Raw genomic sequence first — 229678 nt, forward strand, 5'->3', positions numbered from 1 at the left:
GACTTTATTTTCAGGCTTTTTCTTTCACGTCTGCATCTACAGAACGGTCCGAGTCACCCTTGCCTGTAAAAGACTCACGTCTGAAAACGGCAAAAGCTTCTTACATGAAAAGAGATGGTTTTCAAGCTGTGGATGCTGTATATTTGTCCTGGAAACACTGCTAGTATGTGTACTACTTGACAGTTTTCATTTTATGTAGTATTTAAATGAGCACATTAATTTTAGATCCGGAACTCTTTGGACAGTGGCTTTTCTCTGTCAGCTGGAATCCCTCGCCTTCCACCCTACTGTTGATTGTCTATTTCTTGTCCCTGTTCCCCTGGAGGTTCCATAACACTCTCCTGTGGCACCTCCCACTTTATCATTCTTCTTTCTCTGTATCTGCCTGTCTTTGGTAATAGGAATACACTAAATTTGCATTTTTCAGATCTTCCCTGGGTTGGGAGAATGGCCCTTGTGTGTGGCACCAGGAAATCTGAGCTGTTCCTCCTGTAAACTTTCGCAAACTTCGCCAGCCTGAGAATCAGGTTCTGCTTTGTCCTGTGTATATACCCATATTTTTTAGTTTAAAAATTGAAGGGGGATGATGAAAGAATAACATCAGAATCCAATTTGAGTTTATTGATATTAAGCAAAATATATTAGCACACAGACTTTTTTTTCTGGATTTTTCCTGCGATCGTAGAGAAATTAGGTTATCTGGTCCAAACTGTCACCCGCTCCTCATTGAAGCCATGGTGGCAGATGGTCACTCAGCTTCTGCTTGAGGGTCTCAAGGAATGGCTGGCTCCTTCTGCCTAGTCTGAGTTGCTTTTATTTCATTGCTTCATTTATTTGTTGGTTTATTTATCATTTATTGAACACATACTAAGGCAGTCACTATTGGAGGCACTGTGTGAAAAAGGTCATCATCCTTTTTGATACATTTTCTGCCCTCCAGGAAGTTTGCATTCTTGTGAGGTGAGAAAAAACAGGTAAAGGTGTAAGAGAGCGTGTGGTGTGGACATGAACACTTCCGAGATGGGGAGTATGTATTTGTTCTAGAGGACCAGTCAGCCAGTACCTCTTTCTGGAGGGCAGAGGGACGCTTCAGAGTCACCTGTGATGATGGTTTGGAGGTTGAGTAAGGAGATTTCGGCTGAAGAAGAGGCAGAAGGAGGACCTCTCAGGCACACGGAAAAGCACAGGCAAAGACACCCAAGAAGAAAAGACCGGAAAGACAGTGGCTGTGATAGTGGTGACGGTGGGGGTTAGAGGTCCTCCGCATGGAAGCTTCTAGCAGGAACCTGGATTTTGTCAGAGGAGGCGAGGACACTGGATAAAAAAACAACAACCTACAGCTAACATCATACTTATTGGTGAGAAACTCCAAGCTTTCTTCCTGAGAACAGCAAGAAGGCAATTATGCGGAGGAGTAGCGAGGGACAAGGTAGAGGGTGAGTGTGGAAAGGCAGCGGAGGTACTGAGTCGGAAAACCCAGATCTGTTAAGGAATTGGGTTTTTTCCCATCGGCAACATGAAGCCAACTACCGTTTTCCAGTGAAGTAATAATAGTAACTGTCACTTATATTGCAGTGTCAATGTGCTCAGCAATGCCCTAAGTACTTCAGATACATTCACTTATTTAGACCTTATACCAATCCTATAAGGGAGGCACTGTTATTATCCACAGTTTAAGATGATGAACCCAAAGCACAGAGAGGTTCATTAAGTTACTTAAGGCCATACAGCTAATAAGTGGCAAAGCTGGGGTTTGAACTAAGTGAGGGAGATTTGGAAAAAAAAAACTGAGGGCACTGTGCAGGGTGGTTCAGAGACAGAGGTCAGAAGTGCGGCCTGGACGCCATTATAATAATCCAAAAGAGAGTTTATACTGACCTAGCGGCTGGGATGCAAAAATATACCAAAAGTATATTGTGTCAAAATCCCATCTCTCCTGAGCTTGTTGGGGGACCCGAAGCGGTCTGAGTTCTCTGGGATGATTTTGTAATGACAAAGGATGAACTCTGATAAAGAGCCACAACAGAGGAACTCCACACCAATTTATTACACGCTCCCTACGTGCAGGCCCTGTGCTGGGCGGCTTTACTTTCAGGTGCCATTTGCTTCTCTTTTTATTGCAACTCAATTTCCTAGAAGGAATGTAGTCTAGCATTTAAAACGTGGGGTGGCATTTTCTTAGTGCACAAGGAGGCCCAGAGAGATGGCCTTTTACATCTTGTGACCCAACTAAAATAAGCTGCTCAGTGCCTTGCTAGGACCCCTCGTCATAAGTGGCCAATGCTTTGGCAGAGTTGTGGTGGTCAGTGGGCCAGACGCTAATGATTTTAGTAAATAATTTTGACCCAAACCCTCCGTTCTTGTTTCCAAACCTCCATGGCTTCATGTGTTCCTCTCTTTCCGCACAGACTCCCTCTGCGCGGTGCATGGGAGCCGGGCGGGGGGTAGGGGTCGCCAGGCCCGTGAAGGCCCTGCACATGGTCTGCGCTGACCAGGCTTGCCAGGGCACTGTTCTGAACACTCAGGGAGGAGGTTGGGCTTCGGGGTCACACGTCCGGGCATTGCTGTCAATTTACTTTGCCAGCAAGGAGGTATGATATTTGTTCCTGATTCATCTGACAAACCCTGAGTGAGCACTATTATGTGCCAGGGTTGGTGCTGAGTGCTTGAATCAGAGAGGAATAATAAGTTACATTCTAGCTCCTTTAGCAGTCAAGTTCCCTCCAGAAACAAAGAAACCACACTCGTTATTTTAGGAGAGAAAATTTAATTTGAGGAATGGGTTAAACGGGTGATGGACAGCTGAAATGGCAAAGGTCAAAGAGAGGCAGTAACTGCAGGAAGCAGCCTGCGGTGGAAAGAAGGGAGCCCAGGGTCTTGGGCGGGACCTGGGACTCGGGGGTGAGGCTGCATTTCTGCAGCAGGTACTCTAAAGGGCCTGAATTGGTTGGTTTTAGGAATATAAGCTGGTAACTGGTCCTCACAGCCATTTCCAGGATGAAGGACCATCACAGGAAACAGGAAGTAGACAGGAAATAGGAAGTAGACAGGAAGGAGCCAAGTCCCTTCTCTGCTTCCAGGCTGCCAATCTGCCTCTAATACCCTCTATTGGAGAAGCCTAACAGGAACAAATGGCAAAGAGGACATGTCTGCAAGGTGGACATGAGAGACAGAAGCGCAAACAGGCCATTCTAGGGGGGAGTCCAGTCGCAGCTTAAGCTGGAATCGAGACATGACTGAGCGTGTTGCGAGCTCGAGAGCTGGACGTCTGGAATTTTATTTGCATGCTCCTGCCCCAGGGCCTTTGCCCCGGCCACTCCTTCTGTCTTGGGACACTTTCCCCCAGGACACGCCCTTTTCTACTTCTTTTCAAACCTCGGCCCCAGTGTCCCTTTCTGATGATGGTAATTGCAACCCCTGCCCTGGCCCCAGGCCCTTCTGTCATGCCCTGTCTTTCTCTAAAGGATTTATCATCAGTTAAATAAACATGTTAAATTATAACTAAACATTTACCATGTTAAATAAATATGTTAAGTCATAACACACTTCACATTTAAATAAGTTATGGTTTAACACACTTGTTTAGTGTTTTATTGTTTATTTTCCATTCCCCTGCCCGGACATTAGAAAACGAACTCCGCCAGGGTAGCAATTGCTGTCTCTTGTTCACCAGTGGATTTAGAACAGTAATGGCTCTCTGGGTATTTGCTGAATGAACAGATGAATAAAGGGATGCTTAGTTGAGGAGAAAAAAGCAAGTTGTTTGGGACAAAAGGCTAATAATACTAATAAAATAAGACCAGTAAGGACGGTTTGCTGTCTGTCTGACGTTATTGCTCTCTCTCACCCAGCTAGAGGATCTGTAGGAAGGAAAGAATGGCGGTTCACAGACAGTACTTGCAAGATGGGGTGTCACCATGCTCTCTTGTGCTCAGGTGATAAAGCAAGACCTGGGGTGGGGAGGGGACTTTCGCAAGTGCCTGCCCATCGAGGTCTCAAGGGTTGGAAGCTCAATGACATCCGTGGACAGGGTTCTGGGCCAGGGCAGCCGTCGTGTCTAGAAACTCCGTGCAGTTTGCCTCTGTGGGACTGAACGTTAAAGACGATGTGGAGACAGAGGCCAGCAGAAGCCACACTGATGGTGAATGCAGTCTCAGTGTCTCATTTCCCAGAACCGTCACATAATTGCCCCCAACTTTCTTCGGGCTGTACATTCCAACATTCCAGCAATGCCAACATTCCACTTGAGTGCCACGAGGGGGAAAAAAGAATAAAAAATATAGAACAGGATTCCAAAAAATGAAAACTATGAAAGGAACTTCAGAAATAACTCTAGTGAGGAGACCAATCTCACTCGATAGCATTTGTTCCCATTCTGATTGGAAATTTACCATACGGAAATTAGATCAGTTTCTCGGATTCAGTCTGACATACTTTTCATTTAATTCTTAACAATACCCATCTTGGAGCTTTGATCCTTTGATTTTTATTATAAATGTTAATAAAAGTATACAAAAGTGGGTAGATTTTATACAGTATATCAACAGCCCTATGTTCTATTCATAACTTTGCAGGAGAAAGCGTGTATTTATATCTTTAAGGAATCTTTCCTTTAGAAATATTTAAGGAATCTTGCTTATGCATCATAGGGTTGCCAGATTTAGCAAATTAAAATATAGAGTGCTAAGTTAAATTATTTTAGATAAGTAATCAATAATTTCCTGTTATAAGTACGTCCCATGCAGTATTTGGGATATATACTAAAAAATATACTGAAAAATAATCTGAAATTCAGATTTAACTGGGCCGCCCGCGTTTGTTCTTGCAGCGCTGTGTGCAGGGCCATTTCCTGGGTAGTGAGTGAGCAATCAGAGGTAACTACGACTCTGTCCTGCCTGCTGAAGGCAGTTATAACCAATCCGTGCTGTACTGATTGACTCTAAAGAGAATGCTATAAATAAAGGAAGTGATTCTTCCTAACTAATCAGGATCTGTTGTAGAAAAGACTTGCTCCTCTATAAGGCGTGCATCCCCCGCTTTTACAGGGAAAGTTTTGTCTCAGCCTTCCCAGCCTGTAGCTCATTTCTTGTTAGGACATAAGTTTGTATATTGAGACTTAGAGCTGAAAATTCATTCTACTACTTACCTAGTGGTGAGATTTTCCAGTTAGGAGCTCCGTGTCCATTTCAGTGATCAAACCATGGCGTGACGTTTTTATTGAAGAGAAAATCTTGTTTTACTAGTCTTGTTGGAATTTAGCTGGTGAAGCTTTCTCTGGAGGGGCATTTCTTCTTAGTTTTGAGTTTGCCGGGAATCTGACAAAGTGAGGTTTTGCATCATCAGCCACACACATGGAATGTCCATTGTTTTTGCAGAAGGACAAACGAGGATCGGAGTTTACAGTTATTAACTTGCGCACGAGTCCTTGGGAACACACGCACCCACATTTCCAATGAATGAGGATCACGCCAAGTCTCCTCGCTGTGTTTCTCGTTGCCATATGGAATTTCCATTGGTCTCAAGTAGAAATAGCTGACTGTTGAACAACGTGTCTCTGTGGAAATCACGTTTCATTGGAATTCCACGGAGAAAAGAGGTGAATAAGGCCCTATGTTAATCCTATTTATAAATATGTTTACTTTGAGAGGCTTTGAATCCGAGTTGACAGTATTTTTATGGGATATACAAACCTGTAAAATTAGACTAAAATTAGACTTAGGGGAGGGAGGGAGAATGGGAAGTTAGTGTTTAAGGGGGACAGAGGTTCAGTTTGGGAGGGTGAGAAAGTTCTCGAGATGGATGGTGGTGATGGTTATGCAACATTCTGAACATACTTAATGCCGCGGAAGGGCGCATTTAAACATGGCTAAGATGATCAATTTTACATTTGAGGAGATTTTGAACTAATTCTGTCTCTGAGGCTATTGAACTGTTCGACCTCAGGAAAACCACTGTGTCTGGTTGGACGTTAGTTCCCTCCTCTGTAAATTCAAGAGTTTGCAGTACATGGCTTCCAATGTCTCCTTCCAGACTTCTGTACACATTGATTGTATGATTTGTCCCAGCCATCAAACCCCATGGGAACTGTGACCGTTTTTTTGAAGGGACTGGGTCTGGGAAGAGAAGCAGGTTCCACAGCTCTGGAGAGGAGAGAGTCACGCTGTAGAGTGAGCAGATAATCTTAACGTTTTGTGAATTGATGTCTTGGTGTTTCAACGCTAAGGATAGAAACCTACCAAAGATAACGCAAATAAAATGGGAAGCTTACTGGAAGGACACAGCATTTTCATAGAAATTCAGGACAGGGAGTTTCGCTGGACCTCACAGGGGACTGGGAATTAAACAGCCAGAAAAATGGGAACTAAGACAACTGCCTCTCAGATAATTGTCTTCTCTTTTCCCTTCTTTCTCTCCTCCTTATTCCCTCTTCCTCCTCTTCCCTCCACTTACTCCACCCTTTTCTCATCAGCTTTGGACATCTTGCCTATGCCTAACCCAATCCTAGGTTTACATCAGATTTCTTTGTCTACATGAAAGTTGGAGCCCCTCATATGAACTCCCAAATCCCTGCGTGAGAGACTCGCCTAGCGTGTTTGGGTAGTGTCTACGTCTACTCCGGTTTGCTGTGGCAATGAGTATGGATCTCTCAGCTCAGTGCCCATTTAATGGGGACTCTGGGAGAAGATTATCTTCGACAAGGCTGTAGTGTAGGTATACTCCTTAAGATTATTCTGTTTGCAAGAAGCAGATGCCTTCTTTGGCTAGTCAAACAAAAAATTGTTTGGGAAGTACACAGGAATATCTCCTGCAATCAAAGGGAACAGGGCAGATCTTAGGTCCTTGGCAAAGGGTGTCAAGATATCTTTAGGGCTCTGCCATTCACGTGACTCAGCCCTAATGGATATCTGCTCTCGGTGTTTCCCTATGTCGTGTTTAAAACTCCTGGGCTATACGTGGGGGTTCTAAATAGCCAGGTTTAAGATGCGTCCATCTCTGGATTAATCTGTTACACAGGGGACATGTCAGTGTGACCATCTCGTCCGAGTTTTTCCAGTTTAAGCACCCAAAATCCAGTGTCCTGGGATCCCCTTCAATCCTGGGCGAACTAGGATGGTTGGACACCCTAGACTATGGTCTCTTGAGCATGCATGTGCGGCTCTTGTAGGGCTTTCCCTGTGTATCGGGCCATTCCTACAAGAAGAGGGGTTGTGGTGAGCTACAGGGAAAGATCTCATGGAGTGTCCATCACATTCTGTTTCCTGGTGGCTCGGCATACACACAGACACGCGAACACACAAACACACACTCCACATACATCACACCCCACATACACACTCTCTGCTTCCCATTCTTTCAAAGACACACCTCTCTACTACCTGACTCAGTTATTCCACGTACTACCACAAATGGATTGCTAACCTTCCCAATTGGAGAAAACCCAAAGCTGTGTTCTTCTGCTCCATCCGGAAGTGAGGTTGTGCCCTCTAAGCACAGACTTTCTACACGATGTCCGTTCTCCCTGTTCTTCTACCATAATCTTATCACCATACACTGCAGCATACTCTGCTGCCAGCCAAAGGACAAGTAGATGAAGAAAAAATGTTATTACTATATGTTTTTCTCTTGAAAAAGGAAAAAGAGGGCTTGGTGTGCAAGAAGGTATTTATTAAACACTAGTAGCAAGCAAGGAAATGGTAATAGAAGCAATTGTCTATGTCGTTGTAGCTGGTAATGAAGTTTCCTCCTCGGCCCCTTTCATGGTTCTCTGTGGCTTCAGCTGGCATCTCAGTTGATTGGACTGATTTGCCCAGTGGAGCTACTTGAGGGGTATGAGCCTTGGTGGTCCTACTTTTATAGGGTTGTAGTAAGTCATCCATTGCTTTTCCCTATGGGTATAGCAGTTTGGGAATGAACTCTCAAGGAAAAAATCATCCATGATCTTCCAAGTTCTTAGTTTTTAATTTTTATCTATTGATTTTTAGAGAGACAGAGAAGCAGGGGGAGAGAGAGAGGGAAACATTGATTTGTTGTTCAACTTATTTATGCATTCGTTGGTTGACTCTGTATGCATCCTGACCTGGGATCCAACATGCAACCTTAGTTTAGGGGGACACGCCACTGATCTACCCCGCCAGGGCCATGGTCTTTGAAGCTCTTACTTTCCTTTGATGACGAGGTTAGTCACCCCAGTCAACCCCATGACTCACTATCGTGCCTGCTCCCTAGAGAACCCTTCTCCCTTTTCCTGCTGCAGGGAGTCGGAAGTCCAGGTTACTTAGTCTAATGCACAGCAGTCTCCCTGAGCTGGCTCTTGCCTCTATGACCTCCGACCTTGCTAAATTCACTGAATGCCCCTCCAGCCCCTGATTAGGTCAAGCCCTCTGCCAGCCTCCTCCTCTGCATGGCCTCCCCCACCCTGTCTGACCTTTAACTCTGACTCATCATTTTAGTTTCAACCGAGGAGCGTCATCTCTTGAGAGCCTTTCTCTGTCCAGTTCCCTGCACCCCACCATTGCCTCCAGCTCTGCTGTAGTTCCTCGAAGGCTTGACGTTTCCAGGGCCCTTGTTCGCGCGCTCGGGTGTCTGTCCCTGTACTGCATTAAGCTTCCTGAGGGGCAGGCCACTGTTTGACACATTCTGTGCCCAGGTCACCATGTCACTACCCTGAGTGTCTCCCTCCCTCCTTAACACAGGGGCTCTGTTTAGGTTGCCAGACTGGCGATAGGAGCGTGGGTGACAAAAGCTTGAATTAAAGAATGCAGCGGTACTTGCATCGTGCTGCTCGCAGCAGACACGTGTCCTGCCTACTGGTGGGACTAACCTGTTTCCATTTAGGTCAACTTTCAACGAGGCTGTGAGGACAAGGGCCAGGGTCTGCATCTTGTGGCTCTCCACAGGGCGTGAGCAGGGGAGTCTCCGTGTCCAGCGATCGCACGGTGGGTGACGGAGCCCCTGGGTGGAGGATCACCAGCGAAAACACACCTCTGCTCCCCAAGCAGCTGGGGGGCGGGGCGCAAGGGGGCGGGACTTCCGGTCCCATTCTTGAAGGCATTCCGGCGCGAGGCGGAAGCCCAGCTCCGGTCTGAACTCTGAGCGGAGCCCGAGCGCTCCGGGCACTTGTGCCCTCGGTGGGTGCAGATCGGCTCCGCTGCCACCCCCGCGCTGCTGGACGGGGAGACCTGGTAGGGACCGGAGAGTCGGGACCCCCCGCGCGGGTGGAGGAAAGTTGGGATCCCCGATTTGAGGGAGGGGACCGTGATCGGGGACCACCGGGACAGCGGTAAGGGGCTGGGGAGGGAGGCACCAGGGACCCTGGGGCCGAAGAGGCCGGAGACAGGGAGCTGCAGGTGACACTGGGCAGGGATGCATCTCGGAGGGCAGCCGCCTGCGTGGGGGAGTGTCCCGGGACTTGGCTGATTGATAGAGAGGGTGGCACGCGATGGCAAAGGTTGGCTTCCCGGGGAAGGTTGGAGAGGAGGGGGTCAGCCCTTCTCGGAGGGTCCTTGATGAGAAGGACGTCTTGACCTAACGGATCGGAAAGGTGATCAGCCACCCACTGGATGCTCAACGCCTATTGCTTCATCTTCGGTCAATGCTGGCAGTGTGTGTGCGCGCGCGTGTGTTTACACCCCATGTGGATTTCAGGAAAATATTTTACATTCCTCGCGAAGCTCGAGCTCTTCTTCATTCAGGTTCCAACTTAGGCTGCATCTCTTTGTCAAACCGAATTTGTTCTTTCAAGTTGTTTCATAGGAGCAAGCCAACGCAAGTTTTCCTTGGGAGGCTTCTCTCCCCTGCAGAGTTTCGGCTGTCTTGTTTCCTTTGTCACGGAATGAGCTTCTAAGTGTGTTTAGAGTTATGGTGATAATTACATGGAAAGCCCGCTGTCAACGTTTGCAGTTACAATCCCTTGTTTTTCTGCCTTTCTAACAAAATATTAAAAGTTATGCTGTTCAATTAGTTTTTTCAGTTTAACCAGGAAGAGCGACTTTAGATTAGGGTGCAGTCAATTACTAAATTACTAAGAACTTACTGTTACTCTTTATTTCTGCTACCAGCAAATAAATATATTTGCCATTGGCAGTATTTTTTTTAAAAAATATTGGTAACCCAAGATTTGTTGTGATATACACATTAACACAATTTTCCTTGATGGGCAGCTATAATATGTGGCCTTGTTTTTATCAGTACCGGAGATAATTATAATGAGTTCTTGTCTACATTGTATTTATGTTTTATTAGCTGCAATTAACATGTACTACCTAATCTTCATTGTACAGTGTCTCACTTCAGTGGGTTTACAGAGACTCTTCCAGCTTCAAATAGATGGTAAATGAAGTGTCTGTTGGCCACAGACTGGGCAGGGTAGCTAGGCAGACCCCTAATATTGTCATTGGTGGAGGATGATATCCAATGATCATTTGGCTTGTTTCTGGTGTTTCATATTTCAAGTGTTAAACTTGATTATTTTTTTAAAATTACTGTATTGGTGCCCTGGCTGGTGTGGCTCAGTGGATTGAGTGCTGACCTGCAAGCCAAAGGGTCGCCAGTTCTATTCCCAGTGATGGCACATGCCTGGGTTGGGGGCCAGGACCCCAGCTGGGGGCACGCGAGAGGCAACCACACGTTGATGTTTGTCTCCCTCTCTCCCTGTCTTTCTCCCTCCCTTCCCCGCTGTCTAAAAATAAATAAATAACATTAAAAAAAAATTACTGTATTGGAACAGGTGATTTTTAAATCTGATCTGATGCTCTGGCTTGCACTGATTCACATAAACTAGAACATTTTATCTTTGTTGGTGCCTGGAGGTCTTGCTAACTCATACATTCTGTTTTGCCTTTTGAGGTACAATTGACAAATAGAAATTGTATAGGTGTAGCTTGTGATGATTTGATATACCTATGAACTGTGAAATAATTACCACAATCAAACTAGTTAACAGATCACAACCTTACATTGTTGCCATTTCATTTATTTTTTGTGTGACAAAAACACTTTAAATGTACTTTCTTCCAAATTTCCAATGTACAGGGGTACTAACCGTAGCTTATAAACTCGTGAAAAAAATCTGTGCTTGAGTCAGAGAGTTGTAATTCCCTCCCGTTCAGTGGCACAGCTGATATTTCCCAGTGGAAAGCGGCACCTAAGCAGAAACAGTGCTTTAACATGTAAATGAGAGTGGAATACTTTTCAGATTAGGAAATGAAAAGATGGCACTGATCTTTAGAGTAATTGAATTAACTGTGGTTAATTTATATAATTTAATCTTAATTCTTTCAATTAGATGATACTGTTGTTGTTTTGATAAGGCTTATTCTGATTTTTCCATACAAAAAAAATGTATAATGTATTCTTTCCCCTTTCCCTTGGTTTTTGGGAGTTAAAGTGCTTGAGACGATATGCGGGTCTTTTGACAAGTTCTTGGTGCAGCAAGTGGTCCAGTTGGAAACCCAAGAGCCCCGCCCTCTGTAGCAAGTTTCTAGTTATATATCTGGGTGGTATGTTTAAAATTTCAGTGCCTTGTGTTCTGGATAATCTTGGGAATTTTTATTCTTTGTTCTAATTGTAGTGTTAATTTCTTAGCTTTCTCTAATAAAGTGCAGGATTTAGATGTATTTTACAGTTTAACCAATTATGGCAATTTTTTACTAGGGAGCAGCAAATTTCTAGTTATTCTTACGGATTTCTTTTTATTTCTTTTTACTTCTGCTGCAGTGGAAAAGCTATCTGCCCTGGAAGAACTATTAAAACAGGGATAACCAAAACTCTGTCTTTGTACGTACATACTTATACATTTTGTTTTCCTTAATCACTGGTTTGTAATGTGTGATGGAATTTGAACTTTTTTGGTTCTGTAGTCTCTGATGATGGGTGCTACCATATACAGTCCGTTCTCAGTTATCCGTATGCCCTAGTGAGAAAGCCACTCCCTGTCATGTGAGAGAATCAGGAGAGTTGGTTACCAGCTGAGGAATACGGCGTTGGGCAGCGAGACGCCAGGCAGAGTGTTGACCCGCCGACTTACCACCCTGCAGCTGCATCGCTTGTGCTGCCTGCAGACCGTCAGCAAGACGGGCTGAGGCCAGGTGGACCCCTCCCGTTAGCATCACTCTCTGTCCTTGTCCTTCTGTTGAGTTAGATCTTTCTCTTGTAGTGACTGAGACAACCCGAGCCTCGGCGTGACTCAAGGGTGTTAGAGTCAGGCAGCCAGAAGACCCGCAGTCCTGTGAGCACTTCCTGTCCATTCTGCTGAGTCTGGTCCCATCAGTCCTGCAGGTTGTCCAGCCTCTGGACCTGTGGCTATGGCTGTGAGCTGCTTGTTTACATTATTGTAGTTTGAAAAATAGTTTTAAGACTAAATTGCATTTGGTCGGATTATATCAATGGACTCTACTTAGTTTTGCTTAGAGTGAAGCATCCCATGAAATTGTATGTGAACTTTTCTATTAAAGTGATACAGTATACCTCACAATTGCAAATACTACGGGTTGCCCTTAGTCTTTATTGTTATTAGGTTTTTTAAATTTAATATTTGAAGGGAAAGAAAAGCTATTGGATAAAAGACTTGGGCAGAGGTGAGGAAGGCTGACCAGTACCGCTGACATATCAAGGAATGGTAGTAGGAGCTGTCTGTAGTGGTTGGAAGGCGTATCTCAGCACTCAGGTTGTTTGGCATTGTCAGTGCTTGGCGATAGCAAAGAGCAGAAAACCTGGTAGCGGTATTATTCTTGTTTTAAAATACCCAGCAGTCAGTGCACTCCCTTACTGTCTGCAGGGGCAGGGAGAGAAGTCCCTCCCACCGTTCTGTTTCACCTTGAGAATGGCCTGGCAGAGGTTCTTGAAGTTCAAGTTATTGTGATTCAAGTTGAAGTTGAAGTCGATTTGGATCATGAAGTTAAGGTAATTAGGGTCATGGATTGGTCATGGAAATAAAAACAAAACAAAACAAGTGTTGAGGGTTAGTTTAGCATTGGCACTTATTTTCAGTATTGAGAGGGCATAGCCATGGAGATGGGTGAGAACTCTGCAGGTAGGGGAAGACCCTGCACTCTACGTGAGTGAACTTGGCTTTGTCACAGTGGAGGAGACGGGCAGGCCCTCCATTTGCTTCGTCACAGAAGAACAAGAACACTTCTGAGTAGGGTGGAATGCTCATATAATATATATTCCTAAGGTGAACTGCTAACGTGATTTCTTTTCCTCATAAACACTTATTTGTTGGCTCCAATTTGATGAGTGCTAGATCCAGAAAGTACCTTGGAATGGACTTTGATTTGACTCCCCAAATTTTCATAGGAACTCCCCCTCCCTGTTAGTCTGGTCCTGGTCTCGTACAGCTGGTTTTTAAACTGAAATGCAGGACTTTTCATTTCTTCCTCATACCCTGTGTCCTGCCTGTGGTTCCACAGTCCAGCGCTCAGCCCGTAGACACATCTTGGTCTCAATTTCCTCCTTGCTTGTTAGCCATCGTTTTAGGCTTTGTCTTCTCCATTTTTAGTGCTTCTCTCTTGAAGCTTGTGTTGAGTCAGGGCTGGCTTTGGAGTGATTATAGCTAAGTAGCTGATGCTCCTCGTAAGGCCTAGAGCAGATTGCCTACAGATTCTTTTACGCAGAGTTTTCTGCAGAAAAGTGAGACAAGTGATAGTTCTCTGATCCTGGCGCCCTTACTCCTTGGGAGACCCAGGAGTTACTTCCAGGCCTCCCCAAAGCTCCTCGTGGGTTCCCTGCTCCCTGCCCCTCACTCTTGCATACATGCCTCTGAAGAGTAGAAAAAGAAAACCATTGGAATTATGTTCTCACATACCTGTCGCTCTTCTAGCCCTCAAACTGGAATGTCATCACTTAAATCCAGAAGAGTTGAAAATCTGGTTTGAGGAAAGTATCTGGGACCTGCCATTTCTTATGTTTATGATTTTGTTTTGGAGTTTAGTCTTTGAACTATGTATGAACTCTTATCATAACTCTGAAGACTTGTAAAAGCTGCCAAGAACTATAAAAAGGTTTTTTGAAAAAAGACCTGCAGAGGGAAACGATAATTAATGTTCTTGGAAACTAGGCTTGCCAATGGCCTTAGTCCATTGTTATTGTTACATAGATGTATAATTATACATAGATTATATAGATACAGATTGTATGTGTTACTTACATTTTTAGCCAATGTCAAACCTTTGAATCCCAAACTAATAATCTGACATAGACAAATCTTAGTCCTTCATCTCCATATTTTTCAAGTGAAAATTGTCTATAGCCAAGTCCCGCTTAGAAGAGTCCATTCATTGGTGAGATTAATGCTTATATTTATTAGGTAGTGATGAGAAGTTAGACCTGCAATAATTGGGTTTTCATTCAGTTAGCAACGTACCAGTGGAGGAATAGAAAGAACCCTAGACTGAGGCTCAGGATACCTGGATTCTGGAAGTAGCGATGCTGCTAATGGGCTGTATGAGTGGATGCAGCTTCCCGTGAAGAGGGGCTGGATCCCATCAGTGTTCTTACTTTCCGCATTGTTACGGCGGTAGTATTCCTCTCAGCAGCTGCTTCGTAATTCCTAGCTGTGGGAAGTCTTTCTCCTCCTGGGCTAAAAATGGCTCATTCGTGGCCCCCAGGACCTGTTTCAGCTCTGATATTCTAGAGCTGTGCTGTCCAGTACGGTAGTCCCCGGCCTACGAAGCCTAGAGACTACTGGCCCGTTCCAGAAGAAGTTTACGGATACCTGGTGTCAGTAATACTTTTTGAATGGAACCAGAGTGCGAACGGATGTCAGTGAGTGTGTGATTCATATATCCCAGCAGTGTTCTGTGTATGTAGTGATTATAAAATCTCTTCCTGTTTCAGTAAGCACAGAGGACTAACCTATGGATAGGTCCTCATTAAAACCTAGAGCTGGAGAATCCTCAGAATGATTCTGCAAGTATCACTAAGTAGTGCCAAGTCTACATCTATTTTGCATGCAGCATTCCTCATTCTTTACCATTGAGCTGATAGTATAACGTTAGCAGGAAATACTAACAAAATTAACCTTCTGAACACTTACTTTACTATTTTAAAGAGTTTATAAGAAACACATCTGTTAATCCTTCCTTGAAAAAGAAAATAATCCCAGTTTGAGTCTTTCAGTGAGTTGGAGTATGAATGTTGGGATTCTCCAGAGAAAAAGAACCATTATCATTCGTGTGTGTTTAAAAAGAGATGTATTTTAATAAGTTGGCCCATGAAACTGTGGGATGGGCAAGCCCCAGACTTGGAGGGCAGGTCAGCAGGCTGGGAGGTTGGGCGAGAGTTTAGGCTGCAGTCTCTATTCCTTCTTTGGGAAACCTCGGTCTTTGTTCTTATTGTTACAGCTCATTCAATGAGTTGCACATACACAGTTGAGGGTAATCTCCTGTATTTAAGGTTAACTTATTGTACTGATTAACCACGTCTATAAAGTACCCTTACTCAACACCTAGATTAATGTTTGATTAAGTGACTGGGTGTTATAACCTAGTCAAGTTGACATATAAGACATTTGGTATATTAAACAACTGTGTATATAAAATATTGCATAAAGGTTAGTAAATAGGAGAGTGTCTCTACTAATAGTCTTTAAGGGCTTACCTGAGTTTTCATTCATGTGTCCAATAAAGAATAGAAAACGGACAATTTAATTAACTTTGTCACCCTTTGAAAGTTAGAAGTTGTTCTTTTTGTTGTGGTTTTTATATATTGTGTATACATTTTTAAACTTAGGGTGCCTTACATAACTTTGACATTTTATAATAATTTTTGTTTTTATAAGTTAATGCTCTTGATAGTCTTTTTTCCGTAAGAAATTCTTAGAGCTGGGGATCAGTTTTGAGCTTATTTATTCTAATTCCCACCATTTGGGGTTGAAAAACTGGCCCAGAAAGGTGGAGTGATTTGCCCAGGTAATAGCAGCAAGCGGAAGAACTGGGATTAGAGGCCACATCTGGTCTCTGATCCCGTGCCCTTTCTGCTGCAAGAGTGACTACAGGCAAGTGAAGCCAGTCAAGGGCAGGTTTTCTGCAGAGGGGATGGTTTTGAGTTTCTACTTAAGGGACAGAGGATGACGTGGTAGTTAAGAGAATGGAGGTGATGTTCAGGCCATTGAGTGACATTGCGGGGAGGGTGGGCAGCGAGAAGTGGACATGTCATAGGCACATCCAAGTGGACAACACATCCTCTCGGGGCACATGGTGACATGTGGTACCCATGGGGCATGAAGAGATTTTGCATGTAAGAACAAGCTGGCCATTGGATGACACACAGTAGATATGCCCAAGGACCTGCAGCATAGGAACGCAAGTACCCAGACGACGGGCTGCGAGAGCTCGCTTTCCTGAGGAGATTAAGAACGAAGAGACATGGAGTGTTGGAACCCAGGCACTCTCGGCAAACACACAGGGCACAGAAGTGGAAGTTGATAACTGACTATCAACTTGAAGTTGATAGCATTTATTATTCTACATCGTGGCAGCTGCTGAGGGTTTCATTAGAAGGCATCACCAGGTCCTTCTCCCCCTTCCCTTCCTGTATCCTGGCTACTTTATGTCACCCCCACAGCCTGGTAGTGGATGAGGTCCTCTGGCCTTCGGGTGTGTTATTTCCCGGCAGGTATGGATCTCAGACTGTATCTAGTACTTGTCTACCCCTGTGGTCAGCAGGTCTGTTTTTAAAATAAACTATGCACTTTGAGGGGGGCTGTATTTAAATTGCAAATTCCATTTCATCAAATTGAAAGGATGTGCTCACTACAGACTATTTCCAGTTGATTTTATTACTCCTGGTGTGTGGGTGTGTGGTTTGTGTATTTGTTTCCTTTAGAATACAACTAGGAAGATGTGGTTGGGAAAAGGAATGGAAGGTACAGGATTTTGAAGTATGTTAGATTATAAATTAATTTAAATCGAGAAATTTTTGTGTATCTACATTTGTAAGCAAAAGGAGCTCTGAGAAGCTTGTGAGAGGCCTTTAGAAGAAAGAAGTGTTTCGATGCCTTTTTTTTTAGTAGTCCCTAACTGATTTTTAAAAAAGACATTAAATAGACAATTTTTGAGTGATAATGATTTTCTATAGTTTGATTATAAGATAGAGCAACTTCATATTTTTGGACCCCAGCGTATCAAATTATACAGTATTCTATTTCACAGGCCTACAGTTGATAAGTACTGGTAATCTAGAGTAACATTGGATTTTCATTGAAGATACACTGGCAGTTATTAGGAGTAACATTAGGAGTATGGGGTATCGATCATTAGTGCTTGCCCCGTAGTCCTTGGCCCCACCCTCCTGCTCTCTCTTCCTTTCCCTGCTGCTGTTTCCTCTGCTGGATAAGATGCTTTCCCATCTCCAAAGTGCCCCATGCGTCGAAGTGCCCACTTCTCTTTTGTTCTTTTACTTCTCCCCCAAAGGAAATTTCCATTTCTCTTTAATCGACGGCTAACCCATCATTATTTGATTAAGTTAACTTGAATAAGGTGTGGAATGGCTGATAGACCTTGGGATTCTAAGATTCTTCCCATCAGTTAGATGGGTTGTAAAGTGAAACTTGTAAAACTACACAAAAAACTCGTTAACCCAAAGAATTAGCAGGTGGCTTAATATATATAAATTTTTTGTTTACCTCGTTACTCCTGACTTCCTTTTTATTGGACTCCCAGTTTCTAAGAGAACACGTTTCTTCCCTAGAGGAGGTGAGAAGAGGAGAGAATCATGGGAGCAGACAGGACCTTTTTCAACTTCACAGGCTACTTCCCAACTTCTCCTGCAGGTCCTTCCTCTGAAATCTCACTACAGCCTTTTTGTCTGATCGTGTACATACTTGTCTTTTGAAATGTAACTCACCTCTTAGTTGCGGGTTCCTATCTCCCAACTTGCCACTAGACCGATACCCCTAATTTAGGTTGGCAAATTACATCTTCCACGAAACTGAAGATTTTACCTTGTTTTTCAGAACAGTGATTCATTCTGTTGACATGATGAATTTTTTCCACCAAGGAATGAAAGTCACCACTAAATCTGCCTCTCTTGTTGAACACATCTGTGCTAAAACCGGCTTCTGTTTACTGATCGCACGCCACGTGCCAGGCACTGCGCTGGGCATGTTATGTATATTATATTCAGACCTCATGGCAACCCTTATATGGGGTAGGCATTTTTATTTCCCTTTTATAGATGAGAACACCAAAGTTTGGAGCGATTAAATAATTCGTCTAAATTTATACTGCTTCTAACTGGTGGAGCTGATTCTAAAGCCCATTTGCTTTTGATGATCCAGTTTTCCGGCACCCTTCAGAAGCACCTTGAATGTTTTGGTGCTCATACCTAACGTACTTTTTTAGAGAGTGTGAGCAGCATGGTGATTCTCCAATTTTTTTTTTTTTATGATCCATTTGTCCCACTTTAACCCTTTATGAAATGCAATAGGGTTAGTACTGAATTTTTTCAAGGTACCATAACTGATGTCACGTTTAAAGTAGGAGACGCTTCCGATATTTGCTGCATGGATAAAAACAGTCACAGAGGGAGGCGGCAGTGAATGTGGGGGGCTGCTCCCATAAAAATCCATTTCTTTTGGAATGTGAAGCAGGAACTTTCCTCGCATTACAGCACGCTGCAGGGCAGGGCCGGAATCCAAGCTTTGATTAAAAGCACCCAAAACTTTTTTTTTTTTTTTTTTTTTTTTTTGCCATACAACTACCAGTTATTGCCCGCTGAACAGGGTAATGGAGAGTAATGATGAATGCATTTCCATCTGCTGCAAAAAAAGCTTTAGATGATTTCATTCTTTTACATCCAGATAAAAAGTCCGCTTTGAAATGAAGAGTCAATTAGTGGCTAGCAAATAAGTAGTTATTAGATTCCGGCTCTAGCAGGCTGCTCAGGTGACACTGACAGGGAGGGAGTGGGGGAGTGGGGGGGGGGGGTCGCCAGTTAACAGTTCAGTCTGAAATACTTTCTCCCCAGGGGGTGGTATAAGAATTCCAGCATTCTTGGAGTCTTTCCTTTCCATCCCCAACCTGCCACTTTGAGATGGAGGTGTTACTTTCCCTGGGACTGCCTGGGTTTTCTTGGGCTGTCAAGGTCAAATGCAGACCACACTTCTAGGATGATCTCCAGCAGATCTCTTTGCTCATCGGAACATGAGAGAACGAAGCTGCTCTGAATAGCCTGTATCTCTCATGCCCTCCCCTCCGGCTGCTCAGGCTGGGGGGTGAGACAGAGGGAATTGCTGTGCTTCCAGAACAGCGGATGGTTCCTGCTGCTTTTTGACTTTACTATGGTTTTATTCTGGTTGCCCTCTCAAGGGCGCTTCAGCAGCCGTGTATTATAGAGAAACTTCATTAGTCCCTTCATGTCATAACGTAATTATGAGTAATTCGAACTCTGGGCTCCCATGCACGGATTAGTAGTCACCTTTATGTTTTAATACTTTTTAATGATTTTTAATTTGTGTTTGGTGTCGGGTCCAGGGTATTGTATTGGCCGAATGTTGATGGGCATTAGGGTTACCTATTTCTACCAGGGACTGAATACCTAAAATAAAATTTATTTAACTGCTGTTTAAGGTGCTGTTGACACTTCTGCTACTGTGGCCTTATAAAACAGTTTTAGAAAGAGGATAATGATTACATAGCTGTCTAACAATTAATAAATATTTACTATGTGCCAATTATTGTGCCAAGTGCTTTACATCTGTTATATCGAATTTACTCCTCCCTGTAACCCTATTAAGGGCCATTATTATGCCAACTTTATGGATACAGAAACTGAGGTATGTGGGTGCTCAATAGCTTGCCCAAATTAACAGTCATTGGAGCTGGGATTTGAATCCAGGCAACCTGACGTCAGGGCCAGAGCCCCTAACTCCTCTGTTGCACATCAAGCTGACGCCCCCTGTTTCAAACATAATGCAGCTCTGTGTAAGGTCTCCACTCATAAAATTCCCCCATGTCGTTTCCTATTAGAGGCTGTGTATACAGGCAGGATTTTCCGCTTCTATTCTAATAAAACTTTCATCTTTCGGTTTAGTGGTTGCCAGTTGGTTTCTTGCAAAAACATTTTCGGCTTTTAGCATTTTTATTCCAGGTAAGAGGATTGTGTCCATTTGCTGACTCTTTGGCACGTGTGGTTGAAAGATGGGGGTAGTCAGATCTTTATACTGGTGGAAATGAACAGTTAAAGCATTCTTTATTTTGGATTATATTATAATTTGGGGCACAGAACTTTATTTTAGACACACGAGGAAATTAATTTTTATTTTATAAAAAGTGCAGATGGGGAAATTCTTCAAGCAGCCCATGCAGAGAAGAAAAAAGTGCACTTGGAATTTAAAATTGGCCACAGAGAATTAAAAAGGGGGGTGAGGGCACGTGGGTTGTTGAATTAAAAGTTTTCCACCCTTTTTTCTCCTTAGAGCTAACTTTATAACACTATTATCGGGAAATTTGACTTTTAGACTTTACCCGAACACTTTAAGTTTTAGAGCACAATTTCTAAATCCATGAAATAATCTTCACACAGCAAGATCTTATTTTATTTGTACTTTGGGATTGCACACTCATTCCTAATTTTGACAAATTTGGATGAGCTGAAGTGAGTTACTTATCTTTGAGGGGACGTAATTAATGGTCTTTCTTTTTCTTCCAGAAAGTTTGAGGTTGGAGGGGTAGGCAGCTGTCTGTTAGAGCAGCAACTGGGTTTCCTTAGTCTTACATCAAGTGTAGCCTTTGCATTTTGCTACGGAAGGGGCATGTACTTCGGCTTGAGTTTAACCTACAAAGGTGTGCTGTTAGAACACTAATAAGCTTGAGGTACTACACAGAACATAATTTTATATGGAAGCTTCTTAGTCCTGCACAAGGAAGGAATATATGGAAAGCCAAGGAGGCGAGGATGACTGAATTCTACGTAATAGTCATGATATTCGTGATTAAAATAGTCGGGTTCAGCAACCTGAGACAATGACCTGCTTCCTGTCTCCTGTGTCGTGAAAAGAGGGGAAGGAAGGCGGTATTTTGTGGATCTTTGTGCGAGGCATGGTCATGTGCTTGCTGGTCGATGCAGACCCCAGCCTCAATCTTCTGTTACTATCTCTTTTTTAAAGATGAGGAAACTGGTATCTAAAATGTAACAACTTGTCTGTGGTTGGAACTAATCCATGCAGAGCTAGGGTTCGAACCCAGGAATAACATCTTCCTCCAAGTCCTACGTTCTTTCTGTCATATCCGGTGCTTTCTGTCTTCTTTAGGATTTTCTTCTTTTGCATTCCATTTTTACCCTTGAGCTCTGTTCGTAGTTTTCATTCTATTTCTTTTCTTTTATTGGGTACCCTAAAAAAGGTGAATATGTATACTGAAAGCCTAAATATGAATAATATCTTTGCCCTCCTCCTGAAAAATAAGATCAATTTCTTTCTGATATGAACCAATTTCTTTTTTAAGCTATGGTAGCTCTGGGACTTTATCTTTTAACCCTAAAAATAACAAAATGTTTAGATTCACCCATATGCATTTGCTCTTTTTTCTTCACTCCTAAATGTTCCTTCGTGCGTTATCAGCTGTAAGATGAATTGTTTTTTAATTCATCCCCCCTGTGGGGGGCTGTATGTGGGTGTGGCTGTGCTCTGACCTGTCACCTTGCATAGGTCCTTGTGTTCTGCTTCCTGTTACGCTTTGCCTAAAACTCCCTGTCTCTTCAATCATGTTCGTGCCACCGGACTATGCAGGTGCCGCCACGGCCTACTGGCTTCAGAACGGACTCACCTCTCTAGATTTGTGCCTTCTTATCATTTTTTGCCCTTGGAGCAAAAATTCACAGCTAGCTGTGCCACACATTCAGAAAGCATCTACAACTATTTCATTCAGCAGCTCCAGGTGACCTCCAGCCCCCTGGCCCGAGTGCCAGAAACAGAAGTCTGCCTCACCATTGTGCTTGATTGGCGTGTGCTGCAGTGACCGGGGAAGCGGGGAGGGGACTTCTGATTTATTTTGCTCTAACACGCTCATTCCCAGTAACTGGCAAAACTCTTTCACGGAGAGTCACAAGAAATAAACTGTTTGAAGGAGTGCGGTGGGGTTCAGGACATGCTGCCTCAAGGTGTGGCACTTGGCAGGTTAAATATTTTGTGCCCATGGAATTTGAGAAACGGCAGGTGCAGGAAGGACTTTCTGACCTTCCCTTGAGGTTGGCTGTAAGATCCTTATGTGAGAGGTGCCCTTGCTGTGCCTGGAGGACCAGACGGGAGTGTCCTTACCTCCAAAGACAGAGGCATGCCAAGAGGGGTCTGAACGCACAGTCCTTGCTAAGACGGCGTCTCTCAGCTCACACCCCTTGTGTCTTACCTGGTTTCCCCGGGCTCTGCTCTTCATCAGTCCTAGCATAAACCCCTCAGGTTTAACTGTTCCCGTGCTTTTCATTTCCTCATGAAGGCTCTTGTGCCATGTAAAACTTCTATTAAATAAATTTCTGTGCTTTCCTCTTGTTCGCCTGTCTTTTGGTACACAGACCCAGCTGAGAATTTAGGAGGGTGGCGGGAAAGGTATTTTCCTTCCCTACAGTTCCTGGTGACTGAAGGGACGGCCGTGACACTCCAGTTGCTCCGGGGCCTGCAGATGGGGTCTCAGGGAAGGCCCACACAGATGAACAAAGGTCGGAATACATCGCAGAGTCAGCCGTCCCAGATCTTGGTCTGCAGTGCCTGGTCAGGAGAGAGGTAAAACGTCCATGTCCCTTCTTGGCCAAATTCAGGCCAGCAGGAGGAAACCAGTCTTAAAAATTAGATCTCTCGGTGTGACTTGTGTGAATTTGGTTTTGGGTAGCCATGAAGTATTGATCCTGTCCCTCCCTCCTAGGGACAGCTATTTTTTTCCTTTTTGTCTTGTTTTGGGTCCAGGGAGCTGGCTTGGCACCCCACTAGCTGGAGCAGGCTGGTGACTGGGCCTCTGCATTTCCTCAGTCAGCTATCAGGTTGGGGCCCTGAGAAGCTGGCTGGACCCCAGTCACAGCTAACGTCCTAGACCGTGGCCACCTCTCAGGGGTTGTCGGAGTCTTTCTCTCAGCTGTCTTAGGGGGTGGCTCTGGGTCTCCAGAGGGCTGCGTCTTCCTTACCGTCTTTGAGGAAGCCTCTCGTGTCCATGGTGTCGTCATTTAAAGGCTCATTGGTTTTAAGTCATAAAAGGCTTATCTCGGTTCTGAGACCCTTGGTTAAAAAGAAAAGGAGTTTATTACTGCCAGGAATATTTACTGTTTGTCCTGCCGGAAACCTGAGAAGACAGGTGAAAGGACAGATTTTTTAAAAAGTCCCTGTGGTCAGAGCTGGCCTGAGTGGAAGCGGATGGCCAGAGCTGGATGGGAGCGCTCTTTGGAAGCCCCCTCTGTTCTGTACGATCCTGCTCTTTCCACGGGAACTTCTGAGTTGACCGACACTCCCTTCTCAAACCCCTGCGGACTCTGTCTAGTTCTTTTCTTGTGGGATGGTTTTGCCAAGTATAATTTGGAGCTTCTTTGGGAAACTTAAGATCTCCATCCGGCTCCTGTAAGACCTCTTTCTTCCCATTGCTTCTGCTCCTCCTCCCTTCTTTTGTGAAATTCCTTCTTCCATTCAGTTCTCTTGAATCTGTTGGTATGTCCCTTTCAAGCCTCCATCTCTTCCATCTCTGCACCCCTGCCAGACCTTTTTCCATTCCAGCCCCTCAGTTACTTGAACTTGAGGCTTCCTTCTCTCAATTGACTCAGAGTTCCCCAAAAGCAACTCTTGGAGGCTGAAAAGGAATAAGGCTAATTAGATGTTGATGGACTTTCTTATCCACTCAGATGAGCTTTGGAGACGTCTAGACAGTCCAAAAGATAGTTTCCATGACTTTACGTATCAGGGCATATGAAAGTCTTGAAAGCCTTCTCCACAGATACTGTAGAACCGACACTGGTCCTCATGCTGAGTAGTAGAACCTCAGCTTGTCACAATTGCTGGTCACAATTGCTGGTCACAATTGTTATCTGAAACTCAATTCAGATAACAAGGTAAATGGGTAAAACCCAGTGAGTTTCTATCTCTGCAAGCTATTACCAAGTTTAGAAAACCCTTAAGGTAGTTCTATTCAACTGGCTTAGAGCTAAACAAGCACTTCTATAAGTGTTCCTAGAACTCTCAGAAATATTGACACTAATCCAAACTTATTTTCCGTTCATGTGATCTGGAATAACCTTTGGTAAAATTGTTGGTTAAAAAAACCAGTTATGTGTTCAGAGTTGTCGGCTTTAAGTATAATACAGACATACAATTTTTTTTCTACCGAGGTTTACTAGACAAACAAGCTTAAGTCATCTCTACTGGGTGGTTAAGATTATGAAAATATAAATCCAAACTAAGAACAAAATGCACAATAAAGATGAATTGCTTGATGTGTTTTAAGCACAATAGAAAAAGAAAAAAGGGAGGAAACATGGTAACTTTGTAGGTTCTTTGCTTTTGTAGTATTTTTCATATTTGCCTGATTTGTCAACAAGAACAATAACTTAAAATCATGCATCACTTTGTTTAATGCTCATGAAGTCCCATCAGCAATTTTGGTATAATTGTTAAGAACAAGTGAATTAATGTGAGCAAGATAGAAGTTTAGAAATACATATTTCAACAATAATTATGTTTTATAATATACCTCCTTAAAAAGATTTTCCAGAATCTTTTTGGTAACTTGAAATCTTAAAGCAACGTGAAACTAAGTTAAATGATAGATATTTATTGAGTATCTACATCATTTCTAAGGAAGATAAAATACCGAAACATTAACTGCTGAACATAAGGTTAAGTTGATCTGCTTTTGGTGTCTTACATTTCACAGAGAGACAAAAGGTATCTGTGTCCGTTAGCGAACAAGTTTGCCGCATTGAAGAACTGGACCGAGGGAAAGCGCATTCGGGAGATTGTGAAACGGTGTATTCATAAAGGTGCTGGTCTGTGGCCGAATGGTGGGATGTGGCGGGCGGTTCACAATTGCTTGCTTCCCAGTGTTCAGTGACAATGAGGGCTACTAAGGATTAAAGCTATTAAAGCTCCTTATCAATTATGTCAATGAAACGACTAGGAATAAGAAGGACAAAGAGAAACCTCAGAATACAAAGCATGCAGGGAAAATCGAATGTGCGTGTGATGAGGGAAGTAGACAAGGTATGAAGGATGTGTTTTTGTTATGGGGGGGGGGGGGGGAGGTAAAAAGAACGTAATTTGTCCCGAAGTGGGATGACCGGCTATTCCAGAATGAGAAAGAGAAAGAGAAAAAGAGCAGGACAAAAACTGGGCAGGTATTGTTTAAAAAGCTTTGTAGGTTTGAAGAAAAGGAATTTTATGCGTGGTCAAGCTGCTAAGACTGAGTAGATTTGTTTATAAGTTAGGGGAGAAAGGTGAGCCTTAGTAGCAAACGCGTACTGATGCAAAACTAGGAGGACAGTTTTCTAGGGTTACTGGCCGACTCCTATTTAGAAACTGTGAAAGGTTTTTCTTTACTGTTGAAGGAACCTGCCTTAAACAAGATTTTGTGTCTCTTCAGAATGACTCACCATACTGTAAGTTTTCTTTAGCAGGTCTTTGGTTCCTTAAGAAACCCAGATGTTCCCCGTATTAAAAGAGCTAAGGGTTTGTTCACAATGATTGTCACTTTGGTTAAAAAGATAATTATTATTTTATAATGATCCGTGATCCTGTTTAATCAAGTGCTCAAACCTTTTGACATTTTTGATACACATTCCTAAATCAAATTCTAAATAAAATCTTTTTTAACAAATCTAAATGAACGTTGAGATTTCCTAGAGGAAAATCTCAAAGGATTTGTAAAAGAGAGATATCAAACTGACGAGGCTTATTTGATATATTAACCTGTGTGGGAAGCCTGTCAAACAAGTGATGATTAACCTTCTTTAGGTTGTGTTTGTATGGATATATGTTACAGAATCATATGAACACATGTAGAAATTTGTCAATACCCTTGACATTCATGGTATGTTCAGCATGATGTTACCAGTCATATTGAGTTACTACGTGGAGATCTTGCAGGTAGCTGAAATAAACAAACTTTTCTTGTCAGTTACATGATAATGACCTGTCACCAGTGCTTCCGCCATGGCCATCCAACAGTCTTTTGTCATTCCCAGACCATTGTTTTCTACTACTCCTCTTTCTTCTCTGGAAAGTGTTTACAATCAGCTACAGGCGAGCTGGCTCAGTGAAGCCATCACTTGACTCCCCGTCCCTTGAGACAACGCCAATGAACTGAGTAATTTTCTCAGCTAATGAAGAAGTTGATGGGTTCATACAGCTGCTCACCCAAGATCAAACAGAACAAGAATTAATTACACGAACTGATGAGGATGATTATAATTTTCAATGACTTGTAGTTTGAAATCCTGCTGGTTCTTTAATGTTTTGTTTTTCTCTTTTCTCTTAAGCTATGATTTACAGCAGGTTGGCAGAGCGTACCTTTGTGAGCAAAGACGAAACAATTTGATCTCTCTAGAATTCAGAAACTCTTATTATTTTTATTTTCATGGCAACGTAGTTATTTGCCTAAGTCCAATAAGAATCTGCTTTCCTTGCCCTGGCTGGGTGGCTCAGTTGTTGGAGCTTTGTCCCGTAAGGACAAAAGGCTGTGGGTTTGATTTCTGGTCCTGGCACACTCCTTGGTTGCAGGTGTGATCCTTGGTTGGGGTGGGAGGCAACAGGTCTATGTTTCTTCCTCACATCAATGTGTCTGTCTGTCTGTCTGTCTGTCTCTCTTTTTCCTCTCTCTCTGCCATCATTAAACATATCCTTAGTTGAGGACTAAAAATAAAAAAAAAGAGAATGTTTTCCTTCTAACAAGATATAATCAAAAAGAGTGGTCCCATTACCAAGGCTTTGAATGCAATGCTGTGTTTGAGAATGATGTATAAAATCAGATAGGACCACTTTAAGGAGCTATGATGGTACCTCTTGAGCTAATGCTTATGAAACTCTCTTGGGAAAAAAAAATTGGTCTGGTACTTGGCTTACAGTGTTCCTGGCTTTATAGGTGAGTAAGGATGGTCATTTCCTGGGAACCCCCTAGGAACATTAAAATATTTTAGAAACTTTTAAAAAGAGAGTATTTCAGCCAAACCTATAGGTATTGAAGGCAAAGTTTAGTGTCAAGTTTCTGGCTGGGCCGGCCAGCCTTGAGTCTTTTAAAAGTCTCAATTGGATATTTCTTATGAAAAGTTCCAGCAAAGCAAACTGAAGAAGAATCTGTATGGAAAGTCATGTAAATAATCAGACCAAATGTAGTGAGATTAGACTGATTTTGGAAACAAGTTAGTCTTATCCTCTTTCGTGTTCCTAGTAATGGGGGTAAACATACAGAGAAAAGTAATGTTTCAATAGGAAACTGTGGTACACTCCTGTGGGTCTTAAGTTCTAGTCCTTTTCACTGTCTTTAAGGCTTTGTTACCTACGTATGACTTGGACTGGATCCTGATTTCTTCTAGTTTCCTCCCATCTCTGGCTACAACCTTCCAAATGAACATTTCTGTTTTTTTCCCCACGCCTCTAACCTGGAACCGTTGAGAACTAAAACTGCTCTTTGCCTGAAACCCTGCAAGCTAAGGCTGGATAATTTGATTTCAACTTCAGAGAAGTCACCACAACAGACCATGCGTGGGTGACCATAAAGCCTATTGTGTGGGCTGCTCAGAAAGGTCACCAGACCACCTGGCGACCTCAGCGGAGACAATCCAGGAAAACGAGTCAAATTGCCACGGCTTCTCCCACTCCCCCGTCTAAAGATGCTTGCGACTCAACATCCAGAAATCTTCACTGACCTGCACTCAAAAACTGAGTTTATAGTTTGCTCTAACCGTGAACTTTTTCTTCTGTTTCTATGGAAGTGCCCTTATTAAAAGCCCAGTTGCTCACAGCAAACAGAGACCTGTCTCAGGTGGGCATCCATGCCACCCGAGCCGCCACCCCCTGAAATGAGGCACAGCGTTGGGATGGACTGACCCAAGCTCCGCACTGACACTGGGTCCCCAGGTTACGGGACAGTGTGTCAGCTCAGTTTGTGGACTGTGAAACTTCTTGGGAAAGTTTCAGATGGGAGAATGACAGGGGTCAGGACATGCTACCCCAAATATGGCACCTTGGCAGGTTGACTGTTTTAAGTTGAAGGTGCAGGAGGACCTATTGACCTTCCCCTGAAGCAGGTTGGAAGACCCTCATGTGAGAGGTGCCTTCCTTACACACAGAGAGGAGCCCCCTTACCTCCAAAGGGGGTGGGACTCCGAGAGGACGTTGAGCAAGCAGGCCTTGCTGTGTGTCCCCAGCTTAGTGCTCTTCACTGATACTCTTTTGGTCCTATTGCATTTTCCCATGATTCTCTACCTTTCATCAACCCTAAAAGCTCTCATTTTTAACCGTTTCTTTGGTTTTCATTTCCTTAGGAAGTCTCCTGTTTCCCATAAAATTTCTGTTAAATAAACTTGTGTGCTTTTCTCTTGTTATAGAGATCTAGCCGAGAGCTTAGAAGGGTAGAAGGAAAAGATGATTTTCTTCCCCTACAAAAAGCACCAAATAACTTCCCCCAAATCTTGAAAATTCCCTGCCTGGAGGTTTATAGTGACTGCCCTCTGGAGGAAGAAAAAGAAAAATCTGAAAACAAATCTTCTTACAGGACATTAAGTATTGTTATAAAATCTTACGTCTTATTCTGAGATCAACAGGGGCCAAGGCATCCTTGAGCTGAGCACGGAGTGCCGTGTGTGAAGCCCAGGTAGGAACAAATACCCCCAGGAGGCCTGAGTGGCCACGACCACGTCCACACTCACTAGTGTTGCAATTTTGCAAAGTTTGTTCTGAGGACTTCCTCAAAGAGGTGGTAAATGCACTTCATTCGTTCTCATTCAGTTTTAGGCTCAAAAATAGATTTTCCTCTTTTATGAAAAAGTCTGGTAGGCAAAGTTTCCCTCATGTGTGTTTTCATTCATTTTTAAGTGAAAAGTCATGCATTATGAAAAATAGCATGTGTACTATTTTTTACTCATTATTCTTATTTAGAGTAAGTATGAGGAGGGCATTTAGAAGTCGAGAAGAATTTTAAATCAGTTTCCTATATTCTTTCTTTCACGTGATCGTGTAATATGATTACTTGTACAAGATGCGTGTTTTCCTTTGCTCACTAGATAAACGCCGTTAAAAATAATACTTTAATTGAAAAGGCACTTAACCCATATATTTTTAATGTGTTAAGGTTAACGTTTTATCGTTATTATTTCTGTAGCAGGCAGTCTTAATTGAGTGGTTTTTGGCAGCGGTTTTCACGAGCTCTGAGAGAGAAGATGAGCATTCGAAGGGAAACAATTACTTGCTTTGTGAGTGCTGATGTTGAGTAGTGACTAAGGACATTCATTTGCACAGCCAATATAAACTCCAGACAGATTTCCCCCTGCCTTTTCCTCAAGTGGGTCATGTGATTGGGTGTTTATCACTGACTCGAATATCTTCGAGTCTTAAAAACCACATAACTTGACCATGAAATCAAGCAGCTGTTTCAAAGGGCTCTTTTGCAAGTACATTTTATTTTTTATTTTAGGGGTTGCTGCAATGAAAAGAAGATTGTGCAATTTGTATGCATATTGGAATTCTTCCCACCCCTTCCTTCCTTTCTTCCTCCCTTTTGCCTTCTTGAAAGCGAGCTGCCACGGGAGGATTTCTACAGGGCTTTTGGTTGGTCTCCCCCAGCTGGTCCTTCCTGGCGGCACAGCTAGCTCTGTGCCAAGGTTAATGGGGCATTGCCTTTTTACAAAATGAAGTAATGTGGTTATTTGGTGACAGTCTTTCAGAGATGACAGGAAGCCTCTGAGATGGTGACCTCTGTGTTATTTAGATCTTGTTCCTTTTGTTTTAGGGCTAATGGGGTTTAGGGAGCCTCATCCCTAAGGAATGGTATCAACTGTACGTTTGCAAAGAACCTGCAGAGGTTGTTACAGTGGCCCCCGTGACCGATGGGCCCTTTGGATGTAGATGGCTGTGTTGTGTTCAACATACGTTTACTCTGGAAATCGCCCTGGGTCCTTTCTTTCTTTCAGAAGCTGTGTGTAGCTATGGGTTGTGTAGAACCTTTAATATGCTGCCCTTCGGGTGTGCTCCTGTGAAGTGCTTCTCTGATGATTCTCCTCGTAAAAACCAGGTTGCTGCAACCTGGAGAGTTTCAGCGTCATTACCTGGCGAGAGCTGCTCCTCCGTTTTAAATATCGCTCATTTTGGCTTTGGTATGCACGCACACACACGGAGTTGTGAATCCAAGTCAGGCAATGGCACGTAGAAAGGGAGATTATTCAGAGGCAGTGAGTTTACTTTTGGATGATAATGGTATCCTACGTTAATTTAATAAATATGTATATGCTAAATGGCCATGACGTGTATAGAACTATGTTTGATGCTGGAGAGAATTGATAAACACCTTGAAGTTCTTATCTCTTATCCTTCAAGACCCTACATCCTATCGTTGCTGACTGGAGTGTTGTAGGACTTCAGATGAGAGAGATATTATCACAGGACGAAGAGATTAGGGACGACTGGAGGGGCACAATGACCTGGGCTGGGACAAGAAGGCAGGAGGCACAGGTGTAGAGGAGGAATGTCCAGCAGAGGGAGCCAGAGTGCAGGTGGGAAGTGGCCAGATGGGTTTGAGGGACCAGTTGTGGCTGTAGCATGCGGCACACAGGTAGGGGGGTGTGGGAAGATCGGACCAGGCCCGGGACTTGTAGGACATCCAGTACCATCCTGAGGAGACTCTATGTCTTGTGAAACGGTGAGATTCATTCATTTGTTAACCAACTGAATATTAATTGTGTGCCAGGTGCCAACTGGACGGAGAGTGTGCTGGGTAGGAGCCCAGGCCCCGGGGGCTCTGACCTTCCTGGCTGAAGTCCCCAGCTACCGCTCGGTGGCTTAGTGAGCTTGTGCAGATTCCTCAACCCCCTCTGATGGGTCTGGGTTGACCTGCAAGTATAGATTTGTCAAATCACCAAATCATCGATCTTCATGAAATTTCCTAATGGTCGAGGTCTTAATAAGAACCTTCATTTTTGGTTACAGGTCAGAAAACCAGAAAATGTATGGAAAACTTTTATCACTAACAAAAAATTTAGTATTTCACTTCGGGTTTTTCAGTTGTGAATCCTTTTTTTTTTTTTAAGATTTTATTTATTTATTTTTAGAGAGAGGGGAAGTGAGGGAGAAAGAAAGGGAGAGATATATCAGTGTGTGGTTGCCTCTTGAGTGCCCCCTTCTGGGGACCTGGCCCATAACCCAGGCATGTGCCCTGACTGGGAATCCAACCAGCACCCTTTAGTTCACAGGCTGAGGCTCAATCCACTGAGCCACACCAGCCAAGGCTCAGCTGTGAATCTTTTAAAGGAAGGATTGTTTTAGCTACTTTTGATTTCTTTTGGTTACTGTTGAGTTAATTTTGGATCAAATTTAAAATGAAAGTAAAAATGAGTTGGATTTAAAATTTTAATTATAGATGTAAATAAGTTAAAAATAAAGTCCAAAAGCACTCCAAAGAAGTCACAGTTCACCAGAACAGCCTTGTACCCGTCCCGTGGCTGGGGGCCTGGTATGGGGGCATGGAGGGTCCTGTATGTGACAACCATGGGGTGGGGGACGATGGTCACAAAGACAAGGTGAATGATGGTCATTTGTGTGGTCATTGCTGCTGTTTTCTTAATCGGAAAAGGGAGTTTGGAAGGGATGCTGTGTAGGCAGAATTCGCTTGCAGAGCGAGAGTTACCGACCAAGAGTGGGTTAGGTCCCTGTCTCTGAGAATAGGCTTGTAATGGAGTGGAAAGGACAGTGGAGGTAGGTGACAAGGACAGCCTCACCGGAACTCAAGCCAGTGTGGCAGGGTGTGGGTATTAAGTATGTCCTTCCCGTCTGCCTGTCTGTTCAAGGGCACTTCTCGGGCTCTGCTCTCGGGTGGACGGCGTTTAGCATTCGGATAGCCCGCAGCCACCCTCTAGCCCTCCGCGGACTTCTTACCCTGCACTGCTTTTTGGCCTCTGACACCATCGGACAGTTGAGTCACCTATTCAGATGGTGCGGCGAGACTTGGAATGGAGAGTGGGAATTGGGGTTGGCCCGAGGAAAAGGGGCCAGGAAAAGCGCAGGCCTGCTGCTGCGCCTTGTCCTTCAGAATTTACGTCCCTTGTGTTGCTGACCACTGTCCCCATGCGACCACTGCTTTGCCATGACCGTGAAACTTCAGTGTGATGAATGGGGTAGGAAGCGTGCGTTTCAGATGTTGGGGACTGAGCTCCAAGTTCCCTTGACAGAAACCAGACTCGGGTTTCCTCCGAGACCCCTAGCACAGTAGAGTCGGAGCCAGAAGACCTGGGCTGGAATTTTGTATCGCTCTCAGCAAGAAATGCAGTTTTTCTTCATCTGTTTTCTTTTTACGAAAGGGAGGGATAGTTCCTCCTGTTGTTGGGGGTTGCAATGAGGCAGATAAAATGCTAAGAGAGCATTTTGCAACATTCTGAAGAGCTCTGTCAGTGTCGAGTGTGATTGGGTAGAGTGTCACCAGTGCCCGCGGGCCATGGCCCGGGTTTGAAGTCGTGGGCTGTGTGAGGGCGGAGCCTCGTCTGCTGCCCCGCTATACCCAACACCGTTCTAGAACAGCGTGCCTCATTTCCTTTATTTCTCAGTTCACGAATGTTCGATCATTGTTCACCCACTTGTCTCAGAGGTTCGATTATTCCTTCCTCATCTCAGAATAAATGGTATCGCAAAGCTCAGCGCCCCGTTCTGCAGCGGGACAGATAAGCAAACTCTGTGGGCTAATCCCTAAGGTAAAGGGGCAGGAGACTGAGCAGCAGACTTCTCTATGAGTTCTCTGTCTGCCTCAGATCAAAAGGAACACGATAGTGGATGGCAATCTCGAGGACACAATAGTGAAGGGAAAGATGTTGGGGTAAAGGTTAGGCAGACACACCGGAATTCAGGCTTGCAGCCGAGTGGAGAATCCAGGAAAGGAGCATGGACTGCGTCCAGGGAAAGACCGTGGGCCTCACGAGGCCTTACCTTTGAGGCCTTCTGTCCCCGCCAGGTAACGCACACTAAGCTTGCACGCCTCGCGTGGAGTCCGGCTGCACGCTTTCAAATGCTGCCGTGTTGATACTTTTATGTATGTAAATGAGCTTTCGTATACTGATAGATGATTGTTGAGGACTTTATGTATTTTAAGACAATGTCCCTGTGGTCCCTTTTTAGTAGAGAAATACATCCTTCAAATTAGAATTTTTGAAAGTGAAGTATTTGACTCTGGGCGGTTTTACACAGGAGCTATGTGATATTGGGCAAGTTACTCAACCTGTTTGGATTGGTCGTTCTTTTATTAGATGTGAAATACAACAGTGCCGTGCCGAGCTGTCGGGATGGAAAATAACGTATGTGAAGTACGTGGTACAGTGCCGGCGCCCAGTAGGGATTCAGTTAATGGCGAGTGCTATTTCTTGATCTAGGTTTAATGTGTAACTAAATATTTGTGTATAGTTGGCAATACATTCTATTGATATAATATGAGCACTCCAAATATTGCCAGTCTTGCGGGTTTCAGTGTTTGTGAATTAAACATATATGACGTTCTTTCATAGATTTCTGAGAGAGCAGACACCCTGTGCTGTTGAATTGCATGCAGTAACTCAAAGGGCATACAGCAGTTGTCAGAGGCAGCTTCACTGACAAAAAGATAATCCCCAGTTTTGAAAGGGTCACTTCTTTTTTAATTCTACTTTGGTTATACAATATGTCTGCCCTTGATAAGAAAATTAATAGCCTTCTCGAACCACACTGGAGTCACTGAGGCTACAGGACATAGCAATTATACCAGACTCCCTTCGTAGGGAAGCCCACAACCCCCTCCCCGGCCTTCCCAGCCCCCGCCTTGCCCTCGCCCTCCATCTTGGCCGATACACACAGAACTGCTCGCTGGACCCCAACAGCTGTTGTTTTCCTTCCTCTTTTAAGGAATAGAACTCCTAGTCCCACCCCCAGTGTTAGCTAACCCACGACCCCCCCAGCTACGTGCACCAAATGGAGGCCTGTCACCGAGTTTGGGACCCTGGTAAGTGAAAGGAAGAGATGTGGGCAACTTTTTGGGTCATCTTCTCGCAGACTAAGTCATTTGCCCTGGATGTCCTTGCTCCCTTTTTCTCTCTGGCTGGGCAGCGACATGAATGAAAGTCTTGAATCCAGAGATGGACACCAAGTGATGAAGATGACAGAACCCATGAGCGGCCTTGGTTCCCCGCCCAGAGCTCTCTCCCCAGCCCAGGTCACTCACTCGCCTTTGAGCTGTTCTGTGGGAGAGAAGTGAGCTTCTGTCCTGCAGAAGCCCTTGCCCATCCCTTGCTGCAGCCGTTGCGGTTGGCTGCAGTCGACCCAGTTGCCAGGGGCTGGATGAGGGGGAAGAGGGGGACCATTGTTGAATGGGAGTCCTTTCAGTTTTGCAAGACGCCCATGTTCTGGACCTTGGTGGTACATGGTGGGAACGTACTTCTCAGCACTGAGCTGTGTGCTTAAAAACAGTTAAGATGGTAAATCTTGATGTTACCACAATTTAAACATTTTAAAAATAGACCTTAAGGTAAACACACGCAGCTAATTTTGTCTGATGGCATCATCTCCCACCGAATGGAGAAGTCTAGAAGTTTGAGAGACTTTTCCTAAGAATGTACTGTCTCACTTCCTAAATATTTAGAAATAACACTGCCGATTTCAGTTGCTAAGACAGTGCGAAGGGAGGGGATTATTTTGGTAATTATTGTCCTCTTTAAAGGATTATAGACTGAAGGCTTTAAAAACGTTCTGCAGAAAAGTTTTCTTTTGAGTCCCATGGACTGCTGATTTGTGCGGACCAAGGCTCTGTGTGCCTGGTGCGAGGGTGTAACCTAGAGATTGTGCGTGGCCTGGTGAGAGGAGGTGCCTGTGCCGAAATGCCGAGGTTGGAAGGGGTCAGGCTCCGCTCGCAGGTGGGGTTGTAAGAACCACCAGAAATCTGCTTCAGAGGGAGGAGGCCGATCTCATGCATGAAGTCACCTCTCCGTTCTCCTCAGAGGGGTCAAGTCCTTCGAGAAGACGAAGCATATGCGCTTCTTTTCAGCGTAGCCACCCAAGCCCGGTGATCGCCCCCCACCCGCTTGAATGAGCCCCTGCTTCCCAGACGAGAGGGCGGAAAACTGGGACGAGACGTGCCCGCCCCCCTGTGGGACCAGCTGTCGGCTGGGAAAGACACCCACGGAACTCTGTCGTCCTGAAAGCGCTACTTTTTTACACGCTAAGGCTTCGTCTCAGAATATACACCAAATAGCCCATTTGCTACCCTTTGTTGTCGTGTATTTAAAATAGCATGTACACATGTGTTTATAAAATCTTGTCATATCGGTGGTTGTGTGTTGAGATTTCCTCTAGTTCTTACTTCCTTTGACACTTTATACTCCTTCGTGGCCGAAGAAACTATTGAAAGCTTAGTAGAAGCGCCCATTTTATTGGAGTGGCAAAAGCAAGGTGAAGGTTAAGTGGCTTATGCAAGGAAGGAAGGGAAGGAGGCTTTCAAGTTTTGCTTAGAAACCAGGAGTTTGGTATTTTTATAGGGAAAAAATATAATGGCTAATTGAGCAGGCTTTCTGAATTTAACTTTTTTAATGCCTGATTCTACCCTAAAGTATATTAAATCTTTCAAGTATTATCTATATTGGGACTGACTAATCTACCTTTTGTTATGTAATGGATGGTTGATCCAGCCTCTCCTTTTAAGAAAATCCTTGATGTATTAGGTTGTTAAAACAAATTCTAACATTTGGTGCTCATTAGTGTTGTAACCGGAACAAAAACATTTTAATGGCTGATATTTTGAAGTTAGTGTAACTTTGCTGGAAAGGTACTTAAGCTACAGTATCAATTGCAAATAGGCCATGAGCCAATTTCCAAAGCTGTTTCTAAGTAAGACATTGAGGTTTTTCAGAATGCAAAAAAAAATACATTACGTGGCACCGTGCCAGGAGACAAAAAAAAAAAAAAACAAACCCAAACCCAACCAGAATGAAAGAATTGCATTTGTATCAATTTGTATTGATAATTGCATTTCTAAGTGAATATTTTAAGATATTATGGAAGAGTTTAGAATAACACCCCACTGTGTACAAAAGTTGCCTTATTTTAATCGTAGAGCATGAACAAGGTGTTTTGAATATAAGGAAGGACGGGAATACCTGGACGACAGAAATGCATCTCTGTATTTAGGATTTATAGCTGATTGACCTGCCACAAAATGGGATGCTTCCACTTTTTGACTGGATAATTCAAGAAAGTGGCTAATTATCATTTATCTATAAAGGTAAAAAAAATGATTTTCTGCAATCTAATGATTAAAAAGGTAAAATCTCTACATAAGATCCTGGCTGCTTGTTTTTCAGCTGGGCAAAAGAATTTGAAAAAGATTATTTTTTTTTCTCAGAGAATACTCAAACTATGGTAAATGCAAAAGCAAGGCATAGTTAAGAATTATTAATGTTATATGTGCATTTAGAATGGATTCTGCACCTCATCTGTCATCCTAAGGCAAAAAGGAAATGGAAGACCGTGATTAGATTGATAGTAAAGCCACCTAATGGTTTATATGTATGTTTGGCATTGAACCATAGACACTATGGCTGGCAAGAACTTTTTTTTTGAATCTCAGTGTATGTTTCATTCAAGGTTGTTTTAATTTGTATAATTTTTCAATACAAGATGAAAGACTTAAAAATTACATACCTATTAGTTCTGTTTTCCACGTGTGTTTTTGAAATGTACACACTGGCAGTGTTACTCACATTAGCACAACAAACAATTCTTACACAGCCCTTTGTGAGTTTCTGGTGATCTGAACAATATGTTTAGATTATTTTGAATTATTTTTATTATGACTGTAAACGGATTTATTTTGCATGTTTTGGCTTTATCTGAACCTCAGCTGGATAGTTCAATGACAATTCTATTGTAACATTATTTTGAAGGCTTACTCTTTATTTTTCCCCCTCTGTGATATATTGCTTTTGGGGTCAAAATATGTTTTGGGGTGTAGTGTTTGGAAATGTAGGAGCCACTTGAGATGCTTTAATATTCAGAATCATTTACAGTCAAACTGCAGAAAGATAGAAGTGGGGTAGATTTGTTCGGAAAGCATTTTCAACGATGTAAACAATGCTACATGATGACTAATAAAATCAAAACATCTTTTTTATGATGATGGAGTTTAAGTAGCACGTATTACAATAGGAGAGTTTAAGGACTGAGAGTCCATTTCTAGCAGTAGAGCTAGAAATCTGTAAAACTATAAGGACATCATCTCTAAGTTCATTTTCTGGTTATGATAAATACCACCATGTTTCATGGGTAATAGCTTATAGCTGCTCTGCATAACTTCTTAGAACAGATACTATGTGCACGTGGTATCCAGTTCAAAGGGTGTACAGAGCATTAGTCTCTTCCCTTCGGCTGCAGCGCCTCCCCTGGGAGGCACCAGCTGATGCAAGCCAGAGGTTTTATGCAAATACAAGCCTGTATGTTATGTGTGCATATACTTTATTTTGCAGTTTGTTATCCAAACTAAGTTGTTTCCATTCTTGGATTTTATGAAATGTATGATATGTACTGCAATGAAATTATTGACAAACCTGGTTTAAAAAATTGAAAGATAACTTTGAAGGTGTTGAAGCAGGATGGCTGTTCTAAAGAAGACTGTGATGTGCTTCCGCGCTTAGCACTGCCAGACACAATGTTGCAGAAGGCCGAACACCTTTACCCTGAAAAGCGTGGGGGGCTGGGGAAGTGATAGAAACTGTGTGACCTCGGTAGCCAGTGCTGAGATAACATTTTTGAGTCTCTCAATTTTATTTTCTTGTAAAATTAACTTTATTGAGGTGTAATTTGTGTATCATAAAATGTTCCCGTTTTAAGGGCATAGTTTTAGTATTTGACACATCTCTCTCTGCAGCGACAGAACCACCAGCACAGTCAAAACACAGGCCGTTTCTGTCACCTTTGAAGTTCCCTGTGCCCTCCCCCTCCCTCGCTGAGGTCCCCCTCCCCCGTGCAGCCCCAGGCAGCCCCCCCCCCCAACAGCTTCCGCCGCCCTACAGTAGTTGGACCAGTTCGTGAGTTTAACGCAAGCGGCAACACGCAGTGTGTTCTCTTTTCTGTCCGGCTCCTCCTGCTCAACACTGTTCTGAGATTCGTCCGCGATGCATGCGGGAGTGGTTTGCTCCTTTCAACTGCTGGGTTGTGCGCCACTGCGTGCGCGCCGGACACGTTTATCCTCTTTCTGCTGGCCGACCCTCGGGTGGCTCCTGGCTTCTGTGATTATTTTGAAGAAAGCACCTATGAACATTCACGAGCAAGTCTTTGTGTATGATATGTCTTCAGAGCTCCTGGGTTAATACTCAAGAGTGGACATGCCAGGTCATAGAGTAAGACGTCCCACTTCACGAGAAACTGGTGAGCGGTGCCTAGAGCTGTGCCGTCCCACATTCCCACCAGCAGTGCGTGAAAGTTCCGGGTGTCCCCATCCTCCCAACCCTCGGCATGGCCCGTCTGTTTAATTCCAGCCACTCTGCTGGATGTGCAGCGTTGTCTCTTCGTGTGCTTAGTTTCCAGACACATGGCCTCCTTTGTGGAATGCCTGTTCAAGTCTTTTGCCCACTTCTAAATTGGGTTCTTGTTATTGAGTTTTAAGAGCTCTTTATATATTCTGGCTACAAGTCCTTTGGTGGATATATGTATTGTGAATATTTTCTCCAGTCTAAGGCTTGCCTTCCCATTTTCTTTCTTTTTTTTTACTCCTCACCTGAGAATATGTTCATTGATCTTAGAGAAAGAAAAATATGAAAGTGAGAGAGAAACATCGTTTGGTTGCCTCTTGTCTGTGCCCCGACCGGGAACAACCCTGCAACCCAGGTGTGTGCCCTGACCGGGAATTGCACCCGGGATGCTGCTCCACCAACCAAGCCCCCCGGGCAGCGCACCCTTTTCCTTTCTTGATGGTGGTTTTGGAGGGCATACATTTTTATTTTGATGTTTAGTTTATCAATCATTCTTACATGGCTTGTGCTTTTTGTATTTTGACTACGAAATCTTTGCCCAGCCTAAGGTCTTAAAGATTTCCTCCCAGATTTCCTTTCTGCGGTTTTAGTTTTTCGCTCTCACTTTTACGTCTGTAACCCACTTCCAGTTAATTTCTGTGCGTATTGAGTACGGTTTGTGCGTGTGTGAAGTCAGTCGCCACCCACTGACTATGTTTGTACAGGGAGATGACTTTGGTGACAGTGCAGAGCCTGCGACCCGAGAGCAAAGAGACAGGCGGGGAGCTCGTAATGACTAGAACTAGGACGGCGGTCACTTGTATGGGGGGAGCAGGGAAGTGGACCGATTTGATGGCGTTTTAGAGACAGAATGAATTCGATGGGGAGTAGAGATGAGGCTGAGGCCTATGGTTCCAGGAGAGGGTGTGGCCTGTGACCAGCCCTGGAATACAGGGCACGGGACAAGATTCATGAGGGGTGGAGAAGAGCTCTGTCTCCACACGGTAGGATTGGGAGACAGCAGGACATTTGGCCCTTGTCCACACGCACTCACATGGGGCACAGCCAGATTCTCAGTGAGAACATTTAAAAAAAATGGAACCACTGTAACCAGTCTTCTACGTTGTTATATAGTCTCCATTATGCTGTTTTTACAGCCGACCAATATCACGGTTTTGTAATGAAGCTACTATGTATGTGCTGTATGAAATGATCTTTAAAAAAAAATGGTGCTATCAAGATGCTTTCCACCGTATTTCTCTCCTGCTTCCATCATAACATAACCACTAATAAGGATATTCTTTCATTCTTTGTCTAGATGTGCAGACATCTCACATCATGCTTTTCATGTAAGATTGTATTATCCTTATTTATTTTAATGGTCAAATTATCCCAAGTACAGCACCCACCCCCCCCACCCCGCCCCATGCTATTTAGCGTAAAGGTATTTGGCTCTGCTTCTTCTCAGTTGAGAATGGGGTTTAGAGCCAAAGACTTAGATGCTAGGTGTGCTCATTGCTTTTAGGCCCTATCAGTGGACAGAGCTGGGAAGTTACATATAAATATGTGTGTATGTACAGACATTCTATATATATATATAGTTTTATCTCTATCTTTATGGATATGTAGATAAAGATACATAGAGACATAGCAGAAGTAAATATAGATATGTACAGATATATATGTATAGATATATATGTATGTGTCTGTATATATGTGTGATATGTGTCTATAGCTGTATATCATACATATCTATATTTCTGTATCCATCTATATAAATAACTATAAGCTTATACCTTTCATTGTAAGCCAATATCATAGGGTTTTTCCCTCCTAAGCTTTTCTATTTCCATGTGAGGAAATCTGCCTCCCATTAACCTCAATATATTTACTTATTTGCTCTATTACCTTGCATATAACAAACACATCTTCTGGCTACAGTTGGCCAAATTTGTGCCCCAGGACATGCTGACGCCCCTGTCCCCAGCAGCCCCTGCCCAGCCCAGGGGACAGGAAAGAGGATGAAAAAGAAGGGAGAGGGAGGAAGCTCCTCCTAATGCAGGTAGCCCAAACTACTTCATTGGATGAAAAAAAAAAAAAAACCCTGAAGGGAGGAAGGTGCCATATAGAATTTTAAACTTGAGAAGAGCCAGCTTTGTCAATATCTTTAAAAAAATTGTTTCTGGCTTTTATGTCACAAGCTAAATTCATGAAAATATGTTTTGCAGTCCTTTTTGTCTTTTGTCTTATTTTCGACATTTTAATTTTTTAACTCATCTGAGATTTTCGTGGGGTTATTTTAGGATCTAATTATAGCGTCCTTTTCAGAACGAATCACCAGTTATTCCAGTGTTAATACTGAGTAATCCATCTTTTCGCCGCCGACTTGACATGCTGTCTCCTCTGGATCTTGTTTTCCATGGTGCTGCTTCCATGTTCTTAGGTTCCCTTTACCCGTCTGTGTCTTTCTTTGCTCGCCCGTCGGTGGGGCTGCATCTGTCGTGTAGCTCACAGGGGGGCAGCTAGCGTTGCATGAGAAACGCGCGTGAAATGAGGAGGGCCAGCCCTCCCGGTAGAGGCGGCAGCACATACGTATATTAGCCACTGTTAAATTAGCTAGAAAGGAATCAAGTTTAAATACAGGAGAAAGTAAACTGCAGACCAAAAAAAAAAGGTAGAAAGTGTAGTAAGAAGTACTGGCATCTTTTTCTTTCCATAAAAATTTAGACCTCCTGAGTTTTATACTATACTTATGGAATGGCAAGAGCTGATATTCTTTATGCATAGACAAGTTAGTTTAAGAAATGCAACCAAGAGTAGATGAATTTCAGTTATTTAGAATTAGGGGTGTCCTCCATGACAGCGTCTTTATAGGAAGAGAACCTGCCTTATTTCACTGGAAAAACAAGTATTTACCGGGCACTGAGCTTAGAACTAGTCGTGATATTGACCTTGAGCACTTGCGCAGCTCACGTCTAATAGGGGAAACAGACATGTAAAGAAATAAGTATAAATGGTATGAAAAATACATACATACATATATATATATGTATATATATATATATGTACCAATGTTTTTAGTTGTCTTCAGTTGATGTGGAAATACATCAGAACTGCACACACCCACTGAGACGTTTTCCCAAACATCTGGATGGGACGATAAGAATATTTAAATAGTGTTTTTTATGCTAACTTCCTATGAACTATATTTCCAAGGACTTATTTGTCTCTCCACCCCCTACCCTTGAATCCTTGTAGGATACCAATCACAAAGAAGGCAAAAGGTCACATTTTTGGAATGCTTCTTTTGTATGTTTTCTGCTTTGGGAGATGTTAACTCTGTGTGTTCCACGTGTAAGCCTGAATAGGGAATGCTTATGCCCTGCATATTAACAAAACGATGCTCGTCTCGGTACCTCATCCTAGTGTCGTTTTCTCTGCACGCTTCCTCTAGTTCTGTGCCTAAAATCATGTAATTAATTTGTATCTTTACAAGCTCAATTTAATGCATTTTAAAGTTCAAGAATATGTTCTATATATTATGTTCCGCACCTGTGACAAGATGATTTTAACCGTTCACTTATAAAAGAGAAAACACATTGTCAGGGGCACCCCAGCTTTGAAGCGTGTGTTCTGTTTTCTGCTTGGCAGCTGCATGAAAAATACCAATTACTGAACCTGGGAGAAGAATGAAGTTACTTGTAAACCTGGTAGTCATACCAAAAATGCCCTCTAAATCAAAACCATACCGCGCTGCAGGAGACCAAATCTGTATAACATAAACCTTTCAAGGTCAATGTAGCCAGAAAACTCTTCGTGGTTTGGGAAGGCAGCTTTAACAAAACAGTATTGTTAAAAATAGCAAAAGTGAGACAGCTGGCAGCCAGCCTGACGAGCGGATCATTCCGGGAAGCTGTGCAACGAAGCCCCTCAGTGCGTCATCCCCGCCAGCATCAGAGGGCTGGCACAGGCCGTATTTCTGGTGCATTTCTGATGCTCTCTTAAAGCGCATGAAGTATTCTGACAGGGGCAACTGTGGGATTTCCAGAAACTGGAAACATACAGAAGAGCACCATTTCCATTGGATGAAAAACATAGCACGCGGTGTTGTACGTCAGTTATATCTCAGTGAAGCTCGAAAGGCGACCACGGCCACTACAGGTCTCGACGAGAATGACTTAGGTTCTGGTGTCTGTGAAGAAAGGTCATGCGTTCTGGGGGCACGTTCATTCTTAGGAAATTGTCTTCAGGAGGAAGTTCAGGTATGAAATGTTGCGAGCTGTCCTTCGGAGTCAGAAAGACGGTTGGCTTTGCTGCGAAGACTTAGCGGCCGGCTTTGGGGCCAAACAACAGGAATCTGTTTAAATCCTAGCTCTGTCCCTTCCTAGTCTATGGAACAGTGGACTTCGTCTGTCTGTGTCTCAGTTTCTTAAGCTGTGAAACGTGTAGGACAGGCTTTATGCATTTAAGATGCATCAACTTTAAGTAAGGACTTGGAAAATGCTTAGCATATCATTCGCGCACGAGCAAGACTTAGTAAATATTGGAGGGCAAGGTCAGTGGGAGCCACCGTATGCCTCTCGCACTTGCCCTCCATCTTTCTCTACTCCTCTGCTTGCTCTTATTTCCCCCCTTTCCCCTTTAGTTTTCTAATCTTCCCACTTTTTTTTATTTCACCATCTCCCTTTCCACTCCTTCTCTTTTAACTCTGTTTTCTCCCACTTCACCCCCAGGTTTTATTGTCCTTTAACATTTCCCAATTCCTCCTCCTTTGTTGGCCAGGCCCTGTGACCATCCTTTCCTCTTCCCTCATGGGCCGGTATCCCTGCCTCAGGGCCCCTTTACCTGACGTGTCTGTTGCCCTTCTGAGGCCTAAAGAACCCCTGAAGTTGTCCACTAAGTTTTGTGATGATGTATTTTTTTGGACGAAAGGTTCCATGGTTCTTTACCCAGTGTCCCAGGATTTCATGCATTCTCCAAGGTTAAGAACCTTGCACTGATCAGTGGAATGTGATGTCCTCCCCCCGGCCCCGAGTGACTTGTTGGGCCCCTTCGCCAGTTGGTTTTAGGGGACCTCCCCATACATGGGAAGGCGCTCACCACTCTGCTGTCTCCAGCCAGGGAGCCCTTGAGATGTAATTCCCAGGAAGCTCATCACCTGCTGCCTGACTGTGTTGTGGTTTAATATTTGCGAGCAACGGCTTTGTTTTTCAAATGTTAGTGGTTCCAGAGAAACAGCATTACGCGTTCCATGGTTATTTCCCCTGTTTCAAATACTCATGACAAACAACCAGCTCAGTTTAAAACAAAGTAGATATTTCTCACTTTAATTCCTTTTCCACTTCTGCACGATACACCCAAGCCAACTTGGAAACAGCATTCCATATTTTAGAAACCAATTGTCTAGGGCAGAAACAATGTGTTTGGAATGAGTTATAAATTCATTAGGAAAAAATTCCAGATTGACAGCATTTTGGGTTTCTTTTAAGCCTTTGAACAAGGCAGGCATGTCAGCGATAACAAAACAGCAATGCTGGATTTTGGTATATATTTTTTCTAGTTGGCCAGAGAGTCCAAGTTCTTAACTAAAACCGTCATTCACATGAATCATCGTGACAACCTGAAAAATTTAAAACTCCTCTAGGAAAAGAAGATCCCCAAGCCACACATTCTTCGCACATCTTATCATGTGCAGAAGTCTGGAGCGGAAAAACATTCCCTTGAAAAGAGCACTTCTTTCGTCTCTGCACTGATAACTCTGACCCCAAAAATAAAACTCCATTTTCAAGGGCCCGGATCCCACTGGGAAGTAATCGAACCAAATTAACGAGCACAAACCCCTGACTCCCCCCACACACACTTAAAAAAATACTGATAATCTGCCCTGGCCAGGTAGCTCAGTTGGTCAGAGTGTCGTCCTGATACTCCAAGGTTGAGGGTTCGATCCCTGGTCAGGGCACATACAAGAACCAGTCAGTGAATGCATCAATAAGTGGAACAGCAAATCAATGTTTCTCTCTCCCACTCTGTGTCTGCAAGCAATAAGTAAATAAATAAATACTGGTAACCAATCCTGGTTTACTTAGTGTGAGGAGCTTAACCAACACAGTGCCACACCCGTATTTATCAAAAGTAAACGGAGTGTGCTAGACTCTGGGAGTACAAGAATGAACATGTCGCGTAAGGTCCTTGCCCTTGAGAAAAACATACAGATATGCATGCATACATACCTGTGCCATGCACATGTACATGCGTGTATTGTGTGTGCTCACATACAAGTAGGGGTAGGTGCAGTACAGAAATGCATAGGACCAAGGGGGAGCAAATTGTCCTTTAGAACGCCATCCGCAGTCATCTCCAAAGAGAAGCAGCTCCAGCCATCCCAGGATGCGTGCGCCTTGACCGGTGACTTGCGCGCTGGAAACGACGCCGTGGGGATGAATGTGCAGGAGACGCCCGCCACAGCCTGGACGGGGTGGAAGCTGGATGAACTCCGCTTTTCTTGACACTGGGCTCCCCTGACTCGGGACAAGGTGTAACAGGGGAAGCAGATGCCCCGGTCGGGCCCCTGTCTCAGAGCTGTCCCTGAACTCCGCTCTCCAGGGAGCAGAGTCTGGATTTGACGCATGTAGGCTGCCCCCTGCATTATTCAGGCGATGGATGGAGGGCCTCTGTGGCCTGCTTTTAGCTGCTTAGAGAAGCACCCCATTTTGCTTTTATTGCGTTGCTCTTTTATTTTGTCTGTTCGGTTAGTATTATGCCTACCCAGAAAACTGCTTTGAAACCTGGGTTAAGGAGATAAGTGGGGACGCCCAGCTGCGTGCAATGAGCAGGGTTTGGGGGAGCGGGGTCAGGGATTTCTTTAGAGCGTGAGCGATTCTGGTTGCTCGGTTCCGCCTGAACCACTTCCACACTTGTCTAGGGGTAGGGAGCTTCAGGGGTCCCTTGGAGAGCCCCCAGGTCTGCTGTGGGTGTGGGTTTTTCAAAGGAGGGGGCTCTCTGCCCACCCCCCTTTCCCTGAACCAGGGAGCTGCTACTACTAGATACAAAGCGAAACAAAGAGCTTGGAAACAGTGAATGAATTCTTGCTACTGTGTCATAGAACATTCTGGAGCGACACTGTGTGGGTACCAGTCTGGAGGACCAGTGACCTCCTCACCTGGGCTCCCCTGTTCTTTTCTGCTTCTCCCATTCCTCCTCTACCCTTCTCACACTTTCGTGGAAAGGAAAGTCGGGAAAAGAATGGCAACTCTTGAGGGCCACTCTCTGGGAGTTAACGGGAGACCCGTTAGCAATGGCAGGTTGAAGCAGTTAATATTCAAATGCCCTGAAAGTTACGCTCTTCAGTCTTCTAACCCAGTGCAAAACTATATTGTCTTCATTAAGAAGAATATGTAAGGAAGTGGCCAACACACTGAACTACTTAGAAAGCAACATATTTTAGCTAATAATGAGCCCTGACCTTTACAGGATTAGCGCATGGAAATCATTACTATGCACCAGCAGACAGGTCCCTGTCACCCTACTTCCTCGGTCAAGGACTAAAGTCTTCATTGTACCAGGGCATTCTGATTTGGGCAGTTAATTTGGTTGCTAAGTGCTTTCCCTGCCTGTTGAAGGACCATTTAAAGAAACAACTGCCTTCACTTTGTGGTGTGAAATGCTTCCTCCCTTTTACTTCAAAACATATGGTTCTCCCCACCTTTGGGAGATATTTTCACTATTTCAAAGTTTGCACACTGTTAAGAGTCCCTTAATTTTTCACTTATAAAAGTATGTGATTCGAAGGCTTCCTACCTAATGGGACTGGAATTTTGCTCTGATTCTAGGAGAGGCAAACCATCTTCTCCAGTTTCAGAAAAAGAATGCAGCTGCTCGCAAGGGGTCTGAACTAACAGGACATTTAATATTTTGAAAAATATGTCCTGGGGGCCTAAGACTTCTCTGTTCAAAGCGATATTAAATTATTTCGCTCGGCGGCTCCAAGATGTGACTATTGCGAGCCCTGTCATTTCTTTTTTTTTATTGAGTTCCAATGGAAGAACGGAAGACTTTGTTCTGACATGTGTAGTCCTTTGTTGGATCTCACATGGAAGCCCTGGGCTGCAGCTGACCGCACGTGCCTGTGATCGGCAGAGGCACGTTCTCCTTTCGGTGGGTCAGGGTTTAATTTTCAAAATTCACAGCAAATAGCAGAGCCGCAGCCCAAACCCCCTCCACCGAGATTCCTTCCGGCCCACAGGAAACTAATAGTTCCAGGCTGCCTCGCTGCCGCTCGTGAGTAATCCAGGTAGGGCTGCTGACTGTTTTTAATTTTCTTTTTCAGAACTTAAAGGCAGTGTTTGCCTCTTTCCCATGAGAAGCCAGTGATAATGTGCCTGAAATTCCAGCAACCGGGATAAGCAAGCCTTTGCACACTGACGTCACTCGGCTTTGTGTTGGGGCCAGGAAAGATAGATACGAGCTCGGTGATAGACACAGTACCGTGGAGGACAGACACGTGATGGGGGACTGAGGGAGAAGGAGGGCGTTCGAGGGATTTGCCCCTGAGTCTCTGAATTTGGTGGCCTAGAAAGCAGCTACTTCCTGCGCCAAGACAGCCATTGATATCACTGGCCACGTGGGGTGGGAATGTTGGAGTGGACGGACACCATGTTTTCATGTTCATCAAAGTTCTTGTTATAAGAATAATAGAACAAGACGGGGATGTCCCCAGGGGTAGGGATCCGGGTTCCACTCCTCTTTGTCCCGGTGACAAAGAGTGAACTCTTAACTGTTGACTGAATGACTCCATCGATGAAGGGATGAGCTATATTCTGTTTTGTTTGTTTACAACTTTTAATATTGATATAGTTTCCAACTTAAAGAAGAGTTACAAAATCGGTGCAAGGAAATTCCATATACATATATGGACACACACACAGTTTACTGAGATTTACCGGTTGCTTGCTAAGTTTTAAAGATTTCTATGTATGCATAATGGTTTTCCGAACCATTTGAGAATCAGTTGCCGACATTGCACCCATTTTACCCCTAAACACTTCAGTACCTATTTCCTAAGAAGGACATTCTCTTATAATAAGATACAGTACATTTATCAAAACCTGGAAATTCAGCTTTGATATACTATATTTTCTGGTCTGTATTTGTACACATTTGTCCATTGTCTCAATGGCACCTTTTGTAGCTATTTTTTTCTCAGTCCAGTATCCAATCCACGATCACGCATTCCACTTAACTTCCTGTCTAATTATCCTCGTTTAATCTGGAATCATTCTTTAGCCTTTCTTTTTCTTTTTGACCTTAACATATTTGGAAGAGTAGAGGCCAGTTACTTTGGAGAAGAGCCCTCAATTTGCATTTGTCTAGTTACTAGATTGTCTAATGATTGGTTTGTCGTGATTCGATCGAGGTTTTGTAGTTTTGGAAGGAAAGCCATGGAAGGGAGGCGGGGTCCTTCTTGGTGGGTTGTGCCCATGAGACCAGTCTGTATAGATATTACTGAGTTTTTTACTTGGTTAAATTATATCCACCAGGTTTCTCCACTGTAAAATGATGGGTTTTCCTTTGCAATGAAAATGTAATTTCTGGGGAGATACTTTGAAACTGTAAATATCTCGATTCTCATCAAACTCTCACTCCATGGTTGTAACATGCATTATTCTGTTCTTCCACACTTATTAGTTGGCCTTGTATTCTAAGGAGCATCTTCCTTTTTAAAAAAAATTCTTTATTTTTAATTTGTATTAGTTTGAACTCATAGATTCTTACTATATTCAAGGAGTTCTACTTCATTGTGTCCTTAATCATTTTGATTCTTGAATTGTTCTAGATTTGTCCTGCTAAAGCCCCAGCAAACTACTCCTCTGTTCTTTTGACATGTTTTCATCATCCTTTGGGAATTTCTTACTTTCTGGTATAATAAGGTGTTCTAGGTGCTGCCTTGGCCCAGCCCTGGGCTCAGCCTTTTTCTAAGGTGCCCTGATTCCTTTGAGTGGTGAATGGCACTTGAAAACCAAGAGCTGGGTGCGTGGGGAGCTCGTGGCTGCTAATGTGTCATCAGTGCTAGATTCTCCCAGGTCTCAGGTCTCTCACACCGAGCGAGGAGATGCGCGCGCGTGTGTGTGTGTGTGTGTGTGTGTGTGTGTGTATGTATGGGTCTATACCAATGTCTAAATTAAAGTTCTGTATCTAGATTAAGAGGTTCATAGTAATTATTCCAGATTAAATCCAGCACCCCATGATTCAGTCCAGTCTTCCTCCATATTTATAACTCCCGCCTCCAACAGCGAAAGAGCATGGTTTTATGGGACTGTTTTACGTCCCTAGTGCCTTGTCCAAGCCTTGGCATTAAGTGGTAAATACGTGTTTTCAGAACTTCAATGAGTAAATTAAATAGTCGGTATGTTATCTCTGTGCATATCCTCACTGCTGAGACCAATGCCAGGCATGAGTTAGCTGTTGAATAAAACTTTGCTGAACAAACGGTCCTCTTCTCTCCAATATCTTCATTTTTTACTTTCAAACCACATGAAACATGACTCCATATGAGTACTCTTTTTTAAAAAAACTATTTAAAGTAGTTAAATAATTCAGTGCCCATGAACAGTCTTTTTGGCAATAAGAAAAAAATAGAAATAAAAATAAAATTGCAACATAAGAAAAATAGTTTCTTTGTTTTGTTCCCAAAACCCCTTGGACGTGGGCGGCACAGCGAGCGGATCTCAGTATTTCCAGTGACGAACGCTGCAGCCTGCGGAGGTTGTCTGGCACATTTCTCACCTTCGTCAGCTCTGGCGAAGTGAAGTATGTTCTTCATCCGAACTCGCTTCCTGTACCCCTGCTGTCAAGGTCAAAAGAGCCGCCACTCACTGCTGCTTATTATTAAGCTGCTGTAAACAAGGAAGCTTGAAGATAACTTATGAGCCAGTGACTAGAAATTTCTGATAACCTTCAGGCTCCTTGCCAAATTACATTATTAACTTGGGGAGTAATCTGGGGGAAACAGTAGGGTTTCATTCACCTATGCCCTGGAAGGTTAGAGAGTGACACTTCAGGACAGCCATTGGTGATGTTACTCCTTGAAGTGGGTTTTTTTCTTAAACCTCAGGAAATGGGATCTATTTTTTTTTTCTCTCTGATGTAATTAAAACTCACAGCTTCTTGCTCATACACTCTTAGTTTATCCCTGGCAACTGGCTTGAAACTACCATATTTTTGCTTTTTTTATTTACCTAAAGAATGATAAATACGGCATATGCATTGTAACTTCTAATGCAGAATTCAAAGAAACAAGGTCTTTTACTAAACATAACAGAATGCCTTAAGTTCAGTAAGATTTTCCACAACATTGGCTTGGAATTAATTTTTGTTTTAAAGACGTTTTCCTTCAACATAGCTTCTTTAACCCTTTACGGAAACATTGAGTTTAAATTTTGCCCCGTGCTGATAAGGAGAGAGTGCCAGGAGTCTGCATCTTTTAAAACGAATGGAAAAATCCAGACAGTGAAAGCCCTTCGGTCTTGAAAGCCTTTCCTGTTTAAAGAAAAAAAACTAAGTACCACTTTACATAAATCGTCTTCTTTTCCACGACATTTTTGAAAGCAAAATTCTATGACTTCATATCTTTTCCATATAGACATGTAGAGCTACAATCTCCAAATTGTTGCTTAAAAAATACTTTGGGAGTGGTGGTGGTGTCCTATCAGGTTCCCTGCTCCAGCATCAGCCTAGCATTGCTGAGTTCTCTCTCTCTCTCTCTCTCTCTCACACACACACACACACACACACACACACACACCCATTAGCTAGTAGAGGCAGGTAGGTATATTGCCAAATTTCCAAAAATGTCTCTGTACTTTTAGCCGAAGTGATGTTTTTGTTTTGTTTGAATGTTCCTTAAGGGCCCCCTGTTCGGTTTAGCACCTGGTATCTTCCTTGAGGAGAACATCTCAGGAACATAACCACATGGGATGTAGTTATCGTAGAGATGTATGCATATTGATATATGACATGTTTATATGTAGTTGAATGAGCGTGGAGGAATAAGTAGGTGCTAACTTAATCATCTCAGGGAGTGGGATTTAGAAGAATTATTAACTCTTTGTTTATCGCTCTATTGTTTAATTTGTTACAGGAAGCATCTATCACTTTCGTTATGAAAGAGTTCCAATAAACAGGAATTCACATTAATCTGTAGCTTTGTGTGTTTATGATTCTTTTTTAAGGAACTCAAAATGGCAAAATCGGTTCATGGAATTTTTCATAGAGGAAAATACAGATTGCCCGGCTACTGGGTTGGCTCAACTCTAATACCTTCAATTTCTTCAGTGATTAACATTTACACAGAAAGGAACACCTTGAAGATAATTTTTAGATGTGCTTTCCTTAAGATCAAACTTATCAAATGCTTATACTCTTCATTCACATTACGCTATGCATTTTTCATCTACTTTTATTTCAGAAGTCTTTTGTATTTGACAATAAATTGACTAAACTAGTATATTCACCAATGAAAGATGAATATTGTTTCCATGTGGAAACCAAGGCTAATAAATTCTCATAATGCCTTTGATTGCATTAAGACTCAAACCTTCCTTTGCCAAGAAATGAATTGCTTAATGTAATTACAGTTTTCTTTTAAAAAGGGAACGGAGTAAATTCCGTGCATTTTGTGAATTTTCCTGAGTTCTAAGGCTCAGAGAGCCTTCAGTAACTACAAATAAGAGTACATGGCCTTGTATTTTTCCAACATTAGAGGTGCCTCAGGCCGTGAGTGGTTGTTTGTTTGTTTTAAATCACAGGTACTAATAAAAGAAAAATATTTTTGAATGTAAATATTTACCGGGAGTTCCTTAATCATAGGTTTCGCATAGCACTAACAAAGCAGTGCTTCACATAAAATATAAAAATGAGTCAATTTAAGGACATAAGAAAAATGCCAGTAACAAATTGAGTGTGTTTGGGAGGGAGGAAACAAAATACTAACCGTTTTCTTAGGTAAGGCCTTGGTGCTTTCATTAAAGTAGTACCAAATTAGTATCTTTTAAAGACCGTGAGATTGTAACCAAGCGTTACATTTTAACAAGGGGATGCTTTCTCTCCGAGGAGCTGTAAAGCTGGTGGAAACCATGACCATCTGATCTAAAAGCTCCCGATAATTTTAAGGATTAGTTGATTCGGGCTACACAAGAACACACTACATTACACACGAGGAAGCATCTGCAAAGAGAAGTGGAGGGGGCTTATCTTCCCCTTGATCTTGTCCACATTTTGAGAGATGTAACTTACAGGCAACTTACAGGCAACTACATTTGCACAGTAGCTTTTCAAATGAAACGACTGAAGTGGACTCTTCATGAGGAATTCTGACCATGTCTTATACCTACTAGTATTATAGCTCTAAGTAAAAGTCAGATGACTGTCAGGTGGAAGGAAATCGTTACTGTAGTTTACTAATTTGGGGAGTGGGTAAAGCGAAGATAGATAATAAGAGAGCATTTTGGGCTTATAATGGTATGGAGCTGGTGGGTCTTTTTGCTTGGGTCTTACATTCATGGAGGGCCTTACATTTAAAATTTTAACATTATCCCCAATTAAGGTTGTATGTACAGTTGTATGGGCTTTTTATTGCCTCTGTTAAAAATGCTCAACTATAAAATGTATTATAAATTATTTTAACTATTTTGGCTTTTTTGTTCTTTTCCTAGGAGCATAAAAGAGTGGAAATGGCTGGATCATCTCTTCACCTCCTAGAGGGGCAGAATATTTTAGGTAGGAAATAGCATCAGAAAACATTCATTATAGATGCCTGCTGTAATGCATTAAAAGAGATTTGGATTTCGCTATGGCGTTTTTAAGACAGGTATATGATTCTAAAGTTTCTCCCTTTCTTACCTGTAACTTTTTTCTCCAGCCCGAGAGAGAGAAATGGCTGTCATTAGAACGTATTTCCCTATTTGTTCACATCTCGCAGACATAGAAGGCAATGGTTCGAACTAGACGCGGTCTCCTGGGGCACATTTTTTTGCAATGTCTGGAGATGTTTTTGTTGTCACAACTCAGGTGGGGGTGGGGGTGGGGCTCATGGCAGCTAGTGAGTAGAGGCTGGAGATGTCCTGGATGTCTGCCATGCTCAGGACATTGAGCCCCGACAAGGCAGAGCTCCATGGTCCCAGGTGCCCGTCGTGCCGAGGTTGAGAAAGGGCACCATAAAGCAGCCTCAGGATTGCTATTGCCCCCACGACAAGCAAACTTACCAACTCGGATGTAATATTTGTGTGCAGTGTCTTCCTTCAGCCCTGGCGCATGTAGTCGAAGCACTGTTACCCCACGTCGATTAGGGTTAGTTCTGCCCTGCCCCACCCCCTTCACCATGCTGACGCCATTTGTAACTCAGTCGGGATCACTTGCTGCTGCTTTTATTCAGTTTGGGGCTTTGGTTACTTGTTTATGGTGAGTGTGCGACAAGCGATTCTGAGTCAGCAGAATCAGTGCAAAAGGGACCCTCGGGGAAGTGAGAATCCATCTCTTAAAAGTTCTCCCGATGATTCTGGTTTCTCCTGCTTTTCAGAACCACTGGCCTAGCTCATGGGCTTTGGAGTCAGACCTGAGATTAAATCTGGTTTCTTCTCATCAGGTATGTAATGTTGGGTAAGTCACTTTCTGTCTCGGACCTCCCGCCTTCTCCCTCCAAGGGTGGTTGTGAGGATACGCAGGTGTACATGCCGAGTTTACCTCCGCGCCAGCCCGAAGTGGGCCCCAGTGATGGCTGTTTTCATTCTTCCAGGTATCCACGTAGCCGCTGTTCAGTGTGCGGCTGCTACGTACTGAGGCACTGTGCTGTTTCCTCGCTCGGTCCGTGCGTTTGGGAAGTTCTCGTTTCAGGGGGCTTACGGTGGTTTTGCAGAAAATACAACGGCCATTTGTTACATTGATGCACAATGTAAGAGGTTAAGATAATAATGCATCACAATTTTTGCAGAAGCTTTTCCTTAGAAAGCCTAACTGCTGCAGACTGTAAGCATCTCTCGTGTGAACTGTCGTGGTAAAAACATATATAGAGAGAAATGGTACCACATCTCTGATTCTCAGAGATATGAGTCATTTGAGGCTTTTAAAAATGAATGGGCACCAGACCACTTGAAGCTGGATTCTGCAGTAAGTAGTTGAGGCGCCCACTACTGCAGACAGGCGCTCAGTGCTCTTCGATACTAGACATTTAAGTGGTGGTGCTCACATTCTCACTTCTAATGTGCATACACACCCTCTGCGGGGGTGGGGGGAGTCTGTTCAAAAGCAGATTCCCAGTCAGTGGGGCCGGGGCGGGGCCCAAGAACCTGCATTTCTAACAAGCTCCCAGCAGGTGTGGCTGGTTGTGGGCCTCTTCGGTAACAAGGGTTTATCTCCCTGACCTTGAAATCATACTTTCTGGCCTTGAATCCCAGTGTTTCAGCTTCTTAGTTATGAGCCTGTTATTGGTGACTAATTTTACTCCATTCGGTGCATTCGGTGCCTTGAGTTATTAGCTGCTGACGTCACCCCTTTATAGCATTTGGACATTTTAAAGGAACACTTAGTACGAGAGGACAGACCTCTAACAACTAATGGGTGGTATCAAAAAAACGAGTGTTGTGAAAGCGCAGTTAAAGCTGTCTCCTTCCGTTGCATTCTGCATACTACTTGCGGGAGTTTCTTCCCCAACACTGAGTGCCTAAGTGAACTGAAAGGAGAACCAGACTTGCAGGTCACTTTATCCCGAAGGGTTAGATCAACATCTAGAAAAAAACATGTATAATAACACCCTTCTCACGCTATTAATGTATTAGTAATTAATAGTTTTAGTGAAATAATTTTTGATCCATTAATACATCAGTAGAATACTTACTTTCATACATTATTTATTTCCTGTGTCTCTTATAATTTCTACTTTGTGTGTGTTTGAATTTACCTGGTTTCTTGGCATAGAAAGACATTTCTATAATTTACATTCCAAAATGGGGGTAAGGGCTACTTTGGCCTGGAGGGTGGAACCAAAAAGCTGTGTGGCATAGGAAAGATGGCTTTTTTCCTGAAAAAATCACTGAGGGCCGATGTTAACAGCTCTGGGGAGAGGGGCCTTTCAGAGATACCTCTCCAACGGAGATCAGGGGGCCGATTCCAGATCCCTTTGCTGTCTCTCCAAGTGTTTTTCTGATGCAGAGGACAAAGATTGAGGCCGCGGGGGGAATCTGAATTGGGAGTGCCCAAGGGACCCCGGAGACCAGAGGCAGACCTGTAGTCTGAGGTTTATTAGGTGACACGCCCGACCAGGAGCAGCCTCCACACCTGACCGTCTGCTATTAGATTCAGGTATTCACGCATTCAAAAATGTGTAATGAGCGCCTGCTCTGCGCATTGAAATGACATTGGAAAAGTCAACAGAGCGCCCAAACTTATTTGCAGACGAAGCTCCAGAGGCTGTACAGAGGTTTCGATTGCCCTGGTGGGTAATACCTGTGTTTCTTCCTTCAGGGGGATTAACTGAGTATAGGAGATGGCTGAGCACTGTGGTGGCTGGCTGGGGGCCAGCCCTTTGAAGTTGCTCACTCAGCACAGACTAACCCTGTCACTTCCAAAGGTATGGGGAGCTGGCGTGGACTTTGATGTCAGAACTGCTTTGAGAGAGCATCTTATGCTGCGTTGCCTTTGAAGCAGTGACTCAAGGCAGCCTTCGCTTACCTAGGGCCAATCATTTGACCTAGGAAGCCTAGAAAGAAAAGTCCTTTGCCAAAAGGGACTTGAAAATAGCTCCCAGTGATTTGAAACATTACATCTACAGAGAGTTTCCAGAGAGATCAGTTGGAGTTAATCTGGTTTACCTAAAGGCGGAGGATTAGTTGTTCAAAAATGATTCCTTATGGGAATTTGCAGGTCGATGGAATGCGTCTCTCTGAATTCTTTGGGCATGTTTAATGCAGACATTTCTGGGAAGGGCCAGCTTATTGCTAAATGCACAACTGTCCATAAACACAAAGGGTGCGCTTGAGATATTTTTAAAAGCCAGCTACAGAGGATTTGGAGTGGGGAACAAAGAGTCACAGAGGCTGAAGGATCGGTTTCAGGGACAGAATGTTATCAGGTTTCTTCCGCGATGTCAGGTTAATGGGGATCTGGAGACAGAAAGCTGGTGTGTGTTAGCCCTGTACCCCTTAAAGTGTTGCTCGTTAACACGGGCACATTTCTGAAATATTTGTTCGAATACCTGAACTCCGAGCCCTTATTTTCCTGGCTGCCCGTCATCCTTTGGCTTGGCTGTAATTCTGAGCACCTGGGTGTTTCTCGGGCCGTTGACATTAAGGAAACCTGTCAGGGTGTGTTCTTATCCCATCACTCTTAAATTCATAGATTTTCATTAAATCCATTGTTAGTTTCACTCATAACGGGTTCCCGAACTGGGTCATTATTTATAAATAATGGGTGTTTTAAAATTTAACCTTGTTTTATTTATTCATTCCATTTTTTTAAACTAAGCAAAAAAAACATCTCTCACATCACACCCCCTGCCTCTGGCAACCACGAATCTGTTCTCTGTATCTATTAGCTTGGTTTATTTATTTAGGTTTTTAGATTCACATACAAGGGAGATCCTGTGGTGTTTGTCTTTCTCTGACTTACTCCGCTTGGTGTGGTGCCTTCAGGTTCCATGCATGCTGTCCCAAATGATAAGATCTCGTTCTTTTTCCTGGCTGAACAACGTTCGGTTGTATGAGTGTGTGTGTGTGTGTGTACACACGCATACCCCACTTTCTTTATCCGTTCAACCCTTGATGGACATCCAGGTTGTTTCCGTAACTGACCGTGGTAACCAATGCTGCAACAAGCACGGGGGTGCATGCATCTTTTGTAGTTCACATTTGCATTTTCTTTGAATAAATACCCAGAAGTGCCATTTCTGGATCACATGGCAGTTCAATTACCAGTTTTTTGAGGAACCTCCATAATATTTTCCATAGTGGCTGCACAATTTACATTCCCACCAACAGTCCCAAGGCTTCCCTTTTCTCCCCGTCCTCGCCAACACTTGTTATTTCTAGTCTTGTTGATGACAGCCGTGCTGACGGGTGTGAGCTGGTATCTCCTTGTGGTTTTGCTTTGCCTTTCCCTGATCATGAGTGATGTACCTGGTGGCCATCTGTGTGTGTTCTTTGGAAAGATCAGATGCCCTGCCCATTTTCAATCAGATTTCATTTTGCTTTTGCTCTTGAGTTGCATGATTTCTTTATGTGCTTTGGATATTAGCCCCTTATCAGATACATAATTTACACACAGCAGGTTGCCTTTTCATCTTTTTCATGGGTTTCTTTGCTTTATTATTTATAAATATCGCATCAGCTTTGTTCTTAACATTTTTATGTTCAAGATAACGGTATCTTTAAGAGTAGAGAGAGAGAGTGTGCGTCTCCGAGCAGGTGGGAGTGGGGTTAGAAGTCATAACAGCAGAGAACTGGCACGGCTGACCCATCCTCACTCGATCGTGCCAGTTGCTAAGCTGAGTCCCCAGTCACGGGTGTGGATGGGGACTGCTGGCTCCTTGGCTACCAGTCCCTGAAGTAATGACCATGGAACTTTAGCAAGTTCACCACTTTGGGTGGATTTGCAAAGTGGATCTACCGGAATGTTAGGAGCAGCTTGGCATTTCAGACCAGTCGCCTCATTACAGACCATTTCTCGGGGGTGGTAGCTTTACAGAATTACACAACAGTCCCGGCAAGGCCCTGTGTGGGTTTCCGCCATTCACTTCGAAGGGACGGGCATGCAGTGGGGACTACGGCCCTCTGGGCACTTTTGATTTTAGGTGTACTGGTCACTCATAAGAAGCATTCCCAAGTGAGATAGAGGCTGGCTACTCTATGGCCATGAGAAGGAACAAATTTATACTTATACACACACACACACACACACGTTATATATTAAACAAACAGAAAAGACCTTCAAACTATTGCGTGTGTTGGACAAGCCAATCCTAGGAAGTAAACAATTTTTTAAAGCAAACTTTTCAGTGGTATTTTTTTCAAAGATTTTATTTATTTATTTTTACAGAAAGGGGAATGGAAGGCGAAAGAGAGGAAGAGAAACATCAGTGTGTGGTTGCCTCTCTCACACTCCCTACTGGGGACTTGGCCTGCAACCCAGGCTTGTGCCCTGACAGGGAACTGAACCCAGGAACCTTTGGTTTGCAGGCTGGCGCTCAATCCACTGAGCCACACCAGCCAGGGCTCAGTGGTATTTTTATTGAATGAAAAGAGTCTAAGTTCTGCTTTTGGTAAATCTTTGTTCTGGAGCTGGGCAATGCTGCAGGTGGGGCAGTATGAAATAGATGGAATTCCAATGTCCAGCATAAAGAGAGAAGTTGTCTTTAAATCTGACTTTTGGACTTCCAGTCAAGATGGAGGCATAGGTAGACACACTGTGCCTCCTCGCACAACCAAGAGAAGGACAACAACAATTTAAAAACAAAACCAACCAGAACTGACAGAAAATCGAACTGTATGGAAGTCTGACAACCAAGGAGATAAAGAAGAAACACTCACCCAGACCAGTAGGAGGGGCGGAGACAGGCAGCCAGGCGGAGGCGACTCGCGGCAAGGTGGCGACTGGCGGACCCAGCGAGGTGGCGGATTGTGGAGCGAGGTGGGCAAAGCTGCAGCTGGCCAGCGAGGCAGCAGCTGGTGGACTAGGTGACAGACCCCGCAACCCAGAGTTCCACCGTGGGGAAATAAAGCCTCAAACCACTGACTGAAAACACCTGTGGAGGTTGAGGCGGCTGCGGGAGAAACTCCCAGCCTCACAGGAAAGCTCGATGGAGAGACCCACAGGGGCCTAGAGCGTGCACAAGCCCACCCACCTGGGAATCAGGACCAGAAGGGCCCAGTTTGATTGTGGGTAGTGGAGGGAGTGACTAAAATCCTGCAGAGTGGAGCAACCACCATTGCTCCCTCTTGGCCCCTCCCCCATGTACAGCGTCACAACGCAGCGACCAGCGTTACCCCACCCTGGTGAACACCTAAGGCTCTGCCCCTTTATGTAACAGGTGCACCAAGACAAAAAAAAAAAAAGAAAGGCCCAAATAAAAGAACAGATCAAAGCTCCAGAAAAAATACAACTAAGCAACAAAGAGATAGCCAACCTATCAGATGCACAGTTCAAAACACTGGTAATCAGGATGCTCACAGAATTGGTTGAATTTGGTCACAAATTAGATGAAAAGATGAAGGCTATGCTAAGAGAAACAAAGCAAAATGTACAGGGAACCAATAGTGATGGGAAGGAAACTGTAACTCAAATCAACGGTGTAGACCAGAAGGAAGAAAGAAACATCCAACCAGAAAAGAATGAAGAAACAAAAAAATGAGGAGAGGCTTAGGAACCTCCAGAACATCTTTAAACGTTCCAACATCCAAATTACAGGGGTGCCAGAAAGAGAAGAGGAAGAGCAAAAGATTGAAAACTTATTTGAACAAATAATGAAGGAGAACTTCCCTAATCTGGCAAAAGAAATAGACTTCCAGGAAGTCCGGGAAGCTCAGAGAGTCCCAAAGAAGTAGGACCCAAGGAGGAACACACCAAGGCACATCATCATTACATTACCCAAGATTAAAGATAAGGAGAGAATCTTAGAAGCAGCAAGAGAAAAGGACACAGTTACCTCCAAAGGAGTTCCCATAAGACTGTCATCTGATTTCTCAAAAGAGACCTCACAGGCAAGAAGGGGCTGGAAAGAAGTATTCCAAGTCATGAAAGGCAAGCACCTACATCCAAGATTACTGTATCCAGCAAAGCTATCATTTAGAATGGAAGGGAAGATAAAGTGCTTCCCAGATAAGGTCAAGTTCAAGGAGTTCATCATTACCAAGCCCTTATTATATGAAATATTAAAGGGACTTATCTAAGGAAAAGAATATAAAAAATATGAACAGTAAAAATGACAGCAAACTCACAGTTATTAACAACCACACCTGAAAAAAAAACAAAACCAAAGCAAACTAAGCAAACAACTAGAACAGGAACAGAACCACAGAAATGGAGATCCCATGGAGGGTTATCAACAGGGGAATGGGAGGGGCAGAGAGGGGGGAAGGTACAGAGAATAAGTAGCATAGATGATAGGTGGAAAATAGACAGGGGGAGGGTAAGAACAGTATAGGAAATGTAGAAGCCAAAGAACTTATAAGTATGACCCATGGACATGAACTATAGGGGGGGATGTGGGTGGGAGGGGTGTGCAGGGTAGAGTGGAGTGAAGGGGGGGAAATGGGACAACCATAATAGCATAATCAATAAAATATATTTAAAAATAAAAAATAAAAAAAATCTGAGTTTTCAGTGTTTTTACCAGAAGGTATTCTGATGACAGAGTAAAAGCTACTGCGCAGTGCAGATGATGGGCAAACCAGAAAGTGCTCGAATAACCCTTGTTTTCTCCCCAGACCGGGAGCGAGCACCCAGCTCTTCCTAAACATCCTCAGTGCTAACTTCCGTCAGAATTAGGAAAACTCCACGCTTTCTTGTTCCAATTATTTTTCCGACAACCTTATATTGAGTAACTGGTAACGTGCAGTTGTCTGGTTTTTTATTTGCCTGTTTGAAACACTTTTTAAGAGATTTCCTAGCATATTTAGTTGTTTTTAACTTGAAACATTTAAGATAAATACTTTTTTCTGAGAATCTAATTTTTTAAAAAATATATTCTATGCTTTGAGTAGTGTAGGTTTTGTATTTCTGATTAGGATATATTTTGGGAAAGTGTGTTGGAATCTTTTCTGAAGTCAAGAATTTTTAAGTTAAGAATGAGGGAAGCAAATACCCTTAATATCTAAGTAAGCTGGTATTAAATAAATTGATGTTTAAGCCCTTGAACGCCAGGGTTTTGTTGGTATCCAGTTACCTTGCATGTCTTATGTCTTGCCTGGCGAACTGATTGACGATGATAGGGAATCTGTTTTCCCCAAATAAGAGCTTTCCTGCACTTCCTGTAGGAGCCCCTTCAGAGATTTTCTGCTTCAAGGAGTGAACAGTGGCACTTGGGATACTGTCTCGCTGGTGATACTCTCGCTGGTGATACTGTCTCACTGGTGATACTGTTTTGCTTCCAAATGTAAACTTTTCCTTGGTTTATCATTCCCCCCATGTGACTGTTTTTCTCCTAGTCATAGCCGTAAATTATAACTTTGTGAAATACAGATGCTTTGGGGCCAAGGCTACAAGAAACACAGAAAAAGAAAAATGCCTATCATATTGAACACAGAGGTTAATGGGTGAAAATAGTTTTTAAAAACGTCTTAACGTTGCTCCTATTACTTCAGCAATATGTCACATTCAAAGGAAGACAACTTTCATCTTTGACAATCTTGGAAGAAACTTTCTTCAAGCCTCTTCCATTTCGCTGTTTCAGAGCAGAAACCTTAAGGAAGAACATAATGGAGGGTTGTGTGTCTTGGCTGAAATAATCTGGGGATCAGCCATGGCTGAGAGCTGTGCTGTGCGAGTTCTTTTGTTGGCAAAGAGTCAGTGTGGGCAGGGGAGAGGGTGGGGCGAGGAGACAAAGATGCCCATGAGAAGTGTTTCCGTGTGGTATTCGCACCCTTTCTCCAGATCCCAAATGATGGCAAAACCAGGAAAACAGGGACAGTATTTTAATTTTCCTGGGAGAATTAAAGTTTAGCAATCCAGGAACCCCCTGACATCCAGTCCAAGTCCAGGGCAGGGAACCTTGACCAGAAGGGCAGGTTAAGATGGATATTTCTGGAAACCTCGAAGTGAGCGTGTCAGGGAGAAGGGTTCACAATCAGTCATGCTGGTGGCTATTGCCCTGTGAGTGTGTATTCCTTAGCCCTGTCTACTGCTAATAGTGATTCATTCGTGCAAAAACGAAGTACTAATACGGTGATTCACATCGTATACTTTGTATGGTTCCAGTAAGTGGTGTTTCAAGAAATAACAAGTTGTGACACCAAAATAAATTCTTAAATTGGGGATTTGGACATGGATTCTGTGTAATGTGCTTAATCTCACCTGGGGATCCACATGTCACGTTTTCAAATACTACCTAACAGTTCACTCACGGTTTCACGCGCCTGCTGTTTGCCACAGGCCGTGATTCTTTGTGCACACTCTAATGGGAGGAGTGCAAAGAGAAAGCACGAGTGTGGTGTGGTTGTGGAGCCCTCCCACATGACATCAGAGACTGGTCTGTGGGGTCTGAACTAACAAAGTAATGTTGACTTTAATAGCAAAACCAGAATGGGGTAAGCAAGTAATTGTTTTGCTAAAAGAGGAACTGAGCTTAAATGAAGCAAAATGTACCCAAATGTCCGACCTGGAGATCACACCATCTATGCAAAACACGTTTTTTCTGTCCTGGAGTACTTGTCACGGACCAAAGGTGAAGACTATTTGCATGTCTGAACATTTCACTTAAAAATGGTTGCTTTTAGGTAGCAAATACTTGTGGTATCGCCTTTCAGTTTCCAAATGATTTTTACTGTACATTCATGTTAATGTTCATTTCATGTTTTCTATTATAAGATATCTGTATCAGGTACAGGTCATTTTTACATGTTATTGAAATCATAATGTATAATTTTTGTCACAGTATTTTGGTTGATAATAATAGCAAGCCATGACTTTATTATTAAATATCTCGTGTAACAGAAAACCTCTGAAACTTTAAGTATAGCTTTATTATGAAAAAATTATGCCCTGCATATGTAATTATTGCCACTCATTATTTAAAAGCATAAACATTATGTATTATTTAGTACATAATGTATCCACCCATTTGTCAACGTTCATCGAATTGTGTGTTGAAAATCTGTACATTTTATTGTGTGTAAATTATACTTAAATAAAGTTGAAAAATAAGAACACGATGAAATTTTTAAAAACATAATGAAAATACTGTTAGCATCTAGTTCTGTATATTTTTTAAAAAGCATTTTCCAGTTAATTTATGGGGCGTTGTCCTGTATTTCCAAGATGCTTTATTAAGCTTTATAGGAGGCAATTCAGCGAGCCTGTCATGAATGATTTAATTTTGCACTTAATAGTCTGGTTAAATCCAGAAATAATGAGGCAGGCCCATTCCCTCAGGGAAACATTGCCTAACATCTACAGCTTTCACTTTTCATTTGAGTGATTTATGTTTTTAAAATACGTACCAGTTTTATTATATTTACTTTTCTGTATTTTCAGAGGCCCAAGCACTTGGTGCCTTATTTAGCCTTAAAAACATGAGTGTGTTCATGTTGGCTTTTCTTTCAAAAAACACCCCCCATGTAATCCGAATCATAAGACTATATCTTCTTCCACGTAAGTCCTAAAACTTCTAGTTAGTGGTGCGTTTTCCCGTCACTCTTTCCTTCTGCTTTGTGCGTTGCGGTGCTGCAGGTGGATTATTGCCACCTGACTTTCACTAGCCACGTTCTCTGAGAGAAAACACAAGCTTTTTCTGGTTAAATCCTCTCATTTGTGAAGTTCTGGTCCCTTTCTCAGGAATTACAGCTTAGAGTATATGGAAGAAATTTAACTGCAGGGACATAAACATTGTTTTGAGTGGAAAAAGTCGGCATGAGCTGATGCATTATAAAAGTTTAAGCCAGTATCAGAATGTCTTTTTCAGAGGGGGCCAGGAGAATTATGTTTTTAAAGACTGAGGTCATAGAGGAAGCTGTTGGGGAAGGGAGCACAATTTTTGAAGTATCGCCTTTGTTTCCATGTGCCGTGAAGTGTTGTTTAAAGCGTAAGCGCGATTCTGTTGAAAAACAAATGGAAAATTCTCACATAGTTCATACCTCTTGGAACCCTCTTACTGAATTCTCAGTTTAATAAGAATAAGAATAATCATTTCAATGAGAGAAATGCCTAATTGCTTAAGACATTTTCGATTGTGGTGGTGTTATTTCCATTTGTAATTGGTAATGTGTTTGGGTGCATTCGGGGTTTGGCTACATCGCTTCCATTCCCTTACATCTGCTGTAGATCTTTGCTCAGCTTTGTAACTAATTTGAATGAAATGATCTACTTAAGTGTTTGGACCCTGGTCTAGTTTGTCTAAGCACACAACTAACACTGAGTTAGTTTAACTCGTGTGACATTTAATCTTTAATGTTTCTGGAGAAAAGGCTTAAATGTCTTTTTAGAAAAGAAACTGTAAACACCTTTTTAAGCAGCTTCTCTTTGAAGTAACACTTTATATGAATATAGTCCTTCATTTGTCCAGGTGATTTGTACAGCAAGGTCGTGAGGAAACCGGAGTTCACAGAAATTGTGTCTAATGCGGTCTTCCCACGTCGAAGACCGTGCTGTCTCCTGAAATTTTCGACCTGTTGATTTGAGGGGGGAAATCAAGAAAATGGAGTCTGAGATTCTAAGGCTAAGAGGATGTTTGTGACAGTGTTAAATGTTATTTGCTTGCAGTGTCTGCCTGAGAAAGTTAGAACGTGTCTTCTTAGGGGATGAATTACCACTTGTGGCTTCCGAGGGAGTGAAGTGGTTAAGAGTAATGAAATAATACGGGCACTGAATCGTATGAGCTCCAGCATTCAGAGGGAAATCTTCATTGTAATTATATGTCCCCGTTGCAAAGGGTGAGGCTCTTATTTTATTTTACATTATTTGGTTTAAAGGAATGAGATAATTTAACTAGAGCAAGAGGAAATTTCATGTTAAGTAGTACTATATAGAGCTATCTGTTGCCTTAATCCAGTTTTACAAAAAAAAAAAGACAATTGTTTTTAACACCCCATAAAGGTTTCTGACTTCGAGTTCAAATGACTTTACTATAAAGTTTAATAAAAGGTATAATGTTCTATGCTGTATAATCAGGCAAATTAGTAAGATTAATTAAGGCAAGTAATATTGAGGTAGTTTAGTTCTTAAAATCCCAACACATTTTCGTGGAACTTGTTTTTCGGGGACATTATCCCTTAGCATTGAGACTGGGCGCACAGGGGTGAGGAGTTTGGGGCTCTGGATGGAGACTGCCCAGGGTTAAATGGCAGTTTGGCGGTTTCCTCGCGGTGTCACTTGGGACGACTTTTGTCAGCCTTCGTGCTCTCGTTGGTAAGAGGGCAATGATCACAGCACTGGCCTCTTGGCGCGCGAATGAGCGGGAAGCGAGGCGACATACACGAAGCATCTTTTACGCCCTGCACACACAAGCACTTGGTTCAGTTCCTGTACAGCGTCCGGATCGGCAGACGGGATCCCTAAAAAAGAAAACGTGGTTGATGTGTGCTGTGCACACTTACTGTGTTGATTTTCAGTGCTTCTGTTTCCCTCTTCTGTTGGAGATGCTGTTGAGTGATAAGTTCATCAGAATATGGTAGTGGAGTCCCTCAACAAATTTGCCAGCTGGGTAGGCAATATATAACTGGATAGTCCGAGAGGCTGGCACTTGGCTGTAGTGATGCTTTAAGTTAAAGCAGCAACAACCAAAATAACCCAGAACATCTTTTTTCAAAAATGTGACTTTATTTTTCTAGAGCAGTTTTAAGTTCACAGGAAAATTGAGAGGCAGGTACAGAGATTTCCTATGTACCCCGTCACACCACACATGCACAGCCTCCCCCATCATCAATGCCACCCCCCAGAGTGAGGCATGTGTTACTAGTGGTGAGCCTGCATCAACCCATCACCATCACCCGGAGCCCACAGTCTTCATCAGAGCTCGAGTCGATGCCGTCCGTTCTGTGGGTGTGGGCAAATGGGCGATGACATGCACCCATCACTGCAGCTTCACCCAGAGTGTTTCCCCTGCCCCGAAGATTCTCCGGGCTCCATCTGTTCATCCTGTCCCACCCCCGTGAGTCCCGGCAACCGCTGGTCCTTTTACTGTCTTCCGAGTTTCGCCTTTTCTGGAATGTCGTACAGGTGGAACTGTGCGGTACGTAGCCTTTTCAGGTTGGCTGCTTTCACATGCAGTTAAAGTTCCTCCATGCCTTTTCACGGCCTGACGGCTCTTTTCGTGTGAGCCCTGAGTAATATTACATTGGCTGCATGTACCACAGTCTATTTACCCATTTATCTACCGGAAGACATCTTGGTTCCTGCCAGAACATACTTTTAAGGCAGAATAGTAACTCACCTGAGAAAATAAAATAAGTCACTATGATCTCAATTGATTGCGGTGTGATCCCGATTAAGTTAACTGTGGTCTCGCTGTAAACTATGATCTCAACTTTGTATAATTTTGGCATGAGAGCCAAAATTAGGTGCTTTGTCTGGAAATCTGGGCAGTAGTTCAAGGGAGGTATAGGGCCAGGAGAGATTTTATGTTTATTTTTGTTCTGTTGTTATTTTGAAAATGGGAAGATAAGAGCCCATCTATAAACTGATGGGAATGATCCGGCTGGGGGGGAAATTTTCATGAGAAGATGCGAATTGTTGGGCAGTGTTCTTTGGTAGGTGGGAGGGAATGGACTCAAGATGCAAGCGGGGAGGTGAGCCTTAGCCATAGAAGTGAGAACCGCTGATTTCTAGAAACGGGTCGGATGGCGGGAACTAATCTGTGTACAGCTGCTGGTGGCTGAGGAGCGGCGATGGCAGCCATGGTGGGGGTTCAGTTCCAATTGCTTGTGTGTTCTCCATGCGACAGACAGCCAGGTCATCGGCCCAGCGTGAGGGTGGAGACGTGTCTGTCAGAGGTTTGAAGAGCCAGGGGGAGGTATGGAATAGTCATTTCAAAGAAGAGGAGAAAGTATTTACAGTGACTAGAGGCAAAAGTAGGTTTCCCACCAAGAATGAAAAATAAGACTGACAGCACCCTTCCTAGCACGTGCCAGAAGGCTGTGGAATAATATCTGAAGGAGGAGGTGAAGAGTAAGAGTGAAAAGAAGACATTTTGGGACCTGCAGAGACTGAAGATGTATACTGTTCATAGATTTTTGCAGAAAGAACTATAAAAGGATGCACTTCAGCTACAAGAGAATTGAACCCAGAAGCAAAGTGTGAGATGCAAGAATCAATATGAGCAAAGAAATGGGTAAATACTTTGCTATATATAAATAAGCACTCCTTGTAAAAAGTAAATATTAAAGTGTAAAGTTGCGTATTTAAATATATCTACTAATACAATAATGGGAATAATCTGGAACACACGTTTCAAGACAACAAAGTGCTTAAGTTGTGTTTTTCCGTTTAGGACAGTGAGAAAACCGGAAGCTCTACCAGCTGTTTTTCAAGAGCTTCTGTGGTTTAAGCTGCCTTTGTGATCATCTTTTAGAAATTTTAGGTGTAATGTGACTTTATTAAGCTAAAACTGGAAGAAAAAAATAGAAGATGGCAGAGATATGTATTTTTTTTCCCCAAGAAGAAAGTTTATTCGTAAGGTCACGGAGGTAGAAACAATTGAGTCGTGGCTGCATGGACTCAGGAAGCAAGTTATAGAGGCAAAGAAGGGCTCCCGAAGCTGCGGAGAACGCGGAGAAAACGTGCCGGGGGAAGGACACAGACGACAGGCGTGGCTGTGCTGAAGGGAGGGAGAGAGTGCCCTCTGGGTCCCCTGCCTTACGGATTTTTAAAGGCAGGAATTTCAGAAGACGTCTTAGGGGAGGATCTCAATGGAACATGCGTCAGCTTTCCAGGTGTGTCCTTTCAGGGCCGTGGTCTCTACTGATGGGTCAGTGCCAGGGCAGCGGGTCTTTCGTCATTGCAGCTGGTCTTGATGTCAGCCGTGGTGTCACCTCACCTGGCCTTGTTGCTTCTCTGGGCCTGGAGCTGAAACACAGCTGAGGCCTCGATGTTATTTCTCGGGCTTAATGCTAAAGGGAGTGGTCGTGCAAGGGCTTATATGGGACACAGGAGGTTTTTCTCTAGCCCCCTTGCTCCTCCTCTCAAGGGGTCTACCACAGGACTAGCGACATGCAGGGGAAGACAGGTCAGGGGATAGTCTGAACCACGTGACCATGGATATGCTAGGGGAGGAAAAGGTCCCCCTGGGTGTGAGGTCCCACCCTCCAATACTTGTCCTCCCAGTTTTGCCTGTCACTAGGCACTCAGGGCTTTCCGCCCTGGTGACCTTCCATACTTGGCTTATCGTTCCTATTCTGCTCGTGTCTGACCAACTGCCTACTCTATCATTCCCCCCCTCAAGGATTCTTGGCTCTGAAGGCTTTAAGGGAGAGGGGTGTAGGATCTCTTTTGTGGCTGCTTCCTGCTGAGGGGATCCCTGTTCTCTGTCAGAGGGATGATGAGGCCTGGGGGTGGAAGGAGGTGGTGTGATGTCAGTAAGGAGCGGTGCTCCCAGAGTACAAGGGCTTGTAACCTGGTGGAAGTTGTGTTATAAATGTAAGTATTATTGGGGCAAAGGCTAGAATAACAGGAATCACGACAAATGGTCTGATAAAGGGACTATGCAGGCAAGGCTACCGGGAGGCCCCCGGGGTGGCCGGCCCAGATTTTGGGGGCTGTTTGCCCCGAGTAACTCTGGTGATGACACATTCAGGATCCAGTGTATAGGTGGAAAACAAAACTGTGAAGACAGTTAACTGGCCTACAGTCTAATGCCCACAACTGTGTATTGTAGATTTGATCGGAACACAATTTTTTCCTAAAATCACCCTTGTTTTTATCAAAGAGTCAAATCAAAACCAAAGTATTTACTGCATTAAGCCCAGTTTCATTCTGGCCTGATTATTTGCGTAAACAGGATGAGAATAGCACTTGGTCATGTAGGCTGTTTCAAACCTGGTTTGCTGGGATCTCACAAGGAATCTCCAGACTGAGCTTTACTGGGCCTCTCAGGGGGAAGAGGCCACACCACACAGTTGCCATCGGGCTTTGTCAGGCTTTGCCCACAATACCTGTAAGTTTGGGTGAATTCCTCAGGTTCTCGAGGTTCCCAAAATGTCCTGAGATTCTCTTCGCCGTCTTCCAGGGAAGCAACCTTCATTCCCCACCTGGAAAGACGGCCGTGAACCATGTAAATAAGCAAGGTGCCGGGCTGTCTTTCCAAGAGGCTTTTCAGAGCTCCTGAAGTCAGTCTGCATTCCTTAAAGCTTTGAGGCGACATCCAGAGTCGAAGCATGTCTGTCTCAGACATGCTATTGCAGTCAAAGTCTTGGTACCAAAGATATTTGACATCAACTGCCAAGTATACTGAACGTTATCATGCTAAATCTCTGACTTAGGAGATACCAAGACATTCCCAGGCTCGGATATTTGCTCAGAAGCTGGGGGGGGGCAATGTGTTAATGCCTTGTGCTTCGGAGGTCCCTCAGAAAGAGGCAGGCGAGTGAAGAAACACTGACTTTGTGCTCGCATACTTTTTTATTATCCCGTGTGCTTCATTGTTTGCACCGAGGTGAAATAAAAGTTGGTATCTGTGCTGTGCGCTCCTACAATTTAGATCCCTTTGACAGAAAAGTGGCCTCCTTGTTCCTTTGCCCAGTCAGGAGGGGTGAGGCTCCCAGATGTTGACAACAGCTGAGAAGAGTCTCGTGTCCTTCATGCAGAGGTTTAGACATCTTTGGAAATCACTTGAAACATAGAAGGTATTTGATTGCCTGCCAGTGTGAGGTTTTTAATCTGTTTTATTCTTCCAAAATTAAAAAGTAAACTCCCAGACTGAAGTCTGAGTTATTTGTTAGATAGACAGTGTATTTGTGTGAGCTTCCTAAACCTCTACTCTTAAGTGATCACCAGCCTTCCATCCATCCTAAGTCACTGCTAAGCCATTTCTTCTGAATTGTACCACAGATGCTAATGATGTACTAATGTATTTGTAGACTGTTACAGTATCATTTAGCACTACTCTTGATGTTCAAAAGAGGCTAAACATTCATTTCTCAAGCCCTTTTTTCTTAATATACTTTATTTTGAAAGATAATTCATCGTTAGCTTATTCAGGGACTTGTGTTTTACCTAATGAAGTGACTTCTAATCATTCGATTATACTATTGGAATATTTTACGTTTCTAAGCTATATTTTACTATGTTACTAGAAAAACATAAGATATAGTCATGGCTGCAAGTGATGTGTGCTGGTAAGCGCAAGTCATATAACTTATTTTGAGACTGATTTTATTGGCTTTTTAGATGAATATTTTATTATTAGCGTATCTTTAAAAAGGAATTAAGAAGCTACCATAAACCCTTTTTTGGGAACAACCTAGAGCATAAAAGTGCAAAAATAAGATGGATTTTGACATATGAAGTGTTCTGTTGGGTTAACATTTTATTTTACAAGTAGTTAAATAGTGTAAGAAATATTTCTTCCCTTCAGCATCCACAGTAAACCGAGCTAGTCTGAGATGCGTGTTAGCAGCGCTCAGAATGGAAATGCACACCTGTGGTGGAAAACCACGTCACGGTAAATATGTTTTCGCAGCTGTGTGCTAACGTTGGCTATTCCAGAGTGCATTTACGGAATCGTGTAACGAGCCTCATTTTCAAACAACCATTAACTTTGGCTTAGAAATGGCTAATTAAAGAATAACTTCATTTTTCAAATGCAGGCTGTATAAACAATTACTAGCGTCGTCATAGCTATCTAGCAAACTCTGAACGCATAAATTTGATCATAAGTATATGTTGGCTAATTTCTGAGGAAATAGAGACTTCATGGGAGATTATTTCTTATTTATAACTCAGGCTTTTCATTGCATATAATGCCCACTCTCAGTACCGGATTGAGTTTCCATTAAACTTTATTGCGCTTACACGGACTCTTCTGACATGCGCTAATAAAATCACAAAATGACTTAATTGGGTCTGTGTGAAAGCTTCCTTTATCATTAGTAATTCCATTTATTTCACGGGGCTATTAGTTTTGGATAACTTGTATGACTTCATTCAGATTTGCACAAGAATATGAGTAAATATTATTTAAAAATTAACTAAGTGTGAGTGAAAGCACATTTTCAAATGTGCTCATAGGACTTCGAGGATTTAAAAAACATTTAACTCAAAAGTGTGAATAAGTTACTATCACTAAACATGTGTTGCTCTATGTTATCTGTAACAATATTGTATCTGAAAATGTTAACAGGCATGAGCCCTTTCATCCTTTCGTTTAACTCGTGAGCACCTATGGTGTGTTCTGTTGAATTCCAGAAACGCCAGATGGAAGGCTTCTGTCCTGCCCTCAGATATTCCACTTTCCTTCCAGCTAGAGAGAATACCAAGCATCAACTTGTAATTGCTAGCACTTACTTTTTTTAAATCTGCAAATATACTCAACATATACATAGTGCTATCTTTATTATACTCTTAATTCCTTTTAGACCTCTCTAAAATGGATACTAAATTATATAAGAGAGCCAGGAAAGAGAATATAGAGATTCACCATATTTCCATTTTTCCTGGAAAAACCAGTTCCAAGAGCTTTGGTGGTCAGTAGTTTTAGCTCATTGAATTTAATTTCTAAGATGAATGGGGATTCATGGGCATTTGGAGTTGATTGTGGGTTAACTGCAGAAGGTTTTGACCTCAGTCTTTTTCGTAGCACTAAATACAGTGACTTCATAAATGTGTATTGAATTAATGGACGAGTACAGAAGAATTGATAAAATAGCGAGTGCATGCTGGCAGGTAAGAAGGAGAGCCTTCTAGCGGAGGGAGAGGAGAACTGAGAAGGCAAGAGCCAAGAAAAGGTTTGTCAGTTTGGCCAAGAGAGGCGTCGGGATAAACCAGGAGTCTAACAGAGCAGTTCACAGGTTGAACTGAGTCGTGTTTGCTGTTATCATGGGACTTTCTGGTCTGAGGAGGGTTGGTTCCATTAACTCTGCAGAAGGAACTCTGCAGGAGGCAGTAGTGAGAAGGGAGAGAAGCTACAGCGGCGGCTCTCCTCGTGCGGTTCCCCACTGGAGCAGCTTCTACATCAGCTGGGAGCTTGTTAGGAGGGCAAATACCAGGGCTCCCCCTGAGAACTGCTGAATCAGAATCTCCTGCTGAGGAATGTGGGGGGTGGGGGCGGGGCAGAGACCCAGCACCCTGTTTCAATGGGCCTTCCAGGCAGACTCATCAGGGAATATCCGGAAGACAAGGGGTTCTACAGGAGAGACGCCCACTGAAGTCATGTTCAACTGTAGGTGCCTGATTTAAGGATTTGATGACCGAGGACTGGTGTGCAGAAATTATTAATCACGGAATGTACAGAAATAGAGATGTTTGTATTTCGGCAGAGTCCTGTTTACAATACAGTGTTAATGTATTGTTATAGTGGCAACAAACCTAGCTGGAACCAGAACAATATGCTTTCCATTTGATGTGTTTATTCTCCTAGAAGATAAAATTGTAAATCAAAGAGGAAATTAAACCCAAGGGACTTGGATATTCTTAAGCATTATTTATTTTAAAATCAATAATCTAATGATTTTACTTTTCTCCAGTATGAATTTTATAGGAAACTCTCATTTATGTGGCTGATAATGACCAAAATGGCTTTATTGTATTTTTTCCATTATCTTTAGTCCCCTTATACCCCACACCCCCCAGCAAATAAAACATGTGCCACCGCGATTGCTTGTGAATGAATTAATGCTCCAATATGATTCAAGATCCCATCGACATGTTTTGGAACACATTTACTTGTACTTACCTTGTGAAAGGTATTTATCAAAAGCCTATTTTGTATGAGGTACCCTGCTGGACACTCAGGTGCAGACGGGAGATACGAGCGCATTCTGGTCAGCACGGCAGCGTAGGTCTTATTTCAACACCATCCTCTGCGTGGCAGTGACAACACAAAAGAGAAAACTACAGTGACATAGCCAGCCTCAAAATCAAGACAAAGATCTCCAAGACCATTAAATGGTCAGAAGTAGGAAGTTGTAAGGACCGGGAACGTGAGCCTGCCGACGGCCCGCCCAGAAGCAGAGGATTGCCTGAGTGCTTCTCGGCTGCCTCTCAGGAGATGCGAGAGGGAGCCAGGCTCGTTGCTGGAGGAAGGAGTGGAAATGAGGAGAGCCCTTCTCTGAGCCTGATTTCCGTCAGTGTCACCGGAAGCTAAAATACTGCTAGCTCTGCTAATTGGTTGGGGCCCTAGTGATATTGGAAGCTGTGAACCAAGTAGAGAAAGGCAGACAAAAATAAGTCTAGTGACCAGAAACTGAGCCAAGGTTTCTGCTGGGTTTGTAGTATATCCCTGATGTCACCTGAGAGCTAAAGTTGTAATGCGTCATCATCTGGGCCGTGAGCGTGCTGACAGGTGTACACAGTCACGCTAGGAGAGGGAACAAGAGCTCGTGACCACAGAAACAATGGGCAGAAAAGGGGAAGAAAGAACAGCCAGGTCAATACCAAACAAAAAACACCTCCCATTTTAAAATGAGCCCAAGTACAGTTGAAGAAGAGGGAAAAAAAGAGGAACATAAATCCACTACTATGCCACTCTCTGACAAAGATTATAAAAGAAATATGCTGGGGATGCTCAAAGAGAAGCGGAGGTAATATCCCAAATTTTCCAGAATGGATGGGAGAGGTGAGTCATCAGATCAAAAGTGTACTCCAGGTACTAAGCTGTAAAGAAAGGTAAATTTACATCTAGAAACATTGCAGTAAAACAACATCAGACATAAAGAGAAAATATTACAATCACCAGGGGAAGAAGACTTTACTTAAAGGAATGGCATGAGACCTGTAATGGATATCTCATTGGCAACACAGATGCCAAAAGACAGTGAAGTAACTTCAGAGTGGTAAGAAAAAAAATAACAGTGCATAGAATTTTATACCCTGCTAAACTATTATTACTCCAGGCTGGGAGCAAAATTAAGAAATTTTAAATATATAAGAGTGCTTACCATTTACATAACCTCCCCAGAATAAATATTTGAAAAAATGCACTCTATAGCAACAGACATTGCCCCAGAGGGAAGGTGTGGAGAAATTAGGAAATAATACTGAAATGGACTAAATATGTCAGTGAGGTACAGGAGTCATTTCTTGTCTTTGAGAATGTGTGAACATGATATGTTCAATAATAGCATCAATTTTAATTACTCCAACTACAAAAATACAAACTCTTAAGACACTGCAGATACCCAGTATGTGGTGTAGACACTAGTTGTTTGCTAATCAGTAGAGAGAATGATCTCTGTGAGCCGGAGTAGTCTAAAGAGAAAAAAGGAAATTTAGCTGTACCTTGAAGAAATGTGTAGATTCCGCTTTGCTGATCTCACAGGAGCAGTTGAGCAAGTTACCTGCATGTAATAAAGTTCAAGACTCGCTTTGAGGGTGGGGTGGCCAGACTTGAGGTTTCATGTAGGAGGGTGATTGCCAGGGTTGTTTGGAACCATTTGGAACCCTCTGGAGGCCTGGGGTGTCTCTCTGTATTGGGAGAAATGGGATGGCATCCTTGTTAGCTGAGTATTTTTGTTGGCAAACTCTTGTAATTTGTCTTCTATAAGTGAGCAACATGCATTTCTTTAAAGAGTAATTGACTTAGGATTTTTTTTTTTGTAAAATTCTCTGTTCTCATTTGTGTTTTCTTCCTTCCTTACTTCCTTCCTTGCTTCTTTCCTTCCTCCCTTCCTTTCTTCCTCTCTCTCCCCCCGTTCTCTCCCTCTCTCCCTTTCCATCTTTGTCTCCCTCTCCTTCTCTCCCTCTCCCCCTCTCCCTCTCCCTCTCCCTCCCCCCCCTCTCCCTCTTCCTCCCCCTGATGATTATTTACATAATTTGAAAGTTTCTAGCTTCTTATCTTATTTTAACTTCTGGTGGAAATCTGTTTTTCTCTTTGTCTCTTAGTTGATCTCTAGACAAAATAAAGGCTGACTGGGGTCCATATGAAATAAGGGTTTCATAATATCAGGGAGCATCTTCCCTAAACCTGAGCCCATGGCAGTTTCCACTTTGAATTGTCTAGGAGGCAGAGGTCTCTCTGGAAAAAAAGAGCCTAGGAGACTTGGATTGTCTTTGCTTCAAGTATAAAACTCTGTAGGGCAAGGGTGAAGGAACTCCTAGAAGGAGGTGTGCCAATATCTGGTGTCTTTTTAGCTCTTATACCAATGAAAGAGATTATTTCCACGAGGGGGTGAGGTGGTGGGTGCCAGCTCCAGAGCAGCGAGGAATGGTTTGCAGGCCCGAGGAACCCGACCCTTCTCGAGAGCTTACAAATGTGCTTTCACCAGGTTCCCGTGTCCAGAATTATAACGGAGGTTATGGGGTTGTAATAAAAACCTAAGTTGGAATCTCAAGAACTGCAGTGGCCAAGACGGCTTAGTCACACTTGTGTAATGATTCCGTGGGTGTGTGTAATATGGCAGTTGTCTCCATTTGTGTTTTTTTTCTCCCAATAAATTGTTTGGAAGCCAAGATTACTTCGCTGTCCAATTACAGCATAAACCACGTAAATTTCCTCCTGCCTTTCCCGTGTTCAGTGTTAGACTTTTGTCCTCTGCCTTCTGTTTCCTGTTTGCCCCTCAGATTGCTGTAGTTGCTGCCTGGCTTCTTTTCCTCCCGGGTGCTCGATGTGTATGTCTTAAATTTATCATGTCGATACCATGGCTGTTTTCCATTCCCGTATCCCTTTTATCCTTTGCCTGTCACTTCCTCTTTCTCTCCCTCTCCTCTTTTATCCCTGTTGGCCTCAGCTTCCTCATACGTTGAATTCTTTTTCTACAAGGGGTTTCTTCAAGTTCACGATAGGGGATTGATTCACGATGAATCGAATTGTGCCTTTTAAGTTGAATGTATTCTCAGGGCTTCTTGGACAGCGGAAAAATAAAAGCCAATCACACTATATTCATAAGCTCCGGTAACCTTTCGTTGAACTTACTGGGTTATTTTAAGTTTCACTAAGGAATGTGAGCCAGAGGAAGAGCAGGGTGCCGGCACTTGCTGTCATGGACGAGCCCTGACGTCTGAGGCAGTGGGGACAAGGATGCAGCGGGGCCACCATGTGCAGTGAGGTGGCCTTGAGGTGCAAGACAAGCTGCAGGACTCTCAGCCTGAACGACTGTATTTTTACAGCAGGAATGTTTTAAAAAAAAAAGGTACTTGCCCTGGCTGGAGTGGCTCACTGGATTGAGTGTTGCCCTGCGAATCAAAGGGTCGCTTGTTCTATTCCCAGTCAGGGCACATGCCAGGGTTGTGGGCCAGTTCCCCAGTAGGGGGCGCTTGAGAGGCAACCACACAATAATGTTTCTCTCCCTCTCTTTCTCCTTCCCTTCCCCTCTTTCTAAAAATAAATATCTTTAAAAAAAAGGTACTTAAGACATGTCAACTGTACTTTAATGTTTTGGAATAAAGTAAAAAATAGTGATCAGAACTTAACACATTAAAAAGATTTATTTCCACGTTGTGAAAAATGTCGCCCTCTCCCTGTCTCCTTGGTTCTTGGGAGTCATTTGTATTCTCTTAAAAGGTTTACCCAGGAAATGGTTAGAAATGAAGTATAAAATTAACACTGAATTATTTTATAAAATATTAAAGAATTAAGCAAATGAATTAATGGGCCAAGTTCATTTTTGTGGATAAAATAATTAACTTTCGTATATCAAAATATTAGCTTACATGTGTAAATATAGAGTGGGGATGTTAATGTTAGATCCATATTATCTAAAATACAAACTTCCAAGTTACTTTATTTGAAAAAGAAGTTGGTTCATAAAATATTAAATTACTAGAATTATATTTTCTTGTGTGCTTAGCAATAAGATGTTGCCCTTGTAAGCTTCCTTTTCCTCTTTCTCTGAGCTTTTCCTACTTAACCTTTAGTGTTAAAAAAAAAGTACAAGATAATAACATTATAAAACAAATAATGTGAAAAATAAACAAACAAATTCATCAAACAAATATGTGAAAAATAAAATAGGAACTTTTTACTGGCATTCATTTTGGGGATAACTCATAAAATTTGAGATTCAAACACCCTTTTTTCTGTATAATCGGTGCACTCTGAGCCACATGGAGATAACGTGTTTCCAAATTTGAACTTGAAAGTGGGAGTAGTTCATTTTTCAAAAAAAACATTCTAAACAAAGCAAAATAAAAAAATGAGTACGCCCTTCCTGTATAGATGCTTCTCTTCCCAAGCCGGTATAGACTTAACTCTGAGGCCTGGTGATCCAAAGGCATGATTCAACTTCTGGGCTGTTACTGACTCTCTTGCTCCTCAATTTGAAGTTAGTCTTGATCATAGGGACCAGAATTTAAATTTTTAGAAGGAACTTTTAAAAAATAAAAATTCTTTTAGGGAGACTTGTGCAATTCTGCAGGTGAACTTTCCAAGTACAGGACCAGAATCCAGAACCCATTGTATCACTATATACAAATTTAATTGCCTTTCAAAATACAGCACACCAATGGGATATTAGCTTTATGCTTTGAAGTTAGGAATCAGAAACAATTCTTTCCTGTGGCCTGGTGAGGTTTCAACCTAATTACTAATTTGGATTCAAGGTTTTTTATTGACCAGTTCAAGGGGCTTTGTCCTCAGGGACAAGATGACGTGGACACCAGGACCTTACTTCCTTTTTCTGTGGGCTCACCTGGCCCCCCACTTGCCCTCTAGAGAAGGATGCAGTTATTTATCCCTGTGAGAATACAGCTGTAAGTACCGTCCCCGTCACAGTAGACAGGCTGAATGATCTTATAAAATTGAGTCTTTGACAGTGTCAAAGGTTTATGTAAAGAAGTTAAGATCACAAGAGCAAAGACTGAGCATCTTTCGTATACTCTTGGCTTTATAAAATCTGAGCTCAGCTGTGGTTGTCCTGGATACCGCGTTGGGTACCAGTTGTCACTGTGTCAGCATCCACGGTAACCAGTGTTGTGGTGTGATCACAGATTAGAAAAAGCAGCTGTTTCCAAAAGGTGTGCTTCTTTGGTCCACCTAAAAGGTGCCTTTTAGCTTTCTGCAAGATCAGGGATGGTTTTAGGGATTAGTAACAGCTTTGCTTGTTTCTATTATAGGGGTTCTGAGCTTGCTCATTGGTGCTGGATTTGACTGCTTGCAAAGCCAGCAGGGTGTGGACGTGTGTTCTTACTAAGGCATTCCACTTGGCAGGGGAAGGCATGAACACTGCATTGCCTAACACCCCACAGGGATGGCAAAGGGGAGTGCATGATGCTCCTTTGCTGTGACCGAGGGCTATGCTGACTGGGTGCTGTGCGAGGGAATGGGACTAAAAGATGTTAAGTGGAGTAGGTAGGAATGAATTCCTGGTCATTGACTGTGGCATCCAGGAAAGCAAAGACTGTTGGGTGACTCAACAAAGCAGATGCCTTCACTTAGGACCAGAACTTACACAACAAAGAGCTTACCAGTTTCGTTTCTCTGCCTCTGTTTTTTCATCCTCTCTTCTCTGGTAGCATCAGGCACTTCCAGTGACAGCCTTTGACCACGTCTAAACACTGGGTATTGCTGAGAGCATCGTGACACCTGTCTCTTTTCGGTTTTGTTGGACGGCAGAGGTCATTTTGGTGCTATCCTGTTGTTTAACCTAACTTTGAACTCTGATGCAGCGACCTGCTTAATAAATAACTGTAAGCTGGTTTCCGGCCAAGTTGGAGGCATAGGTAGACACACTGTGCCTCCTCGCACAACCAAAAGAAGGACAACAACAATTTAAAAACAAAAAACAACCAGAACTGACAGAAAATCGAATCGTATGGAAGTCCGACAACCAAGGAGATAAAGAAGAAACACTCACCCAGACCGGTAGGAGGGGCGGAGACGGGCAGCTGGGTGGAGAGGACTCAGGCAAGGCGGCTGCTGGCGGACCCAGCGAGGTGGCAGATTGTGGAGCAGGGCAGGCCAGGCTGCAGCTGGTAGACTCTTCGGCCCCACATTCATGCGCAGATAAACCGGGAGGAATGGCGGGGGGAGCAGAGCAGACTGCACAACCCAGGGCTCCAGCGCAGGGAAATAAAGCCTCAAACCTCTGACTGAAAACACCTGTGGGGGTTGGGGCGGCAGCAGGAGAAACTCCCAGCCTCACAGGAGAGGTCGTTGGAGAGACCCACAGGGGCCTAGAGCGTGCACAAGCCCACCCACTCGGGAATCAGCACCAGAGGGGGCCAATTTGCTTGTGGGTAGCAGAGGGAGTGACTGAAATCTGGCAGAGAGTGGAGTAGGCGCCATTGCTCCCTCTTGGCCCCTCCCCCATGTACAGCGTCACGACGCAGCGACCAGTGTTACCCCCCCACCCCGTGAACACCTAAGACTCCGCTCCTTTATGTAACAGGTGCGCCAAGACAAAAAATATAGCCCAAATGAAAGAACAGATCAAAGCTCCAGAAAAAATACAACTAAGCAACAAAGAGATAGCCAACCTATCAGATGCACAGTTCAAAACACTGGTAATCAGGATGCTCACAGAATTGGTTGAATTTGGTCACAAATTAGATGAAAAGATGAAGGCTATGCTAAGAGAAACAAAGGAAAATGTACAGGGAACCAATAGTGATGGGAAGGAAACTGGGACTCAAATCAATGGTGTGGACCAGAAGGAAGAACGAAACATCCAACCAGAAAAGAATGAAGAAACAAGAATTCAAAAAACGAGGAGAGGCTTGGGAACCTCCAGGACATCTTGAAACGTTCCAACATCCGAACTACAAGGGTGCCAGAAGGAGAAGAGGAAGAACAAAAATTAAAAACTTATTTGAACAAATAATGAAGGAGAACTTTCCTAATCTGGCAAAGGAAATAGACTTCCAGGAAGTCCGGGAAGCTCAGAGAGTCCCAAAGAAGTAGGACCCAAGGAGGAACACACCAAGGCACATCATAATTACATTACCCAAGATTAAAGATAAGGAGAGAATCTTAGAAGCAGCAAGAGAAAAGGACACAGTTACTTCCAAAGGAGTTCCCATAAGACTGTCAGCTGATTTCTCAAAAGAGACCTTACAGGCAAGAAGGGGCTGGAAAGAAGTATTCCAAGTCATGAAAGGCAAGCACCTACATCCAAGATTACTGTATCCAGCAAAGCTTTCATTTAGAATGGAAGGGCAGATAAAGTGCTTCCCAGATAAGGTCAAGTTCAAGGAGTTCATAATCAACAAGCCCTTATTATATGAAATGTTAAAGGGATTTATCTAAGAAAAAGAAGATAAAAACTATGAACAGTAAAAATGACAGCAAATTCACAGTTATTAACAACCACATCTAAAACAAAAACAAAAGCAAACTAAGCAAACAACTAGAACAGGAACAGAAACACAGAAATGGAGATCACATGGAGGGTTATCAACAGGGGAGTAAGAGGGCCAGAGAGGGGGGAAAGGTACAGAGAATAAGAAGCATAAATGGTAGGTAGAAAATAGACAGGGGGAGGGTAAGAATAGTATAGGAAATGTAGAAGCCAAAGAACTTATATGTATGACCCATGGACATGAACTAAAGGAGGGGAATGTGGGAGGGAGGGTGTGTGCAGGATGGAGTGGTGTGAAGGGGGGTAAATGGGACAACTGTAATAGCATAATCAATAAATATATTTAAAAAAAAAGAAAAATTAAATGTAAAAAAATAATAAATAAATAAATAACTGTACGCTTATTTTGTTGTTGCTTTATCATCGTCTCCTTTGGCACCAAAGCCACGCTCGAGCCGAGGCTTGTCGCGTCTTAGTCATGGTCCTTTTCATTATACAGTCTTTTTTTTGTTATAAAGGAATAGAAATGTTTAAATTCAATCGAAACATTTCCCCCTACATGTTTATCAACAGTTTTGCGGTTTTAAGTCAGTTGAGTTCCTGGGAACAGGTTAACAAAACACGTGGATTTTTCTTCTCCGAAGCCGCTGAAGGCTAAGGAAGTCCGGGGCAGGTTTTCTCTGAGTCTTCAGAGGACGCGGAGTCCAGTAGCACACGTCACAGCGTGCTCAGGGTGGCTCGGGATGGTCCGGGGCAGCTGCCTCGTCAGGTCAGCCCGCCTGACTGGAGCTGAAGCCTTCGCAGTCCGTGGCCAGGAGCTGCGTTCTGGCTGACAGCCCAGGGAGGTCTCCTGCTCAGGGCCCGTGATGACCAGCTAGAACGTACCCAGCTTTTGGCCCGGGGGTTTGCCTTGAGTGCGCCCAAGACACCTTGATGTTGAAAAGTCCGATTGTGGAGCGTATCAATCATTGTGATGGTTTTCGTTCCCGTGTTTTTGAAGTGGCATTTACAGAGCTTTGTGACATGCTGTCTTTAACCATGTTAAGATAACTTTTATCTTCCATGGCCTAATCCTAGTTTCTTCTAATTTATTGATTTTAGAGAGATAATCCTAGTCTCTAATGAACCCCATTTATAAGTAGATATTCTTTCAGCCATGCGTGTGGTTTAAGTGTAAACCACTGCTATGCTGGGATATTTTTAAAGACTTTTGAGAGACCTAAGTACAATTTTCTAGTATAGATCTTGCATTCCTAAGTTCTGATATAAATATCCTCACTCCTTTCTCTTTTGTTATTACCTTATTTCTTATCTTTTAACAGCCATCTCACAGATTTTTATTCCATATAGAAAACTTTCTGAAGCCAGACGTAGCACGAAGTTTATAATTTTGAACTGCGTGAGCTTGTGAATAACTAATAAGTCTGTTGTCAACCTATGATACAACTCCCGCTGCATTTGCGAAATACCTGACCCTAGTAACGCATTCTATCTCAGAGTCTGAGTAATTTAAGGCTCCTTCCCTGCCAAAGATAACATGACCACACATTACAAGAAGTATAAGTAGATAAAATAGGGTTAGACTGTTCATTTGCCTTCTTCTACACAGCTTCATTTGGTGTCAGGGCACGGGGCGTGTCGCAGCATTGCTTAATCTGAGCTCCCAGCAATGGTGACAGGTGTTCGTATGCGAGTGACATGTATTTTCCTGTACAGTCTGACTTTTGGAAAATTGACCTGCAGGTCGTTTTATTTTATGACATAAGGAAAGTAAGGATAACTTTCTCCATAAGTATCAGAGGTCTGATTTACAGGAAATTTCTATTTATTGCTTATAATCCCTCTGAACGTAGGCGTGCCGCATTCACGTGGACTGATCTAAGGTTTGGTAGCAATGGAACGGAAGGTGTTAAAATAATATTCAGATTCAGTTAGAGTTAAGACACAGTGGTCTTCATTCTAGGCTTGCAGCTCATGCCAGGGGCATCTTTACAAAAGTGAAACATCTTATTTTGAAATCCTAGATTGCAAACCAAAAATACTTTGGGAACTCTCCAGGGCCCATGGGTGTGTTACGCTTTGCTTTTCAGTCTTTGCGCATCTCAAGAGTACACTCTTGGAGGATCCACAGTCTAGTTATGTTGTTCTGGCTGAAACGATCCAGCCTGTTTTTGATAGAAAGCTATCAAATCTGAGCCTCCTCTCTCCTCTAAGACATAACACATTCTTCACACTTGGTGTGGGAGGAAGACTCCCGTGCAAGCTGTTTATGCTGCTCACACGTCAAGGCAAAATGTTCACCAGAATTCCACTGTGAGACCTCAAACTAACCTGCTTGAGTTATTTTCACATTTTTTAAAAAGGGTTTTTTAAATAATTTTTTTGCTCAATTAGGGAGGGCTCAAATTTTTGTCTACTTTTTGTATTGCCTAGTAAGATTTTTTTTCACAGAAAAAAAAAAAAAAGACTACCGTTGTCTGAAAGTTACTAATCTGTATGCATCTTGCTTTAAAATATACGCCCTAGCTTTTGACCTTCATTAACATTTTGGGCATATATATTAATAAGTAAATTTCATTCTGGACGACCTTAATGCTTCCTGGGTTACAATGGACCCTTGAACAACACAGGTTTGAACTGTGTGGGTCCACTTACATGTGGGGTTTTTCAATAAATACATACAGTACTATACATGTATTTTCTCTTATGATTTTCTTAATAGCATTTGCTTCTCTCTAGCCTACTTTATTGTAAGAACACAGTAGGTAGTACATTTAACAGACAAAATATGTGCTAATCAGCTTTATGTCATTGGTAAGGCTTCTGGCCTACAGTAGATGCTAGCGGTTAAGTTTCTGGGCAGTTGAATGTGAATTTTCGACTGCACCGGGGGCCGACACCCTGCATCCCTGCACTGTTTAAGGGTCAACTGTAATGATAGTTTTTAATGAAATCAAGGACGAGATAGAATGAATAAAAACTAAGCTTCCCAGATTCACATATTTCCAAGACACTTTATCACAGAAATCATAATTGCTGCAATAAAATCAATCGGCAATTAAGCAGAAAGTCTATTAAATTTAATGGCTCACGGGGGGGAAGCTCTTTTATTTGTTTTCATTGGTTATTTCTGCTAATGCCAAGGACAATTCTACTGTCAAAACAAAACAAAAAGAAATTTTAAAAACTGCCCAAGAATAAGCTTGCGCATTAGCTGCTAGAGCGACCTCTTCCGGTTCAGAGAAAAGTGAGAAAAGCCAACTACTGACATCTCCTGCCCTTCAGCAGCTGCCCAATACTCAGAATTTAAGAGCAGAGAAGAGAGTAGCATTGCAGTCATACGTAAAGTATATTGAACGTTTGGCTGTTGTTTCTTTCCCACGGCCACGCTAGAAGTGGTCCTTGGGGCCCATAGAAGTCAGCAGGAAAACAGGCTTTTGTCTACTGAATTTTATTTTGCAGACTACATTTCAAAACTACATTTGTTCTGTTTAATAAGAGACATAGGTAATAGTAACAAACTGTAAAACGTCATTTTTTCAGGTACTGGATGGTCCTGAGGGGTATAAAATGATAATATAATAGGAGAGCTTGTGCGGTAAGATTAAGAAGGTAAAAGAGGCGTACAGATAACCGGGATAAAAAATTTAATGCGTGTTGGGTGCATCAGAGAGAATTGGATCAGAGGATTTCTGGTTTAGGCAATCAGGGAAGGCTTCCTGGAAGATACGTTATTTTTCATACATTGTAAAGAATGGATGGGATTGTGGCTGCTGGAAGGGTGCACAAAGGCCACTGCAGGTAGAAGGAATGGCATAAGTGCTGAGGGGGCGAAAGCACATTGCTTGGCAAGGGCACTGAGTAGGGTGGGAAAGGGCCCCCACATCGGAGGGCCGTGCAGGCCCACTCAGGTGTTTGCACCTCATTGGTGGGCGTGGAGGAGCCAGTGCAGTTCTCGGGGCTGGGGAGCCGCGTGGTGACATGCTGTTGTGATGAGGGGCCAGAGGCTGGATTGGAAGTGCAGGAGTCTGCAGGTTGGGTCGCACTGGTAGGCGCTTGCCGGGATCTGAGGGAAAGGAGTACGTGGAAAGTGGGAGCGGGGGGGGGGGGGGGGGGGGGGGTGGAAGGAAAGGATGGGCGGACGGAACAATGGCTGGTCTTGAGAACAAATGAACGGGGGCAGGAGGTGGTATAAAGGTCAAGGGCGACCCTCATGCAAGATCACGATGCAGCACCAATCTGATGTCCACTAAGTAAACATCTAAGTGAAACTTCGGGGCTCACGTGGCAAAGAGCAAATAGAGAAGAATCACGGAGTCATTCGAGGATGGTCAGACAGTTGATATTTGAGGTTACTGAGTTTGCGCTGCTGGCAGGACAGACACACCGAAATGTCCTTAGGGAGCTGACGGGACCGAAGCTGCCGTTCAATATTCAGAATTCACATTGAATAAATATAAACACCCCCTGAAGCTGCCTTTGTGGGGTACGGATTTAAGCTGTTTATTGGGAAGACTCAGACCCTCCCCCTCTTTTCTGCCAAAGAGATTCAGGCAGAGAAACCTGCTTCTGGAAGGAGATCTTAGGACGCCCCCTGAGCCCAATTTGAATTAAGTGTGGTACCCAGGAGGGCTTCAGGCAGATGCCTGTTAGCCAGATAACCTCCCCACTCCATGTCCCATTGTTTCCAAGTCCCCTAGCCACGGTGAGGTCCCCTCTCCCCCAACTACCTGTAAATTGCTCACTCTCACCTCTGAAACCTAGTACCCTCGCCCCATCCCTTCTCCTTTGTCCGAAAGGTCCTGCGTACCCAGTGCTGCCTCACTGTGTTTGGAATTTTCCTGTCTATGTGGAGCCCCCACAGGAATGTGTTAATACTTTGACTTTTCTCCTGTTAATCTCTGTTCATTTGATTCTCAGACCAGCCAGAATTTAGAAGGTGGGAAGAAAAGCATTAATGTTTTTCCAGCCCCCGCAGAACAAAAGTTGCAGAAACAGAACTTAGAAGTTGGAAGTGATGACATAGGCAGGAACGTAGAGTAGAAAGGACAAAGGATGACAGCCGTGGACGTTGCTGCCTAAGGTTTAGAATAAGAGAATGTGGAGGACCTGCCAGGAGAATGGAATAGAGGTTAAAGAGGCAGAGAATCTTCGAATAATAGAAACAGCAAGGAGAACAGTGTGGCCAGTGGTGCTGGGAAGTGCGGAAATGTAAAGAAAATGAGTATTGGGGAAGGACCATTCAATTATCTTGTTTTTGCTCCAGTCTGCTTACCAAGTGGCCAGTCTTTGCTCCAGAATCGCTAACTCAATGTTGAATGTATCATCTCTTCCTAATCAAAATTTGAATAGTAAAAACTGGGATTTAGTTTATCCATTTGCAGAGATATCCAAATCCATAGAAACTGAATTCGGAGTCAGGAGGGACTTGCGAGGGCACCTCATGCAATCTATGGGTTTTGTAAATAAATGGCTATAACCTCTGGGTTAAGTGACTGGTTCAAGGTTACAGAGCTAGTGAGAGGCAGAGCTGAGATTGGACTTCAAGACTCCACCGACTCTTGAGCAGCATAATATTCTGGGCTAAAGTCCTAAGTGTCCGTATTCCAGAAACACTGAAATATTCTACTATGTAGAATATCATCTGCAAAAGTTTCCCGTGATGACTTTTTCTGAACTTGCACTTTCAAATGGCTAAGCTCTTGACAGGACCATATGAAAGAAGAATCTTGCTGATTTTTAAGGGACTCCACTGTCTACCTTGGACCACAGTTTATTTATTCATAATTGTTTTGACATTGAACACACACACACACATAAAGATTAATAGATGGGACTTCTAAATGTTAATAAATATAACAAAATCTAGAATGATGTTTTGAACTGAGTTCAGATGTGAGTTTGTGAATCAGCAGGTGGTTGATGTTTTTTTCCAGTTTTTCAAAAGTACCAAGTGCTGTGTCTCTCCCTCTTGCGTGTTCCCTCTCTAATAACGAAGAAAGAAAGGTTTCTAAAGAACGTGCTCTAAGAAGAAAAGGGACGTGGTTTTCAGAGAACATTAGAACTGTGGTGAAGTTACCAGCGTTCTCCTTTCCACTCTAAGTAGCATACTGAGAAACATACTGAAGCTATGGGAAATAATCCCATTATTTGTAAAATGCATTCCATGTGACAACACCTAAAGCATGCTTTACATTCTCTATTTTTACACAAACCCAACGGTTTTAAATAAAGTGGTGAAATGTGCAAATCAGTAGCCTATCTAAAAATGTGAATTAGAATTGACGAGTTTCTGAGTGGGGGAGTCCAGGTCTCTGGTTTCTGTGACAGCTGGCCTCCTGTGAGGAGTTTCCCGGAACCTTGGTGTGCCTGTCTTGCAGGGACAAGCACAATGAGATGGATTAGCTGCTCCCCTAAACTAAACCAAGAGAGTATTCGAGTCACCGAGGAATGTTAAATACCCCCGCTCGCATTTTAACTCTCCAGTTCCTTTGTGGGGATTTTACGTATTATAGCATTTGGCATACATATGGCATGACATCAGCGTACCCTAAGATCTGGGGACTGAATCTTTTAATATATTTACCTGACGAAATGCTGCTTCTTCTCCCTCCCTCCCGCTTGCTGTGGTTTTCCTCTGTGAGACGGGCTCTTTCTGCCCCTCTGCGAGCTCATACATTGTCTTTAACACGGGAACTCTCGAAACGTGGGTGGGTCTCAGGCCAGCAGCGGCAGCGTCACCTGGAGACTTCCACAGAAGCTAATGCTCAGGTCCCGCCCGGGGCCCTCAGAATCAATATCAGAGTGTCTGGGATGGGGCTCAGCAGTCTGCCTTCTAGCAGGTCTTCCAGGAGATTCTGACACACACTCGAGTTTGAGAACTGTTGGTCAAATGGCTGGAAATGTATATGTTCTTTATTTTTTTATTGATATAGATATCTATCTCTACATACCATAAAATTCATCGTTACAACATGTACAGTTCAGTGGGTTGTAATGTACTCACAACCATCCCCACTGTCCAGTCACAAAACACCCCCTCTGTGCAATCGCAGAAACTGAAAGAAACTCCCTACCTATGAGCAGCCACTCCCTGTCTCTGTCCTTACCCCCAAGTCCCTGGCAGCCCCTGATCCCCCTTTTGTCTCTGTGGATTTGACGATTCTGGATATTTCATATAAATGGAATCACACAATATCTGACATTTTGTGTCTGGCTTTCAGTAGCATAATATGTTCAAGGTTCATCCATGTTGTAGTGTGTCGGACATTCATTTTTTAGGGCTGAATAGTATTCCACCGCGTTGGGCGGACACATGTGGTTTATCCACTCTTCTGTTGATGGACATTTGAGTGGCTTCCTTGGCTGTTACGAATAATGCTGCTATGGACGTGTGTGCACAGTTTTTTATGAATGTGTTTGCAGTTCTCTTGGGTATTTACAGTTGATTCTCTCTGTGTGGCAGTTCTGTTTCCTAAAGACTGAATTGGTGAGTCCTGAGTCATTGCCTCACAGGGAAATGCAGGATTCAGTTACCGCGAGTTTCTGGTTGCATTTTCCACAACCAGTTGTTACGTGGCCTCATCGTGTGCGCGTCTGTTTAACACGTGTGTTTTCTCCGTGAGGCCCATCGCGGCCTTCTTGAGCTTAGGGACACCAGACAGCCCTGCACATTACGCTTTGGGGCTATTTTAACAGTGAAATTACCAACAAAAGGCACAAAAATGTGAAGAAAGTGGCACCACCTAGACTGCGAAGAGAACACTTATTGACAAACGGCGAGCTGAAACCAGAGGGCGGAGTCACCTGCTTGTCCTCACCTGGGCGCATGCGTGCAGGACTCAGGTTTTTCACCCCTCTGTGCACCTGTTCGGCTGAGCACTGGGACAGCACCGAGAGGGTTTTTTGGGGATTACAAATAAGTGTTAGCAAATTTGCAAATGCAGACTGCACAAAGAGTGAAAATCATCTGCACTTAGGAGTGGAATTCCTGCGTCATATGGTAACTCTGTTTTTAATTGTTTGCGGAATTGCTAGATTGTTTTCCATAGTGGCTACATCATTGTACATTCCCACCAGCTGTATATGAGCGTTCCAGTCTCTCCAGTCCTTGCCGACAAGTGTTCTTTCCCTTCCTTTCTTCTTCTGATTATTGCTATCTTAGTGGATGTGAAGTGGGATCTCACTGTGGTTTTAATTTGCATTTCCTTAATGATTAGTGATGCTGAGCATCTTTTCATGTGCCTATTAGCCATTTGGTATATTTTCTTTCGGACAAGGTCTATTTCATAACTGGTTTCTTTTAGATTGGATTATTTGTCTTTTTATTATTGAACTGTAAGTTTTTATAAATATTATGGTACTAGCCTCTTAGATATATGATCTGCAAATATTTCTTCCCACTCTGTGGATTGTCTTTTTGATGTACATACATTTTTTATTTTGACAATGTCCAATTGTATCTATTTTTTTTTCTTGGATTGCTTGTGCTTCTGTTGTTATTTTCTGTAAGTCTGAAAGTGCTGTCATATAATTAGTGCAGCCTGTTGAAAGAGTTGTTTGCACGCTCTTATTAAAGAAGTCCTGAAGAGTCAGATTTCACGGCGTCAGTGAATTATCACTTGTTTGCCGATGGATGGCGTATGCAGATGCAAAGCATTTGTTTGCAGGCATTTACAAGGTCTGTGTGTTGTGGCTGTCTGTCCTGCGGGCCACACATCCGTTAAGGCAGTGCCAAATTCACTGAACAAACTGCTGTGTTCTGTTTGGGAGAACTGAAGAGAGAGCACTTGTAACCATTTCAAACAATACTTTCCTCTTTAATAAAGAAGGCTATTCCTCTTTGGGAAACTAGGGACTGTCTGCCCTAAAAAGCAGGGGCTCAAATGCCATTTGTGAAAGAACACAGGAATCCCCGGAACTTGGAAATAAACGCGGGGTGGTGTTTATTTGTGTTAGTTTAAATGTAGTAGCCCCGCGTGTCAGAAAACTGAAACGGCGACACTTAAGTTAGTCTAAGCAAGCAAATAATATCAGCTGCCGTGGCTTTAATCTACTAAGTAACTTTAAATCCGAAAGATCAAAGGAACGTGTAACTAAAAACAGTCCCTCGTGCAGTTCCTCCGCAGAGGCAGGAAAAGGCTAGAAGTTACATGTCACCTTCATATCCTGGCGTGCTGACCTCGTGCTCAGATGGAGCCCCCTGCACGCCAGCTGTTACCATTATTAAGACCTTGCCCCTAGGGGTTAAGTAGGAGAAAAACTCCTGCCCTATCGGAGAGCAAACACTGCAAGTCCCAGCCCCTCACATGCCAGACTCAAAGCGAGCTGCACGGTCTTGTCATTCAGCCTGTCCCACCGCCGCCGACTGCTGGTAGCTCTCCCTTGGGCTGGGCTCCTGCCGCCTGCTAGGGCTTTTGCGACCGTGATCATTTGCCAGCCCAGCCGAGCCGGGGAACTCGCTGCTTTGAACATCAAGGTAAATATAGCCTTCCTCATGCGTCGCTGTGTGCCAGATTGAGATTTGGGGAGAATTTCTTTAAAAACTGAACTTTGTTCTGCGCTTCTAGAATTGGATTCAAAACTCCAGCTCACAATTTCTTATTCAGTGTAAACTTGGAACCACTTCTCCATGCGTTAAAATCCGACGTTTATTTGAATGTAGTCTAGCATAGGAAGCTAGGGCAAAGCTGTTTGTTTCTTGGGAAGGTTTATTAAAATGGGCTTGCTTTGTGAAGTTGGTAGGAAACCTCAGACTTAAAGCAGTTCACACTGCTTCCTGCTCTGAGGTTTTTCTGTAACCACTATCTAAATCAAAGAAGTTGCAAAACGTGGGCTTCTCTTATTTCCAGTTGGTGGCAAACTAGATGCAGCATTGTAGGAATCACTTTAATCACTTTTGTGAATCAAATATTGTAAGAAAGTAGTAAAATATTAGCATTTTCCCACCTGTGAAAACAGAAGTCCCGTGAAGATAACCGCTTGAGAGTGAAGCTTCCACAGCAAGCCCAATGCGTATCGATGTTCATTTCGAGTGCACGGCTTGGCACACGTCTTCCAGTTGTATTTGAGTTGATTCAATGTCTTATCGTGTACTGTGTGCATTTCAATTGTATCAATGGTAGTTATATTATAATTGGATTTACTACTTAAAGTAGAAATTGGAATATATTTGCCATATTTACTTTTGCTTAAAGTGAGAATGGATGATTTATATGTGACTGGTAGAAAAATTCAAACCAATTTAACTTGTGAGTTATTTGTGTGCCTGACAGTAAAGTGTAAATTTTTAAACATTAGATAAAAATCCCATAAAACTGAGATATTTCGTGCAAGTCACTGAGTGGCTGTAATGACTTTCTTCACTGAAGATGCAGAAAGAAAGAAAGAGAGAGCATACTTCACAATTTGCTAAAATTTTATTTGGCAGGTATTCCTGCTGAAAGGAAAAGAATGAAATATGTTCTTTTTACCCACTAGAGGGTTTTTGGAGATGATAGTATTTATAATTTTAAAAACCTCCAATTCCCTTTGATGGCTAGGAAGTCACCAAACTCCATAAATAAGCCCTGAAATAGTGTTTCGCTCACAGACAGTGGGGTCACTATTTCCCACGGTTTTAATGTCTGCTGACACATTTCTGCTTTCTAAAATGTTAAAACGAGTAGCCTTTTTTGAATTATTTTATTTATTTTAAAATTTTGCATTTCTAAAAAACTATTTTAGAATGCTTCCCTTGCCCAAATCTTGAATATTGAAATAGTTTACTGGGTTGTGCATCATTTGCAACTTTCTGTTTCAGTGTACAAGAAGAAGGCAGAGTATTTTTCCTGCTTGCCTCGCTTCACATAATTACATCTTAGGCCTGAGTTAGATGAACTGTGAGCATGAACTGTTTGCCTTGATTATGAAAAATGGGTAATGTTTAGGGATCTGAAATGATTGCCCTACAAAGCACTTTAGAAAATCCGTGTTACTGGGTGAAAAAGGTGAAGGGATCAAGCAAAAAAAAAAAAAAAGGAAAAAAAAAGGCAGACCACAGTATGGGGATTGCCAGAGGGAAAGGGAAAGGGGGGGGTGGAAGGGCGAAGGGGGGGTAAGTGGCGGCGGGAGACTGGACTCTGGGCGCGGGTGCAGGCTGCGGTGTGCAGATGTGCACAGATCTGTGGTCTTGAGGCCTGTATGGTTTTATGCACCAGGGTCCCCCCAGTCAGTTCCATACACACTAGAGAAAATACACGTGCGCGTGTTAGCGTTACCTCAGTCCAGGAGATGACAGGTGTTATGCAATTGATTCATCCCACATTTAATCCAGTCCCAACTGGCTTTGTAATTTTTACCGAACCAGTCAACCCTTTTCAGCAACCGCTGGGGAATGTGCTCTCCAGTGCCGGCTGGGCCCCAGCTGGCCTTGCCTTCCACATGCTCTGACTCGGGGGCTGGAGCAGAGCGCTCGAGCTGCGCAAGTCTTCCCTCACAGCGCACAGTGGGTGACGGGCATCCTCGGCGCGTGGACCATAGGAACATTTCCTAGTTTAAAAAAATGTGGTCATTTCTGATCATATCCTACCACAGGAGATAGACAAATGAACCGCTTAGCCTGTCAGCCTTTTGGAGAAATATAAAGCAAAGCAACTATAATAAACTAGAAAAGCGAGACTTGGCCAAGAGGGGGGCTTTGTTCTCTTTATCTTCATTTCAATTCTTTTATCATTTTAGTCACTATTAAACAGGCTCACATATTAGATTGCAAAAAACTATTCACAGGGAGCCTGTAGGTGTGTATTATATGCTTATAAATAAGGTCATTCACCTGCTTAACTGGAAAATAGGATCTAGTTTCCTGTGTGAGCAAATGGGAAACCCCACGTGAACAGTAAATATAATTTCAGTGCATCTAATGTGTACGGAGAAGCAAATAGCAGAACTCACAAGCATTTAGTGTGAGAGTTTAAGGAAGAAATAGAGAAAGATTTCTGAAGGGTATACGGAGGCTCTTGCTAAGTTTATTTACTGACCCAGTTCAAGTAAGAAAAAGAGTCAAAATTTGAGGCTTTCCTGAGCTTAAAATCTCAGAGTCCTTTAAGTAAAAGGACATCTTTCATTGGGTTTGATGTAAAAACTTTGAGAGCTGGTTCCCAAGTGGCTCAGGAGGCGGAAGGGTGCCTTTGAGGTGTTGTGGGGTGGGCTCTGCAGGGAAGAACCATCTGGGGAGCTGCCCCAGGAAATCTGATTTGCTGCTTCTCACACGTCCCCAAACAGCAGGGGGCGGGGGATGGAGCCTGGTGGTGTCAGACACTCAGCATTTGTGGGGAAGGCTGAGCTAATCCTAAATGGGGTATTAAAAAACAGCACCTTACCATCTAGCCCAAACAACTTTCCGGGTCTTTGTGGGGATTGATCTCAATTTTCGGCTTTCTGGAAGCCATCATAAAACTTCTCTCACTTTCTTTTGCCTCACGGTATGTGGGAATAGAATTTTCTTGATTTGACTTACCTAAGTGATGGTTTTCTTTCCCTTTGAGCGGCGAAGTTCTGAGGTTTCGAGATGTGTGAAATACTCAACGTTCACGAGGATGTTAGACAGCTTGTGAGCTGCTCACCCACGTTGCTGAAGCTGTCGTCTGATCCTGTTTCTGAGACAGAGCCGTGGTCACCCACACAGATTGTTCGGCTGAAAACTCGCCTATTTTGCAATTTCAGCTGAGCCAGAATAGTTTGCGATGAAATATGATGGCGCAACCATAGGCCTATCACAGCTTGAGAGGCCTGTTTGTTACCAAAGCGTCTTGTAATTCTTACTTGGCAGGGATGTGAGGCGGGATAGCAGGCCTGGTATCTGGAAGCTGTCTGGTTCTGGAATTGGAACGTTTAAGAGGCTTAACATGCAATCACATTTTTTTTTCTTTTCTGTCTTGTACTTTTTTTTTTTTTCATTTTAGCATAAAACTTGAGGAAACTTGCTCTTTTAATAAAGGCGCTTGGGCTTCACTTTTTAGAGTTTGACAGGGATTGGGGATATATTTTTTCTTGAGAGTCAAACTCAGTAGACAAATTAGCTATATCCTAACCTTTATGTAAATGATCTATAAGTAATCGAGGCTGTGTGACAACTTGTTTCTATTTCCACAGCATTGTCCCACATAGATTCTACCCTGTGGTCTTTCAAACTGATGTCTTACTAAGGGCTTCTCTTAGCTTCACCCTTGTCCCTACCCTTAGAGCCTCACAGGTACTATAGGTGAAACCGCTTTTCATTGTAACAAAAAAAGGTGAAGATCGTCCAAATAATACAAAGCCTCTCTAACGCGAAGTAGCAGGTCTATCGTTTGAATATACGGCAACATTCTTCATTTCAAGCAATATTTTTTGAGTGTTGAAGATTTTGAGTGGCAGCTGCTTGCTCTTATAAGTTGATCAGCATTAATTTTACAAAGTATAAATCATTGGTTCTCACCCCTAGCTGCACATGGGAATCATCCGGGGAGCATTTTTTAAAATGCTCGTGCCACACCCCGTTACAGTGTGAATGAAATCACAACCTGTGGGGCCAGGGCCCTGTGTCTGTCTGTCTGTATGTATGTATTTATTTATTTATTGCGGAGGTGATTGCAGTGTGCTAAGGGCTGGGGTGGCTGCAATACACACTCACAACTCTGGGAATATTTATTGTATTTATTGCCTTCCCTTCAGCATTTGCAGGGGACTAACAATGTCTTGGCTGGTTCTTGGGTTTAGTCAACAACGGGTCTGAGGGCTTCTAGAATTTTCTGGACAAATATTTCTGCTTATAAAAAGCTTCTCTGGTTTTATTTTGTATGTTCTTAATTATACAAATGAATTTAAATACAATTTAAATTCACCTGAAATAGGAACTCAAAGATTTAAGAAGCCTCTCTCTCGGTCAAGGGCATTGACACTATGGATATAGTACTGGTGAATGTCGGGGGAAGTGGGGAAGGTTCTGCGGAATGATAACTTTTATGGATGAACTTGGAAAAGAGCTCTCTCTTGAAATGTATTTGTAGGAAGACGAAGTTTACACTGAAAAGAGGATGTTATTGACCATCATTTACCAGACTGTGAAAGATAAACTGTATTTTACACCCACAGTTCTCCTCCCACACACTCGTGGACCTGTCGCCAAAGGCACATGGGACATCAAATCAGGGAGAGACATAGGATTCACGCTCCCACAGCCCTGAAAGCGCCCTTGCCCACCCCGCAGGTGCAGCCGTCTCTGCTTCGACAGCCTCACCCACATCTAGCAGCAGGCGGGCTTCCCGAGTTCAGGGTCTGCTGGTGTGCGCGGCACATACATTGCAGTGTCTTCCCACAGTTAGCTGGCTTTCGTTCTTCTTGCTGTTGCTCATCTGGGGGAGGGGACTTGATCTGCCAATATTTAAATTTTTTTTTTCTCTCACCAATTATCCCCCCATGCCTTGTTCCCCCTCCCCCCCAATCACCACACTGTCCTCCGTGTTCTTGATTCCTCCTCATTTTCTTTTCTGCTCAATCCCTCCACACCCCAGTGCCCAGAGCTGTCAGCCTGCTCTCTATCTGTGATCCTGCCTCTATTTCTACCTTCTTGATAATATAAATTCAATAGGAAACAGTAAATTTTCATTATAAAAGAATAGTTATCATTACTTTTGGACTTTTTGCTTTTTTCATGGTGTGATGGAAAGCATACTAATACCTAGAAGGTTCTTATGAAATGTATATTTAGTGGAATAGTATAGATTCCCAAATGTATAACAGTGTGCCTTTGAAAACAATGGCTTCTAATGCTTTGCAGTTGATGCTTAAGGGGAATAATAACCATAATACTTTATTTTTGAACAGTTCTTTGCAACATATACAATGTTTATAGGTGATTAAGTGAAGATATTTGTTTGTGTTCTTATTGAAGGAGAGTTTAATGGTAGAAAGTTCATGAACTTGAAGACAAACAAGAAAATTTAATTTGTCTCAGAAGGGGCAACAAATTAAGTTATATTTCTTTATTTACATATTAGATTATATATTTATTAGATTATTTATTAGATTATATGTATTTAGAGATTAGATTCTATTTCTTTATTTATGGCCATTCTTTTTAGTTCCTGAAAAGTACCCGATTCTTTGATTAAAGAGACAGGTTTTGCTGTACCGGTGTCACACTGACATCATTTTCAAAGAGTCTAAATGTCTCGTGACCACGAAGACCAATCCTTTGTCTCCTGTAGCCCCCGACCTGGGCAGCCTGCTGCCCCACTCCAGGTGGACTGCACCAGAATCTCGGCCTCGCCGAGTGCTCCCTGCTGTTTGAGAAGCACCGGCTCGGCCTTGTGTATTTTACCTGGAGAAATCCTGCTGTCGGGAGTGTCACTCTTCTGAAAGAGATGATTGGCTACAATGTGGGGCCTCGCTGGGGACCCATTTACTGTTAGGTTTGGTGTTAGGAACCTGATGAAACAAGGGGTTTCTCCACAACACGTCAGCTGAGCTTATGAATGTGGAGTAGCAGGAAGCCCTCCAAACCTCGGCTTCAGGCTTTCTGGCCTTCCATTTGAGGCTGACCGTGTCTCGGGTTCTCTTTTGGAAAATGGAGTGCAATGCCTGCCACACCTGTGTTTCTGAGGGCTGTTAGGAGGATCAGCTCAAGAGACATCATGCGTGAGAAAGCATTTGGAAATACCAGAGAGGTGTGCTGTTGTGGCTGTGGATGGGGATGGAGACGATGGTCCTTCAGGCTAGACAAGCCCCGTGTTCGTTAGGGATGGTGATGGCTTTGCTAAATGGTTACTGTGGTAATTGGAACAGGTCTGTGCACCCTCTTCAGCATTACGTGTCGATTTTAACTTGACGGTTTTCTGGCCGCGCCAGCAGTTCTGACTTCCAGTTCCAAGTAGTTACTGTGAGGTTTGCATAACACTCTTTGTTAGCTGTGGAGCCACCTAAATATTTTGCATCCTTTGGGTAAATTGTGTGTCATTAGCATCTTTTGGTATGTAATATATTGACAAATAAAACTTCGATAATCCAAACAGACCCCACTCTGATTACATGGTAGCATTTTCAGTGACATACTACTTTTTGTCTTTGAAGCACGGTCATTTCCTTATGTCTTACAGGTGCTCAGTTCTGTGAGTCCCAAACCAGGGTAGGATGTCATTGTTTGACCCTTCTAATCACATGAACTCCGATGGCTTTTCTGCCTGCGTTTCAACATGATTGAAATGTGTCGTATTTCTTCTCTGTTGTGTCTGCGTAATGCTAATGGAACTAGTCATGGTACTTTGGGTTCATGGATAGCTTTGGTCCAACAAACAATTATGTTTCTGAATCATTTATTAAATGTTAATAATAATTACCTTTTGTTCATTATTAGTCATTGTGCTAGAAACTTTATGTTTTATTAAAATCCTAAGTATTCAGTAGAAATACATTTGTAGTAAAAGTTGCATAAAATGTGAAAGGCTTCTCCACCCTTCCAAAGGAGCCTGTCCAACTCTCCAGCAGGAAACCGTGTTGGCATTGTCTTACGTCCTTCTAGAAATTACCTTGTGTATGTGCAGTGCCCTCGCATTTTTAACAAAGGGACTCCCACCACGTAGGCTGTTCTGCGGCTGCTTTTATTTACACATAAAGATGTTCTTTGGACTTCTTTCCAGCTCATTCTTTTCTGTTGTTGTGCGTACTGCCCTGTGTATGGACATGGCAGAATTTCATTCTCCCGCTGAGAATTTAGATTGTTTCCAGTGTTCACCGGTGCAAACAGTGGTGCAGTCAGCAATTTTTTCCGTACGTTTATCTTTACACATTGATCAAGTGGGTCCAAAGGATAAAGGCCTAGTACCATCGTTGGTTAAAGATGAGGGTATTTTAAATGTTGACTAGTAGTTGTCATGTTACTGTCTTAGAAGGTTGCATCAATTTGCATTTCAGATTTAACTCTCGAAGAACAACCAAGACTTAGAGACCCTAAGAGTGTAAGGAACTTGACCCAGGTTCTCAAAGTTAGTAGCTGGTATAGTCGACTGTCAAATCCAGACCTACCACGACACAGAGGTCTCGGCTGCCATTTGAAAACGTAATTGTGGCTTTCAAACTAGGAAGCAGCATTCTATATCTTTTTAATGTTCTCATCACTCAGGGAAGCAATAATAATTCTTCCACTCTAAATGCACAGCCTTTTACAGTTTTCAAAACATTTTTACATTCTCGTAGTAACCCTATGAGATGAGCATTGATTATTAGCCCAATTTATACATGTAAAGAACTTAGATTCGAAGGGAAAAACGTACATTTTAAAAAGTAATCAAAAGGTGGTTCTTGGCCAAAGGCCTTCTAGCCCCCACTCTTCTGAAGCACCCAGGACATTAAAATGCGGGTAGAAAGGGTGAAATAGGGAGAGTGGGATTAGCGGCTTTGTATTGCTTTTGACACATCACATGCATGAACAACAGGAAACCCACTAAAGTATCTGGCCACGGGCCCCCTCACACCTGAGCCAGCGCCTCAAGATTTCTGGCAGCGCCTGCGTGTTATGGCCCCGGGGAAAACAGATGATTTCAGCATAGCTGTCTCTCAAAGCTGTTCCTTATGTTTGGTCCAAAACCGACTTAAACTTCCACCATACGTACTCTGATCACTGCATTTGTAACCACAGAGCATCCGTTCCATTTACTATCTCACAAGAGTGCCCTTTTGTGACGTGGACCCTCCTCCAGCTCATCTGCTCTCCTGTTCTGCTCTAGGCTCAGGTCAGTTTCTTTCCTCATTTGTCTCAGTTCCAAAGAGATAAGATTTCTCTCGGCCTCGGGCAGCTCTTGACCGCAGATGGAACCTTTGCTGGCTCTCCTGGTCCCCTGAACTCCTGCACAAATGCATCCATGGAACGTAACTCATGCACGTTTCCGAGAACAATTTCTGGTTCTGCTGCTTCTTCTTCTTTACTTATAATTCATCACTTATTTATAAAGTCAATTTGGTTTTTCTCACTTTATGATTAAAGACCCAATCACAGAAAGCTCATGTGACTTATTTCAACTACAAGCCAAAGCCAGAGTTCAAATTATTCTTTACTACCCACTAGTTCCTACTTTGCCGCAAGAAGTCTCCAAGTTACGAAACAGGTTTTGTTCCAAAACTTCATTTGTAAGTCAGTCATTTGGCATTTGAACTGCATTTTACCACAGTGGGGGGGAAATGTTATAAATGGTGATTAAGTCCTTTGGCTGGCCTGCAAAAATCTGTTTAACTCTTATGTAACTACAAAATGATTCATTTGTAATCAAAATAAGAGGGGATGATAGTTGTAATTCTGGTTACAAAGAAAGAGAAATTGCTTTTTCCTGAGGAGAAGCAGATTCAGTTGAAGGGTAGGGAAACAAAAGAAATTGACAAGAGCCCAGAGGGGGTTCCGGGGCGATTTGAAGGATGTCAGAGCTGGATGACACCCTGTTTTAAGCCCAGTTTCACTTGAAAACTTTTGAAGATTTTGTTGTTAGATACTTGCCACTCCCGCACCTCACCTGACAGCTGTGAGAATCTACAGGATTGATTAAATTAAATCCTTTTTTTTTTTTTAAAGAGGAGAAGGGAGGGAGAAAGAGAGGGAGAGAAACATCAATGTGTGGTTGCCTCTTGCACATCCCCTACTGGGGACCTGGCCCTCAACCCAGGCATGTGCCCTTTGGTTTGCAAGCTGGCACTCAATCCACTGAGCCGCACCAGCCAGGGCTGAATTAAATACTTAAAAAAAAAATAGACTCTCCAAGATACTAACCAACTTGGGATGGTAGAACCAAACCCTCAAACCAGGAAAAGTCTTCCTTCCATCCTCCTGATGGAAGGGTTAGCGGGAGTCGTGGTGGTTCCCGTTCATCCCAGCAGACCCATCACCTGGGGTAGCTCAGCTGAGGACCAGAGAGAGGGCTTGGTAGCAGGAGGCGTGTGCCTTAGCATTTCTCTCAGTGAGAGGCTCTGCTTCTTGCAAATGACTGCCTTTATCTCATGTTTTGCTTCTTACATTGTCTACACGGCCTTTCACTTAAGCCTACAAATAAACATCTTAAACTTCAACTGACTTTTTGAAATCTAGTGCCTTTTCAGGTGGCCTTTCTGCTTAATTGTTTTCAGAATATTTGCCATAAAGCTTTTGTTTCGGTAACAACACAAGGGAGGATGTATTCTTTAGCAGGCGCAAGCCTGAGTGAGCAGATCTGGCTGAGGCGGCACAAGTTAAGGGAGTGAAGTAGGGGAGATGAGTTTGTGCCCCTGGGTCAGGACAGAACTCTTACCAGCTCCCCACCCTGCCTTCCCACTACTTGGATAATATAATGCATTTAGCTGCCATTGCTTCGTGTTGGGTATGGCATGTGCATGTTGCATAAAACATATAAAACTATGTTTTATAGTGTATATTTATACCCAGGAGTGAGTCAGTGAAGGAGAGAGCCACCGCATTTACCGTGACAATTCAAAATCGCTCTGCACAGCCATTCTGAAAGGCAGCTGGGATTGGCAGACCATTTTCAAAGTCAATAAGGCTGATGAGGGAAGTAACATCTACTTGATTGAAGTTTTGATATTTCCAAATGTTTTGCCTTTTCACTAAAACACTTTATAAAATTCGGTTTCTTAGCTTTGACAGTTCTATAATGGAATTTGTGTGTGTAGGTGTGTGTGTGTGTGTGTGTTTGAGGAGTTTTATCCAAAAGGTGAATAAATTAATGATGCTGACTTTGCATCCTAACGTACGAGTGTCTTCTGGGTGTGAGGATTCGGATGGGCGCTCGATGCATTCTTCTGGCCTGTCCTGCTCAGAAATGGCCCCGCTGAGTAGCTTTTAGGTTGGGGGAAAACATGCATGTGCTCAGGCTGAAAAGAGATGGTTTTGTCTGGTGCCCGTGTGTCTGTGGGAAGTGGGGAGAGCCTGGGGAGAGATTCTTCCAGAAGCTGTTTCTCTCCTTGGAAGAAGGCTAAGCCAGAAGGGTTAGTGAGCCAGTGTGGATTTCTTTTTTTTCTTGTTGGCTTTCACGGAAGGTTAAGTTGACCAATAATAGCATTTGATGACCCATCTTTTTAACTGCCAGTTTCCAGATTTTGCGTGTATGTCGGTCAGAGCGGTGAGTGGGGGAGCAGGGAGGGAGGAGGTTGTCTCTTTTTGCTTTTATTTGTTGACTGGGCAGAAATGTGCTGCTGGTAATTTGAAGGGATTTTTCTTTTTTTACTTTCTTTTTTTATTTTTTATTTTTTACATTGAAGGCCTGGACCTTTTGGTGGAAAGGAAAAATTAGGAACAGAAATCTCATTTGAAGCAAATGCCACTCATACTATTATTTTTCTCACCTGCAAGCCACGAATGCTACCTGTAGTACATAACATAAAAAACAAGTGATAAGTTCACGGCAGCTTATGTGGCAGGTTTGCTCACTATTTTTTCAGCACTCCATTTACTGGTTTAGAGGATAAACCTTTTGTGCCCAGTATCTCGGTTGCCACGATTCTTGGCCTAGCTGATTAGTTTTTATTTCCTTTCGTTCCTTCTTATTCTGGGACCTGAGTAACTTCGAGGAAGTCACTCCTATTTCTTTGGCATTTTTCTAAGACATAAGACCGTCTTAAGATTATTCACCTTACTTTAACCTACACAGCTTTCGGCCTTCAGAGTGGCCCTTGGTTTTGCCCCTTACTCCTACCTCAGGGCACCCCAAGCATGGCGTTGTTGAAAAGCTGAATGATGATACTGGATTCTTTCTCTTCTTCCTCCTCCCCAGAGCACCCTAAAATGCTCTAATTCTTAACTGTTACCTGCACATCCAGGATGGGGGGCGGTGATTGGAAGTAGGGGGCAGGAAGTAGTCAGTAAGGACAGCAGAGGGTTCTCGGGGTGCACGAAGTAGCCAGGAGGAAAGAGGAGGAGGCAGGGGGTGTGGGCTGGCCCTGTCGCACCAGCCAGTCTAGGGAGCAGTCTCGCAACTCCTGCAAGAACGCTTGTTTCCACAGAGCTGTGTTGGAGGACTTTTCCTGCAGACTCGCCCGCCCAGCTCTAACTGGATGATTTTATCTCCTCGTCTTCCCCAGGGTCAAGGGACTGCAGCATGGCTCTGAGCAACGGCAACAGCGATTTCGGGGTTCTGAGCCCTAGTGGCATCGCGGCGGGGGCGTCCCACCCCAGTCCCCTCCCTGCCTGCGACGGAGACCCCGCAGCCCAGCAGCTCACCCCTAAAGAAGCATCAAGAGCGAAAGTGAGTCCCAACGGATGCCTGCAAGTGAACGGCACGGTCAAGTCCTCCTTCCTGCCTGCAGACAACCTGAGAGCGACTCCGCTGTTGCCCCAGTGCTGCCCGCCCTGCCCGTACCACCATGCGTCCATGAGCCACAGCGGCCACCACGAGGGCGCCCCCGAGGCTAGCCCCACGCCACCTGGGCCTCTGGCTGCGTGTTGCGTGCAGGCCCCGTCCGAGTACTCCGTGGCTCTCTGTCCCCACCACGCCCCGGTGTACCAGACCGCGTGCTGTCTCCAGCCCTCTCCATCCTTCTGCCTGCAGCACCCGTGGCCTGGCCACTTTCAGCATCAGCCTGTGCAGCGGCACATAGGCGGCCTAAGGTGAGTGGTTCCGAGTGTGCCTGCGTGTGCTTTTGTAACCCCGCGTGAATGCGACTGCCGGCGGTGCTGTCCCCAGAGAGGGAGAAATGTGCAGCAGACAAAGAAAACCAATGAAAATGCATATTTTGTGGATGGTGTAAAGCCTACTGAAATGCAAATAACATAATGTTGTATCTGTTTTATCCATTTGTGCCTTTGTCCACCAAACCGGCCCTCCCTGCTCCTGCTCCCTGTCTGCTAGCGTCCCTGCTAGGCCTTGAGCTGCGAAGTTCAGTAAAATGTTTTTATCAGTACTAATTTCTGTTATTAAACATGATGAGGCTGCCTAAACAAGAGACTTTGATTTTCTACTATTGATAATGACCAAGCGTTGTGGGGGGTGGAAAGCACAAAACCAGTTACTGCCTTGTGGTTCCTTGTGGCTGAACGCACAATGTCCCTTCACGTGGTGCGGGTGACTATGTCCCTTCACGTGGTGCCGGTGACGACGTCAGGTGTTGCAATCAGGTGAAAGCAACCGTTCCTTCCACAGCAGATAGATGTCACACGCAGCATAGGACCTAAAAATACTTCTTGTAAAGTATATGCAGATCTGGTAGACTGAAAAGCACTAGAAAATTCTCGGTCATTTTCAGGTCTGCTTCACATCACAGCCCACGGTTCCCTCATTGTGAAGTCACGTGCGCTGCAGGTGAGCACTGGCGGTACATTTCATCAAATACCACGAGCTTTACAGTGACCACGTGTTGTTTTACATTTCCAGTGTAAACAGTTTTAAAAGAGAGAGAAGAGAACGCTCTCTTTTTAAAATTAGGGTATAATTTACATACAGGGAAATGTCGTTATCTTAAGCCGGCAGTTCGATCCGTTTCAACAGGAGTGGACGCCAGTGTAGCCCACAGCTCGGTTCACTGTGGATCGTTTCCCTCGCCCCAGAAAGTTTCCTTGCGCCTCTTCTCAGGCACGTCTCTCTCCTCCCCTGAAGCAGTCACTGTTCTGGTCACTATACGGTTGTTTTGCCTGCTCTCAATTCTACATAGAATTTCTTCCCTCTTCCCCTGAAGCAATCGCTGTTCTGACTACCATACATTTGTCTTGCCTTTTGTCAAACATCTCGTGAATGGAACCATAGTGTGTGCTCTTTGGTGTCTGGCAACTTTGACTCAGCTAATTGCTGTGTATTAGTTTCCCTCGTTACTGCTGCATAGTAATGCATTGTATGCATGTAGCAAACTCACTTTTAATTAAAGAGTCAGCTCTCAAGACCTGGGGATGTAAAATACAGCCTGGTGACGAGAGATGATCATACTCTATTGTGTATTTGGCAGTTGCTAAAAGAGTAGATCTTAAAAGTTTCATCCCAAGAAAAAGAAGCTTCTGTAACTGCGTATGGAATGGATGTTAACTAGACTTTCTCTGGCGATCATTTCACAAGAGGCCACTACAAATATTGATTCATGATGTTATATACCTGAACCTAATATAATATATTGTTATATAGTCAACTATATCTATGATGTTATATAGTCAATCACATATCAATTTTTAAAAAGACAATCAGATGCAGAGAGGGAATAAGGAATAAATGTATTTCACCTGTATAAGGTTTTAGATGCTATTGAGATGGTCTGGTTCGACTCTACGAAGAGAGGAAGAGAAAGATGGGGGAAAGGGACAGGTGGGTGGGGGAGGGGTCCCCAGCTGTGTGTCTACATTTTCTGAATACGTTTTTCCGTGTCAGCTGTCATAGTCTTTCAATTACAATACTGTGATGAGAACATGCACCAAAGCCATTTCTTAGATTTGACTTGACAGTCCTGTGTCACATGATCAGCTTTAGACACTTTCTAGTTTAAATTAACTTGTGTAAGTAGTTCATGTTGAAATTGCGTTGTCATAAATATTGATGTTTTTTCATCATACGTTATATGGTTGCAGAGCGTGAGATGAGGTAGATAGTTCTACATTCCGAAGCTGATTCCTCCTTTGAAAAACACTTCACAAAATATAAAAACTACGGGCAAGTAACCAGTTCTTCCAATGTGGCGAGCGTGTCAATATTTCCAAGGCTTAGCTTAGCATTTCTCAGAGACCTAATTTTAAAGGAACAGGAGTCCTGTGTACGTACAACTTTAAATTAAACAGAGTGGCATTAAAAAACACACTCATAAAAATGCATATTTGTCCATCATGAACACTTGTAGAAGAAACTGGGATAGTATGGGAAAAATTTTTTGTATTTAGAATTTTATCACAGGAATCTCAGCCTTTTGATCAGCTTATGACTTGGTAAGGGTGGATGCTGGTCACATTGCTGGAAGGTGCCTCCAAGGTCAACGGCCTCAGAGTAACAGCGTGTGCCGGCCTTTGGCGCTTTCAACTGCGGTTGCTCCATGTGCCTGCACCACTGATGGGCCGGCTGGCTGGTACTTTGTCTTATTATTTTAAGTTTTTATTTGTTTATAAAGCACTTAAACCATAGAGCATGTTTTAAAGAGTCCAGTAGAAAATCTAATTTTATCCCATCTCATTTGCCACTTCCTTTCCATTGTTCCTAGTCTCATTCTCTTTCCCCCGCCTTTTGTAATACAGTAGGTTTGCTCTCAGCCCCCCTTGAGTCTGCAGGCTGTAATAAATCTGTCTAAAAGATTCATGCTATCATTCACCTCTGCTTTTTAAAATTCTCTATTAATCTTCTGATTGATACAGTTCAGATCACCTTTAGTTTAAATTCCACTTATCCCCCAATAATAAGTGGTTTAAATAGATCTTGTTTTAACGCCTCTGGCTTTTTCCTTTGTACATTCCTGTCCCCCTCACCCATCACTCAGCCATTCACGAACATTGCCAGTGAGAGCCCAAGGAATTCAAGACGGCCAAAGGTCGCCTCTGCCCCCCATGAGACAGGGCCTGCGCCCACCTCACCAGGGAGCTAAAATACAGAATGCGTCTGAGAAGAAGTTTTGTATGCGGGGGAAACAACAGAGAACTCCGGGAGTTCAGAGGTGGGAAGGATCCCCGGAGGAGAATGTGGTCAGGGACAGTCTGACTGAGAAGAGAGAACTCAAGTGACCTTCAAAGGGTGACCAGGACACGATAAAGGACTGGACAAGGCAGACCAAGGAGGGGATGTAGCGCTGTAGCTGGAAAGCATGGAAAAGTGAAGTTACGTAAAGAGAACAGGATGGCCAGAGGGGAGGGGTCATTTGGATGGTCACAAGCGACGCTAGCTTTCCCCTACTCACCATCCACAGCGCAGTCGAGTTGTCTGGGAGGCTGCGTGCTAATGGTCTGCTCCTCATCCTTCAGAGGTCTGGAAAATGTCTCTCAGGGCCCAGTCACATTCCATGTGCGCTGGTTGAAGCAAACTATTCATTTGGGATCTTCTTATTGCCATATGAAATGGAAAGGGTAATGGTTTATGACAATTAATAAGGCGTTCTGCATCCAAAAATAGCATACAAAATTTCTAATCCAAACTGTACTTACCCTTTAATTTGGTGTTGCAAAAGAAATGTGCCTGATTGCACCGGAGGACTTCGTAAAGGGTACTTGGCAATACCACAGACTCATTATCATGCTAGGGAACCTGTGATAGTTTTGGGCAGTCGCCAAATGCATTTTTATTTCCCTGAAGGTGATTTCGGGGACAGATGGTCAGTTTGAATGTTCCCTGTGGCACCTTGGAGGAATTACAGCTACACAGAGTTAGGAGGGCTTGGCACTGGGGAGCCAGGCAACCCCCGGCATTAGCTCAGCCCCTTAAAGGTTAAATAAACATTATCACTATACCCTCCCATACACTGTAACCGTATAATTTTTTTTTTACCTATATTTCCTTTCTCTTTTGGTTCTTTATTAATTTTCCAATTCTGACTCACTTTTCTCAGAGGTTTTCTTTTTTGTTTTCCCTTAGGACTCTAGTTACTCTCTATGAAGGGGACTCTGTAGAAACAAGGGTTCTTGTCTTAGGTTAAAAGAGGTAGAAACTGCCACTTGAAATCTTGTTCTTCTGTATATGTTGTATCAGAACGTCCAGGCATAACATCATAGCTTGGAGCGTCGTTTTCCGAAGCGTCTTACTTTGCTACACCTGGCCTTCCCCCTTCCTAAGCCTGGCGGTGATGTTATTGTACTTAGCTAGGGAATTTGAACCAGAAATCACTTTGAACACTTCATCAGCAACGCAGCATAAATCTGGGCATCGACACCAACCCCAGAGTCTCCGATTCGCCCAAATCACCAGACTCAACCCAGATGGCCTTTCCAAGACGTTGGAGCAATGAACGGGGAAATTCAAGGCTAGTTACTTAGCTATTTAGCAAGTAATTAATGAGTACTTACCAAGTGTTAAGTGCTGGGGACAGGGTTAAAAATGGCCACATTGGCCCCCCAGCTTCAAAGACTCGGCAGTAATGTGAGCAGGGGAAGACGCCTGGGTTCAGCTCCGGCCTTCCATAGATATCAATAGACTGTCTTCTTCGAGGGACAGATATTGACCGAACGCTGTTGGGTCCCCCCGAGCACAGAAGTCAAACACCAGCACTTTTGCAGGGGCACAGCCGGTTTACCTATTAACGCAAAGAGAGAGCCAGGCGAGAGTTTCTCAAATTCATTGCCGCCTCTTTTCCCCTCTTAGCGTGGAAAGGTTACCAAGAGCTAAATAATCATTTGTCTTTGTTTATTGGTGTCCACTGTGACCTGTCCAGGACTGTGTGACGGGTGTCTTCTGCAAGAAGAGCTGGACGGACTGCCTTCTTCAGGCCTCTGCTCTTCCCTAGTGCCCAATACAATGGAAAAGTCAGCTCCTCAGTCACACCTGGTGCATTTCAGGGGCTCCACAGACACCCGTGACTCGTGGCCACCACGTTGGACAGCACAGACACAGGACGTGTCTGTCACCACAGAAAGTTTTGGGGGACAGGGCCCTCTTTCTTGGCTGTTGGAACAACCTCCGTGGCAGCAAATGGAACACGTGTGATATGGTGGAGTAAACGGCAGTATTTGACAGGGAGCACCATTTTTTGTAAACATAGTTGCATGATTACTTGTGTTCTGTTTAAAATATAAGAAAGAAATGACAAAACCCCCAAATCCCTTTCCTTCCTGAAGCCCTATATTATAAATACAATCTCCAACATCTTCCAGAGGCCACAGTTACGTCCGCAGAACCACAGCCTCATCATCATTTACATCAGTCCATAGGCACAGCATCTGCTGACTTAGTCCGTAGTTGCCTGGGCTTTTTGGAAGCACATCTAAAATACCAGTGTGAAAATAAAGGTTTTCTTGAAGGCAGATGAGTACTGCTAGCCTGCAGAGGTGGTCATGGACGCTGCAGTACAGCCCTCACATCTCTTAATCCTATCGCTTTCCTCTCTGCACAGCACCGGGTAGTGAGAGCGTGGCCCTTAGAAGACATACAATGCACTTGAATCTTGGCTCTGCCATTTGCCAGCTTTGTGGTCCTGGGCAGGTATTTCGGCTCTCGCCGCCTTAGCTTCTGTCTCCACAAGTACCAGCCACAGTGGCCAGTGTGCACACAGCACGATGCCTGGAACCCAAGCGTCGTCTCCTTTCTCTTATTGGTTGCTTTCATTGTCTGCTCTTTTTTTGGTGGTGTTCTCTGCTGCCTGGGTGAATGCCGTTAATATTATTTTAGAAAACGAGTCATTCCTGCATCCTGGTTCAAGTTAGTATTGCTCTCCATTCTTCTTTCTCGACCGCACAGTTCACCCCATTGACCTGCAGGGAAGAACAAGTGGAAAAGATGGTCACGGGTTTGCCTTCCGAGAGGAAACAGGGGCCGCTGAGAATAAGTGGGCCTCTCCAGCCCCAAGGACTCAGAGTCCTTACACTAATTATATAATCTGATTACGATAGTTAGTTTTAGAAGTCTGGTAAGATCAAATCTCGATTTCACTGAAACCAAGATTTATTTTTACTTTCCTTAAAGTAGTCCAAATTAACTTTTTAAAACAGGATAATATTTGTAAAATTTAAAATGTTCCAAGCTTGCCTGCCAAAGCAAGTGTGCTTGGCAGTCCCACGGAGTAAAGGCCTATTTTATTGGTAGGACTTCTTTGAGAGACTTTTATGCTGTAAATGAGCAGACTTAGAGTGCGCTGTGCCTCGTGGAATGCGTTGCACAGCCCGTAATATATTTCAGAATACAAGCCTTGGTCATCTTTTATTTTAACAATAAATGTCAAGAAACAATGCCCTTCTTATTTTATAAAGTTAATTAGTATAACATTTTGCAATGAAGTAATATGTCCTTCACCCACTTTCCGTATTCCCGCTAGGGTGTGTTTAGCAGGTACTAGAGAGTGAAGAAGAACACGGAAATGCTTCAAATGTTCCCTTTTCCATTTTGGCTAAAAATAAAGTTTAAATAAGTAAAATATTTGGCAAACAATAAAACGTAAAAGACATTGCTGTGGATCGGCTACATCTCTTTTCCAGGAAAAAAGGAATTATCTGTTGTATCTTCTTCCCAAACTCAAGTGGATTGTTAAGTGTAATTTAAGAGAATTTATAAAACTTACCATTTACAGGAGAATTTTGATTGCTGTCCTATTTTGTGTTCTTTTCAGCAAAACTGATTCTACAAAATTACATCTTGTTTTTTTTTTAAACATACAAACCAGGTAATTAACCAATTGCTTGGTATTTTGGAGTTTGAAATACAGCCTACTGCCTGGGACATATTTAGAACTCAAATATTTGTTAAATGAATTATTATAAAAAAATTATCAGGATTTCTTTTTAATTCACAAAGCTTAAATTGTTGGTTTTTTAGAAAAAACCTTCACAGAGTGGTCGCTGCCAGCAAGCAGCTTATACTCTAGTAGGAGAAAGATGATGGAGGCGAATATAAGCACGCTCTCCGAGGACCCAAATCAGAGTCCAGAGGGTTTTGTGAGTCCCCAAGAGCGGGGTGGAATCCTAGGAGAGCTCAGAGAAAGCATCATGGGAGAGGGGAGGGTCTTTCGGAAAATAACAGGGGTCCAGCTGCCGGAAGTGTGGGGACAGGCAGCCTGGAGGACTGAGAGTGGGAGCAAGTGGGAGGCAGCTGGGTAAGGCAGCTCCTTTGCCTGGAGAAGAAGCCAGTGGAGGCCTCCCAGGGCGTGGTGCCCACTGGGTTCATCTTGCTCGACCTTGGAAGGTCAATACACTACAGTCAGTCAAAGAAGGCTGTTCCCTACAAACAGTGGGTTCCGACTGTTGTGTTTTCACTTATTTGTTTATTCATTAAGCATCTAATTCAATACCTAAGTACTTCGTGTACAGTAATTATAGAGTTTGAACACCTGTGATTCATTGATATTTCCCTAAGCTTGTTGAACCACTTCCTTTTGTACTAACATGTTATCTCGGGGCCTAGCAAGGTACCAGGCATTTAGTAAACAGAAATTAATGGTTGGATGCACTGAAGAAAGAATTGAGCATCAATCAAGCCCTTCTTCTGTAGACCTTGATTTTATGATGTTTTCATTTAATAATAAAAATCGGTCACCCTTGGTCCAGTATAATGAGATATTTGCCTAAGAGTCGGAGAAGGTTCAAAGGCTTTGTTTCCTTCCAGAAGCTGTTTTATTATTGTGTGAGTTTATTTTGAACATACCCTATCACGTCCTGTAAGTTCCCCAAACCCCCGCCATACTCTGGTTTCTGATTTTTAAACAAATTACAGCCATGCTCATGAAGAGGAAAGAAAGAAAAGCTGGAGGCCCACTCCACTCCCACAGTTCCCAAGCCGCTTTCACGTTTGATTCTGGAGCCCCTTTGAGAAATCCCGGGAGGGGCCAGGAGACCCAGCGCCTGGGAGAGTCAGCCCGGAAAATCCTTTCTGTTTGCACAGCCCTGGCCACCTCCTGGATATTTGCAAATCTAGGATAAGTGACTTTATAAGCTATCAGCAAATTATAAAGCTGGTGGATGAAACAAATTCCTGGGTTAGAGCTTGGACTTATCTTTGTTCCTATGCACTTCATGGATTTAGAAGGGAGGATAAAATGAGAGCGTCCAGGACCAGACGTGATGCCTGATTCTACGTGAATCTGCCGAGGCGTCGGTTTAGTTAACTCAGTTTGCGTTCTCCATTGGAGTGGTGTAGGCCTCAGTGGATCCCAAAGAGTCTGAGAGTCAAGCAGGATGCTTTCTCTGGGAATGTGAGCAATTTACTGTTTTGTGTGCCCATTAAGAAGTGGCACTGGTGGACCGTTAACACATTCATCCCTTCAGAGCCTATTTGTGTGTCTGTGGTCACCAGGGCCTGCCCGCTGCCCCCTTCCGAAAACACTACTTTCATTATGTCACGCCTCTCCCTGCTCCGAGATCTTCCACGGTCTCCCCAGACTCCTTGACCTGGCATCGACTGTCCCCTTAAGGGATGGCGAGTGTTTGGAGAAGGAAGGGTGTTCAGGAGGAGGGACTCTCTAGCCCTGGACAGGAACCAGGTCATGGAGCTCAGTGACTAAGGTTACTGTAATATGGGTTTCCCCCAGCACTTGAGAAGTTTAAACAGAAATCTGATCAATGACTGTGTCTTCGTGTCCACTTACACTTAATTGACAGCTGGACTCTGATCATTTTGGGGGGCGCCTGGCCGACACTGAATATTCTGGGCCTTTGTCTTTTAGGTAGAGTGGAGGACTTTGTTTTGTAGGTGTCAGCCACTGATGGGCCTACCCCATTGGCCCCAGAAACTGAAACTACTTCATTGCAAAGCCATCCCTAGGACAGATGTATTTAAATGTATTATTTGGTTGTTCTAATGTCCCCGTCTAACACAGAGGTAAATCCTCTACGTTAAGCTTCAGATTACATGGATTTGGGTTTTTTTTTTAACTTCCTTACCTCCTCCCAAAGCTTAAAATTCTAGTGCTTGGTATTCTGGCTTGAGAATTTTAGATTTCATTCCAGCATGCCACGCTCTTAAGTTAGTTAAGTTTAATAAGATTTTTCTGGCTTTCTTATGAGCTTTTCTTGGATCTCTTAGTAGTGATTATTATCCACATCTTATTAAGAAAAGTATAATCTGTACTCTTCATTTAGCGTGTTTTGTACAGGGCTGACGGCAACGGACTGGCATGGAGAAGCTCAAGTTGAAGGACAAGTGCTTTATAATTGAGTGTACCTTGAACATGTGATGTATGGGTCTGTCTGCTCCATAACCTCCAACTCAACCATGCAGAGCCAACTTCTGGGGCTGAGGGAGAATGTGTTCTTTTAACCCAAGCTACTTTTCAATCAATCATTTAAAAATATTTTTAATTACCCAGTTGTCCTTTCAGAATTCTAATTGCTTTAAACTCTTTCTTAAAAAAAAAAAAAAAAAAAAAAAAGGCACTCAGCCTCCGCTTTGGGGGTGTGCATTGCACAGGGCCAGAACCATGTGGGGTGTTGACCTTTCCTGCTGCCCCTCCTTGTTCCGCCTTGTAAGTGGCAGAGACAAAATGTGTTTGAAAATGCATTTCCCATGACCTGCCTCCCTCGCCTTTCAGTGACTAGCAGAATAGCTGCTCTCTAACAGTGATCTGTTAGGCCTTGGAACTCTCGTTTTAAGGAGAAATAATTCATAATAGAAGAGGAAGATATGCTTCTGGCCCAGTTTTGTACAATTCCTTCCTTGTTTACTGAAATAACTAAGAGAACAAGAGCATCTTTTTTTTTTTTTTTTTTTTTTTTTTTGCTTGCTTCTTAGGGCCAGGCTCCACTAATAAGAGAAAAGAAAATTTGTAACTTAAATTGGAACTCAAGCTTTACATGAGAGTCGGATATGTTCCCGCTTTTTAGGGGGTTGAGCCTGAGTGGGGCACACAGACTCACGTACCTTACACACAAAACGTATTTTTCTTAGAATACTGGTATTTTTCTTTTGCCAACAAATTGGTTAAGTTGGCATGGGGCTTTAAAGTATGTGCAAAATGCACATTTTTTGTCATTGTTCACTGCATTGTCTTATCACATCTCTGCAGTATTCTTAACGTCTCCAGGGGGACATTGCAAATTGTTTAACAGCTAGACAGCAGGTGAGTGTTCTCAGCTAAGCAGGAGTAGCCACTGAATGGCGAGTGGGCTTTACAGTAGATAGAAGTGAAAGACGGCTGCGGGGACAGCCCACGCAGGCCATGGGTGCGTCTGGTGATTATCTGCATGACATGTGATTAGTAATGAACTTGTATGGTGCTTACTACTGTAGCAAGCACTCAGTAATTGTTTCTTGAATGACTGCTAAAACATTAAAAAAGGTTTTAGTCAAAATAATAATAATAATTCATTCTTTTATGTTTGAGCTGCACGGAGATGTGACTAAGAGGAAAGACTTTAAATCAGCCTGACCAGGACTCACTTCCAGGCTCCACTGCTTGTTACTAATCACTTAATTAATCCTTTGCACACTTCAATTATAGCTTCTTCATCTGTAAAATGATGGATTCCTTGGGTTGTTTTCAGGATTAAAGAGTGTGTGTAAAATATAGCACAATATCTGGTGTGTAGTAAGGGCCCAGTAAAATCATTAGTACTCTATTATAAACTTGCGACTTTATGCGAGTCAAGTCTATTTTCTTTACCAAAGATACAAGTACAAGGCCCAACTAAGTTCCACTTCATAATTTTTAAAAAATCTTTATGAAGGAGAAGGGCTAGTCCACGAACAGGTATGAATGACCCATGGACGAGGACAACAGGGTGGGGATTGACTGTGGGAGCCGGAGGGGGAGGGACAGGGCAGGGGAGAGCAACGAGGGAAAATTGGGACAACTGTAATAGAACAACAATAAAAAAATAAATAAAATACACTGACATGAACATGAAAATAAATCTTTACACTCATTTAGGAATGTTTTAGAATATTTTTAGTAATGATAAAACAGTGTTAAAATTCTCAGGTTATTTTGTTATAAAAGTACATAAAGGAGAGACTCATGTGATGGAAATCATTTACCCCGTCCCAGCTGTTAAACATTTAAGATCTCCCTTTCCTGCCTGTGTCTCTCACTGTAATGGACGTCCCTGTACTCACAAGAGCATGTCGGACATTTTCATTGAAATGTTCTGCCCAAGTATCGGAGGAGAGCTCCTTGAACTCCTTAAATAAAGCACGTGCACCTTCGTTAATTATACTTAAGTAAGCATTAGACACTTAATATAACCAGATATTGTTGACTCAGGCAAGCTCTTGAACTTTGGAAGAAACTAAAATATAAGGAAGCACAACAATATGGATTTTCAAATAATCTCTTCAAAAGTAGCATAATGATAGATAACAGCAGCAAGAGCAGCTTCGCTATATATAGATCAAGATGCTCTGTTGCTCATCAAAGGCCTTTTATAGGTAATCTGAGATCTCTGTAAGTCATTTGCACAGACATTTCTAAAATTTCAAGCAAGAGATGAATGAAGACTCAGCTAAGAGTCGCCCATTTAAAATGTTACTGATACTTCATTTTTATGTATTTTCCTAAACTGGAGCTAACTTGAATTTTAAGTGTCTACGGTTCTCCTGAAACTTTTATTTTTGGCTGTCCTAAAAAACGTGATTGTTTAAGGAAAACTAATCTACGAAGCCTGAATGCTGGTTACCTCTGGGGGCAGGGTACGATGATTGATTGGAAGGGGTCCAAGTGAGCTTGTGGGGTGCTGGGAAATGTCCTCCCTCTGTCTCGATCTGATCAGCGGTTCGTGGATGTGTTGTATACATATGTAAAAACCCATCGAGCTGGGCGCTTCAACTGTGTGCCTCTTACTGAAGAGCTGGTGAAATAGAAATAGTTTAAGAGGATGACATAAGGGATTTAAGAATCTCCCTTTTGATCCTTTCACCTTCTTGGCCAGTCCGTGGCCACTTGGAAGTCAGGGGCAATATTCTACTCATTTTTATGTTCCTGGTTGTGTAGTAGGAGGGAGATGGGAGGCAGGAGGAAGGCTTGAGGGCTGGTATACTCACCTCCTCCAAGGAGAGTTTCTCCATAAACCCAACTCCACTCTGAGCCGCCACCGTGAGGTTCCCACGTTTATTTATGCTCCTCTTGACCTGCAGATAGCAAAGTTAAGTTGCATTTTTTTTCAGAATCTAAAAAGGAGAGCGTCTTGTGACATGATCACATTCGTGCGCATATCCTACGCCACGCCTTCCCCCTTATACCTGTCAGCCTCTCATCTTCCTCGTGTAGTTCTCGAGAAGACGCTGTACCTTTCTTCTTACTGCTCAACACACACGAGGTGAACTGGAACTTTTAGGATGGAGAAGAGATGACAAAAGCATGATTTAAGGATGCTGAGGAAATAAAGGGCGTCCATAGGCAGCCTTCCTTAGGGAGACAGTAACTCATCTTTTCCGTCCCTCTGCCAGATAGTTTATCATAGATGCGAGCCAAGCTTATAAAAAGATTTGTTTTCCATATGGAAGAGCCAGATTTGGAGCCAGGAGGAAGGAGCAGAGGTGTTTTCAACATTTATGACAAGAAGGAGTCCTTGGGTTGTAACACGGGGAAGCCTTTTCCTCCAAAATACTTCAGTCTAAGGCAGGCTCTGCGAAAGTGGACTGTGCTCTGTCCGCGTAGAACTGAACGTGAGTTCGCACTGTAAGAAGTAGTCTACGCACAGGGAAAGTGTGTGGGAGTCTTGTTGTAATGGGACTGCCCTTGAGTTTCACGCAGCTGTTCCGTGATCAGGTCGTTCTGAATGAGCAGAAAGACTTTCTGAAATGTCCTTTAGGATTTTTGTTCTAGACTATAATTTCACATGTGCATGTCATCGGAGCATTAAAGCTCTCCTATTTGGTTGAAGTCCCATTTGATAATCTCTTCGGATCTTTCATTATCCGGAATTGTTTTCAAATAACAGATGCAAGAATAACAACCCATTAGTTTTCTAAAGGGAATTAGGATTTCCTACACATTCTGTCTTGGGACTTGGGACCTGTCTTGAAGCCAGAATAAAACAATGTGATTCTGTTAGAAGAATTAGATCAGTGGATCCACTCGGACAGATGAAACAGACCTCAGTACATGTAAAACCCTAATACATGAACCGGCTTGCTGACCCAAGGGGCTCCTAACTTCCGCCCAGCCCCCACTCTCAAGTGCGGCCAGACTAACATTCTTCTCTTCCAACAAGCCAGGAAATCGTGGGAACCCCCTCCAGAAGGTAGGAAGACAGAAAGTGGATCTCCCGTGTCCACATTACTCCCAGTTTCCCCGAGTCTGGCTAACAAAATAGGCACCAACTAACCGAGAGATTTCTGTCTCCGCCGTTGTCGTCTTGGGAGGACAGTCTCAGCATCCCACTTGTCGCCTCTGATAGTTGAACTCAAGGGAACAGCGGCTAACTAGCCGGTGCCAAACCCAAGCTTGTACTGGGCGGGGCCTAGGTGGTTCCGCCAGACCGCGGACATCCGGTCTCCTCGCCGCCCAGGTGCCGGTGGTCAGCTCATTCGTGTTATAACGTCAGAGGCTGTGTCTTTTAGGGAAATGAAGTTCTGGGCTCTACTTTCCTCCTTAAAACAGGGCTTTTCAGAAGGTGGTAACTGAAGCATCTCAAAGTCGTAGTCAGTGAAATGGGGCGAAAACTGACATCTGAATCAAGGATGACGCTTGAATTGTGAAAGAAGTCATAGAAATTACGAAACAAATGTAAGGCGCATGTGCAAAATATCAGGTTGAAAAACATTCCCAAACTAGGAAAAAAATATTTGCCACAATTGTGACGTTTCATGGCTTTCACGCAGACCTCTTATACGTAAACAGGAAAATGTATGGAGGGAAAGAGACATAAAGAAAGATGTCGGTGTGAGTACAGTTGAGTGCATGTGTAAATAAGTAATGGTAAATAGAATGGAACATTATACAGCTACTAAAAATGTTTTCAAAAGATTTTAATTACATGGGAAAAGCTCGTTATCCAAATGGATAACACTTCAGATGTTCACGATAAACCTAATTGTGCGTATTGAGGAACAAAGGGTAAAATACTGAGAGGAAATAGATCAAAAAGAATTACAGAGTTTAGATCTGTGTACTGAGAGTAAGGGTGATTTTAAAAAATAGAATTCTGCTTTTTCAGACAAAAAAACGAATGTGGGTTAAAATCAGAAAACAAAACCAACCATGAAACAAAATTTATCTTGTCATTAAAGCTTGGCTCCTCCTTTAAAAATTAAAATGCATGTTTTAGAATGGGCACAACATTAAGCAAAACAGCCTATTCGAGATTTTTTTCCAATGAAGATTTTACACTGCCTTTCTTGGATGGTGGGGGGAAACTCAGAAAAGAGGCTTTGGGAAATTTTAAAATACATCTTTGAACTTGAGCAGAGCTGTGTTTACTCTTCTGGGAACACCCATCGAGCTGGTGAAGAAGGCTGACCAACTGCTCACCTCCAAGGTGCCCTTTGCTACAGCGGTTCTTCTTCCTTTGACGCCTCCCTGCACGTGTGCCCCTCCCACCGCGATCCTCAGTGTCCTGTTCCTCCAAGTGCACACACAGGGGGCCCCGCCCCCTCCTGCCCCCGACCACGTTTTCATCAAACTGTTCATCCGGCCATTTACAACGCCTCTCTCTCTAGCTAAAGAGGGGTCATTATTTTTCAATGCATTTTAAGACACTGGCTCTTACCTCTTTTACAGGAGGGCTGCTGTTATTGATTATTCACATGAAATATTTCAACGTAGAATTTTCACTAGGGGAATCCAACTCCATAGCTTTTACCATGGCAGAGTGTTAAAACACGTGGGGATCTAAATGATCTGAGATTCCATGGGAGGGTACAGTGGAATTTCACAGCGGGGGAAGACCTTAGAAATAATGCAGTCCACTCTCTTTATTTGACAGGACAGAAGCCAGAGAAGTTAAAGGCCAAGGTGAACACCCATTTAGTACTAGGTCTCCTTACTTCTCACTGGGGTCTTTCTCATACATTCTCCTTCAAATAAGTTCCTAAACTTCGGTGTGGTGTTTGGGCATCGTTGGCTTGTCATGGGTTCGGGGGTTGCAGACAGAAGCCGCGCCTTGTGAAATGAGATGAGCTTATTGAATTTGAGGTGTCAGCCAAACTGCCCTAGTGCACACTGCCGCGTGAGAACACGGGGTCCCACCCCGGTGGCAGGACCCCCCATTCTTCTTCAGAAAATTGCCAGTTGTGCGCAGTCTCAATTCTGTTAAGCTTAGTTGTGTGTGTGTGTGTGTTTTTAACCTTAGCCTTTTGGCTGAGAAGAAGACCCTTTCCTATCTGTATTGTTTTTATAAAGTTCGTGTTGAGTTTTGCTTTCATCTTTCTTTATTAAAGCTTTTGACAGTTACTTAAGTTACTTAAATTTAATTTTTAAGCTAAAGGATGAATATGAGAAAATGTAGGTAAGGAAGAAAAATCATTTCACTATATATATTGTTGTTCTTAAAAGCATAACTAAAGAATTTCTGTAGAAGTGGAGGGGATGCTCTGTTCTCCTGCCTCGTAAAATAAAGATATCACAGCAGCTGCAAGGTATTGATTACACTGTTGGAATTCATTTTGATACAGTGGATTTTTATTATTTTTTTAACTCCCCCCATGTTTTTTTTTTAATAACAGGTGTGACTTTTAACCTTCCTAACTGAAACTTGTACAATATTGAGTGATTTTGTAAGGGGGAAATAATTTCAAATATGTGGGAAATGAATTTAAGAAAGATTAATGATCTTTCCTTATAATTTTGAGCTCGAATAATAGCTTTTTCATTGAGCAGAATGTAGACATGTTATTTTTAATTGAGAAGCAGCAAATACTGGAGAAGAAGACAATTGGCAAATGTATGAATTGTGATTGTTTATACTTCTGACCTCTAAGGCTTTGTCTTATTAATAAAATAGATAAAATCTTATTTTCAGAGATGCAAATAGATCTTCACTGAGGCTATAATTAATGTTTATTTAATTTGTACAGTTTGTAATGAAAATACAAAACATTTTACTATTTTATAGATAAGGTTCATGAAATTTTGAAAGTGGAGAAATATTTGTCTTTCTTATTTTAATAAAATTAGTGAAGTATATTTGTAGAATCCAGCTTAATGTAAGCTCCACAAATGTACTTATACATCTGTGCTATCAACCTCCAGGCTAACCTTTTGGACGACCTCCTTGTGTTGTAAACCGAATTGTCACTCACTTCACTTCGGTAGGCACTGCTACTATCTTAATTCATTATATACAGAAGCATTAAATGCGGTTTTAAGCATTTCTAATTATACCTAAGGTGCATCTTTATATGTAAATATTAAACAATAGTGAATGTGGAAATGCATTGAAATGTACATAGGATATATATGTGTAAGCCTTGGTTAGTCCAAAATTTCATCCGAATTTTTTCTTAGAACACCATACATGTTTCTGACAATTCATATTCATAGTTTCGATTCACACATTTAGAAGATTCTCAGAGGCTTTCTGAATTGTTCAATACGGAGTTTTTTCCCTGGCTTCTCTCTTGGCGCTTTAAATCTGGAACCTGGCACTAGCTCCCAACCCCATCTCCTTATCTGTAGGGTCTCCCCTTCCCACTTCATCCTGCATGTTGCCACCAAGTCACTCTCCTGAACAGTGTGTTCCTCCTATTCGTTCTTGCTCAAGAAACTTGTGCAGCTTCCTATTTGTCCTACCCATTCTGGTCTCCTGCTTTCCCCCCAAACAGCCCCTGCTGCAATACGCTGCCCTCCTCACTGTTGTGTCCCCAGAAGGCCAACTGATGCTCACGCTGCCGGGCGATGCTGGCTAGCATAGATCTTGGCGCACTGCTTCCTTTCTCTCTCCCTCTTCTTGATCTACCCCAAGCCAACCTGTCCTTTAAGACCTAGCTCGAATTCTACTTCTAATGTCAAGTTCAAGGGCTACTCTTTGGACTACTGTGTTCTAATATTACCTCCTTACTCCCCATGCACTTCGTGTTTGTACTACACCTTTAAGTTCTGATTATCTTCTTGTATTATTCTCTAGTTGTTTCTTGTCTGGAGGTCACATTTTCCTGGCAGACTGTCCCAGGCAGTGGTTCAAGCTCTGACCATGTAGTTTCTACTCCAAGCTCTGCTGAACCAGACCCCGGGGAAGGGCCTGGAAATGCCTGTTTCTAATAAGCTGCCCAGGTGACTCCGATGATGATCAAATTACTTGGTATCCCTTAACTGCGTAGCGAATATTTGAGTTGACAGAATGAACAATGGATGTCGTATTACATGTATGTTTAAGTTCTTTGAAAACTTATGATCTGTGTATAATGTTACTTTGGTTCATCTAGCTCAGTCAGCCAGAGTGCCCCATCCTCCTCAAATTCAGAATCAGTGGGAGGAGTTTTCAAATAAAATATTTCAGCCACGTATACATAAATGAATGCATATGGAACTTCCCTCGATAAAAATTCTTTTCACTTCTTATTATACAACGAATTCATGAACACATTCTCACAAAGAATTCAAAAATACCACAACTCACTCTTGATTTCTTCTCCCGTGGCAAACGGGGCTATCGATTTGCCATATTCATTCTGCACTTTTGAAATACATTCACATATTTTGTATTTCGTGTTTCCCGTAAACACAGTATGAACTGTTTTGAAATTCTCACTTTCTTTTGGCATTCTTTCCATATCAGCACGCGTGTGTGTATGCATTCATTCTGTATGGCATTCCATAGGATGGATGAACCGGCATTTATTTAGTACCTTCTATTGACAGATGGACATTTCAGTTGCTGTCACACTCTTCCCTGTTGTAAACCTCAGCGAACATCCTTGCATATGCCCTCTTGTGAACATGCGCCATTTGCTCTTAATTCAAGTTCTTCCTGCTCTCCCTGCCTTTTGATTTTGAGTTCACAAGTGGTGTCTCCTAGCCTGCGTCAGGTTTCCAGGCTGTGGCCAAAAAGTGCAGGAGCAAGTCAGGAGATTTGCCCTCTAGGCTTCATCCTCCATGGACTTACTCTGTGATCTCAGACCTTTCCCTCCTTTACATGAAGGTGTTAGGTGGGGTGACTCTTTGGGTTCCTTACAGTTCTAACAATCAATCTCTTACTCAGTTAGGCACGTGGGCTTGATGCCATTCATTTATTGTATTCAGCTAGTTGCGAGCGCCATTTGATCCTTGTAAAGTACATCATAAAGCCTCGCAGTGCTTATGCGTGAAAAGAATTCCACATAAAAGAAATGAGAAGACATATGAATTCCACATTAGTCGTCTGCACTACTTCTTAATGGGTGCTTCGATGCCATTTCTAGATGAACTAGTAGTGATGGTGGTGGTAGCAGGAGTCACAACTTTTTTCTTTTAGATAACATTCGATATTTCATAGAAGCCTGTTTTTCCTACCAGCTTATTTTTAGGTATTACCCACTTCTCCCAAATCCTCAGAAATTAAAGGACTTGCTCCGGATCATTCAGCTGTTTCAGCGCCCAGGCTTCCTCACATCTTCCGATTCACTGCTTTCACTATTTTCTTAAAGACAGATCCTGCATACTCAAATACTCATTTCATACACGCCGAATTTCTTTTCTGGCGTTTATAAAGTGTTTGGTTCTTATCGGGCGATCTTTAACCCTGAGCCCTGCACTCCCAACCTGTTCCTCCTGCCTCGTAGGTTGTTTTAGACCTTGTGTGGCAGTTGGGACTCTGTTCCTGTGCACAGTTTCAGACATCAGCGTGACCAACACTTTGAGGCAACAGCCCTCGAGCGATCAGGAAATGCATTGCGTAAGTCGCTGTGGTTTGTTATTCTTCAAATCACTTGACAAGACCATAACCATTTAGCTCTGGTGCATGAAAGATGAATTAGAGGCCAGGCTTAGCATGTCTGCAGGGTTTCTGTTTCATCCTCACAGTGGAACCCAAGTGTGCCGCCGATGACTCATGGGAACACTTAGCCATGAAGAGCGGTGGTGTTTTTGTTGGACGTCTTTTGAAGAATGCTCATCAGAGTACGCGCGCTTTACTCCACTGAACTGGAGTTGCTGCTCATAGAATATTTATGAAAAGGCAGCGTGGTTCAGTCAAAGCGGACTGTGGAGACTCAAAGGTGCTACCTGAAGCACTTTCTTACTTAAGTTTGGTCACTACCATGAAGAGGAAAGCATGTTTTCTTCCTATTGTTTTAGTTGTTCAGAACTACACAAAGCTGTTTTCTTTCCAGAGCTCTGCTTTTCCTGAGTGCTAGGAGGAGCTCTTTGGAATTGGGGAAAGCTGATACCGTCCCTCTGTAAGTTGTGGTATTAATCCTGCAGCTCTGTCAGCAATAGAATTCTCTAGACAGGTGGTGTGTTTTCACGTTTCAACATTCCCATTTTCCTCGCCCTTCCATCTCCCGCTGTTGCTCACCCCAAAAATTATTAAAAGAGAGAGAAAAGGTGAGGGACAGAGACTGTTGACAGTTTTTCCATTTTTTTCTGTTCCTTGTTAACTTTTTCCCTCTCACACTACTTCTTTTTTTCTATTACCTAAAAAAATTGTCCTTTGCCTCTGTATCGGCCCCCATGCCCCTCATTGTGATTATCCTGCTTGTACCTCCTTCTGAGAACTTCCAGTCCCATTGGCTGTTCCCTTGACCGATATATGGACATAAACCACACTCGCAGGTCACTGGGGTCCTGGAGCCGAGGTCCCCAACTGTTATTCCAGTTCTCAGGCGTGAAGTGCCAGGGGCCACTTACTACTAGTTACCAGTACCCGAGGTTGTCAGGGCCTCATTTTTAATTTTTTTTTAGGGCAGGGTTGAGCTTAGCCCTATAACAACGTCACTGTCCCCACTTCCATACAGAAATGCTTTCCTGCGTGGGAGAGAGTGACGGTCCACCTAGTCCTCTGGGAAGTGGGTACCACCCAAGCTTGGGAGGGTGTCCTGGACCACGCCAGTATCATCTGCCTTGGGGCTTTTCCTCATCAGAAAAAAGGCTAAAAACCTAACTAAAGAGCAGGCGGTGGTTCCTGCGTAAGATTATTATCTATTTGTTTGTTTATTGGTGTATGTTTTGACTGTATGTTATTAAAATGGGAAATAACCCTGGAAAAACCTTGTTTCTCTCTATAACAGAGGCTAGATTTATGTGTTTATTTTTACTACTTGTTCTTCATCAACATAAGTCTGAAGTTAGTGTGAAAAATCACCCAGCAGGTTTTACTAGACGGATATAAAAAGTAGCACATTGGGAAGATCTCACACATGGAGGAAGACTCCTTTTGACGGGAGGAAACGTGGGGTGGATTCTCTGCCTGCCTCCCTTCTCAGATATTTCCTGGTAAGAGACTGCAAGGGAAGAATTAAAGATAACTGCACGGCGAATCAAAGCGATTTCATGTGGTACCTGTAGCTGTGGTTTGCGGGTCTCAGACATCTGCCTGTCACGTCCAAAACAGCTTCAAAGGGATCTCGTGTTTTCCCGGGAGGTATCTCTGTGGTAACCTCAATTTTTCTTTTTCAATTGATGTCAACGATCTCTACTTACGGTCTCGAGTTTAACACAAAATGAAGTCTCTGCTCAAGCGGGAAAAATGCGGTGAATCTGTAGTCGTTTGTCTTTAGGCAGGAAACTAGTCACAGACCCGTGAATGTCTCAGTGGGAAAAAAAAAAAAGAGAGGGAGAGTTAGTGGGGGTAAGTAGAGAAAAAGAGAATGTTTACATTTGTTACAGCCCAAAATGTGTATGATAAAATATCATGTCTTTGCAACTGCTTGGGATGCTCTGTGGATCACTTTAAACCTAACGATAGCAAAATCTATTAACTTACGGAAATTCAAGAGGTGGTTTGGAGAACATGTAACTTCAAAACTGGGAGTGAAACATTAAGGCTTTGTGGCAAATCAAGTGATTTGCTTCTTTATTGAGTGTCTTCCTCTCTCGCTCTGTAAAAATGAATTCTCTCACATCTCATTGATAGCTTCACCATTGTTCAGCCAGCATGTTCTCTAAAACTCGCTGGATGTGGGGTAATAGAATAGATGCACGACTCTGCAGGTCCTTAAAACCATTAACTTGTATACTTAATATGAATTAATTACATGGTATGTGAATTATAGCTCAATAAAACTGATATTTTTGAAAATCAGTATGTCATTATATTTTGAAATATTATAGATTTTTTGGTAGATGTACCCCCCAAATTAAATGCTCTAAATGACTTCTTCAGTAGTAAACACGTTTATCGAAAGCGTTGCTGGCCGCTCGAGGGCAGCGGCTGTGCTTCCCCATCTCCGCACGCTTCCACCTCTGGCGACCAGCAGGTGTGCTTTCCAAACCTGTGCACACCAGCTGGGCTTGCCTTTGTAATTACGTCACTTAATTAAAATTCCAAGATAATCCATTTATGTATACATTCTAAAAGACAGGGTTATTTTTCTTGAAAAGAAAATTGTAGACTTTGGAAAGACTAGATAAAGGCAAATCGCTATGAAAAAATTGATATTGGATTAGGTATGAGAGAGACAGTTGTAAAAGATTTGGGGGGAATCGTCCATATTGAGATGTGTATTGTAGGCAATGTACTCCGGATACGGGCAAGTATCCTAAGTCCCCCCGAAGACGACACCGGAGACCATGCTGTCTGGTGTGGCTGCATAAGGAAGGGTGGCAGCTGCGTATACATTTATGTTACAATTTTTTGAATTTTTCACCTGAGTAAACCTTTCTAGTCATCATCAGATTAATGGTTCCTGCAGCATTGAATGAAAGCGCCTCTACTATAGGATTTAGAGGCACAGTCAGAATCTTACCAAATGTAGTCAAGGGGTGAAGGAGCATAGGATTGACCGATGAGAAGGGGCTGCAGTTACAAACTGTATGTGTGTGTACCAGAAGGAGAGAGAGAGACAGAAAATGAAGTTCACCCACGTAGATATCAATGTCCCCATGTTCTCGGTCTCCAGCAACTCCTGGCTTCAGAGCCTGAGAGAAGTAACAAGAGATGCTTATTCATTAATCCAACAAATTGTGATCTGAGAGTCACAAAGGGCTGCGCACTGTCCCAGGTTTTGGAGATGTGAAGTAAGATACGGTCCTTTTTTACAGCTTTAGTGTCTTGTTCAGCTTTTAGAAATGAATTCCCTTTACTATACCTATATGAAAAGAATGCAGTTTTTATTCTTCCATAAGGATGTGAATATTTGGTCTCTTATTTGTTCTTAAAGCACCAAGTTAGGCTGTTCTTACTGGGAACCCTGAATTGGACTTCCACATCTTCCAAAGGAAAGGTACTTCTTTTCCCATATGGCAGGTTAACGCTCTATGATGACCTCTGTGTTGTTGGTTTTCTATCCCCCTTGGTTTTACAGACAGAAACACACGGGACAGAGAGCATTAAATTAGGCATCAAGAGGTAGGAGTCCTCATACAGCTCCTAAGACCCAGAATGACCAAAGGCAGACAGAGGCCGTCTCAGCCACGGGCCTGGGGCAAGGCTGGACTCCATGTTCTCTGATTGCTTCCAGGGCTTCCAGTCTCTGAGGCTGTTCCTTCTCCTTGATTTTGATATTTGAATGGACTCACGTCCCTAATGAGAACATGTGAATCAGGCATGAAGTTCGGAGCATATGCCTCTTTCAGAGACAGGTTAATACAACGTGCATTCTAGAACGTAAGCTCCATGAAGCTTGGGACCCGGGTGGTCTCACTCGTGGCTGCTCCAGGAGTCAAATAACTATTTTTAAAGAGTGAATACATATATATTAGAAATGTGAATGGAGAGGGAAAATAAGAAAGAAAACTTAAGGTCTCAAAATAGGGTTCTTACTGTTGGAAGAATAATAGCTTGAAAGTAGAAAGATTAGAAGACAGATTTTTGCCTATTGCTTTGTTTCCTCAAAGTGTGGGACAGCCTGGTGGAAGATTTCAGGTGCGTAGACTGTACAGGTAGGAGATTTATTCATGTATTCAGCAAATATTTAAGTACCCTCCGTATCAGGGTGTGGTTATCGGACTTCTTGATCTCGTGACCCTTTACACTGTCAAAACTTAAGGAGCCAAAGAGCTTTTGTTTATATGGGTTGTAGCTGATATGTACTCTATTGGAGTTGCAACTGAGGAATTCAAAATGTTTAATTTGTTAACTCACTTAAGATAACAATAATAAGCTCTTCACATATTAACATAAATAACATTTTGTGAAAAATAATATATTTTCCAAAACAAAAAAAAATAGTGAGATGACTAGCATTGTTTCACAGTTTTGCAATTCTCTTTGATATGTGGCTTAATAGAAGACAGCAGGATTCTCCTATCTGCTTCTACAGTCAGTGTATTGCAATGTGCTGTTTGGCTAAAATATAGGAAGTTACCTGGAAAACCATATAGTATATGAAATTAAATAGAAAATCCAGCCTTACACAGGTATGGAGTTTGAAAAGAGAGGGTCTTCAGACCACACTGTGAAAACACTGTACTTGGGAACAGGGAAACAGGAGTAATGAATGTTGTCTGTTCACCGAATATTTACTAAGTGCTCACCATGTGCCAGTACATTGGGACAAAAATCTGGTAAGAGTAAAGAGTTTAGACGTTGGTGTTGAGTTGTATTGGAGTTTCTCTAGATGACTTAGCCACCTTATGGAGGTGATGGGGTGCAAAGGCTGAGAGGGAATAAAACACAGGGTGTGGGAAGAGCTGGTAGAAGTATGTGCCGATACTTGGTAAAGTGGTGGTGGAGTCAGATACTAAGAGATTGAAAGGTGGAGGAGCGGCTCCTCCATCTCAAAGAAGGGACACTTTTCGTACAAGAAAGTATCAATGTCCTATTTTTTAAAGGTGTTGGAGGATCCTTGATAAGTAAGGCAGCAGCTCAGCTTGGGGACAGGGATGTGGATTCTTGTAAGAGAGATGAGTGAGTCTGTGGCTGCAGACTGGGGCATGTTGCGCAATGTGGCCGATCCCGTTAGGAGGGTGTGCAGGTGCGTGCCGCCCAGCCGTGCCAGCACCCTCCCACCTGGTGGACCAGATGGCCACCATTCACTGTCAGATCCAGGTGTGCTGAAACTCTCAGCTCTCTCTCTCTTTTAACCCTTCCCAGAGTCTTCCAAAAGGAGAGAGAAGTGAAATGTTGAACATGTACACACTAAACCTTTATGTTATGGTGCTCTTTTTCTGATGGTGTTTCCTTTGCTTTTTTTCAGACCAGCCAGACCTTTCAAGTTACCAAAAAGGTAAAGTAACCTGGATCATCTTATTCACCGAGCATTGTACTTGCATGCCTTTCCCCTTCTGGTATTTTCTCCCCATTTTGCTGCTGTGTCCACCTTCCTTGTCACATTGTTATGAAGGCAAAATAAATTTCCCCTGAGCTGGCTGCTTGAGGAGCTCTTGTATCTCCAAGAGCAGTTCTAATCTCCAGGTAGCTTTACAGCCTTTCAATTCTGTTCATGTTTAATCATTCACATTTGCCTGATTTTTTGGCGTTCCTTCCCGGAATGGATTGGCTTCTGGTGCCCTCCTTGTTGAGAAGAGATAATATTCTGCCAACTCCCATGGCTTGAATTCGTGGCACATTTTTTTTTCAAACAGGTTGGCTATGTTTCTTCCTAAAAAGTCTGTTAGCATATTAAGATGGAGGTTTTCTTTTACATGGAAATTTAAAGTTCTGTGTTTTCAGTGGACGAGCGACATTTTGAATGAATAAGTTTCTGAAAAAAAGTATTGTCTCATCAGATGTTCCAGGTATCACACCCTAAAAAGCTCTAAATGATCTTTGAAATTCCCTTGCTAAAAAAGCTCAGATGTGGTAACTCCGAAGCCTGCCTTAGGAGAATTACCCTGTCTTTGCAGGAAAATGACGACATAAACTTTAATATGGGTGACTTCCCCTGCCATTTAAAAAAAGTATTTATTTTTTTAAATTTTGGTGAAATATGCACAGCATGAATTTACTGTTTTGACCATTTTTAAGTGCACAGTTCAGCGGCATTAAGTACATTCCCATTATTATGCCGCCGTCGCCACCATGCCTCTCCAGGCCTTTTTCCATCTTGCAAAACTGCAACTCCTTGCCCATTAAATGATTACTGCAGATTCCTCCCTCCCTCCAGCCCCTGGCAACCACCGTTCTGCTTTCTGCCTCTATGGATTTGACTACTCTAGTACCTCATAGGGGTGGATAACACATTTTACTCAGCGTAACGCCTTCAAATTTTAACCACATGGCAGCATATGTCAGAATGCCCTTCCTCTTTAAAGCTGAGTGACATTCCATTATATGCAGATACTACATTTTGTTTAACCATTCTTGCAAAAATATATGGAAAAATAAAGGGATGAGGTTATATAAGTAAACATGGCATATTAAGAAAATGAGTTTTCATTTTTTTAGAAATAATAGAGCCTTTCAAATGACTAAAACCTTTGCATTTTGGAAAAAATTGTACATACTTTTGCTGTTATGAGATTAACAGTTTTAAAATCCTAATTTCTTTTCAGTATTTACACATATAAATGTAACTTCTTAAAAAAAAAAACCCAAAACGAACGCCTTTTCTAGTTCCCCTTTCCCACCCTAGCTGGAAGTAGTTTCTTCCTTCACTGAATTCACGAAACATTTTACCCGTCCCTCTGAAAACACATGTCTGCTTACTTGGTTATATAGGTATTTGTGTGCCTGGTTTTCTGTATTAGGCTCTAAGTTTATTGAGGGCAAGATCCCTGTCTGCCAATTTTGTATCTCCTGAATTCCCTGCCTCCTGGGTACATGAATCAAATTATTGAATGAATTTATTGCCTCACAATCAAGAAAGAGTTCTGTGTCCAGTCTTCTTTTGTGAAAGTTCTGAGGTTTCAGTCATTCCTCCCACCAAATTGAGAGTTGATGCCGCTGGTTTGTAGATAAATGTGCATAACTTCTGGTTCGTTTGAAAGAAAACTGATACGTGTAAAATAACGTATGAGTAGTTGTGAAACTGGAAAACCTACGATTACTAACGTTTTGAAATGCTTACCTTTAAAGAACAAGAGAGAAGGAAGAGTTTTTGAGGGAACTAGGAAAGGAGAAACCAAAGATGAGATTTGGGGGGAAGAAAGGGGTAGCCAAAGGGTTGAATATTGCTCAGGTCCAGAAAGATGAAAACCAGGACTAGTTCGTTGATTTTGGCAGCTTTGGAAGTCACAAGAGCAAACCCAGGCTGGAAGGGGGTTAAGGTTTGGGTAGTTGGTCAGGAAAAGAAGGCCGTAAGTGCAGCGCACTTAACACTCTCTGTGGCGTGGCCGTCTGCTCATAAGGGAAAGGGAGAAAGAAGACAGTGTTTCCAGAAAGGCATGGAAGGGCAAAAAAAAAAAATGGAAGGTTAAGAAAGGAAAATTTACTGTAGAGGGTTTTATTGTAGCACAAGTGGCCCATTGAAGAGAGGCCCCCATATGATGTCACTTGAGCATAAGTTCGCCCTGTAAGACACTTAGTTTATTTATTTTAACAGTTATTTCTGATCTGGCTCCAGAGTAAACCCAACGTCAAGGTGGCTGGGAATCTATGGGTATATTTGGGGGACTTCCCATTGGATGCTCGTGAAAAGGCCAGCGTGGTAGTCACAATGTGGACCCGGACGCCAGGCAGCACATCCACTCGCTCAGACCCACAGCTCACCCCCGAACACACGCCGCCCACTCTGCTCCTTCTGTTTCCTCATCCTACAGAAGGAGGAGAATCCTGCAGACCTGGGTTCTGCTGGAGACTGAACCTGTTGAGAAGACAGTGTGAACTTGTAGACCGCAGGGCTCCGGATGGAGCTGTGGGCCCCAACCTGGGCAGCTGGGACAGCAGGAGGGCCTCGGGGACTACTGTCACCTGGCCATTCACTGGAAAGTGACCGCCCACTGTAATCAGGTGTTGCAGAGGTGAATGACATTTACAATTCCATTGCGTTGTCTCAGGATTTCCAAACTTAGAACAGGCAGGTGAAAGGCAAATATGGTATGGTGTGCAGAAGAACATATTATAGTAAAAAGAGTGGTCCCCTTTTGAAAATTCTTCTCAGGTACATGTGATTCACTTTCCAAGGAAAATAATGTTCAAGTACTTCATTCTTTAAGCTTAGAATATATACCCTGGGCCCAGGCTCCACGGGGGTGGAATTAGCACAAAAACGTAGCAGTGAGCTTTTATTGGCCATTTTTAATTTCCTGTACATCCCCAATTTTCCTGCTTAAACTCGGTTTTTATCTTAATATTACAGCCATTGTCGGAGTTTCAGATTGTGCGTGAAACTTTTGTTTCCCAGGTGGTGCCCGTAGCTGTTGACACCCTAGTGCAGAGAGCAGGAAGACCAGTATTGGGGCATTTAGGAGAGACACTCACCTGAGCAAACTTCACTGGCCGTAGATGAGGCCCCTCCCCCACCCGCAGCTGTTTTACGTGCCCAGGATGGCGGTTCCGTCTCTTCAGCGTGAACAGGTGTCTGTAGGCAAGGTTAGCGTGTGAAACATCTGGGGGAGGAAGAGGAATTGTAACGTAGTAAGGCTGACCGCGTGTGGAAAGATCGTGCTAGTGTCGCTAACGCATAAAGTCTCCACGTGTATCGCGTAGAGCCGTGCTGCAAAATCAAAACCAAATGTTTTCAAAGGCAAGAAAAGCAATTATTGCAGCAGGTTTCTAAGGTTGCTGTGCGTGTGTGTGCAGATTTTTCAAGAGCACAAAACAAGAAAGTCATTATGTGGGTGAATTCAACTTCTGTATGACAACTAGGCAAGTTGGGGCCCACTGCCCTCTATTGGTAACACGTTTGGGAAAATGGGTAACTTCTGTTTTATTTGAAAGAAAATTGATCCATTTAAAATGAAGTATAATGAATAACTGTATAAGCCTGAGGAGGCTATTCGCATTTTGCAGGGCTGATATTTGAAAGGTCTAGAATGTAAAGGACCCTCTTTAAGTCTGAAACAATGAAGAGAAAGTCTCGAGTGTGCTATTGACAAAGGGCTTGCTTGCTTCAAAAGCGGTTACTTTCATCCTAGTTTGCATTCGGTGGAGGAGGAAATAAAGTATAAAGAATATAAGCATTGGGTGTGTTCTAGAAACTCGAAAAGCTTCTGACTGCTTGGTGTTTACATTTGAACAACCACGTGTTTTCATTACATTCAGAATCATTGTTAAAAGGTTATTCCCTCTTATCTAGCATAATTTTTTCCCTAATGAGTTTTAAATACAGAATTTACAGTCTGGTGAATAATATTCAGACTCGAAGAAAAACGAACTGATAGTGTGGCTTAGGAATTTAATTTTAAAACTGAACTTGGGGAAGGTACACTTGTGACAAGTTGACTTATTCGTGATGTCTTTTAATGACCTATAAAAACGATCCCTGAAAGTATAGTCTTTGATGTCTTTTATTTCTCTTGTGTTTGAAGCCAAAGATGATATCATCGTGGTTAAGAGTCCAGGTTCTAAAACCAGACTACGTGGATTCCAAGCTTTGGGACATTTTTATTGAGATATAATTGAGATAAGATTATATTAGGTTTAAGGGTACAGCATAATGATTCGATATTGTATATATTTGCAAAATGAATACCCCAATGAAGTTAGTTAACATCTTCACACCACACACATTTTTTTCCTGTGATGAGAACTTTTACGATCCACTATTTTAGTGAACGTGCCATACGATGTGATTAACTACAGCCACCGTCCTGTGCATTGCACTCCCGTGACTTTTTTTTTATAGCTGGGTGAGCCGGGAGACTCTGAACAAGCTACCTCACCTGTCTGCGCCCTGCTTTCATCTCAGACCACTCTCAGTGATGTGTTTGTTATAGTTTGGGCTAGAAGGAAAGTGATTGGTTTATGGGGCATTTGTGGTTTGGTTGAGTTATTCTTAAGATTTACACTACATGAACCTGTCTGTGGCCTGAGTTCTTTTTCCGGAATTTACAGAGCGAAAGCACGAAGAAAGGGAAAAGCCAAACAACCAAAGTTCTGGAAGAGTCAACAAGGAGTTTGGGTCCTCTGTTAAAATACATGTTCTTTCCACTTAGGGAGTGCAGATTTTAGATCTTCCCTTTTCCAGGCACAGATATAGACAGAAAATGTTATTTGTCAAAAATACACAGTATCCTGACTCCCCACAGCCTGTGGCACATGACCACTGCTCCTGTCTAAGACACGAGAGGACAATGACCTTGTTACTTCCTGCTACAACTACATATAAATACTTATAATCTCATCAGATCTTTTATTGGTAAATACCTGTACTGGGTTGGAAATACGAGGATTGAACAAATTGCTCTGTTAGGGAGCAGAAATCTCTCCGTTGCTCTAAGAGGCCTAATCTGTGATTTCTCTCTGCTCCGTAGCTATGCGGCCCTGATAGCCGACTGGCCCGTGGTGGTCCTGGGCGTGTGCACTGTGCTCATCGTGGTCTGTGCCTTGGTTGGAGTGTTAGTGCCGGAGCTTCCCGACTTCTCTGATCCATTGCTGGTAAGGAGGGCGGGGCCAGGAGAATTTGCTTCTCTGTGCTTTAGCCCAGAGCCATCTCCGGAAAATGACGTCAATGCAGATCACATTTTGCGACTTAGGATCCCATTTTTTCTAAAGCCTTCTCAAGTCATTAGTACGAATACACCTCTCTTTCTGCAAAGTAAAGACATGTCCCCTCGGTATTCTCAGGTTCTTAAAAAGTCAGGAACTGTGCTCACCTTGAAAAATCTGGAAATTTTGCTTCTTGGTTCCCAGGTTTAAGTTATAATAAAACGCAAGAAACTGGAGAATCTTCATACTACAAAAAACTTTTCATTCAGTCTTTAAACTGTCTGTATTTCCCCCCAAAGAAGTTAGAGGAACTTCAGTATCACTAAGAGATGGTAGGGTCTGCTCTTAAGTAAATGTTCCTCTGGAGTGGAATAATGAGGAAGAGATGAGCAGGGTAATGACATCCTCTTTGTAAAACTCTGTTAACATGCACAATAGAAATTAACTTCACCATAATATTTGATAACATGAAAGTACTTGAAAGAGAAGCTTCAGATAATTTTTTTCCTCTTTCCTGAGACACGTAACATACCAAAGAATCACACTGTTCTGTCGCAGTAAACAGGTGATGGTTATCACGTCGGCTCCTCCTGTTTTAATGCTGGTCTCCCCCGGAGTAGCCGTGAGAAACGTCTGTATTTTCGGTTGAAAGCTATTCATCACCTTGAGGTTGCTTCCCCAAGCTGCTGTAACTTCCCCTAGGCTGAAATGAAGTACACTAACAGGGATTTGTGATTTTTTTTTGCCGTAGGGTTTTGAACCAAGAGGGACTACAATAGGCCAGAGACTGGTCACATGGAATAACATGGTGAAAAATACAGGATACAAAGCAACACTAGCCAATTACCCCTTTAAATATGCAGATGAGCAAGCCAAAAGGTAATCATTTGTTAACGTTCAGACAAAACATTGCTGAGTGAATTCCGCTTTTAAACATTGCCTGAGCAAAAAGATTCCATGGAAAACGTGTGGCTCAAAATCTTGTTTAAATTGCCATGGTCGAGTAAGAGTTTGTTGTATTCGGATGAAAAAGTGAGGGCTTGGAGCTTTTTTCTTCCCAGAAGTGAGAAGATGAATGTTTGTTGCTTGTATTAATCCTCCAAGCTTAATTTCAAGTGCTCCACAGGCCGTGACCTTGAGGATGTTGTCACGGACATGCTAACCAAAATAGCTAGCACGTTATTGAAGATTGACTTGTTCCGTTTCAGCCATCGGGATGACAGGTGGTCTGATGAGCATTATGAAAGAGAAAAGAGAGAAGTCGACTGGAACTTCCACAAAGACAGCTTTTTCTGCGACGTTCCAAGTGAGTGGCAATCGTGGGTGATCGAGCAGCCCTTCCGCGGTGCCCTGGCCTTCTTGACGGTGAACGTGATTAAAATCTGGACCAACAGATGTGTGTGGCTGATCACACAGCTTCACTGTTCCCATCTTCCTTAAAGAGGCTCTAGTCTAATTAACTTGTCCTTTTACTTCTCTAGGTCAGCCAACCACTAATCTGAATGCAAAAATGAGTAAGAAAGAGATGATCAAGTTATATTCAGTTTTTAAGGAAGATATAAATCAAATAAAATTCTTGACCTGGCCTCAAATTTCAAGTCACTTTTTAAAATTCCTCCTGCTATTTTAAAAAAAGCTCAAGTAACAAGTACATCTTTTGCGATTGATCCCTGAACTAATCTACTGTATAACCCAAAATATATTTTTTAAATTTTGAGTCATTCAAAAAGCATAGATGGATAGCCTTCTCTGTGCCTGCCTTGTCATTAAGCATTAGAGGTAGAAAGGTGACCAAAATCAAACCTAGAAGTAAGTCCAAAATGTGAAATGCCCAGGAGATCTGGGTCATCATGCAAACCAATGAACAGCGAGGCCGGCAGTGGAAGACAGGAGGAAGCGATGGAGGTTGCGGGGAAATAAAGAGCAATTGCTACTTTGCAGGAGAACGTGCCCTTGAAGAAACGAGAGCCCAGATATTGTCAGAACTTCCCTGAGGTCAGGAATCCAGAGTTCGATGCTGACAGCAAATTCACTAAAAAGCTGCTGTAGCCTAGAGTTGGCCCAACCACTCTGCAGCTGCCTGGGAGGAAGGAGTAGGAGACTCAGAGGAAGCACATACAAGTGTGTGAGTCATTGATTAGCCCTGAATTAGGAAGGATGAATTTTGGATGATTACCTGCGGTCAGCGAATATTAACGTTACAGCTCTTTTGATTTTAGCTTTTTTGGTTGTTGTTGAAAATCTCTCTGCAGTGTGTGTATTCCTATCTTATCCGATCACTAGAGGCCCGATTGGCTCTTTGATGTTTCTAGAACTTGCCAAGCCTTGGGGGTCTTTGTTTTGAACTCGGTTTCACCATATAGCGATAGAGAGATAGCAAGTGGAGACCAGGAAGAATGTTACACTGATCCCAGGAAGCACTGCAAGATTCTTTTTTTGTCTCTTATTGGAAAAGCTGGGCTCTGGTTAGTTGCATGTTCTGGCTACTTTATTTCTCGCCGGGTGTAACTATATATTGCTTAACCAGCATCTACCTGGTAGTTAATATCCTAACCAGGAAGAACATCAGCAAATTCCTGAAATATAGTCTTGTTTATATTTCAGCAGTCAACACTAAATATTTGTCTCATAAGTAGCAGGTTCCACCCTGAAAAAATCATTTCCGACTCCAGTAAAATGAAATGTCCCACAAGACTTATTTCAATGTGTACATTAATCAACATAAGAGAATAGCCATTCAATGAAGACAAGAGTTTACTAAAGAAATCTTCATAATCGCGAACAAAGTTTATATAATACAGCTTTATTCCTAACTTGGCAGGCTGACTTTCTTTGTTAGGACAACGAGGCATTTTAGATCCTGTAAAACTGACCTACTTTGTTGGACTTGGTTCAGATTTTCTGTACTGGCCAAGGAAGCAGAAACAGTACGTCCTAAGCACCTCTGTTTTAATCACTGCATTTAATGCTCACAACTGTTTGAGACAGGTGTTGCTCTCTCCGTTTAGCAGTGAGGAACCAAAGCTTAGGGAAGCTGTGGGCTGCCCAAGGTCACCCAGCTAGGAAATGACAAGACCTGGTCACACCCAGTTCTAACTCCAAAGGCCAGGCCCTTTCCAGAAATCACAGAACCTCCCTTATTCAGAAACATATTCTAGTATGATTTTCAAGATATTTTTTCTGCACTGGTATAGCAGAGAGAGCGTGCTCTCACCGAGAATGTGGGAGGGGTGGCCGTGACCCTCCCTGGCCAGCAGTCTGCACTTGGTAGCTGATGTTTTTTAGTGCTTTTAAATTGATCACCTGTCGTCTTTCCAGTTAGCTGCCAAAGAGAACATCCTTATAATCCATTCTCGACATTCCCTGGTGCATCATTCTTTGATTTTATGTACCATCGTGGCAATGTGTTGGGAAATGAAGGTGCAGACATTTAATTAACTGCCTGCTGAAATTTCGTATGGATTGTGCTTCCTAATTAGAGTCTGATCCAAAATGCATTTGTTACGAAACTCCTCTGATTTTTAAGATGTAGTGAGTAGACAAAGGCTTTGAGCTAAGACAATATTATAGCATCGCTTTTTTTTTTTTTTAAATTTTCTCCTGGAATTTGTCGAAGGGGAGGCTCCCCTGCTGCTAATGAATTGTCCATGTGGTTTCCCAGTCTGTATGGCTTCTACATGCCAAGTCTTATGAAATATGGGAATAATTTATAGCCCTTTTTCTTTTTTCCTATCACCAGGTGACCGATATTCCAGAGTCGTGTTTACTTCGGCTGGAGGAGAGACACTGTGGAATTTACCAGCAATTAAGTCGATGTGCAATGTAGATAATTCAAGGGTACGTAAAGGAAGATGAAGGTGGTTAGTGCAAATAAGGCGATGTTTTTGAAACTCCTCTTGCGGCCGAGCTCGGGGTCTGATAGGATGAAGGTACTTACGGGGCTTACCTGCTGAGGAGTAAACACCAGCAGGCCCGCTCTGCGGTCTCCTAGATCCCAGGATCAAAGTGTCTCTGTGTTTCCCCGCCCGCAACAGACCTTCTTCCTTAATAAAGGACTTTTTTCTTTCCGCTCTCCTGTCCTTTGTCCATGATAGTCTTTTGCATTCTTTCACAGTGGATTTCCTTTCAGGATAATAGTTAAGACTTTTTTTTTCTACTTTTGTCATATTTTCTTTCCTAATCTGCTTCCATTGTTCACTGCACTTCCCCCCGAGGCAACTGTCAGCATCTTAATTACCCAGTGAAATGCCTGTCTTTCCAGCCATCAGTGGGTCCTTTAGGCCTATGACCTCAAAGGAAAATTGAGGGCACAGGCTGGGGAGAGGGACATCAAAGGGTATAAAGACAGTGTCTATGTAAATGGCCGGAGTAATCCAATCCAGATTGTCCTGAACTCTGAACACCTCGCTGCCCTGCTGCCCGAGAAGACAGTGATGCAGAAAGACTGGGGTCTCAGGTCTTCCTCTTCTCTGTGGCCAAATAGATGTCAGCCCAGAACCTGCAAAGGCAGCCTCTGGGCTGGGAGGCGCTGTGTTCCCTGTGTTCAGAGGCAGAAACTGCTGTCTGATGTCACTAATGGACCTGTCCACGCACAGTATCCAGGAAGAAAAGGAGCTCTAAGACACAAAATCATTGTTTAGTTAAAAGTCTAATCACACGCAAGGCTAAGAGCTGGTCCTACAGTCCAGCGCAATCGCCTGTTCTAACAGCAGAGTTTCTTAACGGAATACAAGGCAGAAAGGACTCGGAGGCCCCCAGACCAGCGGTCCCATCTTGCCGATAGAAGCGCCTGCCGAGAACTGCGTGGCTTACCCAGCTTAGCTACCGGGTCCCACATCTCCTGGCTTCATTCTGCATTCTGAGAGGCTGTTCATACATTTCGCAAATAACCTCCCCATTGATGGACCTATCAGCATTTTCCACAAGCGCCAGCTTTTCTCAGTCCAACTACAAATAGGGCAGTGATTTTCCACTGGTGTGACGCAAGAATTTTTAAAACATGCAACGCCTGACTATTTAGTCAGAGGCACTGACCTCTTTTCCCTTAGATTGTCAAATTTAAAATGACAACAGCCAACACAATAATAGCCATCCATCCAGTATGAATGAATCAAAATTATACCTTTTTTTTTTTTTTGTCAAACCGGGTGCCACAGAATTTTAGTAATTAGTTTACGTGTGCCATGAGATGGAAAAGGTCGGAAACCGCTGAAATAGACCAAAGGCACCAACCACCTATAAACAGCCCACAGTTCCTGCACCCGTGGTCAATTTTTATTTGCCATATTTTTTCCTCTTCCACAGCGATCTGTTCATTACTTGGAAGCTAGAGACATGTTTCCCCTGGTCACGGTTACCACCCTTCTTGTGCAGAGAGTTAGCCCAAGTGCAGTAGGTACGTAGAGTACCCACTATGTGCCAGACTGTATGCTCAGCACCTTGCATCGCTCACCATGGGCCTGTGACCCTGGTCTGCTACCTGGGTGAACACACCTTGGCCGCCGGGAGCAGCTCATTAACGCCCACACCTCCTGGTTCTCATTATCTTCCCTTCACAGTTGATCTTTAGACCTTCCCTCCTCTGCAGATTCTGAAGCGGCTGAATCCACGCAATCGATTAATACCCGATGTTTATTCAGTGTTGTGGATTCCTGGCAGGAAGTGTTCTAAACCCTTGAATGAATTATTTCATCATTCATTGAATTATTATTCATCTGCACGATAGGGTTGAGAATGAAGTACTATTATTTTGCCCCCATAGGTGGTAAGTGGCAAATGCAGGAGCTGAACCCAGCCACGCCTAATTCCAGCCTGTGCTTGTACTCACTGTGCCGTCTGCTCCCAGAGTGCAGAAGATAACACTCCATTTTTGTTTAGTTTTACTATATATGCCATTTCCCACTCCAGTGAACCTCAAGGAGTCAGCATGGCCTAGAATAAGTATCATTTTTAAAGAGCTGGCTATTTATTCTTGATGGACTCAGAGACCCAAAAGCCAGGGGGCAGTGCTCTGCCGTGATAGCTCTCGTTGGTGAAGGCAAAGCACTGTTTCCTATGTAATCTCATTTTCATATAGATCCAATTAATAAAATCAGCATCAATAGAAAGCTCACACAAAGGCATGACGGAACAGATACGATAAATAGGTCGAATGCATTCCATGAAGGGAAAATAGTGGAAGGCAAAGCCTGAAAAGCTCAGGAGGAGATTTAACATCCAGGAACACACACCCCGTGATCCTGTCCACTTGCTGGTCATGAGCAGCGGACTTGTCTGTATTCCCCCTGACAGCCCGAGCAAGAAGGACCTCACGATCGGCGACGGAAGTTGTGTAAGTGGGGTAACCAGTTTGTTTCTTGGAAGAAGCCCAGCTGCCCCCGGTGCTAAGGCAGGAAAAGAACCAGTCCTCATAGCCTTCGTCAGAAAAGAATGGCCTTGTGTACGAGGTCGCCCACAGCCCACGTACAAGAGGCACGGGAATGACGCCTAGCTGATTGGTGTACCCTATCTCGGGTAGGTTGGTAGCAGGAAAACTTCACTGCAAAAGCTTTTTGACAAGGGATTAAAGCAAAGAAATCTAAATATGTGGCTTTCTAGTGGCTTTAATGCATTGCCAGGTGTAGGCTAGGTAAAGGGATGGATGCACTCTGCTTCTTTGAGTATTTTTCTCCGCTGGCTCACCATAAAGATTGGATAGCTAGGAGTTCAAGTCTGCAATCCATCACCAGAACAGCACAGCATGTGGTCTGCTTGTGAAAAGTTGAGGCACAGACCCAAGACAGACGAATGAGTGAATGGTCAAGCCAGTTACAGAGCCACACCAATAAATGAATAACTAGGTGATCAGGGTCCCCAGATTCTACCTTAGAGGGCATGGTTGTTCTAACCTGTCAAATGGAATTCTGTTTCTACCAAAGGCTAGTACTTCTAGTCTCAAACTCTGCCATGAACCCAGAGTAATAAACTTTTCTCCTAGCGATAATATATACTCGGTGGCATCGTAACTACTGGTTAGCAGTTCAGATTATTACTGTACCGTTTTCTAGTCTCAGGATGCTTTGAGGACTTTCGTCTGTTGTGCTGGTTCGAGCAGACTGTGGCCTGGGGCTACTCGGCAGTCTCTCCCTTCTCTCCACTTCAAGTCCTAGTGTTGCACTTAAGCCCTTGATTACTAACAGCTATCGTGTTGAAGGGGATACAGAGCAGACCTTGGCCGTCCTGGGCCGACTCCAGAAAACGCCTGGCCATCAGTGCAAAGTCTCACTGAGACCAGATGTTTCCGTTGTCACCCGCCTATGCTGACAGCACATGGAGTTCTGCCTCCTGATTCTGTTTCCACGAAATGCCCCTTAACACTCACAGCTCAGGCAGGCCTTGCTCTCCGACCTGCATCGCTTCCGGTTCTGATGCTGCTGTCTCCCTCCTCATAGGAATACTAGTTCCTTAGACTTCCGAAAGGAGCCTCAGTTGGCTCCCCTGCCTTCCCCATTACTTTTTTCTGCCCTTTGACATCCTCAGGGACACACTGGCAGATGGCCGTTAGTACCCAGAGGTGTGTTCTTCTAATCTCAACTCTGCCGGAAAACTTTGTCCTGTTTTCGAGTCTGCACATTGTCCTAGTTGGAACTGGGGGCAGTCAGCTGAGAAAAGGGGTTTGACATCTGGTGCCTAAGACCCTGTTTTCTAGGGTGACTTTTATGGACAGCTGGGACACCCCTGAAGCTTGGAGGACCCAGAAATGTGTTTCCTGATGCTCGTGTTAGGCAGGCTGTGGATCCCATGCTCGGTCTTTTCTCCCTAGACCCCTTAAACTTCCCGTGCGTGAGGCACGTGGTCTCCACGGGGAGGAAACCTGGTATTAGGGGTTAATTTTGTTCCCTTTAGTTTCTTCTCAGCCTTTTAAAGTATCTCCAACTGAGCCACTAGTTTTAAAAGTTAAGGTATTATTTACAACTCTGCTGGTTTCTTCTTTTTCTCTCCTCTTCCTTTGCCCCCTATTTTAAGCCATCTCCACCCCTGCGACTAGCTAACTGGGAAGTGTCCAAAAACGTTATAACCACATAAGTAACACGACCTCCCAAAACAGCCTATTTGTGAATGCCTAGAATTAAGAGTTAGATTGTTGACGAGAGTTACGAGAAATGGCTCTCACTAACCCCGTTCTGATTCGTATAAATGTCAAAAGATTTTGAAATCATTCCTGTGAATTCCTTCGCCCACAGTACGGCAGAAATATACCTGAAGATATACCCGCTCGCCAATCTCTGTAAGCCCCATGGATAACGTGGGACTGTGCACTTAGCTGGCTCAGTCACGGAGAGCGGAGTCAGGGCCACCGTCCGCCCCACCACGCACGTTAGCTCTCCCTCCGCAGGTTCACGCAGGCCCTGCCACATAATGCGGTACTTCTCACGTGCAATTAGAATTATTGATCGTCTTGTCTGATTTCCCTGCCACACTTGTGAGAGACTTGAGAGCAAGGACCTATTCATCTTGTAGAGGTGTGAGCAAATGTTCTTTCTTTTGAACGGAGGGATGGATGGGGACACGTGGCCTCCTTGCTGAGAGCCTAGACATTTCCTCACGCTCTGTCCCTTCAGACTCAGGTGTTTGGGTCTCTAGCTTCCAGCTGTGCGTAAAATGTGCCAGTCACAGTGTCTTTTTCTCTGTCCTTATGTCTTACCCTGGAAGTGTCCTTGAACACTGGTTTTCAAACCAGTACATCAACCAGCATCACCTTTGCATTTGAGGGTTAGCTCTCCAGAAGCTTGGGAGCACTCGTTTTTGATAGCAGCCATCAAAGTAGTGTTTGGTCTGTGTTTGTCTCGGCCAACTTTTTAACCTTTGGTCAAATACTCCCCAAAACCCTGCTGTCATTTGCAAAGGTTATTCAAGGACAGGGTCCTGAGCTTTCCTTCTTGGTCTCCGCTGGCAACCTTGTTTCCTTTCTCTTTCCATCTGGTTTTATACACGGGGTCTGGCAGAAGTAACGCCTGCTTGAGTGTGATTGGTAGGGTAATAATATGGGTGTAATAATTTATAGTTTTAATTTGAATATTTCACCTAAAATGTCATATGGTGTGTTTGAGTGGGATATTGTTACAGAATTACATGCTTATGCTTTTGTAATAAAAAAGGGGAGTTATTTGTGCCGGGCCCTGTATATCATCAGCTACGAATAGGTTCCTTCTAGCTGGTCCTGGGTTTCACGCATCTGAAAACGGTCAGACATTAGGGTTGCTTTACCTTTCTTTCAGTTCCCCAGCCTGGCTCCCGGGGCCTGCATGTGCTTTCCTTGTAGGGAAAAAGCTGGCTATCGGCCGTGAAAACGGGACAGGTGTTCTTCCCGTTGCCTGTCTTTTGCCAGGTGGTTCTGTTTCCCCCGACTTAGCATATGTGAACGTTCTAACCTGGAAACAACTACATACGAATTATCCTATTTTGTGAAATGTCAAGTGACTATCGCTTTTTAGAAGAAGTGAGCTTAAAAATTAAGATTTTGTTAAAATAAACATTAATTTAGTACACTTGAAATAATAACCCTTTGGGCTTTTTTTTTCTTTACCCCCAAGAGGGTATCTTTACAAACAACAACTTTTTTAATGGAGATTGTCAACCAGATGCAGAAGGGGTGTAATAGAATAATTTCTCACATGCAGATCTCCAGCTTCGCCAGCTGGAGTACACGGCCGGTAGTACTTTATCTACACCTCATCCCCAGGGCCGGTCCCAATAAAACACAGTTGACCCTTGAACACCATGGAGGTTAGGGATGCCACCTCCCTGTGCTGTCAAAAATCCACGTATAACTCTTGACTCCCCCCAAACTTAACTACAGGCGGAGGTTACAAGCAGTTTGGTTCCTCAATAGGTCTAAGTCCCAAAGAGGTGATTGATGCCAACGTCTTCTCCACTTTGAGAAGATGTTCCCATGCATGACTGATAAAGCCCCCTTGAATTAAGATCAAGGGTGGTTTCAATCCTACTAGAAACAAAAATATCCATACCCTCTGGGAACTTTGGAGCTTCCTCCCTCGAACAGCCTTTGACAAACAGAGATGAGGGAACGTGGTAGGAGTGGGGCGTCTTTAGCTCTGGTGCTTCTAAAGAGAAGTTTCTGGACAGGCTCGAGGGGAGGGGGACACTTCTTATTCCTGCTCATGTCACTTACAGACTCTGAAGGCAATGGACTTGTGCGGGCTTCCTCTAAATGAGCAATGCCAGACCTGGCATTGGAACCATTTTCCCATTTCCTACAACAAGAATAGCCATCAGCAGAAAAGCCCGGTATAGGAACAGCGTCCTGAATGAAACACTGTCCACCTGGAATCTGGAATTGTCACGCTTGCTAATACGCAGCAGAGAGAGCACTGTTTCCCAAAAGAGAGAGTTCTCCCAAAAGGGCTTATTTATTTTATTAAGTGTATGTATTTATTTAAGTCAGATACATATCGGGATGGGCAAAAGTAGGCTTACAGGTGTGAGTACACGAAACCCAGGGTTTACTCCTGTATTCTTATTAGTTATTGCGTTTTGTATCTGTACAACTGCAGGCCTACTTTTGCCCACCCTTGTATATATCTCAGGAAGCAATTTTGTTCCAGGTCTCCCACGCATCTTTGACGTCAGCGATTCTGGTTTCCCTGCCACTTTTTGACAGTTTTCTAGGGCCTATCGTGTTGCTTCCAACTAAGTTGATTCAGCTGTAACACCTTCATCACCCAAAATTCATGCTGATAACCAGAAATCTTAGGAAAAGCCACACATTGGTTTCATAAATCAATCGGACTGTTCTCTTAATTAACCCTGTGGGTGAACATACACAAGCCTCCCAGACTACCCACTTCATTGTTTTTTAAAGTGGCTCTGAAAAGGCCTGCTCACAAAAGAGGTGTTAACTCTGTCTCCTGTTTTTAAACCGAAGTAGCCGATTGAAGGTGGTTCGCGCTGGTGTGTCATCCCCAAACAGTGCCTTCTTGTTCAGAATCAAGTAACCTAGCGAGTACCCTGCCGTGGCAGAGCCTGGGGCGTGGGAATCTCAGTCTATATTCACACTCACGGCTGACTCCCGAGAGTGGCTGTTCCACTTCACAACTCCCTGTCCCTCATGGCCACTCTAATGCCACACTGTGAGTGCCCCCATTTTAAATGCCAGCCCTTCCACCTATCTCTGTCTCCACAGATCAGGTCCCACCCCCAGTTCGGCGACCTCTGCCAGAGGACCTCGGCCGCTTCCTGCTGCCCGAGCTGGACACTGGGCAACTACATTGCCATCCTGAACAACCGATCGTCCTGCCAGAAGATCGTTGAGCGGGATGTGTCCCACACCTTGAAGCTGCTTCGAACCTGTGCCAAACACTACCAGAACGGCACCCTGGAGCCGGACTGCTGGGACACGGCGGCCAGAAGGAAGGATCAGCTCAAGTGCACCCACGTGCCGCGGAAGTGTACCAAGTACAACGCCGTGTACCAGATCCTCCATTACTTGGTGGACAAAGACTTTATGACCCCAAAGACGGGCGACTATGCCGTGCCGTCTTTGAAGTACAGCATGCTCTTCTCTCCCACCGAGAAGGGAGAGAGTATGATGAACATTTACCTGGACAACTTCGAGAACTGGAACTCGTCCGACGGCGTCACCACCGTCACCGGGATTGAGTTCGGCATCAAACACAGTCTGTTCCAGGATTACCTTCTGATGGATACTGTGTATCCCGCCATCGCCATTCTCATCGTCCTGCTCGTCATGTGCGTCTACACCAAGTCCATGTTCATCACACTGATGACAATGTTCGCAATCATCAGTTCCTTGATCGTGTCCTACTTTCTCTACCGCGTAGTCTTTAACTTCGAGTTTTTCCCCTTCATGAACCTCACCGCGCTCATTATTTTGGTTGGCATCGGGGCAGATGACGCGTTTGTCCTGTGCGACGTTTGGAACTACACCAAGTTTGACAAGCCTCACGCCTTGACCTCAGAAACGGTGAGCATCACCTTGCACCACGCAGCCCTGTCCATGTTCGTGACCAGTTTCACCACCGCCGCTGCCTTCTACGCGAACTACGTTAGCAACATCACAGCCATCAGGTGCTTCGGGGTGTACGCGGGGACCGCTATCCTGGTGAATTACGTCCTGATGGTCACGTGGCTCCCCGCCGTGGTCGTGCTGCACGAACGGTACCTTCTCAACATATTCACTTGCTTCAAGAAGCCCCAGCAGCAAATCTACGACAACAAGAGCTGCTGGACCGCGGCTTGGCAGAAGTGCCACAAGGTCCTCTTCGCCGTTTCAGAAGCATCTCGGATTTTTTTCGAAAAAGTGCTGCCCTGCATCGTCATCAAGTTTCGCTACCTTTGGCTGTTCTGGTTCCTCGCCCTGACAGTGGGCGGGGCCTACATCGTATGCATAAACCCAAAGATGAAACTGCCCTCCTTGGAGTTATCCGAGTTCCAGGTCTTCAGGCCCTCGCACCCTTTCGAGCGTTACGATGCCGAGTACAAAAAGCTCTTCATGTTTGAACGTGTTCACCACGGAGAGGAGCTCCACATGCCCATCACAGTGATCTGGGGCGTGTCCCCAGAGGACAACGGCAACCCCCTAAACCCCAAGAGTAAAGGGAAGCTGACCTTAGATAGCAGTTTCAACATCGCAAGCCCCGCCTCCCAGGTCTGGATTTTGCACTTCTGTCAAAAGCTGAGAAACCAGACATTCTTTTACCAGACTGATGAACAGGACTTCACCAGCTGCTTCATTGAGACCTTCAAGCGCTGGATGGAAAACCAGGACTGTGACGAGCCGGCCCTGTACCCGTGCTGCAGCCGCTGGAGCTTCCCCTATAAGCAGGAGATTTTCGAGCTGTGCATCAAGAGAGCCATCATGGAGCTGGAGAGGAGCACGGGGTACCATCTGGACAGCAAAACCCCGGGGCCACGGTTTGATATCAACGACACCATCAGGGCGGTAGTCTTAGAGTTCCAAAGTACCTACCTCTTCACCCTGGCTTATGAAAAGATGCACCAGTTCTATAAGGAGGTGGACTCGTGGATTTCCAGCGAGCTGAGTTCTGCCCCCGAGGGCCTCAGCCACGGCTGGTTCGTCAGCAACCTGGAGTTCTACGACCTGCAGGACAGCCTCTCGGACGGCACCCTCATCGCCATGGGGCTGTCCGTGGCCGTGGCCTTCATAGTCATGCTGCTTACCACTTGGAACATCGTCATAAGCCTGTACGCCATCCTTTCCATAGCCGGCACTATATTTGTCACGGTTGGTTCTCTGGTCCTGCTGGGCTGGGAGCTCAACGTGTTGGAGTCCGTCACCATTTCCGTCGCGGTCGGCCTGTCCGTGGACTTCGCCGTCCACTATGGAGTGGCTTACCGCTTGGCCCCGGACGCCGACCGGGAAGGGAAGGTGGTCTTCTCCCTGAGCCGCATGGGCTCCGCCATCGCCATGGCCGCCCTGACCACCTTCGTGGCGGGGGCCATGATGATGCCGTCCACGGTCCTGGCCTACACCCAGCTGGGCACCTTCATGATGCTGATCATGTGCATCAGCTGGGCCTTCGCCACCTTCTTCTTCCAGTGCATGTGCCGGTGCCTTGGGCCACAGGGAGCCTGTGGTCAGATCCCTTTACCTAAGAAACTCCAGTGCAGTGCCTTCTCCCACGCCTTGTCCACAAGTCCTGGCGACAAGGGACAAAGCAAAACACATACCCTGAACGCTTATCACTTAGATCCCAGGGGCCAGAAATCTGACGCAGAGCATGAGTTCTATGAATTAGAGCCCCTGGCGGCCCACAGCTGCCCTGCCTCTGATAAGACCTCGCACGAAGAGGCCCACACCTGCGTCGAATTCCTCCAAAGCCAGGCGAAGCACGCAGGGGCGCCCGTGCACCTTGCTTACAATAGCGAGCCCAACAAAAGCACCAGAAGCGACCCGAGCTCCGCCTTGGTGCATTCCTCTCTGGAGCAGCACACTGTGCGGCACCTCTACTCTGTGAACCAGGGGTGTAGCTGCCCCCATACCTATAAACATTTGAAATACGGCCCTCACGCTTGCCAACAGGTGGGTGACTGCGCGTGCCACCCGTGCGCCGGCAGCTTTGTGCACGTCCAGAACGGTGTGGCCCCTCTGAAGGCGGCACAGCCGACCCCCGAGGGCTTCGTGCTTCCTCTCCCGCACATCCACCACTGCCCCTGCCTCCAGGGCCGAGGGAAAGCGCCGGGGATGCAGCGCGCTCCGCCGCGGAGCTTCTTCCTGCAGCCTGTACAGGCCCTGGACCAGGCGGGCCAGACCGGTCAGCAGAGCAGTGAAGAGCGTCTCCCGAAGACAGCAGAGCCGGCCTCCCCTGTCTGCAGAAGCACGGCGTCATTACTGAGGGCCTGCTGTGACTCCGAGAATAACCAAAGGGGACCCAGTGCGAACAGAGACGGCGGGAGTGTGGTGCACGGCGGAGGGGATGCAGACAGGGACTCCAGTGCAGTGCCTCAGACCGGCAGGGCAGAGAAGGGGCCTGAGTCTCGCTCCTCACTGACCAGCATCCCCGCGGCCTCAGAACGTTTAAACCCGAAGGAGCCAACACTTATATTGAGCCGTTTCGTGGGGGAGGCTGGGTGTGGGTCCTGCCCGGGCGACCGGCGCAGCGGGGGCAGAGTTCTGAGAGTGAGGTGCGGTTCTGTGGACTGCCGGGCGCCAAACTTCGAAGCCACTGTGCCTGCTGCATTAACACACTCGGAACTTTCTGGTGACAGTCTGTTGATAAAAACACTTTAATAAATATAGTATTAAATTCAGAACCAGTGCCTCAATTGTTCCTTTGAAATGGGAGGAAAGTCCAGGAGTTTAGAAAAGGATTCCAAGAATACCCAGAACCAAGAAGACTTCCCTTGGTTCAGAAGCAGGGGGTGCAGGGAGATGCCGTGTGAACCCTCAAACACATGTCCAATGAGCGTTGGCTGATTCTTGGGTTTTATGTTTTCCAGAAAGTACAGTTGTTTTTTCTTTTTACATTTACATCCAACTTGAAAAATAGTTGTCCCTCATAGCAGTGAGTCAGAGCTTTAGAGTTTGGATTATCTAGACATTTCCATTCTCCCTGGCAATCATGTTTGCCTGATGTTCTTGTTCTGGTGCATTTGATTGCCAGAAATTAGGACATTCAATTGCACAACATAAATATGGGTTTTAATAGAGCCACTTCGGTTGGGATCCAGGAACTCAATGGCATTAAGATTTATAATTTTTGGTTGAGCCTCATTTAAGAATTAGGTGCCGAGCATTTTAATAGTGCATCCCGCTTGCCTGCACGAACAGACGCTACATGAAGTCAATGACACATTTATGGCTAAACTGGGGTCTTTTTCCACATTAGCCAAGATGTACAGTTCTTCCGTCATTACATCTGTTAACCCAGCAGTCAGCGGCCTCACTGTGTGTCGGAGGGCAATTATTTTAGTGCCTCGGAAGGACGAGCACGAAGGAAGAGATGCGACCACCCGGAACAGGGCTACACACACATCTTACATAGGTCACACGTTGGCAAAGATAGACCCAGGCCAGGCAAATTCTCACCCTTCAAGGCGGCTGGTCCCCTGAAGGCTAGCTTCCATCTCTGCCCCCAAGGTGATACATGCAGAAAGCTGCTCTCTCTCCTGTGTTAGTGTCTCAGGCTGGTTTTATTGTGCAAGTAATGCCTGCAGGTGCTCAGCCTTCGGGCGGCATCTTAAACGACACTGTGCATTCTGTGTCGGATCACTCCCCAGTGATGGAGCTGGTGGAGCCTGCTTTCTGGGGGCTGCTTCCGAGGACACGGTCCTCCTCTCCTAGTACTGTACATCTCCGCCCCATCCACAGGCAGTTCCCTCGCATCCTGCCTCCGCTTTGGTGCTCTGAAAAAAAACTGGTGGAAATAGTTCCAAATGCCACGTTCCTTCCAAAAGTACATTCGTTATTTTCTAAGAATCGTTTTCCAAATTAGATCTTCCCATTGTTCAGGGTCTGAAAAAAGCTTTCAAGAGTTGGAAGGGGTCTTGTGGCTCACTGACTCCAAGCCACCACCTCCCAGCCACGGGGCTCCCTTGTGTGCACCCAGGTCTCTTGTCCTGTGTTTTTCTGCCACTCTGGTCCTTATTCTGCTTGGTGAAGTGGAAATGAGCATCTCTGATCTTTCTGCCACACGGCATCCCGAAAGATGCTTGAAAACAGTAATCACATCCTCCCACTGAAATCCCCAGTTCACTCAATGGGTTTTCCCAGGACTGGGTTTCAAGCTGTTAAAACACTGGTTAGGCAATTTCTGTCTCTGGATAGGAAAGGCTGTGGAACTCCCTGCCCAGGCGTGGTACTGAAAACAGACCCTTATACAGCGCAGAAAAGCGGACCAGCCCCGGGGAAACGGGATTCCTGTTAGTTCACTTCGAGGTGGAAACTTGCACGCAGCTTAGAGGGTCGTAAACCCACCGTCTGTCTCACACGTACCGCAGCTAAGCTGCCTCTTCAAACTGTTAGCTTCCTACACTGAAGTTCAGAGCCAGATGTCCATTACCCTTGCACTTAATTGTGTTAGCGAAGCCTGACAAAGCGGGGAGGGGCAGGGGTTCCCGAAAATTGGACTCAAAATCCCCAGCTTTAGATTCTTTGTCGTCTGAAATGTGTAAACATAAAGTTGGCTAGTGATAACTTAGTGACCGAAAAGCACTTTTTTTCCCCCCCTGGCATGGACACCGAGAGAGCTTAAGGGAGATAGGAGAAGCAGACTTCTTTATAGATAGTCCAACCAGAAAGACTTCCAGGTGAGCTTAATTTAGAAAACAAAAATGGCAACCCTGGTTACCCTCCACCTTGAATGTGGCAGGAACACTTTTGAGTTGATTTCACCTAGACGTTGGACTTTGACTATTAATACTTTTCATGCAGGGATTCCTAGAAGAATTTGTTAGCTGGGACTGGAAAAAAATTGTTCTTAATTCCTCATTACTGGGCAGCAAAATATCACTATTTCTAGTTCTGGTTCACAAAGACATTTCATTCATTGTCCCAGAGAATTGCAGAGCAGACGAAAGGTTAGATGATGGAGGAGCGCTTTCACTGCAAAATATTTGCAGCTTGGAGGGTATGTGCTTATGGGCAGGGTTCACAGAGTGTTTCTGCAACGGGGCATACTGTTGGGGTCTGGGTCCCTGAAGCCAAGATCGTTCCTGACTTGCCTGGAATGTCACTCTTCCAGTCCCCACCTGACTGAAAGGTGGAACAGGCCAAGAGTGCAGAGTTTTTCACAGAGAAGAGCTGTATTGTTTGAAGCAAACTAACACAGCTTCATCTATGCACACACATTTCTTACATGTAGCTGCTATAAAATACACATCCCCCTAAAACAATATTCTTTAAAGGTAGGCTCGGCTGCTATTATATTAAATTTCACAGCAGTAATCGGTGCTCCAGCCTTAATATTCGAAGTTTTAAGACTTTTGTAACGGGTAATGTGAAGAGTAGTTTTACAAATGCAGATTTACGGCAGATCAAGAAATGTTCCTGATTCCCATCAGTTCACATGGAAACCATCTTTCCACCAGCAGTTAGGACTGTTTCTGAATGAAATATGAGGAAACAATGACTTTGAAAACAGCTGTGTCTTTTCTCTTTAAAGAGGAGGGTCATTTTAGAAGAAAAAATTAAGCCTACGTTAAAAAATTTTTTCAAAGGCTCAATTGGGATTGTTTCTCATTAGATCCAGACATAGCCGTGAAAGTAGAAATTTGTTGAAATTACAAGGGTCTTTCTTTCTTTTTTTTAAATGCAGAAGCAACTATCATGTTCAAATATCCATTACACCAGAGTGGATCTTTCCAAAAATGTTTGCTGGCATTTTAGTTCATTCATCTCCTATTGTTATAGTAAGCTATGATTTTTTTGTTGTTAAAACAGCCACTTTCATTAATGTTTGATTTTGTACATTCAGAGCCTTCATATCTTTGCATCAAATAGGAAAAAGGGATAAGTTATGGATATCTGTGGCTAACAAGTAGAATCTTGTACCTTTAGCTCTCAACAGTGTTTTAATGGCCCCAAATCCAAAATTGTGGGCTTTTTTTATGAAAAGGGGTTAATGTCTCTTTTCATAAGCTCTAGAAACCGGGGCGCACACACACAGGAGTTCACTGAGTAGCTGGGATCATTGCGGTCCCCGGTGGCTTCCTATGCCATCAGTTAGAACATGAACTTGGGCACGCACGGGCCCACTAGGTCACAGCTTGCTCACTCGGCACAGTCTGGGGGTGTTTGTTGCCTTGCGGAACTAAGACCTGCCTGGGACTGGGGTGTGAGAGTGCTGTTCTAAGTTTTGGGGACGTGGCGTGGAATAAGCAATGAGAGTCTGCATTCAGCAGTCAGAGTACAAAAAAGGGCTCTTCCTAGGATGGACATTCCTCGAGGGTTTTTCTTTTAGATAACCTGGAGAGCCACATACTTTCAATTTTAATAAGCACATACATCAGATCTGGCTGGGGTGACTCTGTGGACTGAGTGTGGGCCTGCAAACCAAAGGGTCCGTGGTTCGATTCCCAGTCAGGACACATGCCTGGGTTGCGGGCCAGGTCCCCAGTAGTGGGCGCTCAAGAGGCAACCACACATTGATGTTTCTCTCCCTCTCTTTCTCCCTCTCTTCCCCTCTCTGAAAATAAAGACATAAAATCTTTTTTAAAAGAAGAAGAAGAAGAAGCGTCAGTGGCTGCAGTTGTTAAGAGGAACTCTGTAGAGCACATGTCTTTCTCTTGGGGTTTGAACCCACGTTTAAAACACCGGTCAGCACCTCCACCGTCCTCACCTGACACCTAGAATGAGATACAGTGCTTGACTTTGCACTCCTTATCGGCGACTCTGTGGCATCCCCGACCCTGTGGTGCAGGTTACACTTCGTACACGCAGATCAACTGGAGTAGCCAGACCTTGACATACAGAGTCACACTTGTTCACGTGCCTTTCGGGAATGCAACTGCATCTTCCTGCAAAATGAAGGGCAGATTATTTTCCGCGGGAGGTATTTTCTCTTTCCTTTTCTTTTTGCCCAGTAAGATTCTTATAAGAGCTAGTTTTAATTTGAGACAAAGTGACAAACAGGAAAATTTGCTCAACCCCTGCCCACAAATTGGTCACTTTTGCTCAGTGACCTGAACTTCAGCTTTCCACTCTGGAAAGGAGAAAGGATTTGCTAAGTGAATCAATAATCTAAATGAGGTTACAAAGAGCCTGTGCACCTGCCTAAGAAAACAAACCTCTAGAGTTCAAAACACTATTTCAGTGCGGGTTTTGGGGGATTGTTTTGTTTTTTGCGGGGGGGGGGTTGCAACATCATGTGAGCATTACAAACCCCACTAATAAAGAAAGGTCCAGTAGGCGTATCTCCAGGCAAATCTTTACCAGATGTTTAAATACTTGCTGAGAACAATAAAATAGCATCTATTTTTAAACAGACTTGAATGTGATCTTTGTTGGATGCTCTTCGCTCCCAGGAGGGCCATTATTCCCCGTTGGGAGCTCTCTGGTCTGCAGGGCGACTTCCCGTGCTCTGCATTCCGGCAGCTGTCAAGTTCTTCATTCAACACAGCCTTAGAGAGCGGGATGTGCAGGAAAGCCACAGGCTTATCTTCCCTCCAGCAGAATGTCTTTTCCAGCAGGGATCTGAGGAAAGGCTTTGGGAAACAGGCAAATCTCTGGCAACATCCCCACGCAGGGTGGAGTTCCCCCGTGTCTATTCTTCTCAACAGTTTGATCTCTTTACCTTCAGTGTTCTGAGGAGTGTATGTTATCAGGAGGGTGTATCAGATGGGAATAGGTATATACTAAGTAACCTTGGATTGCTGAATAATTCTATCACAGATCCCAACTTGATTTCTTTAGAACTTTTTTTTTCATTCTTTCCTGAGGATCTGCTTATTGATTTTAGAGGGAGCCAGGGAAAGAGAGAGAGGCATTGATGTGAGAGAGAAACATCAGTTGTCTTTCATATGCACTCCAACTGGGGACCACATCAACAACCTAGGCATGTGCCCTGACGGGGAATTGAACCTGCGACCTTTCAGTGTACAGGAGGACGCTGCAACCAACCGAGCCATACCAGCCGGGGCCCAACCTGAATTTTTACCCTATCCTGAAAAGGACCCTGGGCTCTGATTGGCACATAAAGGAAAATTTCCTTCAGTGAATGGATTCCCAGCCAATCACAGCAAATTTTACGGCACTCTGGCAAATACCTACACGTTACCATCAAGGTGTACACAGAGGTTAGAAAAGCCAACTCTGAGACAAAATTCAGTCCTTCCTCTGAACCCTCTAAATCATTCAGAAAACAAAAAGGCACAGGTGCCGCTCTGAAAACAAGGACTGCGATTTTTCTCATCTGGGGGTGGGTTGTCGTACCAACCCCACGGGGGTGGGAGAACTCATCCGAGCCCCTTCCCAGGCAGAGGGAAGGTTTTACAGTCTCTGCGTGTTGATGTCCTCTCTGGTTCTTGGGACAGCCGGTCTGATCTGTCTTTCTAAGCAGTTTGGGCCAATCCTGGGGGGACTAGAGGTAACCTGATGGGCTCGAACTCTCCGTTCAGCAGAGTCGCTCCGACAGCGAGGTCCCCCATCAGCACCCGCCCAGTGGGGGCACACACCTGGGTGTTACAAGTGATTGTCTGTGTCCCTCATGGGACAAAGTCCTGGAAAGCGGGCACTCCTCTGCACGTTGGCACGCCGAAGTGACACAGCTCGACTGAGAGGCGACTGTATTCAGGGCACGGAGGAGGGCTTCCGGGACAGAGGACCCCGCCCTCCAGAAGGCTCCTTTCCTGAAAACGCAAGAGGGATGCCCTCCGAGAAAAAGGGGTTTGAAAAGCAAGTAATTGCACAACTAAGACTTTAAATAACAAAAAATGTTGAAATTACAATTCAGATAGTCTCATGCATTTTAGAATCACCCTGGTATAAAGAAGCAAGTCCTTCAAAAAATATCAAGGGATTTGGACTTTGAAAAACACAGACCTAGGTTGAAAAGCAAGACCAGCCCCTTTCTACTGCCTCAGTTTCCTCATCTGTAAGCTCAGGCTGATGATGCCTACCTCACTGAGGTGCAAAGGTTAAGTGAGATGAGACATGCCAGAGGTGCCACAGGGTGGATGCTACCAGTCATCGTCACGTTCAGCGCGCGTCCCTGTGCATCACGGCACCACCACCTGCAGAGACAGAGCAGGCTGCCCTGGTTAGGCGAGTCCGCGTCACACGGATGCCGTCCATGGGTTTGCCTCTGCTGAAGCCCTTGGGTATGTTGCACAGCACAGAAATGCATGTCCGTACGTGTTTTCATGGAAACCTTTGTGCAAACGTTTCACTACGATAAAAACTATTCCGTGGGGTTTTTCAGGAGCTGCATTTTCCTCTGGTCCCAAAGTAGATATGGTGGTAGAGTATTTTTTCTTATAGTTTCCAAGTCACCTTTACATACATCCTCATTTAAGTTAAATCAACCTACACTGTAAGATGTCAGCTAGTATGTTTTGGATGCATGAAGGAGTAAATGAATGAATGGATGGGTGAGTGGGTGGGTGGGTGGGTGGTTAAAGTAGTCTGGGCAGAAGCTTTCCCCCTGTGCACAGATGATGAAATTGAGGTTAAGGGACTGAACATGATCACTCAGTTGATGTGTGCCAAGCTAGGAGCCCTCCCTCTAAAATCAATAAGCATATGCTCAGGAAAGAAAGAAAGCCCAGAGTTGTGTTTTGGGGTTTTTTTTCCCATGATATAAACCTATCATGATTAAGTCATTTTAAAAATGATTAATTAGCCCTGATTTGTGTGGCTCAGTGCATTAAGCTCCAGTCTGCAAACTGGGGCGGGTCACAGGTTTCATTCCCGGTCAGGGCACATGGCTGAGTTGCAGGCCAGGTCCCCAGTTGGGGGCGTGTGAGAGGCAACCACACATTGATGTTTCCCTCTCTTTCTCCCTCCCTTCCCCTCTCTAAAAATAAATAAATAAATAAATTTTAAAATGATTCATGATTTCTTGATATTATCTTGGCCACTACATGGCTACTCTTATGATAGAAGAATTCATCAGCCTGTTAATCTTCATTTAGTTCTTATTCAGGGTCGATACATATTTTTCTAGTTTTTTATGTGCCATTTACACACATGAATACTGCCACATAATATCTGTTTCTATTCACCTTGCAGGTTTCCTAATGCCAGAATTGAAAATCAACTCTCAAGCTCCATAGTGCTTTTGATTACAATGACCTGAAATGAAAATGGAAAATTTCAGACGACAGGCACGACAGACACTCTCCAGAATATACATTTTATTTTAAAAATCCCCTGACGTAGCGTTTTTACCAATGCAGAGGCTACCTTTCCCTAGATTTGCCTGCCATCCCTGTGTAGGGTCACTCACTCATCTACACAACAGGTGCCACTGGGAGGTGGCCCTGAGCCAGCCACTTCCTGAAATAAACAAGAAGACGCCCCGCCTTCCAAGAGCCCAGAGTAGAAAACAAATCATTACAAAAAACAAGCAACTGCCTGGAAGAAAAAAACCATCTTACCACACCTCTAACAAATGAGAATGTCTCTATGACACAAAGCCGAAAGGAAAGGCCACCTGGCGGAGAAATGGACCGATGATATAGACAGGCACCTGCAGACGGAGGCATACACATGGGCAGTCTCTTCGCTAGATGACTTCCTGTCTAACCCATCAGATTGGCCAGAATTTTAGACTGATCGCTGCCAGCACTGGGGAGAGTGTGGGGAAAGAGGCAGTTTGGATGAGTGAACCACACAACACCTTGGAGAGTTGGCTTCTCACAATAGTGGTGGGTGTTTACAGCCTGTGACACAGAGTGTCGTTTTTCGGGACCCTTCCTCTAGAAATGGCAGCGTGAGTGTGCTGAATAGACGTGTGGGGATGTTCGTGGTAAGAACTGGAAACAAGTTTAACATCCACTGATAGACTCCTGGTTGGATAGAGCTTTGGAGTACTTTGTGTCGCCCTTAAAAAAGGGTTGCCGATCGATATGTATTAGCTGAGCTGAAAAGATTCCTATGGTGTATTATTAAATGGGAAAAAAAAGTGTTGAAATAAAATGTTTAGAATGATACTCCCTCTGGGCAGTAGAGTCGAATGTGGGACTAATTACGAATGAAGGAGTAATTTCCCATTACTCATATGCTTTTTGCCATGTGCTTGGAATGTAGGTGATTTTAACTTTATTTGCTTTAAATATGTTTAAAATAAGAAAAATCATTAAATGTCCAAGTGCCAAAGTTTAGCCTAAACGCTGTAACCGAGGTGTATACAAGATGTGGGAATCAGAAGGAAAGGGCGGAAGGAATCGTGAGTGTTTACTATCAGTCTACTGGCCATTTAGTCCCTTAACGACTTCAGGAAGTCGGCAATGTTATCCCTATTTTATGGGTGTGCGCACTCAGGAGAAGAAAAATCAGGAAGCACTCACTGGGTCACACAGCTATGTGGAGGCAGAGCTAGCTTTCAACTGGGGTCTGCCCAGCAGACTCCCGCACCCACTGCGAACGTTTGGTCCAGGTGTCGCAGGGGTGACCAGAGGTGACAGCTGTAATCAGAGGCACCTACATAGGCGAGAGTTCAGACCTGAGGGAATGGAGCCAGATGAAGGGGCCGTTTGGAACAACTGAGGATTGTTCGTGAAATTTCTCATACCTAACACAGGAAGACCATAAAAGAGCGAGACAGAATCTACACATCACCACAAAATTGAAATATTTTTTTCTGCAGACTTCCTCGCATGCCCTGAGAGGACAGGCTGAAGGTCGGGGAGGGGCTCTGGAAAGAAGGGAGAACAAGAAAATGCAGGTCTGAACCTAGAAGCACTGTCTCACTCAGCAATGAGTAGAAAGAGGAATTCGTGGGCCATTCATGGGCACCCCCAAATTTTAACTGTCCTCTTTGTATTCTGAAACCTCCCCCATGATGTGAAATCCACTTTCAAATTATAGCATCCAAAACCCTGATTCCCAGCATCCCTTGCCCCAGGGCTACAGACATGTGACTTAAATTCTACCAATCAGATTGGCTGAATGAAAGTGATGACCCGAGCCTGGATCCAGGTATTTATTTTCAAATGCCAGTGATTCTGGTTTGTAGATGGTGGCCGCTGCCTTACTAGGCCCATTTCTTCTGTGAGGTGCCAGAGTTGTTCCTGGAAGCTTGGAACAGGTGCCTCCAGCCCTTGTAACATTCCAGGGAGTTTTCTAATATCCCTGCAGAAATCCTGTCCTGCTGAAAACCAGCTGTAACAGGTTCTGTCATCTGCATCTCAGAACCCCAATCAACATAACGTAGGATCGCCCAGGGCAGTGGAAGAGGTTTCCTATATTGTCGCAAGTCCCCGCTTCATTTAAGGAGTGAAGAAATGAAGGTGAGGTGCGCTGGTCTCTCTGCTAACACCTCGTCTTCCCGAAGGTCAGTGGATTCCAATCATGTTTAGGATTTCCCCTGGAATTCTAAATTCTACCCAGAAACCACTGCATCTTCTATTAAGGTATAAGTAGTCTGGATATTCTAGTAATACTGCCTGGACCTCATAGCTGCCGAAGCATCCGCTCCACAGCAAGTGCTAATAGTAGGAGCAGCTGTTAGATTGCCCGATTGGCGTGACAGAGGCAAGGGCGATGCCTTGCTCCCCCTGCGACTTCCCCATGACACCTGCCCATTTGAAAAAGAAGACTGTGAACCCAGGCAGGGCAGCCAGGAGACGTGTTTAATATGCTCTGACTTCCTTAGGCGAAGATGGCCTTTTAATGCCAGAGCTGGGGTACAGCACCCTCGAGACAGAGGTTCAGCGGAAGTTCGCACAGCCTGTTGGGCTGGTCCTAGGCTCTTTGCCCACATTAATAATGGGAGGTGGGTTCAGAGGCCCGACATGCAAAGGAGATTCTAGAGGAGTCGGATCTTAAGAGAAAAAACCCTGAGATAGATTCACAGCTGCCCGGGACAGTTTAGGAGAGCCGGGCCTGTCTGCTGGGAGGCTAGTGTTGGACCCGGAGTGGGCTTAAGCCCCGGAGCCCATGTGAGGCCAGTCTTGTGGGTTAATGATGCTCTATATCCCTTATCTTTGGAGTTAGAGGCAGAATTATTTTTCCTTCTGAGCAAAGTTTTATTAAAGCAAAAATAAAGACTATAAGCCCTGACCAGAGTGGCTCAGTGGGTTGGACGTCGTCTTACAAAGCAAAAGGTTGCTGGTTCGATTCCTGGTCAGGGCACCTGCCTAGGTTGTGGGTTTGGTCTCTTGTCGGAGTGCGTTCAAGAGGCAACTGAGTAATGTTTCTTTCTTGCATGGATGCGTCTCTCCTCTCCTTCTCCCTCCCTTCCCCTCTCTCTAAAAATACATAAAATAAGTAAAGACTAAGAGGCCCACAATTGCATGTTGAGTGGGAAAGTTTTACTGTGCAGTAGGAAACCCGATTTAGCAGGCAAGGCTCTGGGGGACGAGGTCGGAAGGAGAGAAGGGAGGGAAGTCTTCTAAGCCAACAGCATGTGACCCGTGGCAGCACCAATTTGGAAAACGAAGACTGAGAGTGGTGACAATCTGATGACTTTGGTTTGCCATGGGGACTGGCCCTGGGCTGGCTGGAGGAGGCTGGCTGTTGGTAGATCGCCTGGGCAGTGCCCACCTGGGGTCCCAGCGGCAGGGTCGGCCTGTGCTGCATCCAGGAGGGACCAGCCCTGAGTGCCACCTAGTGGCAGGCAGGTCTGCCTAAGGTCACCTGGCTGAGTGGCCAGCCAGTGGGGTTGGTCAGTTTCTTGTTTGGGTTCCCATCAAGAACAGGGACTAGGGGGTCAAGGATGGAGAGAAGGGGCCTGTCTTCTGTGGAAAGCAAAGTGGCTTTCTGTGCATCTAAGAGGATACACGGGCGAGGTTTTTGTTGTCCGTCGCAGGTGAGCCTGGGCCTCTTCTCACCACCGTTCTACCTGCTGGTATTTCTCTTGGGATCCCTCCCTCCACTTTCTCACAAGCTGGAGGACCTATGGTGTCCACCCCTATGCCCTGGGAAAAAGTCCAGCTCGGAAGCGGCTGCCTGGAGCAGGCAGGAAGCGGGCTCCGGGCAGGGAGAGGATGGACCGCTCCCTCGTATCTGAAGACAGGCACAGGTGGAGAGGAGTAAACAGGAGGCTGTCCTGGCGCTGCAAGTTCCTGAATGAGGCACTTCTTTTTAACTGGAAGGAAGGGATATCCTGGCATTGATTGCGAAGACAGTCCCTGCTCAGCATCTTTTCCAGACACACAAGAAGAAAGGCTGGACTGCGGGCTTTGTCCTGTGACCTGACAGTCAGGGCACTCCCAGGCCTGGAGGGAGGACCTGAACCCCCCCGGGCCAGGCTGGCAGGGTCAGAGCACAGGGAAACTAAGGTCCTGGAAGCCCTGGCAGAGGGACACAAATCCAGCCCAGCACCTCTCCGGTGTGACCTGAGGCTGGTCCCTTCGCACATCTGGCTCAGGGCTGTGGGGGTGAGGGGTACCACTTCCTCCTTGGGCCGTCTGGGATGTGGGGTACATGCCCCGCACACAGTACACCAGGCACTCTCGGTGGGCATCCTTGAGGACACGGCGCAGGCTTGTTCCACCCTGGACCTCCAGAAGCTCCGGCTTGCCCGTGGGGGTGGGAACATAAGTGGAGGTGTCCGGTCCCAATGCACTCTGTCTTTTGTCACTGGCCCCTCTCCTGCAGAGACCCTGGAGGGCAGGGCCTAAGGGGACACAGTGGCCAGTTGAAGACCTGTGCTCCCTGTCGGTGAGATTCAGTGGCACATAGCAGAGTCCGATATGGCGAGTTCCTGTCTGCATACTCAGTCCCTCACCCTCTTCCACTCCCGTCTGGCGAATTAGTGCGTGCCCAGCGCCGGGGCCTGCAAATCAATCACCCCACTTCCCATCTTTACTCGATGGCAGACCCACCGCCCACAGTAAACATCTCCTCTACTTGTCCCTTGACATCTCTGCAGTCTGAACTTTTGAGGTTTCCTTAAGAAGGTGCTTAGGAGGTAACCTGAGTCCTGGACAGGGGGCAGTCCTGACTTGGGCTTCCTCTAGGAGGTCAGGAAGCGTGCACCCACCACAGTAGATCAGGGGAGTCTCAGATGCGTCCTGAAGGCTTCAAGAGGCCTGCTGGGCTCCAGCATGTGACAAGGGTGTCTAGGTAAAGTCAGGGATGACAAAGGTCTGCACAGCCCATGTACTTGTCCGGGGGTTCAGGACCCCAGAAGTGGCCACTGTGTCTCAGAAGCAGTTCATGGGGTCAGTCCGGACCCAGGTAATGGGAACAGGACGGGTGAAGTGTGGCAAGCACCCGCCCCCTGCTCTGGGCCCCTCCTCTGCCTGAGAGAGAATCACTTCGAGGTGACAGAGGGCTCTGTAATCCCAGCACTGCCCCTGTCCCAGGGACACTGTCAGAGGCTGCTGGTGTGTCTGCCAAGCTCTTCTCAATAAATTATAGGCTGCTCTGCTTTCTCAGACTGATCTTATTACCCCTGGCGTGTTTCAGGTTCAAGTGACGTGGTCCACCTTTCCTGGAAACTGGATAGCAGGCGATTCCAGGGCCGGAGCACAATCGTTCCCTGATTCGTTCCCTGATGTTGGGAAGGGGCTGGGGGGGGGGGGGGGTGGCCACAGGCCTCCTCTCTCAGGAATCCCTCTGATGGCTTCAGTGGTGCTGGGGTCAAGGGGTCGGGAAAACCAGGGATTCCTGAGGGAGGGGGCGGCCCACAGGCCTCCTGGGAGCCAGGCACCCCCCTGCCCAAGTGAGGACCAAAGCTGAGGCCAGTCTGTGCTGCCTGTGTCCCCTCAGCTCTTAGGACCCATGAGGGGAGAAGTGAGAGGCCAGTGTCCAGGCCCTGAGTTGCCCTGCTCCCCGGCCTTGGCTGCCTCTGCAGCCTGGACTTACTGAATGGCGTGCTTCACAGAACAGAAGCTGGTGTGGTCTGTTTTCATTCCAGTGGGAAGATTTTTGTGAGAGGAACCCTAGGACGAGCTTCCTAAGGGGCTGGAGCCGAGAAAAGTGCTGTCCCCGGTCTCTTGTCTGTCTCTGGGGTGACATGGTCTCTCCCGCTCACTTGTCTCTCTGTCTCTCTCCTCCTTTCTCTCTGTGCGCTCACTTCCTCTGCTCCATTTGCACATGGCCTTGCAGGGCCACTCCAAGACGGTGCCCTCCACCCTCAGTCCCCGTCTCCAGCTCCAGCAGGCACCTGACCCAAGCCCTCGAAGTCCCAGGGGCAATTTCCCACATTGACTGTCTGAATGGCCCAGCCTGCACCAGCCAGGTGCTCACCTGTTCGTTCAGCAGCAGAAGACCAGGGTCACAGAGAATGTGGCCCTGGCTTCTCCTTGGGCAGGGATGGTAACCCCAAGAGGCATCTGATGCGACCAACACCCCTGAGCTCTAAAACCACAGGGTGCTCACCTACTTTGTCAGCACACAGGGCCAGGGCTTGGTGGGGCTGGAAGGGAAATAGCCAAGTGGGGTGACGGGTCCTTCTTTCTCTTGACAGGGAGCCGACAGCCCCCTGACTCCCATCGGGGCCTACTCAAGGGCCAAGTTCCACCCCAGGTCACAGGGCCCAGCTCCCATGGTGCCAGGTTCTGCAGGGTCCCACGCGCATCCTCCTGGAGAGCAATTGGGTCTGACATGCTGGACACTCACACGTCTCTTCCCCCCAGTCCACAGCCACAGCAGCTGAGCCACACCCCCAGGGGACCCAGCCTGTCAACCGTCCTGGCTGGTCTCTGTGTCTGGGCTCATAGCTGTGGGGCTGGCTATCTCCCCAGGGTCTCTGGTTCCCAGGGAGGCAGCTGCTCCCATCCATCCCCGCCTGCCTGGTCTGCATCCTGGATGCCCCAGGAAGCTGACAAGGGCAGGAAGGCAGCACTGGGGGTCCCCGGGGGGCAATGGGGAGAGAGACAGCCAGCCCTGGGCGCCGACCTGGAGCCTCCGTAGCAGCCCAGCTACAGGGGCCAGGCCAGGCCAGACTCCCCACGAGTGTAGCCTGAGCCTGGGCTGTCCCGCCCCCTTCTGCAGGGATGAGGGCCACAGTCCTGCAGCAGCAGCTCACAGTGCATCCTCAGTGGGGCTTCTGTGCTGACAGGCCGAGATTGGCGCTTGATCTGAAAAACAGCTGGAGCCTCAGGCGTTCACACTTGCTCAGATTTCACACTGTTGTGATGGAGGATTAGCAGGAAGGAGAGGCAGATCGGATGTTGCTGGCCTGAGAGGCCTCTCTCCCCCTGGGCCAGCCCTCAGCCCTGCCCTTCCTGCCTCCCCCACTCTCCTGGCCCACCCTTGCCTAGGGAGCTCCCATCCACAGCTGGTGTGTGTTTCAGCCCACAGGATGGGCCTCCCTGAGTCTCAGTGGCCTCCCAGCTCCTGGCCCCACGTGGCCAGGGGTCCAGGCACCAGACAGGTGGGCTCTGGGCTGTCCTCTGGAGCTGTCAATAGGTACTGTCCGTCTGAGGTGGGAGCGTTGGCAGGACCATGGATCTGAGCACCTTAAATTCATTCCGCTCGTTCGATCACTGCATTCGCTCATGCACACACACACACACACACACGGGTACAACAAGGAAACACTCCCTTGCGCCTGTGTCACTAGGAGCCCAGGTGGTGAGCAGGACAGTGATCCTGCCCTCAGGGCCCAGCGAGAAGGACAGGGCCAACCTGGGGCAGTTCCAGAAAGTTCCAAATACAACCTCATGTCTTGTTGTTTTTCTGTAAATGTGGCAATAATGTGAGTCAGTGTATCTGAGTCACAGGCACGTCATTTATTTATTTATGTATTTATTAATGTATGGATGTATTTATTTTCCAGTTGCTGTTCGCATTCGGCATCATATTAGTCTACAGCATAGCGGGTTAGACATACATGTAACTCACAGAGCGACCCCCCGGGTTAGCCTGGTACCCTCCTGGCCCCACATGCAGTTACCGCAATATTATTGGCTATATTCCATCACGTGGTACTTTACATCCCCGTGGCTGTGTTGTAACTGCCGACTGGCCTTGTTATTCAAAGTGAAGTCTGTGGACATGCCTGTCTGAAATGCAGGGTCGCAGGCCCCATCTCCTTTCTCCAGAATCAGAATCTGCCTTTGAACGAGGTCCCCACGCAACTTGCATGCACTGTGACAGTTGAGAAGGGTTGTTCTGGTTGGTGTGTGGATTCTCAATCCTTCCTGAGAAACTTGGAGATGCACCCGTGCCTGGGTCCTTCCCCAACAGATGCTGATTTCACTGGTCAGGATGTAGCCTGGCATCAGGGGGTCCCAAAGATCCCAGGGTGATTCTAACATGCAGCCAAGGAGGGAGCCGCTGGTCTGGAGGAAGAACTTTGTGGAGGAAATGACATCCATGCTCACCCATGCACTGATCCACGTGTAAGTATTCCTTCCAACAGCGCCGTGGGTTTGCCTTTCGGAGAGCTGAGAGAGGCCAGGGCCCTCCAGGCCTTTACAACTCACACTTACGACACCAGCGTACCCAGAGACAAGCAGAGAGCAGAAGCAAGTGACAGGTTCCATGGCCCATTTCACAAGAACGTTAAAGCCCCAAAGCCATGCAGTGGGCTCTGTGGGTAGAAGGGGATCAGGCGGGAGGCCGGTGTGGACTGGGTCTTGAAGCAAGGTCATGGGCATGGGCAAAGGAGGGGCAGCATTGGCCCAGTTGTGGGTTTGAGAGCTGGGAAGCCAGGGGCAGGGGGAGGAGGATACGGTAGCTGCTTCTTCCAGGGGCCAGTGGATGGGAAATGGGGAGTAGAGAGACACCGCCCAGGGGGCCATGTCTTGAGACCTGACCTGGACTAGCTGGGGAACGGGATCCTGGGCTGGACAATGGGCTCATTGCCCTTGGCAGAGCTGGTCAAGAAGTCTCCTTCCCTCCCGAAAGATATTCTGTCTGATTGGTGTGGAGCAGCTCCCTCACCGCAGCCCCAGACATACACCCCTGGGGAGTGACAGTGCCTGAGAGCGAGAGGCCCTCAGTCAGTTGGGTGGGGGGGGGCAGGTGTGGCCTCAAGTCAGGACGGCGGGGGGTGGGGGGGCGGTACACGCTCCGGAGTACTGCCTCTCTGCTCCTCCCTGCAGTCACCCCCCTGAGACAGGTGCTCAGAACACCTCCCACCCCGCCCCAGTGGCTCCAGGGCAGGCAGCCCTGTCAGGGACAGCTGTTGACACAATCTAAGTGGCCGGCAGAGTCTGACCACCTTCCTTCCTGCAGCTTCCTCAGATTTCCTTCCTCCCTGGGGAGGGGAGGAAAGTGGTATTTTTAAACCTCACATCCCCGGAGCCCTGCCTCCCCGGAAGGAACTGCTCTCATTCTATTGTAGAAAGTGAAAGTCAAGATCAGCACTTGGGGGCTGTGGGAGGGAGAGCAGCTGGGACCTTTGTGCTGTTGGGAGCTGGGACACAGGCCCAGGCGTGTGCTTTGGGTTCAGCAGAAGTGAAGGCAGAAGGTGCCCCCAAGACCTGAGCCATGTCGCCCACTCTTGGCCCTCTGGTGTGTCAGCCTGCCTGTGACTTCCCAGCAGGTGCCCTGGTCTCCCAGGTAGACTGCTTGGCTGAACACATCTGGGGCCCCACTTGGACTTTCTGGATCCAAGTTCATGGCACTGATTACTGGTTTCTCCGCTCTCCCTCGGGGGAACATGGCTGGGAAGATTCCCTTCCATCATTCCGAAGCACATAACAATTAAACATTTTGAGGGTGGATGCTGGTGTATGTTTAAAGTAGATGCTATATCGGGAAATTACAGCAGTTTTTGCCAAAAAGAGCCAGCAGGCAGGACTGTTAGAGATGCCGTGCCCAAATGAAATATGAATGAAACCACTCAGGATCACAGGCTGCCATGCAGCCCCTCCTCTGACCGTTGCAAATGCCACCTCTGGTCCCAGGGGACACACCCAAGGGTGCCTGGAACCTCATCGCTGGAGAACCCTGGGCTTCTCACACAGCGGGCAGGGTGGGGAGTCAGGCCTGACCATGCCCCTCCATGACCAGCCCCCACACCGGAGCAGAGCCAGGACCCCGCAACAACACCCCGTAGACAGGTGTGCACCAGGCACGATGCTCTCCCCTCATCCTCCCTAAGATCCCAGACCGTGGAATCACCTTCCTGGCACCTCCGGGCTGGCAGAGACATGCATGGGTGGGTGGCTGCCGCCCAAGGAGGCTCTATCTCGGTGCCCAGGGCTTGGTTGGAGCTCCTGGGAGCCCCTGGGGTTCTGGGATTCTCCAGTGGCCAGACCAGCACTTGGGGGTCAGGGGAAATGGGTGGTGAGGCCCTCTCTCTCACCTCTGCCTGAGGTTGTGAATAAGAGGCGTCTGTCACTCTGCGGGCACTGAGTGGTTTCCACACCTCCCAGGCTCTCCGGGGCAGTCACCATGGCTCCGGGTCGGCTCCCCCATGCCTGGCCAGCTCTATCCCCAAGGCAGGCTCAAGGGCGGTCACCTAGTGGACTGGCCGCTCCTTGTCACATCTCCCTGAGAGGAGGGGCAGTGTTGTGCCGTCAACACCTCGTTCATCACAAGGCAGCGATCATGGGCCAACGATGCCCACGGTGGTAGCTACTCTCTGTCCACTGTCTACAGTGAACTTGGCTTTTAATTCTTCACCGAGGCCATAGGGATTCCATCTCCAAAGGAGGAAATGTGGGCTCGGAGGGATTCAGTGACTTTGTTAAAGACAGAGGCTATGAGGGTCAGAGCTGAGCTTTGAACCTGGTCTTGTCTGTCTTCACAGTCCCTCTGGTTTCCCTGCCCTCTTCCCCATCCTGAAGCCATTAGAGGCACCTCTCCCTGCCCTGCCCGAGGGCCCTTCCCCAATTGTCCCCCCGTTTCCTGTGCTCACCTGGTCTTCTGAGACAGCCCCATGAATAAGGTGAGCCACCTTGGAAGAGGCATGGGAGGACAAATATGGCCCACTGCCCCTGCCACCAGGCGCCTGGCTGAGAGGGGCCCAGGGGCTGGGGGCCCTGGTCTCCCCACTGGCAGCCTCCCCAGCCCCCATGGGTGGGGCTGCCACACACAGCACATAAAATATGGGCCACACTTGTACCAGCAAAAATCAGTTGCTTATCTGACACCCAGATTTCTCTAGGAGGCCTGCACCCCACCTGGTTGCCAGGTCCCAGGCCCCAGCAGGCCACTGTCCTGTGGGGAGGTGAGCCTGAGGGATTGGCAGGGAAGAAGAGAAAAAGAGCTGGCAAGGCAGAGAGGGGTGAGGGAGGAGGGGGTGAGTCCTGGCTCCCCGTGTCCAGTCTGGTTCCAGCTCCACCATCTGGGGACAATCCTTCTATCTCACAAGAAAAGAGGGCTGGGGCTGGGACCCCAAGGCACGCAGCTGAAGGTGGAAACACAGTGCCCCTTCCTCGTCCAGTGGACCTAGGAAAGGCCCTTCTGGGGCAGAGGGTGGAGGCTGGAGATTCCAGCTCTGGGAGTCCGTGCCCGCCACCCCCTCCCCCCCGCGCCACCACTCCAAGAGGGACCAGGACTTGTGTTTGTCTCTTGGGTCCTGCCCAGAGAAGCCATTCTGGGTGGGGACGGAGAGGCGCCCGTGTGCAGGAGGGCTGAGCATGTGTGTGCGCATCTCATCACTGCCAGACTGGGGACGTTGGACCCTGGTGGCTTTCCCTCCCGTCTGAGCTGGAACCACACTCTGAGGGGCAGAGCAGCCTGCTCTCGACCCCTCTGGGCGGAGTGTCCTGTGAGCCTGCTCACGGCGCTTCTGGTCTCACACCCGAATCTTCCCAAAGCTCCCACTACTGGAAACGTCACCGCCGTGTGGGTTTATTTTTTAGGAGCAATTGCAGGTTTTCGCTGTGGCTTTTGAACTGGGTGTTTCTCCTTTCAAACAAAATTTGGAGGCTGCTGAGCCTATGGCCCTGCCTGCCTCTGTGCGGCTGTTTGTGGGATTTCTGTAACCAGGAAGACCCTTTTCCAGATTCAGGAAAGGATGGCAACCCGCCCAAGGCAATGCCATCGTTGTGTGACGTGGACTGCGCGTGGCCTCACAGAATGGCCTTTGTATGGCTAGTGGCCTTCACAGAACTCATTGGTGCCCGAGGTCATTGGTTGAGGTGCTAGGAGAGGCTCTGAGGCCTGGTCAGCAGGACACAGGGGGAGGGGGTGGCGTGGGTAGGAAGCTGCGACATCCAGGTTGCTTAGTAACCACCAGGCAGGTGGATATAGGAACCCAGACAGCGAGACCTCAGCGTCAGAGCAAATGGGCCACTGGACAGGGGGGCACGGGGACATCTGATGGGGAAGGCCAGGTCAGGTCCAGCCATGCCACCAGACAGGAGGTTCTGGAAGGGCTGAGTCTGGCAGGGGCAGGTAGAAAATGGGGCTCACAGGGCCCCTGGGGAGGGCATCTCAGGCCCGGCCTGTTCTGCTTGTCAGGACTAAGATTAGGGTGAGGCGAGTGGGTACAAAGGTGCCAAATTTAAGGACGCATCCGTCCCAGGGCCCACCTGCACTCACCTGCCCCCGCCCTTGCTGGTGGCGCCTGGCACACCCTGCGCGCCGCCCCTGTGAGCCCACAGCACGGCGCCAGTGGTGAGTTCATGGACTCTGGGCTCGCGTGGGGCCTCGGCCCTGGCTTTAGGCCCCTGTCCTGCCTGCGGGACCTCTCGACAGGTCCGCAGTGGTTACTTCCCCGTGACCCCAGCTCAGGGCAGGGCGAGTCCACGCACCCGACGGCTCCACACACACCCCGACACGGCCCCTTCCTTCCGTCCCCCCTGGGGAGCTGGGTCAGGTTCCGGCAAGAGGAGCCCAGGCCCTGAGACACGTCTGGCTCAAGAAGCAGACAGGGGCCCAGTGTGTGGCTGGGGGGTCATGTGCAAGGAGTGGTGGGGTGGTGAGGTCAGGGGTCAAGGTTGGAGGGAGGCCGCAAGGGTGGGGGGAGCCATGGGCGCAGTTGCCGTTTGACTCTGAGTGTCGCTGGGCAGCTCTCAGAGGTTCCCACGTGAGGGTGACCAGCCCCAACTCCCCCGTTCAGAGTCCCCCGTCCGGCTGCTGGCTGGACACTTGATTGTTGGGGGGCCAGAGAGAGAGACTGGTGGCTTGGCTAGGGCGGATGACCTGCACAAATGGATTGGATGCCGGCACTGAGACCAGCAGACATGAAAGGTGACTCCTGAGTTTTTACCTTCAAAAAGTCCACATACCACTGACCAGCTGTCTCCCAATGGTGACAATGAGAGATTTTTAAATTTCTTTAGCAATTTTCCTAACAGATACCTCTTAATGAAGTAGGGTGGGGACACAGGATGCTGAGGTTTTGTCCCCCTCACACCCTTTGGTCATTTGCCTGGAGGAGTGAACACAGAGCCCAGGGTGAGAGCAGAGGGCCCCCCTGTCTCCCACCACGTGGCCACGGCCACGGCCACGTGCCCATGTGGTCTATTAAGCCACGAGGCTGTGGTTTATTACTGCTGGGCTTTGACTGGAGCCGCCATGGCTTCTGATGGAGCTTGAGAAGGTCAGAGGGTTAATTTTGCCCAAAGGCAGGCGTGGTGCCTGGTCTCTCGGGGATAATTCATAGTATGTTGAGAGCTCCCTGAGGCCCAGCATTGAGCAGAAGAACACCTATGGCTGGAGTGGAAATAGGACTGGCCTTGATCTCTAAGACAAAGTCCGTCCCCAAGCTTGCCGGCAGAGAATGGGTCTTAGCTCTGTTGCCATTCCCCAGATACCTGCTTTTTGGCCACCCCTTGGGAGAGGCAGACCTGGGGGAGAGTCCCATGCAGGTGCTGGAAGCGGCTCAGGGTCATGGGGAAGGGCACGTGGAGATCCTGGGTCCACTGAGCAAGATTCTATAATGCGGGACCACACACTCCAGGCAGGGGACACCCTGTGGGTCCCATCCTCTCTACCCCATGGGAGGGACTCTGGCCGGAGAAAGCCCAGCGGGCCTCTGATGTGTAGCTGTCAGGGCAGTACCCCTGTTTTCTAAGGTGGCGGGGTCTCTAGGTCTCATCTGTCACAAAGAGGAAGTGGTTGGAATGTGGGAAGTGGCTGATGTCCCAGCAGAGGGTCTCAATCAGGGGACAGGATAGAGCCACCTGTCAGGACCCATGTCCCTCGTAAAATTCTTCCACTCCAGCTTGTACCTCACACCACTTGGCTCAAGGCCAACCCATATTACCTGCTATCAGGAGTGACAGAAGGAGAGAAGGTCACCTCCCTTTACCTTTGAGGATCCGGGCAGGGACCAGGGCTGGGCGCGGACATCCATGTCAAACCAAAGCCCACCTTCCTGCCCCGGCCTCCTCTCTGCCCTGGAGGAGGGGTCCTGTCTTCCTGCTCTGGGTGTGTCACCAGAGACAGACAGAGGGCGGGTGGGGGCAGCAGAGCCAGAGAGGGAGGACAGCTTGGTTGGCCTTGCAAACTGAGAGGAGATTTATTCCACCTCCTAAAGCTGAAATACTTTCCCTGGGTTCTCTCTTTGGGAACGCTCACATGTAGCATTAATTTATGACTCGGGCCCAAACAAAAACAGTCCCTAAGCCCAACGCCCAATAAAGTCCCCATTTAGTTTCTCCGCATGTTCCAACCCCCCACCCCCTGGTGAGCTCAGGCACACTGCTCCTCGTGTGTTCTCCCGAGCGCTGCGCACGCGGGCCCCCTCTGGGGCTCCCTGTGCTGTGTGCCTGGCTTTCTCCCAAGCCAAGGTCTCCGCCATGTCCGTCAGCACGTCAGCTGGTGTCCACAAACACGCATCTGTTCCCTGCTCTAAATTTGTCATCTAGGTATGATGCTCGTTGGGTGTGGGCTTCGGCTCAGTGGCTGGGAGACTCTGAGGGGCTCGGAGGGGCAGGGGCTGCCTTCCTTGTGTGGCAGACCCCACAGAGGACAGAGGTTGAGAGAGCAAGGAATTTCGCGTTAGCTGACTCAGGCCAGGTCTTCTTCACGGCATTCAAATATGTCAGCTTGAGGCCCTGGCTGGGTTACTCAGTTGGCTAGAGTGTCGTCCCAATGCGCCAGGGTTGCGGGTTCAATTCCCAGTCGGGGCACATACAAGAATCAACCAATGAGTGCATAAATAAGTGGAACAACAAATCAACATTTCTCTCTCTCTCCTTCTCCATCTCTTTCTTTCTTGTTTCCTTCCTCTTTCTCTCTCTAAAATCAATAAATAAAAAAAGAAAAGAAGAGAAGAAATGTGTCAGTTTGTAGACTCCCCTACTTGGAACGTCAGGACTGAAAGGAACTTGGAAATCACTGATCTAAGCTCCTCGTCTTCCAGAGAGGGAAACTGAGAGAGAAGTGAGTCGCCTAGGGCCATACTTCAACTATGTCCTCCCATATCTGTTACATTTTTCACACGGGAGAGTGAAAGCAACAAAAATGAAACCAAACACAAAGGACTACCCCACACTGAAAGCCTTCTGCGCAGCAAAAGAAACTGTCAACAGAATAAAAAGGCAACTATGAATGAGAGAGAAAATATTTGCAAGTCACATATCTGATAAGGGGCTCATACCCAAAACCTATAAAGAACGCATACACCTCAATAGCAAAAACAACAATAGCAGAAACGGCAGCAATGATAACAAACTGCCCCCCAAACAATTCAATCCAAAAAATGAGCAGAAGATCTGAACAGACGTTTTTCCAAAGAAGACGTACAGATGGCCAAGAGGAACCTAAAATGATGCTCAACACCATTAGTCAGCAAGGAAATGCAAATCAAAGCCACAGTGAGATATCACCTCTCGCCTGAATGTGTGAATGAGTGAGGATGGTTGTTAAAAAAAGACCAGAAATAACAAATGCTGGTGAGGATGCGGTGAAGAGGGAACCCTTGCTCAGTGTTGGTGGGAATGTAAATTGGGGCAGCCCCTGTGGAAGGGTCCTCAAACGATTGAAAACAGAAGTACTCTGCTACTTCTGGGATTGTATCTACAGGAAGTGAAATCAGTGTCTTGGAAAAAAACCCAACAAAACCCTCCATTCCCGTGTTCCTTGCAGCATCATTTACAGTAGCCAAGACATGGGAGCAACCTAAGTGTTCCGTTGATGGATGCTTGGACAAAGAAATCGGGGCGTATGTATAGTCTTGCATCTCTTTTGTTAGGCTCGCTCCCAGATACTGATTTTTTTCACCTTTCTCTTGCCTTGCCGTGCACTGTGGAATAGAAGCTGCGACCGTGAGCATCGTTGTCTTTCTCCATAATAATTCAATGATGAGAGCACTTCTCCTGTGTGAGGCAAAGCCAGGGCATTTGACCCTGCCCAATCCCGTCTTTCTGTACCGAGACAGCAATCGCATTAGCATTGTTAGGTCCTGCCAAAGATTGCATTAGTGCTTGGATGTGGCTCGGGACTTGGTCTCGCAGCAAAAGGAGGGAAGGGAAGGTATTGTTACTACTGGGAAAACGGGGTCATGGCATTAAATCAAAGCAGAACTAGTACCAGACCCCAAATACTCTTCCTCCTGACCCACTTCCCAGTCCTCGCTGTCCCCAGACTCCAGATGGGTGGGGCTGGCTGGGTGGGGCCTGTGCTTGAATTCTGGCCTGAAGTTCAGTTTTAGGATCCAAACTTTTAAATTCAAAGGTCTTGTTTTCCGTGACCCTCAGCATCTCAGAGAGTCTCAGAGCAGCGTTCTGTCCAGCAGCACTAGGAAGAGAGACACACCTCTGCCCCTTTAACCCCAGTTGTAGGCTGGGGACATTGATGGTTGGCCGGAGTCCTTCTCAGTAATGCTGGCTGTCAAATCCACAAGGAGGCTTCTTGGTGGGCCTTGGCTGAACCCAGGGGTGAATTGATTTGTTCTGTGATAGTGCTTCTGCCTTTGTTCGTGCCATGATTTAATAGTTGGCTGAGGTGATTTAATAAAAATCAGATGTCACCTCATTGGCGTCTTTCCAAAGCACCGCCATCGGCCCCATTCATGAGGACAGTGGTCGATTTTGTACTCACAAGCTGGACCGAGAGAGGCTGAGCCTGTTTGTACGTCTTCTGCCCCATTCCAGACTAAACAGAGAGCGCGTCTGGGTCATCCATCTTACTGCCTGTTGGCTGTACTTTCGACGTCTCTTTGATGTAATCACTTCTTACCACCCCACTGCTAGGACCCAGGGACCAGCCCCAGCCTCTCTCCCTGGAATTCCTCTCTAGCCTCCCCACTTTTGGGTTCATTTTCCCTCCACACGGCCGGTGTGAGTGACGACATGAAAAATCCCACAGTGGCCTCCTGCTGTGGCCCACAAAGTATAGGGAGCAGGATTCCTTACCACGGCCCACGTGGCCCTGGATGGTGGGGAGCGCCTGCCCCGAGCCAGGCTGTGCACACGGGTGCTTCTACACTTAGACTGCCCAGTACCGGGGGACCCGATCCTGACCCCCATGTGGTGCACTGGGGCGGGGACAGAGCACAGCGAACGTCACATACTCTGCTGACCACAGATCCAAGCGTCTCCCCTGATCCTGGGTCACTGATATTCTTTGTCAATTGTTTTTATTTTGTTTGTGCTTGGAAACAGCCCAGTACAACCAGAAAGTCGAAGTTCCCCTTCAACCTCCACCAGTCTGCCCTTCTTCCCAGAGCCGCGCACTGTGGTCAGGTCTTTTCCAGGCACACCTGCAGCGCACAGAAATGTGCAATTTCCCTTTATAAAGCTGGTAGTATAAATAGGGTGATACTCTTATTTTCTAATAGGCTGTTTGTTGCTTTAACTACACCCGAGAGATCTTATGTTAGTAAAACGGAATCACCTCATTCTTTCTTACGGCTACATACTGTCCGTAATATAGATACACCGTGATTTAATCACTCCCTTATCAGTGGAAATATTACCATTATTAGTACTCATTATTATTTCCAGTTTCCAGTTTTTCTGTTTCCTTCCAGTGCAAACAGTGTTTCGGGAAACAGCCTTGAGCGTGTGCCTTTGGGTCTACGTGCGAACGTTTCTCTGAGATTTCGTACCTTCCAGGGAAGTTTCTGGGTCCAAGGCGTGCTGTGCAGGGAGCTCCCTACAGGGTGAATCGCCCTTCACGGGGCGCCCGCCCTCAGCACACGTGTCTCACGGGAGTCAACAGGGCCTGCTGGGCAGAGTCGCTGGGGGCCTGCCCCCCTGCTGCCCCAGAGCTTTGCGGTCTGGCCTGAGCTGCTGAGTGGCAGTCCCCTTAGACTCAAGGGAGCCCTGCCCCAAGGGAACGAGGGAAGATAGCATTGTTCCGGTGGGGCCACCCAAAGGGGCGTGGGCTGTCTTGTAGGATGGGGGTTGTGCAGGATGAAGGCACGTAAGCAAGGAGGGGTCTGTGGTGCCTCTGGGCCCAGTGCCCAGGGGACTCCTGCGCGGGTGGGGGTGGGTCACACGGCCTCAGGGGACCTTTGTAGTGCCAGCCCCAAGTCCACATCCTTCCGAGCTGTGTCCCAGAAGAGGGTGGGGTGACTGGTGACCTGTGCCTCACGTCCAGGTGGGGCTGTGTGACCTTGCGCGGTCTCTGTGTTGCACCTTCCTCCTCTGTCACGTGGGGATAGAAACCCACGTGCGTGGTCTGGACTTGCAGGGTAGCTGTGTGGGACGTGTGCGGTCCCGAGCTGCAGGGCGGGCTCCCTGTCCCTGTGCCTGGCTCATGTGCCAGGAGTTCGGCTGGGTCTCTGCACAGAATTAAAATAAACTGGAGGCTCCCCTCCCACGCAAGTCAATCTCTTCTTATTTTAGTTCCACAACGGGTTCCCAAGAACTGAAGTTCCCTCTCTTTTGGGGCTCCCCAGGGATGGCTGACTCCCCTCTCACAAGGGTGTGCGAGTGGCTCTGTGAGACCTGGGGCATCACTGTTCCCCCTGCCTTTCCAGGTGCACAGCGATCTTCATGAAGGTAAAGGGCAACCTGTGGCTTCCAAGAGGCTCGTGAGTGGCCCAGCCCAGGCAGTTCAGGAAGGCCTGGGGCAGGAGCAGGCCCGTCGTCTCGATGTTCAGTGCCACATCTGGATGTTTCTCCAAGCAGGAAGATGTGTGTATTCCTGCCTCTCTCTGAGTGCCCCTTACCTCCCTGGCAGCCTGGTTCTTCACCCTGGTGCCCCGCCCGAGCTGGCTATGGGGTTCCTTTGCGGGGTAAGCCCTGGAACATGTTGGGTTAAAAGCCGGGCTCTGCCATTCACCAGCTGGAGGATGCAGGCCACTTACTTAACCTCTTTGATGCCCAGTTTTCTCATCTTTGGAGAGGTTGGCATCTAAGGCCTCGGACTGTTTGAGACGCAGTGCGATCCCGCCCAGTGCCTGGCCCTTGGGAGGCGGTCCATCTTTTTCTTTTTTTATTAATGTAATTAGTGTAATTATTATGGCACAACAAATTGTTATCGAGTGGCTGACATTAAGATGAGTAAGACACGTTCTCTGCTGTTCAGAGGCTCATAACATGGTTGGAGATGAAACGTGGGCAGTTCGAATATGAACAGAAGGGAGACAGACTCACTGCGGTTCCAGGGAGCAGGACAGTTGTCCAAACAGCCCCCTCCCGGGCTCTGGTCATCGCAGGCTGCTCCTGACCTGGGAGATAGCGCAGGAGGACCTGGGTCAGTGCCTGTCCTGTCTGTCTTCCCGTGAAGTACCCCAGATGGCCTGGAGGGTCTCCCGGGCCCCCACGCCCTCTCCTGACCCTGCCTCCACCTCTTCCTTCAGAGCTGGCTGGCTCGGTTCCGACCCTCACTCTGGCTCTGGTCTTCACCCCCGGCTGGAACCCTCAGAGCTGACGCTTGACCCACAGCTTGCTCTCGAGTCTTCCCCCATAACCTCGGCCCCACAGCTTTGTGAGTCAGCCCCAAAGTTCAGCCGTGCTGCACCTGCCCCTTGGTTGGGGCAGGACCAGCAGTGCCTGCTTGTCTAGCGTGGAGTCCAGCTAGGAATGTCCCAATCTGGGGGCAAGGTGTGGTCCTCATAGAAGATGAGATGTACCCTCTGGTCCGTGCCATCTCCTCGGGGACATGTGAGAACGGGGACAGGTGGTGGATGGAAGAGTCCCTCCACCTTGCTCTTGGTATGCAGGCAAAGGTCGTTCAGTCCTGACACTGTTAAATAATCCATTATGGAAATAAGCAGCACCCACAGGTGACAGGAAGGCACCGGGCTCCCGCCCTGCGCCCTCTCCCAGTGTCTTGCCCTCTCGGTGGAGGAGAATCTGGGATGCGGGTGCGAGTGTGACCCAGGCAGAGAGGGGGTCATGGGGAAGATGGAGCTGCAAGGAGAGGAGAAGGGGGCAATACAGTGCTACGTGTTGGAAGAAGCATGGAAGGTTTTTGTATGCGAAATAGAGTCCCATACATGCAGATTTACAAAATCATTTACACCCAGAGAGTCTGACTAAGGCCCAAGAACCGTCTGAAGTCAGCACCAGTCACCTACTGAGCCGACTTGGAGCAACAAACAGAAAACAGTGGCACAGTTGCCACTGTGTCGGCATCCTTGGCCCTTGGCACCCAAGTGTGGGGGTGAGCCAGCTCTGAGCACGGCCGCCGTGGAAACTCGCTGTATACCTGCCTCAGATTTACCTGTTTGGGGCTCAGGTGTTGGCTGAAATTTTATGTTTTTTTCAACAAGTTAATTATTGCAAAACTCTCTTTTTCTTGAGCTGATAGAGAATTAGAAGTAATTGAATTAGAAACACTTTTATTGAGTACTGAAACAGGGAGGCTGATAAGCTTAATTGTCTCGGCCTCACTGTTTTCCAGTCTTTGGAAGCACATTCTCCCTTTAATTAACCTTCTGGGTTTTCTCAAAGCTCTAAACCAGGCACTTATCAGTGCTTTGCTTGTGGAAAAAACACCCACTGAATCCCCACAGGGCACGGTCCGGATGGTATCTATCCACTCAGGTCCAACCCATCAGAGCGTGAGTGCTCTGGGTCTGTCCACGCACACGAGTGAGGCTGCCCCACAGGGGCCCGTGCGGCTCTGCATTGTCTCACAGCCGTGGCGCTCCTGGGGCCAGCTTGTGGAGGTGCAAAGTGACAAGGAGGGATGAACTCAAGAAAGGCCCTCAGGGGCCTCCTCTCGGTGGCCCTGACAAATCCCACAGTCTGGCTCTCAGCCTCATATGCCTGGAAACTTTGCTGTCCGCCCCCCCAAGGATGGGTCTGTCCCTTGAGGCAAACTCCCATTAGCCAGACTCACAGGGGCCGATGTCTAGACCAGAATGAAACCCTTACTCACTGAAGGGCCAGCTGAGTTCTCTCCCTGTCTCGAGGCTGCTCAGGGAGGTGAGTGACAATGAGGAGATAGTCTTTAAGCTAAGAAGCAGAGCCAGGAGATGGGCACTTGAATGTTAAATGGCATCCGGCCAGAGCTGAAAGCACCTGAAAAAGCTTTGATTATGAATTGTGCCTGGCATGTCCCCAAGTGGTCCTACAGGGCACAGGACAGGATGCGCCCACAACGAAGACATAGCTGACTCCAAGAGCCAATAGTGCTGAGGTGAAGCAGCCCTGGTCTAAAGCTCTAAAATTCTGAGTCTCGCCAAGCAGAGCCTAAGTCATTCTGAATCTGAGATTGTTTGAAATCCTTGATTTCTACAAGTTTGACGCGTGGCTCTTGTCACAGGGGGGGTCTACCGTTAGACATCTTTGAAGTTGCCACAGGGACCTGGCAGTGGTGACCATGTGTCACCACAGAGCTGGCGTTAGGGGAGTAACTGGAAGTTCTTCTTTATGTCTAGCCTAAGTCTTTGCTGTTGCAGCAGTTCTTTCTCCCTTGCTAGGATGTGAAGTGAGAGTGTGAAGATGGTGCCCTTGGGTTTTAGGTCGGTAGAAGCTAGACTTCTATTCCCAAAGTTTTGGTAAAGGGGTGGGTTCACACAGAGCCACCCCATTCTTTCCCTTGGTCCGCGGTGTTCCTGGATATAGAACTATGAGGTGGCATCACAGGAGTAGGTTATTTTCCTCCTTTCCTTCCTTCCCTCCCTCCTTTCTTTCTTCCTCCCCTCATTTGTTCCTTCCTTCCTCCCCCCCCCCTCTCCTTCCCATGTGCTGGCCATAGAACAGCAAATAAGACAAAATTCCCAGCGTCAACGAAAACCACAGGCTAGTCAGGAGCCAGGTAAACAAATCGTCAAGGTGCGGTTTATCTTTACAATCAGGAGTCCTTTTTCTAAGAAAGTTAGTCTATTTGCCCTAACTCCAGCTAACAGAATCTTCTCAGATATTCTAGTTCAGACCATATGCTTTGGCTACACGAGTGTTTAGCCTCTCCCTGCACAGGGGCCCTCTGGAAGGGGACGGCTTCTCCCCTCCAGGCCGTGGTCTCTGCTCCTGCATCCCTCCTGTCTGCCTGCTGGAGGCTCAGGCTTTCCTGCAGTCTGCCTGCTGCCCACAGGACATCGGGCCTTCTGTCCCGGGGATGCTGAGGACAGGGGCGTTGTGAGAAGGGGAGGCAGCGGCAAAGCAAAGTGCTAAGACCCAGCCAATTCCTCCCAGGCTTGTAAAATTCCAGGGCTGAGTCCAAACTCCCAAAATAGAAGCGGACAGAGAGCAAACTTCCTGGCTTAGGAGAGGCCGCTTGTGTGTTGAAAGAAGCTGTTGGTTTGCTGGCTCGGGGAGGGTGTGTGTATGTGTGGGGGAGGGTGGAGAGGACCCTGAGTGACCAGAGGGGACCTTGAGCCTCGGGGGAGGACAGTACCTGGTGACTTCAGCCACAGGCGGGGCAAGTGCCCATTCCCCTTCTCAGTCATCTCTTCTTTCTTTAGAAACAGATCGTGTGCTGTCTGTGCTCTTGAGGAGACAGCACGTGACAACACAGTCATGCACTGTGCAGGGCCCGGGTGACATGGCTGGACACGGCAGCAGCATACTTGTGGACACGGGCTGGGGTGTGGACGCGGCGTGTCTACCAGCAGCCGGCAAATGGGAAGCGTGTGCCCGGGTACAAAGGCTCTCAGTTCATCGGCAGCGTGTTAAAACTCACAGCTCAACCGTTGGCTTTTACTCGCATCTATTTTTTGCTCCAGCCTTGTTAGGTTCGCGAACACAGCTCTTGATAATTTAATAATCTCTCATTAAAATGTCGGACACAGTTAATGCAAAACAAGCCTTGGATTAAAAGATAAGACAGCCCGCAGAACCAATTTGCTTCCTATGGTCAGAAAGGAGAGATCACAAACTTGATTCAGCTGGGCAGATTGGGTCGCTCTCAGATTTTGCAAATTATGTGTGTGAGCTTGTGACATGCTCTTCCTGCTACGGGGCCTCGGTGGCCTTCTTGTCAGTTCTTCCCATAAACCTGGTTGGAGGTGAAGCATCCTAAAGGAGTTGTGACAAAGCCATCGCACAAAACCTCCGAGTGCCATCCTTGCGCTCGGGAAGTGCCTTTCGGTGCTGGAGTGGAGCTCCCTCCAGTACCCTACGAATTTGAACTCAGTTGGAAGGACCACTCGCAGTAGCCAAGGAAGAACTGGGAGACTGTTCTTTCCGGGAGTGTTGGTTTCCTGGGAAACATTTGCATTGTCTTTTCCCAGTTTCCCTCGCATGTCCAGGCACGCTGCCCAGTGAGGGCTCAGCCCCCCACTGACACGTGTGGAGGGGAATTGCGTGGGGCACCTATTGAGGGGCTGTGTGAGCACAGAGGCTGCCTTGTTGGCATTGATCGAGGGCACGAGGGTCTCGCTGGTGCCAACCATCAGCTCACAAGGACAACTGATCAGGCGTGGGACATCTCACCCACATACGAGGTCTCTTCTCCCGCTGGAAGCTGAGTCCTTTTGCCTCTGTTTGATCCAACCATTCTCTTTGCAAGATGAACTAAAGCTTGCGACTTTAGCTCATGTGTTTCTCCAAGGTGGCTCCTAAACATTCAGGCGTGCGGGTGGTCCATGCACCTGTGAGTTAGGTACTGTCTTCATCTAGGGGTTGAGGAAGCTGCAACAGAGAGAAGCTGAGTAGCTGGTCCAAGTCCAACAGCTGGCATGAGCCGGGGTGGGATTTGAACCTGGGCAGACAGCAAAGCTCGGACTCCTTCCACTGCTCCACAGAGAATGCTTTGCATTCTCCCCCATCCTGGAAGGTCCCTCAGCATGCAGGGGCATCCCTCAGGGGTGCCACCCCTCCCACACACCTGGGTCAAGCCTCCCGAACACTGCTGCTCAGCATCTGACCACGGCAGCCCACAGTCACACTGCGTCTCGTTGGGCTTGGCAGGCCCTCCACAAACAGAGCCATTTTTGATACTAGCGATGTTAACATATCATGGGGTTATGTAATTATTATTGTTACTTTGGTCCTGACTTCCTCTTGCCAGACACGATGTCTAAACAGGAAAGACCAGCCTTCCGCTTTGGAGATCCGGGATTGCAGAGGCCATTGGCTCATGGAGTTCCTCTCCCTCCTTCCCTCCCCTTGTGGTTTCCAGAGACCCGTTTTCAGTCTTGAGGACGAGTGGGGTGTCCTGGGAATAGCCCTTGGGAAAAGAAGGAAGGCCATGGTAGGCCAAGTAAGTGGACACCACCGCAGCACAAGAGATGTGCTCCATTCCAGAAATCTTTCCCTTCCATCTGTGGTGTGGGCACACTCGGTGCCCGCAGGGAGCCCACTAGTGCCTGGCATAACCAGAGGGTGGCTGGAAACAAGTGCCCTGGCACCCTTGTGGCCTTCCGTAGGCACTCGTGACCCACGCCGCATCTGCTGGTCACAGTTGTGGATAGTTGGACCTGGTGTGGATGAGGCCTTGGCCTGGACTCCACTTCCTGGATCTCAGGGAAGGTCAAGGTCCTGCCCTGTTAGCCCCACACCACGAAATTCGAATTCAGTTTATTTCATTTAACTTCTCGCTTACTGAGCAGCTATTATATAAAAGAACATTCCTACAAAAGGGCTTCTGAGAGCCCAAAATAAGTGAGTCCTTGTCCTACGAAGCCTCTCGACATGGGGTCAAAAACCCCAGAGATACACAGCTAAGCTAGACTCAAAGGCCAGCACACAGGGCTGGGAGAGCGGGGCCAACCAGTCTTGGGGCCTGAGGTGCCACTGCACAGCAAGCCCGGCCCCGAGTGGCCACCTAGCATACCCGAGAGGCAGGGTCTGGCTCGGGTTCAAGGGACCCCTTATTCTGGGGCTTTGGGGAGGGGTCTGGACAGATTCTACTCTTTCCCATTAATACCCTGGGCTGCCCACTCGGCCCTTCCAGGTGCTCCCTGCCTTCCTGGCTCCCTGCAGCATTGGGCGGGGTGGGGAGAGCCAGGCAAGAAGGGAGGGCATATCAGAGACGAGGGATGAGGTCATGTCTGTCACTGCCCCAGAGAAGATGGGACACGCACAGCAACGCGCCCATCAGATGCTCCCTCTGCCCCTGAGCACCTGTTTCTCCCCCAGGAGGGCCCCCAAACTTGAATCCTGCAGTTCGGCTGTGAGGGGCAGACAGGGGATGGGACCACTGTGCATGGGGCCTTCAGCAGGCCTGGGGGCTCCATCCGTCGAAGCCAGTCCCTGACCTGGCCCCAGTGTCTGCCTGCTCTGGCCCCCCGCACTGGGTCCAAGTGGCTTTGAGCATTTTTACCTCATCAGGGCTGGGTGGGACTGGAATTTCACGGAATGATCTTGTGCAGAGCCACTGAGTCCCCCCTGCTTGGCCTGGGGCTGAGATGGGCAACGAGGAAGATACACGTCTCAGAGCTCCCACGGGCGGCTGGGCAGCTGCTGCATCTCGCGTCTGCCTTTACCACCATCCCCAGGTGCAGGGACGGGGCCCAGGCCTCCCGCTCCACCTCTCCATCCACCTCTTCTGCCTGGTTCACAGACCCCGTAGCTATACTGAGCAGCAGCTAGGCCTGGAGGCCAGGCGGTCCTGACCCAGGGCCTCACATGGCACAGGTCTGGCCCACTCTCCGGCCGCAGTGATCGCATGGCCTCTGCTCTCGCTGGCTGCCAGGTGAGGATCCTGGAGCTGAACTCCAGGAAGGAAGCTACGGGGGCCGCAAAGCACTGTTCCTGGGGCACTCAGGCCCTCCTCCTGCAAGACAAGGGAGGAAAACTCTCCCTCTTCAGTATCCCAGGGTTGGGGCAGGAGGGGTTACTAACTGTGTGGTATGTGGTGGGTGTGGATGTGTAAGTCATGACGTGTGTGTGATGGGTGTGTGGGTGTGGGTGTGGTGTGTATGTGCTGTGGTGTGTGTGTGGGTGTGTAAGTCATGGCACATGTGTGATAGGTGTGTGGGTGTGGTGTGTATGTACTGTGGTGGGTGTGGGTGTGTAAGTCATGGCGTGTGGGTGTGGGTGTGTAGCTGTGGGTGTGGTGTGTATGTGCTGTGGTGTGTGTGTGGATGTGTAAGTCGTGGCATGTGGGTGTGGGTGTGGGTCCCCGGAGTTTGGAGGAATTACAGAAGGGATGTGGGTGGAGGGTGAGCTGTTTTCTCTGCCCAAAGGCTCCATCTGTGCAGACTGTTTGGTGATTGCGCTGTTTGTTTTTGTGTTTACTTGTTTCTGTGAGCAGGAGGCTCTTGGAGGTTTTCCTCCCTGCGGCCTGCATGTCTGTGGATGTGGCGCGGCGGGCTCCTGGAGGCAGCAGGGGCGCGGGGAGGGGAGGTCCCCTGGGCGCTAGGACGGGCAGTGGGGGGTGCAGGGTGATGGGCTGGGTGAAGGCCCAGTGGGAATGCCGGAGGCCAGGCTCTCTGCACTGTGTCACTTCTGAGGTCAGGTGCCGGGAACACGCTAGATACCTCTGAGTCCATGACTTAGAAGGCTCCAGAAGGTGTTGGAGAGCCAGGAAGGTCAGGCCTGGAATCCAAGCTTCAGCCTACTGGTTTCTCCTCCCCAAGGAAGGGCTCCCAGAGGCTTGGTCAAAGGATGGTCCAGGGTTGTGGTCCTGCAGCGCCACCTGGGGGCTACCAGGAGAATGGCCCCTGGAGATGATGCTGATGGACCAGCCAGCCTCCCCTCCCAGGGGGCCCTTTGGGTGGGTGGGGGCGGGTTCCTCGATGGCACAGACCCCAGAAGAAACTCCCAAGTTCCTTGAGATCTGCTTTATCATTCCATCAATAGCCAGGGAAGACACTCACCCTGAACGCCCAGGCTTCCGCTGGGCTTGGCTTGCCGGGGGTCCCAGAGTGACCAGAAGAGGCCACTTCCCACCCTCCCTGCCCCGCTTTTTGCCAGAATACCTATTCAGTTAAGAGGCGACAATTATTCCAAGACCCTTTGAATTTTCAAATTGGGGAGATTGTTGGGTCCACCTGTCACATTTTATAGGTGAAGAACTGAGCTCAGGTTGGTGTCCTGGCTTCTAGCCCTTTTAACAGCCCCCCCCAACCCCTGCAGCATGTGACAGGTGATCAGACACCAGGAGGGACCTACACCTGAAGGGAGAGAGGCCACCCAGACAATCACGCCGAGATGAAACAGAGCTGAATTCGCCGAAGGGGGGCATGGGCACGAGGCAAGGAGCATGTCACAGGCGCTACTGAGGCAGCACGTGGGCTGTGGAAATATTCAGACTAAAACCTGAGTCCAAGAGAAGTGAGGCTTCGTGGAACCCGGAAGCCTCTGCCCGTAATCTCCGGAACAAAGAGGGGAAGAATATTGCGGTCAAGTTCACATCGGAATTCTGCGGCCTGCCCTCCTTGTCAGCTGACACTCCCTGTCACCGACCCTTCCGAGAGCCCTGCACTGGCCTGCCCGCACGTTCTGTCTCCAGGCCTTTGTCTTCGCTGTTTCTGTAGCTGGGACATGTGCCAGGCCCTTCTCTGAGGAGCAGGATGAGCTGACACCTCCCGCACACAGCCAGGGCTCCTTGAACAACAGAGACATATCCTCTCCCAGGTCTGGAAGCTAGAAGTCCAAGGTCAAGGTGCTGGCAGTGCTGTTTTTCCTGCAGCCACGCTGAGAGGACACATGGCCCGTCTACACTCTGGGGAGGTAACAATCCAAAGGCAGAGCAGGGCCACATAGTGAGCTGAGGGATATGGAGGGGAAACTAGAGTGGGGACATTACAAAGGCAGGAGGGACAGCGTGGGGACCGTGGGGACCCTCTTCAAGGCTGTTCCGTGAAATCAAGTCTTGAGAGCCCTCGGGGCCTAGGACAGTCGTGTGGCCAGTAGACCAATGACCAGTAAGTGAGGGCCACAGCTCGCTGCGTGGGGGAGGTGGTGTGGGTGGGCGCTCTGGCCTCACAGGACCCCGTGCCTCTCAGGTTCCTACAGTCAAACCGGGAGGCGGGAGCCCTGCTGTGGGCCTGATGGGGGAGAGTAAACTGGTTCTGGCCCACTCCCATCAGGCACTCATATAAATACTCCTGCTTGTGCTCTTCACATTACACTTTCATGTGACTTGTGACAATCATAAAAATAAACGAACATTTTTTATAGCACTTCACAGCTTACAAATTCTTTTGGGTATTGATTCGTCGATCCCTGATACTGGGAGAGGGAGCTCCCCCAGGGGCCATTAGGGGACGTGGAGGAGCAATGAGCCTACTTTAAAGAGAGTAGGTACAGGCATTGCTGTCATGCCCATTTTACAGAGGAGAACACTGAGGCGCAGAGAAGCTGTGACTGCCTGGAGTGCAAGAAGTCACACAGCAGAGGAAGAACATGTGGCTCTGGGGCCTGGGCTCCCCTTACCCCTATACACAGACCCTGTTTATTGAACACGTACTATGCGCCGGGCCTCCCAACAGCCCTGCACAGGAAAAACTCAGACCTGGAGAGTCCAAGTAATTATCAGAGCTGGGCTCTGAACTTGGGTCCTCTGATTCCAGAGGTCCCGCTGGATTTACTGCCTAGCCCTCCCACCCTCAGGGTGTAGCTGGCCCCAAACCCTGTGTGTAAGGGAAAGGCCTCTCCGCCCTCACGGTCGGGGTGGACTGCGCACCCCCCACAGACTAACCGGGAGAAGTCTGGCTTTCCCTTGTCAGCTCGTTGTCATTGCAGTGGTGTCCTCGCACATCGCAGAGCCATTTTTCAATGGGAGACGCGCCGTAGTTGACTTTTTCCGTGTGCTTCGGGGACTCTAATCTGCGGGCCTCCTTCCTTACCGCTTTCATGGGCGCGGCACTCAGCCTCCCGGTGGGGCCTGGGGTTTCAGTGTTTGTGCCTTCAAACGCGGGTTTAAACTCGGTCCAGAGATACTCTGGCAATTGTCTGCAGAGTCTGCTAAGGTGTCTGCAGGAGCTGAGGACTCTGAAGCCCAGGCTCAGGAATTTGTCACTTTGGGAGGTACATGGCGCTTTGCTGTTTGCTCTTCCTTCGCCTTCATCTTTTCTTTTCAGACTTGCGTTTCGGGAAAAGAAAGGGCCGTTGGCAAGAGCCCTGAAGCTTCTCAGCGGGGCTCCTGTAATGAGGTTTGCTGAGGGTCTGCGTAGGACATGTCCCCTCTGTTGGCTGGCTCATGGGGCAGGAGGTTCAACTGTTGTGATGTCTGTGGCCTTTTTCCTCCCGGCTGGCTGGCGGGGTTCACCTCTTCATGGATGTCAGCCCCAGCCTCGCTGGGCTCGAAGTTTACATCTCCACCATCTTGCGTGACTTGTGCAAATGTAAAAATAGGTCAGCGTTTTCTCCTTCCTCTCTGTTAAAGGAGAAAGTGTGTGTGTGTGTGTGTGTGTTTTCACTTTTCCCCCTAGAAGATTCACTCCAGACTGACTCAGATTGTGCAACACTTCAAGGGACAAAAATTTCCGTGAACGTGAAGTGTAATGAATGCGGAGGGAGCTGTGGGGAGAAAGAATTCCTCAGTGTTCCCTGTGATGTCACTTACGCCACTGGTGACAGACCTGCCACCGGTTCCCTCCACAGCTCGATTATTATGAGGAGTGAACATTTCTTTCCATTACGGATCTCTGTGGCTCAATGTTCCCAGCTGAAACGTTAAACAAGATGAAGCACGCACACAGTCACACACACACACACACACACACGATTCTTTGAAAACACCGATGAAGAGAGTTTCCTAAAAACCCATTTAGCAAGACATCATCAGCTCAGCTAAGAGTAAATTTGCTGGGTGCTGAAAGGGATGGATTAAGAGGCCTCCATGCAAAGCAGCTTCAATGCTTTTCACCGACCCAGGGGAGCAGCCAGCTCCAGAGAGTGACTTTTCCCCTCCTCATATCTGGCTTCTGGCTCTTCCAGCTCGGGTCTGTGGACATACTTCGATGCTGCTGCTGCTGCTGCTCTTCCTGCTCCTGGGGGGGGAACTTACCCTGTGTTCCCGGGGCAGCTCGGGCAACAGTCCGCGGCCCTTCTGGGGCAGCTAGTAGGGCTCCTCTCTGCCACCCGGGGTGGTGGAGACTGTGAGCGCTGGAGGGGGCCTGGCAAGCAGGCCCTGTGTTCTGTCTGCAGTTGTCCTCAGGCAGCGTTGTGTCAGTGAGATGAGAACGGCCCCTCTGTCCCGTCCCCAGTGGGCTGGGACATTAGCTCCAAGCCCACCGGCACCAAGGGCCACTTTTCACACATCCAGTTGCCTTAAATATGGCCCAGATGAGTATAATTTTTACCCACTTAGAGCTGCCTGCTTTGCATAACCCATGACTAATGAAAATGGACCTGACATCTGCTGCCATAGATGAAACAAGCCCCAGCGTCCTGAAAGATTCCCGTCCACTGCTGTCCCCACCCCCAGGCTCTCTGCAGCGACCCGCTTTCCAAATAAGGGTGCATTCTGAAGTCCTGGGGGCCAGGACTTCACTACTCGAATGTTGAAGGGACACGATGACTTACATTTTTTCTTTTTTAAAAAAGAGATTTTATTTATTTATTTTTAGAGCAAGGGGAAGGAAGGGAGGGAGGGAGAGAGGGAGAGAAACACTGATGGAAAAACATCAAGTGGTTGCCATTTGCACGTGACTGGAGACCAAACCCACAACCCAGGTACAAGCCCTGCCTGGGAATCAAACTTGTGGCCTTTCGGTGTGTGGGATGAAGCCCACACCTCCGAGCCACACCTGCCGGGGCAACAATTGACTTCTTGACCATGTATTCTCAGGGTCTGTCTGCCTGAGCATTGCAGGCTGAGGTCTTAGGCGTTGGCATCCTTGACCTTTACTCTCCTAGGTCTTCCAATAACCCCCAGTTCTCTAAACTGAAACTCGGGACACCTGGGTGGAGGTCATGGCGTGGCTCCTGTTTTCTCAGCTGAACCCTGACTGAGACAGAGGGAAAGGTCTTACAGCTTCGAGAGCAGGTCTCTTCCTGTGGTCTGCCTGGACCAGGTGATGGGCATTGGCGGTGAAGAGAGAGCTGGCAGGTACCAGCAGAGAGGGCAGCCCCCTGAGCAAGCCGCCGCAGGGAGAGCAGGGGCATGGCAGTGGCCCAGTAGAAGACGCAAAGAGCCAGAAAAGCCCAGACTGGAATCACTCACTAGCTGGCGAGTTGCTTTCTGACTCTGAGCACAGAGTCCCTCTCTGTAAAGAGTGGAAGATCCCTGAGTGATGGGGGACCCACGAGGAGGGAGGGGCCCACTCACCGCCTGATCCTGTTGTGTGGTTCAGATGAGCTGACTTAGGTAAATGCCTTAGCTTGGGGCCTGGCAATAGAAAGGGCCCAGTTTTGGTTAGTTCTTTCCCTCCTTTTTGGCAGACAAAGAGGCTGCCATCTGCTTTCTTGACATTCAGTCTGATGTTGTAGCTTCTAACTCTTCCCTCCTCTTCAGAAGGAAGAGGGTTGAGGTGGCAAAGAAACCCTCATGCTGAGTGTTTGTCTGTCTCTGCTGGGGGCGGTCTTGCAGGAAAAGTTCCTTACGGCATGTGTAGAGAATCCCCAAGGCAGGGTGGGGACCACAGACTGAACTATAAAGGTTAAAACTAGAAAGCCCCTACAAAAAAACACAGAAGAATATCCCCCATCCTCAGAATAGGCAAACATTTCTTAGGCAGAACACAACACCCACCATAAAATAAATGGATAAGTTGGACTTCATCAAAATTAAAGGTTTCTGGTCACTGAAAACACTGTTAATAAAATGAAGAGACAAGCTGTAGACTGTGAGAAAATACTAGTAATAGAGATGCCTGACAAAGACTTCTACTTAGAACATATAAAACATGTCTAGAAGTTAATGATAAAAAGATGACCCATTTTCCATGGGCACAAGATCTGAATGAACACTTCATAGAAGCATGTATGTAAATGATAACAAGCATGTGAAACGATGTTCAACATAGTAATCATTAGGAAAATGCACATGAAAACCACCAGGAGACAGGACGTCACACCCACTTACAAGGCGAAAAGGCAAAAGGCTGGCCAGAGCAAGAGCTGGTGAGGATGTGGAGCCTCTGTGACCTCTTGCTTAGTAGAAGCGTAAAATGTTATAACTGCAGGGACGTTTCTCTCAATGTAAAACATATACTTGCCTGATGTCCTGGCAGTTTTCCCCTTAGATATTTACCCAAGAGAAATGAATACGTATTGACAAAAAATCCATAGCTTTATTTGTAGTAGCTCCTAGCTGGAAGCACTCCAACTTGTTGGAAACCCCAGACCCCAACAGGCGATGGGATAAAGAAGTCATGGTCAATCCACACAATGCAATTTGTCGGTGCAAGCCACCGACAGATGCAACACTTTGAAGAATCTCAAAAAAAAATTAGACGTAAAGGGAGCCAGACGCCAAAGATTGCACGATTCTATTTATGTGAAGTTCTAGAACAGGCAAAACTGATAGAGACCACAGTAGTGGTTATCGAGTTGGCAGCGGTGCTGGGTATTGTGGACATGAAGGCAAAAGGAGACTTTCTGGAGTGATAGAAGCACTCTGTCTTGATGGAGGTGGTGATCACATGGGTGGGGACAAATGTCAAAGGGCATCGAAGCGCTCGCTTAGGATCTGTCCATTTTATCACATGTTTAAAGAAAACAGCACGGGGATCTCCTGGTCAGACTTCTGAAGGCATGGCCTGGACCTCCAAAAAGGTCAGGCGCACCCCAGGGACAAGGAACAGAGTTCCAGCCCAGGGGACCTGAAGGCAGACCCCTGGAACTCAGGGAAGCCTAGTCTGTCAAAGGAAGCAACGCAGCCTCACCCCTGTGCGCCCCAGGTGTTGAAGGGCATTTATCTTGTGTTGGATCCGCACTGCTGTTTCACAGACCTTTTAATTCTGGGTAGAAACCACCACCACCAACAACATCCCCAAAACCAGAATCTCCAAGCAGTTAAACAAGAGTCGGCCAGGATGACCGTTGGAGTCTTCTGATTCAAAGGCCAGAAGGTTTTCCATGGATGTCTCCGGGGAGGGTGCTAGCTGGGGAGCTCCTGTCCCCCACTCATTTGGGGACTTCAGCCTGAGCAAGGCTAGAAGTGGCACCTTCACCAGCCAGTGACTCCCTCACCCACTCTCCCTCCTTTGTTTGACACCTACACCCGAAGGTCTTCCTTCCTCAGACTCACTTCTGCTTAATCCCCGTTCCCTCTCCAAAAAGGCTCTCTTGCTTCTCATGCTCCAGCACGCAGGAAAACTGACGACTTATGTTTGCAAACCCCTGCAGGCTTGGCACGACCCACAGGTCTGGAGACGCTGGTCCCATAACACAGCTGCAGATGGGGAACAAGCGGGGAGCCAATTCACGGTCAAGGTCTTTGGAAAAACCAAGAAAGCGGCCTCGAGTGTTAGGCCCTGAGGGCTACTTGAGTGGCAAACCCAGGTCAGCACAGCAAAAAAAAAAATGCTGCAGCCTCCACTCTGCCAAGGCACCTGCTTCCTGAAGGGGCCGCGGGCCTGATGAGACATGATGTCATTGGTTTTTATCACATTTCAGTGAGAGGAGACAGAAACACAAGGCCTCGTGGAGGTAAGCTACCTGAGCTGGGAGGGTCGGGGGAAACACAAGATTTCCAGCCAGTTGGACCAGGTCCCCAAGATTCAGGAATAAAGCTGCCTTGTCATCCTCGCCTGGATGGTGTGCCTGCGAGGACCAAGGGACTCTGAGCATGTACCGTCCATGGGATTGTCTGTAAAATAAAAGCGTTCAATTTCTTAAGAAGTCCATATAATGGAAGGTATTGTGGCGGTGGAGAAATGAAATATTTAATTGCTAAGTAAAACAGATGAAAAGTTCCTTTACTCTTAAGAAAAATAAAATCACCCCTTGAAATAATAATGTCATTTTTCTTTGGTGATGGTTTCACTTAAAAATGTTGGCGAAGTCTCTTTCTGCCGAGGGCAGAAGTTAACTCGACTTTATGAATGCACATATTATTTATTTTCATCATTATTAAAGTGTTCACGAAATGCATGCAGAGTTGAACTTTCATTAACTCCTAATGAAAGCTTTCACTCCCACATCCCCCCCCCCCCCCCCCCCCCCCCCCGCCCCAGCCTCCTCCGGTCCTTCCAGGCGCCCTCCGCACTCTCTCGGTGTTTTCCTTTGGTCGGGGCTAGGGAAGAAGCACACCTAGACCAGAAGCTGTCCCTAACGAAGGCAGGGCACTGGGGAGGAGGGTGTCTTCTTAGCTCTTCGAAAATGTGTTTTTCAACTGAAAAGTCATACCATACAGAAAAGGGAACAAATTAATTGGTACAGATAAAATGTGTTGTCACAATGTGCGCTCACCCACGTTAACATCGCCCAGGTCAGGAGGTGGAACATGACCAGCATGTCAGGATCGCCCTGCCCCCATCCCAACACTTCTCGCCTTTCCTCCCAAAGGTCACCGCTATCCCCATGTTCATGATAGATGAGTTTTGCCTTTTTGAAATTTCTAAAAACGGAGCCACTCGGTTTGTAAAAGTTAGGCCTTGCTTCTTTGGGAGACTTACTCATGTGCTTGCATGCAAGTATAACTGGTTCATTGCCATTTCTCTGCAGGTTTCAATGACCATAATTTATTTACCCATTTTGTGGTTGATGGACACGTGGTTTGTTTCCTACGTTGGCTACTGGCAATAACGCTGCCGTAACCACGTCCGTCTTCCGGTGCAGGCTGGCGTGGATTTCCGATGCGGAGACACCTATGAACTGAACCGCAGGCCACGGGGCACGTGTGCTCTCAGCTTCAGCAGACGAGAGTCTGTGCTCCCAAGTTACATCCGTTTACACGCTCGCCCTTTGCATAGTTGCGTTTTCTTTGCTCACATCCTTGCTAATACTTGATACCACCACGCCAGGCATTTTTATTTGGGCCTTTGTGTGTGTGTTGGGGGAGGTATCACAGTGTGGTTTTAATTTGCATTTCCCTGATGACAAAAGGAGGTTGGATATCTTTTCATTTGCTTTTGGACATTGTGTATCCTTTCCGGAAATTCTTAATACTCTTGTCTATTTTCGGATGATGTTTTTTGATGAATAAAAGGTCTTGCTTTAAGTTCTTATTTTTAGAGAGAGGGGAAGGGAGGAAGAAAGAGAGGGAGAGAAACAGATGTGAGACAGAAACACTGATCGGTTTCCTTTCACATGCACCCCGACTGGGGACCAAACCCGCAACCCAGGCATGTGCCCTGACTGGGAATCGAACCGGTGACCTTTTGGTCTGCAGAACGAAGGATGGCATCCAACCAACTGTGCCACACTGGCCAGGGCAGAAGGTCTTGCTTTAAATGTGGTCATCTCTCTTGATTTCCTTCCCCTCTTGGATCTTGGCCCTCTTTACTACCTTGTAGCTCTCCAATGCCCTTAAACAGATTTTAAAAATAGTTTCTCCAGCTTTTCTTGGTGTTTCCAATGGAAAAATTGGGCAGAAATCCCTCTGGCAATCACCATTAATTCATGTAGTTCTTCCTTCGGGCTTTCATGTTTCTCAGTGTACACTCGGAATGCCGTTTCTTGACTTAACACCCTAGACATTTTATCTTGATTTTGTCTTGTGGTCGGTGAGCACTTGTCTACCTTACATCTGTCCTTTATATTCTCCTATCCTCTCAATGGAGTCACTTCATAATTTCAAACTTTCAACCATGTTTACTTTAGCTCATATCAGGTCTATCTAAATACTAGTCTCTGCAGATTCAAGCGGCCGATAAGAAATGGTCAAAGTTGGTTGTGTTTTGGGTGCCGAGTAGGACTCTCTCTTGAAGTTTTCAGCAGCCCAAATGACACTCTAGATTTTCCGGAACAGTCTCAATGTCAAATACAGCAGGCTCTCACCGTCCTTAGACTGAATGGCAGTGGCCCCTCCAGTGGAGGAGTGACGCCGAAGGACCGCGCTCCATGGAGTCCACCAAGTTACTGCGCTGGAATTGCTGTGAAGTGGAACTCGGAGCAGCTGCTCAGCAAGTAGCACCTCAGCCCCGGTACCCACATCTCTCTGCACAGCACTGCTAATCTCTGCTCTTGCCACACATGTAGCAACTCTTGTGAAGTGAGACCTGGCAAAGTGGCCTCAGAAAGAATTCCAGCTGCTGGGGGTGGGGCACAGCAGAAAGGGTCTTTCCTCAGGGAGCGTATAGCCCATGGGGGTGGGTGGCCAGACGGGCTCACACTCTCACAGGAGGCAGGAAGTAGGGCTGGTTTTAAATGAACAGCTAAAGGGATAGGAGTTTGCACAGGGCGGAGAGAGGATCCCAGGAGGCTTGGTGGGCTGGGTTTCAAAGAATAGGTAGGATGGATATGCAGAGATGGGAGAACATCCTAGAAGGAAGGGTAGATGTGTGTGTGTGTTTGTGTGTTCTGTGCACATGAACAGGGCTAATGGGCACCACCGTTGTTCAAACATAAAATCTGCATGTGCAAGGCAAGCTTAGTCTCCTGGTTCGAAGGGGCCCAAAGAGGCCAGGATGGGAATAGCCAGTGGGAGGACTTCGGATAAGGGGGGCACAGTGAGGGGAAGGGAGTGGCATTTTGGAGAGCTGGGTCCCAGGCCTAGCTGGCTCCTCACACCACAGCAACTCTCCTGAGGCCCCGCTGACCTTGGAAGAGGCTATTCGTGAAGCCATGGGTAATTTCGGCGAACCTTCCTTGCTTTAAATTTTCTTAATTTCTGAAAGCCACTTCTATATTAAAATGAACAAGAAAATAATGAAGCAGAATGCAACATATGTATAGGTTTCTTTTATGATCAAACCAATACAACTTCAAAGACATTCTGACTCTGTCCAGGAGGTTGCTGAGTGTTTGCACCCTCCTGTGGCCATCGGGACAGCTAAGGACGAGGCCTGAGAAGCCCCGGCATCCTCGGCCCATTCAATCTTCACGGCAACTCGATGAGGTAGATACAACCATGGCTACAGGTAAAAAAATTGAGGCCCATTGGAGGGGGGGTCACATGCTCAAGGTCATCGAGTGAATGGGTGGCAGCATCAGAACTCAAACCAGGATCTGGGTCTCAAGGTTAAGCCCTTTCCACAAGAGCCTGAGTGGCTGATAAATGATTAAAAAAAAAGAAAGAAAGCAAGCTGAGGTAGGATGGTGCTGAATCATGGAAGGCCTTCAATGCAAGGCTGAATGAAAGGTTACCTCCCGAAAAGAAGGTTCGGGGCCCACTAGGGTTCCATGTGGAGGAGCCAAAGGTAAGAAGGGGAAGAGATCTAGTTATACTCATCCCGGCTTCTTTGGCGCCACGTCTTATCCCTGAGGCTGAGCATGACCTTGACCCAGCAAGGACGTTTTTCCCATGGCGGAAGTAGGAAATGTACCTCTTTTTCTGTTTGTTTTCTACCTGGTGTTGTCCTGCGGAGCACAGAGGGCTTGGAGTCACTGGCCAGCGCCTTCTGGAGCTGGACACTGGAGAAAGGGTGCCTGTCATCTGGGGGAAAAAACACCTTCCCACGACCAGGAAATATTTTGTACTTGACGCAATGGGAGAGAACGTATTATTGAGTCTGAAAGAAAATCCATGGAGAGTTGCTATGCAAATCAAGAGCTTTATGGGTTTTTTTTTTTCATAGTAGGGAAAAAAAACCTCAGAGAGGACCCCCCAAATGTGCAAATACGAGGTGGAAAGCTATCTGTGGCTTGAGATCAGTGGAAAACGACTCCTTTGGGAGTTAGTTGGTTGCTACAGTTTGCAGCTGAATACTGCTGTCTTCCTTCTTTTCCTTTCCTTTTTTTAGTATGTGTTGAGAGAGTTTATGAAGAAACCAGCCAACGTCCTGGAGATCCTCGGGCCACCGCAGGTACTGCTGTTTCTGTACAAACCCTCTGATGGACTCGTGTTTCATCAGCTGGTACTGGTTCAAGGACCCGACCACCACCACGATGAGGGCGCTGTCGAGGGCAGCGAGGCCCCTGCCCTGGGCGTAGCTGAAGGCTTCCAGGCACCAGCCATCTCTAAGGAAGTGTCTGCTCACAAGGCAGACAATCTTCCTGCTGCTCCACACAGCGTCATGGATATTGGCGATGAGGTTTTCCCCTGGCGTAAAGTCTCTTTCTTCAAAGCACAGGCGCAGTCTGTTTTGGTCGCTGTACTGAGTGTCCAGGTGTTTTAGCAAAGCATTCTGCACCCACTCGAAGTCTTTGCTGCTGAAGCACAAGTAGGCATCGTATTTGTACATGTCAGATTCTCTCGTCTTGCTTTGGTCCTTGAACACCAGTCTCTGGACTGTCTTGTACCAGGAGAAACAAGCCCCCCGGAACTTTGTGACTACGACGACGGTCACGAGGAACAGCATCAAAATGACAGTGAATAAGATGAAAAGGGAGAACTTTAGGGACTGTAAGCTTTCCTCTTCATCACAGCCCTCTGTGGACAGAGAGTAGAGGGAAATCCCAGACAGTGGGTCAGGGTATGTGCAGTATATGTCTGCGTGAGACCCAAATATGGTGACACTGGTTTGGTTGAGCCACCTGATGAAGGTGCTAAGTTCACACTCACAGATGAACTTGTTGTGAGTTAGGTCCACAACAGTAAGTGATGCAAATACAGTAGGATCAGGAGCTAGGAGCTGATTCCAGGACACATCCAGGATCTCTAAGTTAGGAGGTAAGTCGCCCGGAGAAAGAACAGTCAGCCTGTTGAAGCTGAGGCTGAGTTTTGTTAGTGCAACCAGATAGCGAAATACTCCTGGCGGAAGGAAACTCAGGTAGTTATTATTCAAGTACAGGACCTGGAGACGAGAAAGCCCCTTGAAAATATCCCAACAGGACCCAGTCTCCCAGGCAAGTTGCAACATATTTTCTCCAAGGAGAAGCTGTTCTAAGCTGAGATTCTCTGAAGGGGCATGAGTTTGGGTACAAAAGGAAAAACGGTTTTGATTTAAAATGAGGGTCTGGAGGTGAGGGACCTGGAGAAGGAAGTAGAGATTATCCAGGTTCTCCAGCCTGTTCTCTGATAACTGGATGTAGTTGGCTGTGAGTCTGATGCCTTGGAAAGTCGCCAGTTTGTTGCCACCCAAGAAGATCGTAGATATGCTTGGGATAAAATGAATCGTTTTCAGAGCGTTATCCCGGAGGTCCAAGGCCTGTAATCTTTTCAGGACGGTGAATGTGTTGTCTTGAATGATCCCAATGTGATTCTTCTGCAGGTCAATATAGGCGACGCTAGGTAGTCCATAGAAGTTAGAATTGTATAGTTCCCCCAGAAGGTTATAAGACATATTGAGCACTTGGAGGCTGTTGAGCCCGTAAAACGCCTCATCTGCAATATTGTTGATCTTGTTGTGGGCAATGTTCAGAAGCTTCAACTCCCCGAGGGTCTCGAAGAGCCGGGAGTTCAGGGAGAATATGAATCCATGGGAAAGGTCCAGGGCTTTCACTGAGCTTCCGGCCAGGCCGGTGAATGTGTTCCGGTCGGGGTCTTTGATGTTATGGAAGCCAAACCCAGACCCCATAATGTGGTTGGCAAGCACCAGACTGGAGATCTGGCTGCCACGGATGGCATTGCTGAAGTTGCTGGTGATGTCCACGGTCCAGCCGTTGTCCGAAACATCGAGGGTGTCTAGGACCATGTTTCTGAATGGGTTCATACACTTCCCCCAGTCCACTGAGACCCTGCTGTACAGGCGAGTAGAAGCAAGCTTCAAGGAGGACAGTGTTTTCCCGTGGAGGGGCTGGAGTTCATGCTCACACACCATGGGTACTTCATTGAGGGAAAAGTCAATGGACTTCAAGGAATTTAATTCCCGGAATGAAGGATGAAGGGAAAGGCTGTGAATCCGATTTTTGGACAGGTCCAGGTGAGACAAAGACTCTAAATTTCTGAAATACCCATCTTTTAACACAGCATCGGACAGACCACAGTGAAAGAGCCTGAGTTCGAACAGATGAGGCAGTCCCTGGAAAGCCTCTGGGTGCAAAAACTCTAGCTGACTATTGCCCAAGTCCAGGATTCTAAGATTGGGCAGGTTTCTAAAGGCTTCTTTGTGAATAGTGAAGGAAGTACACTGAGTCCCAAGCTCCAGCAGGCGTAGCTGCTCCAGGAAGGGGAATGAGGAGGCTGTGACATTCTTGATACAGTTGAAGCTCAGCAGGAGGTTCTCAGTGGTGTTGGGGACCTGCGGCACCTGGGTGAGGTTGCAGGAACGATATAAAGCAATCCGACCATCAGAGGAACAGGAAGAAATTCCAAGCACCGGACTGGCCATGAGCACCACTCCTAAGACCAGGTCAAGGTGATTTCCCATGATCCTATGGAGAGCAGGGAGAATGAAAACACAGCTATCCAAGCTTGAGGTATGACACGTGGATCTTTAGAACTTGGGGGACCCTTTGAGCGTTAATGTGATGTACCTGCTGTCTCAGACCCTTAGGTCCTCCGGCTCCAAGGACATGGCTGTTGGCAAACACTGTCTGATGTACACAGAGCAGTGGTTCTCGCTGTCTTTCTGTCTCTTATATTGCATTTGCTACACGTCAGGGTGGTTCTTAACAGGTCTGAGGGTCATGGGCCCCTTCAAGAATCTGACGCTAGCTCTGAATCCTTGCCTTTCCAAAATGCTTCTCAAACCAAGTTTTGTTCCCAATGTCAGGGGGTGCAGGGACCCCCTGAAGCCTGCCCCTTTCAACCTCTCATCAAGAACCCCTAGTTTATAGGTAACACCCACCACATTTTATGTTCTACGACAGGGCTTGGAAAGCTTTTTCTGGAAGGGGCCAGGTAACAAATATTTTAGGCTTTGCCATCCGAATGCCGCAGTTTGCTGACCTCTGCCCTGGAAGAAAAGAGAATGGCACCTTTGATTTCACAAATGAGGATTTTAAGTGGCTGTCAGGTAAACGTGTCCTGATCTTGAACTACCAGTATTTGTGGGAAAAAACTACCTTGGCCCCCGGGTCGCTGCCAGTTTCGCAGCTGCCGTTGTATCCGAGCATCAGAATGGATTCTCCTCTCCTGTAACCAGACAGAAAGATCCCTGCAGAGACGCGGGAGGGAGAGTACCAGCTTGGAATAACACAGGTAAATTTTCTAGTTTCACTCCTGTCTTTTTACACATGACTCGGTGCTGGCCCCCGAATGCAGACACTCAGCTAGGTGGCTTGGCCTTGAATTTGTGGTAACAAGTGACGAAAGAGAGCCCCAAACCACATTCGTCCCAATACACTGAATTTTCAAGTGTATTGAAAATTCAAGGGAAGCTCAAATGAAACAGTAAGGTAGATAAGGCCAGCCGAACAAATAGATTTTAAAGACAATTATTTGGGTTTCTGTTGTATTGCAATGATACCATTCAGACCTACTTTCTTATGAAATACAGAAAGACACGGCACAACTACATGTTCATCTCTGAGGCAGACCTGCAGGGGTCAAGTGCCAGGACAGGTGAGCAGAGGAGCCAGGTGAGCTGTCAGCTGACAGGAGTCTGGAGGGGCCACTCATGAAGACAGAGCTGGGAAGACGGACCACCAGACAGGGGTGTCCTGGATGGCACGGAGCCAGAGGCAAAACGGGGTGCAGCTGAATATGAATGAGCAGGGACATGGGGGAAATCTCAGCTACAGATGACAACCAGGTGGTGAGTTGTTTCAGACCTGATGGAGCCTCAGAAGGATGAGCGTTCAAAAGTGGGGTCCATCCAACAGCAAGAGAGAGCAGGTGGGCAGCAGGTGTGAACATGGGAGCATCCAGGAGAAAGACCAAGTGACCTAAAGCCCTAAGCCCTACGTGGGTTGAGGCCAGAAGGATCAGGAGCAGCGAGAGTGTACGGAGTAAGGCTCATCGGGCCCCTTGCTTCTCCCCAAGTTCGGGTTGCAAGAGCCACATTAGACCCCATCAGAGTGTGCCCTCTAGTGGCGTCTGGAGGAAGAAAAGGGGGTTGGGGACAAGGGCAGTGTGCTCCTAAAGCATCATTAACAAGAGGACGGAAGCATCAAGTACAATCACAGATGCTGCTAGTTCTGCCATCGGGTGACATATGGATGCCTCCCTATACATCACCGTGCTGCACAGAAGTACAGTAAGCCCACAGGGCGCCTGGGGGAGGAGGGGCTGGAGAACAAAACTCAAAAACTTCTTCAATGACCCATAAAACACCTAATAAAAATGGTAGCACCATCTCACACGCGTCACATGGTTAAGAAGTACATAAACACTGCAAAAAACATCCCTGTGCCTTGAAAGAACCCGAGGACTGCCTGTGGAAGTGGGGGCTCGAGGGTCTATGGGGGGAGGGGGTGATGTGGTATCAGACAGTAAGGTGTACGGAATGCCATGACACTGTAATTACAAAGGGTTAAAATGGTGAATTTTATGTTATGTATAGTTTACTGCAATCAAAAAAAATTTAAAGAGAAAAAACCCCAACACTATTGAAACCTGAGCCCGAGTCCCGGAAATTCGGGTTCTGTAGGTCCAGTGAGCCTGGGAAGTTCATTTTATAGCCAAACCCCAGGTACTCTGAAGCACGTGGTTCTTGGGCCATGGCGTGAGGAACCCTGGTCTAAAGGAGCCCCTCAAAAACCCCCGACTGTCTTAGAAGAAGGGCTGGTAGGAGATGCAGGCAGTGGTTGAGTGCTGGGTTTTTATTACAAAGGCTGGGCCAACGTGCATCCGGGGCTTTGAGGGGTGACGGGAACGGCACGTCAATGCCGCCTCAATACTCCTGCCAAGCGCCGTTCATTAAGATAATGAGACCAGAGGGAGAAGGGGCAGCATCTCTTCCATCTGAGTTGGAGTCATTTAGCTTGAATCCCAGCCATTAGCGGAGCAGGTCCCCTTTCCTGACTTAATTGCCTGGAGAGCATCGCCATCGCCACTCGCCTGAGCTCGGGTGAGTTCTGGGCCGTGGTGTCTCCACCCGAGCCCTCCCCATGGACTATAATCGCTGGAACGGTTAATCAGAGAGGGCTCTTAGCACTTGACCTCTCTCTCTGAACGGAGGGCGAAAGCCAAGCCAGCCTACCTTCTTGGCTGCATCTACAGTCTGGCCCTGTGTCCCAGGAATGGCTTCTTTCTCAGAACCTGGCCTCCATCCGACTCCTCTGCTTAGGCTGGCCCCTGGGCTTCCATGCTTCATCTGTCACATCTGCTCATCCAATTCCAGCTGCCCCTTCCAAAGGGCCAGCTTTCCCATGAAGCAGTTCTCCTAGTCCTTCCGGCACACCTCATCTCCCACCCTGACCTCCTGTTTGCAGCTCCATAATATAATTTTTATTATATTATGCCTCCTGCCCCGCCCCCAGACTGAAAATTTCTTGAAGACAAAGAGCCTGAGGTACACAGGACAACTTAAACACCCCAGGAATATTTCTCCCTTTCATAATCTTTGTAACCATTTTATTTATTTTACAATTTATTTTTACAGTTGGCATGCAATATCATACTAGTTTCAGGTGTACAACGTAGTGATTCAACACTTCCATACTTACTACATGACCCGCACAGGAAGTCCCATAGCCACCTGTCAGCGCACAGAGTTGTTAGGCGGTTATTGACTACACTCCCTGGGCTGCACTTTGCATCCCTGTGACGTGTTTTGTAACTGGAGGTTTGCACTGCTCTCCCCGTGAATGCTTTGAAGATTTCTTTTCAGCAGGAGTACTTACCTCCCAGTCCTAACACAAGGAGCTTCTAGCCTGTTCTTCTTGGTTCAGGGGCAAAGACAGGTCCCCTGGTGGTGTGACGCTCCTAGACTATGGGAGCTCCATCACAGAGATAATGCTGGTCACTGTTTGCCAGTGAATCAGGGGAAAGGGTCTTTGTTTTCCTAGGGAAGAAGAGGAAATCCAATTGAGAGGGAGAAACAGCCCTGGCTGGAGTGGCCCAGTGGGTTGAGCGCCAGACTGGGAACCAAAGGATCTCCAATTCGATTCCCGGTCAGGGCACATGTCTGGGTTGTGAGCTAGGTCACCAGTTGGGGGTGCATGAGAGGCAACCAATTGATGTTTTTCTCCCTCTGTTTCTCCCTTCCTTGCCCTCTCTCTAGAAATAAATAAATAAAATCTTAAAAAAAAAAAAAGAAAGAGGGAGAAACAGAAAATATTATGCAGCTGTTTTTCTGTGCCACACAGCCATTTGCTCTGTAGAAGAATTTAAAACCTTAGATGTGTCTCTTATTGAGTGGAATATAATGGGCAAAGATCAAGGTCATTTTGTCAATCAAGGCCTGTGGCACCTCAGAGCTGAAGGGATCTGGAGAAATCCCAGGCCCAGCCTCTGCTTCACAAGGTGGGTGTGCAAGCCAGTCGGACAGACACGCAGTTGCCTTCTCTGTGGCTCCAGGAAGGGAAACGCCGTACTTTTACAATGCCATCCCTTGCAGTTAAATCACTGCGGTGGCGAGGACGTGTCTCCTACGGGCCTAGGGGTCCCTGTCATGGCATTTCTGTGGTCGTTTGTTGACTGGGGACTCAAGCCCAAGGGTGAGAAGAATCCACTGTCTACAGTGAGCAGGGAACTTGCAGATTTCTAAGGAAAAGCAGCTAAGATCACCCTCAGAGTGTAGCATGTCTAAGCCGTATGGCTGGGAGACATTGGGTAATTACTAGGTCGCAGATTTAGAATAAGGATCCTGGAAGTTGAATTGATGTATGGTGCTCTCCTTCCTTCCTTCCTTCCTTCCTTTCTTTTTTTTAAAAAAAATCCTCACCTGAGGATATGTTTATTGGTTTGACAGAGAGAGAAAAAGAGAAAGAAACATCGATGTGAGACAGAAACATCAATCAGCTGCCTCCGCCACATGCCCCGACTGGGATTCAAACCCACAACCTAGGTACGTGCCCTGACCTGGGATCAAACCCACAACCTTTAGGTGCACAGGACAGTGCTCCAACCCACTGAGCCACCCAGCCAGGGTACAATTTTGACTTATTTGAAGGCTCCAAATGACAACTAAGTTTGTAGCTGGCTTCAAATTCTACCTCTACAATATAGACATGTGACCTTGAACAAGTGCTTAACCTCTGGGAGCATGTGTAATCACCTGCACAATAGCAACAGTAACAGTTTTTACTTCCCTCTGGGAAGCCTCAACATGGGCATCTGAGGACATTCCGGGGCCCAAACCAGAGAACCAGTTACTGATGCGAGATCCTCTGTTATTTGTTGCTTAAACATACACATCATTTACCCAACTGCATCCCACCAGAAATGCCTTCCTTTTAGAAACCACTGAAGGGGAAAAGTGAGAGAAGGAAATGGAATTTCTCAATACACTGATGGGAGCTGGCAGTTCTCTTGTCTGTAAAAGCTTCCCCTATTGTCTTTCTCTCTTCAGGTGGTTGTCCCCCAGACCCACAAAACAGCAAAAACAGTAGCCATAAGCAATGACGTTCTAAAGACAGGAGGTTGAAAACCCAAATGGTTAGCATGCCGTTTTAAAGCATCTGATGCAAAGAAATAATTCCACCCAAGCAATTATTAAAAAAACTAACAGCTAGTGTGACACATTTAAAATCTTTGGGGGAAAGCTGGCTCAGCAAGGAATGGCACATCTCTACCCATCTTCAAGTTCGGGCAGCACCAATATTCTCAATGAGAGAATTAACAGCTCAGGCTCTGATAGGGTCCCAGCACGCGACTCAGCTCATGCTGATGTGTTGATGGGCAAAGTGAATTGCCAGGAAAGATGGGCAACTGCAAGGTCAGGAAGCAGAGCAGAGCAGAGCTGGGAGTCCAATGCATTCCCTGAAAGTAATGACATAGACTGTGAGCTTCGGGCAGCAGATGTCATTGGGACTGTGATGCAAATGGAGGCAGCTGGGCGGGTGGGGGCCCTAGGAGGAAAAGCCTTGTTAAACTGTGGTCTGTTAGACACAGGGAATAGAAACGGGCGAAGAGGTTATAAAGCCCTTGAGAGCTGTCCTGGGTAGGATCTGGAGTCTGTGCTGGGCTGCACAGGCATCAAGAGAAACCTGCCTTGAGGGCTAAAATCACGTCTGCCCTGTAGCTGAAGGAGACACCCCCTGCAGCAGGTGAAAGAGGTGGGGAGACAGGCGTCAGGCCAGCAGGAGTGGGTCCCTGGTCTCCAGGCCCACTGGGTGCAGAGGGGGAAAAACATTCCGTTGGCTGGGTGAGCAGGGTGTGCCAGGCGGGAGGCGGGGGGCGGGCTGGGAACCACACCCCTACTGGAAACACTGTTCGTGCTGTGTGCAGGGTTCTGTGCATTGGGAATGTTCCTGGAATCTGCCCTAGGCAAGCTGCCCAGAGTGGCTGAGCTCCTTTCTGTGTGCAGGTGGGGTCAGCCAGACACTTGGCTCTGCTTCCTGTGGGTGGGAACGCCAAGATGCCCGAGATCCCTGCAAAAGCCCTCGGCTGGGAGAGGGGACTCCTGGGTCCCAGTCCTCCTCCACCACCATCTGGGTGCCTCGACCAGTTTCTGTGCGTGTGTGATGGCGAGCGTGAGCTGGCAGCATTTTCATACCCATCAGCTCCACCATGGCCGGACGAGACGTGCCAAGTGGCGTGACCGCAGTCACAGGCCAGGGCAGAGTCCGCCTAGGGCTGGAAGATCCACCCCCCCTTTTGGCAAAGGTGTGAGTCTGTTCTGGGGGGTCTTGAAAACACCTAGTGGAAAATAATGTTATTAATGTAGTAATAAAATGACTAAATAAAATGGATCCAAATAGATCCTGGCCTTAAGCAGCAAATCCCCCCGAGGATTTACTCTCAGAGGGGGTTGTTTTGGAGGCTGGATAATACTTTGAAAGTAGAAAACTCCCCCCGCCCCACCTTTCCCCGCTCACCTCCACACCTCCCATAGCCTCCCCACGTCTTTGTCCCAGGCCAGGCATATGGCAGGACTATATCCAGAAGTAGCTTTGATTTTCCAAACATGGCCTTAGGTCAAGGACTCAGAGGCTTTTCCAGGAGGTACAGAGAGGAGGGGGCTTGCAGGGGAGAAGCAGGGAGGCTTGGAAGGAATAGGAGGGGTGGTAGGTCTGTGGGTCCCAGGACGGCAGGACTCCGGTATGACCGCAGAGTGTGGCTGTGTAATCTGAAAGCAGCAAAGACCAGGGAGTGGGGACACGAGCGTGCTCACTGGTGGCCTGTGTGGGCCAGACAGGGGAGCAGGATCACCCCCACCTCTGCCCCGAGGTTGTGACAAGGCACGCCAGCCGGAAGTTGTGGCACCACAGCACGGAGGTTTCTGTTCCTGCCAGTCTGATGGGACAGGTGGCTGCAAAAGAAAGGGAGCAGCACTATCCCATGCACACCTGGGCACGCTAGACATTCATGCTCTCTGCCCTTTGATTTTGTGTGTTGGGCAGGAGAACAAATTAGCCTTGGAACTGCAGGTGCCCCCTGACTTATGACGGGGTACATTTCATAAACCCATCATAAGTAAAAGTGCATTTAATACACCCTGCCTAGCAAACGTCACAGCTTAGCCTGGCCCACCTTAAATGTGCTCAGAGCACCTCCGTTAGCCTGCAGTTGGGCAAAACCACCTGACACAAAGCCTATTTCATAATGAAGTATTGGATATCTCATGACACCATGTATTGACTGCTGAAGCCGAACAACAGAATGGTTATAGGCACCACCGTAAAGTCGAAAAATCCCAAGTCGGGGACCGCGTGTATTCAGAACCAGTTATGTCTCCGAGCGCGATATGGAGGAAGCTCAGATCACAGAAACGCAGGGCTGACGGTGGCTTTAGTTCCTGCCCTTCTCGTGTCTGTCTGAGTTCAAGTGCTAGTCCTCCCTGCCTATGACACGGAAGGGTTCTGAAGATTAAATGAGATAAGACCCGTGGCTCCTATTTTTGGGTCCCTTGCAATGCTTTGCACGTAGTAGATTCTCTGTTGACTATTAAATTACTAATTAACTGTGAAAGCCAGCCTAAGCCACAGTGAGACTGGGTCCTGACAGATCACTGGTTTGGTGACCTTGGACAAGTCACGCTGTCAGCAGTGCCACCCACGACTGTGAACCTCGCAGCAGCATCAGGAACATGAACGTCAAACTACCATAAAGCATGAACTTGCCCTTTGTCGTCTGAAAAGTGGTAATAATAACAATACCCCCTCAGAGGCCCTCAGCCCAGTGCCTGGCTCAGAGCAAATGCCACTTACATGCTTGCTGTTAGTACGGCATTACTAGTCTGTGTGCAGCAAGGAGGAAACGTCGGGCCAGCACCGACGGAGGGAGGTCAAGGAGGAAAGTCAAGTCTGGGGATGCCGGCGGCAAGTTTACCCCAGGCCGGAGAGGGGAGCCACCATCATCTCAGTGTTGCAATATCCTGTCGTTGGATTTGGCGATTCCCTGACTTTGGAGAACACCGAAAATGAAAGTTCTCCAGCACATTTGCAGGGGAGGGAGGTGAGGGGAGGAACATCTACAGGAACATCTATAATCCATGTGGAGAGGGGCGCTGATCCAAATTCCTCAGCACAATGGGCCCCTTCTCGCCTCCATTCCACTGTGGTCAGATCTCTGTTGCCTTCTCTTGACACGAGCACCCCTCCCTTCTTGCTGAGAGTTGATCCGTCCTTCCTTTCACGGTCAAATTCCTCAGACATGAGGTTGAAAGACTCCGCCCAGTGTTTCTCCTGCCCATTAACTAGCCTCTCTCTGACCCCAAGAGCTCTGGCTCTCCTAGGGGACTACCCCCTCGAAGGTGGCCCCCTTCCGAGGTGTTCTTGTCTGAACCTCCCATTCTCTTTTTTAGCACAGACAGAGTTGGCCACCTATTTCTTGAAATAGCTCTCCCTCCCCCCCAACCCCAGTGTCTCTGATATTCTTCCCATCTTTCTGTCATTCTGTTTTCCACCAGTTCCTTTCCTCCCCCGGCCCCCCCCCACCAGCTTGCCTCTTTTCCCACGCCCTTGATCTTGGCTTAGACTTCTTCCCTCAGTGATCTCATTTGGTTTCACAAGTTGGACCATCCCCACTATGTGCCCCCAATCTCCCTCTAGTCGTGACTTCACCGGTACTCCAAGTGTGCGGCTATTTCGGCCCTTTTATAACTTTAGATTCTATATGGCCCAAAATGATTTAATAATACTTGGAATTTTGGAAATCACCTAGAAACAGAAACATTTTTTGCACGGCAGTCAGAAGTGGGCCTCTCCCGTGGCCGGGGACCCAACTCCTGTGTGACGCCACCTCCACCTGCCTCGCAGGTCACTTAGACCCACTTTCCCCTCTACTCTCTTCCCATAACTCATCACCAAATCCTAGCTTCCTCCCTTCCAAATGCCTCTAGACTTGTTCTTCCTTTTACATTTTCATCACCTGGGTCCAATCTTCCATCAGAGATGTGTTTACTGGGCACACTCTCTCAACAAAGATGTTACCCAGCTGGGATTTCTCCAGGAAACGCCCCATCACTGCCTTTGGGGTGCTAATTCATGAGCAGGGAGGCAGCCGCAAGGGGGCGTGAGGCCATTAGAGGTGGTACACCCATGCGGTGGGGCAGAGGACACCCACCCAGGCTAAGGGACCTCCACACCCGGGGATAGAGACATAGTCCTAAGGACCAAGGATAAGCTAGAGGTAGCTGTGGGCATTACTGGTGGTCTAGGGAGAGGAGGGAGCCAAGGCTCGGCAAGTGTGAGTTCAAGGTGGGAGCCATGGAAGCTGAGGCTGAGGAGGATACCCTGGGATCCGACCGAGAAGAACCCTGCATCCTGTGCTGAGGGCAGCAGGGGCTACTAAGGGGTTGAGGACCATCACTGCATTGAACTCAGACTCCTTAAGGCCCCAGGATTTAGCTCTACCAGGTCTTGCTAATCTTATATTCCCAATAATAGTGCTTAACACACGCCTTCTGTTCCAAGGAGGTGAGGCACTTCAACGCGCCCTATATATGGCTCAATTTGAGTCCAGCATCATTTCCCAAAGGCCTGTTCTGTGCCAGCCACCAGCTTGGGCTCAGAGGATTCCAAGCTGAGTGAGACACAGCCCTGCCTCAGCAAGTGGGGCAGAGACCTTTCAACTCCAATGGGCAATACAGGGTGTAAAAGCATCCACAGAGGTTTGTGCAGCAGCAGTGAGGGCAAAGGAGGAGCTCCCCAACTCTGCTGGAAGACTGGGGGTGGGGGCGGTGGGTGCCAGAATATCTTCAGTGGAGAAGGTACATCTTTAAAAAGGTAGAGGATTCCCCAACAGCAAAGAGAGAAGCATGCAAAAAAGACCTGGTCAGAACCTAACAGAAGTTCACTGTGGCAGGGGACATGAGACAGTGACAGGAGGCAGAGCTGGAAAGGGTGGCAGGGAAATGGCTGTATCTGGTGGGGAGTGGGTTCTCTGCTTGTTCTGAGTTTCATCTTAGACTCGGGCTCCCTTCCCTCTGCCTGGCCCTGTCATTTCCAAATTCTACTTAAGACCACATAGCTCAAGAAGCCCTCCCTGCCTTCCCCCGCCCTCACTCGCTGACTCCTCTGAACAGAGATGATTCCACGTGGTTTCCCACATTACTGGTGCTCTAATTGCTGCCCCAGCACTGGCTTCATCTCCCCACCTAAACCTGGAGGATTCTCTGCTCCAAGCTGAGTTGGTGCCATTCAGCTGAGCATACTTGGCCTACACAGGGAGTTGGGGGGACTGCAAAGCCAGCACTGGGGATCCCCGAAGCTTGAGGCCTGACGGAGGGTTTGGATCCACTGCCTGTATTCTTCCCCACAAAACTAAGAGTGAAACCGATGCAGCTGGACTCAGCACGCACACATCCCGGTGTTTTCTCGCCGTCTGAGTCTGGGAGCATGCAGAGACAAACAAGCAGGCCTGTTTTGACTTTGACACTCAGCAAAGCCGACTTCCCTATGCAGGGAGGTCAGCAAAGGGGACCCTGAGGCTGGGCACAACTCCCTCAGAAGTCTTCTGTCCCCAGAAGCAAAACCAGAAACCTAGAAGGGTTGGCTTTGCATTCAGACAAGGGAATCTAAAAGCTTCCTGCTTTGCTCAGGGCTACAGTGCCCAAGGGGATGATGGGACATGGCTTAGGACGGCAGTACCAGTCTGGCGCTATGCACGAGTGTGGGCATGCTGATTGTTAAAATATGCCTGGTTATTACTTTGGCCTGGGCCCCCTGCTAAGGGAACCCGCTGGGGCCTCCCCACAATCCCACCAGTGAGGATTTAGTATGGAGCTCGAGACCTCCCAGGCTCAGCCCCAGGGTTTCCCGGCATCCTGGAGGTCCCTGGCCACTGGCTTCTGCGTACAAGAACAAGGGTGACGCAAGTCAGGGAGTGCAGGGGCACCGAGTCAGACTAGTCAGAGCCCAGGCCGGCTGAGTAAATGTAGGGAAAAGCGACCAGACCAGGAGTCTGTCTAGGCCCGTGGGGTCTAGCATCAGCGCCCCATCACTAATGCCCTCCTCCAGGCCCGGTCGCGAGGATGACACCCAGATGCACTTAATGTCCACCTGGGCGTGGTATTGACTAGATTCTTGCGCAGAGACAGTATCTCCCTGAAGGACACTGGGGATGGGCCAGTTGTGTGTGCGTGGCTGTGAGGGACAGGAGTGTTCCAACATCAGGTGACTGCAGAGCTAACCAGCAGCAAGGACAAAGTCCCACTGTCAGTTGTCAGTCATCACGGCCTCGGCAGCCTTGCTGGGACAGCATTCCTCACCCCCAAGACAACCCGCCAAACCCACCCTCACCCTTGGGAAATGTCACCCCAACTGTGGTTTTTCCGGGACATGGCTCACATATAGAAACATAAAGACCCACCCTGTTCACCTCGGGGCCTCTGCCCAGCTGCTCTCCCGGTGCTAGGAGTGGGGGCGCTCAAGGCTTTTTGTTGATCAACTCAGGTGCTGTCTGGGACTTCCAGGGCTCTGCTGGAGGTAGCTGTCTCGTTCTTCCAAGGAAGACAGTGAAGCCACCTGCCCCTTCGTGGGTGGGATAAAGTGAAAACAAAGTCTGGTGAAAGACTGTTCAAAGGTGAGAAAGCAAGGGATTTCTACACAGCCGCGTTCCCTGGGGTCCCACCTACCTGACACGAGGTATCCACATTCTGTCCCCACCTCCTCCCCAACTCTGCCCAGGGCCCCGTGGTGGGGTGCAGACAGCAAGGTCCAGGGATGGGACGCCCGCCCAGCGCAGGGATGGGAGCTGGAAAGCGCCCGGGACTTCCGGAAGGGAAAGATGTCAGACCACTAACTACTCCAGCCTCGCCCAGTCTCCTGCTGAGGGCGCGGGCCCTCGCCCTTGTTCGCTGCAAGGCGCTCACCTCCGCGGAGCACTGCCGGCGCTTCCACTGGCTCCCCCAAGGCGCCGACTGGCGAGGCCACAGCAGCTGTAAGGAGGAGCCTTAGGCCCCGCCTACCGGGGCCGGCCCCTCCCACCCAGCCGGTTCCCGGGTAACAGCCCTACGCCCCAGGTAACCTCTGAGAGCGATGGGGCAAACTTCTGCCCAACACTGGGCGCCCCGGACCTGCTGGTGCCTGACGCTGTGGCTGCAGGGACCAGGCAGTGTCCGTTTGCCAAGGAAGAGTACAGGTGCCAGTGGGTTTAGGGGCAGGGGGCTGGGACGTGCATACTGGGTGTGCTGGTAGGTATCCTGGATCCGAGAGGAACTGGCCAGAGAAGGCGAGCAGAGCTGCCGCTTCTGTAGTTATCCGAGATGTCCATGGAGATCCTCCAGGCCGGCATCGCCCCTGCCCTTCCGCTCCCATCAGACAGAGGAGATGGCCCGGGCCCCAGCACCTGGAGTAACCGCCCAGAGGCACAGGCAGAAGCTGGCACCCGAGGGACTCGACACCCCATGACCAGAGCAGGGCTCCTTCATTGGCACCAAACCTCAAGCCCCATTTGGAAGATCTTTTTTTAAAAAAAAATAGTTTATTGACTCTGCTATTACAGTTGTCCCATTTCCCCCTCTTTATTCCCCTCCGCCCAGCACACCATCTCCCACCCACATTACCCCCCTTTGGTTCATGTCCATGGGTCATACTTATAAGTTCTTTGGCTTCTACATTCCCTATTCTATTCTTAACCTCCCCCTGTCTATTTTCTACCTACCATTTATGCTACTTATTCTCTGTACCTTTTCCCCCTCTCTCCCCCTCCCACTTCCCCGCTGATAACCCTCCATGTGATCTCCATTTCTGTGGTTCTGTTCCTGTTCTAGTTCCTTGCGTAGTTTGTTTTTGTTTTTGTTTTAGGTTCTGTTGTTAATAACTGTGAGTTTGTTGTCATTTTACTGTTCATATTTTTTATCTTCTTTTTCTTAGATAAGTCCCTTTAACATTTCATATAATAAGGGCTTGGCAATGATGAACTCCTTTAACATGACCTTATCTGAGAAGCACTTTATCTGCCCTTCCATTCTAAATGATAGCTTTGCTGGATAGAGTAATCTTGGATGGAGGTCCTTGCCCTTGATGACTTTGAATTCTTCTTTTCAGCCCCTTCTTGCCTGCAAGGTTTCTTTTGAGAAATCAGCTGACAGTCTTGTGGAAACTCCTTTGGAGGTAACTGTCTCCTTTCCTCTTGCTGCTTTTAAGATTCTCTCCTTATCTTTAATCTTGGGTAATGTAATTATGATGTGCCTTGGTGTGTTCCTCCTTGGGTCCAACTTCTTTGGGACTCTCTGAACTTCCTGGACTTCCTGAAAGTCTACTTCCTTTGCCAGATTGGGGAAGTTCTTCATTATTTTTTCAAATAAGTTTTCAGTTTCTTGCTCTTCTTCTCCTCCTTCTGGCACCCCTATGATTTGGATGTTGGAACATTTAAAGATGTCCTGGAGGTTCCTAAGCCTCTCCTCATTTACTTGAATTCTTATTTCTTCATTCTGTTCTGTTTGAATGTTTCTTTTTCCTTCTGCTCCAAACTGTTGATTTGAGTCCTGGTTTCCTTCCTGTTCCTGTTGGTTCCCTGCACATTTTCCTTTATTTCACCTTGGGTAGCCTTCATTTGTTCCTTCATTTTGCAACTGAGCTCAACCAATTCCATGAGCATCCTGATTACCAGTGTTTTGAACTGTGCATATGATAGGTTGGCTATCTTTTCATTGCTTAGTTGTATTTTTCCCAGAGCTTTGATCTGTTTTTTTCATTTGGGCCATTTTTTTCCTCTTAGTGTGCCTGTTATGTAGTAAGGGGCAGAGCCTTAGGTGTTCACCAGGGCGGGGCAACCCACGTGGCTGTGTTGTGGCACTGTATGTGGGGGAGGTGTCTGAGAGGGAACAGTGCCACTTGCTCTTTGCCAGTTTTCAGTTACTTTCCCTGCTACCCATAATCAAATCAGGCACTCTGGTGCTGATTCCCAGGTGAGTGGGCTTGTGTACGTTCTAGGCCCCTGTGGGTCTCTCCCATGAACTCTCCTGTGAGGCTGGGAGCTTCTCTCGCTGCCGCCTCAACCCCCACAGGTGTTTTCAATCAGAGGTTTGAGGCTTTATTTCCCCACGCTGGAACTCTGGGTTGCGTGGTCTATCTCACTCCCCAGTTGTTCCTCCTGGTTTATCTGCACGCAAACATGGGACCTCCTGCTCCACCAGCCACCGCCCCACCCGCCCAGCTTGGTCCACCAGCCACCGCCTTGCTGCACACGCCCTCTGCCCCAGCTGCCCGTGTCCGCCCCTCCTACCGGTCTGGATGAATGTTTCTTGAACTCCTTGGTTGTCAGACTTCCATACAGTTTGATTTTCTGTCAGTTCTGGTTGTTTTTTGTTTTTAAATTTGTCCTTCTTTTGGTGGTGCGAGGAGGCACAGTGTGTCTACCTACGTCTCCATCTTGGCTGGAAGTCCCCATTTGGAAGATCTTAATGACAGATTCTGGTCAGCAAGTACTACTGCGCATGGGTGGTAGCTGGGATGTTTTGAGGAAGAAGCCCCGAGTTTGGCAGGAGAACCCAAGAGGAGACAGACCCTTTTGGTCCTATGAGCGAGGTGTTCCTTCTGCCAGGCCTTCTCGTCTCCTTTCCTGCCTGTGTCCCCACTGCTGGGGTTTGCAGGCAAAGGGCATGTCCAAAGAAGGAAAACTGGCTCTCCAGAGGCTGGAGCAAACAAGGGGTTAAAGAGCTCAAGAGAGATGACTTTATGAACAAGTGGTGCCGGGGCTCTTTGGTTGAAACCCAGTTCAAAGACAGACATAGCACTGACTTGAGCAAGACTGGGGTGGGGGAGCATGGGGTAGGGGCACAGACTGCAGTTGCCTGAGTCCCCACCCCCATGCACCTGCCTCTGGGAGCTCACGGTGTGATCACAGAAGAACCGGCCCTGGCACTCCCTGGCCAGCGAAGCTTGGCGGTATGGTCAGGCAAGGTGGGAGAGATACGTGTAAAACAAAGCCTGGCACTTAATTACAGCAGGAAGATCTCATTACAGAGTCTTCTCGCTCCCCTCCTTGGCTGGCAGCTTGAAGAGTGAGTGACAAATTGCCTCAAGCAGGTCTCCAAGGAATGCATGCACAGGGATGATGCCGCCTCCCCACTGTGGGGGCTGTGGGGGGCTGCAGTGGGGAAGAAACTCTAAGGGCACCCAGGGAGTGCTGAGAGCTGGAAGCTTCAGTGGCTAGAACTCAGCCCTAAACCACACTTTGTGAGGGCAGGCCCAGGGTTCCCTTTTGTCAGTGGAAGTCTGGCACACATGGGGAACTTGATACTTGGCACCTGTTTCCTGTACTTGACCCTGCTTCACAGGTGGACAGGGCAAAACCCTCAGGGGCCTTGAATACCACGTAATCCAGAGCACTGGCAATGTGTAGGGAGTGGAGGACCATTCCAGGTGGTGTTCTGGCCTCCCAAGGACTTCTGAAGCCCTCTCCCCAGGGTGGCACCTGGCTTTGCATATGGGTTCCAGCCACCTGGCTCCAAGGACTCAGGTCAGACCTGGGATGATGTCTACCTGACCCTGTCTTTTGACAGGTAAGGTCATTGCAGATTTGGCAACTTCAACCTGAATGGCCAGGACAGCTGAGGGTCTTCCCATCCCAACCTGTGGCCTTTGAAATGAGCTTCCAGTCTGTCTCTCCAGTGTGGCAGGGAGGGGCTGGCAACCAACGTCTGCTGGTTGGGGCCCAGGGGCCGTCACTTGCTTTTTGTCCATTAAAATCCAGAGTAGCACACACACCCTCAAACACTACCAGGCGCTGGGAGGCAGAGCCTTTTTAAAGGTTCGTGTTGCTTCCCTTCAGTGGCCTCCCTGTGCACTGAGAATAAAACCCAGTACCCAGAGCGAGGTCTCAGGAGAAGTTGTGTCTGATCTGTTCACTGCTTCAAATCTAGTCTCAGAAAAGTGTCTTCCAATCATGAATTGTTGGTGAATGAGTGAATGAATGAATGAATGAGTGATATTAGCAATCTTCATTTTAATGGAAAAATTAGAACTCAGTAAACTGGTAATATAAGCATTAGTGACTATTTCTTTAAAAAGGCAATAACCAAAACAAAATTCAGGGAGGTATCGATACCAAGGTTTATTAGGTACTTTTGAAAACCATACAAAACCACACAGAGGAAGCAAGCACATAAAATGGGCTAAAGATAGTTTATCAGTTAATGGTGTTAGGAAAATTGGACAGATATGTGCAGAAAAATGAAACTAGACTACCTTCCTACATCACACACAAGAATAAATGCAAAATGGGTTAAAGACTTAAATGTTAGACCCTAAACCACAAAAATCCTAGAGGAAAACATAGGCAGCAAAATCTCAGGTGTTGCTTGTAGTAATATTTTATCAGAGACATCTCCCCAGGCAAGGGAAACAAAGAAAAAATGAATGGGACTACAGCAAGCTAAAAAGTTTTTGCAAAGCAAAGGAAAACATCAGTAAAATAAAAAGACAACCCACAGAATGGGAGAACATATTCGCCAATACATCTGATGAGGGGTTAATATCCAAAATTTATAAAGAACTTAAAAAACAACACCAAAAAAAAAAAAACCCCAACCCAATTAAAACATGGGCATAAAACCTGAATAGACAGTTCTCCAAAGAGGACACACAGATGGTCAATAAACATGTGAAAATGCTCAATGTCACCAGTCATCAGAGAAATGCAAATTAAAACCACAATGAGATGTCATCTCACACTAATCAGAATGGCCGTCATCAATAAATCAACAGACAACAAGTGCTGGCAAGGGTGTGGTGAAAAGGGAACCCTGGTGCACTTTAGTAGGAATGCAGACGGGTGCAGCCACTGTGGGAAGCAGTAGGGAGATACCTCAAAAAATTAAAAATGGATCTGCCTTTTGACCCAGTGATCCCCCTTCTGGGAATATATCTGAAGGAACCCAAAACTAATTCGGAAGAACATAAGCCCCCCTATGTTCATTGCAGCGTTACTTACAATCTGCAAGATGTGGAGGCAGCCCAAGTGCCCATCGGTAGATGAGTGGATGAAATAACTATGGGACACGTACACAATGGACTTCTACTCAGTTGTAAAAAAAGAAGAAAACTTTACCCTTTGAGACAGCATGGATGAGCCTGGAAAACATTATGCTAAGTGAGATAAGCCAGTCAGAGAAAGACAATTACCACATAATCTCACTCATATGTGGAATCTAATGAACAAAGTGAACTAACAAGCAAAATAGAGACATACTCCTAGATGGAGAGCAGGATGACAGCTCAGGGGGGCATTAGGGGATGGAGGGATGGAGCAAAAAGGAAAAAGAACTCATGGACATGGACAACAGTGTGGTGATTGTGGGGGAGGGAGGTACAAGGGGACTACATGGTAATGGAAAAAATACAATAAAAAATTAGGAAAAAAATCCACACATTCAATGATTACATACTCAGTTTCTACTACAGACCCCGTGCTTCTCTCTGGGCATACAAATCTGGATCAATTTGTCTTTCAGAATCAAGGGACTCACTGCCCAGAGGCGAAGGTGGACTTGTAAATACAATTCAACAAGTGCAACAATAACACATGTACCCAAGTCTGCCCCCAGCCCCCAGCATCCGGGACCTGATGATGCCTTCGCATCAGGTAAAAAGACAATGATCCTCTGGTCAGCTGGACAGGACAGAGGAAGAACATTGTGGGCAGAAGAACTGAGGGCAGTGGAAAGGGGGCTCAGGTGGGGAGCTGCCACCGGTTTGCTGTAAATGGAATGCAGGCTGTGTGGGGCAGGGGCCAGACCGCAGGGGCCATCCACAAATGCTCTGCTCCGGCTGCCTGTGGGGACTGGGGGCCCGGTGCATGGTGTTAAGCAATGGAGTGACATCGTACGTGTATTTTTGTATATTAGACGTATGACCCTAGAGCAGTGTATGGACGGAAGGGAAAGGAATGGCTGATCTTTGGAAAGTGAGCCCAGGTAGGAGGCTACTGCTGTTGTCCACGCAAAGACAAGGAGAGTGTACATCAGAACAGTGCCATTCATTCCTTTTGGCCAGTAAATACTTTTCGTGCTTGCACGAGCAGAGCACCGTGCTGGCGGTAGGGTACGATATGAATAGGCAATGTTTACGGAGTCCTTACCTTGTGCTCCGTTCTGTTCTGATACATGCATTCACTGATTTAATTCTCGCCACAACTGTACGAACCATTATCATCCCCGTTTTACAAAGGGGGGACATAAAGAAGAGAGTGTGTAACTTCTGGGAGCTTACACTAGCTTGGTTACCTTGGATGAGCTTGTCAATCCCTCTGAACCCTGGTTTCTTATCTCTAAAATAAGAAGAATAATACCTACCTTATCACTGTTGTCAATATTAAAATAATAAATGACCTGTAACACACATGAAAAAATGCTCAACATCATTAATCATCAGGGAAGTACAAATAAAATCAAAACGCAATCTCACCTCACACTTGATGATGGCTATTATCAAAAAGTCAACATAACAAGTGTTGGTGTGGGTGTGGAGGAAGGAACCTTATGCACTGTTGGGGGGATGTGAATTGGTACAGCCACCAGGGAAAACAGTATGAGATTCCCTCAAAAAAATCAAAAACAGAGCTACCATATGACCCAGCAGCTCCACTCCTGGGTTTTTATCTGAAAAAAGAAAAGACCATTGGAAAAGATACATGCACACCCACGTCCACTGCAGCGTTATTTGTAATAGCCCACCTAGGTGCCCATCAATGGCTGAACGGATAAAGATATCACACACACATACACACACACAAGTATTAATATTGTAAAGTGCCGGGCAGAATGGCTGGCACAGGGCAAGGGCAAAGTCACGGGCAGAGGGGTTTTTAAAAGGCAACTTAATTGAGGCATAACTGACAGAGAGTGAAGTGCAGCTGGCCCCACAAATTATGTCGCTGTAGCCTCTCCTACCATCACCGTAGATTAAATTAGCCTTTTCATCTAAACAGAATCATGAGCCTGTGCTTCTTTCCCTTGGCCTAATATTGTTGGGCTTCACCGATGTCGTTGCATGTGTCATCGGCCTAATTCCTAATGGCCCCCAACGGCAAACCCTCCAAATGTGCCGCAGCAGGTACGCGGTGTGTGTGGAGAATTAACCAGAAGGTCTGGCCTTTGCCTTGGCTACTGGAAGGCTCTCTCTAGGCTTCTGGATTATCCCACCTCATAGGACTGTCTTTGTTTGCCTGGGGGCTTGGCCACCCAATGGTCTGACAGGGTGAGTTACGATAGGTGAGTTCCAACCTCCAGGGAGGCCTGGGGACTAAAGGTCAGCCATGCATCGGGCTGTGACCAAGTCCCAGTAAGAACTCTGCACACCTGAAAGCTCGAGTGATCTTCCCAGGTTGCTGTCCTCTGTGCATCTTCCACCCACTGATACCACATGGGTACCACCTCCCTGGGCACAGGCAGACTTTGCGTTTGAAACCCTCCCCGCTTCTTCCCTGTGCAGGAGAACCTTTGAAGAGTTCTTTGTTATAATAAAAGTGTCACTCTAAACATAGCCCTTTCCTGAGTTCTGTGAGTTGCTCTAGCAACTTAGGGAACCCGAGGATGGTTGTGGAGACTCCCCCATTTATAGCCAGCTTCTCTAGAGGGAGGGCAGCCTTGGACAGGGGCTGTGGGGGCAGGGGGGTCCTTCGGGCTTTGCAATTTGGCAAACTCACTGCAGAGGGATAACCAGACTGCGGTATGGACAATGGAATAGAGCTCAGCGATGAAAGCAAGGGACAAGCTATGGATGCACGTGACACAAAGATGAATCTCAAAAGCATCGTGCTGAGGGAGTGTGGTGTTTACGGCAGCACTTCAGCCACTGGCCCAGGACAACCAGGGATCCCTGTGGGCTCCTTGCCCAAGAACTGCTGTCCTGTCCCAGTGAGGACAGCCTCAGGGGGCAGTGACATGCGGACAGGCCCGGGGCCTAGAGATGCGTGGCAGAGAGGAGGGCAGCCTCCTCCTGGGCGGATGGAAGGAGCCCGGGAAGATGAGTCGGGCAGGAGCAGTCAGAGAAGATCAGGCTGGGATGGTCGTCGGTGAGAAGCCTGGGGGTTTTAGACTCACCCGGTAAGACTTGGGAAGGCCTCGGAGTCTTCAGCGCTGGAAGGAAGTTGCCCCGTCACAAAAGCAGATTTGGAAGAATTTCTTTCGTGTCATTGCACCAGACTGAAGTGGTGGAGGGGGATCGGCTGACTCCCCAATGTAGAATAATTGAGTGGGGGGGGCCAAAAGTCTATTTGCTCCGAATGCAGCAGTCAGCAATCAGTATACATTTCAATGTCCAAGACAGTGTTTCTCAAACTTTTCTTGGCAGCGACCCAACCAAAATATACATTTCACATCAGCACACACACACAGAAAACACAGAAATGAAACAGAAGTTACACAATGTAGTGTCTCCTCTTCTTATGCGCCAGGCACTCTGAAATTTTCTATTCTGTTCTGTTCTATTCTATTTTGTAAAACAAAATACTGGTCATTAAGCAGCAGATTTATTCCCTGGCCTAATACCCCCTACCCACTCTTCCCCCACGTTCAGCCCTCAGGTTCCAGAGGCCGGGCCCCGAGCCTTTAGGGGTCACTTTCAGCCACAGATTCCCTGGTGCTGAATGTTTTTGTCCTAGCTGTCCCATGATGCTCTAGAGGTCTCATTCTGCCACTGGAGCCTTGCTTTCCAAAATTATACGGGTGCCCTTTGCTAACTGTCAGGGCACCTGTGTTCCCCGCCTCAACCCCCTGTGGCAGGTACTACCGTCATGCCTGCTTTGCAACTGAGCAAGCGGCAGAGGGCGCAGGCGAGTAAGGGGGCGAATTAACTTGCTAACCAGTGGCAGAGCTGGGCCTGGACTCTGCTTGGCTGTAAACCCTCCAGCCCTGTCAACCACTGCCTTTTGAGGATCTGAGAACAAGAAATCAGGAAGTCAAAGACGACATGTTGGTCAAAGTTACGCACGTACTTGGAACGCTCAGGGAAGCTCAAGGATAAAATAGAAACGTAGACACATTGAGCAGAGTGTTGGCCAAGCCAGGATGTGCAACCCAGGCAAGATCTCAGTTCCCAGACAGAGCGTTGTATTGTTTTCGAAATAGCCACACGTAAAAATAACTTCTGCAGCCCTGGCCCGGGGAGGTCAGTGGGTTAGAGCATCGCCCCGATACGCCAAGGTTGCAGGTTTGATTCCTGGTCAGGGCACATACAAGAATCAACCAAAGAGGGCATGAATGAGTGGAAGAATGGAGTGATGTTTGTCTCTCAGTCTTGCTCTCTCTCTCAAATCAATACATTTAAAATTTAAAAAAAAAAAAAAAAACCTCCTACAAACAAGAAGACAGGCCACTGCTTGCTGTTTCCCCAGCCAAGGTAATTCCCCAGACCTGCAGCTCGGTGTGACTATGGGAACCAGCCCTTGCTGTGGGCTCTCGCTCAGGCGGGTGGGTTTTTCATAGACTGTGTTGTTAATCTAGAGACGGGAGTAGAATTATAGCCCAGTGGACCAGGAAAGAATCTCCATCCACCCCGTCTCGCATGTGCGGCAGGGTCACCGGGAGCGTGTCAGCCAAGAGAAGGGGCTGGAGAGGAGGGCATGCAGCTGGAGAGACGGGAGAGGCTTTATAAATAACTCTGCCTTGAAATTACAGCACCGTGACAGGCTGTGAAATTAAATGAAGAGCGGGCAGGGCCAGGGAGAAGCTGAAGTGTCAGTGAGCAGAGAGGGTGCAGGAGGGTGATAAGTAGAGAGGCAGGCTGAGGATAATGCAGGTAAACAAGTGGTCCCTGCGAACAGTCAAGCCGCCCTGGGGTGTGTGCATGTCTGAGTGTGTGTGTGGAAGAGACAGAGAGAGAAGCCCATGAAATCCCTTTGTATTTCTGTCTTCCTCCCTTTTTAAAAACTGAATCAAATTGGCATAGAGATTTGTATGCCCTGCCCCTCCAATGTCCCGGACAGTCTGTCTCTACCCTCATCCTCAAGGGGGACTCCAAACTACTTTGCAGTGAAGGTGTCTTTAAAATGTCACATCCTGTACCCCCCTGGCTGGGAGTGGAAGGAGATTAGGCACCCTGGTCCCAAACAAGCAGCGCCAGAAATGACTAAACGGGACCCACCGCACAGACGGACAGGCCCCTCATGGAGCCCAGCGGCCCCTCACTGATGCTCCTCAGGGAGTGGGGAAGGCGTGCTACAAGTCTGGTCCCTCAGCGATGTGCCCCTGAGGCAGGGAGGCAACTTCTGGGATGTTCTGCAATGTCCGGGGCGCAGAACTCTCTTTGGGGACGGGTGCCCTCACCTTTCAAGAAGCTTAAATATTTCCTTCACTAGCTCTACCCTGTGGCTGTTTCTTGGATTTCCACCTCCTTCAAAGTCCCCTTCTCTGTTGAAGTGTCTCAGTGAGACCTCCATGGTCCCCCTCCCCAGCAGCCTGCCTGGTCTGAAGATGACCAGAGGAATTACTATGATGCTGTGGACTTCAGTGTGTCGCGCACCCCCCCACCCCCATTCCATATTGAAGTCCTACCCCTCCATGTGATGTTATTTGGAGATGGGGCATTTAGGAGGGAACTAAGAGTAGATGAAGCCATGGGGGGGTGGGGTTCATGGTGGGATTAGTGGCTGTAGAAGGAGAGGAAGACGGAGTTTGCTATTTTGTTATAACAGCCCAAGCAGGCTAATGCACACTAGAAGTCATTCTCAGGCCCTTTCAAGTCTATGTAGCACCCACGGAGCCCAGCACTGAGCTAGGTGCTGGGGACTGTTGAAGTCTGAGATACTGCCCAGTCTTTAAGGAATGTACAGTCTAGTTTTCCATAAGACAAAGAGTGAGATATATATAACAAGGTCTTCTCTGAATGGGAGCAAGTGTGTGTACAAATCCATATACTCCGGGCACATTTGCCCAAGAACATGTTACCAGATACTCTCACCCACATAGCCACGCTTTTCTTCTCAAGTCCTTGGGGGCTAAGCCGTGCAACCACATGGGAATGAAGCAAAGAGAAGTCTGCAGTCCGAGTTTCTCCAGGAGCTCTCCATGTGGCCTCGACAAACAGCCTTGTGTGAGCTACGCTCATAAACTAACCAGTGGCCTTTGCCCATTGGCCACCGCAGCCACGTGGGGAAGACACACCTGGCCCTGGAACCTTCTATCGATTTGACTCAGCTCGGGTCCATCCTCTTTCTTGGGATGATTTTGAAGCCAGGGTTGGTCATGTCTTCTTGCTTCCTGCCGTCCATTGCTTGATTAAATTTCTAGCATGTGTTTTTCCCTGCTTTGACGGGGGAAAGAGTTTTACTAACTTGTAGGTAACCTTTGTGTGACATTGTCCTCCACGGTCCCTCCTAGAGATGCGAATTTTCTCCAAAGCCCTGGGATTGAAGTTGTAGTCATCTCTTCTGGGGTTCTCTTAGAGAAAACGGCTTAATGTCCAATTCAGCTTTTCCTTGATACAGTCTAATTCTTTATACAGAATTCAGGGAAGCTATTCCAGAGAACAGGCTGCCCACTCTTAGCAATCTCCCTGAGCCACACGGATTCAGTCGGAGTCCATTATATAATGCCAAATGAGAGTTCGCCGCAGACAGAGGACTTGAACAACCCCAGATAAATAGCTCTGCAAGGGGAAAATGCAAATCGCAGCTCAAAGGCGGCCTCTGGTTTTGCACACTGCATACCAATGTGCCTTTCCCCTCTAGCTAGGGCAATGTAGCGCCTACCTCTTTTGCACCGATACTCACCCTGTGTGAATTTGCTTCCTGACTGTTAGAAAAATAAAGACTATTAGCTATCGGGCCTCCCCTTCAGAAACGCAGCAGGCACTCCAGGCTCACATGCTGAGTCTTTAAGCACCAGGTCTGTGGGTGATGGCACCTGAGGACCTCACTCTGAGCAGGAAGGAATAGGTTACAGCAAGTCCAGAGAAAAGTGCAGGCAAGTCTCAAATCAGCGATCTAAGCTTCACTGCAAGCCTAGTACCTGGAAAATCAAAGAAAAGCAACATGTGAATTTCCTCTTGCTCCTTTCCCAAGGCCAGTACATCCTGATTTCTCCAAAGTGATGGCTGAGCCTGGAGTATGCCTGTGAGGTGAGGTGAGGTGAGGTGAGGTGAGGTGAGGTGAAGGTGGGGCCGACCTGTGGGACCCGCCCAGCTCTGTCTCCTGTGTGCAGAGCAACGGCCAGCACATGTGCCGAATAAATATTTGTTAGGAAGGTGGGTGGGTGGATGGAGAGGCAATAGCTGTCAATCCTGACAGCAGGCAGTGAAAGGATAGAGGAAGAAGGAAAAAGAAAAGACAGAGGGAGAAAAAAGAAGAGGAGAAAGAGAGAGAAGAGGAGAAGGAAGGCAAGGAGGAGAAAAGAAGTCAGGGCCGAGGAGACATGCAGTGGATTTGGGGGCCCCAATCTCGGGCAAGCGGGAAGCTCCCTGCAGATTTTCCTGCAAGGCCCTCAGTGTGCGGCTCCAGACCCCCAGTAGGACTGCTTCCTCCTTCCATCCTGGCTTCCTTCCCCACATGCTACTCTGGCTCCAAGGACGGTCCCTGCTCAGCCTGGTCCCCACAGTTCCTGCAGACATTTGGACTCTTGGAGGAATTGTCCTGCTCTTTTAAACCATTGAGGCCTTGTCTGTTTGCAGGTGAGGAGGCAGGGAAAGAGGGATGGTTTCCCGAGGGTCCATGTGGGATGAGGGTGCTTCTCTATACACCTCATTTGACACCTCCTCCCCTGAGGGGAGCGGATAACTGGTGGGACAGGAGTGGGGGAGAGGAAAACAGCAAAGATGATGGTTTAGGTGGATCTGCCCGCCACCTGGGGACTGAGGGTCCGAAGTAGGCAGCGAGGTGGGGGAAGGGCGGGAGCTCACCTGGCTGAGGGCTGGGGGCACCACCTTGCAGTTGAGTCAGGCACCCAGAAGCCAAATGTTTGTGTGCCCCTGAGTCACCTTTGGAGTGCTGGACCCCTGTCCCCCCGCAGACAGGGCTTCCATCCTCTCTCCCCATGTGGCAGATTGACAATAGATACTGAGCCTCACTCTGGGACCTCGATTGAGTAGGGCCTCCTGGCAGCTGTAAACAGGCTTTTTGTGAGGCCTGCGAGGTCCCTAAGCATGGTGGGAGACTGATTTCCACAGTGCCCTCAGGGGGTAAGAGACTTTACATACCAAGGTATCAGCCCCAGGTGGGCAGACAGCAGGTGTGACAGCTGCAAAGGACCATATCTTGTCCCATCTCTGTCAGGTGATGTCTGGTCTCCTTCATCCTCTTCTTTCTAAGCCTCCAACGTTGTCGTTGTCTGGGACACCAGCAACTTCCCTTCATTCCCTCCGCTACATCCTACCTCTTGCTTACGCCCCCTCCCTTCACCTCTGCCTGCCACTCACCTGGGCTGGAGGCCCACTGTGTGGGTGGTCTTTGGGCCACTGAGCCCGGAGGCCAGCACATCGGAAGGGTGTCTAAGATGCCTGGGGCCTGTGTCACTGCGGGCACCTTGGCTTCGGACTTCCAGAACTGTCGGAGCGTCCGTTTTAAACAGCCACGTTCGTGGTGATTTGTTACCGCAGTTCTGGAAATGGAATACAGCATGAATAACTGAGGTAAAATAAAACTAAGAAGTTTTAAACAACAATAATAAAAAAAATAAAATGCTTGGGGAGTGTGGCTGTGGGGTTCTCTCCACAGGATGGTGGAGTTAGGTGTTTCCAAAATGGCCCAAGTTTTCTGTTGTTTTAAATTTCCTAACCACAAATAATTTATGAGTTTCATACTGTTGCAGAGAAAATAGAAATATGATTTATGCTTTACCATTGATGTAACCAATTTCATAGATATTTGGTAGTTCCATCCATGTATCTGACAAGTACACATTATTTTTCTCCTCTAAGAAGTTGTTGAGTGTGAATAAAAACTACTTAAACCTGATAAAGACTATTTACTAAGAACCAAGATCAAATATTTTGCTAACTGGAAAAAATGCTGAAGTCATTTCTATTGAACCAAGAACAGGATATAGTGCCCCCTCTCACCAGTATTGATCAGCATGACTTTGGAGGGTTGAACTAATAGAGTAAGACACGATGTTTTGGAAAAGGAGAGCAAATACCTTTGATTACTCCTTCATTCATTCACTCCAAGACCATCCGCTCGTCCACCAGATGGCAGACACAGCGCTGGGTACCAGGGAACCAGATGTGACGGAGGCAGAACTGCCCTGCCTTCCAGCAGCTGCCAGGCCAGAGGGGGAGAGGACAAGGGACAGGAGGCAACAGGAAACCGGGTGAGCACTCTGACAGCGGAGGGGTGCTCTGGGCCCGGAGGACAGCGAAGGTGTTTAGTGACGCCCACACTGAGATTTGAAGATTGAAGGAAGTGAGCCCGGCAAAGGGGAGGGGCAGAGGGACGGCTTGTACAATATGTCCTGGGGTCCAGGGGGCAAGGTGTGTGGGAACCCAGGAGAAGTAGTGTGAGGGGGAGGGACAGGGCTGGGTTTGCTTGGAGGGCCCTTTGGCTGTGCGAAGGAGATTGGGATGCTCCTCCGAGGATGATAGGAAGTGTCTGAGGGTCCAGGCTGGTAACTGTAAGGCCAATTCTACAGGTTGCAAACCTGTGAGGAGGTGCCTCTTGATTAGCGGAAGCACCTGCAGCTGGCTGGCACCTGCCGGCCTGGCATTCAGGCCTCTCAGTGTGCCCTGTGGGCACCGATCCAGCCTTGCTGGCTCCTGGGGCGGGCTCATTCCCCCGCCCAGCCAGTGTGGGGAGGCAGAGGCTGTTGAATTGCTTTATCAGTCAAGAGCCTCTGAGCCCAGAGCCAGGCCCAGACGTCAGCACCTGCAGAGTAGAACAGGTGGGATTCTGCGGGGCTCTGAATTAGCCCACATCCAGTGGTCTGAGCAAGCTGGCCTGGGGCAGCGTCCCAGTGACCCAGCGTCCTGGACACTGTGTCCCTTTGCGCTTTGGGCTTAGATGAAGGCTCGTGGGCCAGCTACTCTGTGCTGGGACCACTCGCCAGCCCACCTCCTCACCGGGGTGCGAGCGACACACACCATGTCAGAAGGTGGCCTTTGCTGTCTTGCGCTAAAGGCGAAGGGACTCTCCTCTGCAAGCAGCAGGCGGCCCTTGCATGGAACTGCAGACACAGCAGGAGACGGGGCACCCCAGAGTTCATCTCTCTACTCTGGGGTTCCCAAATGTCACTCATTCACCACGCTTGCTCATTCACCTTCTTTCATCCACTGGCAATGTATTCTTATGGCTGATGGTGTAATGAAAACCTATGGTCGCTTTCCGTAAGTGGAAGGTTAAAAAAATAAAAGCCTAAGTATCGAAAGAAGGTTGTGTATATCCCTCGAACAGTTGGGCCCCAGCAGGACCCAGGGGGATGGGGGCTCGAGCTGGCCACATGCCCCTCAGCCAGTGACAGGTGAGTTGCTCAGCTGGTGTGTAGCGCCTTCTCCATCACCACCCTCAGCTCCCACATCCAACAGCTGGCTCCTAAATATTTAGAAATAGTTCTTTGTGTCCCTGTGCCCCTGGAGGCTGGACTTGGGGCTCTGCAGATGCCGAATGGAGTGGAAGAAGCAGGTATCCGAGCCAGAGGGGACCCTAGGGATTGTCAATGTTCACCCTGTCTTGAGCAATGGGGAAACCGAGGCCCAGAGAGGTGAGCTAAAGTGGGGAGTCATGCCATTCCCCAAAGCCCATGCCACCTCCCTGCTCCCTCTGAAGGACCAGGCCTGCCCTGGCCTGGGGCTGGGAGGCAGGGAACTCCACAGAGACACAGGTGGGGTGGGCTCTCTCTGAGCTGCGAGGAGTCCAACCGGAGCAGCTGCGTGCCTTCCCTCAGCGCGCCATCAGCATGCAGAGCGGTGGCCCTGGGCTGTTGATGAGGCCGAAGGACTTGACAGGGAGTCGACCTTACAGCCGACAACTGAGTCTCAGGGAATGGCTTTGATAATGGGGCTCAGGGCCCAGCCTGACTGGAATACAGAGCAGCTATGCAGGCCGGTGGGCAGGAGGGAGCAGGAGGGGCCAGGGCATCTGTTCACTGGTGACGGGACAGCCCTGGGGTGGGGCCCAGGGCTGGGGGCTCCATTCTGCCAGGTCCCACCCTCATCCCCTCACGCCTACTGCCCCAACCTGTTCTCTTCCTTCTCCCTGACTCCCCTTCCCTTCCCTCTCCCATTCCCCATTTCCCCCCAAAACCTGGAGCACATGGTAATACTGGGTTGCATCTCTGAGCCCCATTCTTTGGGGACCCCCTGGCGCTGCCCCTCCTTTCCTGAGAGCAGCATGGCTCTCTGAGTCCCTGTGCAGAGGCTGGGACAGGGAAGGGGGCCCTTTGGAAGAAGAAGGGGCCTTCAGGACTTGGAGCGAATGGGAGGAGAGGGAGTGGAGCCCAGCGGGTAATGAGAGGGAAGAGGGTTGGATGGGAGAGGGCCAGGCCCTGGTCAAAGGGTGGGGCAGCGCAGGGCCTGGGACTGAGGTGCTCTGTGCTTGTTGAATGACTGCTTGACAGAAGTAGTAGGTTCCCACAGGTAGTCAAAAGCTGGGGGCTCCTGGCTCAGGGTCCCTGCCCTGTCCCCCCAGCTCGGGGCTTCCCAGGGCTGACTCACCGGATTGCAGGCTGCCCTGACACCCCTCCTTGGGAACCATCCTATGGCCTCTCACCAGTCTCTGCCCTGGAGAGCAAGGAGAGAACTTGATGCTGCTGGCAGTTCTGGGAAAGCTGGCTGGCCGAGGAGGCCCGCATAGTCCCTGGAGGGAGCTGGGAGCACTCACAGCGCCCCCTGTGTGCTCACTGCGGCTCAGGCCCTGCTATGGCAAAGCATCTCATCACGCAGAGGCCCCTGGGCACCCAGGTCTGGGAGGAGGAGGGGGATCCCGTTCCTGGGGAGCTGGCGCCCTGAGGCCTTCAAGTACACACCTGTCCTGAAAACACAGGCGTGGACAGACACTCTACAATCAGGGCTGTGTCAGCTGCAGGGTGCCCAGGCCGCTCCAGCTCGCTCATCGGACAGGTGCCCGCCTGTGGCCCTGAGAGGGAGGAAGACCTGCTCCGGGTCGTGCATGTAGTGACAGAGCCAGCCCAGCAGCCAGGTGTCCTGGCTCCATTGGGAGATGCCGTTTGTCAAGTGAATAGAGCAGGGAGCGGCAGCCCTGTTAACTGAGGACATGGTGCCAGTGCCGTCCCTGGGGCCCGGAGGTGCCCCGGACTGGGTCTGGGTGGCTGAGCTTGTCAGAGGCACCAGGCCTGCCTGCAGGGCAGTGGGAAGTGGCAGGCGCGGAAGATACACATTTGCCCATAAACGTGCGGCTTGGAGGGTAAAATAACCCAGAAAACAGTTGCTGTGTATGTGGATCACAGAAGAGGGGACATAGTAGGAGTGATTCGGAGAGATCTGATTACGATAACTCAGATCACTGGGGAGAAGTCAGGAGGGGCCGTAGGAGGAGTTTGCCGAGATAATTGTGGGCAGTCTAGGATGGGACCAGCTGAGAAGCTGACCGCCTCCAGGACCAATGGGAATAAGAGGGCTGGTGCTCTGGCTGCTGAGCTGGCTCTCTCAGGTTCTCGGATTCTCAGGTTCTCAGGCTCTTCTTCCAGGAGGATGCCTGACTGATGCGTTGCAGCTGCCTGCTTTTCCCATCGGATGGGATTTTGTATGGGAAGGAACTCTGGGCTCAGCCCAGGGTGAGGCTGGCCTGGCAGAGGCGGGTAGTTCATTCTTTGGGTGGCCTAGAGGGAACAGGCTCTGGGACAGAGGCCTGCCATTCTTCTGAAATCGTGTAGCTTTTGTGTATTATGTTGTTTTAGTTTGTAAACTAACCCTATAGAACAGGGGTGTCAAACTCATTTTTACTGGGGCCACATCAACCTCACAGTTGCCTTCAAAGGGCCTAATGTAATTTTAGGACTGTGTAAATGTAACTCCTCCTTAACTAGGGGCAAGAAGCTCGGCACTACCACCGGGTAGAAACAAGGTGTCGGGCCAGATGAAACAAGGTGGAGGGCCGGATTTGGCCCAAGGGCCTTGTGTTTGCCACCTGTGCTATGGAAACTAACAGGGGAAAAGCAAGGAGAACTCAGGTGTTAGAGTGTAGCCTTAATTGATATACTCAATGATTAAAGCTGTGCCTTGATAGGCCTAAGAACTACTTTTGAATAAACACTCCTTTCCTTCATCACCAAACCTTTGCCTCTGGAATTTTTGCCTCAAGGGCAGAGGCGGCGGGCAGCAGAACCCCGAGTGCTGATCAGTAACAGGAGTGCTTGCAGAGTTTGTGACAAGTCACTGGACCAGGTGCAAGACATGGATGACGTCTCGGATAGAGACCAGAAACCATATGTCACTATGATTTTAACTTTCTAGAATCTCCCTGAAAATACCATTTGACTCTTGACTTCCCTTAAGAATAACATCACCCATTTGTGACCCCCCTACCCCCCGCATGTGCTAACATTGCATTAGGCACCTTGTCTTCTTCGATCCTGAGTACAGAGGCTGGTGCTACTCTGCATGTTATGGGTGAAGGAACCGGCTCCCAGGCATTGGTATCTAAGACAAGCCCCAGCAGCCAATGAATGGTAGAGCTGGGACGGGCATTCACGATCGCTTGTTCTCAAGCCCGTGCTTTTCCCTGGGCTACAGACTAAACGACGAGGGCAACCCCAGGGTGATGAGAGCTCCTAAGGCCCTGCAGTACCTTCCATGATTCCCGAGCTCCTGCCTGTTGGGAGGAGAAATCAAACCAGTTTGGAAGCACGCTTCAGCTCAGCAATAGGCGCTCTAGGGCCAGGGGTTTACACCTGGGTTCGCGGATGGACCACCTGGGAACCATGGACTTGAAGGAGAAACACTTGCATCTCATTCTCCTCTAACAGAATTCAGTGTTTCCTTCACTATCATGTAAGCGATAAACCGCAGTGTCAGCTGTACCTGTGACTTTGTCACCAAAAGCAGCTACAGATACTTCTGTACCACATGACAGTGTTCACAGAGATTTCAGAACGCAGGGCCTGCGATGGGTCACATGCATGCACAGTGGCTATGAGATCGGCCACTAGACCTTTTCACATGGTAAAAAAACCCATTAACTATATTACATATTAGTTTAAAAAAAATGTTTTGATCCCTGTGCTTCCATAGAACTCATGGTTGAATTTATTTTGTGCATTAAACATATTCTGAGAGAGGTCCCGTAGGCTTCCCCATGCTGTCAAAGGTTCCAGATCCAGAGTGGGGGGCTGAGCCACACCCCACCCATCCCATTGGGCAGCCACAGGACACCCAGTCCACAGTCTCATGGAATGTGTTCCTGTCTCAGGGGTTCTCAGCCTCTGTGCTCTGACAGCCGGGCTGGTGAGTCCTCGGGATGGGGCTCTGCTGGGCACTGCAGGCTGTTCAGTGGCATCCTTGGTCTCCACCCACTGGGTGCCAGTAGTGCGCCCCCCCATGGTGACAACCCAAAATGTCTCCAGACATTGCCAACCATCTCCTGGGGGTGGCGGTGGTGAGCAAAACCAGCTGATGCAGAACCACCATAAGAGATGACCGCAGAGTGTTATTTGGGGCTAACAGCTGCCGTGCCCCCATGCCTGAGCACTCTGTCAAGGGCGCTTCTTACTTTAATCCCATTTCCGTTAGGGTATCACATTTCAGTAAGTTCAAGGTCAAGAGGGACTGGTCTCCTAGCCCAAGATGCCACAAGGCAGCCCCTCTGTAGCACCGGCTGCTCTCACAGTCATTATTGTGACAGAGATTCTAGTGGAAGGAGCAGGGCCCGTGGGTGACTGGCAGGGGGCAGCCTGGCCTGAAAGCTGGAGGCCAGGGGTAACCCCCAGATGGGTAGGAGCTTTGAGAGACACCTAGCCCAGGCTCAGAGGAGTCTCAGTTGTTAGAAAGGCCAGAACAAGGGCAGCATGGTGACACTTCAGCTCCGCCCACTCCCCAATGGATGGCGTGGGGCTGGCAAGAGACTCAGAGAAAGGGGGCATTTTCTGGGTCCTGCCGAGCACAGAAGGAGAAAGGCTGGCCTATGGAGAGCAGCTAGCACCATCGTCAAGTTCACTCTATCAGCAAACCATGAGGGGGTGCTGCCAGTGCCCCGCTTCACAGGGGAGGGTGTGAGGTTTCAACACCCCCGGCCTGGCTCCTGTGACAGAGCTGATGTTGAACCCCAAGCCCGCTGCATTTTAGCTCCCACAGGTTTAAGTAGACAGCGCTGCCCAAGTGTCCACTCCAGGCCCCCAGAAAACCCAAAGCTGGCATGGCTAACCCAGCGCTAGGGGCCAGTGAGGACCTGCGGGGGCCAGAATGTCCCTGAGAGCCTGAACACGCTTGTCTGAGACCGTGTGGGACCAAAACGAAGAAGGTGGTCTTTGACCTATGAACTCGTGAATTCGGCGTTGCAGTTACACAAGCGTCTGACTCAGTCCCTAAGCAGACGGCTGATAAGATTCAGAAGCGGTGGTTGGCACAAACCACAGTACGATCATAAGTCAACAAAGAACAAGTCATGCCGAGCTAACCTCATTCTTCTTTAGGGCTTTGCCCTTCTGATGGTCTGGGGGCGACAGAGGTGAAAGCCAACTCGTAGATGGCTGGGGTGTTGGAGGAGAAAGCCCATTGTAGATGGCTTTCCAAAGGGGGTCTGATCCCATGTCTCATGATATCTGTGAGGACTGATTTAGACGAGAGTCTGCTTCCTCCCCACCCCCACCCCTAAACCCCCATGAAACACACAGTAGGTGCACACGCTTCCTAGAACAGGAAATGCTACACAATTTGGGCAAAATCAATCTCATGGATTTGCTGGGGCTCCAGGACGGGTACCATTAATGTCTGCTCCTTTTGACCAAGGGGTGGAGGGAACTGCCACCGAGGCCAGAACTGCTGTGGCTGGTGTCCTTTGTCCCTACGCACATCCTGCTAGAGGCAGCTGCAGTTTCTAGAGGGCAGGACCTTCTAAAGGGGTGTTGGGGTGCTGCTCCTGAGCCCCAGGTGCCGGCTGGAGAACAAGCTGGGAGGAGAGTCACACACTGTTGGTGGGGACAGAAGAAGCAGGTATTTGACTCCGGGTATTTTTAAAAAGCAAGGAATGAGAATTTTCACCCCGTCAGAGCTGAAAGTGACCTTTGAGACCATCTGTTGTGCCTCTGACTCTACTGATGAGGACCCGGGGGCCCGGAGGGGTCCCCCAGAGACCCAGCAGCAGCCCCAAGCTGTGTTTGGGTGTCCCTGACTCCTGGGCCTGTGCTCCGCAAAATCGAGTGGGCAGCACGGCTGTCCCACTCGCTCGCTTCTCCGCCCACCCTCCTGGCTTCTCGTGCTCCTAAGGGGACCACCGGCCTCCTGAGCATGGCCCCCAGGCTCTGAGGCTCTGGCCCTGAGTCACCTCTCCAGTTCCATCTCTCTCCCGTGCTGCCCACCCTCCCCTCCCCACAGCCTGCGCTTCACCTGGGACCTCCAGGCCCCGAGGAAGCATGGAATGATTCTCCCTTTCCCAATGCTCCCTGCCCCCAGCTCTCCCTGCACCTCTGGGCACCCCCATGCCCCCTGCTCCCAGCCTCACTGCCACACTGCCTGAGGACTCCTCCCCAGAGCCCAGGCCTGGGGCCGGGGTCCTGTGCTTCGTGGCTCCCAGTTTGTAGCTCTCCATTCACCAGCCTTCACTTCCCACTGGTCTAGAGAATACAGACAGGGCCCAGCACACAGCAGGTGCTTAATAACTATTTACTGACTGTAACTGGGTCTATAAATATTCCTCACAGGCTCCAAGCAGAATATATTAGTCTCACTATTGCTTCAGGCTCCATCTCATCCCCCCCGGTCCCATAACTCTATACGCATCTGCTGACGTTTGGACTCTTCATCCCACGGCCTTGGAGGACTAGGGCCCAGGGTCCCCATAGGCTCTGACCACACAGGTGAGGCTCCTACTCAGGTATCAGGGCCACTCACCCTGTGCCCTGCAGTCCCCAGGGCCTGGTTTCTGCCCAGTGTGGAGCTGATGCGCTGCCATGGGCCATTACACACAACTGCGTTGACGCCCCGCCCCCTGCGTTAAGTTTTATGACTTCGAGGCCACCGTGCACAGCACTGCCCTGCCTGACAGTGACTGCTGCTCTCCAGAGCCCTGCGCTGCCAGACCCGGCGTCTGGACCGTGGCCCTCCCTCTTTATCACCTTGGAAATGCATGGGCAGTAACTTTTATGCTCTACATTCAAACTAGGCGATAAAATTAGGGAAGCATGTTAGTGTAAATCTCCAGGCTGCCTGGGGAGGTGAGCTGAGTCCTCCTGAGTCCTTGGGGACATTGCTGAGGTTGTCCTGCCCTCCCTGAGCAGAGCTGTCTGTAGCATTCAGAGAGGGTTGAGCGGGGAGGGAGGGCAGAGGGACAAAGGCCACGGACTGACAATTTCCCTCTGCAGGACAGCTGAGCATATAGAAGCCGGGGAGGGGCTCCTGGGAGGAGGTCCCCGTGGGCAGCCCCGAAGCGAGCTTCACCAATGAACATGTCAGAGGGTGGCAGAGACAAAGGAGCCTAGGGACTTGATCTCCCACACAACACCCTCCCTCCCACTGGGCAACAAGTGGAGACCAGCTGCCACTTACCAAGTACCTACTGTGCGCTGTGACTTCCATCAGCTGTCATCCGCACCACAGACGGAAGCGAGGGAGCCAGAGGGAATTATCTCTAATTTCCGCACGAAGAAATGGAGGCCCAGGGAGGGCAGGTGCTCATCCAAGGACACACCAGTTAGTGGCAGAGGCAGGTTTTGAAGCCAGGTGTTGCCCATTGCGAAGCCCCGTCTCTCCCAAGCTATTTCACTGCCTCTGTGGGACCCAGGCCACTCGGGCAGGGCTGCCCAGCAAAGGAGTAGATGGGCACCTGGACTCAGCAGGTGTAGCCCATGAGCCTTTGCATCTGATACCCACTGGCCTGGCCTGCTGTGTGGCCCAGAGCCACAGTAGTTCTGCAGGAACGGGAGGCAGGCTGCCCGGGTGCCACCGCAGGGACGGCTGTAACTAGGGTGCAGTGGCCCTAGCAAACCCACGCCAGCAAACCACAGCCTTGCAATTAAAAAAGGCTGCATGGAAGCCAAGGGTGACGATGTCCCATGACTTCTGCTGCGCTTGCAACAGGAGAACATCAGCCAGAAAACTGCCGCTCCGTGGCTCCTTGAATGACCTGCTTATGTAAACAGTGCAGGCTAAAGTCGTGGACCGGAGGCTCCGTACCTCGGTACTGAAGGTGCCTCCCCCGCCCCCACTCCCAGAGCAGGGATCCCCTTTGTCAGGGAAGCTCCTCTCTGCACACCGCACCTCTAGGCATGATTCACGATAAGGCTGGTATATGCTCACACCCACTAATTCCTGAGGCAGTTTGAGAAAGATTGATTCCGCTCATACCCAGAGGGCCTCCTGAGACTTTGAAATGCATAAAAAGCCAGAAACAAAACCTGCTCGGGGTATCATGAGGATTCTTTCCTGCCACCACAGCCCACTAAAGTGAAACAAACAAAGACATCACCGTACAAGATATTGGGGGGCGGCCGCAAATGAAAGGGACTGAGGAGGGGGTCCAGGTCATCTGGTGAGACATTGTCTGCAGATGGGGCCCCTGGGCGGGTCTTTTCCTCCTACCAGCCTTGATTCTTAGAACCGTGTGGATGGACACACGTGGTACCTGTCCCTCAGGTGTGGGGGCTACACAGGTGTCCGGGCAGGTGCTTGGCTCTTGGGGTGGGGGCTGGGGGCAGCAGGCTGCGGCAGTCTACTTGGGGTGGAGAATGTTTCTGGCACGAGGGGAGGCCGGGCCCGGAGACAGCCTCACAAGCCTCTCCCCACCTGTCTGGTGGCAAATGAGGCACTAACTTGGTGGTCTCTGAGACACACCCTCCACATAGGGGGCCTGGGAGGGAAGACAGGGGTAGGCATGGAGAAGACAGGGATGCTGGAAAGGCTGCCTGGGGGTGGCAGCCCTAAGTGAGCCATGGACACCCCTACTCCCATCCAGCCAGCTGCGCACGTCATCTCTCTCTGCACCACCGAGGTGGCATTTAAGCCATGAAAACCACCTCCTTCTGTGGGGCTCGCGGTACAAAGGGGTGCCCGTGGCAGGTGAGGCCGTCAGTGAACAAAGTTATAATTACTAAACACTGCTTGCGATCCCCACGCCTGGCACTACCCAGCCACTCGCGTCCCAGGGCACGCGGCTGGGCTGGCACTTCCCATCGCCTCGTCTAGCCTCGAGTTCTAACCCAACAGTCATCTCTGTCAGCCCTGCTCACTGCCACTGCCCCTCCCTGCCCGGCCGGCGCCACTCCACTGTGAAAGTCACGCTTCGAACTGACATTTCCTTCCATATTTTTAATCAGTCTGAGTCAGGAAACAAGAGGATCTGATGCAC

At 46.7% G+C, this 229678-nt stretch overlaps 2 protein-coding genes across 19 annotated transcripts; one reads left to right on the forward strand and one right to left on the reverse strand.

Moving 5' to 3' along the window:
• The first annotated feature begins 9054 nt into the window (after positions 1 to 9054).
• DISP1 (dispatched RND transporter family member 1) lies at positions 9055 to 145544 on the forward strand. Of its 7 annotated transcripts, none has more exons than XM_071219580.1 (10): positions 9055 to 9182; positions 52335 to 52398; positions 53198 to 53277; positions 100773 to 101298; positions 125426 to 125455; positions 130584 to 130707; positions 131510 to 131637; positions 131967 to 132064; positions 134498 to 134595; positions 141941 to 145544. In XM_071219580.1, exons 3-10 carry the CDS (start codon positions 53271 to 53273, stop codon positions 145526 to 145528), a joined length of 4599 nt encoding a protein of 1532 aa, XP_071075681.1. In that variant the 5' UTR covers positions 9055 to 9182; positions 52335 to 52398; positions 53198 to 53270; the 3' UTR covers positions 145529 to 145544. The 7 variants fall into 7 exon arrangements, with proteins under 7 accessions (XP_071075681.1, XP_024431720.2, XP_045040408.2 ...); XM_024575952.3 differs by having other exon boundaries at positions 53198 to 53263; XM_045184470.2 differs by having other exon boundaries at positions 9146 to 9280; positions 53198 to 53263.
• Positions 145545 to 184060: 38516 nt separating this feature from the next.
• Positions 184061 to 205235, reverse strand: TLR5 (toll like receptor 5). Of its 12 annotated transcripts, none has more exons than XM_071219584.1 (6): positions 205167 to 205235; positions 204674 to 204825; positions 196591 to 196751; positions 193870 to 193961; positions 193653 to 193760; positions 189912 to 193236 (listed from the first exon to the last, which is right to left on the reverse strand). In XM_071219584.1, the coding sequence occupies exons 5-6, from the start codon at positions 193655 to 193657 to the stop codon at positions 190659 to 190661; spliced, it is 2583 nt and encodes an 860-aa protein (XP_071075685.1). In that variant the 5' UTR covers positions 193658 to 193760; positions 193870 to 193961; positions 196591 to 196751; positions 204674 to 204825; positions 205167 to 205235; the 3' UTR covers positions 189912 to 190658. The 12 variants fall into 12 exon arrangements, 11 of the variants coding, with proteins under 11 accessions (XP_071075685.1, XP_071075682.1, XP_045040493.2 ...); XM_071219581.1 differs by having other exon boundaries at positions 193870 to 193939; positions 204665 to 204825; XM_045184558.3 differs by having other exon boundaries at positions 204665 to 204825.
• Between the last annotated feature and the right edge of the window lie 24443 nt (positions 205236 to 229678).

This window comes from Desmodus rotundus, chromosome 10, assembly GCF_022682495.2.
Source record: "Desmodus rotundus isolate HL8 chromosome 10, HLdesRot8A.1, whole genome shotgun sequence".
NCBI classification, from domain to species: Eukaryota; Metazoa; Chordata; class Mammalia; order Chiroptera; family Phyllostomidae; genus Desmodus; species Desmodus rotundus.

Coding starts and splice junctions, on each gene's coding strand:
- DISP1 (XM_024575952.3), top strand. CDS start 53,215: ATGGGCTTTGGAGTCAGACCTGAGATTAAATCTGGTTTCTTCTCATCA. Junction 132,065..134,497: donor CTTTTTCTGCGACGTTCCAA/GTGAGTGGCAAT, acceptor TCCTATCACCAG/GTGACCGATATTCCAGAGTC. Junction 134,596..141,940: donor GCAATGTAGATAATTCAAGG/GTACGTAAAGGA, acceptor CTGTCTCCACAG/ATCAGGTCCCACCCCCAGTT.